The 287,971-nt window shown below is 34.2% G+C and overlaps 9 protein-coding genes and 2 non-coding genes across 21 annotated transcripts; 6 read left to right on the top strand and 5 right to left on the bottom strand.

Moving 5' to 3' along the window:
• The first annotated feature begins 3,888 nt into the window (after positions 1–3,888).
• Positions 3,889–5,867, top strand: LOC129941120 (protein zerknuellt 2-like). 2 transcript variants are annotated; one of them, XM_056049669.1, is made up of 3 exons: positions 3,889–4,065; positions 4,668–4,727; positions 4,829–5,867. In XM_056049669.1, exons 2-3 carry the CDS (start codon positions 4,725–4,727, stop codon positions 5,753–5,755), a joined length of 930 nt encoding a protein of 309 aa, XP_055905644.1. In that variant the 5' UTR covers positions 3,889–4,065; positions 4,668–4,724; the 3' UTR covers positions 5,756–5,867. The 2 variants fall into 2 exon arrangements, with proteins under 2 accessions (XP_055905644.1, XP_055905643.1); XM_056049668.1 differs by lacking the exon at positions 3,889–4,065 and having other exon boundaries at positions 4,542–4,727.
• Positions 5,868–42,511: 36,644 nt separating this feature from the next.
• Positions 42,512–43,743, bottom strand: LOC129941095 (kinetochore protein Spc25-like). The gene is made up of 4 exons (XM_056049643.1): positions 43,503–43,743; positions 43,306–43,430; positions 43,144–43,241; positions 42,512–43,085 (listed from the first exon to the last, which is right to left on the bottom strand). The coding sequence occupies exons 1-4, from the start codon at positions 43,618–43,620 to the stop codon at positions 42,851–42,853; spliced, it is 576 nt and encodes a 191-aa protein (XP_055905618.1). The 5' UTR covers positions 43,621–43,743; the 3' UTR covers positions 42,512–42,850.
• Positions 43,744–45,442: 1,699 nt separating this feature from the next.
• On the top strand, positions 45,443–46,638 carry LOC129939284 (probable peptidyl-tRNA hydrolase 2). 3 transcript variants are annotated; one of them, XM_056047253.1, is made up of 4 exons: positions 45,443–45,608; positions 45,674–45,885; positions 45,948–46,136; positions 46,194–46,638. In XM_056047253.1, exons 2-4 carry the CDS (start codon positions 45,715–45,717, stop codon positions 46,374–46,376), a joined length of 543 nt encoding a protein of 180 aa, XP_055903228.1. In that variant the 5' UTR covers positions 45,443–45,608; positions 45,674–45,714; the 3' UTR covers positions 46,377–46,638. The 3 variants fall into 3 exon arrangements, with proteins under 3 accessions (XP_055903228.1, XP_055903229.1, XP_055903227.1); XM_056047254.1 differs by having other exon boundaries at positions 45,697–45,885; XM_056047252.1 differs by having other exon boundaries at positions 45,444–45,608; positions 45,670–45,885; positions 46,194–46,637.
• Positions 46,639–58,589: 11,951 nt separating this feature from the next.
• On the bottom strand, positions 58,590–209,421 carry LOC129943213 (unconventional myosin heavy chain 6). 5 transcript variants are annotated; one of them, XM_056052507.1, is made up of 23 exons: positions 208,572–209,421; positions 184,038–184,153; positions 174,826–174,888; positions 111,444–111,551; positions 99,632–99,776; positions 98,892–99,466; positions 82,326–82,568; positions 81,898–82,263; positions 81,695–81,837; positions 81,103–81,625; positions 75,343–75,491; positions 74,602–74,643; positions 69,016–69,295; positions 68,098–68,949; positions 67,807–68,030; positions 67,607–67,745; positions 67,133–67,540; positions 66,094–67,069; positions 65,733–66,031; positions 60,298–60,627; positions 59,816–60,229; positions 59,538–59,741; positions 58,590–59,470 (listed from the first exon to the last, which is right to left on the bottom strand). In XM_056052507.1, exons 1-23 carry the CDS (start codon positions 208,591–208,593, stop codon positions 59,222–59,224), a joined length of 6,870 nt encoding a protein of 2,289 aa, XP_055908482.1. In that variant the 5' UTR covers positions 208,594–209,421; the 3' UTR covers positions 58,590–59,221. The 5 variants fall into 5 exon arrangements, with proteins under 5 accessions (XP_055908482.1, XP_055908481.1, XP_055908484.1 ...); XM_056052506.1 differs by having other exon boundaries at positions 59,816–60,232; XM_056052509.1 differs by lacking the exon at positions 208,572–209,421 and adding an exon at positions 184,506–184,525 and having other exon boundaries at positions 59,816–60,232.
• A 722-nt stretch (positions 209,422–210,143) lies between these two features.
• LOC129943618 (U6 spliceosomal RNA) lies at positions 210,144–210,250 on the bottom strand. The gene has a single exon (XR_008781330.1). It is a non-coding gene; the product is annotated as a U6 spliceosomal RNA (small nuclear RNA).
• A 17,392-nt stretch (positions 210,251–227,642) lies between these two features.
• Positions 227,643–227,749, top strand: LOC129943620 (U6 spliceosomal RNA). Its single transcript, XR_008781332.1, has one exon. It is a non-coding gene; the product is annotated as a U6 spliceosomal RNA (small nuclear RNA).
• Positions 227,750–228,805: 1,056 nt separating this feature from the next.
• On the bottom strand, positions 228,806–229,537 carry LOC129943227 (cytochrome c oxidase subunit NDUFA4). The gene is made up of 3 exons (XM_056052529.1): positions 229,374–229,537; positions 229,042–229,188; positions 228,806–228,971 (listed from the first exon to the last, which is right to left on the bottom strand). The coding sequence occupies exons 1-3, from the start codon at positions 229,413–229,415 to the stop codon at positions 228,912–228,914; spliced, it is 249 nt and encodes an 82-aa protein (XP_055908504.1). The 5' UTR covers positions 229,416–229,537; the 3' UTR covers positions 228,806–228,911.
• Positions 229,538–231,927: 2,390 nt separating this feature from the next.
• On the top strand, positions 231,928–239,157 carry LOC129943222 (mediator of RNA polymerase II transcription subunit 28). Its single transcript, XM_056052524.1, has 2 exons — positions 231,928–232,068; positions 238,399–239,157. Exon 2 carries the CDS (start codon positions 238,452–238,454, stop codon positions 239,031–239,033), a length of 582 nt encoding a protein of 193 aa, XP_055908499.1. The 5' UTR covers positions 231,928–232,068; positions 238,399–238,451; the 3' UTR covers positions 239,034–239,157.
• On the top strand, positions 231,928–267,354 carry LOC129943217 (saccharopine dehydrogenase-like oxidoreductase). 4 transcript variants are annotated; one of them, XM_056052516.1, is made up of 7 exons: positions 231,928–232,068; positions 255,916–256,101; positions 256,176–256,301; positions 265,941–266,175; positions 266,255–266,591; positions 266,653–267,012; positions 267,076–267,354. In XM_056052516.1, exons 2-7 carry the CDS (start codon positions 255,982–255,984, stop codon positions 267,179–267,181), a joined length of 1,284 nt encoding a protein of 427 aa, XP_055908491.1. In that variant the 5' UTR covers positions 231,928–232,068; positions 255,916–255,981; the 3' UTR covers positions 267,182–267,354. The 4 variants fall into 4 exon arrangements, with proteins under 4 accessions (XP_055908491.1, XP_055908490.1, XP_055908493.1 ...); XM_056052515.1 differs by lacking the exon at positions 231,928–232,068 and adding an exon at positions 255,398–255,548; XM_056052518.1 differs by lacking the exon at positions 231,928–232,068 and adding an exon at positions 255,687–255,702.
• LOC129943219 (NAD(P)H-hydrate epimerase) lies at positions 231,934–243,158 on the top strand. Its single transcript, XM_056052520.1, has 4 exons — positions 231,934–232,068; positions 242,234–242,409; positions 242,477–242,800; positions 242,873–243,158. The coding sequence occupies exons 1-4, from the start codon at positions 232,030–232,032 to the stop codon at positions 243,093–243,095; spliced, it is 762 nt and encodes a 253-aa protein (XP_055908495.1). The 5' UTR covers positions 231,934–232,029; the 3' UTR covers positions 243,096–243,158.
• A 7,477-nt stretch (positions 267,355–274,831) lies between the features above and the next one.
• On the bottom strand, positions 274,832–275,504 carry LOC129943224 (uncharacterized). The gene is made up of 2 exons (XM_056052526.1): positions 275,304–275,504; positions 274,832–275,243 (listed from the first exon to the last, which is right to left on the bottom strand). The coding sequence occupies exons 1-2, from the start codon at positions 275,394–275,396 to the stop codon at positions 274,986–274,988; spliced, it is 351 nt and encodes a 116-aa protein (XP_055908501.1). The 5' UTR covers positions 275,397–275,504; the 3' UTR covers positions 274,832–274,985.
• Positions 275,505–287,971: the final 12,467 nt, after the last annotated feature.

Consider the following 287,971-nt stretch of genomic DNA (forward strand, 5'->3'; position numbering starts at 1 on the left):
AATTGTATGATTGAGATTAGTAAAGGATTATCCAAAGTCCCCAAAAACTTCCCTTTTGGCTTTCTGTCCACAACTTAAAATAAAGCTTTGCGTTGTTCTTCAGCTTTTATTTTCGAACTATTGCAATTTAAACGTCTCCAGTACACATATAATAAAGTACCTTTGTTGACTGAAATAGTAGTCAAGTTATTTATGGGCTTTATTTGAATTGGAATTTATCTGAATAAAATAATATCAACATCAGATTATATCGGATTTTTATCAAGCAATGAACATTCATTTACATATATCATACAAATTATATATTGAAGAACAATTATAAAAAGTTACATTTAAAAAAAAAAATCCAAAACAACAAACAATAATTTCCTTACGTAAAGAATCTTGCAATCATAAAATGTTCTTATGGCCAAAAAACGATTGCATTTTTCGTCAATTCACCAATAAACATAAAATAATTTACGAGTAAATTTTGCAACAGCTCTTAGAGAACCAGGTCCTTGGGACTAACACTACTCAGTGCCCGTGAAAAACTTTAGTTGGCACTGACAGAGATTGAGGCCAAGACTCCTACGCTACAGGTACTGCAATTTAAAAATACTTGAACAAAAATACAGAATTTTAAGGTTTTGTAGTTTTTAAACAAAACATTTTATTAAGGTTCTTAGTTAAGAAATAGAATTATAATAAGACCAAGGTTATAAATAAAATGACATTGATGTAACGATTTTGTTTTCACTCCGTTCTTTATTATACCAAAAATACTGAGTCTGGAATTTAATTTTAAAAAACTAATATAATTTATTTTATCAAAATCTTACAGCTAACTTAAAGCTAGACAAAAATTCTTAAAAAACTAGCGTAAATTTCAAAAGCTTAAAAAATATCTTACTGGCCTTATGCGTGTGCTCTAGGTTTATCCATTATCTTATATCTACTGCCTTTCGGCCTAAGAACAATTTTAATACTAAATAAAAAGAACTTAATCTAAAACCAAGAAAATTAAAAAAAACTTGGTGTCCTTATCATTATTTTTTTTGATATAAAACTTAAAACTAAATTTAAAAAAAACCGAAACCCATTACAATACTTAAGGTACTTAAAACTTAATAAAACCAATAATACTACTAAAAAATAACTTTTTTGTGTGTTATTTTTTATATACATTTTTTGGATTCCACCCTTACTGTCCCTAACCTAATCCTTAAACCTATTCAAGCCGGCCAAGTCCAAAGACCAAACGCCCTAGACAACTTTAAATAACATAAAATTTGAAGCCACCAAAACTGGTTCTCCTGCCCCACCCTATGTCTTCGGTCCCTATCGGAAACAGTCCTACTGAGCCGAAGCCACTCGTCTTCGTCCAGTCCGAGGACGTCTCGACTGTAAAGGAGTCGCCTATCTACAGTTTTACGGCTGACGTGATAGTTTAGCGGAACCGCCTCCCTATCCTGTATCAGCCCTTGATTGTCTAAATAAAGAAAAGCTTCGGGAGGAATGTTGCCAATTAAACGTACACCTTTGTAGTACTCATTGTTGGGGTAGTAAGCCCCACAAATTAAGCGGTTAGTCGACGACATCGCTCTCGCAATATGACCTCTACCAAGCTTCAGCAAGAAATTATCTATTCTGCTTATGTTGGTTCTGTTGTATAGAACCTGGTTGGAATAGTAATGTTTGTACTCCGACTCTGGTGTTCTGTGTAGTCCAAGGCTACGTCGCAGACACTGTCTCTCAAACAGCCGAATCTTTTCCATTTGAGATGGGGCAACGGTGAACCATACCGGGCACTCATAGGCAATCATCAGCCGGATAAGGGCTATGTAGTAAATCACCTTCACCCTGCTATCAAGACGTCTGCTAAAAAACAACCTATTTGTTAGTTTAAAGGCTACCCTGGCTCTGGCCAGAGCAGCACTCATATGTCTGTCGAAATAGAAGTACTGATCCAACAAGATGTCAAGGTACTTTACTACACTTTCATTCGCCAGTGGCTGTTGATTTGATCCAACGATCACTAGATTTTCCCAGCTCTTTCTCGTATCCCTTGAGGCTCCATGCAGTGGAGTCCTGAACATAATAGTCTCGCATTTCTGAATGTTAATTTTCAACTTCCAGTCATCGCAATATTTCTAAATCTTGTCGAAGTCACCCTGCAAAAGTGTCTTGGTAACCTCAATTTTTGGGGCCGTTCTGTACGCAATTAGGTCGTCGGCGTACGCTATTGCCTGAGTCAGACTTGCTATCAGATCACTGGTGTAAATGCTGAATAAGATCGGCGAGTTAACCGCTCACTGTTAAAGACCATTTTTAATATCAAAGATTTTGGTAGATGTTACATTGCATTACAAAAGCATATACAACAGTGGTTTACTTATGCCAAGTCTGTTTAACTTAAGATACAGAAATATATCAATCTATACATGAACATATATTTTCAGTTATAATTTTTCACAAATTATCTCCTTCAAAATAAAAAAATTAAAATATCCTTAATGATATCACTTAAAAGAAGTACATATGTACAAAATGGAGTTAAGAAACATTTTTCAAACATTTATTCCTTCTTCAGGAAACACGCTGCACGACTAAAAACCATAAGTTTAAGTAAAACTAAAAAATAAGAGAAGAAATACGCCAAGAAAAAAAGAAACCATTTAATTAAGACATTGAAAAAGTTTTTTTTTATTAACTTTTCTGCATATTTTTCAAAAAAATTAATTAATTATTGTCTTCATTTACTGTTTTAATTTATTAAATGTTTACGAATTTCAGGCTGTTTATCTCAAATCAATTTGGAACAAGATGAATTTTTCCAAACATTATTTCTTCATTTATAGAAACTTTAATTTTGCGTTTGTTTTTTTAACAAATTTTTCCATTTCAACTTATAAACAAGCTTATAGTAGCTTGTCCTTTAAACTTGTTTTTGAACCGCTTTAAACGGTTTGATTTAATTACTTTTTAGAAATGTATACTTGTCAAGTGCCAAAGACAAATCAGTAATCTGAATAATCTAATTTTAAAAATATTCAAGATGCAACTCTCAAAATGGTTACCATATACAAGATAGGAACATGAATTCCCATACCTAGAGTCGTAACTTACAAGATTTCTATTTTATTCAACAGCCAAAAGTCTACTTTACTCAAAATAATTGAACGGTACTACAAGGAAATTTAATTGATAAGGTCATATTTAATTTAATAGTAGAACAATTTACAATTTTCTAAAATATCAAGAAACTAATTTGTACCCCATAAATTAATGTCCATTTTAGAATTAACGAGTCATATTAAGTAAGTAGACTTTCGATGGCTGTTAAATTTAAACAGAAGTTTTGAAATTTATTTTTTAAGTTTAATTAAAAAAGAATTTATTTCGTTATCTATTGTGGTTTATTGATGTCAGAAATTGAAAGTAGTCTTGATTTTATCAAATGGGACCACTTAATAAATGAACTCTCCTTAAGTTATAAAATTTCGTTGATAAGTTACATAAAGATTCTTAATTCTTTTATTAGTTCATTAAATAATTATTTAAACAACAACATTTATGTAAATATTAAAAATATACCTCCCTTCCATCAAAATATATCGTTAAAATCTCTATTTTATTGATGGAAAAATACTTCTCTTTTGTGAAACTCTCTCGACTTATAAGTTCAAGTATTGTTCTGGGATGAGCATTGAATTTAATTTTAATGATAACATTTTACCATCGTTAATAATAAAACAATTACAGTTTAATTTGTAGATTTCTAAATGAACATCATATCTAATTAATCTAATGGTTGTATTTGAAGAACTGTTTCACGGTTAAACACTTTAGTTAGTTGTAGCATTTCAAAGTCTTCAGTTCAACAATCATGGATAATTTATTTTTGAATTCAGATCTTAAGGGTATTTCCTATGTGTATTTTAAACTTTACCTCTATTTCCATTTTCACCCGAAGAGTTAAAATTAAGCTACATTTAAACTAAATAAAATAGCTTAAGGTTTCTAAAGTAGCTTTTCGAAGTTGAAAATGCGAACATTTATTTTGCTTCTGATTTAATAAAAAATGTAAGTCCTCAAGTTTAATTTTATTACTATAAACGTACCTTTTACGTTTTATTAGTTTATATTTTTTGGTATTGGTTTGCAAATGAATGAAATAAAACCCCATACAACTTTGAATCAATTTCTCAAAATGTTGATGTCTGCCATATTGAAACTACAATTCGCCATCTAAAACAGTGTAGCAGTCTTTTGGAAAAAGAGAAAAGAACAACGATTCACCATAAGAATCACTTCGCACTTACCTTTAGAGACAAACTCAACTGACCAATGGCAGCTCAGTATAATTTCTGCCTTCACGTTGGTTGCGGTGTGTTGTTTTTGCATGTTAAGTTGCTAATCTTCATTAGGAACCTGTTCATTAGAAAATTTACCTGTTGAAATGTACATAGATATCCCTAAAACGGTTCGTTGTAGTTTGTTTTTGAAAACGAGTATAAATACTTTCGCAATGTAACATCTTAGCACAGTCCTATGACTTTCTTTCTAAGGATAACAGCTCAATTTTGAAAACTCAATTTCACTGTTTCTTCTTCTATATTTTCATTACGATTTTTCGCGTATCCAACAAAAAAAATATCAAACCTACAACCATGATGTCATTTAAGCAAGAATTTTTAAACTATCCCAGCGGCTCACCACCACCATATTCGGCTCATTTGGAAATGGTAAGTTCAAAAGTTTCGAACTTTTTGAAAAAAAAAAACTTATAAAATTAACACTTTTTTGAAGAAATTTTACTAAATATTCATTTTTCTTTGATTTACAGATGAACTCCCATTTTGAACCGAGTACGATTATGAAGAAATCCGAATCACCCTCACCGAACAAGGAAAAGTGCAAGAGAGCTCGAACTGCATTTAGCAGCAATCAATTGATTCAACTCGAAAGGGAATTCCATGCCAACAAGTACCTTTGTCGTCCACGAAGAATTGAGATCTCCCAACGCCTCGAACTCTCCGAGAGACAAGTTAAGATCTGGTTTCAGAATCGTCGCATGAAGAGCAAGAAAGATGCTGCTCGTGGCATCACCGATTACCTCAAGTTTCGACCAAGTTCCGATTCCGGTTCAAGTCGAGGCAATTCGGCACCAGTTTCACCACAGCATCAAAATTTCGGGAGTCCAAATATCAAAATCGAAGCTCAAAACGATGACAAGAGCCATGATGGTATTGTGCAAAGACTCCTGCAGTATAGTCCCCAGAGGGAGCTTCTAACCCATCAGGTGGTTACCCCAGTGCAAGTTCAACACCAGCCCCAACATCAACAGCCCATGCAACAGACAAACTATCAAAATGTCAATGTCAATGCCACTGACAATCTGGAAGTTCCACGATACATCAATCCTTACCAAATGCACCACAACAATAACTATCCATCAGCAGCCCCACAGCATCAGACAATCCCTCAGCAGCAGAGTCATATGAATTCCAACAATAACAACTACTTGCCCCAGGACTTCTGCAACGATTTGCCCTCAAATGACAGACTGAACTATGTCTTCGATCAGTTCATTCCAAATTTCCTGGACTTTGCCATGGGTAACGATTTGACATATGACCCTTCACAAGAATATGACGTCAACAACAGCTGCGAACTGTCACCAACTTCCGGAAGTGACGAAAGCTGGGCTTCGAATTATTCGGCGTTACCAACTGATGTTGATTTGTCAGCTTACCGATTGCTAGAGTTGTAAAATCTATATGCTTAACAAAAATATTATATCTTTTAGAAATTGTACAAAAAATTATTAAGTATTGTATACATAAATAGTAATAATTGCTCTTAAGTTGTAAAAGTTTATACATATTTTTATTAAATTTAAATTTCTTAACCTTAATTTATATTTTATTTCTGGCGCTTTGTCTTTTGGTTGCCTAAGTATTATACTTTTTTTCTTGCTAACGTGATCACTTGTCATTTGCTTGTCTTCTAAGAATTGAGTATGGGATTAGAGGCGGAATATAGTCATTTCCGCGCATGAAGAATGTTTTATGGCACAAAATTTAAGACATGGCGCCGAAAGTCAGCTCATTTTAGGCGCCATACAGTGGGATATAGATGTGGAAATAAAACAAACAAAAAACGTACAAACAAATCATGTTGTGGTTTTACTAAATTGATATATCCTTTATGTTAAAAACTTTTGGGGAACAAAATGTTGTCTGTCAATTTATGGTTTTTACTAAGTATGTAAAAAAATCATTACCGGTGTTTTGTTGGAAAATCTATCCATAGTATAGTAGGATTTTACACGAATAACAAAAATAATATAATACACCGATAAAAGTTAGAGTAGAATTTTACTATGGATGGTTTTTTGACATTTATACGAGTCTCGAATGAATCTTATGTGATTTCGTTCTCAAATGTTGGTACGATTAATATTGCGTTTGTACCTCGTTAGCTGCGTTTGTTGAGTAATTGTGCATTTGGAATCATGTGTGTTTTCCATTGGGGAAATGAAATCAATCTATTACTATTTTATTTAGTTTTGTTAATAAAAATTGACTAACTGGGCTTATTTTGCAAGAGAAAACAATAGAAAAGATAATTAAGTTTTGCTATGTTTCCAAAAAAAAGGTTTATCACAGTTTAGATTAAATAAATTTGTTTGGTGTTTCCACAGCACAAGAAGATTTAAAAATAATTGAGTTTGACAGCACTTTCTTAAATGCAAATGGTGTTTTGATGTTTCTTATGAAGTGCAAGTTAGATAGTTTGATTCGTGTTAAACAATGAAGAACTGAATAGTTCAGAAAAACACATAAGAATATGCTACCTATTCCATGTGCATTTTTTTTCAATTTGATTAAAACAGAACTATACAAACATGCAAATAAACAGACCATAATGCATTATCTTTAAAACCAACAGCTCCATACAGGTTTTTCTTCACGAATTTTGACTGGACTCCGATCCCCGACGGGATTCGAGTCGAATCAATTTCAAGGTATATAAAGAATTGAGGCGAGTTTCAAGCTTGCTTCAACACCACATATTAGTGTAGTAATCTACGAGCAAACCATCTCCTTTTCAGATGTTTTCTTACCATTTTTTTTAGGAATTTTTCCATTTTATTAGTTTTATTTAGTTTTTTTTTTTTGCTAAGTTAATTTTAACTTTTGATTTTCACAAAACTTTCTTCTATTTGTGTGTTTGTTTATTATTATTGTGACAGATCTTCTTTCAGTTGTACCAATTTTTAAATACAAAAATCTGGCTACTCCGGGTCGTTTTATTGGCTGTTTCTCACTGTACTATATATGGAATTCCAAAAAAATGCACTTATTTTTCTTTCAAAATAAAAGATATATAATCTTCTCACATTTCATATAGAAGTGTAAGCAACCCTTCAACATAAACACTTTAAAATGTCAGTTGTCAAATTGTTTTACGTGTATTGTTTTTTTTTTTAACACAAACTGTCAAAACTACTATTCAAAACAAGTATAAATATTATTTAGAAATATAGCCTTGATTTTCGAAAACATGTAGAAGTTAGTAGGAATAATTGTTTTTGAATGTTAAGAAATACGTACACTTAATCCGAACCACGAAGAAATTTTCTGTGTAAAATGTTTTACCGATTTTGATAGATAAATTAATGGTTTTTCTTCAGAAAACTTTATTTTTATAAAATCCCAAGATAAGAATTTGACTTAGATTTATTTCTTAATTAATTAAAATGTTTTTTTTTCTTCAATATTATTTCAATTTTGTAATTTGAACAATCTATGTTATGAATAAAACTTGACAAAACAAACAAACTTATATTCAGGATAATTTAAAAGAAGCATTTTGTTCGTTTCATGAATTTTTAATATTATCTACACCTTTGGTTGTTAAATAACAAGGTGGGTATGAATTGTATCACCTTGAGTTTATCTAAAATTACATGTTTTTGTATCTTAGATAGAGTTTTTCTTTAATGCAGAGTAAAAACAAAATTCAGACTATATTTTTTAAATACTAAAAACTTCCCAAGATAAAATTAAGACAAAAAAGTTCAAAAGAAGTTCGTCAAATTCGATAATGGCGTCCATGTTTAAAAATATTGATTGAAATTTCAACGTAAAGAACTCAAACTATTGAACGTTTGGTTTGTATCTGAGCTTAGATTGTTTATCCTTAAAGTATGCAAGGAATATTTACAAGAATACAATAAAACTAATTAGTGTTATTCACAATAATCATCAAACATGCATAGTAAATTTTGAGAGAGTACAATAACTCCGGCGACAAAGTTTAATGACGGATTTGTAGAGAACAATATTGAAAACAAGCATTTTTTATTATGGGAGGGGGGTCTATATCCCCGTTTAGACGGTAGAGTCAATTTAAAAAATAATTACAAAATAATGGTAATACTTATAACTAAGTCTTATACATTTCTTAATATTTAATATTTCTATCCATAGTTTCTGAAAAAATTGTTTTAAACTCAAAATTTGGGCAAAATAAGTTAAAAAAGTTTCAAAGTGTAATTTTTCTTAACTTTAAGATTATCTACTATTGTTTTTCTTTTTAAAATTGCACTTATTTGTTTTTAATCAAAAACTGAAAACTAGATGATTTTATGTCTCCTAGTTCTTGAAAAAATTCAAAATTGCCAAAAAAATGTTTTAATTATATTTTTTTCCTTTCTCGAATATTTACGTAGTCTTATTTTGATAGTAATAAATAATCAAATATGGATTAAGATACACCTAAGATAATTCCATCTTATTTAAATGCAAAAGAAACTTTGCATGCATCCCACCTTGCACCGACCCTACATTGCACCTACCCCAAATCCTAAAATGAGACCTACCTCGCACCTACTATTATTTCTATCAAAATAAGACCACTCAAGCAAAAACAAATCATTAAGTTAAAATACAAGTTGTGGTTGTTGTCAATTTTCACAAAAACTTAAAGACATATATTAAGAGCAAAAAATTATCAAAAAAACATATTTATAAACTTATTGTTTTGATATATTTGAAATTGAATTTTTTTTTAAAAACGGGGGACATAGATCCCCCTCCCATAGTAAAAATTCTGGTTTTTAACTTTTCTAAAAAAAAAATCCTTATCGCCTGAGAAGGTTTCATATATTGAAAAGCCCGCTATTTGGTCATTAGCCACTTTTGAATCTGTCAACATTTTTAACATTTCACATGTTAAAAAAAAACGCTTCAGGGCACGTGAACGATAACTTTGGCGATAAGATATAATAACGGTTTTTGGTAGAAGAGCTTTTGACTTTGAAGTCAATTATTTGAAAAACTATTGATTAAAACAACTTTATTTGTAATTTATTATAAAGTACAGAATTGTGGCTTTAATGCTTTTAGTGTTGCCGTTTTTTTTAAATATTTCTTTTTAGATTTTAAGTAATTTTTATTGGGAGGGGAGATAGAGCCCACATCCAATAGTAAAACATACTTCTTGTATTAAAATCCTCTGCCAAAAATTATTATTATTTCTTGTCACCAAGGCTATCGTACTATCCCCTGCTCAAGTCCGGATTTATAGATCCAAAGGCCTCGGGGCAATAAAGAAGCGGAAGCCCCCTGGCCACAAATTATTTTCAAAATAGAGTAAACCATTGGTTTTCACTCAAGTTTTTCAATACATAATTTATTGTGAAACCAAGTAGATTCCTTTAGTATTGAACAAACACATATAAATATAAACGGAAAAAAAGAATTATCTAAAATTAGATCTTAGGGTAAACGAACGGAACCTTTTGAGCTTTTTTCGCCGGAAAAACGGTAATGATTTCGCTGAAATCCAGTTCTCAGAGTAAATCGCTTTCAAAACCCAGGTTTTGTCCCATAGTGGTTCGAAGCCTATTTTTTTAAATTTTCATTTTTGAAAGTGATCGCTCTCCAGTGCAATTTGTTACCATGAAAACCAAATACATTCCCAATGCAATTTCGAGGTTTTTGAATGTATGTATGTGTGTAGCTCTGAAATTTTGATTTTCGAGTATTTGGTAGTAAAATAGTTACGGCGGTTGATCTGTTCCATAGTCCTTTTCTTTTTTGTATGAGTCAATCAAAGACACAAATTGAACCAACTCATTACCAAAACTAGCCTCTTAATCATCCAGATACACTTTCACCAATGCCTCTTTTGAAGCGTGCAACATTGATATTTATCAAAATTATTTCGTTTTTATTCCACGAATGATTTCAATAATTCTAGTGCGCGCATTGCCGATTCAAGAATCACTTTCGGGTCTTGCAACATCTTGTTTGTAGCGTTGGATCGCTCCAAGATATCGTTCCAAAATGATGCAAACACAGCGGTTTTGAGACCACTCATCTTCTGTAGAATGTGCGTTGCTTCATTCCTTACGATGTCTTTTTCATCTTTATTAGAAGATATGCTGGTTAGAGCTTCTTCGATTTCCGAATAGCCGTTGACTAAGGCTTTCGTAGCTTCAGCTCCACAAGACCAACGAGAGTCGCTGAGCTTTTTAGAGACTAAAAACTGGCCGCTTTTCTTCTCCGATAATTTCTCTATCAGAATTCGATGCCGCTCTGTACTGGAAATGAAAAACGTGTGCAAATTCTGCACGAAATCAAAGAGTTGAACAGCCGATGGACAAATTATTAAATTAAAGTCATACACAGCAATTAATTTGTATGTACATATATCTATAGGGAAAAAAAATTGTAGAGACACGGAATTGAATACCCAACCTCCGAGGTTGCGGGCAAGTACCAGCCCACCCAACCATTAAGCGATTGGTGTACTTCCTCAAGATGGGTAGTGAATTGGAAGTGCTTCTTATCATGGCCATTTGAGATTTTGATATTCCACTGCCTGTTTGCCTGATTGGAGTGAAGAAATATGGACCTATTATTTTTGTTATTTAAGAAAAATATAATTAAATAATCATCTATGTATGTACAAAGTACTGGAGGCTGCAGGTAAAGGTAAAAGAGCAAAAAAATACATATCAAAGGAAAAGATGTTACCTAGTGTTTATTAACTTCCCATAGGAAGTTATTGTAATGGGTCCGATTTGTCAAATTGAAAATTTTGACATTTCTCGACGTTTCAAGGTCCCTAGAGTCGAAATAAAAGATTTTTAGAAAGATGTCTGTGCGTGTGTACGTACGTTCGTACGTCCGTACGTCCGTACGTTCGCGACGTTTTTTCGTCGTCCATAGCTCAAGAACCAGAAGAGATATCGACTTCAAATAAATTTTTTTATACAGATAATAAGGCAGAAAAATGCAGACAGGGCTCTCAAGAAAATTGCGTGGGTGGTTTTTTTACCATAGCAGTTTAAAAAGAGGTGAACATTTTGGTTAACCCTTAATATCTTACGAACTAAAAACGGTACAGACTTGAATTAAATTTTATATAATAGACTGTAACGTGATCTCAAAGAAGTATATTTTTTAAAAAAAAAATCTATCAAACGGTTTTTTTTCTAAATCAAAAAAACTGAAAAAAAAAATTGTCACCTCCTAAATTTAACGACTAACATATGATTTCATCTCCAAAACAATTTTGAGCAACGGAGAATAATGTTTTAAAAATCTGATAAAATTTTGAGAAAAATCGAATTGACAGTTTTTTTTATAAAAAATAAAAATCTAAAAAAACATTACTCAAAGTTCGTAAAAATTAAATATCGATTCAAATATCTTTTCAAAAACTTGAAATTTAGGCTTCAAGCTTATTTATCTTATAAGAAATATTGTTTTCAACATTCAATAAAATTTTGAGAAAAATCGAATTGACAGTTTTTTTACAAAAAATAAAAACCTAAAAAAAAAATTAATAAAAGTTGGTAAAAATTGATTTTCGACTCAAATATCTTTTCAAATCTATAAAATATTGGCTTCAAACTTATTTTATCTCATAGAAAATATTGTTTTCAACATTCGATAGAATTTTGAAGAAAATCGAATTGACGTTTTTTTTTACAAAAAATAAAACTCTAAAAAAAACAATAAAAAACTTGGTAAACATTTACTTTCGACTCAAATAGCTTTTCAAAAATTCAAAATATTGGCTTCAAACTTATTTTATTTTACAGAAAATATTGTTTGCAATATTCAGTGATTTTTATATAAAAACCCAACAGTCCGTTTTTTCATAAAAAATAAAATCTATTAAAATTAGTACGCAAATTTGGTAAAATCGATACTAGTACATATAGACAAACTTTTAAGCAAGACAAATCGACAGACGGGATGAGAAGTTATCAGTGTGGGTCGCATCCCAGCCTCTTTTTAGTTGGAATTTGAAACAAAAATTGTCCGAAGTGTCTATAGTGGGGCCCCCGTTTGTGGAGGTCCTGGGGCTTCCGCACCGGTTACCCTCCCCTAAGTCCAGCCCCGCCCTTCTCGAATAAATACACACTTTTTTAATATCTAAGTGAAACCTATAATTGGAAAAAACTTTTCTTTACTAAATTCGTGCTTTCACAGAAGAGTTTTGTTCACAAAACAGAGACATTTTTAACGAAACGCAAACGGTTTAAATCCCAAATAAATTAAATAATTACGTATTTAAAATCAAAGACATGTGGTTCCAACCTAAGGTTTTATTTTCGCAGAATTTTTAAATTAATTTAATATTTATGATTCAATTAATTAATTAATTTATTATTTATTGCAAACTTTTATTTTACTTGGATCAAATTGAAAAAAGAGGCTGGGATACGTCCACACTGATTCCCATCCCATCTGTCGATTTGTGTTGCTCACAACTTTAACCAAATATATAAACATATGTATATTTTGTGTGAGATAAATAGTTTCTTATCAGTTTTTTGCTGTTTTTGTAGGTTATCGTGTTTTGTTTAAAAAGTTGTCAATTTAATTTTTCTAAGATATTAACTAAAAATGATCAACTATACTTTGCATATGATGAAATAGTTTATTTGTAAATCCATTTTTTTAACACGATTTTAATTCAAAAACCAATTTTTACCAATTTTAGTAGCATTTCTTGAAAGTTTTTATTTCGCATGTAAACAAATACAGATTGGATTTTTGTAAGAAAATTCAGCACAGAATAAAATCATTTTTAAGTCAATACCTTCATATATTCCCGAGATATCGATAATCGAACATCAATTTTTACCAATTTTGAGTATTATTTTTTGTAGATCTTAATTTTTACGAAAAAACTGACTGTAGGTTTTTTTTATTAAAAATTGACTGAATGTCAAAAACAATAATTTTAATAAGATACAATTATTGCTTTGAAGCTAATATTTTAAATTTTTAAAAGATATTTGATTTGAAAATCGTTTTTTACCTAGTGTTAGTAATGTTAATGTTTTTTAAGATATTTATTTTTTGTTCGAAAAACTGTCGATTCGATTTTTCTCAAAAGTCTACCAGGTGTGAAAAACGTTGTTCTTCGTAGCATGCAATTATTGTGGAGATAAAATTATTTTTTGTTCGTAAAATATTCGAAGTGACAATTAATTGAATTTTTTTCAAAATTACATATATCACATATTGGTATCACGTCACAATATATAATATACAATTTAATTCAAGTCGCTATAGCGTTATTGGCTCGTGATATATTTAGGGCTCACCAAAACGTTCACTTTTTTTAAAATGATATGGTAAAAAAACCTAAGAATTAATTTTTAAGAGTCCTGCATCATTATCTGTATAGCAAAATTTATTTGGAGTCGATATCTCTACTGGTTCTTAGAAAATGGACGACAAATCTTTTATTTAGATTCTAGGGACCCTGAAAAGTCGGATTTTGTTTTGATAGCCCAGCTGTTTTTGATCAGCTGTTCTTTACACGTAGAACACCAACAAAAAGGTATCCGGATACTTTATCTTTCTGAGATTGAACGCAGCCATTTTGTTATCCATGCAACATATTTGAAAATCCTCATGATTGTTAAATTTTTGAATTCGCTCAAACGGAGTTATAAATGATAAAAACCTTAAAATTCGTCATAATTATCTTTTTAGCTGATTACTTACAAATGGCTTTAAATATTACTATTGTACCTAACTTAACATACAACATATTTGCTAAACAAATAAAAAGACGTGATTTTGAGATTTATTTATTTATTTTTATTCGTACTAAACTATACATAAACTAGAATGTAAATGTAATGTTTCTTGTACTAATTCATTTTGTAATTCTTTTTTTTTTTAAATGAAGTTATATACAAATCAGATTTTAATATTACTATTTTTTACTAAATCAAATTAAATTATATATGAAAAAAGTAAACAAAATCAATAAATTATATTATATTCAAAAAATTAACAAATTATTTTGTTTAAATGTATGTTTATTAACATAATGGTTTGCCTTCCAACATTGCCTTTGCACAAAAATGAGGAAATTGGATTCCTTGGAGTAGAAGATCAGTGACACCCTGTAAAGAAAAAAAATATAATCATATTAAAGTAATAGCAACAATTTTAAATTATGAGCATTGCAACATCCAGTTCATTAATTAAGGTGGTCCTCTTAATATACATTTTTATGAATTTTTAGGGTGAATTAAATTTGAAAAGTAAAATTAAAAATATCAGTATACTTAATACGTAGCCGGGTATAGACCTTGAAATCTTTTATTAACTTGGGTATTACGACATTGAATAGTAAACTTTGTATAGTTATTAATTGTTTAAAAACCTAATATTTGGCAGATTTAAAACTTAAAATTAGAAGAAATAAATTAATTATCTCTTTGTTAACTTCAAAAATCAATTGAAATGCGCCAGGTTTTGAAATGTAAGATTTTCAAAAATTCGAATAAGATGTCAAATTAAATCAAAACAATGTTTGAATAGTAATTAAAATCAAACCTTAAAATTAAAACTCAAAACCGTTTAAAATAAGATCAACAACATAAACAAAAGTCTTCAAAGTTTTGATTGGTTTTGAAATGCTGATAAAACTATCTTTCGAGCGAAAAAAAATCCCCTCATAATTAGAAAAATGAATTCATCATGTTTGCTTAGCTTGTGATTCATTTTGTATTTTAAATTAAAAAATAAAAATATACTCATAATTTAAATTCTTATCATAAGGCTTATGTGTTTACTAAAGAAATTGGTTTTACTTTTTCTTTAAGTCATATGTATTTTCGTGGTGCTTAAATTCTTATCTTATTCAAAAAAAAAAATATTCCTAAACGCTTTCAAATCTTATCTTATTGTTTTGAACTTAACAATTTAAAACAGAAATTAAATTAGCACCTAGGTCATTTTGATATTGATATTATGATTCATACGTCATATTAAGGGGACACTTATATAGAGCAACTAATTAATATGAGATAACGTTTGTTATACTTTTGAACACTTTCTTGATTAAAAATATCTGTGAGCTGATGTCAAACTATCTAAATTCCTGAAAGAATTTGAGTTATTATGAACGAATTATTGTACAGTTTTATTAAATTAGAATTGCAGTGACTCACTAACAAATCAAAAATAGTTCTATTAAGAAGATTAGACATTTGTTTATATTTTCTTTAAGAACATTATTTAATGACTTATAATTTGAGGTTTATCAAATAAAGAATTTAATTAATTTCATTAAAAGTACAAACAAATACACACATTCGTTTTGTTATTGAAGTTAGTCTACACGTTTTGTTGATTAAAAATAAATAGCTTCTTTTATTTTTCAAAAGAATATTTAAAAGACTTTTGTGTAGTGCTCTTCTCTTAATAAAAACAAATAAATGACTTATATAAAGCACTTTTTAATAATCGTTTGAACAGATTTATTATGTTTTCTGTTTGAAAATCAATTTTCTTTAAGATGCCCCAGTTTTAACAGAGTCCTGATGGGCCCCGAACATACACCTATACCAAATAAAATTGGCATGGTGAGTGAAAAACCGACTACAAGTTTTTCAAAAAAACAGCAGTTACTTGTAAAAGGATATGATTCGTGATAAGCAAGGTACAGAACTCTAAAAGGCCATAACCTGGCCTATCACCATATTTAGTTTGGATAATCCTTTCCAGGACAATCTGTAAATTGATAAATTACAAAAATAAATAAAGGCAAATGTGTCTTAGGATGTCTTTCAGAGTGATTTAAGTATGTTCTGAACTGATATTTTGGGGAAATTTGTAACTTAATTTAATATTTTAATTTATTGTTTAATATTATGATAAATTGTTATTATGGTGATGTGAACTGTCTTACGTTTTTAAGAGGTACAAAATGAGTTATTACCCGTGGCGTGATGGTTAGTGCATTGGACTATCATGCTAGAGGTCTTGGTTCTCTGGTCTGTGCCATCTAGAGGTTTTTCACGGGTACAGCCTTTTGCGAGGAATTGACAAATCCTCCAGGAGTAATTCGTGTCATAAAAAGTGCTTCTTAAATAAGCATTTGGCTTAAAACTGTAGTTCAATTACAATTTACAATTTACAGTTTTATTATTAATTTACTCAGTAAGATACAATATCTTATAACTAGAGTAACTATCAGTATCGCAATACTATAATATAAAAATATGTATGCTATAGTGACATATTACTTACAGTAAGCTAATCTGTTAGATTATATAAGCATTTGAGCAAGTATATTTCAATTATAAAGTTATTAAAAAAATAAATTTTTAAAATATTTAATAATTTACAAATATCAGAAAAAAACATTACTGACACAACATTACTTGCACACAGGAATGGTTGAAAGTTGTAAGTCACTAGGCCCTAGCCTGTAGTTCTCAACGGACTGTTGCGCCCCTTTATTTATTTATTTTTAAGAAATCAGTTGCTTATGCTTAATTATTTCAAGAAGTATTTTAAACCATAAATATTTTGTATAAACGTTTGATCAAACGATTTTAAAGTGCAAACTATTTTGAAAATCCCAAAATAGTGACTAAGTCCAGTGATTTGCAAGTCATTTTGTTTTAATTTAAATAAAATTCCACATGTCTAAATGTAAAAGAACTGAAAATTCCTTAACGACCCTAAAAGTGTTGTTGGCGTGATTATTGTTAACAGAAATTTAATAGTCGGAATGATTTTTGGCCATTTTTAGACCTACATATATACAAAACTATTTTAAATTTCTGCCAATATATTTTTTTCAATAATTATAAACTTTATAGACCTAAAAATAAAAAAAAAAAAATATTGTTATGTTGCATAAAAGTTGTTTTTTTTTTAAGTTTGGTAAGAACATAAAGGCCTTCTCTCCAGGGGTACATATCGTTTGATATGCCTTGGAAAGTCTTACAAATAAAAATTTGTATGTTTTTTAAAATTGACTTCTACAAATTGGTTTTCGACTAAAATATCGTATCATAAAATAAAGTAAAAAGATATTGAAATCATGTGCAAAATATTATTGTTAACTTTTATTTTTTTTTTGAAAAATGCAAAAGAATACTTCTTTATTCCAAGAAACAAAAACCTACAAAAAAAGAAGCTAGGATGCGTCCCACACTTATAACCATAGACACACCATATAAAGACCGGAAACCAATCTGTCATTCTGGTTTGCCTACAAGCTGAGACGTCAACTTTCACGCAACCTTAAGTCTAACATCAATTTCCCATAGCTAAAGTCAATTCGCCACGAAAATAAAGTAGAGTGATGAGAAATTCTTTAGGGGAGACACCTAGTGGCTACGGCGACATTAGCTATTGCATTTTTTGGGAAGAGTACGATAACTCAGGCGACAAAGTTCAATGACGGATTTGTATAGAACAGTTAAAAACAAGCGAGAATCGAACATCAATTTGTATACTATTTTTTGTGCATCTCAATTCTTATAATAACAACTGACTGTCGGATTTTTATAAAAAAAATTATTGGATGTAAAACACAATATTTTCTATGAGATAAGGTTAGTTTGAAGCCAATATCTTAAATCTTTGAAAAGATATTTAAGTCAAAAATTATTTTTAACCAAATTTTAGTAATGTATTTTATAGTTTACTATTATTTGTAAAAATAAAACCGTCAAACCGAAAAATTCTCAAATGTGTATAAAATTATTTTGAAGTTTAAATTGTGTGTAAAACATTTGAGGTGGCAGTTATTTTTTTTGTATTCATAAAAAAAACCGTTTGTCGTTTTTTTTTAAATTGTACTAGCTTGGATCGCGTCACAATTTACAATTGGTATTTATTCTAAGTTTGGTCAGAATCTTATCCTAAGGGTCGATTTAAATTTGTTTGCTTTGACGAAGTTATTTATATTAAACTTAATTTATTTAAATCATTGTACATATGTATGTTAATATTTATCTAGTAGTCTAACTGTAGATTTTTAAATCTCATTTTTTTAAAATTAGTAAATACATACAGTTATGGACAGACAAATAGCACAGTCAAGACTTTTTTGTAACAGCATAGTTTATTTCTTAGTTAATAACTTTAATATTTATATTACTTTACTCTCCACTAATTTCCTACATTTGCTCTGGGGAATAGAGTACCAAGCTTCCTGAATACATGTCCAAAGTTCTTCCGAATTTTTGATTTTTTTGCCCGATCGTAACTTTAACATAACTCCACAAGTTTTCAATTATTTCAATCCTTGACCACCTTGGGTGCATGTTTCGGATCATTGTCATGCATGAAAATCCAGTTGACTGGCATTGATTCGAACGCGAATGGTTCCATTGTGTTTTTCAATATGTTAAGGTATGGAAACTTATCCATCCGTCCATCTATTTTCACCACTGGACCCACGCCATTCCAAAATGCACCTCAGACCATCACACTTCCTCCACCATGTTTCACAGTTCTTAAAGTGTATTTTGAGTTGTAAGACTGACCTTCTGGGCGATGAACAAACGTTTTTCCATCTGACCAAATGCGGTTACACTCTGTCTCATCACTCCATAGAACTCTTTTCCAAAATTTTAGGTCTTTGTTCAGATGGGTTTTGGCAAATGCCAAACGAGCCTTCATTTTTTTTTTGCTAACGCGTCCTTATAATTTAGCATCGTTCAGCGGTCTTCTTACTAGTCTACTGGATACGTTAACACCAAATTCTTCATTAATTTCGGCCGTCATGAAGGATCGGACTTTCACTTTCTAACGATGGCTATGTAAACGCGTACTGAAGTATTGCGAATTTTATTTTTAATTCTGAGTCCAGGATTGGTTTTTAACGAATTTATAGCATTATAGACCATTTTCCATTTCTGAAGGATTATTATCTTTTTCGTAGAGTTCATAGATGATATTCCTTTTTTTAAAAGTACAATGAACGCCTCTGCCCATATTTTTGATTTTTTTTTCAGTTGTGTTATCGTACACAATAAAAAAAAAAACTTTAGCCTACGAAATTCGATAAACAAATGGAAAGTTACAATTTAACTAACAACTGTGCTATTGCTCTGTCCACTATTAATTTAAAGTCTAATGTTCTAAGCTACCAGCAACAAAAGTCTTTAGGTGATGACGGTTTAAAAATAACCCTCTTTTGTTATGTCAGTTGCAGTACTCAGTAGGCAACATAAACACACAAAATTGCAATGATCATTTAAAATAACGGATATTTTTTGGAATTGTTTTTCTTTCTTTATGTGTGCTATTTGTCTGTCCATAACTGTAGATAAAAATAAATAAATAAAGGGTGATTTTTTTGAGGTTAGGATTTTCATGCATTAGTATTTGACAGATCACGCGGGATTTCAGACATGGTGTCAAAGAGAAAGATGCTCAGTATGCTTTGACATTTCATCATGAATAGACTTACTAACGAGCAACGCTTGCAAATCATTGAATTTTATTACCAAAATCAGTGTTCGGTTCGAAATGTGTTTCGCGCTTTACGTCCGATTTATGGTCTACATAAACGACCAAGTGAGCAAACAATTAATGCGATTGTGACCAAGTTTCGCACTCAGTTTACTTTATTGGACATTAAACCAACCACACGAATGCGTACAGTGCGTACAGAAGAGAATATTGCGTCTGTTTCTGAGAGTGTTGCTGAAGACCGTGAAATGTCGATTCGTCGCCGTTCGCAGCAATTGGGTTTGTGTTATTCGTCCACATGGAAGATTTTACGCAAAGATCTTGGTGTAAAACCGTATACAGCTCGTGCAAGAACTGAAGCCGAACGATCTGCCACAACGTCGAATTTTTAGTGAGTGAATGGGCCCTAGAAAAGTTGGCAGAAAATCCGCTTTTTTATCGACAAATTTTGTTCAGCGATGAGGCTCATTTCTGATTGAATGGCTACGTAAATAAGCAAAATTGCCGCATTTGGAGTGAAGAGCAACCAGAAGCCGTTCACGAACTGCCCATGCATCCCGAAAAATGCACTGTTTGGTGTGGTTTTTACGGTGGTGGAATCATTGGACCGTATTTTTTCAAAGATGCTGTTGGACGCAACGTTACGGTGAATGGCGATCGCTATCGTTCAATGCTAACAAACTTTTTGTTGCCAAAAATGGAAGAACTGAACTTGGTTGACATGTGGTTTCAACAAGATGGCGCTACATGCCACACAGCTCGCGATTCTATGGCCATTTTGAGGGAAAACTTCGGAGAACAATTCATCTCAAGGAATGGACCGGTAAGTTGGCCACCAAGATCATGCGATTTGACGCCTTAAGACTATTTTTTGTGGGGCTACGTCAAGTCTAAAGTCTACACAAATAAGCCAGCAACTATTCCAGCTTTGGAAGACAACATTTTCGAAGAAATTCGGGCTATTCCGGCCGAAATGCTCGAAAAAGTTACCCAAAATTGGACTTTCCGAATGGACCACCTAAGACGCAGCCGCGGTCAACATTTAAATGAAATTATCTTCAAAAAGTAAATGTCATGGACCAATCTAACGTTTCAAATAAAGAATCGATGAGATTTTGCAAATTTTATGCGTTTTTTTTTTTTAAAGTTCTCAAGCTCTTAAAAAATCACCGTTTATATCAAGTCGCTAGTATTATAAGTTCATGAGATATTTTGTGTTAACCAAAATGTTGACTTTTTTAAGTTGATGTGGTAAAAAAACCACAGTCTCAATTTTTTTTTTTTCCTTTCTGTATCTTTCAGCTTCTTCTTATTATCTGCATAACAAAATTTATTTGAAGACGATGTATCCGCTGTTTTTCAAAATATGGATGACGAAAAATGATTCTGTAAGTTCGGACGTATGAACGTACATACATACCCACACACAGGCATCTCCCTTAAAATCTCTTATTTAGACTCTGAGGACCTTAAAACCTCGAGAAATTTTAAAATTCTCCATTCGACAAATTGGACCGATTACAATAACTTTATTTCATTTGTTACAAAAAAGTAAATTTTCTCGCATGGAAATACAAATATTTTTCATAAATTTAACCAAAAATTTGTAAATTGGTTCCAGAGATCATATGCAAAATATTATTGTTAACTTTTATAGTTTTTTTTGAAAAATACTACCTACGAAAAAATTCAAAAATTGAGAAAAAAGGGTTTTCGATTAAGGTATCTTGAGAAAATAAAAAGATATTGAGTCGAAACTTGTATATGTCTTACACAAAATGTTGTAATTAATCTTTAACAAATATCGACAAGCGGGAATGAATGGAAAATGTGGGTTACATCCTATCCTCTTTTATATTTTATTGTCGTGTTCTATATAAAGTTTATTCACTATGTCAGTTATAATCGACCCTCAAATAGACAAAGTATGAAATAATATCATCATGAATAAATGTTTTTGTGATGACGTCAGATGAAGCCTAAGCCATATTTATTAAACTCGATGGCCTCGTAAATACACAAAAGAAAATACAATATTTACTTTTGGGGTGCGGAAAGCTCGCAAATATGTTGCGACAGATGCAATCACTTTTAGTCACTTTTTTACCAAAGATATCTACCTAGATACTTTAAAAATAGCTTATATCTATGTTTATACAACTGGTATGAAATACAATTTGAATAAAGTATGAATTTTTAAAAGAATAAAAAATATTGTATTAAGCTGAGTAATATTTAAGTGTTATTTTACCAAAAAATACATTTCAAAGCAACAGCTTAAGTTCCGTTGACTAAAGCAACCGTTAAACTGAATATTCATGATGTCCATATATTATGTGGTTCAAGTTCATTCAAAAATGATTCCATAAAAGAACAACGACCTACCTATATTCAATGTCGGATTAAATTCAAAACAGAATACAAAAATAACTATAACTATAAACAAACAAACATTTACGAGTGGGTAAACAAAATCTACGCATAATAAACAGGTTTTTCATAAACAAAATAAAAAGTTAACGTGGAAACTATGTGTACTTACCGATAATCCGGGAATGCACACGACCAGAACATACAAAAAGACGTACAAGAAAGCCGAGAATCCAGCTACCACAAAGGAGATGAAGACGAAAATGATCAACCACAAAAGTGCCCAAATTGGATTCATTTTTATTCTGTAAGCACAAAAAGTTATAAATTTAATTAAATTTGTATAAAACGAAAGAAAGAAAATTAAAATTGAATAATAAAATGAAAAACTCTACTGCGTCTGAATCTAAAACAAGCTGAGGGGAAACGCCCTGCTGAACATCGCATCACCCCAAACAATATCGCTTTCACCGCTTAGATAAACTTGTTGCTTTATTTTCGAAAATAAAACAATTGAGAAAATGTGGGCGATGGAAAACACATCCCCAAAACACAAACAAACAACTTTTAAACAGTTCAAAAATGCGTGTCTAAGTTTAGATCCGTTACCGTTAGAAAATCAATGCATTACATAGGAAGATATACTTTCTTTATTTCAGCTTTTTATAGAATCAAATTGACAATCCACGCGTCACACTGAAAATTCCAAGTCAAATTCCTTTGATAACAAACTTGGATATGTCACAGGTAGACAATTAAAATTTTTATTCAGGGTGTTTGCTCGGCGCAGGAATACAAACGATGTCTTGAATACAAAATTACTAATTAGATTAAAAAATTGAAGTATAGATATTTTGTTTTTATGATACGTGACATCAGCCGCATTGAAATAGAAACAAATAAAAATAAAATTAAAATATATTTTCTTCAAAGTCATTATCAAATAAAAACAAAAAATGTAAAACATACTTGAGTTGGATATAAACAATCTAGAGAGTTGACACCGCGTATTTGAATTCCTGACTTTAAACAAGAAGAGTCTAAAACTGAGTGTTTTACTGTTGTTACAACTGGTTCCAACAGACCAACAAAAACAAAATAATGCGAAGATCTCTTCCAAAGAAGTTATTGAAGAAAATGCTCCCGCGTTGCTTCGCGTCGTTGTCGTGGTGCCGCTCCCTCTCTGATCGTCTTGTTAAGATTAACGTGCTCAAGGCGTGAATGAAACGTATTGTTGAGTTGTGGAAGAAAATGAAAAGGAAAATAATAAGAAAACAAATACTATTCCAAAACAACAACTTGGCGATTCACTCGCATGACACACCAACGACCGATTCTACTATCTACACACTCTAGCCTTAGGATTGCCAGATTGGGCTATTTTTAGGAAATTGGGCTATTTTTTTCAACAGAAAATTTAACAATTCGTCGTATGAATGCAAGTCAAAACATAAAATTTTTTGAGGAGAGAAAATTGAAAACTTTTAGTACCCGTCACATGATGGTTAGCCCGTAAAACTGTCATGCCAGCGGTCTTTAGTTCAATTTCTAGCTGTGCCATCTAAAGTTTTTTCGATTGGACTGCCTCTTAGTGAGGAATTGACGAATTCTCCAAGAGTTATTCTTGTCATGAAAAGTGCTTTCTTAAATTAGCCTTTGGCTTAAAACTGTAGTTCCACTCCCTAACTGACAACATTACTCGCACTCAGGAATGGTTGACAGTTGTAAGTCACTAGGCCGTAGTTATCCTAATTTATTTATTTTATAAAATTCAAAACTTAAAAATGTGTTTACTCCTATGCTATGTTTATACCGTACAATTATGACTGAGAGCGATCAAGTGTACGTAAAAACACGTGCATCATACACAAGCATTTAAAGAATGCAACTGGCTTTGGCTTTCTTCTTATCGTGACGAAAGTTTGAAATTTTGGACATAGTTCTACATTCATACTACGATATTGGGTAATAATTAATTCATTATTCTAATCTTTGAAAAAATTGAGCTATTATTTGGGCTACTCTCTCGGTTCCGAATTTTGGTCCCAATATTTTTAAATTAGGGTTTTTTTCTCTAGTTCAAGAGATGGCAACCCTGTCTAGCCTATTCACATATTTTCTTCGGGCGGCATGGAGGGTAGGTATTTACGGTTTGGAGAGTCGAGTGTATCCAATAATAGAATACCCTTGCCCCACTCGCACATGCTAGCCCAACAAACTCCGATACGCTTGAAGATAACTAACTTGATACAAATAGCTTAACATTAAGTACTTTTTTGCTGCCTCTGCTGCATTTGACAGCGAAGTGTGGAAGAATTTCTTGATGACGCTATCCGATAGCGTTGCTTGCGTTGCAAGCTAGTGATATACATTTGTATGTATACATATTTATATGTCTTTAAAAATAGTGATAACGAAGCAGCTCCAACTTCAAGAGTGTTGCCGATTTTGTGTTTTTTCTCATAGGGAGAGCGGTGACTTCAATTAATAAAATATAGACAGGGGTCAATGAACTGTTTTTTTCTAAATTTGTTTTTATATTTTTGTTTTTGAGTTGAAAAAAATCATTTTTGAATTTTTATATGCGGATTGCCGACCATTGAGCTCATAGAAATTTTTTACAAATACCTACATCGGTTTTAATTTTAGATGTATTTTTGGAAACATCACATAGACCCCTTTACCTATAAACTTTGCACTTGCCGAGTTATTGAAGTTGAGTGGGGTTAATGACGTTCTATTTCTTCAATAGGTATGTACCCCTTTCATGGAAGTAATACAAAAAAAACTTTCTGAGTTTACCGAATACTTTCCCCCTCAATACAATAATAGTGGTAATAAAGGGTATTTTTTTTATTTAGCAAATATCATGAAACGTTATAATAATATGATCAGTATCCTAGATACGATATGATGGGTGATTATAATGCCAAGCTAGGAAGAGTAGACATCTTTGGTAAATAATCTTGAAAACAACATTTTCGATAAGGGATTCAGGCTTAACGCATTGTTGTGGAGCGAAACATCATAGTAGCCGGCACGCGTTTTCTACATTTAAACATCCCCAAACGAACTTGGAGTTCTCCAGATCAATCTACCGTCAACCAGATTGACCATATTGCGATCGAAGCTAGACAATCTTCCAGCATAATGGAAATCCGAACTTTCCGAGGAGCTAACATCTGCCTAGTACCTCAACTGAAGATTGGGTTCCAACCCCAGTGGAAAGTTGTTGGGGGCAGCAAACGAGAGAGGAATGTTATGTCCCTTAACAGACCACGTGCAGCCGAACAATTAGCGGAAGCCCTAAACTGCTGCAAGGCAGATATTACCGCCATCCTAGAAGTGCGATGGGATGGACCGGGCAAACGCAAACTAAAAAACTGTGATATCTACTACGGCGACTGCTACCGAGAACAAAGACAGCGTCTATTTGGGTGTGGATTTGTTGTTGGAACTAGGCTCAGGCAAAAAGTCTTGAGTTTCAACAGTGTGAGCGAGCGTATCACGACAATCCGCATCAAGGCTAAATTCGCCAACATAAGCCTAATATGCGCGCATGCCCCAACAGAGGAGAAAGATGAAGAGACCAAAGACATATTCTTCGAGCTCTTGGACAAGACATATGAGCAGTGCCCTGGCTATGACATTAAAATTGTCTTGAGAGATTGTAATGCCAAGCTAGGAAGAGAAGACATCTTTGGTGGGATAATCGGGAGGTACAGCCTGCACGACACTACCTCCGACAACGGATTCAGGCTGGTCGATTTCGCTGCGGGGCGAGACGTTCTGGTAGCTAGTACGCAGTTCACGCACCTTAATATCCGCAAGGGGACATGGAAATCTCCTGAGCAATCAACCGTCAACCAGATTGACCACATTGCTATAGACGCACGACACTTCTCCAGTATCCAGGATATCCGAACATTCCGAGAGGCCAACATTGACTCGGACCACTACCTCGTTGTAGCCAAGGTACGGCTACGGATATCCCGATCCAAGCCAAAACAAGGAGGTACTGTGAGAAGATTCGACGTTAGACGGCTACAATCGCAAGAGACTGCCATGTCCTTTTCCGATCGAGTCTCTAGTAACCTCCTAAGGAGTCCTATGCTTCCTGCATTAAGCATTGAAAACCAGTGGCAACATTGCCTTGCAGCCATCAGAGATGCCGCCTCTGAAGTGCTAGGTTTCACACGGCCACCACAGCGAAACCCCTGGTTTGACGACGAATGCCGGCAAGCGCACGCAGCGAAACAAGAGGCATACAAAACGGCGCTGCACAAAAGGACTAGAGCTGCTCGCGAGCTCTACGAGCAGAAGAGGAGAGAGGAACACCGGCTTCTTAGACGGAAAAAAAGAGAGCATGAGAAGCGCGCGATCGAGGAGATAGAGGGATGTCACAACAGAAATGAGGTTTGTAAATTTTACCAAAAGGTTAAAAAAACCAGCCACGAACCGAAGCCTGTAAAGACGATCAGGGGAACATCGTAGTAGAACCGCAGTCGATGCTGAGAATATGGAAAGATCACTTCTCCAAATTATATAACGGCAATGACGAACCGAATTCCGCTGTAAGGGAGATAGAAGCATTTAAGCAAAAGTGAAGATAGCTATATCTAAACTTAATTCAAACAAAGCTGCTGGAGCTGACGGCATAGCTGCCATTCGTCAACAACCTGATTGGTCCTTATCAGTGTGGCTTCAGACCAGGAAAGTCCACTATCGACCAAATATTCACACTACGGCAGATCTTCGAAAAAACCCAGGAGCTTCAAATCGATACCCACCATCTCTTTATCGATTTTAAAGCCGCGTATGACAGCATCTATAGGGAACAGCTCTACCGAGCAATGTCTAGTTTTGGCTTCCCTGTCAAACTTATCCGTTTGTGCAGAATGACGATGGAGAATGCACGCTGCTCTATCAAGGTCGAAAAAGATCTTACAGATGCATTTGATGTCAAAAAAGGTTTTAGACAAGGCGATGCACTGTCATGCGACTTCTTCAACATCGTCATGGAAAGAATTGTGCAAAACTTAACCGTCAACACTAGAGGCACAATCTTCCAAAAATCCATCCAATTACTCGGATACGCAAATGATATTGACATAATTGGAAGATCAAAGCGTGATGTCAGTGGAGCGTTTTTGAGCATTGCGACGGAAGCGAAGAAGATGGGTTTAATGGTCAATGAGGGCAAGACCAAGTATATGCTGTCATCAAAAAAGGACACTGAACGACGACGTCTTGGACGAAACGTCACCATGGACAGCTATAACTTCGAGGTAGTTAAGGACTTTGTCTACCTAGACACCGCTATTAATGCAGACAACGACACCAGCGCTGAGATCAAACGAAGAATAACTCTTGCAAATCGCTGCTTCTTTGGACTTAGAAGGCAATTGAGAAGTAAATTCCTCTCTCGAGCATGTAAAATCACCATTTATAAGACACTCATCATCCCGGTTCTCATTTATGGCGCTGAGGCCTGGACCCTGTCAAAGAAAGATGAGAGCGTCTTAGGATGCTTCGAGAGAAAAATTCTTCGGGTGATTTTTGGTCCCGTACGCATAGATGGAGAATGGAGGAGAAGATATAACGACGAACTGTACGGGCTGTACAGCGACACTGACCTAGTTAGCAGAATTAAAGTCCAACGGCTTAGATGGCTAGGTCATGTAGAGCGGATGGACATCAACGCTCCAGCCCGGAAGGTCTTCGAATCCAATCCCGACGGACGGCGCAGTAGAGGAAGACCGCGACTCAGGTGGCGCACCCAGGTGGGAGAGGACCTCAACCAACTTGGCGTGCGAAACTGAAGACAGCTAGCTAGGGACCGAGCTGGCTGGAGACGCTTGTTGGTTGAGGCCCAGGTCCGCCCGGACTGTAGCGCAACCTTAAGTAAGTAAGTAAGTAAGGTATTATGAACGCGAGTTGATGATTTTTTGATCTATTGTGAACAAAGATCAAAACTCTATTGTGAATAGTGCCTATTTACTTTTGACGTTTCAATTTCATTTACAATTTTTTAACTGTAAGTAGTTTGCAATAAATTAATGGTGCTATTCAATTTTAAGTGTTTTCTTTACGTAGGAGTAAAATTGTAAGCAACAAAAATCAGCTCGCCAGATTGGTAGAATGGATGGAAGAGAACCCAGACTCCGCTTAGGGTGTTTATTCAAAGCCACTCATGAGTAAGAAGTCGGCAGAGATTGCGGTGGAACTAAACAGCTTAGGCCCACCAGAACGAGACTCAACCAGAGGATACCCTCCGTCTCCTATAGCATGCGCGTAGAGATAAAATGTAATTACAAATTAATATGAATCATAATTTTTACCAAGAATCTGAAAGTCAGTACGGCCACTACGGTAGTCCTCCTCTAATTTTGCTTTCTACGAGGACATATTCCATATATTGGCATCGTGTGACATTCCTGGATTTTTCACATTAATATACCTAATGCACATTAAGTGGTCATACACCTTTAAAACAGAACTGGAAGTTAATAGAATACCTACTGAAATGAAGGAAAACTTACAAGCATATTATTGATGCTATAGAATCCTTTCCTGTTGTAGTATACATGTCTAAGATCTTTATTCAGACCAATAATTTTGATATGAGTCCCGTCGATAGCACCAATAACATTTGGAATACTGCTCTTTTGAAAAAAGTATATCTTCGCCTGGCGTTCTTCTTCTTATGAATAGTTTTATTTTATCCATTTAGGACAAATATTTGTTTCCAAGCCATTTAAAACTTCTTTCAAAACAACTGAAACCGTTGGTTGCGCCATACCAATGTTAAAATCGTTCCCAACACTCAACTGGTAGCTTCCTTGCGCAAGGAATCTTAAGACAGATGCAAATTTTAGTATGTTTGGGATGGATTGCTGTCTTTTCGTTGGTTTTAACTTGTCGTTGATATCCAAAAATACATTAAGGAAGGCTTCTTTCGAAAGTCTAAAGTTTTGAATGAATCTAAAAGTGAGCCAAATTAAATTTTGTAATGTAACTAAAAAAGATTTTTTATCCACATATAATGTTCAACCAAATCTATCGGATTTGAAGCTTAGCGTAGTTTTCTTCGAATCTTTGTTTGCACCAAAGTATTTTCTTCTTCAATTTCATTTTCATGCTTTTTAGCTTTCGCGATCCATAAAATATTTTATCAACAAGGAATTTGTGATTGACTGAAAATTTGATAATTAACAAATATTTTGACAACCATAATACCAAGACCGTCAATTTGAATCATTCACAATAGATCTAATTTCTGAAGAGATTTCACAGTTTATCAAAAAATTTAATTGCTGACAACGATAATACCAATTCATCAATTTCATTAAAAAATGTCAACTAGCGTATTGATAATTGACAACCGTAATAGGGCTGTTTATCTTATATTTTGTGATTTAAAATTCAATAAAATCAAATTTAAGACACAATTTGAATGATTTATATTTGTATTTAAATATTGATCAATTTATTTCATTTTGAATTCGTGTTACTTTACCGAGCAGCTGATTGTGAAACGTCAAAACCATTCTCCACTAACTTTGTAGCCGATTTTTTTACACTACGTCTGAGGGGAAATTTCAACTACTTTTGAAGTTAGATTAAGCCAATCAGAATCCCTTGACTACGTAGCCACTAGCTTTGTGAATGCGACCATTATTTATTACTTATACTTGATCTTCCAAATCCAAAGTAAGTGTACCTACATTACATTAAGTAAGTATACATTACTTATATTCCTCATGCATGGTTATTAAATCTGTATCTCTCTTATTAAAATAGATTTTTAAAAAAAACTTTGGATTAACGAAAGAAACATTTTTACATATCCTTCACCTTTTGGAATTGCCAAGTAGAATTCACTCAACTCACATTTCCCCTACGCTCCATAACACTCAATTTTCTTGGAGGTGGTGCCTATCAAAGGCAAGTTGGTGCTGACTGGTCCGTGGTCAGGTCCCATGGCCCAGAGTACAGTTTGTGAAGTCATCTCTTCTACATTGAAAAACATGGAGAGGACATTGTATCCCCTCAAAATAACGTTTACTCCATCGAATTCGGAAGCAACCAAAAGGTACTTTTATGAGAAGTATGGCATACCTGGAGGTAAGTTTTTGTTTATTGAAAAAAATATTTAATTTTGCTATTTTCCTATTGATCGGCTGAACAGATGGAAGTCACATTATGATTTTCCGCCCATCAGAAAACGAGCACATTTATAAACGTTTTATAAACAAAATCAACAAAAAAAACTTCATTAAAACAAAAACATCACAAATTCACAGCATGGATTCAATCAATCTCGTATTGGATAGGATATCTTGGATAGGTGGATTTTTAGATACCTTGTTGAACGAGTTGGATAGCTGTATTGAGATAGCTGTCAAAAAAAAAACTTTCAGCTCTTCACAAAAAGCAGAGAAACATTTAAGCTTCAAAGTAAAAATTCTTGTAAGATTTGTATATTTCTATTTCTATATTTATACGTATATGTATGTATGTACTTCTAATCCCTTCTCATCAAAAATTGACCAAGATCAAAAACTTTTGCAATTACTTAAAAAACTGTTCTTCATCGGAGCTGGTCCTTTTTCTTTCTGAACTCCTCCAAGAAGAGCAGAAAGGATTTATATTCCCAACCTTAAAAAAAGGGAAAAGTGGTTCTTCTTTGGGGTTTTGAATCATCTGAAAGAATGACTTGCCTTTTCTCTCAGCGACCTTATTTGCTTGTAGCTCCATAAGCTGTCCGCCTCTATCTGCTTTTATGCATAAAAACAAAAAAGTTAGATTTATCTTTTTCCACAAGATTAATATATATTCACCTGTATTTTGTTCTACCTCTGGAACAGGATGAGGTTCTTCAACTTCAGAATGCTAGACACTAGACTGTAGGTAAGACCTATCAAATTGGTCATCTACAAAACGAGAACAAAATAAGTCAATTTTAGAGTTTAATATAAAATAAATCATAATTATACCTTCTAAAATTCGGAGGCAAATAGCTTCTTTATCGCCTATTATGTATAGAACATCCTTAAATGCAACTTCAACTAACATTTTGTATCTTTCTGTTTACCAACAAATACAAAAATCTGAAATAAATTTTAAAGTTTCGTGAAATTCAACCATGTGTTGAATCAGCTTTTCCTACCTACATACCCCAGAAATTCTTAGATACCTTTGTATTATTTTTTGTGACAACTCAGCTGTTTTTTACACGTTAAATACTAACAGAAAGATATCCGGATATCCTATCTATCTGAGATTGAACGGAACCATTGACTGCTTTGGCCAGTTCCAACTCCATTCTTTTTAGTTAGACTTCTTCTTTTTTCAGTACATTTGTACACCCTCTTTCCTTTTCCTTTCTCTGTGAATCTCTTGAATTTATACTGTTTCCCGAAAAGGATTTGGCTCAATCGGGATATTGTTCCATATAGTTACTCATCAGAAATTGAATTTGAGCTTTTCTGGGAAACCTGTTGATAATACATAAATGTTTACTTACATTTTTGTTGAAATTAGTTCCACTTTAGGAACACACAACGTCTTTGTATATTATATATTCGAAATAAATTAATATACAAAGACAACGGCTAAACGAACAAAACACAAACCAATTTACCGGCAGATTAAAAAAAAAATAAACGTCAAAGTTTTTCTTCTAAAGTGATACCAAGTTTAAAATATTTTGGTGATCACATTACACAGACGAATAAATTCTTTTGATCACATTTAATTGACACATATGTGACAGTCACAAATCACCTTACATGATTCCCTGGTTTGTTGAGGAATGTCGGCAAGCAAATGCAGCCAAACAACAGGCACGCAAAGCGGCGCTGCATAAAAGGACTAGAGCTGCTAACGAGCTCTATGAGCAGAATAGGAGAGAGGAACACCGACTTCTCAGAAGAAAAAAAGAGAGAGCAGGACAAGCTCGAGGTCGAAGATGTTGAGAGGTTCAAAAGCAGAAATGAAGTTCGAAAGTTTTATAATCAGGTGAAACAAAATTCACTAGCAAATAAACCGCGAATCGAGGGCTTCAAAGACGAAAGTGTATTAATCATATGGAAGGACCACTTCTGCAGACTGTATAAGAGCGAGTACAAACTGAATTCCGTTGTCAGGTAGGATGATCCATTCAACATAGACAATGAAAGCCAACAATCCCATCTTTCCGATTTAGACGAAGTAAAGATTGCCATATTTTAGCTGAAGTCTAACAAAGCCGTTGCAGCAGATGGCTTGAATGCCGAGCTCTTCAAAGCTGCTGGAGATAATTTGGTTAGGAAAATGATCCAACTTATATGAAAGATATGGTCGGTAGAAAGCATGCCCGATGAATAGAACATCAGTAGTCTTTGACCGATTCTGAAAAAAATGAGACTCTCTAAACTGCACCAACTATAGAGGCTTAAGTCTACTTAATATCGCTTAAAAAATCTTCTGCGGCGTAATATGTGAACGTCTATTTCCAATCGTCAACAACCTGTTAGGTCCTTATCAGTGTGGTTTTAGAACAGGAAAGTCCACAGCCAGATCCTGGAAAAACACAAGAAAATCAAATCGACACCCGCCATCTTTTCATAGATTTCAAAGCCGTACATGACAACATCTACAGGAACGAACTGTATGGAACCATGTCGAGTTTGGGCATCCCTGCCAAATTCGTTCGTTTGTACAAGATGACTATGGAGAATCCACGCTGCTCCATACACAACTTAACAGAACCTTTTGGTGTCAAAAAAAGCTTTAGACAAGGTGTTGCGCTATCATGTAATTTCCTTAAATTGTATTTGAATAAATAGTACGGGCTCTCACTACTCACTACACTACAGGCACCATCTCACTACAAATCAAAAATTTTGATTGCTGACAACGATAATACCAATTCATCAATTTCATTAAAAAATGTCAACTAGCGTATTGATAATTGACAACCGTAATAGGGCTGTTTATCTTATATTTTGTGATTTAAAATTCAATAAAATCAAATTTAAGACACAATTTGAATGATTTATATTTGTATTTAAATATTGAATAATTTATTTCATTTTGAATTCGTGTTACTTTACCGAGCAGCTGATTGTGAAACGTCAAAATCATTCTCCACTAAATTTGTAGCCGAATTTTGTACACTACGTCTGAGGGGAAATTTCAACTACTTTTGAAGTTAGATTAAGCCAATGTTTTTTTAACTCAAAATGCTGAAAATCAAGATATAAATCGTAATAGAAATGTCCGGCTTTTGAGAAGAAACCTCTGGAAAAAATTTAACGTACTTGATCTTCCAAATCCAAAGTAAGTGTACATTACATTAAGTAAGTATGTATACATGACATATATTCCTCATGCATGGTTATTAAATCTGTATCTCTCTTAATAAAATAGATTTAAAAAAAAACTTTGGATTAACGAAAGAAACATTTTTGCATATCCTTTAACTTTGGAATTGCCAAGTAGAATTCACTCAACTCACATTTCCCTTATACTCCAGTTAGCCATAACACTCAATTTTCTTGGAGGTGGTGCCTATCAAAGGCAAGTTGGTACTGACTGGCCAGCTACCATAGCCCAGAGTACAGTTTGTGAAGTCATCTCTTCTACATTGAAAAACATGGAGAGGACATTATGTCCCCTAAAAATATAGTTTACTCCATCGGATTCGGAAGCAACCAAAAGGTACTTTTATGAGAAGTATGGCATACCTGGGAGTAAGTTTAATTTTGCTATTTTCCTAGCAATCGGTTGCACAGATGGAAGTCACATTATGATGAGCACGTTTATAAACGTTCAGCATGGATTTGAATCTTTTGATCTCTTTGAATCTCCTCCAAGAAGAAAGAGCAGAATGGACTTATGTTCCCAACCTTAAAAAAGGGAAGAGTGGTTCTTCTTTGGGGTTTTGAATCATCTGAAAGAATGACTTACCTTTTCTCTCAGCGACCTTATTTGATTGTAGCTCCACAAGCTGTCCGCCTCTGTCTGCTTTTATACATAAAAACAAAAAAAGTTAGATTTATCTATTTCCACAAGATTAATATATATTTACCTGTACTTTGTTTTACCTCTGGAACAGGATGAGGTTCTTAAACTTCAGAATGCTAGACACTAGACTGTAGGTAAGACCTATCAAATTGGTCATCTACAAAACGAGAACAAATTAAGTCAATTTTAAAGTTTAAAAAAATAAATCATAATTATACCTTCTAAAAATCGGAGGCAAATAGCTTCTTCATCGTCTATTATGTATAGAAAATCCTCAAATACAACTTCAACTAACATTTTGTATCTTTCTGTTTAGCAACAAATACAAAAAGCTGAAATAAATTTTCAAGTTTCTTGAAATTCAACCATGTGTTGAATCAGCAGTTCTATACCTACATATGTACATACCCCAGAAATTCTTGGATACCTTTGCATAATTTTTTTTTTTGAAAACTTAGCTGTTTTTGATCAGCTGTTTTTTTACACGTAAAACACAAACAGAAAGGTATCCGAATATCCTATCTATCGGAGATTGAACGCAGCCATTGACTGCTTTGGCCAGCTCCAACTCCATTCTTTTTAGTTAGAGTTCTTCTTTTTTCAGTGCATTTGTACACTCTCTTTGCTTTTCCTTTCTCTGTGAATCTCTTGAATTTATACTGTTTCCCGAAAAGGATTTTTCCAAATCGGGGTATTGTTCCACATAGTTATCAGAAATTGAATTTGAGCTTTGCTGGGAAACCTGTTGATAAACATTTTATATTTTTTAACAATTACAGTCTAGTAAACAGTTATACCTACAATATACATAAATGTTTACTTACATTTTTGTTGAAATTAATTCCACAGAACGTCTAGACGAACAAAACACAAACCAATTTACCGGCAGATTAAAAAAATTAAATATAAAAGTTTTTCTTCTAAAGAAATACCAAATTAAAAAATATTTTGGTGATCACATTACACCGACGAATAAATTGGTTTCATCACATTTGATTGTCACAAATGTGACACTCACAATTCACCTTACATAAGTCCACCCCTAGTTTGATGTGGAATGTCGGCAGGCAAATGCAGCCAAACAACAGGCACGCAAAGCGACGCTGCATAAAAGGACTAGAGCTGCTCATGAGCTCTATAAGCAGAAGATAATTTGGTTAGGAAAATGATCCAACTTATTTGAAAGATATAGTCGATAAAAAGCATGCCCGATGAACAGAACCTCATTAGTCTTTGCCCGATTCTGAAAAAATGAGACTCTCTTAACTGCACCAACTATAGAGGCTTTAGTCTACTTAATATCGCTTAAAAAATCTTCTGCGGCGTAATATGTGAACGTCTATTCTCAATCGTCAACAACCTGATAGGTCCTTATCAGTGTGGTTTTAGAACAGGAAAGTCCACAGCCGGTCAAATATTCACATTCCGCCAGATCCTGAAAAAACACCATCTTTTCATCGTTTTCAAAGCCGCATATGACAATATCTACAGGAACGAGATGTATAGAACCATGTCTAGTTTGGGCATCCCTGCCAAATTCGTTCTTTTGTACAAGATGATTATGGAAATATACGCAGCTCCATAAACAACTTAACAGAACTTTTCGGTGTCAAAAAAAGCCTTACACAAGGTGACGCGATGTATTGCGATTTCCTTAAAATCGTACTTGAATATATAGTGCGGAGCTCTCACTAAAACACTACAGGCACTATCTTTTAAAAGTCTGTCCAATTACTGACATAATATGCTTATGACACTGACATAATCGGAAAAACACAGCGTTATGTAAATAGGGCTTTTGTGAGTATTGAGGCAGAAGTGGCAAAAATATATATATCGGTAACCGGTAAGTATTGTGAATATAACTTAAAATTACTTTTTATTAATCTGGCAACACTGCTCCATCTTGTATTTGTCAAACTTTTCTCAATAAACATTTATTATTCTTTTTGACTCTGTAAGTTTCGGTCTTTTTATTTCTTGTGCTCCGCTCAACTTTGATTTGCTACAGGTTATGGGCCCAGAATTCGCATAAAGTTTAGCACAAGAAACTGTAGAGAAAGTCGCGATTTGAAAAAGATATTAATCAATTTAAAACTCCCAAGGATTACATAGATAATTTTAGATAATATTAAAGTCATTAATTTTTGTTTTGTTGCATGAGGTTATAAAATGGCCGACGCAAACCATTCGCATTCTCTTTCCATAGAAAAGCTCAAAGGACGAGAGAATTATGACTCGTGGAAATTTGCAGTCAAAAATCTTCTTGAATATGAAGAACTTTGGGAATGTGTCGAAGGCACGTCCACCAATACAAAACTCATGACGAAGGCGAAATCCAAATTGATTTTGCTGATAGATCCCATCAACTACGTCCATGTCCAAAACGCTACAACCGCCAAAGAAGTCTGGGACAATTTGAAGAAGGCGTTTAACGACTCAGGTTTGACGAGGAAAGTTGGGTTGTTGAAGACGTTGATTACAACCAAGTTAGAGGACAGCGAATCGATGGAAGATTTCGTAAATAAAATAGTCACAACTGCTCATAAATTACGGGGCACAGGGCTAACGATTAATGATGAGTGGATAGGTACGTTGCTTCTCGCAGGTTTGCCTGAACATTATCAACCAATGATAATGGGCCTGGAGAATTCCGGAGTAGATATAACATCCGACTCGATCAAGACAAAATTGCTTCAAGATGTAACTCATGCACCAGGTAACACAGTTGCTTTGTACAGCAAAAATTCTTTTGTAAAAAATAAAAAGCGTGTACGATGTTATCAATGCAATCGATTTGGGCATTTTGCCAAGGATTGTCCCAATACGAAATCGCAGCAGTTAAAGTCTAAAGGAAACCAAAATGTGTTGTTCACGTCATGGGTAGTAAGCGAAGTCAACACTCAGTCGTGGTTTCTGGACTCCGGGGCGTCAGCCCATATGACATTGCGTCGGGATTGGCTCATAAATGTTACGAAACCCAGTAACAATGAAGTCGTAATCGCAGATAAGAATCGATTGAAGGTAGAGTGCATGGGTGACATTGAAATTCGATTATCGAATGGTGAGACTGCTACAGTGAAAGACGTTCTGTATGTCCCGAACCTTTGTGCGAACCTTCTCTCCGTAAGCAGATTAACAAAAGGGGGGAACAGTGTTAGGTTTCATGGAAGTCGAGCTCAAATTTTCAATAAAGAGAATTGTTCGATTGCCACTGCGTTCCTTGAGTCAGATGTCTATAGGTTGAATCTGCCAACACCGATGTGCGCAAACTTCTCAGTTCGTGTTAGCCATGACATGAATTTGTGGCATCGCCGGATGGGGCATCTTAGTTTCGATAATTTAAAAAAACTCAAGGATATGACAAATGGCGTTAACTTCACCATGACAGATAAAAACCTCTCGTGTGTCGTTTGTTGTAAGGGTAAACAAAATAGAATGCCGTTCAAGAACATTGGAAGTCGTGCAACTGAGATTCTGCAGATAGTTCACTCCGATGTTTGTGGTCCGATGAGTGTGAATTCCATTGGAGGTGCGCGTTATTTCCTAGTTTTGGTAGACGACTTCAGCAGAAAAATTTTCTTATACCTGATGAAAGAAAAAAGCCAGGTAAAAGACAAATTTGAAGAATTTATGCGGCTGGTTGAAAACCAAACTAACAGAAAAATAAAGACTCTGCGCACCGACAACGGAACTGAATATTGCAATGCAGCGTTGCTGTCGTATTTAAAGAAGAATGGAATTCAGCACCAAACAACCGCACCGTACACACCGGAGCAGAATGGTCTTGCCGAGAGAACCAACAGGACGATCGTAGAAAAAGCCCGCTGTTTGCTCTTCGATGCGAAATTAGAAACTGAGTTTTGGGGCGAAGCTGTAACGACGGCAGTGCACATAATCAACCGTTCTCCGAGAAGGGGATTGACAGACAAAACTCCTGAAGAAGCATGGAGTGGGCAGATACCAAATTTAGAACTGTTTAAAGTTTTTGGTTGCCGTGCAATGGTGCACATACCAAAACAATTAAGAAAAAAATTTGACCCGAAGTCCAGAGAATGTCTTATGATGGGATATTGTGAAAACTCGAAAGCTTATCGTCTAGTAGATCCCAAGACAAAAAAGATATACGTAAGCAGGGATGTAGTTTTCTTTGAAAACGAATGTGATAAGCCAAAGAATAAAAGTTTCGATGAAAAAGATTATGATTATGATTATGTGAATATAAGCTATGACGATTCAATGGGGGATGAGTCTGAACCTCTTAACGAAAGCACATCCGAAGAGAAACCAACTATTGAATCACAAGAAACCAATACTCATCATGAAGCAAGTTCCAGATCCAGTCTATCCGATTCATCCGAAGAAACTTTTTTCTCTGAAAGTGAAACAACAATTCAGCCTGAAGATGAAGAATATGTACCACCAGAAAATCTAGAAGTTGAAGTCTCAGAAACACGAAGATCATCTCGCGTGCCGAAGCCTATACAAAGGCCTGATTTTGTGAGTATGGCAGCCGTAAGTTTGGAAGTAAATGATCCAGTAACAGTAAGCGAAGCTATGGCCCGAGCGGATGCCAACCTATGGCGTGCAGCGATGAATGAGGAGTTGGAGGCTTTGAACCAAAACAAAACTTGGACGTTGGAGACGCTGCCACCGAACCGAAAACCAATTGACTGTAAGTGGGTGTTTCGGACAAAAAGAGATGCTACAGGTAATGTTGTGAAATACAAAGCGCGTTTAGTAGTGAAGGGATGTGCGCAAAGAAAGGGCGTCGATTATGGCGAAACATATTCGCCAGTGGTGCGCTACAGTTCCATAAGAGCACTTTTGGCTTTGGCAGTTCGTTTTGACATGGACATCGACCAAATGGACGCGGTGTCTGCATTTCTCCAAGGGGAACTCAACGAGGACATCTTCATGATCCCACCCGAAGGTATGAGTGGTGATACAACGAAGGTATGCAAGCTACACAAATCGCTTTATGGTCTCAAACAATCAAGCAGGGTTTGGAACATTAAATTGGATTCAGCATTGGCAGCCTTTGGAATGAAGAAATCTTCAGCTGATCCCTGTGTTTACTACAAATTGGTGGGGAGTAAAAAATTATTTGTAGCAGTATATGTGGATGACCTGTTGGTGATGTCAAACGATGTTACTATGAAAACGGACTTGAAATCAAAGCTGATGGAAAGTTTCCAAATGAAGGATCTGGGAGAAGCTCGCTTCATACTAGGTATGCAACTCCAGCGCGATCGAAACAACTGTACCATCTCCATTGATCAAGAGCAATACATTAAGGAGATTCTTCAGCGCTTTGGAATGATGGATTCTAACCCAGTTTCAACTCCAGTTGATGTCAACCAAATTATCTCAAAAGAAATGTGTCCAAAAAATGAAGAAGAAACTGCAGAAATGAGAAATGTGCCTTATCAAGAAGCCATCGGGTGCATAATGTTCGCTGCTCAGGTTACACGTCCAGACTTATCGTTTCCTGTTAGCTGTTTGAGCCGATATAATCAAAACCCCGGTAAGTCACATTGGAATGCCATTAAAAGAATCTTCCGCTATTTAAAGGGTACCATCAATACGAAGCTGGTGTTTACCAAAGATGGTAACAATGATTTACTAGGCTATTGCGATGCTGACTGGGCTTCCGATACAGACGAGAGGCGATCAACAACAGGATACGTATTTAAACTGCAGGGAGCTGCAATTTCCTGGAACACCAAAAGGCAACCTACTGTTGCATTGTCGACTACAGAAGCTGAATATATGTCGATGTCATCAGCGACCCAAGAAGCTTTGTGGTTGCAACGTTTCTTAGGTGAACTACTCGAAGATGCAGATTCAACAAAAATCTACTGCGACAACAAAAGTGCTTTGGACTTGGCTGTTCTCAATGCGTATAGAGCACGTACGAAACATATAGACGTGCGTCATCATTTTGTCAGAGAGCAGATCAACGCAAATAAAATAATCCTGGAATACATTGATACAGACAGGATGTTAGCAGATGTATTAACGAAAGCAGTTAAAAAATTAAAAATTGAATTTTGCTTTAAGGGTATGGGATTAGAAGTGCAGCTTGCCAAGTAAGTTTTTTCATTATAATGGGGGTATTGTGAATATAACTTAAAATTACTTTTTATTAATCTGGCAACACTGCTCCATCTTGTATTTGTCAAACTTTTCTCAATAAACATTTATTATTCTTTTTGACTCTGGAAGTTTCGGTCTTTTTATTTCTTGTGCTCCGCTCAACTTTGATTTGCTACAGTAAGTGAGGGTAAAACAAAGTATACGCTGTTTTACTACAATTTTGACAGTGCTAAAACACTAGGATTTAGTACCAAAAGTGGATCTAATTTGCAGTCTAGAAAAACTTTTCAGAAGCAATGGGCAGGTTCAGGCGACATAAGGTACTTGAAAGTAAGTCAAGTTTCTAGTATCTGATTGGCCAGCTGTCACAAAAATACCTTCCAATTACTTAATTAGAAAGTTGTCTGGAAAGTAAGTCAAGAAAAATCTCCCTAACTATAAAGTCAAGTCAACTTATATCAAAATGACAACTGATCATGTTTTTTCATTCAAGTGAAAGCTGAGCTTAACTACTCTATAATTTATTTATTTTCAGCATAATTCCAATTAATGTTTTCTGTAAAAGGGTTCCTTGTCAATTTAAAAAAGCAATAAGTAATATTTCTTTACAATACAAAAGACAAATCGTAATCGACTTGTAGCTTCTCTGAGGAGTGTTTTTTTAGACAATAATTTGTTTTTTAGTTTTTGTACTATGAACTTAAAGTACAAATTTGTAAAGAAAAGTTCTGAATTTAAAATTCATGACACTTGAAAAACTAAATAGTTGCCTTGGTCAAAATATACGTTCAAAGAATGAAGTTGACTGCAAATGAAGTCCGTAATGTTGCCTGAACCTGCCCAATATCTGAAAAAAAAACATATACAAATTATTTTACTGGAAATATAAAAAGTAGCCTCCGTCTTTTCAACGTAGCAATTTTTTAATAAAATAAATCTTCATATATTTTATTTATATTTGAATAATTTCATCAAATTAAAGAAAAAATAAACTAAAGCTTGTAATTTATTAAAAACGCCATCCTCGGTTCCAGCGCTAGTTCAAAATGATACTCTCTATGTTAGCTCGTTTGATAAAGCCAATTTTCTTGCAGCACAGTTCGCTGTTAATTTGAAGCTTCCAGAGAGTGTCATGGGTCCTCCTGTACTTGAGAGCGTAAACAATTATATGGGACACATCTTCATTCCCAATCGTGCAGTTTTAAGAGTACTGAAGGACCTTGATATACACAAATCCGCTGGCCCGGATAGTATCTCCCCTATTATTCTGAAAACCTGTTCTTCGACGCTTACAGTACAAGAAATTATTCATCCCTTTTGAATTATTTAATGGCATTTCCTCCCTCAAACAATTCAGCTGTAATAATGTTCATAAGTTCATAAAAGCAAAAGTTGACAAAATATGAAATATAAATTATTTGATAGAATCTTTTGATTTTATTTGTAGTGCAAATATTAAAAAAAAAAAACAAACATATGTATATATCAACATAAAATGTTGCGCCTTGCCTAAGAAACCGTTTTTGAAAACATTGTTAGAAATAAGAAAATTAAAAAACGATATCTTTAGAACGATATTAATAGGACATGTTCCAAAAACAAAATTTACAGATGACATTTTTTAAAACCATTTTCAGATGGCCAGTGCAACATTTCAAGTAAGTCCTATTATATATCTATAACATTTCCAACAGCTTTGTTTTTAACGACTAAGCCATTTAGGAAAAATTAAAATTGTGGACGACCCATAATACACAAAAGTTTGTAAATCAACGAAAGGCATGAAACATTGCGGCAGTGTTCAAGTGACTTATATGTACTTGTTTTAGGGTCATTTATATGTGAGTAACATGTATTCAAGTTTTGGACGATTGAATGCTTTGTAAATTCAAAGAAATCCTAAGCACCTAGCAGCGGTTTTGGCGATATCAAATATGTGATCATTCCATAAGAGGCGATCTGTAATACACATAGCGAGTACTGAAAGTTGATCAATTTCCTGGATAGCGGCATAGGGGATGGGTTGCGCTTTAACGACATCATTGAGTTTTTGAAGCTATACATTCTACGCGGTTTTTGATTCCCCATTGAACAATGCTGTCAAGATCAACATTAAAAGAGCTTATCATACGCTGCCGTTGAAGTTCCACATTTGAAGGACAAGGATGTGAATTTAAAAACGAATATCATAAGCTGAGGGTACTGTCATTAAAGAAATAGTTTAAAAGAAATGGAAGGCAACATATCATTTATGAATATGATAAAGACAGTTTAAGACAAAACGGAACCCTCGCTTAAAACAATCCAATAAAATTTGTGTTGAACGGTAAGGTAGTTTGGATTATAGAGATTTTTTATTTCTTTCTGTATCATTGATTTAAAAAGAAAATATTGAAAGCTTGAACAAAAGCTATCAAGCTCCAAAATTGAGTCTTAAACTTTAAATTCTAAACATTAATTGCATTGTAGGAAAAACTTTCAAACAATTATTTGTTGCCTAATATTCTTAACAGTTGGTTTAATTATAATTATATACTCTAACTCTTAACGAGTTTTAGTGTTTTCAAACACACTTATTCAAATTTATCTTATAACTATAACTAACGTAAAATTTATTCTGATGAAGAACTGAACAAAGCTTCCCATTCTTTGGCATGATCACTGGATCGATGTACATTTTCCCAAAGTGTGTCTTCGATTTCAGTCTTTGTCTTTGGACCAAGATCGATCTCAAAGGGGAATATCTTGGAATTTTGTGTGTTGGCGGTGAATCCTCGAATAAGGTGTGGTGCTTTGTCACTGATGTGAGTCATGGTGCAAAGTTTTATTAGGCTCATTTGGAGTAGTCTAAGCAAATAAAAATAAATTGTAGTCTGTAAATATGAATTAGTTAAGAATCATATACTTTTCAACTGGAGAGTTTTTGTTGTCAGATCCTGGTTGATTGTTGTGAAGATCTTGATTTTTCTCCTGTAACACTTCGATCTCTTCTTGAACTTTTTTCTTAAATGAAAGATAATTAAGAGTTTAGACATTGGTGAGAAACTGAATAAGAAATCATAGTTACCAACTCAGCATCACGTTCTTCTTGAATCTCTTTGAGAGCTTCAACTTTTTGCGTTTTCTTCCTCACAATTAAGTTGAGTGAATTTAAATTGTTCGTCCTTTCACCAACTATTTCATTGATTGCGGCTTAAATAATAAAAGAAAAGTTCAATTTAAAGTGAATTCAACTTAAATGATGATGCTTTAAAATATACTCACAGTAGTTTGTCCATAATTTACTATATTCCTTAGCAATACGAATTTCTTTTTTTGCTGAAGCCGTAGATCGATCGGCAATCTTTTTAAATTTCTTAGAACATTCTGATTCATTTACCATTTTATGTATGTTTTCTTAACTTTTTCACATCTAGTGTTTCATAATTTATTTTAAAAATTATTTAACTGAAATTTTGTTTACAAACTAGCTGTCAATTTGAAAATAAGACGAAATGTCAAATGATTGGTCGAAAAAACACACTTAGATAAACAAAATGAAATAGTTCAGTGAAATTTAAATTATAAGTGCAAGATTCCTATACTTTTTAAAAGTTCTGAATTCTTCTGGTCGCAATTAATCTTTTCAATCTTATCTAGCTTATACCCCAATATACTAATAACTAGATTTAGTCATATTAACTCACCATATTTGTAGATATGCTATTCAAGTATTTTAAAGTTATTCACAACTTAAAGTGAAGTAAATGGTCGATGACAGTAAAACATTTACTTGTCAAACATATTAACAAGGACGTGGATGACATCTTTCACAGTCATCAGTGTGAATGCTGTTTTAAACAAAACTATCGCCAACGACCCATATAAGTTATCCTATGAAAATAAAACTATGTAAATACAAGAAGAAATTTATCGTATACAGCCCCTGGCATAATTATTATTAAACGCACTGCAGAATTTTTATAATTATTAGACTATACGCAATATTTTTAACGTTCAAGAATGGATGTATGGATACATTTGTATGCAAGATTGAGCTCCATGCAACACAGCCCGGTCCATAACAACTTATTTGAGGGAAGAAAACATCCTCCTGCTGGACTGGCCGGAAAACATCCCGGATAATATGGACCCAATTGAAAACGTGTGGGAACTGATGAAGATTGAAGTAGCTTAAGATGCGGTCACTTATTGAAAGAGTAATTTACGTTTGGAATCACCACTCACAAATGCAGGAAACAGTCAAATCATGCATTGACAGTATGCAGAAAAGAATTGAGGCTCTTATAATGCATTTAAATTATACTCTGCATACAAAATAATTTAAATGCATTATAATATTTGAAAACCTGATAAAAATAGCTGGAAATTAAGATTGTGCATTAAGTCTAAAGTGCGTAGAATAATATGGCAGGGGCTGCATACACCATCTAATAATTTCGTATGTTTGTTTACTTTCCAAAAATTGTTTGTCTCCTACTAGCTACTACTAATCAAAAATAAAAGGTAAAGGACACCAACTGAGCCTTGGCGTATTTAAGCTCGTGCAATAAGATAAAATCAAATCTCTAATTTTTAATTTAAAACAACAATACTCAAACCTGACATTCGATGCAAAAGGTTAGCCACAAAAATATATCAATAATGTTCATAATGTAGATCCTAGTCCAAAAATTGGAATCGCCAAGACAGTTTATAACACGGTTTGTAAATTTAACAAACAAAAGACCGTCTGTGTAAGATATTCGGCATAGAGCGTTAGCTTGCATGGATCTGAGCCATAGAAATATCTCTATATACATAGAGAATTGTTCTCAGACTCATTTTTGAAGAAATGGTCCAATGATGCCAAGGCTTACCACGGCCCGCACCGAACAGTATGAAGCTGTGATATGACGTTGCTACCGAGATGATAGTATTTCTCACCAGATAAGATGATATTTCGCTCAAAATCAGTATTAAATTCAAATTAGTTCACTCTTGGGACCAACTTCGACCGTACTGTGAAGTACAGAGATTAAATCTTCACCACTCCTTTATTAAAGTATTCAAAACCATTAATTAATGTGCTAATTATAAAAAAATGCATTTGCTGTTTAAACTTTCATTAAAAACCGCTGAGCGCACTTACAATTGAATTTCTCTGAACTAGCTCATCCGCTTTGGTATAACAACTGTCACTAGATTACATTTGTCATTCCATGCCATCTGCCTTCCTCAACTGTCATCTCGAGAGGCATACAGACGTGCTGACTTCTTGTGCGAATTCAAGACTGAGTGTCGTGAAATAATTCCAACCAACTTATAAAAGGTCCTTTGCAAAGCCACATTGCTTTGCAGACCAGCGTTCCCGAATTATTTAAAGAAAAAGTACATACTATATTTTCCACCTTTAAGTTTTATCATGACATGTTGTATCTTCTCTTCCAAGTAAGCATCTTCCTATAACTTGTTTCAGTTTTAAGGAACAAAAAACATGATGGGTGGCGATGGTAAACTCCTGGACACTACCCAAGTCATCAATGGTTTGGCTGTGCTCCTCTCATTTTTCGTAGGCTATAAGTATGCCATCAAAAAGCACATTACAGAAGCTGGCGATGATAAAGATAGTTGTTCCAAAGACGAAGCTAGTTCAGCTGGAGCGATGGTAAGAAGATGAAAAATTAAATTTAACAAATAATGTCAACTTCTGCTTCTGTCTTTCCAAAGTCCTTTTCAGATTACTCAGATAACTACAAAATGGTCCTTGTAGTGCGAAACGACCTCAAGATGGGAAAGGGCAAGATAGGCTCCCAATGCGGACATGGAGCTGTTGGGGCTTACCAAAAATCAATGAGACATAAACCAAATCTCGTACGTTTATGGGAACGAACTGGTTGTGCTAAAATAGCTTTAAAGGTAAGAAACTGTTGATAAATCAAAATGTTCTTGGTAATTTTCTAAGATCAATCGTAGGTAGAAAGTGAAAGAGAACTCCAGACAATCCGTAGAGCTGCTGAAGCTAATGGTCTGATATGTTGCGTCATCCACGATGCTGGTCGCACACAAATCGAACCCAATTCCAAGACTGTATTGGCCATCGGGCCAGCTGCTGCTAGTGATATCGACAAGGTTACAGGCCATCTGAAGCTTTTGTAAAGCTCAATGCGGTTTTTTCACATTTCCGAGTTGTTGAATAATATTATATTCAACTTCCTTGACGAATTTTAACGTACGGGTACCTTTCATGCAATTCACTTAAAGGAGCACATGTCTTCGTTTCATCCAATTAGCACGAAAACATGCAACTTGATTCACCCTAACTCTTAAGATTTTCTTACTGTTGTTTTTTTCGAAACTAAAAGATTATTGACATTGAAGTCAAGCAAATAAAAAAAAATATATGCATAAGTAAATGGCTGTTGTTAACCTTATATTTCGCATCGAGTTTGAGTTGATTGAACTATGTATCTTTTATTAATTAAGCTAATTATTGAATAAGCGCATAGTAATGGTGGCTATAAACATCTCATTGAAAACATGGACAAAATTCATGTCGGTATGATAATAAGGTCAACAAAGAACAACAGGTTATATGTTATGCAAACCACCTTTAAAGTTACGGTAATGTAATTAAATTTGGAGCGGATGTATTATTTAGCATAAGGATTAAAAACCAAAAGAGTCCACAAATATATTTGAGGTCAAAGAGTTTTTTTTTGGTAGAGAGGTGTGTAGCATAGTTGCCATAACATTTTCCAATGAATTGATAAAAAAAAATGTTTCAGTTGATATAACAACCAAGAATCAAAAGTTTCGATTTAAATAACTAAATTCAAATGGAGCTTTTTAAAGTACAAAAATTGACTTAGTTAAATTAGTTTATTTTGACGTGAGTTTGAGAGTTGAAATTTAATAACTTATGAAGAATTTTTTTGAAAATTTTAAGAAATGCTTTACTTAACTGAATATTGAAGATGAATAAATAAATGTTGTTCATGACGGAAAAAAATGCTTTAAGCTGGTTTGCGAGGTATTTGCGATGTAACTTCATAGAGAAGCCACTCTTTTATTACTTTTGAAGGATTCTTAGGATCGTTGTCTTGCTCTAGCAAAAAGTCGTCTTTTGGCCAATTTTTAAAGCGCTGGCTTTAAAATTTTCCTTTAAAATTTGTAAGTATTTGTTTTCATCCATTATTGTTTATTAAAAACTTAATTTCCTACATTATTGGACCCCATAGCTCTCCGAACCAAAACATTTCAGTTTCCATGTTTCACCACTGATTACAAATTCTTGTAATGCTTTTTTTGGTTTCCTTCAAACAAAATCTGCGACCACCCGACCCAAAGGCATTAAACTTTCTCTCGTCAAGGAATAACACATTCATCCAAAAATCATGTGGTTTCGTAACGTATGCATTAGGATACTTCAAGTGTTTTTGATTTTGAAATAGAGATTTGTTTTCAAACCTAGAAATCATTATATCCCTTTGAATGCAGAAAGTTCCGAACAGTTTAAGAGTTCTTTTAAATAATTTTTTAATACATATTGAACCGTGGCTTACTAATAGTCGAAGATATCTCAGCATAACATTTACCATAGTTTCTAAAAATCAGTTTTACTTTTTTGTGAGAATCTTCCATTTCAAAATAAACTTTGTAAAATTAAAAACCAAAAAAAAAAAAACTAATTGAGAAGATCAATACACAACTGCATACTGAGCTTAGATCTTTCAATATCGTTACAGTACTCATTTTCAATTTAAAAAATAAAACCGTTATTTCCATTTTGTTAGAGAAGAGAGCGGTGTACGTACATCTGTTTGCGTATCAGCAAATATTCTACTAACGACAAATAAAACCACGAAACAAAGCTCGAAAATTTTATCAAATAAAGTAAATAAGCTCACATGAATGGTGCGAAGTTAATAATGTAAAGGAAACCCATCTGGTCTTCTCTTGCCTTTTCTGTTCCTGCCTAGTCTTTTTTCCTCTGGTCTAGTCTGGTCTTCTCTAGTCTTGTTTGTTTTTGTCTGGTCTTATCTTATCGTTTTTGATCCTGTCCGGCTTATCTGGTCTTGTCCAGTCTTCTCTGGCCTTGTCTGTTCTTGTTTTTATTGTTTTTCTTGTCTGGTCTTGTCTGGTCTTGTGTGGTCTTGTCTGGTCTTGTCCAGACAATAACCTCATTGTCGATGCTGTATCGGTAGTGCTGATTAGTAGAGCATTTGCGACGCGCATTAAAAATATGTATTCATGATTTACCCTCTAGTGTAAATTTCTGTCTCCAAAAAAGGAAATTAATATGGAAAAAAAATATTAAGTTTGTATTGATGTAGACGCTTGTGTCCTCTTGAATGCATCTGTCTACCATTTATCGATTTTAAAGCTGCGTATGACAGCATTTATAGGGAAGAGATCTACAGAGCAATGTCTTGTTTTGGCATCCCTGTCAAACTTATCCGTTCGTGCAGAATGACGATGGAGAATGCACGCTGCTCTATCAAGGTCGAAAAAGATCTCACCGATGCATTTGATGTCAAAAAAGGTTTAAGACAAGGCGATGCACTATCTTCAATATCGTTCTGGAAAGAATTAGGCAAAACTCAACCGTCTCAATACTAGAGGCACAATCTTCCAAAGGTCCATCCAATTACTCAGGTACGCAGATGATATTGACATGATTGGAAGATCAAAGCGTGATGTCAGTGGAGCGTTTTTGAGCATTGCGACGTAAGCGAAGAAGATGGGTTTAGTGGTCAATGAGGGCAAGACCAAGGACATTGAGCAACCGCACCGCTATAAACACCGACAATGACCCCAGCGCTGAAATCAAACGAAGAATATCTCTTGCTAACTGCTTAACTCAACTTTAACTCAAGTGCCAATTCCCAAAAGAGGATTAGTTTGAGTTAGTTTTCGTGTGCGGTTAATTCTGCAAGAAGATTTAAAAGTTGTTTATCTTAGACGTGTGATATTTTTGTGTAATCTCAAGGCCTTGCGGCTGCGGCGGCTGGCGTCGTGGTCCCCAAAATCATCCGATCTTACAACGCTGGTTTTTTGTTGTGTGTGGGGTTAGCTAGGTAGAAATGGCGATCTCAAGGCAACCTAGCCTGAGATCCAATTAGCGCTGTAGTGTGCCGTTTTGATACCAAAAACTCGTTTGACCTGTGATTGAAAGGGACAGATTTCTAGAGAAGCTTCATAGCGATTATGTTAGAGCCACTTTGTCGCACTGAGAAAAAAGATTAGGTCTCTAATCTTTGTCTCAGATAGCTCATCAAGTTCGTGAAAGAATTCTTTTCTAAACTATTTCATTCAAGTGTTTGCCAAAGCAGGACATTTGCTGAGGAAATGGATTATCGTTTCACTTTCTCTATGGTCACTACGGCTACGGCAAAAGGTGTTGTAAGAGATACCCAACTTCTCTGCATGAACTCCTATAGGCCAATGTCCGGTACAAACCGCAACAATCCTGGCTATGTCTTGCCTTGGATTGCATAGAAGATCGTTTGTACGGGTTTTATTATAGGCGGGCCATATCTTCCTAGATATAATGCAGTTGGGTAAATTGCTCCACCGTCGGTTTGATTCAGTTTGGTAGATAGAAAAGATTTTACCATTCATAGCACCAAGAGGAATGTTAACCCTTTCCGCAAGTGAGCTATGAAGGGCCGATCCTTGCCTGGCTAGCTCGTCAGCCCGTTCATTTCCCACGATACCACTACGGCCCGGAACTCAGATCAGGGTGACACCGTAGTTAATATTCATGCTCGCAAGCTCATCGCGTCTGTAAAGATAGCCGCATTTTGGTTTTGGTTTGGGTTTTGTTTAAGTATCTTACATGCCTCCCTTATTTCCAGCTGTTCAGCCTGAAAAACGATAGCAAAGTCAGGAAGCCTAAAGGATTTGGCTACATTTAGGGATTCAGAAAAGATCCAAGAACCAACTCCGCACTCCATCTTTGAGCCGTCAGAAAAGATGGTTGTGTTGAGACAATTTTTCGCGCGAATTTTAAACATTGCCTCAAAAATTCAAACACACATTCTGGATTTTTGCATTCGAGATTTTTTTTTCTAGATTTTGGCATTTCGAGATTTTAATTTCGAGATTTTTTTCATTCTAGAGGTTTTGTTTTCGAGATTTTCATATTCGAGATTTTTACTTTCTAGATAAATAGTTTCTAGATATCGTGGTAGATATCGATAGATCGACGATATGTTAAGATTGGACGTACTACGGCTGTGTACGTCCATAAAATCATCATCGACTGAAGTCCCCACTTTTTACCGAAAGTTTTGCTGCAGGCGTAGAAGGCAACACATGCCTTCTTAACCCGTACTCCAATATTTAGTTTCCAGTTTAGTTTAGGGTCGAGTATTATCTCAAATATTTTGCACTGGAAGACAATGATAGGATTGGACCGTTGAGTCGAGGTAGCGTGAAGGGTGGTACTTTAGTTTTGGTGGTAAAGAACAACAGTTCAGTTTTACTTTGGTTAACTCCTAGTCCACAACTCGTGGCCCAGCTGCTAACTTTCTTCAAAGCTGCATCCGTGATTTCACTAATCACAGAGGTGTATTGGGTGTGTGGTAATTTGAAGTCGGTTTCTAAAGCTTTTCGAAAAATCTCAAAACAGTCTGAAGTAATATTTGTTTTTGTAAGAAATCCTACGTCGAAAAAAGGTTCTCACACCAAGTGATTGAAATATATTGAAAAAATATCAAAATAATTTTAAAAATGATGGAATAAAATTACGAAATTCGGATCCTAAATCAACACAGTTTCATTAAACTATCAATAGTTGACAAGTAATTCTTTGAAAATGTTTGTAAACTTTTCCCAATACACTTGAAATCGCAAAAGAATTTGCAATCGAAAATCGTTTCTACCATTTTTTCCATCACCCACAAATTCCAAACATAAAATAATTAAATTTATTAATGTTTTTGAACGTTACTTTTATTCATATAATTATGTTAACGGTTTAATATATTTATAAATAAATTGTATCGCATAGTTGTATTTTTTTGTTGTTTTCTTGTATATATGTATATATATTATGTATAAATAATCTGTTAAATATTAAATAAACAATATTAATATATTGTATTATGTGCGGAGTAAGTAATACTTCTGTAGGTTGTTTTGTTTTCAAATTTAAGAGATGTTTGTTGTTACGCACTACATTATTATATATTTTTGTTTTATATAAGAGAATATAATTTTCCCTTGTAGTTTTATACAAATAAATACAAATGTGCCTTTTAGTTACATTTTATCTTAAAAATTAACAATGCACTCAAAATAATTAAAATTAAATTTAAAAATTTATATCAATTTCAAATTATTCTGGGAATTATTAAAGGTTTTTAAGGGTAGGTAATGTTTTGAAGTGTTTTTTTAGAAAAAAGGTAGACTCAAGGGATTGTTTATTTTTTTTAATCTCACAACATTAAAAATATAAATAAGTTTTTCTGAATAGGAGGAACTTTTTGGGGGAATTTCGACATAAATATGATTTTTTTAGTTGATGTTTATAAACATATTTAAATATTCTAACTGAAGAACCTAAAAAACAGGTGCAATATAATATGTTATGTAGTAAACGGGAAATAAATTTAGTTTTATTTTATTTTTTAAATTTTAGTTCTTTCAATAAATTTACCTAAAAAACAGTTTTTAACAATTCGCTTCATATTTCATATTTCATACTTTTATTTTTCATTTTAGTTCCCCTATTATATTTGTTTAAATATATTGTTGTTACCATCATACCATAGAGATGTTTTGTTTGTTTTATTTTATAAGTTATGTTTATATTAAGCTAGCTAAAGGGTGTTTTTTTGTTGTTTGTTTATTTTGTTTAATTGCATTCTTGAAGAAAACAGCTATTTAATTTAGTATTTAATTTTTGTTATCTAGAGATAAAGTTTGATTTATTTTGTTCACGATTTTACATAAAGTATGTTTTGTATAGACTGTTTTATTTAATTGATTGTTTTGTTTTTTTTTTTAAATTTTTAGTGTATATATTATGTGTGGTGTGTTATGTCTTTTTCTTTGAATTAAGTTAATAATTTTATTTACCGCAATAATATACATCTTACACATACAATATACATTCATATAATTTATCATAAATTTATATTTTTTAAAAATTTTAATTAATTTATTCGAAAAGTATCAAAATTTGATTTTTTTTATTTTGTTTATTTATAAAATTAATGAAAAATTAATTTAAACAGTCTTAACAATCATCGATTTTGTTTTACGTAAATTTAAATTTAATAATATATGCATTTTTATTTGTAAAATATTTGTTTTGTTATGTTTGTTCGGTAAAATTTTATCTGTTGATTCAATTTGTTAATGTTTTTTGTTTTGAAAATAGGAAGTAGGTTGTTTTATGTTGTGTTTTTATTTGGAATATTGTTTGTTATAGTTAAAGTATAGTACAGAAGAGTTTTTTTTATATTATAATAATTATGCTTAAATACTGTGTTTTGTATATGAATTCACTGTTGTATTTATTATTGGAAGATGCAATTACATTACTTGAAGAATAGAAATAAATAATGTAAAAAATTAAAAGAAATAAAGTTTTAAACAGTAAAAGTGATTTTCTTGTAACTTTGAATCCATACAAAATGTTAAAGTTGAAAAAATGCGTAGAAATTAAGCAATTCCGGAGGAAAAACTCTTTATTTAGAGAAAAATGAGGTAATGGTTAAATCAAATTTTTGACAAAAGTGAACCAAAACGATTTAGCTTTACAATGGATAGGTTCCGACGACATAAGGAACGTGAAAGTTAGTCAATTTTTTGGTATCTGAATGGAAAGCTGCTAAAAAATTACCTTCCCATTAAGGCAACTTTAATGAAAAATTAACTGGAAATTTAGTCAAGTTTTCTTGACTAAATTTCCAGTTAATTTTTCTCCCTAACTAACAAGTCAAGTCTACTTCCATCAAAATGACAGTTGATAATGTTTTTTTATTCAACTGAAAGCTGAACTTTATCACTAAATAATTTATTTATTTTCTGCACAACTTTATTATATCTTTCTGTAAAAGGGTTCTTTGTCAATTTGGAAAAGAAATAACTAATACTTCTTTACAATACAAAATTCAAATCGTGGTAGACTTGTAGCTTGACTGAGGAGTGTTTTGAAAATAGTAATTTTTTTGGTACTTTTTGTACTATGAACTTACGAGTAGAGATGTGTGAAGTAAAGTTCTGAATGTGAAGTTCATGACGCTTGATAAACTAACTAGTTGCCTTCGTCAAAATTTACGTTCAAAGAATGAAGCGGACTGGAAATGAAGTCCCTTATTTTGGCTGAATCTGACCAATATTTGGCTGGTTTTGAAGCCATCGCTATTATGTAATTTAATAGTGACTAAGTGATGAAATCTAATTATTTAATCTTATGTGATGTGGATCCAAATAAAAAAGAAAACTGGATTCTAAATTGTTTGATATCAGTTAAGTTGAATATTATTACATATCCAGACCCGTACAAATAAATGAATAAGAAGTGGTTAAAAAAGCTCATTCATTTATACCTACAAATTCGAAATCAGTGTGTTTGCACGTATCCAAAGTTCGCAAAAATACAAAATTTGGCATTTTGAAAAGAGGTCCGAGTATGATGATCATATTGGAATATTTATGTACTTTAGAGCAATATAAGCAATAGACAATTAGACATATTATTTTAGAACAGTTTTTCATTTTGCGTCTAATGAAATAAACATCATGTCATTTATTTGACATGAAATGTAAAATTTTATCGAAAAGTGGTACCAAAAACACCTATACTCAAAATACTATGTTTTGGTTGAATGTTTAAATACTTATTAAAAATTAAGAATCAAGTGGAACTAAAGTCAACTTTCTCTGACCCCTCCCTCTCATTGTCACACTTTCTGTGACCCCCCTAGAAATATTTCGTTACAAAAACGAGGCCCCTGAATATGATAAATTTCAAGTGATACTACACAAATTTTTAATAATTTTTGATAAAGTTCGCCTCTTATCGATATCATTTTTTTTTAATATAGGTACCTTGTATATACATATATTTCGACCATTAAATTCAAGAGCTATAAATTTCGGTTAAATATGTAGTTCATGTAATAAAAAGTATTAAATTGAGAATAATAAGAAAAAAGCGTCCGAATAAGTTCACTACTGTAAGAGATTCACAGCTGAGAAAATCTATTGTCACCGAGCGACAAACATATGAGCCATCTTAACATCCAACGGGACACCCAAAAACATCACCAAGTGCACATTCTATTGCATGTCAACCATATGTTCAGAGCAACGGCGGCGCTGACAAGAAATTATTCTTCGTCCAGCTGATTTTTGGGCACGAGCGCAACAACAACCACATTAACGCTGCGCATCCTCATCATCGACGACGTTGACGATCGAATCGAAATCAGACCATCAATCAACATACACGTGCGCAGGCCACACAATTTTTCATAGTGTCGTGATAAACGGTACTTGCGACCGGGAAGTAAACATATCAAGATACAATTTATTGTAATAAAACTATATACGTTTGAAATTTTTTAACTTTACTAAATACGAAATAAATGACTTTCTATCATGATGAAAATTTAAAAAGTAAAATAGTCAAAAGAAATACTAATTGAAAATTAATGTTTTAATGAATGCCGAACGTCACGTTACAATAGACCTTCCGTTCTCCTCGTCAAAATCAGCAAGAGCCACCGATTTGTGTGCTAACGTATTTTATGAACGGCCCCTAAGTTAACAAATTGAATTACTTATTGTTTTAAGAATTAGATTCTCTTTTCCTAAGATTTATTCATACCATTTAACCAAGCGCTAATATATATGTATGTACCATATATTTGAATACAAATTACGAAGTGATAAAAAAAGTCCCAAAAATTGTTTCGTCAATCTTGGACAAACATGACTTTATTCTCAGTACCAAAATAAGTAGGTACATTAACTTTCCTAAACAAAAAACCTTCATACTTCAATACCCATGGAACTTCTTTTGTTTTTTGATAATCATGAATAGTAATTAAACATTTTAACCATTTTGTATAGAATTATCATTAAACAACTTTCCGTAACGCTAAAAAAACACCTTGTCACTTCGAATATTATTATGGACTCTTAAATCTATCCTCATATTAAAATATTGAAGCCGTACTTAATACATTTTAAACAGAAGTTATTTATGTCTTGTATTTGAATGGCCATTTATTTTGTCACTATCATTTAGTCCCAAAATGCTCTTATTACCTACTACTTATTTTTTAATGTTTGTACGTCGCAAAATATGAATATTGCCTGGCTGGAAAAAAGAGCTATTTCTTCAACATCATTATTTCCTAGGTCCTTTAGTTTCATGAAACGATTGATATAATTAGCGTTTTTTTTTATTTGAACCAAACTATTTGGTTTAAAACAACATTCTTACAGAGGTTGAAGCAGGCTTTAGAAAATACTATTCCACTGTTGACCACATATTTACTTTAATAGTTTAACATCAATAGTAAAAGCATTTCAAGCCATAAACAAAAAAGTAAAATACACATTGTTTGTCGATTTAAAGCTTCACAACTTGGAATGTCGACAAAATTCATCCAAATAATCCCGTTGTTTGTACACAGATACTGAAGTTGCAGTCTGGGATGGCTAAACATATTCAAAACCATTTAAATCACTTACTGGAGTGAAGCAGGGATGTCTACTCAGTGCTCTTCTATTTGCTCTTTTTATTAATGATATAGCTACGCACATTCCAGGAGGTGTCCGAATTGCAGGTATCGTAATAAACGTATTACTCTACACTGAGGACCGTCTTTTGTTATCCGAATCAGCAGAAACCCTACAATCGATGGTAAATCGTCTTACGGACTATTGTGCCAAGTAGGGTCTAGTCATCGACACAGACAAAACGAAAGTAATGGTCTTTTCGCGTTCCAATTGGAGTGAAGTTAGGAACACCTAGAACACACTTAATGGTAGTCGTTTAGAAATATAAAAAGAATACAAGAGTTTTACAAAATCCAACCCTCTATTATAGCAAGCAACTGGTAGAAAAAGCAAAACTTCACAAAGCTTAATTAATTATACTTGGAAGTAGATTTGCTCTAACGATCACATGAACCTTTCTACAAAATGTAATATTTTCAATGCAGTCGTGAAATCATCGCTTTGTTATGCGGCACAAATATGGGATATGCAAAAATACGAAGAAATTGAAACGTGTCAAAGAAATTTCTTAAAGAAAATATTTAATATTCCCTTAACCTCACCAAACTATTCAATTTAGTTGGAAACAGGCCTACCAAATTGTTTACTTTAATCTAAAGTTACTGGCTGATTATTTAATTAAAGTGCTTGGTCCACGGGAAACTCGGTTATGTAAGATAATGATTCGGAATAAGGACTGTTGGATAAGGACATGGGAAAACATTGCTGCTTCCTGTGGAGAAGGTGTGCAGATCAAACTCAAAAATATTGTTCAGATGAAAACGAAGTTCTAAACTTCAAGAATCTAACCGAAATCAGATGATTGAAAATGCCCGTCAATCGAAGAGCAGATTACTCTATAGCCAGCTTAATTATAACTTGTGTGACAAGAACTACTTCCAAGATTTTTTCTCCTATAAAGATATTTCCCTAATTTTTAAATCAAGATGCGAACTTCTACATTTAAATGGAAAACCATACAACGGAAACTTTGACCAATTTTGCGATTTATGTAACTTGAAAGCTAAAGAGGATTGCTTTCATTTCATTAGTGTGTGTCCAATTGTTAATCAGCAAAGAAGAGTATGCTTTGGTAAACCAGCCCTATCAGTACAGGAAACAATTGAAATTTTAAATGGATCAGGTTGGGTGAACCTTGTCAAATTTGTCAGAGCTAGCTACCACTACAGAATGCTTATACTAACGGAATATACATAATATCATGTAATGCAAATATTTATGCATTCAAATCATACCTTTTTTTAATTTTATACCATTATACATATGTACTCTTTCAATTGTATACTTAAATATTTTAAAGTTACCAGTCGAGCTGACGGCTAAGCCAATGCTTAAAACAAATTCATAAAAGCTGTTGTAAAATTAATAATGATTACTTGCAATAAATGAATATTTGAATTGAATTGAAAAATTAGCGGTACTAAAATTATAATGAACGTTCTATATACGTTTATTTTTGATTGGAATTTTAACAGATCACACCTAATGTTTCACAATTTATTGACTACTAAAAGAATAATTAAAAAAATTTTCGAAGACACCTTTTTAAATGTTAAATTCCGAGCCAAACATTTTTTGCTGACACAAATTCCAATGAATCCTACAGGCCCACTTTTTGAGCAAACAAGTTCAATATCAATTTGTATGTAGGTACTCAAAATACCATACTGTATCTGTTTGGACCTAAGATTTGAGCACACCACCTTTTCCACATGAACTATCAAAACTATGCACTTGGCATGTTATCGCCTTAAGAAACCGTTGGGTCTGTTTGTGGTGTCTTAGGAGGGACTTATAAAAAGTTGCCCTTCAAAATTATTACTGTTTTTTTTTTATTTCTATTTTATACTTAAGGAAACATATATGTATGCACATATTACTTCTTTTCATAACATTTAATCTTTTTTTTAAAGACTTAACCATGAATATGTTTGTAATGTGAAAGACATTTATGAAGAAAATACATACATATACAATATTAGGTTTTTTTTTCAATTCAATTTCACTTCCAATCTTAAATCCCATCCCTCATATTTACAATATCTTCGTTCTATTCTTAATTAACATCTTAAATATTGACTATAAATGAGTTATATGGCATCACAACGCTTTCCGGGTCAAATAATAGTATAAAATAAGTAAAGTTGAATAACAACTTCAAGAAAAAAATCAACATTTTCCAAATCAAGTTTTTTTAAAGTTCGTAGCTCAACTCTTTCGTTTGCGATAGGTCATTACTTTACGTTAAACGACGTATAAAATAAACACATTTCCTGCTTTTTTAGAAATTGAATTTGGGTAGTACGTCTTATATTCTCTCATGGTGTTCAAAACCCTACAGAAATTATTTGTTGTGCACGATATAATTTTTGGCTTAATTTTAATCATAAAATGATAATAAATTATAGCAAATAATACAAAATATGACATAACATCAAATTCCTCTTATTAAAAGACCAAAACGTCATCTTCATAAATTATAATTCGCCTTTAACTTGAATTTAAAATTGTGTAATTTGTTGTTAACACTAAAACTATTACACAAATGGATCTTCAATACTTCACATCACTTTTGAATAATTTAAATTAAATTAAACAAAAAAATACTTCATCTAAGAAAAATAAAACTTTTTATTTATTAAATAAAAATTATATATACAACACAAACAAAAATATAAAACTTATACTTTTATACACAAAAATTAAGTAAAAATAAAATATTAATAAAATTATTTATGATAAATAAATTATATTCTAATGTAATTGAGAATCTCACTTATGTGGGTATTTTAATATTTATTTAAAACGATTAAACACAAAAAATTATTTAATTTAATTTTTTTTCTTTTTGTAAATTTAGTTATATTAATGTCCCTTTTTCTGGTTTCTCGATTTGTTTTTATTTTCTATATTTTTTGTTTTATTCCCTTATTTGCACAATCAGTCAAGTCAACGCGTTCTAGATTTTTGATACAAGAAATAATAAAAATATTAAATTACAATACGATACATATACACTTTTGTTTGTCTGTACAGATGTCTGTGTTAAATTTTTATATAAAAGCGAAAATGCTACTACTGCTCGCGCAAAAAGCGGTTATACTTATGATAGAATTGTTGTTGTTGTTGTTCTGTAAGTGGTTGAAATTTGTGTGTGTTTTGATTCTCTACGGTGTGCTGCTTAAGATTTTCACTCAAAATTTCTTATGTCATCCCCACTTACTGAAAAGATTATATTAGCTAGGTTGTGGGGCTACTAGGGCAGCATTTGGAGTTTTGATCATCGATGGAGGTCGTGAGGTACTCTTTCGGTGTTCTGCCGTAATAAATGGCGCCGTTGAGGTTGTTGTATTTGTGTTTACGGCTTTTAGAGGAGCAGCATGCTCTGGTACTGGAGGCGGTGGTAAATCACCTTTGTTTGCTGTTTCAGCTTTTGATTGAATGACTTGAGAGTATTCTCGGATGAGATTTGCAATTTGGAAGGCCTACAAAGTGAGTGGGAAAGAGGATAAATTAGAAAAGACAAAAACTAGGGAATTTAAGTGATCATACCTGTGAAGTTGTAAGGATAACCTTTGATTGTTTTTTATCAGTACCGGTGATTATCATGAGACAGTTAAGATTGGGTGAATAAGATAGAATTGATGCGTATTCGTATGTGCAGAGTGTGTTCCTGGAACGATGCTCCAGCAAATGAATACCATTTTGATCCACAGCCAGCCATAGAACTCGAGGCCAATTTGATGTAAACGATTGCTAAAAATTAAGAAACCACAAGTAAGCACCAACATTCTTGTAGGTATTTTAATTTGTGAGAAGAAAAAACTTACCATAACATCAAATATGGTGGCTTTATGGAGTGGCCAACTCTGAATAAGATTAAGGAAGGATTTCTTAGCTTCGGCTGGAAGCATTCCACGTAAGCTTTGATGATGCATAGCCACCGCTTCGTGAGGTATATTCGGAACGAATCTGGGCGGTAGACAGTGACTAGCTATGATACGATAATCATGAAGGATTTCTGTACAATCTCCCAATTCAAGTTGACCTTGTAGAGCTGTCAGCATAATTGCTTCCATTTCTGTTATAGGGAATCTTTCGCTCCTCAAACCATGCAACACTTGATGGTAGAGGAGTTCCTTCTCAACAGGATCATCCAGATTCATATAATGATCGAAGAAAAGATGTTTTTTGAATAAGAATATGTGGTGTTGTCGACGGCATGGAGGTGCTGATGGACTTGACTGCTGAAAACAAATAAAATTAATATTTTCGAACAATATTTTTGTTTGTTATTACAAAAAATACACACCTGTTGAGCAGCTTGAGCAGCAGCATTTCTATATTTTTCCCATTTTGACATAACATCGGAAACTTTTTCCTCTGGCAATAGACTTCGTTCTGAACTTCCTAGAACTTCATATATGGCATAGCCCATAGCATTTTCTTGAAGACCAATTTTCTTCTTAACCAATTCCATAACTTCATTTGCTGTTGAACTTGGATGGAATTCAACTGAATGATATTGACCATCCATAAAATGGAAACGGGCATAGATTGGACGACGATTGATTGTACAGACAATTTCTTCGCGACTTGGTGGCCATTGACGCCGGCGAGTTCCTTGAGTTTTGAAAAAACACTAGAAATAAACACAACGAAAATAGTTAAATAAAATTTGTTGGGAAATTTTTACCAGAATTAGGGTCATATTGGTTAAAAGTGTAAAAACGTTAGTACCCTAGCCCATGTTTATATTTCTAGTTGAACATCAAGTATAGGATATTGGGTATTACCAGCACCATTTAGTTATTAAAGAACGACTTGTTTTAAAAAAAATCATAGCTTTAAATTTAGAGTTATCAGGACTATTGCTTTTGTTCTTTCTTTATTTATTGTATTAAACAGAACAGAGCTTTGATAAGGTGAGTAATAGTAGAAGTAGTTATAGTAAAATTTTTTTATTTTCAAACTAATATTTTTATACATTTTTGAGTTTAACTTTAAATAAAGTTATGTTGAAAGATTTAAAAAACTTACGACAATGACATAAAGAGTCTTCTGTCAGGTAAGTGAAAAGATACAAGTACTTTTACATTTAAGTACATTTATAAAAAGATACAATTAAAGTGATGTGTACACGTTCATAACTAGGGGCCGAGCTAGATGGAGAAGTTCGTTGGGTGAGGCCCTAGTTCACACAGGACTGTAGCACCACCTTAAGTATAAGTAAGTACACGTTCATAGTTCACACTATTTTCAAATAAAATAAATTCTGTTAAGATTTGTTTTCTATAGCTTATAGCCGCGTAAATATAACTCGAGAGTCTGTTCCAATCAGCCTTGCAATTTCCGTTAAGGACAGCAACAATTTCAGCTTCATTTAGAGTTGCCTTTTCAAAATGTCTTATCCTGAAATCTCTTAGTACGGGACACCTGCCTACGAAATGTTGTATATCTTCTTCTTCTCTCATGTTGCACAGGCTACATAATGTTGATGCGCTGCCTCCAAACCTATTTCCGTTGAGTGAGATAAGATCGCATCTACGAGTAGCTTTGAAAATCCATGATATTTTGTAAGGCTTCAAGTAATATGTTATGTATTGCCATGTTCTCATCCCAGTGCAAGCCAAACCTGTTTCCGATTATATTAATCTCCTTACCCCAAAAAAGTTGTGTTACTGTATTCAAATATAGTCTTTTGTACATATCTAAGGTGTAAGCCCAGTGAGTAGTAGTGCCCGTCTTCAGCTGCGGTTTCAATCGGTAATGCATAGTTTGAAGTTCATGATGGTAACTTAAAACTCTTTTCAGAAAGTATCGTTGTAGTTTATCCACTTCATCAAAAGTTCCAAAACCCCAGACTTGAATAGCTCTGCCTGCTGCCAAAAAGAGTTTTCATTTTGAACTGAGGTTGATATTTTGCTTACTCTTAATGCTGTTCTTTGCTGCTGCATTTCTTTTCTGTACATGCTTAAAAAGTTCATCTTTGGAGTGAGTAGAACACCGAGATATGTGTAATGAGGTACTATCCGAATTTCTTCTTCGTTGAAAATCCACTTTTCCCATTGCGGAAGACCATAATTCCGATTTTGAGAGATTTACTTCGAACAGTACTCTTCAAAACGTTTTATCATGCGTTGCAAAACCTCCACATCTTCTGCTAAGATCACCATGTCGTCAGCATACAGCAACAACCTTATATTTAAACTGTGGATATTAACACCTCCTTGAATAATCGCATGTAGATCATAAATATAAAGCAAAAAGTAAAGGTGATAAAAGGCATCCTTGTTTCAACCCATATAGTGTTTCGAAGTACTCCGATAACTCCCTTCCTGTCCACACTGCTGATTGAGTATCAGAGTATATGCACTCTAACAGGTTTACAAATAAAGTTGATACTCCCATTTCACGTAACTTGAGCATTAATTGTCTGGAGATTTTATTAAAAGCCGCCTTTAAGTCCACGAAAAAAGCATAGACTTTCTTTTTTTCAGCCAGCTTAATGTGTACAATAGACGCCAAGTTATAGATATTATCCACTGTAGAATATTTCTTTCTAAAGCCAGCCTGATATTCTGTTAATATATTATTTTGTTTCACCCAATTATACAACCTTTAATTAAGGACTCCCATCATGATTTTTGCAATACAATTTATGGACGAAATTCCCCTGTAATTACTTGGATCATATGCGTAGCCCTTTTTGAACATTGGAAAATTTAAAGATTTAGTGAAAGTTTCTTCTACCCTGCATTCTTCTAATATTTTTTTTTTGTATGTCGTTGCGAGTTGTTCCAAAAAAGTATCGGTACCATTTATTATGAGCTCATATGGAATCGTATCTTCTCCTGGCGCCTTATTGAGCTTAACATTTCTCATCATATTCCTTAATTCACCAACACAAAATGGCATATCTAATGTTGAGTCCTCGACGTAATTCGCTTCATAAAGTGTGCTGCTCATTTCTCTCCTTTGTTTTTTATCTCCTTGGCTAGGCGCCAAAAGTCTCTGATGTCTCGAACTGTATTAATTTTGAATTCTATTTGTTGTTGGTATAATTTTTTGCTTTTTTTCCAAACATTTTATAGTCATGTTGAGATTTCAAATAGCATTGCTAAGACTCTTGACTTTTTGATTTGCGAAATGCATTGAGGGATTTGAAAGCTTTTCTTTGTGCGATTTTATATTCGGAATTGTACCACTTGTTTTTCGGGTTGGACGTTTTTGAATTGAAGAGGTGCATACAACTTTATTATTTTGGTTAAGTCTGCTAAATATATTGTTTCTTTTTCGATCTTGACTTGCTGAAGATTTAAATTTAGATTTATTTGATAGTCTGCTTTTTTGGTCTCATTATATTTGAGTTTCGGCAAAAGATTGTTGGGGCAGGTTCCGCTATCTCTGAAAACTCATTTTTATTGGTAAGTGAAGCATTTTCTACATTAAACCGTTCGACAAACATCAGCATATCCTGTGAAACCGCACAAATATCACTCACCGATTCTCCTATATTACTAACGTAAGTTAGAATTCCTTCTTCGTCTCCTTTTGCTCTGCCATTAAGAAAAATGAGCCCCTTGTCGTTACTCATGCTCGTGATTATTATTGCGATTGATACTTCTGAGAGGCTGATGTTTTTATAAGAGTTGTTGGTTTATTTAGCTATTGCAAATAGCTTCAGTCACTGCGTATGACTTTTGAGAGAAAAGAGTTTTCATGTAAATTGGCGGTAAACCTGACTCTTCATGGATTACATTAGTTGGTGTGGACATAAACAGCTTAAAAATAGCTTGAAGACATTTTTTGAACCAAGTCTTCGGCATTAAGTTAGACTTTGATAAGTGTATTCTCAAAAAAACACCACATCATCAATGGAACGTCAAAACATAAGTGGGCTAAAATTACATCCTTGAGGTACTCTAGCGTTCCTTGCAAACCAAGCTGATACATAGCTGAGACCCTTATTCCATACAGCTGATGTGGACGATGCAAGAATTTAAAGTAAGTAACCATTAGGAGCTTTGAAGATATATCTTTTTTTGTTAATTTATAAAACATCGGGTGTGTATTAAGAGTGTCAAACGCTTCTTAAATTTCATTTAGTTTTTTTTTCGATACGGATTTTGATAAAAATGTGGTCAATTGTTGTGAACTCTTGTGGAAGTCCATTTAGAAAGATTTTAGGCTTATTAAATCTTTCAAATCCTTGTAAGAAGTCTTGGATAGAGAATAGCAGCAAACACTTTTCGAAACGAGGTAAGAATGGCAATTCTTTTATAATTTAAAGGGAAATTGTGATCACATTTTTTTTAAATGTCAAGAATTAGACATTTGAGTTCTTGAATATTTTTCCAAAATTGCGTGGAATTTCTGTTTTTAAATGTTCCTGTATGTAGTTCTAAAAAGTTTCACGTTTAGACTGCGTACTAGCTACCCGAATGTCTCACCCCGCAGCGAAGTCAATTAGCCTTAATCGGTTTTCGGAGGTCGTGTCGTGCAGGCTGTATCTCCAGATTGTGCCACCAAAGATGTTTTCTTGAGCCACCAAAGATGTTTTCTTTTCCTAGCTTGGCGTTAAGATCTCCTAAGACAATTTTAATTTCATAGCCAGGGCACTGCTCATATGTCTTGTCCAAGAGCTTGAAAATACGTCTTTAGTGTCTTCATTTTTTTCCTCTGTTGGGGCATGCACGCATATTAGGGTTATGTTGGCGAACTTAGCCTTGATGCGGATTGTCCTAATGCGCTATCTCACTTTGTTGAAACTTAAAACTTTTTGCCTGAGTTTAGTTCCAACAACAAATCCACACCCAAAACGCTGACTCTTTACTCGGTAGCAGTCACCGTACTATACATCGCCGTCTTTTAGTTTGCGTTTGGACGGTCCATACCATCGCACTTCTTGAATGGCGGTAATATCTACCTTGCAGCAGTTTAGGGCTTTGGCTCGGCTGCACGTGGTCTTTTAAAGGACCTTACATTCCACGCAGAGATATGAAGTTCGTTGTCCTTATTTCGTTTGCTTGGTTAGTCATAAGTAAATCCGTCCCTATCCGAGGCTCGAGGATATTTTTACGTCGCCAGGATGTCACTTCGACGGCACACCCCAACCTGGAGGACCAGATCCAGACTCCAAGGACGGGGAGCCGGATAAACTGCTCCTTATAGACCTGGGCTCCGAATATGCCGTAGAAGCCCTATAAGGTGTTCAATGAGTAGTTCAACCTTACTGGAACTGAAGACGCCACAGTTGATTCCATCTCAGGAATTCCTCAGCTACCGTCTATATAAGTATAGGTTTGCTGCCCCCTCCAACTTTTCATTGGGAGCATCTAGATTAAGGTGTAAATTAAGTCAATCTAATAATGTTCTCTTCTATTCCTTCAACATTAGCTTCAGGCAATAAGCAAGTTCAGAGAGATTACGTTCCATCAAGGTTTACAATATTATGTTTAAAATTGTATTTTGAAATCAAGTATTTTAACCTCCACCAGTAAAACTTTAAAACAAGTAATCCACCAGTAATAATTTTAGCATTAAACTCAAAACACTATAAATTCTTACCATTTGAAAGTTAATAAGGTTCAGATAGTTCATCAGTACAAAAGTGGATAGAAACAAGAAACACCGAAATATGTTTGCTTTTCTACAAATCATATTGTTGAAGATGTTTAGGAAAGTGAGGAGAATCTCGACAGTAGAAACAAAACCAAGGAAAACAACAAAAATAGTTATTCTTACCCTCTCAGCAAATCGAGCATATTTGCCTTCTTCTGTAATTGAATCACTTGCACATCGTTTCAAATGTCCAATTAGATATTTTCGAAGCACCTTCATGGGTGGCAAAATTACACTACAAGCCAACGACAACAGAGCCCAATGCCGAAGATTAACTCTTGAATTAGGATCTGGATGGTCAGTTGTTTGTTTGACTAACTGAAGGTACAATTCATTTAGTAATGATTCCTTCCTCATGCAGCGATCCATTATCGACTGAATGAGAGTTATATGTTCATCTTCAGCCCTTTGAACTGAGTCACCTGCAAATATAACAAAGTGTTTATTCACACTGAAAGTCAAGGGATTGTGAAATTTAGCTTACCACTTGTTCCTAATCCAGCATATGTGAGAATAGCTTGGAAGATCTGTAACATTGCATTCTCTTCGGCGTCCGCTAACTTACTTAAGCTTTGTGGCAACGGTTGACGACTAAATGCCCAAAAAGCATGTGGGAAACCTTTATAAGTTTCTCCATGATCTTGGACAGCATTTCCGTGCTCAGCTCGTAGTTTCTCTAGACGGTGCTTCGACAACCGTCTCAGAGTGTTTCTCAAGAAACCTCCACTTGTATCTTGTGGCTTTCTCATTACCTCAGCGTCGATTAACTGACGCCGACAAATTACCACATTCTGATATAACCTCACTCGATCTTCATTTGTTATACCCTTGGACTTCTTAGCTGGAACTTCATTTTCTGTAATCCAGTTGGACAATGGTGGATAATACGACACAATCAATGATCCAATTTCGTTCTTTTGTGAAGTTTCAAAAACAAAGCACCTCTGTTGCTCTGCCGTGGGACTAGTTGGCGTAGTTGATGTTTGGTGTTGAATGGTTCGATTCAAATTGATCGTAATGAAACTATCACTAGGATCCAGCATGATCGATTCAATGTCAAAGTATCGAAAATCGTAAAGAACAAATTTGTCCTCGGATTGAATGAGCATGATACCTTCGCAGTTAACACCCAAAATCAGACTATTGCCATAGCTCCAGTAGCCACGATATGTCACCTGGAACATTGTGGTGCCATAAAGTGGATACTGCATAACACAGCTTAAATATAAAACTTTGGCAGTGAGTTCAGTGCGTGCGGCACCGTATTGTCGGTGGGCTTGTGCCAAAATCGGAACCCAAAATTGTTCCTCTCGAGTTTTGGAGATTCGTTCTGGCAGATAGTTATTTACGTCGGTATAGTATTCAGGTTTTGGTTGATTTGATGGATCTCCAAGGGCTACCTGAGCTTGTAGGCCGGCAAGTTGTAGAGCAACTTTTTCACTAACTGGGAAGTCATCACACTGAAAAAAAAATATACCCCAATTCAATAAAGTAATTTATTTCGAAACTAAAGTCATACTCACTTTCACAACACTATATACAGCTTGAGCATAGAGCATGTTAACCTCCACTGGATCCTGTGAGAGTTCTCGTGTAGTTTTAAAGAGGCGCTTCTTGAAGACAAAACGATTTTCTCCAGAACCAGAAGTGGCTGCATTTCGGCGCATTGTTGAACTTCCAGACGAAGCTTTGGTTTGCTTTATTTCCCATGCAGCTATGATATCATACAAGTAGTCATGGGATTTGACGTGCTCCTCTCCATCGGGACGTGATTGATAGATAGCCCAGCCATCGGTGTTGCACAGATTCAGCTTGTCAGCTAGCTTGGCGACAGCGTCACTAGCACTGTCAGTTGGATGAACATCGATTGCTTTGGTCCGACCATCCAAAAAGAAGAACCTACATACAATTGTTCCAAGACGTCGCATGGCCTAAAGTGAATAGTTCCGAATCAAAAAATGAGGAGATATTCAATCCAAGTCATATTAATTACTTACAGCTACTTCAACACTGGATGGTGGATGTAAGCGCGGTGAAACCTTAGTACATTTACAATTATCAAAGCACCATTGGGTATACTGTCGCAGCTTGCCATCGAGAGTTTCTAGATTCTTTTTAAGAAAACTCACAAAATACCTTGAAAAAGAAGAAAGCTCAATAAAGTTCTATCACTCAGAGTTGGATTCAAATGTTTTACCTAAAGAGAAGCTTACTAGGCTGGAACGCAACTATAGTCAGACAAAGAAGCAACCAAACTCGATCAGTCCACTCCGAGTGTGGATTATTTGTCGATTGCCGCATGCATTGCACAAAGATCTCATCACGAAGTTCTTCCCTCTCAATACCTTGGCCAATGATATATTGAATAACTTGCAATTCCCTTTCGGCATTTAACTCTCCACGTATGTACTTTCCAAGTTCCTGAAATTAATAAATAAGATGATTAGTTTCGTGACAAATGGTTCAATGATTATATCTACAAACTCACTCTAAATATGTTACACGCCACAACGATATTCTCAGGATCATACATATGAATGTGGGATGATGGAATCTTATCACCTCTATGATAAGTGACCATTTCATACTTTGGAACCAGATCCGAAGTCTTTTTACCTTTTCTGGTAAGTGTAGCCATAATCGTGCCTTCGGGTGTTCTCTCATGGACATTAAAATAATTTTCGGCAAATTCAAGAATATCATAGTACAGGTCATCGCGAAGTGGATCCTTAGCCTTCTCTGAGACATCGATTTGCTGCATTTCTTGGAGTTTCTTTTCGACACGATGTTTGCGTCTTTGTTCGCGTTCAGCAAATTGATGTCCGCCACCGGTCGATGAAGTTCTTGAACTGGGTCGACTGTGTTTCGGTGAAGAGGGACTAATGGGTCCACTGGGCGTTCGCTGTAATGCCGGACTGGCTGATCGTGCCACATTTGTTATTGCTGGACTCTTTGGTCGTAGTTTATGTGGAGGTGGTTGAGGTTGTGTGCTAGCCGAGAGGTTCCCATTCATGTTGATGTGCTCTTGATGGACAGCTATTGGCAGAGGTGGTGGAGCTTCGTTAACCTCAGGCAATGGAGGTAGTTCTTTGGGAATGACAGCTTCGTAAATTGGTTCAGGCTCTTGTGGTTTCACTGTTTTGGTTGGAGTTTGAGCTGGTGGAACGGGATGTGGAGGATGCGAGTGTGTATGAGGATGAGCTGTTCCATTTATCGCTGTTGGTGGTGGTGGCGGAGGCATTGTTGGCTCTGGCAGAGTTGGGACTCCTTTGTTTGGTGGAGTTTTAGGTGGACGTTCCAAAGCTAATCCTTCCATTTCCTGTTGCAGTACAGTTTCCAACTACAAGAGAACAAAAACAAAATTTTAAAATATGCAAAAAAGGTTAATAACCTATTTTTAAAATACCTCAACGTCTAAATCATGAATAACCCCATCCATTTTATCGCTGATTTCTTCCAGCAATGGATTCGCCGAGGTATTCAAGAAAGCAAACAAATTATCCAAATCCACAGAATCATTGCTCTGTTGATGAGTTTCTCCAACTGAGGGTGTAGCATGGCCATTTGTTAATGGCTCATTGGTATTTGCATCGAATGGCGGCAATGGAGGCGGTAGTGGTTGATTCAACTTCGAGTTAATTTGCTCAGCCATTGCAGATAGGGCAATCATTTCTTCTTGAACCATTCTGGAAAAAATGTGTAAGAAAACAAAAAATTGAGTTTCGAAAATATTCGAATTGTGAAATTAGTTTGGAAGTAAGAAAAAGAAGATAGGAAGATAATAATTGGTATGAGGATTTCTTATTTTTAAAGGATTATATAGGTATTCACACCGTGCAATCAAGCTTAATACAACTAAAAATACAATAATTTATATAAAAATTGTTGAATAAACGATTAAAAAAGTAAATTTATTAAATGTAATGTAGTAACGATAAATTAATATTCTTAGATGAAGATCTTTTTTATGAAATGCGAAAAAAGTTACTGCAAATTGTACACGAATAAACTTCCCAAGAAAGTAATGAAAATTTAACTTTTTCGACATTCGAATCTGAAAGTCATTTTAATCCTTACCTAGCTTTGCCCAAAACAAAACACAAAATAACTTATCGTTTTTGAAAATTGTTTTATAGCATTGTGTAAAATGTAATTGACTAAATAATATTAATTACATTTTTGTGTAATGTTAAATGAAAGAGTAGCCTTTACATTTATGTAATAAAATCGCAAGTAATTTATGTTGGAATTCCATTAATTAAAAGAGCTCATAGAGATTTCAATAAATAGTAATTGTTATGTTTATTTGACTTTCTCTTCAGATTTATTTGGGCATATACTTATGATATGAAAGCAAATATTTTTCGATTTTAGGTTGCAAAGCGTACAAAATTGAGTAAAGCTTTCATTATAAAGGTTATCATTTAAGGAAAGGAGCACACACCTTGCTTTGAATATCACGGATATTTCATCACACCTAAGTGAGTCGTGAAAGTATTTTTTCTTGTTTAGATTATAATTAAGCTGACTGTATAAAATTCTACTTTCAGAATTCCGAGCCTTAACGATGAAGGCAATTCGAGTAGATACTTTGTTTTTCTAAATAATGTGGTAGAGTTGTTTTTTTTTCAAATAACGTTATTTGTTCAAATCGATATGTAAGGTTTCCCCACAAGCGCTGCCAATAGATTGCAATCTTTCATACCACCAGTCCTAATTCCTCAACTCATACAAAATAAGTTTTCTTGAAAGCCTTGATTCCTCATAATGACAGCATACCTTTATTAAGTCAACCTGTGACTTGAGTGTATTTGTCAAGAGTTTTGGTAGTCCGCTTTCCAAGTATATAGCGTAACAAGGCGTATTTTGTGGTAGGTTGAAGAGCTTTTTTATAAAATTCCTATGGAATTTCTCAATTTCCTTGTACTCATATGACCACCAAACTTAGGAAACAGCAAAGATTTAACTACTACAAAGCAAGCTTTGAAAGCTATTGTTTTTTCGGTTAGGTGTTTGTTGAAATTTAAAGCCGGATTTAGTCTAACTACCAAATATTTGACCTCTTTAGCTGTTTCTAGAGAATTACCATCATAAGTCCATTGCCTTTCATTGTGAACTCTTGGAAATCGCGCAAACACCATCATTTTTGACATCTCTGTATTAATTGTTAGTCTAAATCTTTTGCAGTAACACGATAAGCGATTTATCATTAATTGCATATGTTCTGGCGATTCAGAGGGTATGATAAGGTCATCTGCATATAACAACACATTAATGGTTGTATTGTATTTGCAATTCTTACTCCTCCAGGAAGATCATCTACTATTTTGTTTATAAACAGAGAAAACAACAATGCTCTGAGGAGACAACCTTGTTTCACACCATTCTGAATAGGATGTGCCATCCTAAACTGCTGCATTTTTGTTAGTGTACATTTCTTTTATTATTCTAATGAAGTTGAAGGATATGCCAAGTTGTGAAAGCTTATAGAAAAGCGCATTTTTTAACCAGGTCGAAGATAGCTTTAAAGCTTGAAGGAGTAAATATCTGATCAATGGACATTACGACGGTGTTCAAGCGATGTAAATTAATCAACGATGTCGCCAATCACTTTGAAACGCTATTTTCTAAATACTGTCCAAAACCTTAAGTAAGTAACCGGAGCATCAGCCGTCAAATAAAAACTATACTTAAGCTTTGGACGTATAAAAAGAATGGTCAAAGCTGAATCTTGTGATAGGCTAGGTCATGAACTTTCAGAATTTGGTAATTTATCTACCCCGAATTATAGTAGCTTTCCAGATGTGATTGTTTTAATAAAACACGAATTGTATTCCTTATTTAACAATGCTGTCAAAGTCAGAATTTAATGAACTTATCATATGTTCAAAATTCAATTCCGAGGGAGCAGGGTTGATAATCTTAAAACAAGCATTAATAGCTGTGAGGGTACTGTTGTCAGCGAAGCAACTAAGTGGATTAGAAGTTTCGCAAAGATCATACACAAAAATGAGAAAGTGTGTCGGGACAAGAAAGAACCTTGGGGCACACCAGCGTTCTCTCACGGAATAAAAATTAATTTTTCTTGAGAACGAGCGTAGGAACTAAAGAATAGCAAGATTTGGACGTATTTTTGAGGAAATGACCAAATATTTTTGAACATTGTAGTAACCTGTACTGTCGTTGTGAAAAAATATAAACTATTTCAAATAAAATACTATTGTGTTAACATTTAAAGTCGTAAAAATTAAGGCAACCCTCAAAGTAATTCAAACCAATTTTTTAAAGTTTTTTTTTAGTTATGTAATTGAAAATATAATCTAAAATGTTAAATCAGAGAATTTCGGTGGCCAATGTTGTTTTCCTCTTCGAGAAAAAACATGTTTAACTCCTTCAGGTCTGGTGGTTAGTTTACTAACCACATATTCACTGGTGTTATATTTCCACCTCACCTAACGGTAAAATTCTAATTCATATGTGTACTTTGGTATGTTTTCGTTACACGTTGCGGAATCTCTGCAAATGAAACGCGGCAGATGAGTTATAAGATTTTTTACAAAACACGTTCAGTGTCATTTTGTGAAGGTTATGTTTTGAAAATCTGTAAAAAAGGTTAGAGTGCTTCTTAGAGTGCTTCTGATGTTATGATTTTAATGTTTTTTTTTGTAATTAAGTGTTTATTGATTGATTAATAATAAAACTAAATTTTAAATTATTCTTTTTATAAAAAAAAAACAAGAGTAATAAGGTGGTTATTAACTGATTACTGTAACTTTATTAGGTTTTAATTCAATAATGTTTCCACGGAAATAAATGTTACATTTGCAGAATGACACGTGTTCTGAATGAAGGTGATATGGCTGACTTTGTTCTAGAAGACATTCCATCAGATGAAGAAAGTATTTGCAGTTTAGACCTAGACGACGATTACACTGATAGGCCTCCAGCTATGACGGTGCTTGGTGACATACCTATCAACCTACAACGAGAGCTTGTTGATAATTTTTCCTCGGAAGATGATGAACCATTGTCTAATTTAGTTAGCAGTTTAGGTCGTCATAAAACTTCGAGATTTTTAGGCTCAAAAAATATTTTGGTGGAACCAAAGTGGAAAAAAACTTCAAAATGGTGGAACCAAGTGAATTTTCTGGAGAAGGAGGTATACCAGATAATATAATAGGCATAAAAAGTGTTACACGTTACACTTACACAGCTTTTTCGTTTGTTTTGGTCAGATAATCTTGTTGAAATAATTTGTTTTCAAAAAAATGTATATACGCTACGCAGCCAGGAAAGCGTTTTATACCTGCCAGACCGGAAGAAGTAGAAATATTTCTTGGTTTGAATTTAGTCATGGGTATAAAAAAAATGCTTATTTATAAGGATTACTGGTCTGATTTGCATGACATCGTTTATGCCAGTCAATACCTTTGGCTGGTTTCTAAAGAACTTCCATTTGAATGACACAGCATAATGCCAAATAAAAGTAATGCTAGTTTTGACAAACTCTATAAAGTAAGACCAATGTTAGACATTTTAAAACTCAATTTTGATCAAAACGTTTACTCCTTAAAAAACATTGCTATTAATGAAAGTATGATCAAATTTAAAGGGTGTAACGTTCTTAAGCAGTATATGCCGTAAGGCCAATTAAGCGAGGATATAAGGTTTGGATGATATGTGCGGAGTCTGGATATTGTTTAGATTTTGAAATATGCACCGGAAAAATAGAAAATATACGTTAGACTGATCTCGGTGGCAAGGTAGTTCGAAAATTCTGCGAACATTTAAAGTCGAAGAATCATAGAGTATTCTTTGATAATTATTTTAATAGCTACGCTATACAGGTAGACTTACTGAAAGACAATATATTAGCGTGAACTGTGGATTCCAATCGTAAATATCTGCCCAAACTGAAAGAAGACACAAATTTGACGCGAGGCCAGTTTGATTATAAGGTAAGCGATACGAATATCGCATCTATAAAATGGAGAGAAGAAAGATCCGTTTTAATTCTAACCAATTATTTAGACCCGACAAAAACAGGTGTTGTATGTCGTAGAGAACGCAATGCATAAAAACTCATTTTTCAGTAAAGCAATCTATTCACCTTAAAAGTTGCACAAGTTAAATTTTGGAATAAGTAAGGTCTTTTCAAACCGCAAGCACAAGAACCATCACCACACCAAACGGTTCAAAATGGTGAATATTAAATTTTTCGAACATCAAAAAAGTGATATTTGGATAAAAGCTAATCACTGAAGATGATTTTTCGCCCAATTAGTGGTGTAATCAAAATGAAACCTCTCCTTGGAAAACAATAATTTAAAACGGTGAGAATCTGTATGAAGCAGAAAAGATTTCAAAATGGCCACACAATATTTTAAACATACATAATTTAAGTAATTGATAGACTTTTTAAAATATACTATTTTATTCTGGTTTCAGACCCTAGTACAGACATTCTATGTTGAGTGTGTTAAGAGCAAAATTTTGATTTCATGGACTACAAATTTCTTTAAATTTAAGAACAATTGTTTACAAATAACTTTTACAAGAAATCATGCATAAAAATGTGTTGAGTTGTGTTAAGCTAAAGATTTTGAACAACAAAGAAACAGTTGTTCTTTCAAAAGACAGGTGTGATCGTCCATAGCACTATCATCAGTATTTTATTTTGGAGACCTACATTTAAAAAATTCTGTATACAATTTAAAAACAATAATTAAAGTATAAAACATTAACATAGTTACTGTTACTGGTGCAAAGAAACAACTTCATTTAAGAGTGTGCTTTTTCTAGCATTCAACATTTTTTTTAAATTTAAGTATTGTGCAAATCATGTACAGTAAGTGCTATAATTTTCATTTCAAAATTTAAAAACTTTAATACTAGTTTAAAAAACAAACAAGAAAACTGCAAGTAGCAAAACAAAACAAAAAAAAAAACAACATAAGAACACTCTATTTCTCGTAGCAGTAGTACAACTTACCCTCCACCATCCTCATCGTCAGCGCTTCCAATACTGTGCATGCTTCAAAATTTTATTTAAAAAATTAAATAAAAATTTTGGATTTTTTTTTCACAAAACAGAAAAAGTTGAACAAAAAAAAAAAACAAATGAAAACATGAAAAAATCAATTCGAATCAAAACAAAAACACAAAAATGAAATTGAATGGAATTTTCGAAAGTCATAAACTGTTCCAATTTGTATTGAAAAATAACAAAAAATATGATAAACTCAAACAAAATCATTGAAGCTCAAAACAAATCTCTCTTTTAAAAAACACCGCTTAAAAGCGCCAAAGCAAATTCAACAAAATTATAAAATAAAATACAAAAATGTTTTAATTACCCGAGCGCGCATATAATATAAAAATGTAAAAGCCACATATAATGCACAAGTTTATATGATTCAAAAAATGATTAACAAAATGAGATATAAATGAAATTTTATAATATTTTAAATAAATTGCATTGAAGCAAAAACAATAAAACAAATAATGTATGAAGACAGAAATCAATATTTTTATATAAAAATCATAAACTCAAAAAATCAAATGCACTAAAAACGGTGAGTGTTTTATTTTTTTGATTTTATATTAGCATGAAATATAAAATATTTATATGACTTTTAAGATAATTTGATATGTTTACTTAAAGTTTGGTTTTGTTTAAACAAAAATATATATTTTAAAATGAATTAATATCGTATCTTCTTTAAGATCATACCTTTCACATTCTTCGATTGCTTTGCGATCTTCTTCAGATGTTTTATCCGCCCGGGCTTGATCTTCACGTTTTTTGCGTTCGGCTTCCATTCGCTCACGTTTGCGCATTTCTTCGTCTACACGTCGCATTTCACGTAAAGCAGTTGCAACCTAGGAAGAAATTTATAAGGTTTTATTTTTTTTAGCTTGTGTTCAAAGAAAATGTTTGAACTGGTTTAACATTTCAAGAATTTTAAAATATTTTATGTTTTGAACTTAAATTTAGGAAAATATCAAAATCGAAAAGTCTGAAGTCAATTGACTATTTATTGAAGTTACAGGTACTAAGACTTTAAAAGTCTTTAGTAGCCAGTAACCAATCATTGGAATTTTGGTTGCAAGGTTGAACTAGACGCGAAGGAGTAAAAACAGGTCTCGGAAGTTAAGCTGAAGGAAGGTATCTACAAATTTTGTTTTTTGATGATAATAATTGTACTTTAAAGTAAAAAATTCAAGCGAACCAAAATAATAAAGATCTATGCTCGGAGTCATCTAAGTGCAGTCATGGTTGGTTTGGTGAGGAGTGATCTAGCCCCGGTACCATCAAGTTGCATTTTTTTGAAGAAATACAAATCAAAGCAGACAACTTGAAGAAGACATTGGGGAGGTTCAGGCGAGATAAGCAACTTGAAAGTAATCAAATTTTAAGATTATAAAACCTCCCAAACTATAAAATCAAGTCAACTTATGTCAAAATGACAACTGATCATGTTTTTTCATTCAACAGAAAGCTGAACTTTATTACTCTATGATTTATTTATTTTCTGCACAATTCCATTTAATTTTTTGTGTTAAGGGGTTCCTTGGCAAATTGAAAAAGTAAAAAAAATAAGTTATGTTTCAATAGACGCGTTTTATTATCACCATGATCTGATCCGGATCTTGGATTTACATGCATTACAACAACAACACAAGATCCTGCTTTGTGTTTGGATCTCAATTTGAGATCCAAAATTTAATTCTTTTTTTCACAACAAGGAGCGCTCTATCATTGTGATTTCACATGTAAATGTTGGTATCATTGCAAACAAATTAAATAAAACCTGTATTGCCATATAAACATTTTAATTTGACTGAAATAAAATATTTGTTTAAATAAAAAGCGAGAAGCTTTATATTTATTTATTTGGTACATAATCCATGAAATAATTAGATATTTTAACAAAACTAATTAATTGGTGAAATTCAAATAATTAAGTCCAAAAAAATGTATATTTGACATAATTTATGGGTATTATTTTCCCCAAAAAAAAGGAACAAAAAAAATCATTGAGCAAAATGTTCAATGGGCAACCCTGCTTTAAATGTCAAAAAACATAAATAAAATCGAGAAAGCTGCAGCAGAAAAAATGTTGAAAATACATACTTTTAAATGGGAATTTTTTGAAATCATTCTTTTAATTGAAAATGGTTGCAAGAAACACTTAGGTGACATAAATTAGAACTCAGAACCGTCTGAACCATCTCAATGAAGAGAGTAGTTTTGAAATGACAGTGGTTTGTATGTAACACTTTTAAGAATTTTGTATGATTTTCTCTCGAAATTCTTGGAAGTGTTACATACAAAACACTGTCATTTCAAAACTACTCTCTTCATTGAGATGGTTCAGACGGTTCTGAGTTCTAATTTATGTCACCTAAGTGTTTCTTACAACCATTTTTAATTTAAAGAATGGTTTCAAAAAGATCCCATGTAAAAGTATTTTCAACATTTTTTGATTTTTGTGATTTGCACATTTTCAGAAGTTGTGGAGCTACAACTGGAACTTGAATCATCATCGATAAGATTCAATAGGGATACAATTGAATTGTTTGATTCTTCGCTTTCATCACTTTCAAATAAAAACTGCAAATTATAAAAGTTTTTAATAGAGAAAAGAAATAAAAATTAAAATGAATACTTCGATCAACCACAGCAGCTTCCATTTTGGGTATTTGTTTATATTTTTTTTGCTTCGAAATGTCACTTTTTAAAGAACGAATTTGACACTGCTACCAAACTTTAAATAATAAAAAATATGATGATCCAATGCTGTTTTATTATCATGATCTGATCCGGATCAGATCACGGTGATAATAAAACGCGGCCAATAGTGTATTTATAGATTGTGTACTACGAACTGAAGGTAGACTTAGTGAAGTAAGGTTCCAAGTTCGAAATTTATGACACTTTAAAAACTGACTAACTGCCTTAGTCAAAATGTACGTACAAAGAATGTTTCTGACTTCATTACGGAAACTAATTGGCCCTCAAGCGGTTTGATTGTTTTTTTTGGACAGAGCTTGATTTGATGATTTGCAGAGAGCATGCCATTTTGGATAGTCTGAAATTAAGTTTAGTTCAAGCAGTCCTTAAGAAAATATGCTCGCCATAGACGAAGCTGAAGAAACTGAAGGCCTATATTATATTTTTGGATAAAGACTTTTTTTAATAAGGAGGGGTAAATGTTGTTTGTTGGATTCGTGGCGTTTGCTGTGTGATACGTAGAGCTGTCCTGCTGGAACCACATATCTTCTAGGTCCATATCCATACCAATTTGGGCCATAAGAAATTAGTTATCATTTTTATGTAGCACTCGCTGTTGACGGTGGCAGCCGCACTAACGTCGTTTTCAAAAAAGGACGCACCAATTATGCCGCCAAAAACGCTTCTCGTCGCTAGATTGTCTATGGTAATGAACTTTGAGATCCTAGATCAGTTGGATCTTATGAGGGTGTAAGCTTAAGTCCCGACGCAAAATTCACCAAATTGAAGTCTGTGAAAGTCGAAGTTATTGTACACGGCGACGAATAGACTGTCTCGGGTTCTGCTGTACACTTTCACTGGCCGCGGCGATGTTCTGGGCCAATCTTGCGTTGCTTGAACGTACGGGTGTTGGCTGATTGTTTGCTGAACCTGTTGTCTCAAATTTGGCCACCAAACGTTGATGAATCGACGGTGAAGAGCTATCTTAAAATGGGCGCAATGCGCGCAACGTTTGCGTTAACGAACACTCACTTTGATAAAAAAAAGAAAAGTTTTATCATTTCGAAGTTTTATCATTTTTTATATGAAAGTCAAAATCTTGACAGAAATTCAACTTTTAACGAATTTGACTACGACTCTATTCAAAGAATTGTTGCCCATTATCCATACACTGAAATCGTCATTGCGGGCGATTTCAATGTACACAAATGTTCTTGGCTTCGTTATTAAGGCCAGTCAACACCGGAAGGAAGGTATGTTGAGATCTTTGCTGAGTTATCAATTAACTCAGCTTGTCGATGAGCCAACGCGAATCCCTGACGTAACAGGTCAATCCGCCAACACCCTAGACTTGTTTTTTATTTCTGATCCTAATAATTACACAATCAGTGTATTACCGCCTCTAGGCACATCAGACCATTGTGTCGTATCTGCAAATTTCTCATGTGTAAAAAACCCAGTTAAAGAAAAAACTCCTATGAGAACCGTTTGGCAATATGAGAAAGCCAACTGGTTTGGTTCGAGCTGTAAAGTGGTAATTAGGATCAGAGATGTAAGTTTTCGGATTTATAAAGCCAACCCCAATGAGGAAAAACAGAATAAGTTCAAACAAGCTAGAAAGACTTGCAACGGCCACATTCGACGAACCAAATTTTTGCATGACCAGAAATTAAGGCAAAAAATATTACAATGTCCCAAAGGTTGTAAACATTTCTGGTCATTTGTAAAAAACGTACGAAAGACCACGTCATCCTCGGTTCCAACGCTTGTTCACAATGACACTACCTATGTAAGCTCGATCTATAAAGCCAATTTGCTTGCAGCACAGTTTGCTGTTAATTCGACGCTCTCTTATCGTAAATGCGTGCTTTTGGTATAGATGAATCCCTTGGGGGTTGGGTTAGAAATTACCTTTCGGACCTCAGGGCTCCGTTTTGTCTCCAACGCTCTTCCTTATTTTTATAAATGATCTTTTATCTGAAACTTCTAACCCACTTAATTGTTTCGCTGATGACAGTACCCTCAGCTTTTCATATTCGTTTTTAGATTCTCATCCTTGTCCTTCGGATGTGGAACTTCAACGGCAGCGTATGATAAGCTCATTGAATTCGCATATTTAAAACAAATTTAAGTACTTTGGACAGGATCCAAAAAAGAGCTTTGATAGACGATAGAACTATAACCGAAAAAATTACGTCACTTAAACACCGCCGCAATGTTTCATGCTTTTCGATGTTCTACCGATATTTTTATAAACAGTGTTCTATCGAATTAGTCAGTTGCATTCCCCCCTAAAACAATGCACATCAGTTTAACCTTGAGCTCAATTTCGGACGTACTGTCAATTATAGAGATTCTTTTTTTAACCGCACATCGCACATGTGGAATGCTTTACCCAGCTCTGTTTTTCCCTATCATTTTGATATTCAAAACTTTAAGACCAATGTGCATCGGTATCTCCTCTTTAATCCTTCCCTATTTTCCTAACGCTCGCACTGTGTTTAAACTTTAAACATGTTAAGGGTATTAATAACCCTTTGAGTGCCCGTTTATTATAAATTAAAAAAATTTCAACGAGCTGTTCAATCGTGTAACTTGCCATGATGATTTGACATAAAAAACTGAATAATAAACAAAATATTTGACAGATGTCATCTAAACAAAAAAAAAAGCGGCCACAGTGCGCCAAAATCTACCCACGCCAATTTAAAAACCCTATAATAAGCATAGTGCGCACACTTCATTGAATTTTTTTCATTCTTATTATGACCATATTCAAAGTGTTAGCATTGGGAAAGGAAGAGAGGGTTTAAAAGGTGCGTATTGGTTATTAATGACTAAATATTGTAATGACTGGGATAGACTGAGTGTGGTAAAGCACGCCATACACTCTCAGTACGGCTAAACAAACAGTCTCTATTCTTTACAGTAAGACGGAAGTTGGGCTAGATGTGCATAATAGTCGGATGAGAGGGGGAAAAAAGCTTCTTGCATCGCCAAATACCTATCTAAATTTTTGGTGACAAGGAAAGAACCAAACGTTTTAGTTGTGGCACTCACAAAATGAGTAGGAGATTATTCATTTTTCGAATGAAAAAAATACTTTTTGGAATAAGTTTATACCAAAGAAAGAGTCTCACATTCATTCAATTTGAACAGAGTCTACAAGGGTTCGACAGAAACACTTTCCAATGAAGATAGATAGATCATTCCATAGAACTTTGATGATGTGAACAAAACCAAAACAACACAGAAGTACTCACAGGTTAATATCCAGGTTAAGATTAGCTCTCACGGAACCAAGAAGACTTGGAGAGTGTGGTCGGCATGAATTCTCACAACAATTTGGGAAACTGGCATTAAAGTTAAAAGCTACCAATTGCATTCAAGTTATTTTTTAATGAAACTAATATTTTGGTTAAGTCCTTTATAAGAACTGCAATTGTAGGCAACTATCATCCTAAAGAATTGAAGTGGTTAGAAGGTTATACATCAAGCTTTGGGAAGACAAGTAGATACGAAATGATTCTCTTTTTTAAAGTAGATAGATATCTTATAGCATAGAGTTAGCTCTTAGCTATATTTTATGTGCATAATGTGATTTGGAAATTTAAACATGTTTTGAATAACAACACGAGTTTTTCAGAATTCTTATTTTTATAAATTAAAAAGCTACCAGTTCAATTAATTTGAATTTTTTTAAAACTAAATAACGTTTCCTGAAAAAAAGTTTGGTATAGCATCCCTCAATCTTACCTCTCTTGCAAAAACTCCTCGCAAATGTGCCTGGATTACAATCGCTGCTCTTCTCTTCCTCAAGAATTCGATTCGCAACTTACATCCCCGATAGGCATGTTGTATTCTCAATGCGGCATTTCTCATCTTTTGATATTTCTTCAATGCCACATACCTCTTCCATGATCGCTGTATAACCAGCGCATTTTTATTTATTATTTGCATTCGCACATCCTCGAGCGGTTCATGGGCACGACTTCGTAGGAATACTTTGGTCTTACCAACTTGCCACTCCACCGATGGCACATTCAAATCCTTTATCACAGCCAATACTTGATCACGTGCTGTTGGCAAACGATGTTTTTGCTTTGTCAAGCAACGATATTTCGTCACGAATTCCTCGAATGTCAAATGAATGGGGAAACCTTCACGTCTTATCCGAATTATATCTAACATACCTAAGTATCTAAGTTGATCTAAGACTAGTCGATCGTTATAATCATTTGGTACTTTTTCTGAGTTCGGCTTAATACATCGCACATACCTGAGACAAAAATATAAGAACGAAAAAGAGATTAAGAAAAAGGATCTCAAACAAAAGGAAACTACTTACCATGGATTGGTATTTTGTAGGACATCTACCAGCGATTGTAATTGCACTCTAAATGTATCGCTTACAGTTAATTTACCCTTGGAGGTTCCTCTCTGTACGGTTGCTGAGGATATTTGATTTTGTGATTGAATTGATAGAAGGTCCTGAAAAGACAATACAGTATTCATCACGTACGAAAGATTTAAAGATTGATTTTTCCTTACCTGATAGGAAGACAATTCCTGCACGAAAACATTTTCACTGCGGCTCATAAAATCGAACAAAACATCCTGTTGCACGTCCCGATTCTTATCGACAAATCCCTTGACGGTGTACAGCACACAGCCGGCATAGTGTTTTATCCCGAATTCGGTTTCCCAATGCCGTCGATCTGTGCCCTTAACATAATTCGCATTCGACTCGAATTCACTGTGTAAATTTGTCAGATAAGCCAAATCGGAGCCCTTGGGCATGTGACATTGTTCGGTTAGGAGTTTGAGTATGCATCGAGGTGGTTTTTCGATTAGTTCGAGACACAAAGTGTTATCAGTGAATTCGATGTGTGAAAATTTGATTTCTTCTTGTTTGTACTGTTAATAAAAAGGATTATCAAATAAAAGGATACAAAATTCAGAAGTTATTCAGTACTTACAATTTCCTGCTCAAGAGCGAACACATAGTGGTTGAAGAACTTGTGGAGCTTTTCGTTGGTATAGTTGATGCATAGTTGTTCGAAGGAATTCACTGCAAAGTTTTCAAATCCAAAAATATCAAGGACTCCCAGAAATCGACTGGAATTTTGGCCGGGATTGATGCAAATGTTTATTTGACTGATGAGCCATGCGAAAGTTCGCGAGTAAAGTGCCTTGGCCATAGCATGGCGGTTTTCTCGGGCCTGGAAACGAAAGAGAGATAGTTAAATACAAGGTTAAAGTTAAGGTAATGGTTTTTAAGCAACTTGAAAATGGAAAGACTACAAAAGTAAGAATCAAAAAACCGTTGAAAAAAAAGACAACATTAATGGGTGTTTTTTTAGGTGCATAAGGTGATTCGGTGGTTTATTGTCTATGGTTTGACAGTGGATAGCGTCAAACTGTGTTGATATTTTTGTTCATCATATGAATAGTTAAGTCCATAACAATGTTTCCAAATTGTGAAAATTCGCTTTTAAAAAAAAGTTTGTTCGCGAAGTTCATAGAGCATTTGGAAACATTTTATGGTGTTAAAGGATAAGTACGATTACCATTAAATCAATTAAAATTGATTGTTCAGTTTTGTTTCGGCTTCCATGTCCTGCGACATCTCAGTTGATGGTGATTGCTATAACGAAATATGGTTCTAACTTTTCATGCAGCACACTTAACTGTCAATTTATTTAACAAGCGATGTGATAGCAACTTTTTTTTTTATTTCCAGAAGTTAACTGGCCTGCTTGTTCATGCGACTTAACATACCTCTTGAAACTTTTTATGGGATTATGTTAAATCATTTGTTTATGCCAACATACCAGCAACTCTTGGAACAAATAATCAAGCCAATAGAATTCGTGGAAAAAGTTGTGAAAACCCGAAATTTTAAAAATAAATGCCTAATTCTATTAATATTAAATTATAATAACCAGATTGACCACTTTGCGATCGACGCACGTCACTTCTCCAGTATACAGAATGTCCGAACATTCCGAGGGGCCTACATTGACTCGGACCACTACCTCGTTGTATCGAAGATACGGCTACGGATATCCCGATCCAAGCCAAAACAAAGGAAGTATTGTGAGAAGTTTCGACGTTAGACTTCTACAATCGCAAGAGACTTCCATGTCCTTTTCCGATCGAGTCTCTAAAAACCTCTTAAGGAGTCCTATGATGCCTGCATTAAGCATTGAAAACCAGTGGTAACATTGCCTGGCAGCCATCACAGATGCCGCCTCTGAAGTGCTAGGTTTCACACGGCCACAACAGTGAAACCCCTGGTTTGACGACAAATGCCGGCAAGCGCACGCAGCAAAACAGGCATACAAAACGGCGCTGTACAGAAGGACGCGAGGTCTAAGAGCAGGAGAGGAGAGAGGAACGCCGGCTTCTTAGATGGAAAAAAGGAGATAGAGGGATGTCACAACAGGAATGAGGTTCGTTAATTTTACCAAAAGGTAACAAAAACCTCCCAAGGGTACTAGCCACGAACCAAAGCCTGTAAAGACGATCAGAGGAACATCGTAGTAGAACCGTATTCTGTGTTGAGAATATGGAAAGACCACATCTGAAATTATATAACGGCGATGACGAACCGAATTCCACTATAAGGGAGATAGAACCACTCAACCTCGGCGACGCAGACCAACAATTCCGCCTACCCGACTTCGGCGAAGTGAAGATAGGTATATCTAATCTAAAGTCAAACAAAGCTGCTGGAGCTGACGGCATCGCTGGCGAACTATTCAAAGCAGCAGGCGATGACTTGGTAGGGAACTTGCACCAACTCATCTGCAAAATATGGTCGGAAGAAAGCATGCCCGATGAGTGGAATCTCAGCATAGTGTGCCCGATACATAAGAAAGGAGATCCTCTAAATTGCACCAACATTGCGTATAAGATCGTCTCTGCCGTATTATGTGAACGTCTTACGCCATTCGTCAACAACCTGATTGGTCCTTATCAGTGTGGCTTCAGAATAGGAAAGTCCACTATCGTCCAAATATTCACACTATGGCAGATCTTGGAAAAAACCCAGGAGCTTCAAATCGATACCCACCATCTCTTTATCGATTTTAAAGCCACGTATGACAGCATCTATAGGAAAGAGCTCTACCGAGCAATGTCTAGTTTTGGCATCCCTGTCCAACTTATCCGTGTGTGCAGAATGACGATGGAGAATGCACGCTGCTCTATCAAGGTCAGAAACGATCTTACCGATGCATTTGATGTCAAAAAAGGTTTTAGACAAGGCAATACACATTCATGCGACTTCTTAAACATCGTTCTGGAAAGAATTGTGTAAAACTCAACCGTCAACACTAGATGCACAATCTTCCAAAGATCCATCCAATTACTCGGATACGCAGATGATATTGACATAATTGGAAGATCAAAGCGTGATGTCAGTGGAGCGTTTTTGAGCATTGCAACGGAAGCGAAGAAGATGGGTTTAGTGGTCAATGAGGGCAAGACCAAGTATATGCTGTCATCAAAAAAGGACACTGAACGACGACGTCTTGGACAAAACGTCACCATGGACAGCTATAACTTCGAGGTAGTTAAGGACTTTGTCTACCTAGGCACCGCTTTTAACACAGACAACGACACCAGCGCTGAAATCAAACGAAGAATAACTCTTGCAAATCGCTGCTTCTTTGGACTTAAAAGACAATAATTATTGTAATACATCATCAACTTGGTTCTCATTTATGGCGCTGAGGCCTGGATCCTGTCAAAGAAAGATGAGATCGTCTTAGGATGCTTCGAGAGAAAAAATCCTTCGGGTGATTTTTGGTCCCGTACGCATAGATGGAAAATGGAGGAGAAGATATAACGACGAACTGTACGGGCTGTACAGCGACACTGACCTAGTTATCAGAATAAAAGTCCAACGGCTTAGATGGCTGGGTCATGTAGAGCGAATGGACATCAACGCTCCAGCCCGGAAGATCTTCGAGTCCATTCCCGAGGGACGGCGCAGTAGAAGAAGGCCGCGACTCAGGTTGGTGAAGACCTCAACCAACTTGGCGTGCGAAATTGGAGACAGCTAGCTAGGGACCGAGCTGGCTGGAGACGCATGTTGGTTGAGACCCAGGTCCGCCCCGGAATGTAGCGCCACCTTAAGTTAGTAAGTAATTAAGTCAACTTTATGGGAAAGCTGACTGGAAAATCAGTAAAGAAAAATCTCCCTAACTATCAAGTCAATTCCACTTATGTCAAAATGACGGCTAATCATAATTTTTAATTCAACAGATAGCTGAACTTTATTTCTCTGTGATTTATTTATTTTCTGCATAATTCCATTTTCAGTTTCAAGTAAAAGGGTTCCTTTTGAAACTGAAAAAAGAATAAGTAATATTACTTAAAAATACAAAATATAAATCGAGATGGACTTGTAGCTTCCTTGAGGAGTGTTTTGTAGAAGATAGTTTTAGTTGGCAGTTTTTGCACGTTCAACAGAAGGTAGAGGTTTGTGAAGTAAAGTTCCGAGTTTAAAATTTATGACACTTGAAAAACTAAATAGTTGCCTTGGTCAAAATGTACGTCAAAAGAATGCATTTGGCTGGAAATGAAGTCCCTTATGTTGTCTGAACCTACCCATTGTGAACAGCCTGATATGAAGGCAGCTGTTTTTTTTTAAAGCTGTCGTGCTGTTTTAAAAGTTGACAAGTAAAAACTACACCATTACTAAAAATAATACAAGTTTGGAATAACGAACTGAAGTTGCATTTTACTACAACAATTGTGAATTGTTTGCATTAAAAGTTCGCGACTTTGGAAGAAAAGTTTCCTGACCGTTTTATTACTAGAAAAGGCGATCATAGCTAGTCACCAAAAGTTTGTGATTTAAAACCTTCACACATTTGCGAAATTTTATTTAAAAAAATGGTCTTTTTTGGAAAACCTTACGCAAATCTATTTTTCTTAGGCCATGTACACATGTCGACGCTTGTGTGATACTCAAAAGTATAATATTGAACATACGATATCTTCCACGGAGCTTAAAAGTCAAATTTAGGACGCACAGACAGATAGAGTATCCGAATACATTTTTGCTAGTGTTTTAAGTGTAAAGTATCTGACAGAACAGTTGATTCAACACATGATTGAATTTCAAGAAACTTGAGAATTGATTTCAGCTTTTTGTATTTGTTGGTAAACAAAAAGATAAAAAATGTTAGTTGAAGTTGTATTTGAGGATTTTCTGTACATAAATAGATGATGAAGAAGCTATTTACCTCCGAATTTTAACTTCGTAGCTTAAATGTTTCCTTGCTTTTTGTGAACAGCTGAAAGTTGTTTTTATTTTTTGACAGCTATCTCAATACATATATCCAGCTCGTGCAAGAAGGTATCTAAAAATCCACCTATCCAAGATCCCCTATGAAATACGAGATTGAACGCACGCAATAAATAGCTTGAGTGTGAAATTGACTAACAAAATGTCAGAACGTTGACGTTTCATACGCATAAAGCTAAACCAATCAAATCGTTCCTCATGATCAATTTTTTACGCGTCAATGACAAACTGTTTTGTTTTAAATTGAAATTAAATGTCATTAATATCATTTGTTTCCTCTTTTGGCGACTTTAATTCTATTTTCATCAATTTATTGATTGACATAGATTTCGTCATCATTTAGCTGTAAATAAACAATTATATCAAGCTTCCCCTCCAGGCTAAAAAGAGATTGATTACATCGACTGCCGTCATAAGACAAACCTAAATAAAGCTTCCTTTTCTATCAATTGAAATGTCTACAAAAATTGATAAATTTGTGGATTCTTTTCGAATTAAATTGATGCACGCAACGAAATAAAATAAGAGACGGACAGACAGATTAGATTCGATTAAAAAAAAGAGAACTTTAATCGACTTTGCGATAAACATCCAACGGAAATCGGGGAAATAAACTATACTTCTGTGTTTATTTGTTGATTTGTGTTTTATTTTTAAAGAACCAAAAAAAAAAGAATGATAAACAGTGTAAACGAGGGATTAATCGATATAAATCTGCGACTATAACTATTTTGTTTTTCTAGGGATTGGAGGATTTTAACGGTGAGTGACAATTTATTTCATTGGGGCTGCGTGTTAATAGTCTTACGGTTGGTGGTCTGCGTCTGGTGTGGTGTGGTGTGGTGGGCTAATTTATGTGTCAAAATGTTGTGAACTCTATAAAAATCCACAATGAATTAAAGATTATAATGGCTCCTATTTCATATGTAGGGAAAAGTAACTTTCTTCGACTGGAAATTGAGGAGATTAATTATGTGAATTTCGTTTTTAATGTAATATTTTAAGTATGGTAATCAATTTTGGGATTTGTATTTGAATATCTGTTATGAAAAGAGCTTATATTCTTTTGTCTCACTTAAAATTTGAATAAATTTTGAATGTGTTTTATCACATTAGTAGATTTTTGTTTAATTTGATACAATTGTTTATTTTATTGGGTTGTAAATAAAATATTTTTGGATTTTGATTTAAATGTTTTTGGCAGAAAAAGAAATGGAATGTCATATGGGAAATTATACAACGAACATAAATAACTGTCTTAATTGGTTTAGAAATTATCTGTCACAGGTTACGTGTTTGCGAAAATTAAGGGATCAGCATTTACATGAAATGGAGCTTACAAACACGCAACGTAACGCACATACGTACGTATAAAATCAATTAATCAAAAAAACTATGTAAAGAGAGTACATTATGTACTTGTACTCTAGCACACATAATTAAGTTGTTAGGCCGAAAGCCATTAGTAATAAATTTTGTATTTTAATTAAGAAGATATACTTTACGATACTATCTTGAAGATTAATTGAAGAATACAAAAAAGTTGAATTCAAAACATAGTTACATATTTTATGTAAAGAGTCTTTTATGGCTGAATCACAAACACGCTTCAGCTTCGGCCTCGCCTGACGTTTACGAGTTCAGCCATAGGAATTCAATACATGCAATCACAGTGGAGCTTCGACCTCACGTTTCGTTTGACAATCGTAAGTAAAAGTACGTAATGTGAATCCAAACGGAAGATCTAGTTCAATTATCTGAACATTTGCTTTGTCTGACAGCTCAACAGCTGAAATGTCAACAAACAAAATAATTGCTCTTTGGTGGGAGGAAATAATAGAAATGTCATTCAAAGCAACCTCGAAGCAGGCCCACCGTAACTCAGCCGAAGCGAGTTTATGATTCAGCCATTATATAATTAGACTAAAGGTGACAATCGAATAACTTATTTCATAGGGTAGATATTGATATCAAAGTACCTACTTGAACAAGACATTTATAGTGCATTTTTTAACCAAAAATCAAAAATAAAAGGTTTGTGGGCGATAAGAAAAGTTATTGCGGGAGTCACGGAGAATTTTGTAAAAAAAAAAATTTAGAACCACGAAACATAGAAGACATGTGATTTAACGGAGAAGATGCTGAGCCTATAAAAGATTTTGAATACAGTTTCGAATTCTCTAGTAAAGGATGTCCCAAAATTAACGCCAGATTTGAATTTGCCGCCATTTGTGCAGTGAAGTGTTGGCAACCCTGAAAAAAAGCAATTTGACAGCTAACAGTATAGGGTTATTAAAAATGGAGCGTTACACAATAGAACAACGTGTCTTCATTATTAAAGAATATTTCAAAAATAGTGAAAGCTTGGCGGCTGCAGTTCGAAAATTTCATACAAAATATGGTCGGAATAGTGTTTTAACTTCGTCAACTGTGAAGAGATTAATTGAAAAATTCATGGAGACTGGATCCGTTGGAGACGCCAAACACACTGGTCGTCCAAAAACAAGCCGTTCAAATGTGAATGTCGAAGCAGTGCGTGAGAGTGTTCCTGACAATCCAGGAACCTCAATTCGACGTCGTGGACAAGAATTGCAAATTTCAAGAATCTCTCTACAGCGTATACTCACCAAAGATCTGTGTCTTCATGCTTACAAAATTCAATCAACACAACAATTGAAGCCTAATGACCATGGACAGAGAAGAGAGTTCGTTGAATGGATTATTGAACATCAAAAAATGGACCCTGATTTTTCGAGCAAAATCATCCTAAGCGATGAAGCACATTTTCATCTTGGTGGCTTTGTCAATCGCCAAAATTGCCGCATTTGGGGTTCGGAGAACCCACATGTGATTGTCGAAAAACAAATGCATCCACAACGTGTGACTGTATGGTGTGGATTTTGGGCTGGAGGCATAATTGGGCCATATTTTTTTGAAAATGATGCTGGTCAAGCAGTGACTGTTACTGGTGCTCGATATCACTACATGATTACACAGTTCTTTCTGCCAAAATTGGATGATATTGATGTGTCCAATATGTGGTTTCAACAAGACGGTGCCACATGTCATACAGCTCGTGAAACAATTCAATTACTGCATGAGACATTTCCAGGTCGTGTACCCTCTCGTTTCGGTGATCAACATTGGCCTCCTAGATCGTGTGATTTAACACCATTAGACTTCTTTTTATGGGGTTATTTGAAATCACAAGTCTATGTCAACAAGCCCACAACCACCCGTGCATTAAAGGAGGAGATTCAACGCTGCATCAACGAAATTCAGCCACATTTATGCAGAATGGTCATGGTAAATTTCAACAAAAGAGTGCGCATGTGCATGCAAAGCCGTGGAGGCCATTTGTCCGATGTGGTATTCCATACATAACCCTATCCTATGTACTTTACGAGTCAATAAAAAATATAACTATCAAAAGACTAAAAACGGCGTTTCTATTTAATTCAAATCTTGCGTTAATTTTGGGACACCTTTATATTCTTAAGTTTTTTTATTTGTATACGAGGTGAATTACCTTCTCTGGAACTTGAATGTTGATCATATACTAAAGGGATGTGGAAAATACCTAAGATTTTATGAAATGGTATTAAAGGAAGAAATACTTCACGAACCTGAAATTAAGATTTCAGTTTCCGGAGTTTGCTTGAAACAATTTTGTCAAGATTATACTTTATATGTATTACAAAAATGAAGAGCTGATGTTTAAATAGAGTTGGTTGCTTTGAGGAGCACTAGGGATGCGATAAGATATGCTTCGGAACGGACTTTAGATGTATTTTTGTTAAGTCAAATATGACTTTTAATATAGATTAAAAAGGTTCTAAAATGACAACTGTGCGCGCACTCAAGGGTATATGCATACCCTTACAATGATTAAAGACGGTGCGAGCAATTAAGAAGGGAGGATAGGATTTGAAAGGAAATACCGGTGTTCATTGGTTTTGAATGTCTGCACATTGTGAGGAGTGGGAAACATTGAGTCTGGTAAAGCATTTCACATTCGTGTAGTGCGACTAAAAAAAGAATCTCTGTACTTTACTGTACGACCGAAATTGGACTCAAGGGTAAACTGATGGGCATTCCTAAAAGAACGAGTATTACGGTTGAATTGTTTGAGGGGAGGAATGCAAATGGCTATTTCATGAGAGCATTGCTTATGAAAGTAGCTAAACTATATTAAAAAATTGTTCGTGCAGGTGTGATAACCTTTCGCTTTAATAACATCCTGAAGGCGATTGTTCATAGAGAGGACTAGTTTTGATGTGACTTCCGGGGAAATTTGTTTCTATTCTTCCAATAGGTGTAACGGCTTTTAACTTGTTTTTATTACTTATTTTTTATTCTCGGACCTTTCTTCCTAAATAATCTCAAAGATGCTAAGGTCTAGGGACTAAAGTTCTCACACCATTGGACTCCATAGCTCCCCAGGCCATAATATTTCCGCCTCCATGTTTTACCGTTGATTGCAAATTCTTCACATCTAATGCTGTGTTTGGTTTTCTCCACACAAATCTGCGACGGTCCGACCCAAAGACATTAAACTTGCTCTCGGCATTCGTCAAGGAACAACACATTCTTCAAAAATCATCTAGTTTCGAAACGTATGCATTCGCATAGTTCAAACGTTTTGAAACGTTTGCCTTAAAATATAGTTTTTTTTTTGTACCGCTCGACCATTATATTTCTTTGAATGCAGAAAGTTCTAAACAGTTTGAGGGTTAAGCGGTATTCCATCATTTGCTTGAATGTCAGCAGCTATTTTAGGAGCACTTAACTAGGGATCAGCCTTTACCATTCTTTCAATTTTTTGTTCCATATGAGCGTCTAGTATTTTTTTTCGACCCCTTCCTGGGGCCACTTCAAAGCTTTTATTTTTGAAATAATTTTGTAATACATATTGAACTGTAGACCGTGGTCTACCAATAGTTGACGATATCTTAGCATAACTTTCTCGCCGTTTTTTTGTTTAAAAATCAGTTTTATTACTTCAAGAGGTACTTTTTTATGAGAAGCCTCCATTTTAAAAATAAACTTCGCAAAATTAAAAAAAAAAAAACAATCAAAAAGATCAATACACCACGGCATACTGAGCCAAATGTGAATGTCGAAGCAGTGCGTGAGAGTGTTCCTGACAATCCAGGAACCTCAATTCGACGTCGTGGACAAGAATTGCAAATTTCAAGAATCTCTCTACAGCGTATACTCACCAAAGATCTGTGTCTTCATGCTTACAAAATTCAATCAACACAACAATTGAAGCCTAATGACCATGGACAGAGAAGAGAGTTCGTTGAATGGATTATTGAACATCAAAAAATGGACCCTGATTTTTCGAGCAAAATCATCCTAAGCGATGAAGCACATTTTCATCTTGGTGGCTTTGTCAATCGCCAAAATTGCCGCATTTGGGGTTCGGAGAACCCACATGTGATTGTCGAAAAACAAATGCATCCACAACGTGTGACTGTATGGTGTGGATTTTGGGCTGGAGGCATAATTGGGCCATATTTTTTTGAAAATGATGCTGGTCAAGCAGTGACTGTTACTGGTGCTCGATATCACTACATGATTACACAGTTCTTTCTGCCAAAATTGGATGATATTGATGTGTCCAATATGTGGTTTCAACAAGACGGTGCCACATGTCATACAGCTCGTGAAACAATTCAATTACTGCATGAGACATTTCCAGGTCGTGTACCCTCTCGTTTCGGTGATCAACATTGGCCTCCTAGATCGTGTGATTTAACACCATTAGACTTCTTTTTATGGGGTTATTTGAAATCACAAGTCTATGTCAACAAGCCCACAACCACCCGTGCATTAAAGGAGGAGATTCAACGCTGCATCAACGAAATTCAGCCACATTTATGCAGAATGGTCATGGTAAATTTCAACAAAAGAGTGCGCATGTGCATGCAAAGCCGTGGAGGCCATTTGTCCGATGTGGTATTCCATACATAACCCTATCCTATGTACTTTACGAGTCAATAAAAAATATAACTATCAAAAGACTAAAAACGGCGTTTCTATTTAATTCAAATCTTGCGTTAATTTTGGGACACCTTTATATTCTTAAGTTTTTTTATTTGTATACGAGGTGAATTACCTTCTCTGGAACTTGAATGTTGATCATATACTAAAGGGATGTGGAAAATACCTAAGATTTTATGAAATGGTATTAAAGGAAGAAATACTTCACGAACCTGAAATTAAGATTTCAGTTTCCGGAGTTTGCTTGAAACAATTTTGTCAAGATTATACTTTATATGTATTACAAAAATGAAGAGCTGATGTTTAAATAGAGTTGGTTGCTTTGAGGAGCACTAGGGATGCGATAAGATATGCTTCGGAACGGACTTTAGATGTATTTTTGTTAAGTCAAATATGACTTTTAATATAGATTAAAAAGGTTCTAAAATGACAACTGTGCGCGCACTCAAGGGTATATGCATACCCTTACAATGATTAAAGACGGTGCGAGCAATTAAGAAGGGAGGATAGGATTTGAAAGGAAATACCGGTGTTCATTGGTTTTGAATGTCTGCACATTGTGAGGAGTGGGAAACATTGAGTCTGGTAAAGCATTTCACATTCGTGTAGTGCGACTAAAAAAAGAATCTCTGTACTTTACTGTACGACCGAAATTGGACTCAAGGGTAAACTGATGGGCATTCCTAAAAGAACGAGTATTACGGTTGAATTGTTTGAGGGGAGGAATGCAAATGGCTATTTCATGAGAGCATTGCTTATGAAAGTAGCTAAACTATATTAAAAAATTGTTCGTGCAGGTGTGATAACCTTTCGCTTTAATAACATCCTGAAGGCGATTGTTCATAGAGAGGACTAGTTTTGATGTGACTTCCGGGGAAATTTGTTTCTATTCTTCCAATAGGTGTAACGGCTTTTAACTTGTTTTTATTACTTATTTTTTATTCTCGGACCTTTCTTCCTAAATAATCTCAAAGATGCTAAGGTCTAGGGACTAAAGTTCTCACACCATTGGACTCCATAGCTCCCCAGGCCATAATATTTCCGCCTCCATGTTTTACCGTTGATTGCAAATTCTTCACATCTAATGCTGTGTTTGGTTTTCTCCACACAAATCTGCGACGGTCCGACCCAAAGACATTAAACTTGCTCTCGGCATTCGTCAAGGAACAACACATTCTTCAAAAATCATCTAGTTTCGAAACGTATGCATTCGCATAGTTCAAACGTTTTGAAACGTTTGCCTTAAAATATAGTTTTTTTTTTGTACCGCTCGACCATTATATTTCTTTGAATGCAGAAAGTTCTAAACAGTTTGAGGGTTAAGCGGTATTCCATCATTTGCTTGAATGTCAGCAGCTATTTTAGGAGCACTTAACTAGGGATCAGCCTTTACCATTCTTTCAATTTTTTGTTCCATATGAGCGTCTAGTATTTTTTTTCGACCCCTTCCTGGGGCCACTTCAAAGCTTTTATTTTTGAAATAATTTTGTAATACATATTGAACTGTAGACCGTGGTCTACCAATAGTTGACGATATCTTAGCATAACTTTCTCGCCGTTTTTTTGTTTAAAAATCAGTTTTATTACTTCAAGAGGTACTTTTTTATGAGAAGCCTCCATTTTAAAAATAAACTTCGCAAAATTAAAAAAAAAAAAACAATCAAAAAGATCAATACACCACGGCATACTGAGCCAAATGTGAATGTCGAAGCAGTGCGTGAGAGTGTTCCTGACAATCCAGGAACCTCAATTCGACGTCGTGGACAAGAATTGCAAATTTCAAGAATCTCTCTACAGCGTATACTCACCAAAGATCTGTGTCTTCATGCTTACAAAATTCAATCAACACAACAATTGAAGCCTAATGACCATGGACAGAGAAGAGAGTTCGTTGAATGGATTATTGAACATCAAAAAATGGACCCTGATTTTTCGAGCAAAATCATCCTAAGCGATGAAGCACATTTTCATCTTGGTGGCTTTGTCAATCGCCAAAATTGCCGCATTTGGGGTTCGGAGAACCCACATGTGATTGTCGAAAAACAAATGCATCCACAACGTGTGACTGTATGGTGTGGATTTTGGGCTGGAGGCATAATTGGGCCATATTTTTTTGAAAATGATGCTGGTCAAGCAGTGACTGTTACTGGTGCTCGATATCACTACATGATTACACAGTTCTTTCTGCCAAAATTGGATGATATTGATGTGTCCAATATGTGGTTTCAACAAGACGGTGCCACATGTCATACAGCTCGTGAAACAATTCAATTACTGCATGAGACATTTCCAGGTCGTGTACCCTCTCGTTTCGGTGATCAACATTGGCCTCCTAGATCGTGTGATTTAACACCATTAGACTTCTTTTTATGGGGTTATTTGAAATCACAAGTCTATGTCAACAAGCCCACAACCACCCGTGCATTAAAGGAGGAGATTCAACGCTGCATCAACGAAATTCAGCCACATTTATGCAGAATGGTCATGGTAAATTTCAACAAAAGAGTGCGCATGTGCATGCAAAGCCGTGGAGGCCATTTGTCCGATGTGGTATTCCATACATAACCCTATCCTATGTACTTTACGAGTCAATAAAAAATATAACTATCAAAAGACTAAAAACGGCGTTTCTATTTAATTCAAATCTTGCGTTAATTTTGGGACACCTTTATATTCTTAAGTTTTTTTATTTGTATACGAGGTGAATTACCTTCTCTGGAACTTGAATGTTGATCATATACTAAAGGGATGTGGAAAATACCTAAGATTTTATGAAATGGTATTAAAGGAAGAAATACTTCACGAACCTGAAATTAAGATTTCAGTTTCCGGAGTTTGCTTGAAACAATTTTGTCAAGATTATACTTTATATGTATTACAAAAATGAAGAGCTGATGTTTAAATAGAGTTGGTTGCTTTGAGGAGCACTAGGGATGCGATAAGATATGCTTCGGAACGGACTTTAGATGTATTTTTGTTAAGTCAAATATGACTTTTAATATAGATTAAAAAGGTTCTAAAATGACAACTGTGCGCGCACTCAAGGGTATATGCATACCCTTACAATGATTAAAGACGGTGCGAGCAATTAAGAAGGGAGGATAGGATTTGAAAGGAAATACCGGTGTTCATTGGTTTTGAATGTCTGCACATTGTGAGGAGTGGGAAACATTGAGTCTGGTAAAGCATTTCACATTCGTGTAGTGCGACTAAAAAAAGAATCTCTGTACTTTACTGTACGACCGAAATTGGACTCAAGGGTAAACTGATGGGCATTCCTAAAAGAACGAGTATTACGGTTGAATTGTTTGAGGGGAGGAATGCAAATGGCTATTTCATGAGAGCATTGCTTATGAAAGTAGCTAAACTATATTAAAAAATTGTTCGTGCAGGTGTGATAACCTTTCGCTTTAATAACATCCTGAAGGCGATTGTTCATAGAGAGGACTAGTTTTGATGTGACTTCCGGGGAAATTTGTTTCTATTCTTCCAATAGGTGTAACGGCTTTTAACTTGTTTTTATTACTTATTTTTTATTCTCGGACCTTTCTTCCTAAATAATCTCAAAGATGCTAAGGTCTAGGGACTAAAGTTCTCACACCATTGGACTCCATAGCTCCCCAGGCCATAATATTTCCGCCTCCATGTTTTACCGTTGATTGCAAATTCTTCACATCTAATGCTGTGTTTGGTTTTCTCCACACAAATCTGCGACGGTCCGACCCAAAGACATTAAACTTGCTCTCGGCATTCGTCAAGGAACAACACATTCTTCAAAAATCATCTAGTTTCGAAACGTATGCATTCGCATAGTTCAAACGTTTTGAAACGTTTGCCTTAAAATATAGTTTTTTTTTTGTACCGCTCGACCATTATATTTCTTTGAATGCAGAAAGTTCTAAACAGTTTGAGGGTTAAGCGGTATTCCATCATTTGCTTGAATGTCAGCAGCTATTTTAGGAGCACTTAACTAGGGATCAGCCTTTACCATTCTTTCAATTTTTTGTTCCATATGAGCGTCTAGTATTTTTTTTCGACCCCTTCCTGGGGCCACTTCAAAGCTTTTATTTTTGAAATAATTTTGTAATACATATTGAACTGTAGACCGTGGTCTACCAATAGTTGACGATATCTTAGCATAACTTTCTCGCCGTTTTTTTGTTTAAAAATCAGTTTTATTACTTCAAGAGGTACTTTTTTATGAGAAGCCTCCATTTTAAAAATAAACTTCGCAAAATTAAAAAAAAAAAAAACAATCAAAAAGATCAATACACCACGGCATACTGAGCCTAGATCTCAATATCATTACGGTACACAATTTACATTTCAAAAAGAACCATTTTGTTCGCCAAGAGAGCAGTGTGCGAACATTTCTTTAATGTGCGAGCAATTTTGTATGCGCCATTTCGAGAAGGAAGCCTTTCTGATCCGAGCCACCAGTTAAACACGTAGTTTTTTGACCAGTGGCAAGTACCTCTACAGCTCATATAGTTCGTGATTATATCGTCTCCTCCAAATACTATTCTGCCCATAGACACAAACCGGTCGAAATATGGAACGTAAAGTCTCCTTCTCGAAAGAGTCCATGCTTCTGCAACGCATAGTAAGACTTGGATGATTAGGGTTTTGTACAATGTCTCCTTGGTACATGGCGATATGGCCTTATTTCTCCATTGCTACTTAGGACAAAGAAACAGCGATTAGCAAGAGTTTGATTCCAACGCTGACGTCATTTGACGAGTTAACAGCAGTACCTAGATAGATACATTCATTTACCGCCTCGAAGTTATACTTATCATTGGTCACGTTCTGACTGATTCTAGGATACTCATCATTGGTCACATTCTGACTGATTCTAGGATGGAGGTCGACTCTTTAAGATGATAAATACTTCGTTTTATCCTTGTTAATCACAAGACTCATTTTGTTCGCTTCAGACTCGATACTCAAGAAAAGGTACGCCAAACTGCTCGTTTGGTTCTTCCCATAATGTCGAAGTCATCTGCATTTCCAAGATATTGTGTGTATTTTTGAAAGATGGTGCCATTGATGTTGACGTTGGTGTTTCGCACCATTCCTCAAGAACAATATGGAAGCAGCTACATGACAGCGTACCGACTTGTCGAAGTCCTCTGGTGGTTTCGAAGGTCTCGGTTGAGTCTTTACCAATTTTGACGCAGCAACGAAAATTCCCCAACATTGTCCTGATAAGTCGTATCAGTTTGGCAGAAATCCCGAAACTCCACATGGCACGGTATAGTTGGTTCCTGTTGACACTGTCATAGGCTGCTTTGAAGTCGTTGAAAGGATGATGCTCATCGATGTTATATTCTAAGGTCTTCTCCAGGATCTGGCGTAGAGTGAAAATTTGGTCGATGGTAGATTTTCCAGGCCTGAAGTCACACTGATAATAGCCAATCAGTTTATCTGTGAATTGTTTCAGGCGTTCACATAATACGCTAGACAAGATCTTGTAGGCGATGTTTAAAAGGCTGATGCCTCTGTAGTTGGCGCAGATAAGGCGGTCACCTTTTTTATGGATCGAACAGATGTGCTTGAATTCCCCTCGTATAGGGCATGCTTGCTTCCGACCAGATTTTGGTAATGAGTTGGTGCATGATCCCTACCAGATCAGTTCCCGCGTACTTGAAAAGCTTCGCCTGCAAACCGTCATTAACGGCCGCTTTGTTCGATTTTAGCCTACTGATAGCAACTCTGATCTTATTCAGATCAGGTGGGTGGAGGTTTAAATCATCAACTAAATGGATTTGTCGGGTCTGCCCGTTGTCGGGATCTCGGGCTTCATCGCCTTTAAGCAGCTGGTCAAAAAATCTTGCCAAATTTTAAGGATCAGCTGTTACTCCACTACAGCATTTCCTTTATTATCTTTGCAGGCCCCAGGGCGTTTAAGAAATCCGACAAAGTTGAACTTTGCAACTGATAAAATTGGTAATAAAAGTTTAAACACACTGGGGTGTAGACCATTTTGTATCTGAAACACCTTTTCTTTTGTTAGATAATACTAACAAACTTTTTTGGAATGCTCCCCATAACCTTCCAAATATAACCTTCCCGTACCACGAAAATCAGACAAAGTTTAGAATCTCTCCACTCGCTTAAGACATTTTTGTATTTCACAATGTGTAAACATAACTGTTCAAAAAGCGAATCAAATAAAAACAAAGTCCAATAAATAAAGAAATCATCATCTTACCTCTTGAAATTTCAATGGAATCTCTGTGATATTGCCCCTCACATTGATTTGCCGCTTCAAACAAACTTGCTGCACATCATCGGCCTTCAATCCCAACAAATCGGCGACAGTTGCAACAATTTCCTTATCACTTACCGCCAATTCACATCGCTCACCATCGATATCTTGAAAATCCAAATTGCCCAACCATAAAATTGCACTTAACACCCTAATAATTCCATCAATGGTCGGTTGTGGAATTTGCAAAACAGTAAACGCCATCCGGAGGGCTTCAAATTTTTTCGCCTCCTGCGGTATGTCCATATGCACATTGCCCGAACCATTTAAATAACGATAGAACGAAGGTTCTTTGAGGTGAAATGAATTGGCCATTTCTTTATTATTTTGGCCCTCTGCCACGAGCTGATACAGCACATGGTAGTTTCGTTCACCGGGACTTTGAAATGTTATGCGGGACTGTTCGAGTAGGTAATCCTGTATAATGCACCCTCGGATGCACCATTTCGAATCAAAGCACACTTGCATGAATTTACCAAATCTGGAACTGTTGTCATTGCGGATGGTTTTTGCGTTACCTGCAAAGATATAAAATAAATATTGTTCATATCATTTATGCATCGATAGTCCAATGACTTTTGGTTAACTTTGTTAAAAGCGGGTTAGTAATAAAAAGTTTCACTTTTAATTCTTATTTGAATAAATTTATTATGAGACTTGTAAATGATTTTATTTTTACTAACCAAACGCTTCGAGTATTGTATTGGCTTCGAGGATTTGTTGCTGCACCCATGTGGAGACGTCGCACGTCACTGTACACAGATATTGTAGAATAAATTTGGTCGTTTCCGTTTTGCCGGCACCTGATTCACCGGATATGACACAAGACTGAAAATGAAATGAAATTTTATAACGAATTAATGAGGAATAATTTATTCGGAAGGTATGTAAACATTTTCTTTTATTTTTAAGTACTATTTTTTATTGTTTTTGTCTAGCGGACTTTTTGTTTGATTATTTATTATTAATAAAATAAAAAGCCGGATCTGATGAAGCCGCGTTGAAAATTATACTGTTAATGTCATAATTATTAAAAGAGAGTTAACTGTTTGTTTTTATGTTTATATATCTATGTTTATAAAAGATAATAAAATTAAATATTTTAACAGAACTTTTGAGGGGGGAAGAATTTCAAGAAATGGGTCAATCTATGATGGATAGTGGTCATTGACTTATTGCTTATACTGCTAAAACAGCTTGTTTTCGTCCTTGTTGACGTTATACAGTGACAGACAAAAAATAAAATCACTTTTAATGTGTTGAACGTTTTTAAGAAATTCTTAACCCCTATTTGTATATGTAAAATAATTGAAGGCAACACATTTGGGAGTTCTATTTTATTCGGTTGAATTCAAGCTATACACTTAATCTAACTTATGAACAAAGTAACTTACAACTAAGGTTGAGGCTGGTGAAAGGGACAGTTTTGTAAACGATGTCTAAGCTTAAAAATGCTTACATTGAAATCAATAAAGTTTTTTGAGCCATAAGAGATGCGGTGGGTGTGAAGATAAAAGAGGTAAGTATTTTCAAATTGCGCGGGTTAATGCTAAGATTTAAACAGTAGACCCAGAAAGCAGACAATGAACGAACAAAATGTCAGATGTTTGTATACGTTCCTCCAAAATTTTGATATTAATTAATTCAAGGCGCTCTTGATATGGTGGAAAGAGCAGTGGATCATGCCAATGTAGGCCTCTGAGATCAGATCGAAGGAAATGTCTTTGAATGCTTTCAATTTTTTGAAATACACTAGCACTCAAAAGTTTGAGACCTCCTCTGAAATTTGAGAATTATCGAGTTTTAACCCCTAAACTTAAGTTTTAGGAAAAAAGTTGATACGTGAAAAAAGTGAAGTGCATGTCTAGTTGTAAATAATAGAAAAATATAAACTAGTTTTGTACTAAACATAAATTATTTAAGCTCTAAATTGAGTTTCAATCAAAAAACCCTCCTTTAAATTCAATAATTTTTTTACAATTCTGGGCAATTTTCTTACAAGGTTTTGTATTTTTTCTTGTGGAATATTATTCCAGCAATTTTGTAGAGTTTCCCAAAGAGCAGATTCTGATGTTATGTGGTGATTCCGGACATTTCTGTCAAGCTCTTCACATAAGAGCTCAATGGAGTTAATATCTGGAGACTGCGGTGGCCATACCATTACTTTTGGAATTTCCTCATCTTCTTTTTGTTTCAGGTATCCCCGGCAAAGTTTTGAAGTGTGTTTCGGGTCATTGTCTTGCTGGAATACAAAACCTTCACCGATTAATCGGAGTCCAGATACCAAAACGTGGTCTTCCAACATCGTTTTATAGACTTCTTTATCCATTCTTCCTATCACTCGTGTTAGATCTCCTACTCCAACCGCCTCCATGCTTAACAGTTGGGACCAAACAGTGTGGTAGCATCTTCTGTTCAGCACTGCGCCTGACGTACACTCTGCCATTTGAGCCAAATATCTCAAACTTGGACTCATGGCTCCATTCGACTCTTTTGAAGTCTTCATCTGTCCCATCCTTATGGGTTTTGGCCCATTCCAACCGTTTGATCTTGTTTTTGGGGTCTTAGAAGTGGTTTCCAGTCCAGCATGCCTTAGAATTCGTTGTGTCGTTGATACAGATAATGGTTCTTACCGGATTTCATTGATCTCGGCGCGTATTTCTGGGAATAATATTTGGGGTTTTTCACTTGCACCTTTTATGAATGGTCTAAGTTAACAATGTAAGTAAAAAAATCCTATATTAATTCATAAACCCAAGCGCCAGGTACAAATAAAGCAACCCTTTGAAGGTGGTCTCAAACTTTTGACCGGTAGTGTATGCTCGCGTTGGTAAGGGGACCATACTTAGAGTGGTGTAATAGAGAAATAGGGTATAGTATTGGTTGGAAAACTTTTTTACAAAATAGAGCGCTAAGTTGGTTTTAAGTATTGTATCATCTAAATGAGTACCGAAATTCAGTTCTTGGTCACATGAGACCCCCAGGTTGCAAGTAACCTCAACAGAGGAAATGGGTTGGTTAGGCAGGAGGTATTGACGGTGTAAAGTTCTTATTTCATTTCGTGAAAAAGTAACTGTCTAACATTTATTTATATTTAAGCATAAGCAGTTTCTTTTTATACCGAATGAGAAATTGTGGAGTTCTAGTTGAATAAGGTAAGAATCATGCATCAACGTAATGGACTTAAAAAATGTTGTATCATTAGATTAAAGTTAGGTATGCGAATGTTTAGAAATCAACTGTATATCATTAACTTTTTACTTGTTTGTAATCTAAAAAACCTTAAAACACCTCTTTATGAAAATTATTATTTTGATGTTTTTAATTATTATTATTATTCTTGAGCTGAATTTGAACAGACGTTGTTACTTAATTATTATTAAAATAAAGAAGCTTCCGAATGACAGATATGTATGTAATTAGGGACATTGGAAATTGTCAACTTACTCAATTGCCATATGACGGAATTTGAACAGACGTTGTTACTTAATTATTATTTAAATAAAGGAGCTTTTACATTATCGATAAAAAGCAGAGGGCTTAAGTGGCTACCTTGTGGTACGCCACATGTAGAAAGAAAATTGTAGGCGAGAGCTCATCTGAAGCGAATATTACATACGTGGCTTTCTTGGTTAAAGGAAATCCTTTGTAATAAAATCATTTCAACTATAGGGAAAGCTTAAAGAGTATAAGTCCGTGGGATATTTTGCCAAATGCTTTGCTAAAGACAGTGGAGATAACTTTAACTTCGTTTCCTTTTTCAAGCGCCGGGACCGTAATTGCATAAATTCCACAAGGTTGGTAGTTGTAGACTTGACTGTCTGAAAACCATGTTGTTTAAAGAATATGAAAGAATTGCAATGAAAACTTAAAATATCGGACAAGATGGTTCAAATAATTTTGGAATACGGGACAGTTTGGCAATTGGGTGATATAACATTATCTTTAGGGTAATTTTTTTTTAGTTGAAATAGCAAAAGAGGTTTTCTACATATGTTGAGATATGTTGAGCTATTAATAGATAACCAACTAGTGAGAGGGAAGAAGATAGTGAAGCGGAACACTTAATTAGAAATATGGCCCAAGTAAGAATTTGTCTTTTAGTTGATTTAAGGGGGTCATCTCATGTGATGGGTTCAAAAAATTTCATAAATTGCTAGTTTCATATGTCTAAAATACGGTAGTTAAGGGATTTTCAAAATTCGAAGTCGTCTTAAAGATACAGCAGGTCCATGGAAAAATATGGTGGTAAAGTATCTTACATACATCGGCTTACAGATAGTTGAAATTACAAGCTACTTATCAGTTATTATCTTTAATGAAGATTTTGAAGGTGATTTGAGAGCAATTTCGGTTATGGAATGCCCTATAGGCCGCAAGCCCATACTTATGTTGAGAAACGTGATGAAAAGCGAATCTCACGTTCTGAGCGGCACGAAAGTGATGCCGTTAAACACGACAGAATTGATTCAAGAGCTTCGAAATCTGCTTTGAAAGAGTTTCAAGAAGAAGGGGAAGGAATACTCTATGGACCAGGCATCGCCGATTAAAAGTAAGTTGATATTTTCACAGTTAAGAGGACTTGACACTTTAAACGTGTTTTTCTCAAAACTGTGTTTTTCAAACTTTCTTCCATCGTATCTCAAAAACGGCTTGACCGAATGACTTGAAATTTGATTTGTTGGATTGATCACATGTAAACGCATGGAATCCACAAGCAAAAATTCAAAAAATAAAACGCAAAGTTCGCGACTTTTTTCACCTCCTTTGTTGCTAGCAAAGAGTTTAGTAGAAACCTAGAAGAGTTTAGTAGAAACCTGGACCATCAGCCAGTGAACTGTTCTCCTAGCGTTTTGGGAAAGCAAATTTTACAGGTATCACCAACGATCTGTGCGACGGTTGACCCATATATTGGTTGAACAGGATCATCAAGGGATGAAGACGATACCCAGCCCAACATTGTGTGTAGGAAAAACACACCAACTTTCACTTAGTATGACCGAGGGCCCATCATAAAGTATTAACGATAGAAAATACACTAAAATAATATCTTATTAACTTTTATTTTAATTATAGTCTTAGCTACCGACTTCCTCCAAAACGACATAAGTAGTTTTTCCTCAACCAAAATCTAGCGCGTGTAGGTACTCGGTAATGCGAGGAATTCCACACGATTTTTAGAGAAAGTCTTGGCTGGAATGGGTTCGAAAGTGAAGAGCTAAACTCACTCATTGAGCTACTGGGTGATCGCATCACCTCTTTAAAGAGATCGCGTGCGATGAAAGATACCTGGCTTCTCGGTCGCACACCCCAATATTATGGATTGAGGAAGTTGCGGGACCTAGACAGATCGATCACCACGCAAAAGGTCCGAGAGGATTGCCTGGGTGCAAGTTGCCGGAAGGGTCAAGCTCGCCATGATGATGGCCACTTTTTGGATAGCGCCCAAAGCCTTTTGACGAAAGAAAAATTGTGTGAAGGAATTTTTTTTTTTGAAAAGACCTGCATGAAATAATTTTGTTTTGTACGATAATTTTTCTTTTAGTTTTTATTGAGTTAAAGATTTTGTTTTGTTAAGCCGTGGAGAAAAGTTGTTGAGGAAGGACTACGATAGCTGTTGGAGTAAGTCAAAAAGATGCTAAGTATAGTATTTTTTGTTTTTTTCTAAGAATATTGCTTTTTCTGGTGTTCTTCGTTTGTTATAAATTCGTCCTTTTGACCTTCGAGTCGAAGTATTAATTTCCCGATATTGCGGGACGCGTTTACCGCTTTTTGATTTTTTTGATACTCAGAGGTTTCCTAAAGATGAAAAACTTATAAGTCTAAAAGTATCTTGAACCAAATCAGTTATTGTTTTAGAAAATCATCTATCCAGTGCGATAAGTATTTGTGAATAACTGTGTAAACCAATGCCTGTAAAAATATTTAAAATAGTGAAACACAAAAGCTTCAATATTAAGCATTAAGTTTCTTTCATAAATTAAGCAGATTACATATCAATTGTCAACATTATTTAAAGTGGTCATAATGTTTTTTTCTATTTGTTTGCAACGATTTCTTTTTTTATATCTTATTTTTAAAAAATACATTGTTTTTCTTGTGAATTTTTTTTATAAAAGTTCAAGGAATAATGAATTATAAATTGTTTTCAGAAAAAGCATAAAGGTCCCTTTTTTTAAAGTTTTTAATGATGAGAAATTTAAAATATCGACAAATCAAAATTAATAATTTTTGTCAGAATAATTCTGACACTAACTGTAAGTTAAGTGGGAATGTTTTCATACGGAAAACAAGGAAAAATTAAATAAAGTTTCCTTTTTACATACATGAGGGGTTGACTTGATAAATTAGAGTAGTTTACTTACTTTAATTTTTATTTGCAATTAAAGTACATTAAGGATGCATGTGTGCTGTACAAGGAGGACCAAACAAAGGGCAGTTTTCTTTCGTCCTTCTTTTGATGAGGGAAGGTGGGGGAGGTGAGGTAGTTTCTAATCTAGCTTTGTGATACTATGTTTTTAGGGTAAAAGAGAATGGTATTCCATTATGATAAGAAATTAGAGTGCTATTTTGCCATACTGTCAGATTGTGTGTAGGTCTAAGAGGTTAATGACCCTCAGCGTCTATGAAAAATACGTCATATAGCCAGATTTTTATGCTTCAACAAAAAAAAATTCGATTTCTCAGGCAGTAGGTTTTACAGACATACATTTTTGTAATAAACTTAATTTTTACAACTCTTAAAATGTTATTAGCTTTTTACTTGTGTTTTCAAGTTTCAGTGATGTTTTATTTTTTACGGACCTTAGAATTTCTCACTGAATTAAGTATTACTTATTCTTGTATTATGTATGAAAGCGATACAAATAAATAAAGCTAGAAGCATTTTATACCTTATTTAGGGTTTTCAAATGAGAAGTTTCGAATTAAATAAACTACTATTTGGGCAGCTATGAGACTTTGACATTTGACATGAAAAACTACGTTATTCTATTGAAGAATTTACGCTTTAAAAATGGTAGAAATTGTAAAAATTTACAGTACAAGGAAAGTTTTCTGACCGTTAAATTTCTGGATACAATACAATACAATAATGGTCACCGAAATCCTGTGAACTAAATATGAGTTTATTACTTTGAAATATAATGTCAATACCAGGGCTTCACAATCAAATTAAGGCCTTCGTGAAGTTATTAAGGACATGCAGTTGCTAATGGGCGAAAACGTAATTGAAAACTCCATAAAAAGAATAAAGTGTTGCAACCATAGCCATTGCTGCTATGAACTAAAGTTTCATTGATTTTTCTTTAAAAAATATTTGTTAATGTAATAAAATAATAAATAATACATAATATAAAAGCTTGAACTGTTAATTAGTGTTCATGAGAACACCAGAATTGTTTTTATCATAACCCAAATTGTATTTACAAAACATCGAAAATATTGGAGTGAGTTTAAGCTATATTCGAGATATACGAGAAGTTTTGCAACTTAGTACTTTTTGTAATATTTTTAGAAAAAAATTGTCAATTTAATATCATAATGAAATTATAACACATTTTTAACACTAACATTGCGAACATCAACCACGAGGACAAGATCCAACTTTGGAATACTGCAGCAGGAAGACAGCGGAAATGCCTTTGAAGACAAAATATTTTTAGAGCTTGCACAGAACCTGTCACAGGATGAGCAGTTTTGCCAACAGGAAATTAGGAATCCTGCGAAAGAAGTGCTAGGGTTCGCACAGCCGAAACCGAGGAACCCCTGGTTTGACTTCGAATGTGCTCAGGCAAGCCTGTGGCAGCAAAGGAGGACACGGATCTCCCATCAGCTCTATGTCGATAAAAGAAGAGATGAGGACATCTTGCTCAGAAGCAAGAAAAAGGCCCATGAAATTTACTAGCTGCCCTGGAACCTGCAAAGATAAGTAGGGAAATATTGTAGCGGTGACACAGCTAATGCTAAAAATTTGGAAAGATTATTTTGACCAGCTGCTTCAAGTATTACGTAACGCAATTTTTCACTGGCATCTGGAGTGCAGTCGAAGACGGTTCTGTAATTGTTAAGCCACTTGCATCAACTTCGTCTTTGTTTGATACTGATGCACAATGCCCATTCATTCGCCCTTCTGACAGCAAGGCGCTGTGGCTGTACTCTAGTTTCACAATGGTCTGGAACAATCTTGCTAAGCACGTAACGACAGTACATTTGAACACTCTTGTGAGATGTGAAATAGATTCCACAGGTTGGACATACATTTTTCTTCAGGTCGGATTGTACAGATGGACAAAAGAAATCGTAAGGCATCTGCTTAAACCCTTATAGAGGAGGTAACAGATCAACGTACAATCTCACAAGAAGTGGCGAAAACTTAGATGTTCCTTTGTCAAGTAAACTAGGTACTACGAGCTTGCTTAGAGCTTGAAATATTGGGAAAGGTGGAGGCATGAAAGTATCCGCAAGCACAGATTTCAACGCATTTCTCGGTGGTGAACAGCAGGATTCATCATTTAGTTTTTATTTAGCCGTTTTCCAAATTGCGTTGGCATTTTTTTGACACAATTGCGCTGCCAAGTCAGCATGGGAGCCTTTATAGGCCAAGAAGAGCTTCTGATTCAAATCTCCCTCTTTTGAGGACATTATATTATGAACACTATGAATTCGCTTTAATAACACCGCTTTTTTACCGCTCTATATCCGCTGGTTCTTAAAATAGGAAAAAGGAAAAAAGTTATCCGGGAAACTTTAAATGTCTACATTTTTAATCTGACAAATTAAAACCTCAGTTAGATTTAAAAATCAGTTTCACTCAATTTCTCAAAACTCGCTGTTATTTAAATTGAGAATACAAATATTTTGTGCATTTTAGGCTTGAAATTTAAGTCTCATTTCAAAAACGTTTTTAAAATTTTAATTCATTTAAATTCTGGAAAAAAAACTCAGATTTAAGGTAATATTTTCGATTCGAAGTGAATACAAATTTTTCATACATATAATGTCTAGTTTATATATTCAAAGAAAAATATTATTTTACAAAACGTCTCCTACTAATTCAAATTTGTGTCTAATTAGTTATTTATTTGCTTCTTATCGAAATTGGCATTAATGTTTCTTTTAAGTGTAGGGTAAAAAGTAACTTTGTAAATATCGGCTGAGAAGAGTGTAATGTATGATAATGTACTTATGTACATAATGTAAGTTATAATAGCAAGTATCTATACATATGTATGACGAAGAAATTGAAAATATGTTAAAATTATAAAATCTATCCATAATCAATCAACATAGAGTGTAATTATAATTGTACCCGTATCTAATCGCACATCAACACCTCAATTTACACATCAAAACCATATCAGTCATTTCCAAATCACAGTAATTATCTGCAGCAGAGAAAAACAATAACAAACAAAACACCTTTAAAAAACAGACCAAACAAAAAAAAATCCAGCCCCCTAAGTCTTGAAAATAATAATAATTATAGAAAAGTGGGTTTTCTACCTTTTTATACGACGACGCATGAACACAATCATAACTTGTATTCAGGTAAGAAAGATATAAACACACAACTTTTCAATATTCCACCGAGAGTCCTTTTGCTTTTTGCTCCTTGTTGTTTTATTGTCACAATAATATGGACTCTTATACTGTTATAATAAAGGAGAGATTTCAAGTACAAAAGCAAAAGTACGTAGCTATAAAATTTGCGTCTGTCTGTCTTGGTTTTTGTTTGTTCTGTGTGCTAAAATAAATAATACGAGTATTTCCTATATACAGCTATGGCCAAAGTAATAGAAACAAAAGGACATTTTTGATAATTATATCTAAAGCACTTTTGTAATGCAACAAATTTCAATTTTGTACATTTTATTTTAGTAGTTAATATTTTGTTGTTTTTGTTTTCAAAAAGTAATATTAGTTCTCAATATTTTATCATTTTTGACATATGATACATTTTCAGGCAAATCGAAGTGACGGCTTTTTTTGCTAAAATACTAATAAAAGATCCAGGGATGTTTTAACAGGAAACAGGTGCGGAGCTTTTATAGAAGAGTCAAAAAGAAAACAACGGGATTCACTAGCCGCCTTGGAGTCTGCAAAGATAAGGAGGGGAAAACCATAGTCGAGACGCAGTCAATGTTAAAAACCAGCTGTGATGGTGATGAACTCATCGATTCCGCCAGCGAGCAGCCACTTCAAATCCATTTGGTTGACGATCTAGAGTTCCACCCACCCGACCAGAGTGAGATCAAACTAGTCATCACCAGGCTGAAGTCGAACAAAGCGGCCGGTGATGACGGTCTGCAGGCGGAGCTTTTTAAGTACGCTGGAGCAGATTTGGTAAGGAGAATGTACCAGCTAGTTACTAAAATTTGGTCTGAAGAAAGCATGACAGACGAGTGGAACTAAAGCACCATCTGTCCGATCCATTAAAAAGATGACCGCCTTCTCTGTGCTAACTACAGAGGCATTAGCCTTTTAAACATCGCGTACAAGATCCTGCCCAGCGTATTATGTGAACACCTGAAGCCATTTACTGACGAACTAATTGGCCCTTACCAGAGGTGCTTCAGGACTGGAAAATCTACCATCGACCAAATTTTCACTCTACGCCAAATCCTAGAAAAGACCCAAGAACATAACATTGAAACACACCATCTTTTCATCGATTTTAAAGCAGCTTATGACATTGTAGATAGTAACGAACTATACAGTGCCATTTTGAGCTTTGGTATCTCTACCAATCTAATACGACTTAACAGGATGACGCTGGAAAATGCTCGTTGCTACGTCAAAATTGGAATAGGCTCGACCGAAACCTTCGAAACCACCAGAGGACTTCGACAAGGCGATGCGCTGTCATGTAACTGCTTGAATATTGTTCTTGAAAGAGTGGTGAGCAACAACAACGCAAATAGTGGCACCATCCTTCAAAAACCACACAATATCTTGGATATGCAGATGACTTCGACATTATGGGAAGAACCAAACGAGCAGTTAGGGGCACCTTTTCTTGAGTATCGAGTCTGAAGCGAACAAAATGAGTCTTGTGATTAACAAGGATAAAACGAAGTATTTATCATCTAAAAGAGTCGACCCCCATCCTAGAATCAGTCAGAACGTGACCAATGATAAGTATAACTTCAAGGCGGTAGATGAATGTATCTATCTGGGTACTGCTGTTAACTCTGCAAATGACGTCAGCGTGGGAATCAAACTCTTGCTAATCGCTGTTTCTTTGGCCTAAGTAGCAATGGAGGAATAAGGCCATATCGCAAAGTACCGAGGAGACATTTTACAAACCTTAATCGTCCAAGTCTTACTGTGCGATGCAGAAGCATGGACTCTTTCGAGGAGAAGATTTTACATACCATATGTGTCCCGGTTTGTGTCTATAGGTAAAATAGTATTTGGCAGAGACGATATAATCACGAATTATATGAGCTGTAGAGGGACTTGCCATTGGTCAAAAAACTACGTGTTCAACTATTAAGATGGCCAAAGCATGTAGAGCTATGAGGCGAAGAAAATGGGTCTTGACATTAACGAGGACAAAACAAAGTATTTATTGTCATCAAATAGAGTCGATTGGTCAAAATGTGACAATAGACAAGTACAACTTCGATGTGGTAAACGAATTTGTTTATCTGGGCACTGCTGTTAATTCTAAATGCAGAATTACCCGTGCTAATCGCTGTTTCTTTGGCCTAAGTAAGCAGTTGAGGAATATAGCCCTATCGCGAAGTAGCAAAGAGACACTGTACAAAACTTTAATCATCCCATGCTGTATGGTGCAGAAGCATGGACCCTCCCCCAGGCGGATGAAGGATCTCTTGGTATCTTTGAGAGGAAGGTTCTGCGTACGATCTATGGTCCGGTCATCTGGCGAGGAAGATTAAATTAGGAGCTATACGAGCTGTACAGGGACTTGCCACAGGTAAAAAAAACTGCTTGTACAACGCTTAAGATGGCTAGGGTTTCGAGCGAATGAACATCGAAGCTCCACAGCGTAATGTATTCAACACCAAGCCTGAGGGAACAAGTTGAGGCCGACGCACGTCAACTTGGTTTTCGAAACTGGAAGCAGCAAGCTAGAGATTGAGTAAGCTAGCTAAAGTTATTACTTTAGGCCCAGAAGCACAGTGTGCTGTAGCGCCAACTAAAGTAAACAAGTAAGAAATAATAAAAGCTGGTAAAATTAGATTTTCGACTTCAATGTCTCCAGAATAATTGAAGGTATTAACTTCAAAATTATTTCATTCTATAAGAAATATTGTTGTTTTTTCTGAAAAAAAAATGCTACTACAAATTTTCAAAGATAAGTTTTCGACAAGAATAACCCGGTAGCAAAAATGAACCTATTTTATCTAATTAAAAGTATTATTTATATGTTCCTATTATTTTGGCCATAGCTGTATATCATGCGTGCATTATGTATTTTATGTGCTTTAGATACATATAACAAAGCTACAAAGATATACAATATCTTACCTGATTTTTATTCGTGTCCTTAATGTTCTTATAAGCAGCTTCAGCAAGGGCAAACACATGAGGCTGCAGTATTCCCAACTTTTGGCCGTGATACTTGAATACGTATTCCTGCAAATAAAAAAAAAATAAAAGAGGTTGTATTAAAAAATAAAAATAATTATGTAGCAAATATACATTATGAGTAAATAATATGTACAACAGTATTCTGCATAAGATATTATATGTACATACATATTAAGATGGTATCAAGAATCAAATTAAAACAAATTACAGTGAAGTTAAACGAGAATTTTACTTGAGATCTTTTATAATAAGGTCACAATCTGTTGGACTTAAAAATGCCTGAAACTTCCAAAAAAGAAGTTCTTTAAGAACTTTAGTAATAAACAACATTAATAACTTAAGTAAAATGACATAGGCTAACTGATCTTTGTGTCAGACTCTTTCAAAAGAGATTTACTTTAAAGGGGCGTGGTATCCACCTTTTTTTTAAAATTTAATTCAAAATGTACAGTTATAAATACAGTAACTTATTTATTAGATTATTAGATTAACTTGTGCAACGGGCAAAATACTTGAATTTTTAAGATTGCGCATTCCTCAGACTTAGCCTTCAATCACTTCTTTTCAAATCTTGGTTTAAAGGTGTGAAACCATATGTGTATTAATTATAGGAAGTCTGGTAAGCCTCAAGCAGTAAACATGGAGGACATAAGGTTTCAAGAAATGCATTTTATTAAATGTGCATCGGCTAACAACGAAAATGTAATAATATTTTATTTTGTAACACTTATTTCTACGACTTTGGAAGTAAAAGGGTTCCCGAGAGCAGTTTTTAAATTTTGACAGATGACTGCTCTGCAACTTTCTGGAGCTACATTAGCTGTCAGTTATCTTATGCCAACATTGAGTTTCATAGGCTGAGTTTAATTTCGCTTTGGATAGGTTAAACAGGATATGTACATTTTTCGATATCATATTGAACGAGTATTGAGATACCTGTCAAAAACTAAAAATTACTTTTAACACTTTTAACAAAAATTATACAAAAATCTAAAGAGTTCCAAAATTATTCTAAAATAAAATTTTTAATTACTACGATAATTCACCAAAAAATATATTTTGAAACCAATTTTAAGTTAGCTTTATATTTAATCTTTTGTCAAACCAGCTGTTCTCTGTCAGAGAGACATATACATGTACCTTTCTAACAGATTTTGAACACAGCCAACATTTCTACAAACATGAGCGAATTATTAAATTATTTTATGAAAAGACGACAAATGCATAAATTGGTTCGTCAAAAATACAACAAAAGTCAAAGTTTAGAACAAAAACTTTAGGCTATTAAATTATCGGGCCATTTACTCCTTTCAGGACTTATCACGAGGTTAGTGAGAGAGGATTCTACAGGTTCGGACAGTCATAGAGAAAGCAGATCTTTTGAACAAACCATTAATTTGCTGGATGTCACCTTTGAAGTTGTCACCTTCTGACATTTTACACCATTCCTAAGGTTAGGTTAGGTTAAAGTGGATTTCCGTAATTGAGTACGACACACTTAGGCCATTACTCATTGTGAGAATTTTGAGGCTTTCTTCTGAGCTCAATAAAACTAGTTTTGGTCCATTACGAAAAGTGACAAGCTGATTATGTTAACATGATTAAGTTCGTTTAGATCGTTAAGAAGAATTCTCCTATTTAAATCTTCCGTTTTTGAGCTAGAGCAGAGCATGTATGTACAGTACATGTTGAAAAACATATAGCTTCTGCAAATTCATTTAAAAATACGCCTAGCGGCTTTTTGCTTTTTTATTAGACAGTGCCCGGCTATGACACCGATTATCGAGCTTATATGCGATCTGCTTAGAGATAGCAAGCATCTTGATCGATTTAAATCTAGTGTAGGACAAACGTGTTCTGTGACCTGACACGTGGTGATGTTATTCCACCTGATGTTTTCCTTCTTCATAGCGTCTTGTATTAGCAACAGTTTACATGTAGCTATTGGCATGCCAGCATTTTCCAAACAGGGTAGAAAAGGTTGTATTGGCGAGTTCATCTGCCTTACAGTTTCCTGGAATGTCTCTATGGCCCGGCACCCAGCAAAGGTGAATATTTAACTGTTCTGCCATCTCCATTAGATACAGTTAAAGACACAGTCCAGAGATTTGATAGCGGCCTGACTATCTGAGAAAATATGGATATCAGATGTTGATATGGTAATACCCGTGGCATGATGGTTAGTGCGTTGGACTGTCATGCGAGATGTCTTGGGTTAGATCCGCGCTTATGCCATCTAAAGTTTTTTTTTCACGGGTACTGCCTCTTGCGAGGAATTGACAAATTCTCCAATAGTAATTCTTGTCATGAAAAAGTGTTTACTCAAATAAGCCGTTCGGATTCGGAATTTAAAACGTAGGTCCCCTCTATCCCTGCAATTACTCGCACACAGGAATGGTTGAGAGTTGTAAGTCACTAGGAGTTGGTTCTCTACGGACTGTTGTGCCACCTAATTTAGACGTTTTCTTTAGGCCAGGACAAGACTTCTTTTATCGCCAAAAGTTCTACATCGAACATGCTACAATGGTTGGAATGGTTAAATATGAGACTCAATTTCAGTCGTTCGGAGTACGCACCTCCACCAACCCTTTACGTGTTTTTGATCTATCTGAATAAAAGTGGACTGAGCCGTCTTCAACGAATACAATATCCTCCCAGAAAGATCTCCAAGTTATAAGCCATTCCTTAAAATGCATCAATACTAGCAATACATTGAAATTGTTGAACTTTACTACAAAAATGGTACAATTTCAAAAATGAAAGCAATTTTTGGCATTGGAAAGCACCATTTCGGTAGTAAATAAAGAGTTTGGATTTTTGTAGCCGTTTCGACAAGTTTAAGATTGTTAGAATAAAACAAAAGTGTTTTGGTTAAGAAAAACTAAAAATTTTGTTGCTTTTAGTTTGTTTCTTGTCGATCTCTGGAATTAGGAATTCTCCAAAGGACATTACACCATATTTTGTTTACTTGAAGAATTAGGTCTGATGGGTTTGAAAGTTCAACTCAGGGCCGGACAAAGCATATGTGCAAATGCAAAGGGCGCACAATTCTAGGGGCGCATTACCAGGAGAAAGAAAATATAATCTGATCTTGGCCCATTTGTTTAACGACAAACATTCTTAAAATAATCTCAAAAAACATTCATCACAACTGTCCTAAGTTATCATTCAATGAAAATTTAACTCAAGATATCGCAGAACTAAAAATCCTACCTACCTAACTTCCAAATGTTTCACTCTGTTCGTGCAAGAGAAAAATCTCCACACAAAGAAGTTCCAAGGCACCTCATATGTGCAAAATTTATTTCCTGCACATTATTGAGTCCCAAAATTAACACAGAGAGTATGACAAAGCCAATTACTTATGGGATATTTATGAGAAAAAATTTGCAGGTCTTACTTTGAAACCCCTTTCTGAGACTAGATGGGAGAGCAGGTTAGATGCATTGAGGCATTTAAAATCAAATTTAGAAGAAATATATGAAGCCCTTATAGAAATCTAGATGCAAAAAACATTGCAGAATTGTTAGGAAAAATGTTTGCCTGCTAATTTAGTTTGATATTTTAGAAAATATAAACAAAAGTAGTAAACCTTTGCAAAAAGTCCGTCTGTTAATCTGTCAGCTGGCATAAGGGTTTTAGAAAATACAAAAAACAGTTAGATTTTAATGCGTTCCGATGAAAAATTTAATGGATAGGGTTGTTCAATTAACCGAACGTATTGCTAGTTCCCTAGAAATACTAAATATGTTTCCTAAAGCTTCATCATTGCGATCACAACGAAATAAAAGACTTTATCCTGATGAATGTCCTGAAAATCTATTAGACCGAAAACAAAGATTTAGAGTAGTTTTTTTTTCAAAATTCTTAATGAAGCCATTCAATCAATTACAGAAAGGTTTGAACAGCTTAATACATATAACATCATTTTTTCATTTTATGTAACATAAGCGAATGTTTAAAAAATAAAAATGAACGTTCTAACTTTAAACGCTTTCCCTCTGGTCATTTCATTGCTGCGTTTTAGTTTATGGTTAAGGGTTACTTGGGATACCTCAATAACAAAAAAAACGCACTGAAAGTCTACCTCGTGGGTAATGTGGAAAAGGCTTATGATTATGTATAATTTTATGTCTGAAAATATAAAAAAGGGGCGCTTTCTACTTATATTGCACAGGGCGCAAGATTGCCTGGGGTCGGCCCTGCCAAGGCCTCTGGCATGACAGCCCAATTTTCAATTACAAATTTTAATAATTTAAAAACAATTTTATTTTGAAATCAATTTTGGGTTTGCTTTATTTTCAATCTTATGTTGAACCAGCTGTTCTGTCAGATATTACAATACATAAACCGGAGAAATTCTTGGTTACCCTATCCATTTGAAATTGAAGATTGTTAGCTGCTTAAACAGTCAATAACATGCGCAAATTCTTAAATTATTTTATGAATAAAAGACAAATTTATACAGAAATTAGTTCGTCAAAAATGCAACAAAAGTCACAGTTTCGAAAAGACTTTATCGAATTATCAAACAATATACATTTTTCGGCACTAAGCATGGGTTTCGTGAGCAAGGCTTGAACCCTCAAACAGATCTTTTGAATAAGACGTTATTAATGCTGATGTCACTTAAAATTGTCATCTTTTGACTTTTGAAAAGCAAAAATTAGTCAAGTACTTAGAATAGAACTTTACTCGCTTTGACAATGCGTTGAAATTGCTGAGCTTAAAAAGTTGTTAGATACGCAAAACGAAAAGCTATTTCAGCGTCATAAAACACAATTTCGCTCGGAAAGAAGAACGAAAATGTTGAACTGTTTTGACAAGTTAAAGATTCAAATAATAGGAATCGAGAGTTTCGTTTAAAAAAAACTGAAAACATTGCTGCGTAGAGTTGCCGAAAACTTTGGTTAGTTTGTTTCTTGTAGATCTCTCGAATTAGGAATTCTCCAACACCATATTTTGTTTACTTGAAGACTTAGGTCTGAAGGCTTTGAAAGTTCAATTAACATAAAAACTTAAGCAACGTCGCATTTGCGCTGATTGGGTCCTTGAAATTCCTAAAAATAATTCCTTTTCTCATCAAAAAATCATCTTGAGTGGTGAAACCCACTTATACCTGAAACTCTTTGTTTTTATGCAGAATTTCTACAGTTGTTAACAAAGCAATGTCACTTTTTAGTGCGATTTTAAAGTTTAATATAAGGCTCGTTTCACACACTCGTTTTGGCCGTACGGCAAACAACCGGACGGCATAAACCGGATCAATGGTAAATTACACATTATACGGCTTTAATCGTATGGTAAAAGACGACATATGCAGGGTTCCTGTGCTTAGTATACTTTTTCACAGGTTTAGTTCGAACTCTGCCACGCGATTAAAATCGTATGATGTGAAAACATGCATTTTGTCACGTACGCCAATAAGCTTATCGCGCCGTCTGGCAGCCGTGTACAGTAGTTTTAGTACACGGTTGCTTACACGGCATGGCCGGGTCCAGCATTTCGCCGTGACCGTATAGTTTGAAAGCGCCTCTAACAAAATGTGGCCGTCCGGTTTTTTCCCGTACGGTCAAAACCGTGTAGTGCGAAATGAGCCTTAGAGTTAATGCACCTGTTACTGTGAATGGATTGCTTTAAAAAGCTAAGATTAAATAGATTTAATGGCAAGAATTTGAAGATGTTGATGTGGCTGACATTTGTTTCGAACCGGAAAGCAGTGCGGCGCTAGGTGTCAGATAAGCAATAAAAAAACTAAGCATAAAATTCGCTATTTCCGCCAACAGGTGATCACTACACGTCACCGAGGCCTTTTTGTTCAACACCTTCAGAAAGAAAATGTACAATGGAAACACTCCACAATCGATTCAAGACCTTATAGATGGAACTCGAGAAGTTATAGGGACATTTAAGAGTGGATGTGCGACAGGGTCTTAGAAATTTCATATGGTGCTGCCACCCGTAGTCAATACACTATTGGGATGATATAGTTTTCCATTTGAAATGACATACCTTCTTTTTAACTTCCCATAGGAAGTTCCTGTAATGGGTCCGATTTGTCAAATTGAAAGTTTTCACATTTCTCGACATTTCAAGGTTCCTAGAGTCGAAATTTTTAGAAAGATGTCTATGCGTGCTTGTGAACGTACGTTCGTACGTCCGTACGTTCGTGACGTTTTTTTCGTCCTCCATAGCTCAAGAACCAGAAGAGATATCGACTTCAAAGGCAGAAAGATGCAGAAAGGGTTCTCAAGAAAATTGCGTGGGGGGTTTTTTTACCATTGCAGTTTGAAAAAAAGGTGACAATTTTGATTAACCCTAAATATCTTATGAACCAAAAACGCTAGACACTTGAATTAAGTTTTATATAATAAATTGGAACGTGATATCAAAGAAGCATATTTTTTTGAAAAAAAATCCATTCAACAGTTTTTTTTATAAATCAAAAAAACTAAAAAAAAATTATCACCTCCAAAATTTTACGAATAAAATATGATTTCATCTACAAAACAATTTCGTGCAACGAAGAATAATGTTTTTGACATCTGATAAAATTTTAAGAAAAATCGAATTGACAGTTTTTTTTTATAAAAAATAAAAATCTAAAAAAAAATATTACTCAAAGTTGGTAAAAATTGAATATCGATTTAAATATCTTTTCAAAAACTTGAAATTTAGGCTTCAAACTTATTTTATCTTATAAGAAATATTGTTTTCAACATTCTGAAAAATGTTGAGAAAAATCGAATTGACAGTTTTCTTACAAAAAATAAAAACCTGAAAAAAAAGTTGGTAAAAATTGATTTTCGACTCAGATATCTCTTCAAAAATTGTAGATATTGGCTTTAAACTACTTTTATCTTTCAAAAAAATATTGTTGTTAACATTCAGTAAAATTTTGAAAAAAATTAAAAAATTAAAAAATTAAAAACCGACAAAAAACTAACAAAAGTTGGTAAAAAATTATTTTCGAGAAAACCCTTGTGTATATTTACTTTTGCAGTCGACTGTATTTTAACACTGCATTCGAATTCCGATTGCAGTAGGCACAATTATTTCGTTTAATTGTGTGGCATTATAAATGTTGCAACATTTACGTATTCGGAAAACGCACTCCATTTTATTATACACAAAAAACAAAAACAAAAATAAAATATGCATTTACAGGTATATGGAATATGAAAGGACGTTAACGAAAGAAGTTGAGTGGATATTATAATTTTCATGATACAGTACAGAACGTACTTAACCTCATACCCACGTTTTATAAGCTAGGTATAGGATCTTTTAAGTGCAGTTGATGGTAGGCATATATACATATGTACTATATACTAAGTAAAGTATGTATACAACCACACATTTTTTGTTGATAACCTTTCGAAAAGGGACTTTATGACCCTTTAACGTGAGTTCAGTGTATTTTGATATTCTTTATTTCTTATTTTCGAAAAACAAAAAATTATTATTGTTTCAGTTTTGGTTTCTGTTCTTTTTTGTTTGTTGCATAAATAAATTCTTGAGGACCACATAATTATTATTCACAATATGCAGCATGAACTTAAAATGTTTTGAGAGTTTTTTACCAAAGGAATTTATAAGAGGTAAATTATGTTATGCTTGTTTCATGTAGTTTTTTTTTGTAATTTAATAATATAATTTAATGTCATAAAGTTCAGTGTAGTGACTGTGAAAAGGTAAAAATGTATACATCGTGATATTTCACTTTGAACTTTGTGTATAAGGTTTGGGGTTGATTAACTAAATAATAGAACTAGGTCGGAAGTTTTAAAAGAATGAGGCGGCGGCGAATGTAATTCGTTACGTGTTATTCATAATAATGAGAACGTACGTATACAGATTCTTTTAGTTCGGTGACATTTTTTGTGTTTATGCCTGTAGGTGGTGCTTTTTATTTATTCTGACACCTTAAGAAAAACTTTAGATTTCGAGTTGCACAACAAAAGAATCAAAATCGTTGGCAACGTTTTGGACATGAATAAGCTTTTTCAAAAGGTCTATAATACACGTCCATGTTCCGAATTTCCGTTGAAAGTGAATTGAAATCATCTTTCAATTTCAAGTGAAATGTTCGATTTCGAAAACTTCGAAATTGCTTCGAACTGTCAGAACTGAAGGATCATAAATTTATATTTAGTTTCTGAAAGAAAATGTTTGCTGTTTTGAAGATGGATGCAATATTATTTTCAATTTTTAGTGAAAAAAGGAGCAAAATTCAAATTGGATTTACCTGACACAATGTAAGTGTGTGTTATTTATGTAGAATTGTTCTGATAAATAAAGTACATTCTTGAATTCCTCTTTTAAGATATCATTGTAATTTTAGATTAAGCAAAGACGCTTTTTTTATATTTTCCAATGGAAACAGGATCTTTTATAATACCTTTATCGATTCCTTTAATTGAATGCTGCAATCCTCCGATTCCTAGCAGAAGGAAACTATCAAAGATCTATTCACAGAAATACAAAATGTGAGCTGAATGCGTTCAAAAAATGAAACAAACCGAAATACAGAACATCCATTTACATGTTCGAAAATCTAATTCACAATAATCAATTATGAAACGATCAAAGTCACTTTCGCAAAGTGCATTCACAATAAGTGAAATGCAGAACGTGGGCAATAAAATCCTTTTAATTTGTATAGATCGGGATTTCTTATAAAGAATTGACAATTCAGAATTCACTAAAAGTCGAACTGTCATTTTTTTAACTAATTTAAACTTAACATTTTATTCATGGTAAGGTATACGAATGACTTACGTAGCAAGCGATGAAAATTAGTCAATTATCAAGAATTTAGCTTTGCTTAAAACACTTTATGGTGTATTTTGCTTAAGGATCTTGGTATGCAACCATACAAGATGAAGCTGACCAAATAATTAAAGCCTATTTTCGACCAAGGCAATTCCTTATGAAAAACTCTTTATTGGAAGTACCAAGTCGTAGATTTATAAATAAAAAGAGGCTAGGGTGCGACCCCCACTGAAAACATCCCATCCCGTCTCTCGATTTGTCTTGCTTAAAAGTTAGTAGCTGGGTTAAAAAAGTTAGTTAAATTATTCTTAATAATTTTGAAATTACCAACAATATTTTTCATATAAAGAAATAGTTAAGTTTGCAAATCTAGTTTTGTTAAATAGATTTTTAGTCGAAAACTAATTTTTATACATTTAAGTACCATTTCTAAATTTTTACAAATTGGTTGAATGAAATTAATTTGAGCAATATCAAAAACCGATCATCATTTTTTACCAAATTTGCGTATTATTTTTTGTAGATTTTATTTTTGTATGAATAAACGGACTTTTGGATTTTTATAAAAAAAAAACTACTGAATATCGAAAACAATATTTTCTGTGAAATAAAAAAGTTTAAAGACAATATTTTAAATTTTGAAAAGTTATTTGAGTCTAAAGTATATTTTTACAAAGTTTTAGTATTGTTTTTTTGTTAGGTTTTTATTTTTCCCAAAATATTAATAAATGCTAACAACAATATTTTTTAATAGATAAAAGTAGTTTAAAGCCAATCTTGAAAAGATATTTGAGACGAAAATCAATTTTTACCAACGTTGAGTAATGTTTTTTTAGGTTTTTATTTTCTTATATAAAACTGTCAATTCGATTTTCTTCTAAATTTTTCGTCACAAAGATCATGCGATTTGACACCACTGCACCTTTTTTTGTAGACCTACGTGAAATACCGTTTTTAAGCAGATAAACCTTACACTCTTGACCACTTCAAATCAACATTCGTCAAGTTATGGCTGAGAAGCAAATCTACGGAGACTGCCCTCCATGAGGTAGTGCGTACTGTAGAACAAACAATTCATTATAAACAATTCATTATAAACAATTCATTATAAGGAAAGTACACCTCTGTGATTAGTGAAATCATGGAGTCAGCTTTGAAGAAAGTAAGCAGCTGGGCCACGAGTTGTGGACTAGGAGTTAACCAAAGTAAAACTGAACTGTTGCTCTTTACCACCAAAACTAAAGTACCGCCCTTCACGCTACCTCGACTCAACGGTCAAATCCTATCATTGTCTTCCAGTGCAAAATATTTGGGAGCTATACTTGACCCTAAACTAAACTGGAAACTAAATATTGAAGTACGGGTTAAGAAGGCCTGTGTTGCCTTCTACGCCTGCAGCAAAACTTTCGGCAAAAAGTGGGGACTTCAGTCGAAGATGATTTTATGGACGTACACACCCGTAGTACGCCCTATCTTAACATATGGTTCGATTGTGTGGTGGCCTGCTCTTAGCAAAGCCTATAACATTAATAAGCTAAAGAAGGTTCAGAGAACAGCTTGCGTGGGCACCACAGGGGCCATGCGTACTTGCCCAACGGACGCCTTAAACGTTATTTTGGAATTTCTACCAATCGACCTTTTTATTAAATACATAGTTTCCTGCAGCGCTAATAGGCTGAAGGAATCAAAATAGGCTGGTTGTCAAAACCTTATGGTCACAGCAACACTACGAAATTAATTCCCTCAGATATTATCTCGGTAGACACTGACTACTGCACTCCTACTTTGAACCTTAGTAAGGGTTTTAAGGTTATTTTCCCATCCAGAGAAGATTGAGAGGATGACATCGTGTCGATAGGTTTCGACACAACCATCTTTACTAACGGCTCAAAGATGAAGTGCGTAGTTGGTTCTGGGATCTTTTTTGAGTCCCTAAATGTAGTCAAATTCTTTAGGCTTCCTGACCTTGCTAGCGTTTTTCAGACTAAACTGCTGGCAATAAGGGAGGCATGTAAGATACTTAAACAAAGCCCAAACCAAGCTATCCTTACAGACAGTCAGGCAGCTGTCAAAGCCATTAACTCGGCCACATCCAAATCTAAATTGGACCAACAATGTCGCGATGAGCTTGCGAGTCTGAATATTAACCTCGGTGTCACGATGGTTAGTGCATTGGACTGTCATGCAAGGTGTCTTGGGTTCAATCCCTGCCTGTGCCACCTTAATTTAAAAAAAAATCATTTTCGCGGGTACTGCCTCTTGCGAGGAATTGACAAATCCTTTAAGAGTAATTCTTGTCATGAAAAAGCGCATTCTCAAACTAGCCGTTCGGATTCGGCCTAAAGTTGTAGGTCCCTTCCATTCCTGACAACAGTACTAGCGGACAGGAATGGTTGAGAGTTGTAAGTTACTAGGCCACTAGAAAAACTTTGCTGATGCTCGGAAGAAGACTTATCGACCGATGATTTGACGGGTTGGAGTTGTCCTTTCCCTTTTTCAGGAGAGGATGAACCACAGCGGTCTTCCAATGCACTGGATAATATGCATTATTGAAGAGTGTGGTTCAAGTGTCAATTGCTTCCATCGGTAAATGTCTTAGTACAACGTGGGATATACCATCGACACCTGCTGACTTTTTGTTTTTTATTGAGTTAAAGATGAGATGAAGCTCAACCTTCGTCACTAACAAGGGATTTGGTCCCGTTTGCTCGGCGATTATAGCATTTGCCAAGGAATCGTCATTGAACCGCATGAAACCGCGGTTCTCAGATCGCCACTGTATCATATCATTTCGAAGGTAAAAGTGATTAAGTAGGGCTCTGTTTTCCAGGTCGTGGTTGGGGCGAATGCTAACATTCCCCTTGTACACTTGCTGGAAAGCAGCTCCCACCGCCTCCTTCTTCCTTCGGATCTTCAATTATATAAAAGTCATCTTTGAAGATGGCTTCCTCTGGATCTATTTGCACTGTTATGAGTGCGTCCCTGTTCTCTTCGGTTCTTTGGAGTTTCAGACTCGGAAGGTCATTGTCGTTCTTTTTCCTGAATATCTTTTTGATTTTCGGGAACATACTAGGGTTACTCGAATTAACTGACCGGATCTTGCGGTCCCAGTACTTGTTAATTGATAGCCTGTAGGTCTCCTTAATCAACAGATTGACATTTTTTATTGACGTTTTCAGTGTCCTAACCTCCAAGTCGTGTGTCTTGTGTCTTCTGTACAAGTTTTTGAGTCTTGTCAGTAAGGCACTCTTCTGCCTACGTAGTGCGTCAATAGTCGCGTTTCTGTAAGCGTTCATTTGGTAACGTTCTTTGTACTTTGGAATTGTCCGTTCCATCGTTCGTTTTATTGTTTCGTCCATCTGTTGTAAATGTTGGTCAATTTCTGTATTTGTCAGATTTCTGTTGTTTGATGAGGGGGGGGGGGGGCGTTGGTGATATGAGGCCAGCTCATCTTACTGTAATTGTAAGAGTGCGTTGCAAGTATTCCTCCAACTCCACGCGTTCGTTCGGATGCTGCATTACAGCAGCCAGTCCGTAGTGATCACTGTCGTACTCGACTGTCTGTAAGCAGTTTCGAGGGTGATTACCCACTTTGTCTGTAACTGTCAGTCTGATGTCGTACAGCAAAAGAACCAGAAAGGAGCAGCTTCTTTGATACGATGGCTTTTCAGTAGCGAGCAGGTTGACACCATATTGAACGCTATAAAGATTCATCAATTTAAAAAGATGGTTACCTCTGGGATTATTATGTTGATTTCCCCAATCTTCATGTTATGCGTTCAAATCACCGCCCAAGATGAAATAGTTTTCTTCCAGGCTCAGTTTAAGTTCCCTAAAAAGAGTCTCGAGTTCTGAAGCAAAGTAAGTAACCTGCGGAGCTCCAGCCGCTTAAGCCGCAATCATATACATCCGCTTCCTATGAGAGATACATATAACGCAAACTTCTAGCGTCTTGAGCTTTGGGGAACCGAAGCTTTATCAGTGACTAGGCCGTTGTCTAAAACAAAAATATATTTCTCCTAATTCTTGAGATGTGAGTCACCAATGATTTAGATGCTAGTGTCAAGATTATGAAGTGTCAAGAAATATCAAAATTGGCAATTCTGAAATTTTTAACAAGTTAATAAGTCCTTACTTTATATAGAATTCAACAATTTCTCCATTATTTGGTTTCCATTTTTAGAAAATATTTTTAAAACAAGAACTTTAAAACATTATTTCCAAACTGTTTAGCCTTTAATTTAAATACAAGAATACTTTTTATTTTCTGTTCTTCGGTTTTTACGCACATTTTGCATTAGTTTTTGGTATACTCCAAAAAAAGTTAGTAAAATTATTAATAAAATAATAATTAATTAAATCATTAAATTATTAAAGAAACTTTCAGGAACACCTTATAAAGTCAACTTTAAAAATGTTGGCTCCTCTTTTTTCTGGTTTCAATTTTTGTCTGAAAAAAGATAAACATCTTTTAATATGAAACATGTTTTGAATATTAAAAAATGAGTTTCTGTTTTTATTTATGTTCAATATCCGCATAGTGCGTATGAGATGCGTATATTTGCACGTATTTGTTTTAAATAAGTCTTTCTTTTTATATAAGTTATGTAAATTAAGTTGATTTTAAACCCTTTTCAAGATTCTTTGTTTCTGTTTTTGCAATATCATGTTGGTTGAAATTTCGAGAAATGTACACAAGTATAGAAATAAAATAACTATTAGATTGTAATTAAAGTTTTAATAACTCAATGTTAAGCGAAGCATTCAATCAAGTTGGTTGGTTGGAAAGGTACACTTAATTATATTTTAGTTTTTTTAATTGAATTCTTCTGACATGCAAATCAAGTATCTACGAGTTGTAGATATGTTGCTCATGCTGTGTTAATGGATGATGAAGCTGGGTCATACTCTAATAAATTTTGTTGTACGTAAAAATGTAGGCCAAAACATAACTAACCAATTAATATGCAACGTCATCGTGCGTCGTCGATTGAGGTGTATGTTTGCTTTTTGATTTTATTATTAATTGTTTACCCGTGGTGGCTATTCAAATGGGAGAACAACAGTCACGTCAATAAAATGACCAAAATATATTTCATAAAAGAAATCTTACAACAACAGAAATGTAAATTATTTAAATAACTCAATATTGTGGCAGATATATATTCAAGAACTTAAATCAATATAAAGGGTGATTTTTTTGAGGTTAGGATTTTCATGCATTAGTATTTGACAGATCACGCGGGATTTCAGACATGGTGTCAAAAAGAAAGATGCTCAGTATGCTTTGAAATTTCATCATGAATAGACTTACTAACGAGCAACGCTTGCAAATCATTGTATTTTATTACCACAATCAGTGTTCGGTTGGAAATGTGTTTCGCACTTTACGTCCGATTTATGGTCTACATAATCGACCAAGTGAGCAAACAATTAATGCGATTGTGACCAAGTTTCGCACTCAGTTTACTTTATTGGACATTAAACCAACCACACGAATGCGAACAGTGCGAACGGAAGAGAATATTGCGTCTGTTTCTGAGAGTGTTGCTGAAGACCGTGAAATGTCGATTCGTCGCCGTTCGCAGCAATTGGGTTTGTGTTATTCGACCACATGGAAGATTTTACGCAAAGATCTTGGTGTAAAACCGTATAAAATACAGCTCGTGCAAGAACTGAAGCCGAACGATCTGCCACAACGTCGAATTTTCAGTAAATGGGCCCTAGAAAAGTTGGCAGAAAATCCGCTTTTTTGTCGACAAATTTTGTTCAGCGATGAGGCTCATTTCTGGTTGAATGGCTACGTAAATAAGCAAACTTGCCGCATTTGGAGTGAAGAGCAACCAGAAGCCGTTCAAGAACTGCCCATGCATCCCGAAAAATGCACTGTTTGGTGTGGTTTGTACGCTGGTGGAATCATTGGACCGTATTTTTTCAAAGATGCTGTTGGACGCAACGTTACGGTGAATGGCGATCGCTATCGTTCAATGCTAAAAAACTTTTTGTTGCCAAAAATGGAAGAACTGAACTTGGTTGACATGTGGTTTCAACAAGATGGCGCTACATGCCACACAGCTCGCGATTCTATGGCCATTTTGAGGGAAAACTTCGGAGAACAATTCATCTCAAGGAATGGACCGGTAAGTTGGCCACCAAGATCATACGATTTGACGCCTTTAGACTATTTTTTGTGGGGCTACGTCAAGTCTAAAGTCTACACAAATAAGCCAGCAACTATTCCAGCTTTGGAAGACAACATTTCCGAAGAAATTCGGGCTATTCCGGCCGAAATGCTCGAAAAAGTTACCCAAAATTGGACTTTCCGAATGGACCACCTAAGACGCAGCCGCGTTCAACATTTAAATGAAATTATCTTCAAAAAGTAAATGTCATGGACCAATCTAACGTTTCAAATAAAGAATCGATGAGATTTTGCAAATTTTATGCGTTTTTTTTTTTTAGTTTTCAAGCTCTTAAAAAATCACCGTTTATTAGAAAGGTTTTATTTCTTATTAATCAAAAAATATTGGATTTTTCTAAAAACATTAACTTACCTTAAGGACAAAATGTTGCGTATAATGAAATAATTTAAAGTGAACACCTGATTATTTTCTTGAAATATGTGAATCAAACGTCAGTTTTTAACAATTTTTTTAGCATTTCTTTTATTTTTTATAGAAAAAACTGAGTGTTTTAATAAAATTAAAAAACAGTATTTTTTATAAGCTTAAATTTGTTTAAGGACTTACTTACTTAAGGTGGCGCTACAGTCCGGGGCGGACCTGGGCCTCAACAAACATGCGTCTCCAGTCAGCTCGGTTCCTAGCTAGCTGTCTGCAGTTTCGCACGCCAAGTTGGTTGAGGTCTTCACCCACCTGAGTCGCGGTCTTATTCTACTGCGCCGCGCCGTCCCTTGGGATTGGATTCGAAGACCTTCCGGGCTGGAGCGTTGATGTCCATTCGCTCTACATTACCTAGCCATCTAAGCCTCTGGACTTTAATTCTGCTAACTAGGTCAGTGTCGCTGTACGGCCTGTACAGTTTGTCGTTATATCTTCTCCTCCATTCTTCATCTATGCGTACGGGACCAAAAATCATCCGAAGAATTTTTCTCTCGAAGCATCCTAAGACGCTCTCATCTTTCTTTGACAGGGTCCAGGCTTCAGCGCCATTAATGAGAACTGGGATGATGAGTGTCTTATAAATGGTGACTTTAGATGCCCAAGAAGGGACTTTACTTTACTTCTCAATTGCCTTCTAAGTCCTCCAAAGAAGCAGCGATTTGCAAGAGTTATTCTTCGTTTGATTTCAGCATTGGTGTCGTTGTCTGCTTTTATAGCGGTGCCTAGGTAGACAAAGTCCTTAACTACCTCAAAGTTATAGCTGTCCATGGTGACGTTTTGTCCAAGACGTCGTCGTTCAGTGTCCTTTTTTGATGACAGCATATACTTGGTCTTGCCCTCATTGACCACTAAACCCATCTTCTTCGCTTCCGTCGCAATGCTCAAGAACGCTCCACTGACATCACGCTTTGATCTTCCAATTATGTCAATATCATCTGCGTATCCGAGTAATTGGATGGACCTTTGGAAGATTGTGCCTCTAGTGTTGACGGTTGAGTTTTGCACAATTCTTTCCAGAACGATGTTGAAGAAGTCGCATGACTTCTTGTCTAAAAAATTTGTTGACAGTGAGATCTTTGATGACCTTGATCCTCATTCTGCACAAACGGATAAGTTTGACAGTGATGCCAAAACTAGACATTGCTCGGTAGAGCTTTTCCCTATAGATGCTGTCATACGCGGCTTTAAAATCGATAAAGAGATGGTGGGTATCGATTTGAAGCTCCTGGGTTTTTTCCAAGATCTGCCGTAGTGTGAATATTTGGTCGATAGTGGACTTTCCTGGTCTGAAGCCACATTGATAAGGACTTATCAGGTTGTTGATTAACGGCTTCAGACGTTCACATAATACGGCAGCTGCAAGGTAATGTTGGCACTGGTTTTCAATGCTTAGCAGCATAGGACTAGGAGGCTAGACGACGAACTGTACGGGCTGTACAGCGACACTGACCTAGTTATCAGAATTGAAGTCCAACGGCTTAGATGGCTGGGTCATGTAGAGCAAATGGACATCAACGCTCCAGCCCGGAAGGTCTTCGAATGCACTCCCGAGGGATGGCGCAGTAGAGGAAGACCGCGACTTAGGTGGGTGAAGAACTCAACCAACTTGGCGTGCGAAACTGGGGACAGCTAGCTAGGGGGACCGAGCTGGCTGGAGACGCATGTTGGTTGAGGCCCAGGTCCTCCCGGACTGTAGGGCCACCTTAACTAATTAAGTAAGTATTAAAATTGATCTCCGACTCGAATATCTTGAGAAGAAACAGTTCTATTCTCCTCCGATAAAATAAGGTTATTATTTCACATATTTAACTTCAAACTATAAATATCCTCATTAAACAAATAAATCAATAATCAAAATAGACGACATTTTAAATTTAAAAAGTTCACCCAGGCGTATGCGTACTTTTTTCTCTTAATGATTTTAAAGGATAAATTTGTTGTTTTTTTTTGGGTGAAAAAATAATAAACTTTTATTGGATGGTATGTTAAATCCACAGAAAGTCGTTCTATTTATTTTGCTAGTTCAAAAACCAATTGTATCAGAATGCAATCAACCTTGGTGGAATTTATTTGTAATTCCTCCCAAAAGAAACAAAACAAAAATCCACTTGAAGTATCAAATCAATTTTGATTAAATTAAACATCAAATGTCTTCATTCAATCACTGTTTGGTATATACTCATAAATATATACTACATGCATATGTAATAAAATCATCAAAGCAAACGTAATGTATGGGATATTATATTGGCCATTGTTTTCAATATCATCAAACGCAACGAAGACTGTTTTTATATTCAGCTGAATTAATTTTTCCATAAGCTCCCTAGATTTACCATTTTTAAGCAAATGCTTGTATATTTTTATATAGTTTCTTTTTTTCTTTTGATAGAGATTTTCAAAGATAATAATAAATATGTAGTGTTCTTGTATATAGTTTGTATATACATATGAGAAAAACAAGAACCTAATGTTCCATAAATAGACCTTTCCTGATTTTAATGGGGCTTATAGAAAAATTGTATCTTATTTATTCTCCAGGCCTACGGGATGTGTTCCGTATGCTGTGTATGGCATGTTTTTGTGGGGACGACGAACAAATAAGTCAGCTGGTTCTATATTTTCATTTTATTTATATATGGAACAGAAAGAACCTACATTTTTATTGATCGATTAACCCAAAGGGATTCTGAGAATTATTTAGGTCGAACAATATCTAAATGTTTGGAAATGTGTAAAGAAGATGTACTCTCGATTTGTATACACAATAAACAAACTGTGGCAATATGTGGTTGTTTACTTAAAGATAGCTAGCATCGGTTAAAGGAGGCAAAAAAGCCTCTCATAGAACTCGTTCACCTGATGTAAAACAATAACACCCTCGGGAAAGATGCGAATCAATTCTTTTATGAGTTTTCTGCATAGTGTTCATGTTCACAATTCATTTTCACTCAATACATCAGCTGAAGGCTAAGGTGTATAAGAGCGTATATTAAGGCTTACTTGACAAAAAATTGATATCTATTGAAACACAGAAGGTTGAGAAAATGTGCCCTTCCAATAAGAGGTTTCATTTTAAATAACGGGTTGTAGAATGAAATTCGACATCTGTCAAAATAAATTAATTTTTTTCAGTTAAAAGCTTGACATCTACTTAAATGGATCGCTTAGCTTTCGCACAAAGCATGCAAATTGTTAAAAAAATAAATAAATAAATTGGGTGGCGCAACAGTCCGTTGAGAACTTGGGTCTAGTGACTTACAACTCTCAACCATTCCTGTGTGCGAGTAATGTTGTCAGGAATGGAGGGGACCTACAGTTTATATGCCGAATCCGAACGGCTAATTTGAGAAAGCGCTTTTTCATGACAAGAGTTACTCTTGGAGAATTTGTCAATTCCTCGCAAGAGGCAGTACCCGTAAAAAGACTTTAGATGGCACAGGCAGGAATCGAACCCAAGACCTCTGGCATGACAGTCCAACGCACAAACCATCATGCCACGGGTACTACAAAAATTGTTAAAACCTACTACAAAAATGGTGATTTTGCCACAGCCACATATCGTACTTTTTGAGGAGATTACAGTTTTCATAAATGTCCAATTAAGAAAGCAATTGGCAAAATTGTGAAGAAATTTGGAGAAACTGGATTGGTAACAGATTTTGTAAGGCCAGTGCATCATCATTTTGCTGATAACACTATACAAAAAAAAAACTCTTCTTAAAATCAGAGCCATTCATGAAGTAATTCCACTGGAATGGTTTCTTCCCAAGAAAGACCTTTCAACCACAGTTGCTGCATTATGATTTCCGCTCCTTAACGATGCAGGGTGATTTCCATCCAAGCGATCCAAAAAAGAGACGAGCAGTTGTTGAAAGTATCGTTCTTTTTGAAACGACTTTATCGATAGCGATTTTTTTAAATGAAAAGGAAACGGTAGATGGGAACCAACTGATTCCAAGGGTTTTTGTGTGATCCGAAGCTCCTAATGCCAATGACACTTTTGTTTCCTGATCTGCCTTTGGTATTGAAGCAAGAAACTCTTCGTTATTACTCATCCACTTGCGGAAATGAAATCCAGCAGATGATAAAAGCTTCGGAATTTGGTGATACTTTTCTTTCGCTGCTTCCACTGAATCTAAACCCGATGCCAAGTCATAGATGTACTTATCTCCCCGAATCATTTGAGCGGCTGATGGGTATGTTAGTTCTTCATCTGAAGCAAGTTTCTTTAGCCTTCGATTTGCCAAATATGGGGCTGGGGCAGTACCGAACATTAAAACTTTTACTTTATAAAGTTTTACTGGCATTGATGGACTTTCACGCCAAAAAAGTAACTGATAGTACGCGTCATCTGGATGAACTAATATCTGTCAGTACATCTTCTCTATATAGGATATAAATGTAATTGTGTGCGTTCTCCACCTTAAAACAATCGCTAAAATATTTGTTTGAGTTTTGGGTCCAGTCATCATCGTTCAAAGAACTACCGTCCGCCGTTTAATACGCAGCATTAAACACAACACGTAACTTCGTTGTTGTACTGGACTCTTTCATCACGGCTTGATGAGGAACAACATAGTAAAGTGGAGAGTTAAATCAGTTATCCATGTTAATATCTACTTCTTCCATTTGATTGAGTGTGAGGTAGTGTTGGGTTGTTTAATAATTTCTTTTTTTCTTTTGAAAACATCATTAGGGCCTTTTGTTTTGTTGACATAAGTCTTGGTCGATGAAGTTCTTTGAAGAGCAGTGAAACTTCAAAGCGCCCTCCCGATAACAGCTTGATGTTTTGTAGAAAGTGCTTCTCGCATCCAACATCTTCTTCATCTGCAGCTCTTTCATAGAGAGTTTCTTCCATTTCCCGAAATGCACGCATTTGTGTGTCGATATCTACCAACTGTGTGTAGACTTAAAGAGAAAATGGCTTTACCAAAGGAACTTTCCTCAAAATAATGCAACCAAACCTGGTTTTTTTGGGCTATTGGAGCGACTTGTTCCCATTTGCGTATGACTTCGTCTAATAAGATTTCACAATATTATGTCATTCCCTAATAAAATGTCAATGTTTTGGACCCAAACCAAAACTGAAATGCGGCTATTTTTACAGACAGTCAGGCAGCTGTCAAAGCCATTAACTCGGCCATATCCTCATCTAAATTGGTCCAGCAATGTCGCGATGAGCTTGCGATCCTGATTATTAACCTCGGTGTCACCCTGATCTGGGTTCCGGGCCATAGTAGTATCGTGGGAAATGAACGGGCTGACGAGCTAGCCAGGCAAGGATCGGCCCTACAAAGCTCACTTGCGGAAATGGTTAACATTCCTCTTGGCGCTATGCAGGGTAAAATCTTTTCTATCTACCAAACTGAATCAAACCGAAGGTGGATCAATTTACCCAACTGCATTATATCTAGGAAGATATGGCCCACCTATAATAAAACCCGTACAACCAATGTTCTAAGCGGTTTGTACCGGACATTGGCCTATAGGAGTTCATGCAGAGAAGTTGGGTATCTCTTACAACACCCTTTGGCGTAGTTGTAGTGACCAAAGAGAAAGTAAAACGATTATCCATTTCCTCTGCAAATGTCCTGCTTTGGCAAACACCAGAAGAAAATGCTTTGGAAAAGCATTCTCTCACGAACTTGATGAGCTATCTGAGCCAAAGATTAGAGACCTAATCTTTTCTCTCAATGCGACAAAATGGCTCTAGCATAATCGCTATGAAGCTTCTCTATAAATCTGTCCCTTTCAATCACAGGTCAAATGAGTTTTTGGTATCAAAACGGCGCACTACAGCGCTAATTGGATCTCAGGCTAGGTTGCCTTGAGATCGTCATTTCTACAGAAACGGCAAAGGAAGTTGGAATCTTTTTAAAACCTAATTAACGTTCTCTGGAATTTTGTTTTTAGAACACCTTCATCCATATAAAGTCCAGCTCACACAACAACTGAAGTCAACTGACCATTGACTTCGTCGTGTCGGTGGTAGATACGTCGAATGGGTGCTTAAACATCAGGCGGTGCGGTGGACGGCTATTTTTCGAACAAAAAAATTTCTTCTGCGACGAAGCACATGTCGGACTTAGAGTTCTGAGAATTTTCAAGTTATTCAAGAGAGGCTATTACATCCACAAAAAGTCATTGTTTGGTGCGCTCTTTGATCCGGAGGTTTCCGTCAATTCGGAGCGTTATGGTCATATGATAACCGACTTTTTCTTGTCTGCTTTTGAAGAATACGACTTGGAGTCTATGTGATTTCAACAAGACGGTGCAACATGCAACACAACTCGAGCGAATATGGCTTTATTGCAAGAGACATTTTCTCAATCATGCGATTTGACACCGCTGTTTTTTTTTTTTTTTTGTGGGGCTAAGCGAAAGAACGTGTTAATGCAGATAAACCTTTAACTCTTGAGCACTTAAGAACCAACATTCGTCAAGTTATGGCTGAAATACCTCCCAATATTTGTAGGTGGATGTTAGCTTCATTGTAGAGAGGAGGGTATTCCCTTATGTATGAAAAATGATAACTGCTAAATGACCGCCAGGGCTACGCTTCCAGCCACATATTTTGTCCATGAAATTGATAACTTTAACAATTCCCTATATTAGGTCTGCAATCACATCTAGGCTTAGGAGACTTTTCTTGCAAAATTAAGACTGCTTCGTTAATAGAGTGGCACATATCTACGTTTCGTCGTGTTGGACATATTGTAATCGTCCAAAATATTTGTAATCATGTAAAGTCCAATGACAACCTCATCGCCAGCTCATAAACTCCAATAAAAATCGACTTGTTTAGAATGTACGACAAATGTGACAATTCTGTTACGTAGCCTCCGAGATGATTTTGATTCAATTCAAAGAATTAATCATCATCAAAGATACGAAGTTTGTGGCGTTAGATAGGTTTTAATTCTTAGGTCAACTGAATTTTAAAAGTCTTAGGACCTACGCCTTTATACTTGTTGTCAATAACACTCCTTAAGTTAGCTTTATTGATAAAGTCAACTTGTTTGCAAGGCAGTTCGCCGGAAATTCCACCTTACCCGATAGTGTCATGGCTCTCTCAGTTCTGAACATGAAAATTATTCTATGGGACCAATCTTTTTTAGTACTCGAGCTGTAGCAAGAGAGTTCTTAAAGATCTCAACATTTATAAATCCGCCGGCCCAGAAGTTATTCCCACTATTATTCTGAAGAGGTGTCCTCCTACGCTAACAAAACCACTGCGTAAGCTCTGGGCTCGTTCCGAGTAGTTGAAAACCTGCATTTGTTCAGCTAATCCCAAAAAAAGGCGAATCTTCTTCTAACACAAATTATCAACCAATAGCACTAACGTCCCTTCTTTCCAAGGGCATGGAAACGCTGATTAATTACCAGCTTAAGAAATATCTTGTGGAACGGAAGCTTCTGAATGACCGGCAATACGGCTTTCGTAGCAAAAGGTCCACTGGTGTTCTCGTGGTTAATCTCACCGAAAATTGGAGCAAATCTTCACATCGTCTTGGAGAAAGTAAGATTATTGCACTTGATATTTCAAAAGCATTTGATGAAGTCTGGAATCTTGTTCTCTTATCGAAAAACCGTGCTTTCGGTATCGACGAATCTCTTCTTCGTTGGATTAGAAATTTTTTTTCGAACCGTTCAATACAAGTTGTTTTGGACGGATGCAAGTCTGAAACATATAATATAAATTCTGGTGTGCCCCAGGACTCTGTTTTGTCTCCGACATTTTTCCTCATTTTAACAAATGATCTCCTGTCTGCAACTTCTAATCCAATACATTGATTTGCTGACGATAGCACTCTTAGCTTTTCCTATTCGTTTCCAGACTCAAAATCCTCCTTTTGGGATGTGGAACTGCAACGGAAAAATATGATAAGTTAATTAAACCTACACAGCATTGTACAATTTGGAATAAAAAATCTCGTGGAATTTAATGCTTCGAAAACCCAATGCTGTCTTTTATCGTTAAAGCGAGATACACCCCTCTTGCCCTTATCCATGGATGGCACTTGCATCAACGGAACTGAAAATCTCGACATCCTCGGAATGTGCATCAGCAACCGCCGTTTGTGGCGCGATCACATACGCAATATCGCCAAAAATTCCGCAAGATGTCTAGGTTTTCTGAGAAGTTGCAAGAAATTTGTCTCCCCGTCTGATCTGGCTACAATCTACAAAACCTATATACGTCCGAAATTTTAATATAACTCTCATCTCTGGGCTGGTGCTCCAGTAACTTATTTAAGCCTCTTGGACAGTATTCAAAGAAGAGCTTTTAAAATGATTGGCGACATTAACATCATCAACTCGTTTACGTCACTTGAACATCGACGAAAAGTTTCTTGGCTCACCGTTTCTTACTGTTATTTTAATGGACTATACTCTAGTGAAATAGCCAGTTGCATTCCTCCCCTCAAACAATTTAACCGTAATACACGCGGTTCTAGGAACGCCCATCAGTTTACACTTGAGCCTAACTTCGGCCGTAATATGAAGTACAGAGATTCATTTTTTAGCCGTACTTCGAGAACGTGGAATGCCTTGCTTCCACTGTGTCTTTGGCATATTAATGCTATACAAAACCCTTTCAATGTTCGCTAATTATTAAAAAAAAGTTGTAATGTCGTTCATAAGATCGACGAGAAATCAACAAACCTGGGTTTTCGCCAGTACTATGGGCTACAGTAGCTATTTTCTTAGTTTTACTCCTTCACATTTCTTTAACTTGACATAAGGGCACAAGGTTCGCCCACTGTTATTTCAAAATGTTAACAATTTTTATACTTTCCATACTTTTTGTCAAGTAAGTTTCGTTGAATTTTTAGTAATAATGTGGCTTTCACTTCCCGTATTTTGCTTAAAGTCGTGCAGGCTGTCTGGGAGAGTGAAACTTACCCAAGGGATTGAGTTATTGTAAGGTTACCAAAGAAAGGAAACCTCAAAAACTGTAATAACTGGTGCGGTATCACAGTTCTGTCCGTTTTTCCGAAGTTAATGACAACTATTATTCTCGAGAGGATAAGGTCCTGTATCGAGTCTACCAAGCAGGGTTTCACAGTGGCCGATCGTGAGTTGACCACATCAATCAAATCAATCATCTGAGTACCAATCTTAATGTTTGTAGATTTTGAGAAGGCGTTTGATCGGGTCAATCGTGAATGCATCTGGAGATCGCTTATTGCACAAGGAATCCCTGAGCAAATTGTCGCTGTTATTAAAGGATCGTACAGCAACGCAAAGTGTTTTGTGTTGCACATAGACAGCTTTCCAATTCCTTCGATGTGCGTCAAGGAGTGAGACAAGGAGTTGTCTTGTCACCAATTCTGTTTTTGCTGGCGATTGACGATGTGATGACTGTCACGGTGGGTACAAAGGAAAGACACGGTATCTAATAGAGTCTGTTTGACAAGCTTAGCCACATAGATAATGCTGACAATATATGTCTCATGGCATACAACACGGCAGGCTAAAATCAGATGTGTCATTCGCTGCAATTGAATGGAAAGGTCGCTGGTTTAAGGATTAACACAAATTAGACCAAAGTAATGACCATAGGCCAAAACACACAAGTTCTTCTAAGGCAGGGGACCATAGAGGAGGTCCAGCAGTTTAATGATCTGGGAAGTTTTATAGCTCTCGATGGCGGAACGGACCAGGATGTTAACAGTAGAATAAACAAAGCCCGTAGCGCATTTGGAATCCTTTCTTCTGTATGGAACTCTAGCAAAATATCGCTACGCACCAAGTTGAAACTCTTCGAATCCAACGTCAATATGCTTCTGAAACTTGGAAATGCTCTGCCAACATCTCTAGCAGACTACAAGCTTTCGTTTACCGTTGTCTGCGCTCTATTCTGAAGATCCTGTGGCCGCAAACCATTTCTAATGTTGAGCTGTGGAATAGGACCGGACAGAAAAAATTGGACGTAGACATCATGCAACGGAAATGGCGTTGGATAGGCCATACACTAAGGAAACCGGACGACAATATAGCAAAACAATCCGTCCAATGGAATCCCCAGGGTAATAAACGCGTTGGAAGATCAGAGACAACTTGGAGGTCATCAGTTTTGAAGGAGGCTCGGTCTCAAGGTATTAATCGTGGCCACAGCTGAAGTCAGTTGCGGTGAATCGGGATAGGTGGAAGGATATTGGGAGTTAAAGCGCTGCTGTACTTGCAGCCGGACAACATATATTTCACTTGTGAAATGTCAAAAATATGACAGCTTCAAAACTGACATCTGCTAAACAGCATTATATTCAAAAATTCTTATTGAAGAATACGTATTTTAGAACTTGTATTCTAAGTGTTTGACGTAGTTAAACCTCCAGTCACATTCTGACAATTGGCTTTAGTGTTTAAAAAAAACACCCTTTATTTAGTACCTCCAACTACTGTGCATTATTTTTTCTTGAATTGCTGTCACCATTAGTTTAAAATGGAACTGTTCAGAAACTAAGCCCGATAGGTTTTTAAATAATTTGGTTGTTTTTCATTTCAGCAAAAGGCTCTTAAATTCCATAAAAACCAATTATAAATGTATTAATTTATATTTGTACATAATCGCTCTCTTAAATTTCATACACGGGTTCAAAACACTCATAAATATAATCCGTTGATATTTATTCATGTTACCATCGCATCACACTGACCTTAACTATCAACAATCCATGTAGAACACTTTGAAGTCGGAACTGATGAAAATACTGGCGTATATTTAATTGACCATATTCACATTATTTATGTAGCTTAAAAAATTATTCTTAATTGGTCAATGTCAGAGTAATTTTAATTCAAAGTCAACATCTATTTTTACCGGTTTAATTATATTTTTTTTGTCATTTTACTCAACAAATAAATGTGTGTCTCATCATCATGTCATTTGTAATTGTAACATCAATCAAAACTCTCGATCCTAGAGCTCGTGTTGTAATTGTTTACTTAAATATTTATATAATCAAAAACCTATACCTTATGTACACATCCCGTTGATGTTTCTTTGTTTAATTAATTGAACTACATCACTACTGAGTAGGCAATAAAATTCAACACTTAAATATTGCAGTAGTTTGAATATATTATCAGTCAGACTTTTGAGCTCAGAACCAACAAGTAGAAGATGAAAGATTTAAAGTGATTCCCACTTGATTCACAGAAGTTCTCAGTTCCCATATCATGCATCATCTTCACTTTTAATTCAAAAAACTGACGTCTGTCATCAGTGTTGCCAACTGTTAAAAATAATAATGACATTTAAAGACGACGACATGAAACCTTCACTAATAACTTTAGAAAAGCTAATTTCTGTCAAGACATCAAGCCAAAATGTCAAATAATCGGGTTTAAATCTTATGCGCAAATAAATTCATTATTATTGTTTATAAATCTTAACTTCCCAATACTTATTGTTCTGCTATAAGATTAAAATAAAAAATATGACAGTTTCAACCATTAAGTCATAATTTGAGTAGGTTTTTATTTTTTGCTAAACATAAGAACTGTCAATTGCATTCCCGTAGAAATGTTACTAACTTCACTTTAGTAAATTCTTTATCTGCACATTTTGATAAGAGTCGTTCATTTCATTTCATTGGTTCAAATTGTTAGTGTGGAATTTGACAGCTATAAAGGTCAGGTGTCATTTGAAGTGACATAATATTAGTTTGATGTTTGACATTTACGATAATGGATCGTTTAACAATCGAACAACACGTTAAAATAAATTAAAATTTACTATACAAAAAAATGTGATTCTGTCATTGGGCTCAACATTATCGACGAACTTCGCAGTCGGTAAAATTTAGAAGAAATTTGAAAAGAGTGGAAACGTTATAGATGTCGAAAGGCTTGTGCTTCAGGGTAATCACGTTGAGTTTAAAATATTTCTGATAAAAGTGCCACTGTTGCTCATGGTTTAAATTTATAAATCTTCCAGCGGCAGCGCTGCGTTCGCAGGAATCAAACGAGTCATTCACCCCTGATTACGATACGATTAAAGATCATGAATTAGACCATATTTCGTTCCAGCAAGGCTATATGCACAGAAAGGCACTCAACCAAATCAATCATTGCTTTAAATGGTGATGCGATTTGACTCTGTTAGATGTACTTAAGTTAATAATCCTTGACTTTAAGAAGTATAAAAAGCCAACGTTTTTCAAATTATGGACAAAATACCGCCCGAAATGTGCGAAAAAGTGGATAGAAATTACATCACAAGAATCAAATGATGTCATAGTCCGAATTTTATACTGAAATAATTTCTTAATCAGGTATGAATAGCTGTGTTTGAAGCCGTAAAATTAATAACCCTATAAATCATCAATACTAAAATTCACAAAGACAAAAATCTATAGTTTCATTGCTCAGATCAGTATGAACCGAAATAAAAGTCAAATCAAAAACTATTTATACAGAAAACAATGTCTTCGTCAAGAAATTAAGAGAATATGTTTTAAATCTGTTATACAAAATGAAAAAGTGAAAAAATCACAAGGACGCATTTATCAACATGACACTCAAAGCACACGATTCAATGTGAACTACTCCTTAGCGTAACAACTTGCGCGCCACCTACGTATGAGTTGAGAACAGAGCTGAAACTGTCAAACAAAAAATTGTCTTCAATTTTTACCCCTGAATGTTCAGAGATCCAAATTTGGGTTTCATTTATCGTTCTGAACGTGTTCTGATCTAGTTCAGTGCGAGTTCATTGAATTCAGAGAAAAATAATTGAGCATTGAATGCTGAAGTATCAGAGTTTTCCTCCCCACTTTCTTCAAAAACAAATTGAATGCTTGTGTTATTAAAATTCGTTTTCCCATTTTAATTTAAGTTTTGAATCTTTTTTTCTTGATTTTTGTAGAATAAAATGACAAGTACATTGGAAAATGTCAAAAAGCGACGTTCAAATCACGCTCGATATGCTTGAACTGTGTTCAGAACACTTTTTTAAGCTACATAAGATAATTCTTTCTGTCAAAATTGTCATGAAGTTCTCATAGTTGGCAACAATGTTTCGCAATCCTTTGTCGGCTGCCAAGATAATCATAAAAACATACGAGTGTTTTCTCAATTCTCATCCGAATTCAGTCTCTAGTACCTTTCTTAAGTCAACATTATGTATACATCTTTTTAAAGAGGAATTATAAAGATCTCTTTGGAGTGACGACTCAAGTGCATATTTGCTTGACATTTTTGTATACGTTTTGTTCGAAGTCTTATTCTTATTATTTACAAGCATAAATAAACTTGGAACTTGATGATGGTTGGTGTTGTGTAAGTCCCCCATATCATCTTGTTTTTAATCTTCTTTCCAGACTTCATTTACGTACGTATACGAGTACATCCAGTTAAAAGAAGGGTAATGCAGTGCATTGAGGTTAATTAATTTGATAGGAAAAAAATGCATTCATCCATTGATTCAAAACCATCATCATCATCATAATCTATACCCCGATAATCGCATTACAAGTTTTATTGTTAAATTCATCGACACTTTACGGCCTATTGTCTTTAATGACATAATCTTTGTTGCAAGTGATAGGCGATAGCACAGAGTCATGGGTAATTGCTTCCTATGCAGTTGATGGATGGTTATTACAATTATGGTACGTCTACGGGTTACAATTTGTGTTATTTGTTGAATGCACTCATATGTAATGCACACCGAGTTGCATGATTGTCTGTCTTATAAATGCGTAGGTGCATTTGACGTATGTGGAACTTGTTTGAAATTATAGATTCAGTTTGAATTAATTTATGACAGCAGTTAAAAGATGTTCAGTGAATAATTGGGTGACTTATAGTCAGAGCTCATTATACACTATTATATTAATGGTTTTTATTAAAAGAGGCAGATTATTTTTGTTTGGCAACGCTGTTTTCTTTGACACTCGATTTGACATTTTTCAGATTTGTTTGATTTGACGCCATTAGCAACAATTTTTCTTTGAAAATTTAAGTATCGGAAGTTAGTTTTTTTGGCATAGTATCAGAAACAATTAAGAGTTTAGAAGAAAAAGTATAACAATATTTCTGACAACTATTAAACCGATTTTGTCAAAAGAACTTCACCAAACAATATCATTCTGACTGCAATTGAAAACGAACTTGTGAACTGACCATAAGCTTTTTCTATAGAGAACACTCTAAGAGAACAGCTGTGGAACAAAAATTCAAGCAGTTTAAATTTGTCTATTAAAATTTTAATACGAAATAAAGACAATTCAATCATAACGACACAACGAACGCTCTTGTCATTTTTATTCACAATCGGTCGATTATAACAACCTTAATGGCTGCGTTTAATCTCAGACAGATAGTGTATTCGGACAACTTTTTGTCAGTATTTTAAGTGTACAATAACAGCTGATCAAAAACAGCTGAGATGTCAGAAAAGGAAGCCAAAGGTATCCAAGAATTTCTGGGGTATGTAAGTATCTGACAGAACAGCTGATTCAAAACATGGTTGAATTTCAAGAAACTTGAAAATTGATTTTAACGTTTTGTATTTGTTGGTAAACACAAAGACACAAAATGTAAGTTAAAGTTGTATTTCAGGATTTTCTGTACATAATAGACGATGAAGAAGCTATTTGCCTCCTATATCTAACTATATCTAGGCATTGTCCTCGTTCCGTTAGGATCGTTTTCTGTTAAACGTAAATCGTTTAAAACGGGAGATTTCGCAAGTAAATTACTAATCGTATAGAATTCCAATTGAGCTAAGAGGAAATTTAACATAGATTACAGATTAATGTTATCTCTTATTTATTAAATTCTTACGCATCTATCAATTCATCATCGTCTGACAAATCAGTTGAATTACCCATTAAATGTTGTATCTTACAACAAATTTTTATTTCGAAGCTTAAATGTGTCTTTGTTTTTTGTGAACAGCTGAAAGTTGTTTTTATTTTTTGACAGCTACATCAATACAGCTATAAACCTCATTCAACATGGTATTTATAAATCCACCTATCCCTATCCAACACGAGATTGAACGCAGCCAATTACTCGTAGTTAACACGTTGCTTGACTGTCAGGCGATCAGTTGTTATACATTTCACACATTCAATTCAAACATTGACAGCTGTCAAAAGCTACAATAAGAATTTATATGCTCTTATGGTTTTCTTCTAATGACATCTTCGCTTGACAGATGTCAAATTCTACTGATAAGAATGCATATGCTCTTATGGTTTTTCAGCATATTTAAAATTTAAATTCGTTTTTAATCAACACAAACTTGACTCAATTTTTAAAAATACACACTTTAAACTTTAGTTTTGTTTTCAATGCATTTTAAAACATGATATTATGTCTTTTTTTTAAAAAAAAGCAGTGTAAGCATATGATTAAGCTTCTCATTAAACTTAACAGCTTCAATAGAAAGCAAATTGATACATGTCAAAATGTTAGTTTTTTTGTTAAACTCACTCATACTATAAAGTGTACAAAGTACGCTTAATTTTTTTGCAGACAAAGGGTGTTTTCGGTAACGTTGGAAATCTACGTTAGTACGTATACAATCGTTTATCTAATTTGTAGCATAAATAAGCACACAAATTCTAGAACTTAAAACAGTCGCAGAAACGTCAGAAAAATCAGAAACTTCATCCGCTAGAAAGCTTTTTCATTGATGACCAAGAAATATATGAACAAGTATCAGCTTTCTTATTTTTAAAGATCACCTTCCTCCATGTTTTTTAAAATACTTAAAATTCATGATACAGAGAGCCCGCTATTTGGGAAGTTGTCACTTTTGAAGTTGTTAACTTATGACACTTAAGAAGTGGCACTACATTTCACATACGCAAACTATCGCAATTTTGCAAGAAAAATGTTCTTTGCCATGTGATTTCTCGAAGAAGTGTTCACAGTTAGGCACTGAGATCTTCCGATTCAACACCTTTATAATTCTTTCTTTTTTGAGACCACGTACAGATAAGGTCTATGCCAGGACTCCGCAATTGACTCAAGACTTTAAAGATGAATTGGTGGAGATATGCAGCCACACATGTGCGAATTAGTCAGAAATATTGTCATCAAAAGAATATGGTCATTATTTGATTTCTCTTGAGGTAAGATTAGGTTAACGTGGCTGCGGATTTAGAATCCACGCAATTAGGCAAAAAAAGGCCCTTGTTAAACCACATGAATCTAGAGAATTACTTCTTCCTAGTCGAACCATTTTGAGCTTTTAATGAAGCGAAGAAGATATTTGATATCCTTTTTGGCTAGTTCACTGGGATAATTTAAACAGTAGTCTCCCAGATGAAGTTTGCGTCTTAGTGAAAGAGCAGGGCAAGTGCAGAGAGCTTGTCCATACAGCTCCTGCAGAAGTCATTTGAGGATACACCAAGTATTGCGAGTCTGCCTATTAGACAGTGTGCCGAAACCTACCTATAACTGAGCTAATATGAAGTCTGCTTTGAGATAACAAGTCTTTAAAACGCTTTAGGTCCAGTGAAGGCCATATGAGTTTTGTAGCTGCGCATGTAGGTAAATTGTGCCACCTATAGAGTTTGCTATCGCGAAAGCTGTTCCTTTTAGCAGATGTTTACATGTAGCTATCGGTATACCTATATCTCCTCCCTTTCAGGGGAAATAGGCATGACAGTTCCATTTTTAGCGAGTTCATCGGCTCTACAATTTCCCGTGAAGCCTCTGTGGCCCGGCACCCAACATAGGTGAATGTTAAATAGCTGCGCCATCTCTATAAGAGACGATCGACAATCGAGGAGGAGAGAACCTCTTTGATCGGTAGCAGCAGTCCGTTGATAACTAGGGCCTAATGACTGACAACTCTCAACCATTTCTGTGTGCGAGTACTGTTGTCAGGGATGGAATGGACCTACAATTTTAAGCCGAATCCGAACGGCAAATTTGAGAAAGCACTTTTCATGACAAGAATTATTCTTGGAGAATTTGTTAATTCCTCGCAAGAGGCAGTACCCGTGGATCCATCGGTATAAAAATGTATACTTTTGTTACCCAGGAGTTTTGTTGTCTTCCCATTCATCTCTGGATGGAATGGATACCTGGAAGTTTTTTCCAAATAGGGGCTTAGGAATAGTGTAGTCTATGTACTTTGATATAGAACCAAAGTGGTTCAAAATGATGGAGTGCCCCACATTGTTGTTGGTACATTGAGATGAGGCGTTGAGTCTTATCGCTGTACTCAATGCCACTTTTTTACAGAAGATGTCAAGGGATGTCAGATGGAGGAGAGTGTCTAACGCTGCTGAGGATATGGTTCTCAATGCCTTGCTCATGCAGAGCCATGAAGTGCGTTGGACTCTGCGGAGTTTGTCGTAGTATGTGACTTTTATCCATACTGTAATCCCGTACATAAGTATTGGTAGGATCACCGATATGTATAGCCAGTAGGTTATGCGAGGCTGAAAACCCCATTTGCTTCCTACGGCTTTCTTGCAAAGGAAAAGAGCTGCTGTAGCTTTTTTAACTCTTTCCTGAATATTAGGTTTCCAACTTTATTTTTTGTCCAATATCAGACCAAGATATTTGGCTTCATTGGTAAAAATTAATGGTACACCTTTTATTATAGGAGGTAAAATTATTGGGATCTTGTATTTTTGTGTAAAAAGGACGAAGTCTGTTTTTTGAGGATTAATACTAAGTCCGCAGTGATCAGCCCATCTATTTAGCATATTGAGTGCGTTTTGGAGGAGGTCTCTTAATGTATTAGGATGTTCTCCCGTATCGGCGATAGCAACATCATCGGCATATGCAACCACTCTGTAGCCTTCCCTCTCAGGGATATTAGTAGTTCGTTAACCACTATGTTCCACAGGAGAGGGGACAGAACGCCACCTTGCGGAGTGCCTCTACAGACAGATCTTTTCGTACAAAAATCCCTCATTTTAGATTCTCTATAGAACTACTCTCTTTATACAAATCAAAATGAAACCTCTTATTTCAAAACCCAATACCTACATGTTAAGCTGTTAAATCATAAGCTATTTTTCACCAGCAAGAATAGTCAAATTAAATAGTGAAAAATATTTGGAACTATGTCAATTGTTGCCACTTTCACGACTAAATAGTTAAGTAAATACAACAGAAAAATTGTCACCTCTCCTTACTTAAACCCACTCTCTAATTCTAGGATAGTCCAAACAACCTATCTCAAGAGCATAAAGTGTCACATTAAAAGTCTTTCTTTTTTCTTAATTTTAAATAATGTACAATATTGTTAACGCAAACACAACACCTTATTTATCTTGAAAACGAATTCCTTCAACTTCTTCTTTACCCAAAGACACATTATTAAACTTGACATTGACAGATACCTTCGCACCTCGAACATAATATCTTATGTCAAGATTTCTTTTAAGGAAAATATAAATACAAAAAGATGGAAACACAAGAAAAACAAAACGAACAAAAATATTGTAAGTAGGTAGGGTATAGATACAACATAATACTTATGGCAGGTGAGTGTGCTTTTATCGTACATTGAACACAATAAAACCACAGGCTATAATGTTGTACGTACTTTATAACTCATTCACCGTTACTTACAGATGCTTCATAAAAACTTTATGTATTTGTATGTATGCCTATACTCAACTTTGTATGATGGGGCTCTCTGGCTCGTGTTATTTGCATTGAACTCATATACAGCTGTGGGCAAAATAATAGAAGCACAGCTGAATTTTTGGTACTTAATTAGTTTTTGCACAAATCTCAATTTTAACTGATAAATTGTAATAGTAAATATTTTGTCAATATTTCGCTATTTGTGATATAAAAAAATGAGTATTGTTTTTAAAGATTTAAGAGACGATTTGCGGCTGGTTGCAAAAATATATTTTGTATCTTCAAAAGGAATACATTTCGATAAAAATATTGAACTCGTTTTGTCTTGTTAGAAGGGTAACTTCTACTCTCTTAAATCTTGCGCTGGATAGAACAGTTGACAGTGAAATTGTTTCTACTCAAAAACATAAATATTGTTCCTTTAAAATCAGGACTTCAATAACATTACAATAAGTATCAACGAAACAAGTTTTGGTCAGTATACACAATTTTTGAAAGTTAAAATAGTTTAAAAATGTATTGTAATTCAATCAATCTTTAACAGAACTTTCAAAGTATATCATATTTACATTCAGAAGGTTTAAAAAATGAATCCAGGATTTATGTGGAAATTTAAAAATAAATAGAGCATCGCCTCTTCCAAAGTGCCTCCTATCATGATATTTAAAACTGTAATGCTTTAAGCTGTGATCTCTTAAACTGCGATAATTCTCAACCTGTAATGTGACTTAAGAGCCCAAGACTATGATCTTTTAGATTCTTTTGCTTACTTGACTTGATATGAATCTTAATATTAATACCGACACTTCAAAATTTATATCTAATCTTGACAACAATTGTACAGGGTTTCTGGTGGCAGATTTATGTTTTTAAATACGATTATTTCAAAAAGGAATAACGGCTGAAACACGCTTCAGCTTCGGCTTTGCCGGACGGTTACAAGTTTAGCCATAGGAATTCAATGCATCACAATGATGCTTGGGCCTCACGTTTCATTTGACAATCGTTAGGAAATAACGTAATGTGACTCCAAAGTTAAGCTCTAGTTCAAATTTGCTGAACATTTGCTTTGTCTGACAGCTCAACAGCTGTAAAAAAGTGAACAATTATAGGCTGTAAGCTACTTCTCCGATAAATTTAATTTCTTGGATTTCAAACCTCATACTTATATTTTTATTTTGAGAAAAAATAACAGCTGGTAATGACAGAAGTGCCATATAAGAAATGTCATATTGGAAGTGTCATTGAAAGCAACCTTGAAGCACGCCCAACGTAACGCAGACGAAGCCGAAGCTGAAGCGTATTTGTGTTTCAGCCATAAACGTTTGGGAAGTAGTTTTTTTGAAATCAGTGATCGTGTGGATTTCTTAGTCACGATGTCGCAATCGAGGCATTTTTCAAGAGTAACAATTCGTAGGTAACTTCGCATTGACAGTTTTGTTCATATTCTGGTATAAGATGAATAATTAATAGGCCGAGTGTAAATTTAATTCGTGCGTGAACATTCCACGGCCAGGGCCAGTCGATCTAAATTAGAGAATTAACGTGAAAATCCACGACTTTCGATACAAAGAAGCAGCTGGATCTCCCAAGATAAATTATTCATGAAACTTAAAAAAGGGATTAAAAATTCAATTCTTTCAAGAACTCAAAGAATACTATTTTGTTCCATGCAAGAATTTATGTAAACCTCTTTTTTTGAAGTGGCTCATTTTCACTAAACGGACACGTTAATAAACAAAACCGCAGTTGCAGGGCTCCACAAACCCATAACTCTCGACTGCAACACCAAAAGCCATTGCATTGTCCCAGGATAACAGTTTTTGATGCGCCTTACGAACTCATGGGATAATTGGATTATTTTTTTTTTCGAGAATAATCGGGGCAAGGTGACAGATGTCAATAATGACAATTACTGACGCATGATAACGGATTTATTTTTGCCGATCCCGCTCATCCATCATTTTCATCGCACGCGTCGTTCCAACAGTAGGGTGCGACCGCACACAGAATTTAACAGATTAATTACTTATTCCAAAATTTGTGGGCCAGTCGTGGACGTTTTTCCTTCAGCTCGGTTTTCAAACGCAATGAATAATATTCACCTGTAATGGTTTTACCCTTTTCCAGATAGTCGATGAAGATTATTCCTTGTGAATCCCAAAAAACAGTCGCCATAACCTTCCCAGCTGACGTCCAGAACGGTCAGCATCTGTTGTGCTCATTTGGCCACTAAGAAAATTGTTAAACCACTTGTAAACTGTTCTTCTAGGAGGTGCGCAGTCACCATAATGTTTATCAAGCTTGTGTTTAGTCTCCTGAGGATTATTGCCTTTCATAAAGTAATGTTGAATCAAAACACACGAAATTCTTTTTTGTTCATTTTTTTGATTTCCTCAATTCAAACGAATGTCAAACACAAACCAATAGACCGACCTGGCTAAAACTTAGTGCATATTCTTTCAAGGCATGCTACTTACTGTAAATAACCTCGATATGCACCAGTAGTGCCATCTGTCTGACTTTGCACGGACTTTTCAAACGACCCTCGTATGTGGCATATTTAAATATAACATTTAAACATAATTTTGGAATCAATTCCAGATTAAAATCTTACCAAAAATGTGACGTTTTAAGTAAACAAAAGCATTGCTTGATATTTTTCTGATACATATCGTTTATGTACTCAGCATATTACCCATTAATATAAAATCGCAACAACACATGTATGAATTTTGTTTAAGTCAAAAGTAAGAAATGTTCCTATTATTTCGACCATTGCTGTTGTTTGTATGATAGGTGTAATTACTAAATACTCACCGAACTCGTATCCACCTCACACTATTTTTTATCGGGGAGATACATATCTTTGTTTTAATCATAAGCATAACACACTGAAGTATTCATGAAGCTTATACAGAGGGGGGTCAAGTTACCCGCTGCAATACAGAAAAACACGTGCAGCATTATATGCACTTTATATTTAAAAAAAAAGACTTTATTGTTGTGCGGTATGTGCATTGTGCTGTAGCGATAGTTACTAGCGAATGCCAATGCACTATGAGGACTATGTGCCAAGGTTTTTATGTTGTAATTTGTAAAATCCGTCATTTTTTTATTACATACAAAAGTTCAAAGCAGGCTTGCCATATTGAACTATTTATTGAAAATGTAGGATGACAGCTGACAGCTCAGTCACAATTGGGCTATAAATAGACCAAAAATAATCTTCGATTTATATTTGGGTTATTTATTGGAAATTGAAAATCTAGCATGACATCTGACGGCTCAGTCACAATTGGGCTATAAATAGCTCAAAACTAATCTTCGATGTATATTTGGGCTATTTATTGAAAATATAGTATGACAACTGAGGGCTCTGTCATAATTGGGCTATATAGCCCAAATCTATTCTTGGTCTATTTTTTTTTTCAAGCTCAAATAAATGATACATTTTTATTGAAACTGAGCTATTATTTGGGCTACTTTTGGGCTACAATTGTTCAAATTAGACTAACAATTTAGTTTGGGACATGGCAACCCTGGTATTTAACAGCTCACCTTCTGCAATAGTTGCTCTGTGATTTTTTTTATTGTTTCTATCCTCTTCCTGGTTCGAAAGAAACAAAAGAAAAGAAGTGATTTATACTTTAAATATATATGTATGTGTGTAGGTATGTTTATAAACACACACAAAGCAAACAAGCTCATCCAATTCAATCGGTTGGATAAATAAAATGAAAATCCCTGCCATGGAAACAACAGACAAAACGAAAAAAAAAGGTCTAAGTATATGCATCAAGCTTCAGAAGCAGCAGCAAGTGCAAAATGGCAGCTGCCGCAAAAAAGGCCAGAAATTAATTTCATTTAACCCCCTTTTTTGAACTATAAACCACCAGGATATCATATTACATGGTACAATGAAGGCGAGGACATAATATGAGCGAGAGCGACTGTGGTGCGCGGGCGTTGGGCGGTAAGATGACATTCAACAACACAAAGTCTTTAGGAATCATTATAAACCAGTGATAGACGAACTGACGACATAGCGGCAAAACGTCGAAGGCGAGCGGCGACAACGACCGACAATAACGAAAGACTCCTTTTTGCTCATTTTGTTGCCCCCCAATGAGAAATATCAATTTTCTGCACATCGGCGTCGTCGTCACAGATTCTCTATCTTTATGTTGAAATATGGTTCTTTTTATAACAGGAGAAGCAAAGCTATGCTCATAACATAAGAACTATGGCAGCACAGCGTTGACACTTTAAATCGGTTTGAGGGAAATGCATTAAGAGTATTTTTGAAGATGTGTTGTCTTGCGAGAAGTTTTTGCTACTTTTTTGAAGTGAAAAGCTTTCCTTAAAATGTTGAGATGTTTTGTTGATGTTTTGACTCTTGGTAAATAGAAACAACGTAATGAGTATTTCCTTCAGTAAGGAAGGGTTTGAAGTTTTGAAGAGTCAAAAGTTCAAGTTCACTTGATTGGGTCATAAGTCCACAAATTAGCTTCCAAATTATATTAACGAAAACTAACCTACGTTATAATTTTAAACCTGATAGAAACAAAAATATTCCAAAAGTGGTCAAAGGATCCGAAAAAGAATTGGAATCCATTAAAAACAGTTAATGCAGTTGTGTCAAAATCAAATCAAATGGGGTGGCGCAACAGTTCGTTGTGAACCAGGGCCTAGTGACTTACAACTCTCAACCATTCCTGTGTGCGAGTACTGTTGTCAGGAATGGAAGGGACCTACAATTTTGGGCCGAATCCAAACGGCTAGTTTTGAGAAAGCACTTTTTCATGACAAGAATTACTCTTGAAGGATTTGTCAATTCCTCGCAAGAGGCAGTACCCGCGAAAATTATTTTTTTAAATTAAGGTGGCACAGGCAGGGATTGAACCCAGACCCCTTGCATGACAGTCCAACGCACTAACCATCATGCTACGGGTACTACCTAGTTGTGTCACTTCATTAAAAACTTATAACACAATTCTACAAAAATATTTATTTTATTGACTTTTGGCTCACCAGACGAATCTGTATCTGTAATCCGTTAAAAATTTAATTGAAATACTGGGTTATTTATTGAATGGTCTTAGGTTGCAAGCGATGGCATTTGACACATGTCAAACTCAACTGTAATTTGAAGTGTCATAAATCTAGTTGAATGCTTACATCTACGATAAAAGATCGCTATGCGATTAAAAAACTCGTTAATATGTATTATCAAAATCTACTTAAAAAGTAGGAAGTAACCACTGCGCATAACGCACGCGATATATAAGGTTGTCATAATCGATTGACTACGCAAGCAATCGGTTTAATTTCGAAGGAATTAAGCACTATTCACATGAGCACGACCAACGAATGAACGAATATTCATCGATTTTGACATTTCTTTCACATGAGAAATTTTAATTTGTCAATCACCATTCACCCCCGAAACCAAAACAAGAATGATTTTTTTAGGTAAGTACGCGCGTTCTTTTTATTCGTTGCGAGTGTGGATAATGTGGAACGCAAATAATGTTTGATGTTTGTATCAACTACAATTTTTCTTCGCAACGAATAAATTTGTTTTCTTAAATTTATTAATAAATGATATTGAAAAGTAAAAATATGTATCATAAATCAAATAGAAACTATATTGCTATTGTTTTGTTAAGAACTTGTGTGGAAATATGTCTTCACACTTTGTAATTCATTCGTCGTTCGTTGGTCGCGCTCATGCGAATACTACTTTAGAGGAGAGTGGAAGCGTTAAGGGCCTTGCACATGAGAGCGAACAACGATTGGACGAAAAAACGTGATTTTACACATGTCAAAAAGTCAATTTCAAGCAAAAACACATTTAAATTATAAGAAACCAATTGACACTAATGTTAGGATAATAGAATTTGAATTTTGTTCTCTAAAACAAAAAAAATTTGTAACTATTTGCAGTGTGGTTGCAACGAACTGTCAAACTCTTTTCGCGTTCCACATACCATCCACACTACAACGAATAAGTTGTTGGCGCGCAACTTAACCTCAAAATTATACCTCTTGTTTTGTTTTTTGTGTGAAAGATCCTGGCTGAGTAAAACAAATATGGAGAAAAGGGTATTTATAAATTCACAATTCGTCGCTGTCTGCGAATAGAAATGAAGCTCATGTGAAAGGAAAGTCAAAATCATAGACATCTATATAAAGACCGGAAACCAATCTGTTATTCTGGTTTGCCTACAATCTGAAACGTCAATTTTCATACACCTTTAATTCTAATATCAATTCACCACAGCTAAAGTTAATTTACCACTGCATTCAAATTAACAAAATAACTAGTGCGTCATTTGACAGCTAAAATCAAACTTAAAATTTTCACCACAGCAATTTAACAAAAAAAAATCATCTGTCAAAACAAGTAAATACACCGCATCAAATTGTTATTGGATTTCACATTTCAAAATGGACGTAATGACAAAATTACAAATTCAACAATGTAAACAAATGGGTGTTGGAGGGTAAAACGTACGAAAGATTACGGTCTTTATATGGTGTGTCTATAGTCAAAATATGCGAACATCCATAGTTCGTAGCTCATGTGCAAGATGCTTTACTGACGTTACATCGAAAGAGCGCTAGAGTTTCTGATGATCTGAATATACATATGATTTATTGACAGCCGAAGTAATTGGACATTTGAAACATCTTCATTCTGGCCGAAGATCAAGACTTGTACGATGGTTTAAGAAAGGCTTTGTAAGAAGCCAAACAACACGACCAATTATCGCTTTGTCGCAAAAGAAACGTTAAATTAAATGTTTTATCTACAGGATTATGCAAAAGACGTACGCAAATAATCCTAGAACTGAAGACGGATTATAAAAGAACATTATTCAACTTATGGTCGGAATACCGTTTGAAATGTGAAAGAAAGTGGTTAAAAACTACTACAAAAGGTTTTTCTTGAGATAGTAATTTGTTTTTCACACTAAATGTCAAAATTCAAACTTTATAGTGAAACATAACTTTTATTAAAAATATATCGATGTGTGTATTTTTTAAGCCTTACTTTCAAATCTAAAAATAAATGATCTTGTTAAGCAAACTTAAAGAAGACTGCAACTACATTTCATAGGGGACTTTTTTCTTTTCGGCTTTTACTGGGCGCAGTATAAGTTAATTTTGTGACATTTTTACTAACGTCAAATATTGGACTTTTAGGAAATTATGATTTTTCACACCAATAATAAATTTTGTACAATGCCAAATAAGAAAAAGAAGTAACGCTGCAAATTTTTTGATACAAATTTTTGAAATTTTCACACCAAGTCCAAAACCCAGTTTTCGCGAAATTATTGGTTTTCGCCGAAATCCAACATCGAAAACTCAAGTTTTTCCATACATTTTTGGTAAACCTGAAGTTTTCGTAAACCACAAAGTTTTATATAAAACCTCTCAAAAACTAGTAGCAATTCAAAGTTGAACTATACAAACAAACCTTTGGAAACATTCAGCGCTCAAATTAATGTAAACAAAACAGCTGATGGCTGCTGTCAAAACAAATATTTTATTTCGAAATAAATTTGGTCGTGTTGAGTAATATTATTTATACAAATTCCTTACAAAATAAGAATTATAGTTTTTTGTTTTATATTTACAGAATATGGAAGAGAAAAAAGAAACAAAAAAGGAAACTTTGGGTGAGCTGCGTGGCAACAGAAAAAAATTGCGGGGAAATTTGCCAACGTCGAGAATAAAAGCCCCCGTGGCTATTTGCGGCACTGGCGGTTCTTTTATGAACCTCCAGAGTTTCAAACGCTCTTTGTTAAGCGAGGAACCTAAATTCACTATGGCTACTGGCGTGACGACCCCAAAATCGAGGAAGACTTGTTCATAGTTTTTAATGACGTTTCCAAGGGATGCGTCTTCGCGCTCGTAACCACAAATATGTTCAAAGCTTTAGCTTACTAACTAGAGAAAGACTTTCCGGTAACTTCGTTCAAGGGTTCACAAGGGTTTGGAAAATATGAGAAAGACGATAAGTTCATTTGTGGAGGAGATAGAGTATGAAAGAAAATCTCGGGTGGAGGCAATGTGGGAATCGTTGCTCCAGACAGTGGGCTATCGCCCCTTGATGAACAGCGATGCCAAAATCAAGAAGATCAAAGGAAGAACCCAAAGAGATAGTCATGAAGAAATCGCAACCCATTATAACAGCTTCAGTGATCCCTCTGGATGAGTGTGATTTTGGTAAAAATGTGGAACTTTTCTGCTTCGGCCGTAACGACCTACACCAAATCGTTCATAATCTTCTCAACCCTGTCTATAAGTTGCTCGGACGGCCACAATTTATGGCGATTCTGAAGGTACATTTGGCCTGCAGAAGCAATAGTCATAAGCTATAAGTTGATTCTATGATATATTTTCTAAACAATTAGCTTCTCCTTAGTGAATTGTTCGGACCGGTTGAAGTAAACAAAGAGGATAGCTGCGGCCAAGCGAGCTTGTAGTTCATGTTGGTCCATGTCATGAGCCCATTCCACCCGTCCGCAAAACTTCAGTTGAAACTCTTCTTCGAGAAGAGCTAGCGTTACGTTGCAATCAATTTTAATTTATTTAGAATTCATTTTATTTTCACAAATAATTTGAAAAGAACAAAACGTTTTACTCACAAATTTTTTCATTGATACTTAATTTGACAGCCGGTGTTAAACAAATTTAAATGTCAAATGAGAACGTGTAAATTTTCGGTGTGTATGATTTTCGGGTATTCAAAAACGTTTTGCCAAAAACCCGGTTTTGGATTTGGTGTGAAAAGGCTATAAGACTTGACTGCTCACGAGTCCAGTTGTAGCTCGATATTAAATCAAACACACCTTACAGAGAACTCAGTGCTTAATCAAAAATAAAAAAGAATTGGAGTCTTTTATGAATTTCGTGACAAATTATTGCGTTTTTATATTTTTTAACTTGAGTTCTTACTTAAATCTTCCCTGTAAACGATTTATAAGTATTCAAAACATTTTTTGAAAGCCTCGTTGATACTTAAATATGAATAGAACAAGTAAAATTAAGGAATCCTAACAACTTGATGCTTCACGCTCAGACACCGATTTGTTTTCATATAAACAAAAGAATGAATGAATTTGATTTAGATTTTGGACAAAAGTCCGTTGAAAAAAAAACTACACACAAAATATGAATTTTTCAATAATAATTAGTAGCTACATGGCTGAAAGAAACACACTTTCAAAAGAATTCAGTGCAAAATTAAACGTCAAACAAACTCCATTGGGATTCTTTCATCTGTTGGTTGCTGAACGCAAACATTTATTGACTATTTTAGTTTTAAAGTGAGTGATTATTTTCTTGTCCTTTGGTTAACTATTTTTTAGGTTAGTTAGTCACATAAATGTTAAGTGCGAACTCAGTAAAGTTATACTGAAAAATACCGTAAATGGGTCATGACTGAAAAGTAAGCAAATAGAAAAAAATTCTTGGTTAGCACGTAATGTAATTGTAGTTTACATGGGGCAATTTTGTTATTTGATACTTAAATATTTAATTGTTACTCTTTTTTGAAGTACAGAGGGCGTTTTTTTAATGTAAAGGAATGTGTTTTTTTTTTAAGAAGTTACAATATTTTTGTGTGGGAACTGATTTTTGTGAGAAATTGTGGACTTAGGGGTCACATTTTAATACAGGCTTTCAAGGAACATTTTTGACGTATTGAAGTCTTACTTTGAAAATGTTGTCTTTAGTTCAAAAGAGACTTCATAATGTACATTCTCCGAGCATGTTCTCATTTTCAATTATTGTATGTTGTCGTTTAAAAGTCTTTCTTTGCCGATATAGCTATGGATTACTGCCATCAACAACTTTGTAGACTAATTAAATGAAAATATCTCTTGTCAAAAAGGTACAAGACGTACAATTTGTGCAGGTTTTGTACACGTACTGATTTTCAATAAAAGTTCATAAAGTTCATGTTCCTTAGAAAGTGTCAACACTGTTGTAAAATAGTTCAAAGCTCCAAGACAGATTTCTCACAATGTACCTCATTTCCAAAGAACGCTACCTTCTACCCCGTCATCTTAAAGATTGTTTTTATAAAAAAATCTCTGGTGGGCAGGATTGACTTTGGGTGCTGTAGAAACTTGAGAGGCAAACCTTCTTTCAAAGATGCTTTACAAAATCGATAGCCAAGTGAAAGAGTTCTTTTCTTTTTAGGTACACTATACATTTCTGAATATACCGCTATAGAAGATGAATAGTTAAGCTAAACAGTAGACTTATGGGGAATGAAAGAACACCATGTTCAACAAGTGAATTTGTTATAGTTCATAAACGATTTGTTTTTGTTGTTCCATCTATAAATTTAATGTACGTTTGTGCATCTCTGAAGCTACTGCGGAACCATAAAGTCTGGATGTAGCTTAAGGGCATGTACCTTACTTTTAATAAAAGTCTTGTGTTGTGGGTGTTTTAATTTACTTTTATCTTTTCTTTTTTTTTTGGTGTAATATGCTTAGAAAGAAGCCAGCTTCAAGTCACAAGTTAAATGAGTGACTTTTGGTTAAAGGCAGATTCTTTGTTAGATAAGATTCTATACCTAAGTTTACAAAATAAAAAGACTTAAGTTCTTTGTTAAAAGAAGAAAACGACGAGAAAAAATTAACGAATTTCTATTGAAAAAGTACTGAATGAATGAAAACTGGGTCGTTTCTCATCGTCGTCGTCGTCAGCATACGTCAGTACACGACCCGGTAAAGAGTTTTATTTTTGTTTATGGACAAAAGATGATAAACATGGTCGCTTGTTTGGGCGGAATAATTTATGGAGGAAGTGCGTTAATTTCAAAAGCAGGAAGTTTTTTTTTATAAACGACTATACCATACCTATTCGTACAAGAGAAGAAAGTGTGCTCTAGTTTGTTCTTGTATCGTTTACTTTTTGGTGCTTTTCAATTTTATACAAAGACAATAGGTGGCGTCGAAGTCATCACCGTCGTCGTCGTGTTGAAAGGTGATGACGGTAAAGTAGTTTATAGTTCTTTCAGATTTCTAAAGCTTTGTTTTCATTACACTAGAAAATTTAAGAATTTAGGTGGAAGCTCTCACTTTTCTTTTAAATTTGAGGTTAATGTCTATTAAGAAATTGACACTTGGATGAATGAAGCTTTTTTTATACAATCCAATTATTTAGAGGTGTGAGCATACGTAATTATAACTGACCTTTTTATTTTATTTTTTGACTCTAACATTATTTTTCCACATTGACCCTGAAGTTCTTTTAGTAACAAGAATGCTGTCTTAAAATTGGGTTGCGTTTTAAATAGAATAAATAAAATTTTGTTTGATAGCTAATGTCAAAAGCTGTAAAATTTGGGCAGTGTTTGCATTGCAACATTTTTTGAGGTGGCATTTTGACGTTTTATCATCTTACGTTTAGTTTTTTAATGTTTAACATGTAGAAGTAAGAGAAAATGATGAAGGGTGAGAATAGAATTCAAACACTGTCAAAAATTAAAGTTAATAGAAAATTAGCTGTCATTTTTTATAGTTCTGTTTGTCCACTTAATTTGACATCAAAGCTGGTATGCATTTGTTTCGCAATTGTCAAATCACATCGGTGTTTAAAAGAATCAACTGCGGTGTTTGACGTATTTTACAAAGAGTCATTTTTTTTTCATTGTTTGAAGGTGAAAGCACTGCCTTTGACTTCTGAACAGCTCGTCTAGATTATTAAAACATAGTACAATAGTGTTAAAACAAACGTTGCTACTTTTCGTTAATTTAACGATAAGCAGAGTTTTTATAATCGGGAAGCGTTACTAATATTGTAAAGCCTGTGCATCAATGATATGCAAGTGTTACTGATTCTCATTTATTTCATTTTTAAGCCTAGTACGCTGATGCGAAACGAAAATTCCCGTAGAAAAATGACATGACGAAATCATAAACGAAAATTTCGCTGTGCTTTTATTTTTTCAGCCTACGCTGCTGAACGACGTCATTTTAGTGAATAGCTGTACTTGATTTTTTAGTACAATTCTCCACTCTTTTCGTTCTCAATTTAATTGCCCGGCATATTTATTGCTTGCGAAATTTTGACGTTTAATTAAAAAGTAATTGTTTACTCGTGACTTTCGGTGTTTTGACTTTTATTTATATTTGATTAAAAATAAAATGGATTGGCTAATGTGTTCCAACAATACATTTCTGAATCGGAAACTCAGGATGTTGAAGATGTTATTGGTGATGTGCAAGAAGTGATGAAGACGAGCAGTGAACTTCAACTTTTAAAAAATAAACGGAATAAAAATTGATTTCTCTTCGGAGGAAAAAAAGAAACTGGCTTCGTTGATCGAAGCCAGTGAAACTTTTTGGAAGTTAGAGCATAGGCTTTACAAAAATAATTCAGCCGTTACTTGCCTCTGGAGTAATATAGCTGCAGAAATGAAAAAAACTGTGTACTAACTGCTCAACAAAATGTTAATAAATAGAATTCTTTTCCACTTTTGTTTACTAGCACCTGACTGTCAGAACTTGTCAATTGTTTTTGACAGCTGACAAAACTCTCCACAAATATTTTTCCGCTGTGGTTTTCGTTTTCATTTTGCTCTGCACTTGAAGACTGCTGAAAAATTCGTTTCACTTCAGCTGCGTAGGTACTAGGCTTTAGCGGCGATTAGAAATCATGACATGGAAGGTTTGTGGTTTCAAAAAGACTGGGAGGTTTGAGGATATTAATTGGCCAACGAGATCATGCGATTTGACACCGTAAATTAGCTGTCTGTTAGGCTCCGCAAAACAACAATTTAAAACCAACATTTGTCAAATGTTTGCCGATATACCGACCTAAATTTGGTACAAATTCAACTCAAAAGGATAAAAAAATCAACTCAAAAGAATCACATCTCTTGGAGGCATCTTTTTGAATAATATTTATGTATAACAAGAAATGGCAAGCTTTACAATGAAATAAAAATATTCAGATCGAAAGTGAACCTACGTGTGTTTTATTTATCTTTGATTTCAAAACCGAAAAAGGAACGACCCTGTATAATATGAACCTAAAATATTTATGTCTTGAGGACTGTAACCAAAATACAACAAGTTTGTTAACAATAAACTTTGGCTTAGAGCAAATCAGTCATTTTATATTTGACACTTAAACGTCAAAGTGACTTTTAATAGAAAATGGAACCTTATATCTATCTGTCAAAAGGCAAGTTCAAAACTGTCTTATTTGAAGACATGTTTTTAAAGATTGGCAAAACGTTTATGGCTGAAACACAAACACAGCTTCGGCTTCGCCTGACGTTTACGAGTTCAGCCATAGGAATTCAATGCATGCTATCACAATGAAGCTTTGACCTCACGTTCCTTTTTACAATCGTAAGGAAAAGAACGCAATGTTACGTAATGTGACTCTAAACGGAAGCTCTAGTTAAAATTTGCTGAACATTTGCTTTGTATGACAGCTCAACAGCTATAAAAAAAATGCATTAAACAAAATACATTTGAGAGAAAACCATTGTTTATTGGAAAATATGAAAGGTTAGTTATTGAAAACGTTTTATTTTGGTAGAACAGAAAAAAAGATTCGAAGAATACCTCATAGATTGAAGAACTCGGTATTGAACTTCCTGGTCCACCAAAGTCTCTCAGTCTGAGCTTCTTCTTGCTCCATGAGCTGAACATACCCACGAAGGACTCTGTAAACTACTTGAGCGATAAATTCATTTATACCTTTTACAGCACGAAAAATTAAAACAAACTTTTGAGAAAAAATAACAGAAGTGTCATTTTAGAAATGACATATTAGAAATGTCATTCAAAGCAACCTCGAAGCAGGTCCATCGTAACGCAGACTAAGCCGAAGCTGAAGCATGTTTGTGTTTTAGCCATAAAGTATTTATTTACGTTGTTTTCAAGAAAAGGAGAAAGAATCATCAAAATTTGACACAAATCGTTTTCTTAAAAACTGCAAAGAAAAAGGTAAGAGGAAACAAAATTCTTTTTTTTTACTGAACTTTGTAACTACTGAGTAAAGATTAAACTTTTATAACCCTACTTAAAAAAAAATATCTAACCATTCTCAGCAACAATCATCCATATGTGTATTTCAATTGCTGTCTGGAATTATAATAATTTGCAACAAACCAATTTATTTGCATTCCCGGCTTTGGCTTCTGGGGATGCGCTCATTCGAATTAATCTCCACAATTCTGTCTGTCACATCTCACATGTAAAATGACTTTACAATGTGCATTACATATAGTATATGTCTTGCTTGGTTGGTAATTGATTTAACTTCACTTAGAGTTTTCCGGTAATCGTTAACTCAGCATATTATTCAGTCTATGTTTATATACTTGCGAATAAACATAAACATAAACCTTAACGTCAAATTACGCCAACACCCACATTGGGACAAAACTATATTCAAAATTGGAATAAAACCGAGTAACTTAAAACACTGGTCAAACTATAAACCTGGATTAAGACTTTGGTAGATTGAGGTGTGCAAACATTGTGACAGCTACACATTGTGCAAAATTTGTCGTCTTACATAATAATATTAAAAATTATAATCACAATTTTTGAATATTTAAGATATCAGATTCTAGTTTAATTTTCAAACTGCTTTTTCTTTTAAAAAGGAAAACAACTTTCAACCTAATGCACACTTACCCTTATTTTCCCTATTCTTAATTTGAATTTTGAATGTATACAAGGTGACATAAAGGTTTGTACGATACCAAATTAATCTTCCCATTGTTATCGTCTTTAGTTAAACAATTAGCTTCCTTTTTTGACGTGTTCGTAAAATTTATAACCCATTAAAACATTCTTACTGATTTACAAAAGAATTTTACTTATTATTTTTAACTAATTAATTAAATTTTATTCCCATTTTACCATATAAGTTGTTCCATTGTTTGACAACGAACAACCGACCGACAGAAGACGACGCCTCATATAAACTTCAACTCAATCCAATGAATTTCTCGTTCTGTCACACTTGCATTTCTTATTTAAATTCTACGTGACACTTGAGCGCATCCAATAAGCGCAGTGCGGCAGTCACATTCTCACCAAATTGTCATTCTAGACACCACATTGTAGTAATACCGAACAATTTTCAACATAATAAAACAATGTACACAATGCAGTTATTAATTTGTTTCATTTTTCAGCGAACTTCCGCTGAATAGCTGAATGAAACAAAATTGTAGGTAAGAGTCTGTAGTAAGTATTTTAAATGGCGAATGACCTCTCTTATTGTCTTTTATTATTATTTTCATTTAACTTATTTAACAACTTCTCCTTACCTACTTGTCGTATAATAAATAACAAATCAATCATAATGCACAATAGTCATTACGTCAAACAATTTGCAAGTGAATGGAACTGACTTGGCAATCGTTTTATTCTGACAGATAAGGGCAACATATAGTTACTTTTGTTTATGTCAAATTACTGTATGTCTTTGCTGGCGCAATTTGACGCACCCTTTTCTTTCAATTTTAAATCCTCTGTCGCATTTTTGGATAAATCAATTTGAATAAGGAACAGGAAGTCTTAATAAATTTATGATGGAATTCTAATGAATTTTTAAAGTCTCGAATACAAAACGAGTAACGTTATGATTGAAAGGTTTAATTGAGTAACAGTTAAAAGAAGAAGAGTGTCGTAAATGACACATAAAGACAAAAATAATAAGAAAACAAGTTGGGAATAGATTTGACATTGTAATTCCAATCAATATTAATCAAAGTGTACAGTTTTATTTATGTAAGCCCCCTTTCACACGCGGTATAAGTTTCCTGCAATTTTCAGTTTGTAGAGACCAAACATATATTTTAAGAGATTTTTACTTGTTTTCTCACTTCAACAGACAACTAAAGGTTTTTACTACTGCATCTTTCAATATTATGTGTATAGCACCAAGTAGTTGTCAATTTGACATTTTGTCTTAAATTTATTTAGTTTAACTTTTGAATGCTTCTTTAAGTTTTCTTACAAAATCGCTGAACGCACTTATTTTCTTAATTCGAAGTTTTTGCTTCTCAGTATGCTCTGAACACACCTGAAAACTTACTGTGAGGCTCCACAAGAGAAAAATCCAATCCATCTTCTCTTCCCCAATCCATTGTCTTTTTTGCCTGGGCATATTACGATTATGTCTTGCCATGAGCATCTTTAAATGTCACATTTGACATTAGAAACGGCAAATCTGTTGTTTACTTTTTAGTTGATATACCTTTAGTGTCAGATTAAATATCAAACAAATTATAAAAAAAGGCCCATGAGTAACTACAACAGGTAAATATTCAAGAGGATAAAAGAAAACACAGGTCTTGGGTGGGTCTACCACAATATCTAGAAATTAATTATCTAGAAAGTAAAAATCTCGAATATGAAAATCTCGAAAACAAAAATCTAGAATGGAAAAAATTTCGAAAACAAAAATCTAGATAATAAAATCTCGAAATGCCAAAATCTAGAAAAAAAAAATCTCGAATGCAAAAATTCAAAATGTATGTTTGAATTTTTGAGGCAATGTTCAAAATTCGCGCGAATTTTAAACATTGCCTCAAAAATTCAAACATACATTCTGGATAACTTACTGCTTCGTGACAAACTTAAAGTTGACAAGTAAAGTCATCAATCATACAATTGCACATTGCTACACAAATGCACCTTTCTTATAGTTTGCAAAAAAAATTTTCCTGCTCAGAAAATAAAATATTGGGTGAACTGATGTATGTATTTGTGTTTTATTGACTTTTAACTGTTAAAAATACAAAAAAAAATCTCGAATTTACATTTTTTTTCGAGATTTTTTTCTAGATAGAGTCTTTCGAGATTTTTGTTAATTCTGGATTTTTGTGTATTCGAGATTTTATCGTTCTAGATAATTTTTTTTTAATTTCCAGATTTTCGGCATTGGAGATTTTTGGCATTCTAGATTTCGTCATGATCCCGTCTTGGGTGAATCCATTTCTCGAAGTAGGGGAACTTCATGATTTGGAGGCACACCTACTCAAGGACTTACTATGGGAGGTCGGTGCAGACTATACGAATTTTTGTAGGATGTCGGTCGAAAGCTTTGAAGCTGTTCTGTGCCTAGTAAAGATAACTTTGAATTAATGACAATTAATCGACGACAATTTAAACGAAATGAAATTTTAATTACAAAAAGACCGTGCAAAATGGACACTCACCACTACATACAACGCAAACGTCAAATTTGATGACAGGATTTTGATCCGCTTGAAAAATCGAAACTGTGATGACCGGTTCAAAGTTAAAAATGAAACAAAATTTTTTGTTTGACAGTTCATACTCTGCTCTAAGCTTAAAAAGAAAAACTCCTATTCTTCTCTTTCTTGTCAGTAGAAAGGATTTCGGTTAGCTGTCAACTGTCCGAAACAGTTTGTTTTGTATGGAGAATATCAATGTTTTGACAGATCTAGATAAAAATTTATTTATGTATGTATGTATTTATTTTACCAATGGAAACAAAAATACTAGGCACTTCGTTTCTATTTTGTATTTTTTTAAGTGGCAACCATAACTCAAGCTCTTGTCAGTTTGGTTTGTGCTGACTGTCTAAATTAAAATTAAACCATAAATCAATTCTGTTCAAGAAAAATGCACGCACTGTTGCACTGCTAGAAAAACATCTATAACAACAAGAATCTTTTAAAGAACAACAACATGTGAAAAAATGCTCGCATGTTGGGTTAGTTAATCAAATTACACACAGTAATAAAATTAAAAATGACTTGCGTTTCTGTTATAAATTAAAAAAGGCATTTACACATTTTTGTTTGTGAATCAAATAAATTCAATTCTTGATCTTTTAAACAATTTGTGCATTATTTGCAAGTAAAATACTGATTGTTTAACTTAAACTTACTATTTATATGACAGGCAAATTTTTACCCTTGTAATGTCCGGATAATCAAGAAGGATTTAGTTTTGAATAATGCAATGACTCAAAAAGACACATTCACGTTGTACAAATTAGGATCGAATCTCTCTTCTTGTCAGTAGAACCGGATTTTTCTTAAAATTAACGTCAAAAAAGGCTAGACAAGGGATATTTTGACGCGACAATGTTAAAGCAACATAAATGGATAAACGATGCAATTTTAACAAATCAATTTGACTACTATTTGTTGAATTCTGTGCAAGAGAATAACAGCTTTGAGTTTTTGAAGGATTTAATTCTACTCAAGTTTTAATTTATTTTTTGACAATGCTGTCAAAGTCTGAATTTAACGAGCCGTTTCTTATCGATTTTTTTTACTTAAATTGTTACTAAGGGCCTCAAAAATGGAATCCTAAGACTTTTATTCAGTTTTCGAAATCAACTATTAGGTATTTTAAAACTAGGCATACAACTTAAAAATTATAACTTTTATCCCCCGAAATAATTCCATGATCGTTAAACTATAACAATAAAAAAGTTGTTAAGTTCGCGTTCTATTTTCCATTTGATACCGGTATAATATTTCTTAAGTTTAAGTTTTCTTTTGTATTAAACTGTATTTAAAATGTCTGCTGACATGTTTTACTTAAGAAAATTTAATTTCCCAGAAATAAGTCCATCACATATTCTTTATTTCCATCATCTTAACAAGCTTCCTTCATGCACTTAAGTTTCTTCTTATGTAACAATTTGTTCGAAAGGATTTTTGTAAAAAAAAAGAGGAATCTCTTACAGAAAAATACACCTTACACCCCCCCCCCCCCCACTCATATAAAAATACTTCCAAAAGCCCCTTTGTCTACCTACATACTCATCTTCTGCCCTCCATAACCATCACTATACAAAAATTTGACCTGATTTCAACGACCAGAAACCATATTTCTCGGCACTTTAGTGCAGAACAGAGCTTTCGTTCATATTTCACACTTTAATAATGCTTCTTTCCAAACATAACGCCATAACATTATTTTCAAAATATTACCTCACATCTCCAGTATAACAGTAGGTAAGGTAAGTATAGGAGTAAAAATAGGAGCATCACAAGACCATCATCAGCTCAGCAACTGCTAACTGTTAAGGAGTTCTTTTTTTTTTGTCGTCTTTAAAGAGATAAAATGAAAACGCCTGTCTTCCCGAGGGAAACTTTGCTGCCCTCTTTTTCGTCATAAAGTAGTGTGGGTAGGGGTATGCAGGAATATAGCCCAGCTTGAGGCATAGCGAAGCGATGTATACTAAAAAGGTAAATATTTATGTCACATTCTTTGTTATGACTATGACGATGACAGTGGGTCCTTCTCTAAATTATTGTTTGGATTCTAGATAAAATACGGAACCCACATACCTTCATTATTAAAATATGAGCAATTTTATAAGAGACAAAATAAAGCTTAGGGAAATTTGGGTGAAAATAATTTAACAAGCACAGGATTTAAGAGGACAGCTTACTTGTCTAGGTAAAAAAGTTTTTCGAAGTTCAGGAAGTTAAATGGTAAAGAAAATTGAAAGCAGCGATAAAAAACACATCAAAAGAAGAAGCGTCTTAGATAATATGACGTTTATTGCTAATAATAAAGCAAAGGTAGTCAAACTTTTCCACAATTTTCTCAAATCATCCGGTATTGGTTTTTATTTCTACTTTCTTTTCACGGTTATTTTATCGATATTTTTAAATATCTTTAGTACACAACTCTAATATTTAAATAATTATCAATTAGTATAGAACACACCTTTCCTAAACACTCCAACGACCATCACAACATAATGAAGTTTCAAATCTGTCAAATGATTATTTATAAGAAAAATTAAATATTGACAGGAGTCGAGGAGTGCAAATTTCGTATTGGCACCTGATAAAATGCTTTCCACACCACCTGGAAGTCAGTTAGTATACTAATAAATGGAGAGATTTTTTTTTCAATTTGTCTTTTGATGCATTTCTCCTAATAAAATAGTAAAAACATTAATTTTACTAACTAACTTTATAGCAACGGGTATCAATATTATGATTATAAAATACTTATACTATGTGTTTTTATTTCTAAATCAATTTTAAAATATATAAAAAATAAAAATATATCAAAATATATATTTTATGGGAATCTTAAACTTACTGGAGGATTAAATGTGAGAAAGTGTAGGTAAACTGATGCGAAAACCAAATACATTCTCACATTTATTATTCACACTTATCAAATTGCTTCATTTTGAAAGTTTCATGGGTGCGTTCAAAATCAAAGCAATAATCACCATTGCCAACAGATTTCTTTAATTTCTAAAACTTTAAATTGCAAATAAAATAAAAGATGGAGGCAAGTGTTTATTGAATTTGAAACGTTGAAAAAAACATGTTTAATTATTAATTACTACCTTATTTTGTTAACATAAACTAAATATTCTTTGCAACTGGTTGGTTTTGATCATTGGGATGTTCCAGAATTGCAATGTTAGTCTTTCAAGTAGTCGCAAAAGCGGTTTTAATTGAAATTTGTTGTATGTGAAAATAATTAAACATTTCCGTATGAATTTGTTACCGAAATCCATGTGATATCTATGAATAGTTTTCAAGTGTAGGGGTTCAATGAAAGACTTCAGTGCAGCAAAAAAAAATTGAGTATTTTGGGCATCACAATGGGAACCTATGGGTGGACAAATTTTCGAAATCTTTAAAAAATAAAACATAAATAACGTAGTATGAAACAGGCTTTAATTGTGACAGTTAAAAGGACTGGAACGAAGCGAATGAAATCAGACTCCAAAAGTCAATTTTTTCAAGAGTTCAATCTTGAAAAAGTATGGATGTGTTTCATTAATTCTTGTTTTACTTAATTTTAGTGTGATGCGCAAAGAGCAGAAATAACACTAAAGCACTATTCACATGAGAATGACCAACGAATGAACGAATATTCGTCGATTTTGACATTTCTTTCACATGATTTTAATTGGTTGCGAATGAAGTTTGACTTTGACAATTGTTTTTTTTTTGTGTTTATCATAATTGTGTTTTGTTTTGAAAACAAACGATTGAGAAAATGCGGTCGAAGATATATTTGTTTAAGAAAAAGTTATTGGTGCCTTTAATAAACAAAACAAGAAAAAGATTTCATATGCATCCATTTAATGCAAATCGGAAAATTGAAGAAGAATATGTTTCCTTAATAACCCTGCTCTAAAAATATCCAGAAAAGTTTTTTACATATTTAAGGATTTCAAAGGAAACATTTGACGACATTTTGAGCTTGCGAAACTTACTATCTTTAGAAACGACATTATTTGCGCCAAGGTTAAGTACGCGCGATTTTTTTATTCGTTGCGAGTGTGGATAATGTGGAACGCGAATAAAGTTTGACAGTTCGCGTCAAAAATTATGCATTATAGATCAAATAGAAACTGTATTGCAATCGTTTTGTTAAGAATTTGTGTGGAAATGTGTCTTCAATTCACATCTTGTAATTCATTCGTCGTTCGTTGGTCGCGCTCATGTGAATACTGCTTAAGAATTGAATTGAAGGGTTTTCCAACAAGAAGTTTAATTTGTGATCTCTCACTATTTTAAAGTTTGACAAAGAAAAGCTATTTTACAATTGTCCTTCTTTTTTTAAACCACGTGGAAGATAAGGTCTATGCATATCAATTCTCCAAAAAAAATTTAAGACGCTTAATATGAAATTTGTTAAATTATCGAGGACAAATGTGCAAATCGCATTTTTTTAAATTAAATAAACATCAATTTTTTTCTCTTTAAAACTGTTCGTTTTTTTGTATCAAAATAAAACCTCTTATTGCAAAACCCTTCAGTACTGTCAAGAGATATCATTCTCGCATTTAGTATTGAGACTAATCGAATTTCTTCATTTTGAAAGTTTAATGGGTGCGTTCAAAAACAAGGCAATTGTCATCAAGTGCTGACACTTTCAATTGCAATCAAAATAAAAGTTGTAAATGTATACAAAATTGAATAAAGCTAAACAAAAACATATTTAATGATTTAATTCTGCCTAATTTTATTATTTTAAATTATTTTCGAACACAATTAACGCTGCAATTGGTTGATTTTGGTGAGTGTGATATTCCTGAATTTCAATTATAGTCTTTTAAGTAGTCGCAAAAGCCATTTTAGTTGGTAAAAACAAAATAAAATCATATAAACGGAATTTTATCACTTTCGTAAATTTTAAATTTGGTGCATATGGACAAATTTTAAATTTTTTCTCTGAAATTTGATGACCACCCTATCCGAGTCAACTCATACCTTAAAGATACAAAATAATTTATCGTTAAGCTAACAATTTAGTTTTGCTTCTATTGATTTTGATTTTATATTCTTCTGCAAGGAAAATCCGAATGAGTCTATTGTCTTGTTATTAAGAAATGTCAAAAATGTTTAAAGAAGTGTCAATTTCTAAGTAATAACATTTTATATTCTGTTTCCAAGCTTCATGAGTGGAGTTCGTATAAAATGACACAAACATAGCCCGAAAAACTAGAACTGTCATTTGATAGTTTCTGATTGTAAAAGCACAAACCACTCATGAAGTTAATTTGTGTTAGGAGTTAATGACAAATGACAAATGTGGAAAGCGCATAAATAAAACTGAGAATTGAAGCATGAGAAAGCTCGTAAGTATAAAAATAGTATACAGACACAGAATGAGCAGTTAACATTTAAAAAATCATCATTTTTTTCAAAAATAATGTTCGAATACATACCTTTTCTTAAAATATTTTATATAGAGTTTTCCAATAAGAACTTTAATTTTGAATATTGCACCATTTGAGCAGATGTCACTTTTGACAGGCACATACTTTGATGGCATTTATGAACTGATTTTTGATATTGTATATCTGCTGCATTCTTGCAGTAGTTTTTCTGTTCATAAATGCATTGCATGAATTTTGTTGGCATGGCTTGTGCAACTAGTTGCATTTTTGAACTCACCCAAAGTCTTACACATATTATTGCCTCATAAACCGATTTAAGACTTTTAAAATGACAAATGTGAAAATGGCATTCTTGCTTCTTTTTAACTTCCCAGAGGAAGTTATTGTAATGGGTCCGATTTGTCAAATTGAAATTTTGACATTTGTCGACGTTTCAAGGTCCCTAGAGTCGAAATAAAAGATTTTCAGAAAGATGTCTGGATGTGTGTGTGTACGTACAATATTACGTCCGCACGTTGGCAACGTTTTTTTTTTTGGTTGTCCATAGCTCAAGAACCAGAAGAGATATCAACTTCCAAAAAGTCTTGTAATACAGATAATAAGGCAGAAAAATGCAGAAAAGGCTTTCAAAAAAATTGCGTGTGTGGTTTTTTTACCATTGCAGTTTAAAAAAAAAGGTGAACATTTTGGTTAATATCTATTGAACCAAAAACGCTAGAGACTTGAAATAAATGTCATATAAAATATTGTAACGTAAAACCAAACAACTATGTTTTTTGAAAAAAAATCCAATTAACGGTTTTTTTAAAAATCAAAAAAACTGAAAATAAAAATGTGTCACCTCGAAAATCTTAAGAATACAAAATGATTTTAACTCCAAAAACAATTTAGTGCAACGAAAAATAACGTTTTTAACATGTGGTAAAATTTTAGAAAAATCAAATTGACAGTTTTTTTTATAAAAAATAAAAATCTAAAAAAACATTACTCAATGTTGGTAAAAATTGAATTACGATTGAATTTTCAAAAACTTGAAATTTAGACTTCAAACTTATTTTATCTTAAAGGAAATATTGTTTTCAAAATTTGGAAAAAATTTGAGAAAAATGGAATAGATATTTTTCTTACAAAAAATAAAAACCTAAACAAAAAAATTAATAAAATTTGGTAAAAACTTATTTTTGACTCAAATATCTTTTCAAAAATTTGAGATATTGGCTTCAAACTATTTTCATCTATTAAAAACTAATGTTGTCAATATTCAGGAACATTTTGAGAAAAATTGGATTGACAGTTTTTTTTACAAAAAATAAAAACTTGAAAGAAAATTTAACAAAAGTCGGTAAAAATGGTTTTTCGACTCAAATATCTTTTAAAAAATTTGAGATTATGGCTTCGAAATAATTTTAACTTAAAAGAAATATTGTTTTCAACATTCGGACAAGTTTTGAAAAAAAATGGAATAGACAGTTTTTTTTACAAAAAATAAAAACCTAAAAATAAATAAATAAAAGTTGGTAAAAATTGATTTTCGACAAAAAATAAAAACCTAACAAAAAAAAAAACAATACTAAAATTGGTAAAAATTAGTTTACGACCAAAAATCTATTTAATAAAACTATATTTTCAAACTAAACTATTATAAGAAAAATATTGGCGGTAATTTAAAAATGTTTAACAATAATTCAAGTGTCAACTTTCCAACGCGAAAACGTACAAACTTTTAAACAAGACAAATTGACAGACGGGATGGGAAGTTATCAGTGTGGGTCGCATCCCAGCCTCCGTTTGTTTTTAAAACTTGTTTTTTGTGTATCAAAATAAAACCTCTTATTGGAAAATCCTACAGTACTGTCAAGAGATATCATTATTTGTGTTCAAAAGGGTTCAGCGCATTATTTTCAAAATGATTGTTGATGAATTATATTGCGAACTTAGTTAAGCTTAGGTCACAGAGGAACGGTTGTTGTCCTACTTATTGTTAGATAATATCTGTTCTTCTGGTTTATTCTTTATTATTTAAATAAATTGTTTGTTTAGGTGTTACGGTTTTTATGTGTATCGTAGGTATTCGTAATTAGATTACCAGTTTATCTTTATTTACATAAATTGTATTTTGTGATATAAGTTTAGTTGATAAAATGTTTTTTTATCTTAAAGGTTTGTCAACTCGACAATCGACATAACAAAAACAACACATTCTTAAATAAGAGTATCCAACTTTCATGACTCTGTTTCAAATATGATTTCAACAATTTTTGTATAAAAGTTTAACTTTTCAAAAATCTTTTATACAAAAATGTTGCATGTACTTAATTTTGTGTCATTTAATTTTCGTCTAACGAAGACAACTTGAATCATTTTTTCGCACTCAATTAAAAAGTTTTTCAATTAAAAAGACATAAAAGGATCCTGATGATTACCGCCATAACTCCCAGTCAATGATAAAACTTTGTGGATGGAAACTCATGTTTTTATAATATTTCATTCTATGTTAACCATATTAATATTCGTAATACTGTATAAGTAAAATGATGATGCTAGAAATATTTTATGTAGCTAAGCTTTTACTGTGATTATGTTTAAGTAATTACTATTTCGTAGATTACATCTTCGATTGTTTATAACATTTAAACTAAAAAACCCTATCTTATACCTGGTGGTGGTTCATTTCCAAAGGTCAATCTCATCTCTATAATATCATCAGTGATAAAAAAGTATTATTTTATTTTGTAAAAACAGAAAAATTTTATTAAGAGACAGACTTGGCGCCTCACACGAACAAAACCCATAAATATCCCATTAGACGCAGACACAGCCCAACAAAAACCATCGAATCGACAAAGAACTTAGGATTCCATTCATCCGATGAGTTCCGTTTTTCTTTTCCTCTTCTTTTGCTTGATTTGTTGTTGTTTGTTTGATTTAAGTAAAAATATACTACATCAACATCAGCTTGGAACTGATAAAACTAAAATCCAAGTCCAATATGCAGAGCAAAATTTATTTTTAGAACTTTTGAAGTAGAACACAATCGACAATCTTCCCTCGTTCTCCTGGTTGGGTTATATCCTCTAGAGTACTTGTAAGATACTTCTGGAAGAATTCGAATAGAAGAATTGCGTTTTGTTATTTCATTTACCACGCAATGATGATAATTTACAAAGTACCTACTTATTCGTCGACGTACTATAGACGAAAAGGCCCTTCAATAATGCTTCCAAGTCCCATTCTCGTCCATCCATAAATGTGGGAAAGAAAAATATTCAATGCCGATCAAAGGGTCCGCTTATGGAGTACTCGTCGATTGATTACTAAAAATCATGCTACCTAAAATAAAAATATATGGTAACAGTTAAGGGCAGGGCCATGTCGAAACCCATTAGCACCTGAGCTTCATGGCGCTACTTCCAAAAAAGTAGGCTTGTAATATATATATGTACATAAGTGGCTGTCTACCATCAGCCTAAACGAGCGAATAAATTTGCTTCGAACTTGATATCAAGTCATTAAGACATGGACTTGAGAGAAATGTTACAAAAAAAGGTATGTTTGATAATAACTTGGATTGAAATGTAGACAGAAAGAAAATGTCAAAAAGTGACGTTTAAATAACTTTGAGAGTATCATCTGTTTGGGAATGGTTTATGTGAAATAACGACAAGAATCAGCGAGAGATCAATTTTATAACAACTTTTTAGCTCTGTTTGTCCTAAGAATTCAATAGAGCAAAGTTTGGAGTTGTAATCTTTTATACATACTTGAACCACATACCAAATTTTGATGAAACTTTTAGCGGATCTTATAAAATTTCTGACAACTGACAAAACATAGTTTACACAATCCAGTGATTAAGTTCATTTTTACTTTGACGTATGAAGGTGTGACTACATCGCTCTTGGAACGTCAACACAGTTTTTAAAGGTAATGTGATGGGTTTAAAATTCCTATTCATAATTTTGACACTTTATACAGAATTTCACAGGTAGTAGCAGTGGAGTGACGGTTAATGCATTGGACTGTCATGCCAGAGGAAGAGGAAGCTTTTTTACCTCTTGCGAAGAATTGAAAAATCCTCAAAGAGTAATTGGGATAAGGCTTAAACCTGTAGGTCCCTTCTATACCTGTCATTGTATGTCACTAGGCTCTAGTTCCTAACGGACTTTTGCTTCACCCAATTTATTTATTTTGTTTTTTAAACAGGATTCCATTTATTTATTTTATTTTTCATACAGGACTTCACATCTAAGAATTTTATTTTTTATACAGGACTTCACATCTAAGAAAACAAATTTTTCACACATTTGGAAGTGTTGTACGAGTTATATTTGAAAAAAGCGTTTATATAAACACATGCATGTGCTTAAATTAAGTTGATTGTGACACTGATGTGTATGACATTTAAAGAAGTTCCAAATTATTAGAAATTTTATAATTTTGATATTTATAAACAACTAAGTTAAAGTACGAAATTTAAAAGAAGTTCAAAATTGTCTTTGAAAATCATTTTTTAGAGAACTTTCGAAAAAATGTATTAGAAATTTTATTATTTTGACATTTAAAAATTGACAAATAAATTAAAGCCAACCACTTTAAAATTCAAACAGTAGAAGTATGAAATAAGAAGGATTGATACTTGTTTTGGATGTTCTTGATTTTCTATGCATTAAGTGTGAGGTTCTACAAATTTTTATTTGATAGTATGAAAGTGAAATGCACCGAAAATCAAACTTACAATATAGGGACAAACCTATTGTTATATTTGTTTTATTATTGTTATTTATTTATATTATTACTTTATTTGTTTATATTTGCATCGCTTTTTACATTACATACATAAAAACTGGAAAAAAGCTCAATTTTCACGTAAACCTTGTTTTGTTTAATTGCATTTTGGAACGCACCCACAAACTAAAGGCACAAATTTGTTTTTGATTTTGTTTTTTTTTTTTTTTTTTTTTTTGGATCTGTCAGGTATATTAGTTGACATAAAATTACCTGTGAACTTTACAATATGAACTAAAAGAATTTTGAATTAATAAAAAAAATTAAATTTGCACTTTGACACAAGGTTTTTTTTAAATTTTAGAGACCAACTATGAAATGATGAAGAAGGGAGTTTTTGAAGCTACTTAATTAAGACAATTTCGATGATAAAAGTCTAGAAAACGTTTTTCGAGATAGAATCAAAAATTCATATTTAATTTAAATCAGGGGAGCAATTGGTTAAATTTATTGAGTTTGCACCTTAAGGCAAAATAAAATACTTCAGTTATTCATTTCATATTCACTGTCAAATCAAAGAAGCTTATGAGTTTATGAATATTGTATGGGAATTCCCTAATATACATGATACTTTTATGTTTTCATACAATTGTTCTTTTTCTTTCATTCCTTTTCCTTGTAAAAACGCCTCAGTGAAATCATTAAAAAGATTGTTAAAAATTGAAAAGTGTTATTGTGTTTTAATTGAAAATCCCAAAAAAATCGCTCTTTCTCTACTTTTCCCTATAAATATGACAGCTGTCACTTTATCAAACGATTGTTTTTGTTTTATCCAAAACGAATTCAGAGCTATAAAGAAGCACTTATGTATAATCACATTATTGAAATACGATTCGAAATAAAACCAAAAATTCACTAATACAAATGTGGACAAACTTCAAAATCGATACATTGTATTTAATTTCTTTTGGTTTTTCCCCTTCCAGATTTCTTATCAAAAACGTCAAAAGTTGCTACTTTATCATTATGTATGTTATAACTACGTCCTTTTTATTAATTTATATTTTAAATTTAATTTTTTAAGTTTTATTGAAAAAAAGTTCCCTAAAGTGAAATTAAAATGAAATTAAACAAAAAAAAACATTTGCTGAATGCTTTCATTTTATCTTTGTTTTGCACCTTCACCAAAATTTACTTAAGAAAATTACATTTGAATTTCTGATTATTTCCAGCCATATCGAAAAAAAACACATTTTTGTATTTGAATTGCATTTCTGAATCCACTTAAATAATTTTCTTAATTTCACCTAAGGGAAAAACACACACAGAAAGCAAGTGACATTTTGCCGTGGGTTTTATTGTAACTGGCGTTAATCTTCAAATGAAGGCAAAAGTGACAATTAATAGGTACTTTGGAGAAATGACAGATAATACAATTGAATTCGAATTTCGTTCGCGTTTTATTTGCTCAACTTTTTTAAAGCTCTGTAAACACTTTTTCCTATTAACTAAGCTTGTCTATTAAATCAAATAATATATCTTCCAAAATTATAGCATCCTAATATGTATTGTCAAGTTCCTACAAAGTGGGGATTTTAAAGTTTAGAGACAAACATTCGAAATTACTGTAAAAATTATTATTGTTTATTGGAATCGATACAAAATTTAATTTTAATTTTTTTAATTATAAAAGATAAAGAGTCTACATATTTAGTCACTGTTGGTCTAGATAAACTCTTTTTTCTAAATCGAACAGTCCTTATCCCAGCAGTTTTTAAACTATCTGCGTATAATTCATATCGTTCTACATTTTTCTTTTCTTTAAATAAAAGTCTATGCCGAAACATGCCATTGAAGTGTTTACATTTTGTTCATATACAATCTGTAATGATGCACTTTGATTTTGATTGAAGTTTCAATAAACAAACAAGAATACAAACAAAAATGCTACTTACCGTTGTGAAGACATCCAAGTCCTTATATGGATTAACAGCTACTAATATCGATCCTGTGTATGTCTATATATTTGATGACGATGATATTTTAAGTTAAGGAAAATAAATTACATAATATTGTTATATACATAAGAATCTATGTATGTAGTATATATAATTAAAATTATTATTAAAGCGTAAAAATATGGGTCAACTTTAATGAGAAAGGAGGCAGAAAATTTCCGGTAGTGTGCACATCTGATTTCTGATGTAATTATTACATATACGAGTAAGAGTATGTTATGTTCGCCTTGATGTTTATAACTGGATATACAAAAATTAGAGCAACACCTTCCTATAAAATGTGAACATAATATTTTCGTTTAGTTATACACTCGTAGAAGAAGTAGCTTGAAGGTTGAAAATTGTTATCAAGCAAGTTTAATGGAAATGGTTCAACTATAATAATGTTATCTTGGTAACATTTTCTAAACGAAGAATTATAATTTTAGGTTAACAATGTTTAGAAATTGGGTTTAGGGTACGTTGAAGGAAACATTGAGTTATATTTACGAAATACGTGAAAAATTGAAAATTCCGCAAAATGAATTTTAATTTAAAATTATAAAAAAATAACATTTTATTACTTATTTAAAATTTTAACATGGCAATACCTAACTGATGGATTTATGAGTGAGTTTTCTTTTCACGAGTCATTTTGACGTTTCGTCAATAGTTTAAATGTTGATGGTTGGACAGAAAAAATGAGGAATTTTCAAATGACTAAAGCATCTTGCACATGAACTACGAACTGCGAACTTTTGATGTTCGCATATTTTGACAACACTGCAATTCGTTACTACCAAACTGTTTTTATAAAATTTTCCTGTTTTAAAGAACAAAATGGAAATTGACTTTTTGAAATGTGTAAAATCACGTCCATTCGTTGTTCGCTCTCATGGCCCTTAAGAATCAAAATCAAAAGCTGAGACACCAAATGAGTCGAGCGGAGTAATTCCGAATTAAAAAAAAACAAATGATAAAATCTCAATCCATGATTATGTCATCTGTCATTTAGGCGTAAGTCATCAATGACTTAAATAATGAGAGATTAAATTTATATAAGCATTTTTTGCAAGAAAATAAAATCAACAGCATTCCTTAAGGAGTGTTATCACTTATCACTTTTTACCCATACAAAGTAAAACAAACAGAACAAAAAAAAGAATCTGTTTGTATTCAAATATTTTGGTTTTCTTATTAAGTCAATATAAGACTTTGAAATGGATAAATTGAAAATGATTAAGTGGATTATGAACATTTATAAGTTGTTGATTTTTTAAAGACTGTTACCGGACGTTAAAAAGGCGATAAGCTAGCAACATACAAAATATACGAATTACTTTTTAAATAAAATGTATGGATCATTTCATTTTTGGAAAGGAAATAAATAAAAGAAAAAAAGAAAACGTATGAAAAATATTATTATCATTTCAAGTGATTAAGGTCCGGATGTATTTATAGAAGTTGCGACAAACATGTGGAAGGGGTGTAAATGAGTATGAAAGAACTAAACATTTTGTTTTATACTTTCTCTTAAATAATTAGTGAGAAAATGACTTTAGAAAGAACAGTTATTTTTATTACGTCAAAGTTGAAAGATGAAGTTTAAATTTAATTTTGGATGGAAATAAAAAGTTTTTTATTTGGCATTTACTTAAAAATGTTTAACTTTCAATCCTCGGTTGCCATCTTGGTGTGGCTACAAGCTAAAGCGGACAGCTGATCAAATAAGTTGATTTAATGTGTGCGTAAAATTCGCTGGCAAAATTCATTAATTGATTCAATGTTTACATCTATTCGTCGAAATTATAAATAGATTGATAAATACGAAGTATTCATATCTTAAAATAGAGTTTTGATGAAAACTTTGAACTGATGTATATTGACCAGCTGTCTTAAAAAAAGATAGGTTTTAAGTTCTGTTTCATTTGAATTTCAGATAAAAATTCCCATCTGAAAATGTAGATGACAATTCTTTTCATTAAAATCGACTATTCCAGAGAAAAAAATCATAGAACTTCCAGCGCATTAAAGTCACAATTGGTCGTATTATTTTGCTTGATGCCTGTCCCGTCATGATCATTAATCATCGGAAAAAAAGATCATCAGGAGCAATATTTCCGACTAAGCGTGATTTACGATGACAAATAGGCCTTAAGACATCAGGGGTGCCAGCACGTAACTTGATACAACCGAGTTTAGTCGATACAATCGAGCATTGGCAGCACACATTTTGGTTCAATCGAGCTTCCTCGATTGTTTCGAAAGATTTGGCAGCACACAAACTTCAAATTGACGTTTGAAACAAAAGTTTTCACTCGACAGAAATAAGTTATCGTCGGCAGTGATTTTTGTGCGGAAAAATGGAAAAACAAAATATTGAAAAACAAAATATGTCATGAGTGCTCACTTTGATTTAGCGAGGGGAATACTTAAAACTGCCCAAGGGAGGAAAGATAGCAATATTCTGTGGGGAAAAGTGACGGAATCCCTAAACACAGAGGGTCCTCCACAAAAAGATCTGAAAGATTGGAAAAAGTAGGTTGATGTTCTTCTTCTGTCTTGTGGGAGATCTAACGAGCTGAGTATCATTTTAAAACATTCCTTGTTGACTCTAAACTGCTGTATAAAGCTAAAAAAAATTGTTTTACAAATGTTATACATAATCTTTCTTTTCTTTTTGAATATTTACTCATTTTCACTCAATTCGAATGGGTTGCTGTTATCTCTCAAATATCTTCTTTTTATTTTGGCATTCTTCGCCTTCACTTTCAGTCTCCGAATCAAAGAAAAACATTTCGAAAAAACTTATAATTGAAACTAGAATGGAATAATTTCAAAGAAAACTCATTTGACATTTCATTTTATAGTTCACAATGACTTTTTTAAGTAAAAGTCACAATGGAACTCGTCTCAAATTACGTGCTGTCAAAAATAATTTGTTTCGAGTTCATCTTTTCTTCCTCTACACTCATTACAATTTTACATATTGCTTGTGTAGTGTTTCTATTGTGATGACCATAATAATCATGTTCTGCGTTTGAATCGACCATATTATGACACTTCAAATGACAACATAGTTTGACAGGTGTCAAAATTACGATATGAAGCTAATGTCGTTAGTTAAACGAATTACAAAAATTCAAGCAAGCATATTTAACTGATTGTTTTCTATAAGCATCTTTAGCACTAGATTAGAAAATATGACTAATTTAAGTTGTATTCTGTTATTAATTATAAAATATAAATATCATTAAAATTACATGAAATAAAAGAAGCAGCTGATTTTGTTTCAATAAAACAGAAGTAGTGCCTAAGATCTTAGATATTCAAAATAATAACGAAAACTTGAACTAAAAATATATCTCGTTGGAGGCGGCATTGATCAAATCACCTACAAACCCTTAACTCAGGCCAATAATACTAAACATAATTCACCGAACATCATTAAAAATCCAGCTCAAAGGACAAAAATGTCTTGCCATAAACACAATTTTTGAAGAGCTCAAAGTTATATTAATGATTTAATGATAATTTTATAAATTGACAATTTAAAAAGGTAAACAAAACAAAAATTAAATATGATTTGCGAAATTAATTTAAAAATGACAATTTACATAGAATTCAAAATAAAATAAGGGTATTGTTGCATCTTCAATTTGTGGTGGCGTTCATTTTATTAGCTTAAAGTAAAATGTATCAGCAAACTGTTATTAGGAGGCGGAAATATTAAGATCGCTAATAATCTTCAAAAAGTTTAAGTTAATATTTGGCAGCAAACAGTTAATGTTTTTATTGATAAGGGGAGAAGTCTCACGTGTTTAAAAGTGAACACACCTTTTCTTTATGCACATAAATAAACTTAATGACGTATGATATATAGGTTGTCCTTTATTTCAAAACAAACAAAGCTCGCAAGTTCTTTATGAAAAACACCCGACTTGTATTGATTTCCTGAAAATACACAAAACTACATAGCTTCATCATCACTCCGAAATTCTATATTATTATGTTAAAATATTTTATTGATTTCTCTTTATATAGCCATTCCGCCTTAAGAACTCATTCGACCACAAAGCTCAAAAAAATCTCTCAAAAAACCTTATTCCACCAAAAGCCTAATTTTATTCCTTACCACTAGTTTTTTTACACAAATATATTTGCAGTATGTTTACCATGGAAGCGTTAGTGCGAGAAGGTTATGAACCTTTTATCCAAATCTTTTATGGGTGACATATTTTGAGGGTAAATAAATAGTTACATGATGCCACTGTGTTTGTGGTGAAGCCTCAAAGTGAAACATGAGCTATATATCATTTTATTCATTTCCTATATATAGGAGAGTCCTGTCTCCTGTCCTGCCTGAAAATCGTGTTTGGTTTTATGTTTAAGTACTTAAGTAGAAAAAAAAGGATTCTACAGCTATAAGGGCTTCATCCTTGCTTGATTCTGACATTTCGTTTTAAAATGGTTAAAATATGCATGCGCATTGCTCGCAAAACGCCAACTCTCCCCTGAGTTCCTTCCGTGAGTCGTCCTCGTTCGTTAACCATCATCGTCGGTTGCACATCAGGACAGGACACAATATTCCAGATTCCACTTTGGACTCTCTCTCTCTTCTCCTAGGACAGAAATAATAAAGTTCTCCTCGCCTCGTGTGGTGTTTCTGCTTACAAAAATAAAAATATTTATTGGTTTTTATTTTTATCCCTCATAGAACTCCCTGAGTGAAAAACAAAAACTGGATAATATGGGAGGATGGTGATGAAGAAACGCAACAAATACAAATAAAATAAGAAAGAAAACAAATTCCAAACTCTAATTTTAAATATTATAGAGTCGCGTGGATATATTGTTATATTGGATGAATACCAAAATCATTTCAAAAAGTCATTACTATAGGATATTTGTTATTGGTTTTTTTGACTGGTTGATGGCATTTCAGACGTCACTTTGACTGTGGGTTCAATGATTGCATACAAATTCTGGATAGAGTGTGGTTGGATTATTTAACCAACAAAACTGTAGACACTCTCAATAATTCTTTCTTCTGCCCCTTCTTCAAATGTCTGCTTGATGTACATAATGTATTTTATACCTACCTACACAATATGGACCTTTTTTTCTCTTATGGCAAATCGATTTTTATTGAATTTGAAAAGGATTTAAAACTTTTTAGAAACCATTATGTAGAGTTTACATTCATATGCGTTCTATTATTTAGAAAACAATAAATTTGGTTCAAAGTGTCAAATGGAATGACGTTTAAATTAGAAAGAAAAACATTAGGACTGTCTCAGTTGTAAAGAAATTGCTTTTAAATTGAGGGATTATCTTGAATTTGTACTTCCTGAATATTTCATTTGAAAACAATTAGGGATTTACGAATTTTTGAAATCAAGGACTGGGACTGCAGATTTACTTTTAAAAACTTTATCTTAATCATCATTATACATTTATTTCCTGGAGCATTCAGTTTGCCATCTTTAGTTTGGTGGGTCTAAGAAACCAAATAAACTCGTGAAATGTATTCAATTATTAAGGAGTCTGATGCATATTGCTACTTTGTAGCTAAACTATTACAATTTTGATTTCTTTTGAAAAATGTAGATGCATATGCCCATGTTCTGCATTTCACTTATCGTGAATACACTTTACGAAAGTGAATTTGGGTGTTCCACAATTCCTTATTGTGAATTGGATTTTCGAAAATGCAAATGGATGTTTTGTATTTCGGTCTGTTCCATTTTTTGATCGCATTCAGCTCACATTTTTTATTTCTGCGAATTGATCTTTGATAGCTTCATTCTGCTAGGAATCGGAGGGTTGCAGCAAGTTTTTGATTTGAAGGAATCGATGAGGGTATTATAAAAGGTTCTATTTCCTTTCGAACACATAAAAAACCGTTTTTTCTGAATCTAAAATAATAATGAAAGCTTAAAAGGGGAAATGAAGAATTAACTTTATTTATCAAAACAATTCTATATAATTTTTTACGCGCTAACATTGTGTCAAGTTAATACGATATTTTTGATTTATCCCCAAAATTCGTCTTCTAATTTTTTCTTTTGAATTTTGCTTTTTTTTCACTTAAAATTTCCAATAATCTTGAAAACAGCAACAATTTTACTTCAGAAACAAAATAAAAATGGATGATCCTTCAGTTCTGACAGTTCGAAGCAATTTCGAAGTTTTCGAAATCGATCAAATTGAAGAACATGCAATTTCATTTCACGTGAAATTGAAAAGTGATTTCAATTCACTTTCGATCGAAATTCGGAACATGGGCAATAGTCTCAAATTAGACCGAAAATGGAGATAAATATGACTTTGAATGTTCTTTGAATTCTTAACTAAAGAAATGCTTAAAAATTCGGAATACACAAAAGCGGTAATAGATTTTGTCTCAATCTTCTCCTTAAAAAACAACATCTGACAGTTGTAAACATTATCCGATCAAAAGTGCAAATGACGTTTCTGTCAATATTGTGTAACAAAACTGAATGGCTGTGTTCAATCTCGTGTTGGATAGGGTATGTTGGACAGGTGGATTTTGTTAAAGGAGTTGGATAGCTGTATTGAGATAGCTGTCAAAAAACAAAAACAACTTTCATCTGTTCACAAAAAGCAGAAAAACATTTAAACTTCGAGGTCAAAATTGTTGTAAGATAAAACATTTAATAAATAATTCAACTGAATCGTAGGACGATGATGAATTGATAGGTGCGTAACAATTTAATTAATAAAAGATAACCTTAATCTGTAATCTAAAGCACTATTCACATGAGCACGACCAACGAATGAACGAATATTCGTCGATTTTGACATTTCTTTTACATGAGAGTTATTAATTCATCGCGAATGAAGTTTGCCTTTGAAAATTGTCACCACCATTCATCACCAAAACCAAATAAAGAATGATTTTTTTAGGTTAAGTACGCGCGATTATTTTATTCATTGCGAGTGTGGATAATGTGGAACGCGAATAAAGTTTGACAGTTCGTATCATATCTCAGCTGTTTTCGATCAGCTGTCATTTTACACGTGAAACACTAACAAAAAGGTATCCAGATAGCCTATCTATCTGAGATTGAACGCAGCCAATGATTAAACGATTGCAAAGATTTGCTCAAAATATTTTACAACAAATCTGACAATATTGTCGGACCTTTTAAAAACATAAGAGTTTCATAAAATGTTTGTTTTTTAATTCAAAGTGAGGTTAGGATTTCAAGAAATATTACGAAAAGATAATATATATCAACTTATAAGTTCTTTAAACAAAAGTCATCCCACATATCAGACAAAAATTACACAATGATTAAATAACCTTCATATTTTTATTAAGAATATTTTTATTATTTAAGAGACTGACTCAATTTATAAAGTTAAGTTTATCTTTGCTACAAAATTTGGTTTGTGTTCTAATAAGCCTCCAAAAAGTTATTTAATTTTTGTTTGCTAACCTTGACTCAACCACGCACAAAAATGTATAACAAAATTTAAGACTTTTATCAAAACTTTGCTCAATTTATGCAATCAAACATCTGGCGTTGGTCTGCCTGCATTCTTTTGGTCATGGTCAGAGGAAAGAGAAATTGTTCTGATTTAACAAAACCGAAAATTTCTGAAATTAAACTAAATAATTAAATCTGACATGAATTTCAGATTGACACAGACGTACACTCGATTCTTAAGTAGGCAATCATAGTTGGTCTTATTTTGACATTTTGATTCTTAAAATATCCATTGCAGCATTCTGGTGTGAACACTCCCTAAAATATATTTTTATCTGATAGTTAAAATTATGCCAAACAACAAATACAGAATCATTCATTTCGTGGTTTCAAGTTGATAGGACTGGCTTCAAATGGGATCTGTAAAACTCAGCTGTCATTTCAAGTGTCATTATATTCGTTGAATGTTTGCTATTTAAAAATAGTAAATCCCTTATTAATTGACAGATGTGCACAAAATAAGCAATTTAGACACTTTATCAAACAAATAAAATGCTGGACAAGGTAGTACGAACTTTCTCACTCACAGTCTATTTAAAAATATTTCCATATTATTATTTCGTATAAATCGAAAATAACAAAAATGATATTTTTGAGACAATATAGAAGTTTGAGCAGAAAAATCGGTTGAAAACTTTCTGAGAAAACTTAAAAATAAAACAAAAGTTCCGGCCCAGGACAGACAGACGGACGAATTCGGGGGACCCACTTTTTTCAACTTCTCTACAATGGTAATGTCATGTTTGATTAAAATATTGAATTTTTAAGTAATGCAAAACTTGCCATATAATTCCTATAAGTCGCAAGTAAAAATATGGCATGAAGTCGAGATTTCCACAGACGATTTTTACCTAAGTAACTAATAGATGGTCTTATTTTGACACCTAAATAAAATGAGTTAAAATTTGAATTGTTACATTTTTGCATTTATTTCCTCTAATGAATTCTACCTAAAATATATTTTTACCTGATACTTAAAATATGCTTAAATGACACCTGTCAAATTTAACTGTCATTGTATCATAATATTAGCTGAATATTTGCTATTTTAGATAGTGAATCGATTAATAATACACAGATGTGCACGAAATAATCAATGCTTCCCATTCTACACGCTTGATTTATCAAAAAAAAACACACAATTTACTAAGAGTATGCAGCAGCACATAACGTGTTTGCATTATCACGAACATTTTCAGTGTCTCTTACTTACTTTTGAACGAATTTTTATGCACAGTTTCTTTATGTTATAGCTTTGAATATTTACAACAAGCAATCACCACATAGTGACACTTAACTTAAAGAGAACCACATTAAGCTTTTTACTGTCAATTGCTAGTAACATTTTTAACTACTTTCAAATAAAAATAAATTGAATTTCTTTTTACCTACTTTACTTATTTGGGTTCAAAAAACTTACTGAGAAGTAAACGAACTGAACGACAAAAAAAAAACACAAACAATTCTTTTTGGCACATTAAAGTATGTCACTTTTGGTACTGTTTGTTTTGTTTACCGCACACTACCTGGAAAATAATAGCCAACTTCTCGCATAAAAGTCATAATAAAATTTACTTTTTTATGGTCATAAATATAAACTTTAAGTAAATTGATGAAGCATGTTATTAATTTGTTTATTTTTAAAAAGGATACGTATATTTGATCTCTTTGGTATCGAACTTTGAGATTTTGATTAATGCCATTTTCATCGATATCCGATATGGTCGTCATGTCCGTCACACCTTTGTCGGGTGTGGAACCCAATCGACCTGTAAATAAAAGAAAAACAAAAGTTTATATTAGTAAGAGAGTTTAACAAAATTAATCCTTTCTATGGTCAATAAAAATATAGATAGACAGGTTAACATGAATTGGTCTACACTTAAGGCTTGAACAACCCATCAACGATATCAATTTATAAACTAAATTATTAAGATATAAGATATAACAACTAAGAGGATTTAAGCCGTGAATTTGGCGCAGTAGAAGAAGTCATTAACATTAAAAATAACAGTTTACAAAAAACTAGGTATAAGCCGCTTATTTATATTTCTATGCCTACTGGCTAGTGAATCTAACAAGTTTGACTCAAATCTGGCGAATCACATTTCAATAAACTACCATCATTAATAAGTTATGAGTTTAAATATTCAAAACAAAACTGTTAACTATCCGCTTCTCTTACATAAACTAAACACTCTGTCTATCCATTATCGCATCGTGGATATTGATAGTTATCCAATCCCCACATCACCGGCGCGGCGCTGCACGCCGCCGCTGCTCGCATAAAAACCGGTTTACTTAATTGTTGAGTGTAGCAAGAGTCCGTAGCCAATAGCCAGAGTTGGAGTCAGAGGCAGAATGTGGTCAATAAACACACTGAACTTGACTTGACGTTCACGTTGTTGCGCTGTTTTTGGTTTTGGAGGTGGTTTACACTGCTAAACTATTAATTCATATACCTAGGCTTGCCAGATTGGGCTATTCCAAAATAGCCGTCAAAAAATGTTAAGGGTATGTTTCTCCGCACAAACAAATGATATAAAAAGACAAATTTGTAAAGAATAGTTTAGATTCTAGGCAATGCTATAAGATTTCATGACTTCAAATTGAGCTATTTTGAGCTACAAATATTTTTAAAGCTAGTTCAGGACATGGCAACCCTGTCTATACCTAGATATTGTATCTCTTAGTAAGTTTGTTTCATTGGAAGTGATTTCGATTGATATTTACACAAGAAAATTGGAAAAAAGAAAAAGAAAACAAAGTCATCGCCATTCTTCGTCGTCATCGTGACTTTATTTTCAATGCGAGTTTGTTTCAACATTATTATTTCTCATTTCTTGTCTGGCTGACTCATGGACTTCGACTTCCCTCATCAGCCGGGTGGTTGTGATGTGAACATAAACATAGTCATGCTAAGGCCAGTTAAAATTCGAAGAATTTCCTCATCCTCCTGATGAGAAAACGTAAGCAACAAATGCAGCGGAAAGAAACTTTCATCTCCGTCACCACCACCACTGCGCCGCCGTTCTCGTCATCTTAGCAGTGAAGGTAAATATGAGTAAGAAAACAAATAAACTTTGAAACTGCTTATGGATTATTATCATAAAAGAAGTAGGTATAGAAGCCTTTGTTCGGTGCATCTACATCTTCTCAACACAAAAGAATCAGAGACTGAGAGTATTTATACTCGACTTTGGGAGGGTCAAAGCCACACTTTTTATTTTAAATACTTGCTTTGTAAGTTTTTATTTAAAAGATCAAGAGAATCTCTGGTCATTAAATATTAGGTCTACTTTAAGGCTTTATTCAGAATCAAATCCCCAATTGACATTTAATCACAAACTTTGTCTGTCAAATTCATTGTATTAGCGGTTAAATTTGCAAGTAAGAAAAATATTGATTGTGACAGTTCAGACAAGTGTCAAACTAATATTGGGTGAAAGTTCTATTTTAAGGAGACGTTCAAACTATTTCTTTCTTCTATATTTTTTTTGTTATTATTTTATTTTAGCTTAAAACTCTGTTCACATTGAAATCTTTTGAAATTTAATTTAACGTTTCATCAAAAATACTATGAAGATATAATCCCGTACGAATTATCACCTTCCAATACCCATTTTGATGAAAAGATCTCAATTTGAATAAAAACTGTTGGCTTGTTTTTCGCATACATAGAATAAACTAAGAAGTTTGCGAAGAAATACCGCGCACACATTTAATCACTTTATTAATCAGTTGTTCGCTTTGGCTTGTCGGCGCATTATCTTCATTAGAGTGTTTTTGGTCCAATTTTTTATCTTGTCACGTTTAAGTTAAAACAGATAGTTAAGTGAAGCAGATATCGTTTGTTAAAAAAGTGAGCGGGGGTTGTCAAAGTCGAAATTGTCAAATCTTAAAAATTAATCATTAATAGTGACAGCTGAACAAAAATGTTCTGAATTCGCTTATTCTTTCTTAAATAATTAAAACTTTTGATTCACAGTTTTTTAAGTTTTATGCCCAATGCCCATGTTCTGCATTCACTTATTGTGAATACACTTTACGAAAGTGAATTTGGGTGTTCCACAATTCCTTATTGTGAATTGGATTTTCGAAAATGCAAATGGATGTTCTGCATTTCGGTTTGTTTCATTTTTTGATCGCATTCAGCTCACATTTTGTATTTCTGTGAATAGATCTTTGATATCTTCCTTCTGCTAGAAATCGGAGGGTCGCAGCAAGTTTTTGAATTGAAGGAAACGATGAAGGTATCATAAAAGGTTATATTTCCTTTAGAACATATAAAAAAGCGTTTTTGCTTGATCAAAAATTATAATGAAAGCTTAAAAGGGGAAATGAAGAATTTACTTTATTTATCAGTAAAATATTATGTATTTTACGCACTAACATTATGTCAGGTAAATCCAATATATTTGATTTGTCTCGCAAAATTCGTTTTCTTATTCTTGAATTCTGCTTCCTTTTTTCACTTAAAATTTGACAATAATATTGCATCCATCTTGAAAATAGCAAACATTTTACCTCAGAAACAAAATAAAAATGGATGATTCTTCAGTTCTGACAGTTCGAAGCAATTTCGAAGTTTTCGAAATCGATCGAATTGAAGAACGTGTAATTTCATTTCACGCGAAATTGAAAAGTGATTTCAATTCACTTTCGATCGAATTTCGGAACATGGGCGGTAGACTTCCCAAAATAAATTATTTGGTAAAGAATCTGAGAACAAAAATGTAATAACTATGTTTTTGTAAACTTTTGTGAAACGATCCATTTTGGAGTTTTATTATTTGTCTAAAATAAGGAATGCAAATAAGTCACCTATGGTAATGCTTATCTGAATACTTATTTTGGTATAAATTTAGAACTGAAGAGGTTTTCAATTTTTAACTTTAAATTTCAAAAACTTCGTATTCAATGACAAAGTACTAAAGCCTCTTTTCCGTGTAACTAATATTTTTGTAGCTGTCAAATTGACATTTAATTTGTTGTGCACTTTATTTAGGTACTTCACAGTTATAAAATTAGCTTAATTTACCAACTTATTTATTTATAACTGCCAGTTGAAATCATCACAAACTACGCGAAACTTGCAAACAAGAATGACTTAATTGCTTTATTCTATTGAATTCAATGCGAAAAATGAAAAAATCGATGTTTTGACAGTTAAATTTTATTACGAACTCACTACTGTCATGTTGTGAAATGTTTTTTTTTTTATTTTTTTAAATGAATAATATTTGCACCAACTTACAAGAAGTTTAAAAAAAAAACACATTAACAAGATAAAATGTAATTCACGTCAGCCAAATATCACATTGTCAGATGACAAATTATCACTTGTTATCTGTCACATTAGTCAATGTTGATAGAATATGGCTGTTATTTACACTCTCAAAAGCCCTTAACCGCAGAATCTCAGCGACTTTTAACAAATGTAAAGGAACTACACGTATAAAATGTTATATGAAATTTCATCCCACTTAAACTTGACAGTTTCTCTACAGGATTTGACATATGTGTTAATAATTCTTCATACATTCTGTGACATTTAAGTGTTCGATTTTATGGTTAAACTGATTTTTATTTTATAATGGATATGGGATAATGAGCTAACAATGGTAGAAAATCTACAAATGTTTTACAATTTATAGTCAGATGTTTGGCTGTAAATAATAATTTATTGCAAGATTGCTACTTATTGTCTGTCAATGACAGTTCTATGGACTAACAAATGTCACCTATTTTCATTTCTTACTGTCAGAAACTTTAAACGAAGCACGATATAAATTCGCAGGTTTGTAAATAAATAGTGTTTGTACACCATTATGAAATACCTTTTAATTTTTCGTATTACACCTAATTGTCATATATTTTTCTAATATTTATTTACTAGATTTAAGTTTACACACTTGACGACCAAAAGCACAAATTCATGACGACATTTTTACATCAACAAGGAGAGTTCATATCTACTTAGTTAGTCATTGGTTTTTTATGTTAAAATGAACTTAGAGATGGCTAAAATTCATAAAATCAAGATTGACAGATAACAGCCATGTTATATAATAAAGGGTGATTTTTAAAAGCTATAGGAAAGTTAAAAAAAAACGCATACAATTCAGAAAAATGCAAGAAATCTTTATTTGAATCGATAATACGGTCCATATTAACCCCGTCCTGCCATAAGGTGCAGAAGCATGGACTATGACAAAAGCGGATGAAAGCACCTTGGATCGGTTCGAGAGAAAAGTTCTTCGTGTGATCTACGGTCCCGTATGCATCGGAGGAGAGTGGAGGAGAAGATGGAACGACGAGCTGTACGGGCTGTACAGGGGCGTAGACTTAGCCAGAAGGGTAAAAGTCCAGCGACTAAGATGGCTGGGTCACGTAGAGCGCATGGAAAGTCTTCGAATCCACACCCACAGGTCATCGCAGTAGAGGAAGACAGCGGTTCAGGTGGCGCGCACAAGTGGAAGGTGACCTCACTCAACTTGGAGCGCGAACTTGGAGACAACCAGCTAGGGACCGAGCTATATGGCGAAGTTTGTTGGGTGTGGCCCTAGTTCACACAGGACTGTAGCGCCACGTTAAGTAATACGGTCCATATAATTTAATGTTTGAAGATTATACCATACCAGACCATACAAATGTTGCCCTTGACTGCGCCTCAAATGGTCCATCCAATTAGTCCAATTTTGGGATACTCTTTCCAACATTTCGACTGGAATCTCACGAATAAATGCTTGAATGTTGTCTTCCAATGCGTCAATTGAAGCGGGCTTGTCTGTATAGACATGAGCTTTAATATAGCCCCACAAAATATAGCGTGCCGTGTGAAATCACCTGACGCTAGCGCTCACCATTCACAGTTAAGTTAAGATTCGCATCATCTTTGAAAAAGTCCGGTCCAATGATGTTTATGGGCTATAAACCTCACCAAACTGTGACTTTTTCTGGATGCATTGGTAGCTCTTGCAATGCTTCTGGCTGACATTCACTTCAAAATCGACAATTCTGCTTATTTACGTACCCATTGAGACAAAAATGAGCTTCGTTGCTGAACACAATTTTTCGGTAAAAAAGTGTATCTTCGGCCAACTTTCCAAGAGCTAATTCACCAAAAATAGTGCGTTGTAGTAGGTCGTTCGACTTCAACTCTTGCACCAGCTGTATTTTGAAAGGCATCACACCTTAATCCTTCCAAAAAAATGTTAAAGTTGTTTAGTAACAGAGGGAGCTCAAAGATGTGGCAAATACATCTACGGGCTTTCAAAATCACCGGAATACAAACTGGGAGCGATATAGGGAGGTACTAGCACAACTGCTTGATCACAACCTTCTTAAAAGCTCCTCCAGTAAAGATTAACTAGACCTTTCTGTAAATCATCTCACCGAAGCCTTAAATTAATCAATGAGATCTTCATGCCCTGTAACCATTTTAAAGGGTAAAAAAAACTTCATTGGTGACGTAAAGAACCATTCAGAAAAAGCTGTCGCAAACTCTTCAACAGATCTAAGTACACTAGATCTCCTTCTGACTGGGACTTATACAAACAAGCTCTAAAGCAATATAAAAAAGAATTAAGGAAGTGTAAGAGGTTTTCTTGGAAAACCTTTTGTGGTAAAATAGAAACTGCTTCAGAAGCCTCTAGACTCAGGAAAATTCTCTCAAAAAGTCCAACAATACCTAGTGCTTTAAAGACAGAAGCAGGCACGTGGACTATCACAGATGAAGAATCTCTTAATCTGTTATTAGACACCCTCTTTCCAGGTAGTTCTAACATACTCAACGACTTAACATCAGAGTCTCAAGCTTCTACAAGCGATTTAGTTGATCTAATAACGGGGGAAAAACTGCAATGGGCCATAGACAGCTTTGATCCATATAAAACTCCAGGACCAGACGGAATCATTCCGGCCGAACTACAAAAATGCTCAGACATGATCATTCCACCATTTGAAATTATTCTGACAAGCTGTGTAAGGTTGAGATATATTCCCAAAGCCTAGAGAATGGCAAAAGTAGTCTTCAATTCTAAAGCAGGGAAACCCTCACACGTTAACCCTAAAGATCTACGACCAATCAGCCTATCATCCTTCCTTCTTAAAACCTTGGAAAGATTGATTGAAATTTACATCAGACATAATTTAAAACCATGTCTCATTTCCACAGCTCAACATGCTTACTCTAAGGGAAAATCAGTAGAATCAGCACTTCACTCGCTGGTACGTATTATTGAACATTCCCTCGAATACAAAGAATATAACCTGGTAGCGTTCCTAGATATTGAAGGAGCTTTCAACAACGTCAGTTACCAGGCGATCACAACAGCAATGGATAAGCTGAAATTAGAGAAGACACTCATAGATCTTATAAGTCTTATGCTCAAAAGCAGGACAATAATTTCTAACATGAGAAGTTTTACTACCACCAGAGCGGTGAATCGAGGCACTCCCCAAGGTGGAGTCCTTTCGCCTCTATTATGGAAAATGGTAGTAAACGACCTACTTACAGCATTGGAAGCAGAGGGTTTTAAGGTGATTGCCTATGCTGACGACGACGTTGCGATATCCGTATCTGGGAAGCACCCCATGTTCTCTCGGAACTCCTACAAAATGCCCTAAACCGGCTAACTAAATGGGCTAAGCAATTTGGATTGGACGTAAACCCACAAAAAACAGAATTAATACTCTTTTCGAGAAGATATAAAATGCAAATATTGACGAAAGAGTAAAAAGGCTACTGAAGCGCTTTTTACTTGTAAAAAGGCCATAGGATCAAAATGGGGCTTCTCCCCAAAAATAACCCACTGGCTATACACTTCGGTAATCAGACCGATACTCATTCATGGAGCTGTCGTATGGTGGACCGCACTGAACAAGATGGTAAATCTAAATAAGCTCATCAAAATCCAGCGGTCAGCAGGTGTGTGCATCACAGGAGCACTTCGCTTAACACCAACCGCAGCACTGGAAGTGCTTTTAAACCTAACACCACTTGACATCTTCTCCAAAAAGGTGGCTGCCAACTCATGTGTAAGGCTTAGGGCCACCTTTCAGTAACAATACTGGACATACTACTATTCTAAACAATTTCAGATCTATCCCAGATCGCTTAGACTATACCACCGCAAAAATGGTATTCGGTAAAAGCTTCCATGGGTCCATCCCTTCAAGATCCTCCTGGGAAGAAGAGAGACCCCTGGAAGACGATGCGGTACACTTCTATACTGACGGTTCAAAGACCGATCACGGAATTGGAAGTGGTATCTTTTCAGAACAACTGAATCTCAGTCTATCCTATGGACTTCCCAATCAATGCAGTGTATTCCAGGCCGAAGTAATGACGATTAAAGAAGCACTATCCTGGCTCAAAGAAAACGTTATATCTTGTAAGGATATACGAATCTTCTCAGATAGCCAAGCCGCTCTTAAATCTCTCGCGTCTGTCTCCACAAACTCTCAAACAGTCCACGATTGTCGATCATCTCTGAATGAGATGACGGAACAGTTTAACATTCACCTCATTTGGGTGCCTGGCCACAGAGACATTCCGGAAAATTCCGGGAAATGAGTTCGCCAAAAACGGAACACTTCTGCCTAATGTTAGACAAAAACATAACATAGGAACACCACTTGCTACATGCAAATATCGTCACAAAGTACCACCTGCCTACCAACCAAGCAAATATGGCCAAGTATTGACTTAAAAAGGTCAAAAAAAGGAGACTCGATATCACTGAGCAGACAAAGTATAAGCTCTACAATTGGAGTAATAACCGGACACTGCCTCAGAGGAAGACATGCTCTGATGCTAGGGGTCTACACAAATAACTTCTGTAGAAGCTGCATGGACGAGGAGGAAGAGGAAACGGTCCAACACCTTCTATGTACATAACCAGCACTCTCCATTATAAGGAATAACTTTCTCGGTATTCCCTTCTTCGATAACACCAGTGAACTGGCAACGATTGACACAAAACGTCTCTCTAACTTTATTAAAAGTAGGAAATGGTTTGTTTAAATTCATTACTCTAATCTCATTAGTGGTATACTGGTATCACAATGGACCCTTGAGGTCTACGTGCGTCAATGACATCTGGACAGCCACTCCAACCTAACCTAACCTAACAGAGGCCCATTTGCTGCGAACAGCGACGAATCGATAATTGATGGCCATCATTAAAACTGGCCGGTACAGCTGCGATATTGTCTTCAGTTCGAACTCTACGTAAGTGTGTTGGTGGTTTAATGTCTAGCAATGTAAATTTGATGTGAAATTTAGTCACAATAGCCCGAATAGCAGCTTCAGTCGGTCGATTAAACTGACCATAAAATGGAAGAAGTGCGCTATGAACTTTCTCAACAGAGCACGCATTTTGTTAATAAAATTCAATAATTTGCAAGCGTTGTTCGTTTGTAAGACGATTCATGGTTAAATTAAAGACCGAACTGAAGTTGTTTGACAGTGAAACAAAACACATAACGTGCGTCAGCTGTATAAACCAGTTTTGCCAAAACGATAATAGCTAAAAAATCACCCTTTATTTATGATGTCATTTGAAATTAATAAATAGAAATATCATTTTAGGGTGTCTTTTATTAGACTGACCATGACTCACAGGGAGGTTATAGTCACAGCTTTCTAAAAAAGGTTGGCCTGATCTGATGACAAGTTGTAAATGTTCGGAAATAAAAATTAAAATCTCAAGCCAAATAAATACTGATATTTGACGGATTTAATCGATTTCAATCAAATAACTCAATCATTTTATCTTTAACCTAAATAAAAGACTAATTTACAAATAAATGTTTGTCAAACCAAGACTTCTTGAAGTCTGATTTACGTCATTCGCATTTATTTATTTACTAAAGTTAAGAATTAATTTTCAATAATCAATTTTGGACCATGGAATAAAAGACGCATATTTAATTCCGCAGTTTATCCAAATTAAAGCAATTTAAATTTAAAACTTGTAAAACTTGTAAGACCTGTAAACAATAAAATATATCGTGCTTTTATATGTTCCTATATTAAAAATTGTTTACACCATGCCAATGGAATTAATATAATTTTCAAATCTCATTCCTATGTAAAATTAGTTGCATGGAAACTGATGTTTACGAGTAATGCGAGGTAAACAACATCTAGGAAGGTATTTAGGTATCATACCTATGAAGTTTTTTAATTATGTATTAGACTTTTAAATCAAACCTAAGTATTTTTTGTCATTAAGAAAGAAAAAAAAAAGAGTTTTAATAGCTAGGCACCTTTTGTTAACGACTTCAGGGATTTTCATAGTTTGAAATTATAACGACTTGAAATTGCATTCAATCTTTTTTTTTTCCATTTCGTGTTCAAAGAGTATTTCAAAAAGTCAGTGACATTCCTCGTGATTGCAGTCGCAGTATAGTAATTAGTTTTTTTTATTTTGCTGATGTTTCCTGAATAATGATAGCGAATTGAAATAAACTGACGACAGTAATTTGTGATGAATTCACTAGTGATTAAAAGATTTTTATTTCTTCGTCTCTTTGCAAACGTTTTTGCCTTTTTTCTAAGGCTAAATGAAGCAATGTAAACTGAATAATGTCTCTTGAGTGAAAGAAATTTAATTATGTGTCAGAAAATATTTGTGAAAAAAAATTCATAGGTTCACTGAACAACTCCTCAAAGATGTCAATATAAAAACTAAAACACACAAACATTAATCTTCCCTTATCATTAAATAGGCAAATAAGAAAGATTAGTGAAATATTAAGGTCGTGTTAGTTTATTACAAAGTTAAAAATATCATTTCGATAACTTTTAAGGATTTTGAATTAACCGATATTTGGGCAGCTGTCACTCTTGAAGCTGTCATCTTTTGACAGTGATTTGGTGACAACTATACGCCAATACTAAAAATAAACGTAACGTAAACAAAAATAAAAACAAATGACACTTGTTTTATTTTAATATCAAAATTAAACCTTTGGAAAACCCTATATTTTTTAAAGTTTTACTTAAAACGGGATATCCATGTCAAACTAAAGGGCCTTGCACACATGAGAGCGAACAACGAATGAATGAATGGACGAACAAACATGATTTTACACATTTCAAAAAGTCAATTCCAAACAAAACCACATTTAAATAATAGGAAACCAATTGACACTATTGTTAGGATATTAAAATTTGCAATTTGTTGTTTAAAATTGGAAAATTTTGTAAAAACAATTTGGTAGTAACGAATTGAGGTGTGGTTGCTACAACTGTCAAACTTTATTCGCGTTCCACATACCATCTACACTGAATAAAGCATTATTCACATGAGCACCACCAACTACCAACAATGAACTAATATTCGTCGATTTTGACATTTCTTTCACATGAGAGTTTTTAATTTGTAGCGAATGAAGCTTGACAAGGAGCCACAGCCAAACACCATCCACCACCAAAACCAAAACAAGAATGATTTTTTTTAGGTTAAGTACGCCCGATTTTTTTATTCGTTGCGAGTGTGGATAATGTGGAACGCGAATAAAGTTTGACAGTTCGTATCAACTAAAATTTTGTTCGCGACAAATAAATTTGCTTCCTTAAATTTATTAATATATGATATTGAAAAGTAAAAGTATGCTTCATAAATAAAATAGAAACTATATTGCTATCGTTTTGTTAAGAATTTTTGTGGAAATATGTCGTCAAACGTATATAAACTGACATTTTGTAATTAATTCGTCGTTCGTTGGTCGTGCTCATGTGAATACTACTTAATACGAATTATAATAATTTTATTTGTTAAAAAATTTAACTATAAAGTGTCAATTCGTAGCTGTCGTATTTTGAAGTTGGAACTACACCTACATCCATATAAGGTCCAGCTCACACAACAACTGAAGCCAGCTCACCATTCATCGGGTGCTTGAATAACAAGCGATGGACGTCGATTTTTCAAACAAAATTTTCTTTACCGACGAAGCACATTTCTCACTCGGTGGGTATATAAATAAACAAAATTTTCGTATTGGGGGTTTTGAGAATCCTCTAGTAATTGAAGAATCATAACCACAAAAAGTAAGTGTTTGGTGTGCTCTTTGAACCGGAGGAGGTGTGGTTCAAACTTACATTTTTCTTTGAAATCGACGATGAACCGACTGTCACCGTCAACTCGGACCGTTATGGACCGATACTGAAAAATACGACTTGGAGAATATGTGGTTTCAACAAGCCGGTGCCATATGCCACACCACCCGAGCAAGAGACCTGGCCCCGTGATTTCTGGTCGTGGCGATATCTACTGGCAACCTAGATCATGCGAAAGACCGTGTTATTGCAGATAAGCCTTTAACTCTTGAGCACTGAAAAAACATTCGTCAAGTTATGGCTGCGGTACCATCCAATAAGTGTCAAAAAGTGGTCGAAAATTACTTTAAAAGAATCGATGCTTGCAACAATTCGCGTGGTGGTCATTTAAATGTTGTAGTGTTTTACACATAATGTCAAAGTTCAAACTTTATAATAAAAAAGAAATATCATAAATTTCGACTTTCTGGTATTTCAAACTCATAAGTTTACTGGGTTTGTTTGTTTTATTTTGTCTTTCTTTTTTTTCAGGAACTGTCACATTGAAGACTAGTTTAGTAAACTGTTTTATAATAAAAGAGAATTGGTACTTGTTCAATACTAAAATGCTACACTTTTAACAAACGTTTGATTAAAACTAAAATAATAAAAACAAATCCTTATAAAAGCTACAGAAAGGTAAATGCAATGTTTAAGAACCAAGTTTCTTGTTTTTAATTTCTTTGTTCATTTCATTAAATACGATAAAGGAAAACCAGAGACAACTCAACTCCTACGTATCAAATTATAATGATATAGTCAATGTACCTAAGGCGTGTTCGGGAAGCTACCATGCGAAGCTTCAATCCATTTGGAGCACACAAGTAACAAAAGACCCCAAAATAATTGTATAACATAACAGAAAAAAACTTGCCGAAAACACCTTGCTCCAAAAGTATGTACATATATATTGACTGACCAAAGAAAAGATTGAGATCATTAAGGGATCCACAACCACAACGAAGCGATCACTTAACAATTTTTTTTTGGGTTACTCTTTTGGAATCACCTGCATCTTTAAGGCAGATAGAAAAAAAAAGCAGCTGCTAGAATCCACCTGCTTCCACATTATGCGTGGTTATTTATTTTTTCGTTCGTATTATTTTGTTTAAAGGATGCGAGCTGACACGAGATGATATGATGCGATGTGGAACAACAAAAACACATGAAAGCATTCCTTAAACACAGGACCGAACTTAAATTTGTAAATAAATTAAGCATTTAACAATTGTTGAAAACATACCATAAACAATTTATAAACAGGTCTATCTAACATTTTATTTTGGTTTAGTTACTTTTTTAAATCTTAAATGAACAACTTAAATCGAACAAGACTTAAATTTAACTGAACGCTTTCATTTCTTCTTCATTCATCATGTCATAAGTGACTTTTTTCCCAGGGATTTTTTAGCTTTAAAAGTGACAATCTATAAACAATCATTAATTGTGAAAACCGTATTTTTGAATTGTCAAATTCTAACGAATTGCAAAAATCTACAACTAAGCTTACAGCATCGCTTATCTCCAATTAAATTATAACATTTTTCATTCAGCCTTATTTAATTTTTCTAACTGACACTTTTATAGATCACCAACTTGTTACAACAGTCTTTCTTAAATGGTTTGAGCAATTTCTAACATGACAGTTAATTGTTTGTTTTTGACATAACAAAAATAGTTAACGATAAAAGACAAAACTGCTACTGTCAACTGTCAGATAGATTTCAAAATGTACGTGTTCTTTGATTGTATTGTATTGAAGTGTAACTTTGGGATTTTAAATTTCATCTTTTCAATTTTTTGTTATTCACTCAAAGTAAGCGTTTCCGATTTCTTATGTCAAACTTTGTGTATTTCGTTTTCTCTACTGTTCTTTAAAACCTTAAGCGCCTGTTTACACTTTAACAAACATCATCGATACTACCCTGGGTACACACTCAAGTATTCCTCTGAACGCGATTTTGCAACCGTAACCAGTTGCAATTCTTTTTCCCCCCGGATGACGATGATGAATGTTTAGCCAAAGAAACGATTGCGATAGCATTCAGGCATGATTCACCTAAATAATTACAGCACTTCAAAGAGCTAAAATTTTTCATTTCTTAATTCTTTTTTAAGACAAGAAATATTATTTATATTTTTGTTTAAGTTGTGCATACAATGTGGGTACATAATGTAGGTCCCCGAAAGTGAGTTTTTTATCAAACTTCTTATAAGTTTTTCTTTAGCTACAATTTCGAATTTAGCTCAGTTGGAGTTATTGTGAGTTCATCTATTATTTTCTTGGAATAGACATCTGTGGCAACCACACCAATCAATTATCGTTCTCTTTTCGATCTCAATAGTTAGCGCCTCGTCATAGATCAATTAGATAGATACTTATAGAAGTAATTGGATAGAAGTGACTCAGATTCTATTGGAAAATCTCGTAAATGAAGAAAAAACAATTATTTATGTATTTCTTCGTGCAGGAACGTTTAATCTTATTATGAAACAAAAAAGAGGTTTAAATTGAAAATAATAACAATATCATTAAAATATAATAAAAACTATTGAAAAGGCAATTTAATTGTTACGTCCGAAAGCATTTTAAATACAACTATGTATAAGCATTTGATTCGTTAAACATAACCGGCAATAGTTCATTTATGATTTTCGAAAACAAAACAAACATTTGCGAGTAATTTAAACGTCAACACTACGAGCTGTCAGTTTTTGTTGTTTGATTTTGAAATTGCGTTCCAGTTCCGGAGTTTCGTGTGTTCCACTGCTTTTTGCAACCATCGAAACCTGAACGCACCCAAATCTTTAAATCTTTTTTCTTATTCTGAACATGAATGACGTTTACTTTTGAATTTGGTGCTTTGAAGCACTATTCACATGAGCACGACCAACGAATGAACGAATATTCGTCGATTTTGACATTTCTTTCACATGAGAGTGTTTAGCTCGTCGCGAATAAAGTTTGACAAGGAGCCACAGCCAAACATCATTCACCACCAAAACCAAAACAAGAATGATTTTTTAGGTTAGGTACGCGGGATTATTTTATTCGTTGCGAGTGTGGATAATGTGAAATGCGAATAAAGTTTGACAGTTCGTATCAACTACAATTTTTTTAACGACGAATACATTTATTAATATATGATATTAAAAATTAAAAGTATGTATCATAAATCAAATAAAAACTATATTGCTATCGTTTTGTTAAAAATTTGTGTGAAAAAATATGTATTAAAACGTTTATAAACTCTATACTATTTAAGAACGGTATTTAATTTATTCTCTTTTGACATTTTATTTTTAAATAAGTTGTCTTTGCTTTCTTGTATCTAATAAGTATCAACTAGCAAGCTGGTATTTGGTGGGCCTACCTCAGTGTTGTTTTTTCGAGGCACACTATTTTTCAAAACTTAGGATTAATTTTGAAGGATTTTCTTTTTGGTTATTATGAGTCAAATCATTACGGATAAAAAGTTGTGAATACAATCTATAGTATTCGTATGCAATGGAACGACAGAAAAACACCAGCGACACCAGCGCACCCGTTAAGGTACTAAAATTGTATGTTCAATGATAGTCCGCCATCTAAAGGCCTAACTATAATAGGAATAAGCTAGCATATGCGCGCATAAGCAAACGTGCGAATACAAAGAATCTCAATACGAGTGAACATAATGGAGTCTAGCTTCGTTTCGTTCAATTTTTCTTAGTTTCGTTAACTTAAGCAAACTTAAGCGCCGCATAAATAAAATCGGACATGTAGATACGTGAGCAAAATTGCATTATGGATATCCGCACTAATTTCACAAACTTAACTGAATTTTCGTTGGTTTTTTGACATAAGCTTATGTTTGCATATGCCTATTATAGTTGGGCCTTAACTATTTCTTATTTCGTTAATGGTAGCATTAAGTTCATTTCTGATTTGAGTTTTATCCTTTCGCTGAACGAATATAGTTGTGTATACGCCCAAACAACACTGGGAAATATTGCCTGCGATTAATTTAAAGAAGCCGATTTTGCCAAAAAAATCACCTTTTACGATGAAGCTTATTTTGATCTCGTATGTTAACAAGCAAATTTGTCGCATTTGGGACACAGAAAATCCGCTCGCATACATTTAAAAGCCGATACACCCAAAACTAATCACTGTTAGGTGCGAAGTTTGGTCCAGAGGCATAATTGGGACATTTTTTGAAAATGAGCAAAAATTGAAGAGGAGGATATTGGCAACATTTGGCTTCAAAAGGACGGCGCGGCGGCGTGGCGCTACGTGCCACACATTTACACCACACCCTTCAACAATGTACTGAATAATGCATATTATCCAGTGCATTGGAAGACTGCTGTGGTTCATCCTCTCCCGAAAAAGGGAAAGGACAACTCCAACCCGTCAAATCTTCGGTCGATAAGTCTTCTTCCGAGCATCAGTAAAGTTTTCGAAAAAATCATTAATAGGGCTCTGACTAAGTGGGCTGCGGACAACAAAATAATTCCGGATAAACAGTTCGGGTTCAAGGCGGGTCATGACACAATTCATGCTGCGTCTAAACTCGTTTCTGATATCCAATGGAATAAATCAAAACAACAATGCACAGGTGCTGTTCTGGTTGATTTGGAAAAGGCCTTTGACACCGTATGGTTAGATGGTCTTTACCTAAAACTGAGCAGGCTTGGCATAAGCAAGCCATTGTTGTATATACTTTATGATATGCTTAACGGTAGAAAGTGTGTTGTCAAAAGTGGCAATGTAACTTTTACCACAACATTCTCAATTAGAAATGGTCTTCAGCAGGGAACGGTGAATTCGCCGATTCTCTTCAGCATTTACACCAGCGATCTAATAGGTAGTCTTACAAAGGCAATTGCGTACGCCGACGATCTAATTGCGTACAGAACGGCCCGAAAGATTGAGGTTATTAGAATTCTCTTGCAGCGTGTAATTGCGACGACTGGAAACTGAAAATAAATGTCCAGAAGTCGGAGACAATTCTGTTCCGGACTCCGTTGGCTAGGGCCACGAGGGATACGTGTAAGAATTGGCGCAAGATGGTCATCGTTGATCTTCACGGACAGCCATTGGCGAGCAAAAGTGTAGTGAAGTACCTCGGTATCTGGTTAGATCAGTATTTATATTTCGACAGACATATAAATGCTGCTCTGACCAGGGCCAGAGGAGCTTTCGCTCTGACGAAACGGCTGTTTTTTAGCAGTCGGCTTGACCCCAGAGTGAAGGTAATTTGCTACATGGCCCTCATACGGCCAATGATCGTGTATGGTTGTCCTGTATGGTTCAGCGTTGCCCCTTCCCAGATGGAGAAGTTTCGGGTGTTCGAGCGGCAGTGCCGAATCTTCTTATGTGCATTACTATCCGGCTAACATACATAATAAAAATTAATGAAAAAAAAACTCTCGATCTTTTGCGCCCTGTTTCATGCAATTGAAATGAAAATTTGGCGAGGTTAAAAAACAAGAGGTTAAAAAGAGAAAGAATGTCATGTCTTTAGAAGAATGAAATATTTATTTATTTGCAGTGTTTAAGTTTGACATGTTTCGCACATTGACTAAAAGTGTCAGAATTTTTGTTGTTATATGTTTGTTACGATAGTTTTAAAATGGCTTCTATATTTGCATTTCACAAATAAAATTCAAGCTGACGTTTAAAATTAGAGGTTCGAATTGAAGTTGAAGTTGAGTTGAAATGGTAATAAAATTACAATTTACAACAAAAGAAAAACAAAAATAAATCAACAATAAAATTAAATAAGTATTACAACAAAAACATTTAAACAAACAGTTCTGTCAAGTCGACTTCTCGACCTAGGCTCTGTTCACAAATGTCAACAAAACTTCCTGAGTCTCATTTCAACTAAAAGAAGAACAACAATGTGTCAAAGCAAACTTTCAACTCCACTTCCTCATGTAAGATTATTTCCTATATGGTTAGAGGTCGGTCTCGATAGGGTGACACATTTGATACTTGCAATATCCGTCTGACCCAGTCATTAGTTTTCTACAATTTTATTTTTTGATCTAGCAATGCCTATTATAATAGTCAAATGAATGGAGACAGGAATACATTCGCTGGGACTCAAGGGACAGGGAGGATGCTAGCCGAATGCTTGATTCTTTTATTTTTAAGGAAACGTTTTGCTCACATTTCACTCACATTTACATTCTCAAATTATGTCCTTTTTGTCGCAAATACTCAATGTACTCTGTAAAACATGACATACATGCGTAGAAAAGTCAAACCAAATATCCACACAGCCATATTTACATTTGTAGTTGTAAAATCCTTCATATAATCATATGCCCTAGGTAAAGATATAAGGGATTTTGATTTCGTATGCAATAATAACAGAAAAGCAGCACAGCAGGTACACAAAAACACCAGTCGTGTTTTTGTTTTTATGTCCTATGCCGTATGCGCATTGTTTGCAGGACCTACCTACATAAACAATGTTGTTTTATTTTTATTGCATTTTTGTTTTTGGCCATCTCTATGTTGCATATCGCATAAAACATGTACATACATACATTTATGTATGCATTTGTACATACAATGTATGTGTACATACTTGACATAGTCCTGCAATTATAATTTGTTGTTAGGATTTTAACTGTAAACGGAAGACTTTTGCAGAGCTAAAAAGCTAAATGCAGACACATAAAAAGGAGTCATACGGCTCAAAACGAATGAAGGGAAGGCTCATACATACATATATGAAGGTGTGCATACAGAGGACTTTAGGTAATAAAAAAAATATCAACAAAAATTTAAATTATAAACATGGATACGTTTTTGAGGTTTTATTTCGTACGAGTGTCGAGTTTAACATAAAATAATGACTTTTTTAACTGTATTGGTGTTTAAATTAAACAACCACATACTTACTTGGACTTGAATTAAAAATAAAAACGTGGTAACTTGACGGGCAGGGCGACAAAAATGGTAATACCATCCCAAGTTATGGGGGTTTGTTTATTATCCTTTTTAGGGCAAGCAACTTTTGTATATATGTATGTGTGGTACATCTTGATATGAACACATAGAGGTACCTCTCTACATACTTTGTTTGTTGTTGTTTTATCAATTTTGTTTTCCTTGTCTTCTTTGCAAAGTTATAAATAAACTGGACAAAGAAATTGGAAGGTACTGTGGAAGCTAGAGTCAGTGACAGACAAAAATGATGGGTGTATGAAAAATGTTTTAATCCTTTTTGGATTCTTTTATTTTATAAGGCAGAAGGTAGTTAATTATTGTTTAACCTCAATGCAGGTGAAGAATGAAGTAGGAATCTTTTTGTTTACTAAAATAATTAAGAGCGGTAAATGGTCATATTTGTTTTCAGATTGAAAAGGACCTTCTAAAGATATAAGTAGATAAGCACACTTATCTACATGCTTTATGAAGCTAAAGAAAAAGAGACTGAAGAGTCTGGGATAAAAACTTAAATTTAGCTTGGATGCCTTTTTCAACGTTAAATGAAAAGTTAAATTCTAGACACTCTTGCCCATTATCTAGCCTATATCATCTTCAAAAATAACCAGGGTTCCCATTTTGGTTACTTACTTAACTTAACTGTAGAAAAGTACAATTTTCAAGCGACTGGAATTTTTAATGGAATCCTTACAGTGTCCGACAAAAGTCTACGTACGATTACTATTTCCCCATCATGGGCAGTTGGAAACCAATGTAAGCAAATGTAATGATACAGTTCTATTTAAAATGTTTTTTAATAACATTACACAAAAAAAAACAAGGAATACAAAAAAATTATTAATACAAGTCTAAGTACGATATGTTAACTTACATAAAAATGGTCTTCAAGTCTTAATTTTTTTAAGAAAATCAATATTTGGCATCTATAACTACCAGTACTCATCTGGGAATCGAAGAAACTAAATTTTCGAGCTCAGTGGATGTAATATTTTGCCATTCTTCCTGGAGCTTCTCCTTAAGCATGGAAGCACTGCTAATATTATGTTTTCGGATTTTTCGAATGTTTCGGGCTTTGAGGCGGTGTGTACAGTTGTCGAGGAGCATGGTATAGAAGCCAATTTTTCACAATCTTCCTTGGAAACGTTATTTTGTTGAAATATCCAACTCTGCCCAAGACTTAAAGCAACAACTGATGGTTTCAAATCTTGTTCTAAAATAGATTTGTACTGAAAGCGATCCGTGTTACCCCCAATAAACACTAATTTCCTACTCCAGACGCAGCGACAGCACCCCAAACCATGATTTTGCCTCCACCATGCTTAACAGTAGAGACTAAGTTCTTCGGATATATGGCTGTGTTTTGTTTACGCCACACTTTTTCTCTCACATCACTTCCAAACATGTTGTACTTCGAATTATCAGTGAACAAAACTCGCTTCCAGAAGTCCATGTCCTTTTAATATGCTTTTGGGCAAATTCCAAACGAAGTTTTCAATGTGGCTTATAAAGGGTTTTTTAGGAGTTTTCCTGTGGTAACCGTTTTTATTCAAGGTTATTTGAATAGTGCGTGGATGTGCAATAGTTTCCAATCTTATTGTGAGGTCTTGAGACAATGTTGTAGCATTAACTTTTGGATTTTTCTTAACTTCTTTTAAGATGAAGCTTATTTTCTTCCATTTAGTTTTTTTGGTGCGTCCACTACGCGGCTTTTTTTCCACTGTACCAGTATTATTAAAGTTACCAAATATGGTTTGAACTGTAGACTTGCTTACCTACATTAATTGAAATTAAAAGTTTGTTGAAATTGTTTAAACTTCGACTGTATACTACTTTGTACAATTCTTTTGTACAATAAGAAACCAAACAAGCAAATAAATAACGGTACTTCTCGTTTACTAGTCAACAACAAAAACAGTGCTGTCGGTCGTATTTACACTCTTGTCAGTGTTTTTTAATTGTTTTTAGTTAAAATATTTTAAAGTAAAAAAAAATTCAAGTTTGTTGTTATCGTATAGCAATAATAAAAATAGACTTAAAAACAAACTGTATCATTATTTTAACATTTAAAGCTTTTGTTTTGTATAAAATGACAAAAAAAGTGGTCGTACGTAGACTTTTGTCAGCCACTGTATAAAAATCCAAGACGATAATTTAAGGAATTTGTAGGTACCAATGAAGTTTTTAAACAACCTAGCTTTACATCCTTGAGTTTTATCGCATAATATGTGAGTTAACTAGTGTTAAAATTCACTTTTAATGTTGACAGATAATGTAATGACATCTGAATTTGGCATTATTTTCGTTTAGTTCTGCTTTGGGCACTTTAACGTGATTGTCAATCAACTATTAAAAACTGCAGTGGTGTGTCTATTTTTTAACTGAAGTTAAAAATCATTGGAGTTTTTAGATTCAACTTGGAATGAATATTGTTAGAAATTGTTGATCAGCCAAAGTTGCTAACAATGGAAAAAAAGACGCTGCTTTTAGCTTACTTAGTAAAATTCATCTCATAATTACATTGATCAAAATTAAACATAACTTACAGAATTTTGTATTCTTTTATTGCTTTTAATTTTTGTTTCATTTAAAATGCATAATTTTGCATTTACTATTTTCTTTTTTCACAACTGACAAAAGAAAAATAGTATCAATCCAGCACTTAAGAAAACACACAAATTAAAAGCTGTTGACTATCGTCAGAAAAATAACTCACCTCAGAGCTGTCAGTTTTTGACATTACATGAATGTCAAACATCTCACAACGACATGCCTGCTTTATTCTTAAATTCTGTATACGCTATAAGAACGTATGTTTTTATGAAACTAGCTGGATACAAAATATGTACTTTTTTTGACAAAAGAACTACAGTTGCTCAAATAATAAAGTGGACAGCTTTAATTTTCCACTTAAAACCGCATATAAACAATCTTACAAACTTAACGAAATTAATTGTTTATTATTGCAGCTTCATAAAATATAACAAACGAAAATGCATTCGTAAGAACGGTTTCTTAAAATCTAAGTTTAAAAAAACACCACCATATTTTACATCAAATAAGTAATCGAACACTTCATGTATGACTTTCGCAAAAATAACAAAAAAATGTAGAAAATAACAATAAAATCATATTTTGTAGGCAGACCTTTGCTTTGTGCACAAGGCTCAAAACACACGCTTGGTAAAAAGAATATTCATCTCTGATTTACCAATTTTTGCGCACTCTGGTTTAAATTGTCTTTTAAAATCTGAATATATTTATATTTGTCCATAGTTCCGTTTATAAACACAAGATTCCTTGGACCCCAAACCATAATTGAGCCTCCTCCATGTTTCACAGTTGGTCGCAGATTTCTTTCCCTGAGCTCTTCATTTGGTTTGCTCATACATATATTTGTCCATCAGATCGGAATAAATTAAATTTACTCTCTTCTGAGAACAAAACACATTTCTAGAAAAAAAAATCTTTACTTTGATGGTGTAAGGCAAACTTCTTCCGGCTTCCTCCCGGCAATTCTTCAATGGAAGTTGCTTTTTCCTAAAACTATTCTTACGGTTTCGGGATTGACATCCTTATTTAAATATTGTTTTACCTCAGCAGTTAACTTTGGTGCACTCATTAGAGGAAACTTCTGCTTAACAATCCAACGCTAATCAGCAACACTTAATTTTGTTGGTCTTGCAGATTTTGAGGAATTTTCAACAGAATTTGTTTCTTTACACCTTTTTATAATGTCTCCTACAGTAGAGAGACTCGTTTTTACAATTTTTGCTATACGACGAACCGATTTTCCTTCTTCAAAACGTTTAATCACAAGTTTTCGCACTTCTATTCATGTGTAACCATTAAATATAATTTGGTTTCGTCTGACATAACAAAAAAGTAACGGCATACTAAAATGTTCATTTAAAAAGAAAGTGCAGTGCTACCAAGTGTTCGATTTCTTTTTTTAAAATCAAAATCGAGGTATTTGGAATAAAAAAATAAATTAAATTATTTTAGTTTTGAATAGAATCATTATTTTTTTTCTTCATGCATTTGAAATGCAAGATCACAAACCTTTGGAAAAATATCCATACTTTTTGAACATAATTTTAATAAAATATTTTTAAGAAACGACGAAAATAGCTGATCTGAAAAAAGTGTTTGTATATTTAAAGATGACATTTGAGTACCCTTTCTGACTTTTTGAATTCTATGAAAAGTAAAAACAAGAACGATTACTTTGAAACATATGATTGCCAAATGTCATATAAACTATTTGTTAGTTTGTGCTAAGAACTCCTGAATTAAATGAAAATATTTATTCTTTACTTTCGTGACGAATTAAAAATGTAAGTTGTATACTTTGTTATTGTTATTTTAAATAAAAGAAAAATAGCTTAATTTAAAAAAAAAAAATCCCAAGGTAAATCTTATGGAACCATGACAGTTTCTGTTACCTCACTGACAGTTCGCGATGAGGTCTGGTTTTAAAAAAGTACTTTAGGGCAATCTTTAAATGACTTAAGAGCCTAACGAAGCAAATAATCGATTCTGTAATTTATCTACCTACACTTGCACCTATACTTTTAAATTTCTGAATGAGCTTTGTAATTTTTTACAACAAGCAAGTGGAAAACGTCATAAGGCAGTGTTCTAATTGAACTCATCCATAATTTTTACGTCTAAAAATTTTGTTTCGACTCCTAAACTAAGAACAAATGAATTGTGAAGATCTTGGTTCCAAAACTTAATTCTCATTACAAAAAACTTCGAAGAATAATCCCCCATATAAAAATATTTTGTAAAACTAAGTATCAAGACATTTGTTTACTGTCAAAAACAAACACTCTAGCTGTCAAAATTAGATCCTTATTTTCAACTAAATAAAATTAGAAACTCGTTCGCAGAACCTAAAGCACCCAGATTTAAAAGACTACATTTTTTTTGTCTTGGGTATGTCCATGAATCTTAACCTGTAATGAGGTAAGTAAACCACAGACGTCACTATTCACTAAATCTCTTTCCGCTGCAAAATAGAAGACACCCATATATTTTCATCAAGATTTATCTTCACAATCTCTGGGAATCTCTCGATTCAATTGATATTTTTCTTAGTTAAGAATCTTTGTGTATATTGGGTACAAGGTGTGAAACCACTTGCTAAAACATCTCCACTATTCCTAGATATATATTTAGTTATTGCTCTGCATCACCAAGTCCTTTTGCCTTATCCCTTATTGCCTTAAAATGGCAGCGCAGTAATGTAACAAGAAAAAAAAAGTGCGCAAAACAACGGTAAACACAACTACTGTCACATTATATACAGTTAGGTACCTCCATGTGCAAGAGAAGTACTTGTACTTGTACACAGGGTTGCCATGTCCTTACCTAACTCGATAGCCCAATTTAAAAACACATGTAACCCAAAATCGAAGCCAACTAATTAGATTGAAAAATATCGCACAGGATTTGATTTGGGCTACTTATAGCCCAATTATGATTGAAATGCCGTTCTAGATTTGCTGTCGGTAATTTCCGACAAATAGCACAATCTGGCAAGCCTGCTTGTACACAATATTTTGATATCCTTGTTTTCGAAAACCTTATTCAGCCTTCACTCTTTTAATATTGTCAATGTATGTGTGTTGCTGATGGATGGATGGATGGAAGGTAGTAGTGGTGAAGGATAAAATAAGAATGTATACATAAAGCAAACCTAAAGAAGGGTGTGTTTTTTCCAAAAGTTATGTAGGTACATTTTTTTCATTCATCTTTCCTCGACGAAGGACATACAAAATAACACAAACTTTCCAAAAACAAAATAAAGTAAATTTTGCTAAAATTAATACACAACCCAGATGTTCTTGGTATAAATAAAATTTAGGTAATCCCAAATAAAACAATGAAGAGAGAAAAAGTTAAAAGTATGTGTAAGTACCATAGATAGGAAGGTATTCCAGGAATTCCCTATTCATCGTCATCACTTGACGACAGCAATTATGTTTTTATGCAAATAATTTCGCTGAACCCTGGAGTAGCTATGTGAGAATACATAAATAAAAGTAAAAAGAGGAAAACTACAAACGGGACACGGGATAGAGCATCGATAAAAATATACCACCAAGCACACAGCACTTACCCTCGAGAAAATTTAGAACCATTTTTGGGCTGGAAAATGGGACTTCTGGATTCAATCAATGCAGATTTTCTTCTTCGTCTGCTCTTGTGTAGATATCCGTTTTTGTGTTTTGTAAAATATTGAATTTAATTAGGATCAAAGCTTGGTTCTTCAATCCTTTAATTGATAACGATTACACAACACAGTACACTATCATTCTCATCATATGGAATGATTTAAAAGTTTCGACTTATTTTTCTTTTTTATCTTCACTTTGAGGGATTTTCTTGTATATTATTATTTTTGTATTCCTTTTTATGGATCACTAACTACTCCCTTTTTTCCTGTGTGTCATATCCCTTTATTTTTCAGCACAGAAATATTCTTCTGGTGAAAAGCATTTTTATTTTTCAGGATAGATACAATGCAGGAATAAAACTATCTTCTATTTAATCAGACAGATATTTTATTTATTATAATTTAACAAAGAACTCGTTCGCGGATAAACAATTGAAAAATAAAATATGTATTCCCTATATTCCGATCCGATAAGGTAGTAAGTTTAGTTAAGTTGTTCTTCTTTTATTTTGTGTGGTGTCGTTGATGCCTTTTGCTTGTGCCTGATGACGATGACGCTGGGTTTTTGTATTTATTTCTTTTAATAATTATTTCAATCCAAAAAGGGACAGAGATGAAAAATGAAGAAAAATTATTAAAACAACAACAGCAGTGGCAGCAATAAGATGAATATTTTCTATTACATGAGATATACAACAAAATTGTGCACACAAAACAACAACAATAAACACTTCACTTCACTTCAAAAACGAAGCGACAAGTTAACCATTATTCTGAAATACGACCGAATTCAACTGAGTATCTGCGAGAACTGAGAGATTGAACAATTCTGCAAGATAAAAGAAGTACAAAAGACAAAACTACAAAGTAAAGAAAAGAAGTTTACGTGTTTCTTTTTTTTGGTTTGAATGAAAGAGAAAAAGATACACTAATACTAAAGAAAAATGGTATTTACGAGAGTGAGAGAGTACTTCATTCCAGTTGATTCCATTGGCTCTCCAAAAACGCCGAAAACATATGTTTTTGATTTCGAAGAAATGTCAAACAACACAGAACGGACCTAGGGGTGAATTTATATTTTATTTATTCAAGAGAGTTATAAATTTATTAAAATCAATGAAATTTGAAATTATTTCCTTTTGGCAAAAATGAAATTAAGGTGATAATTGCTAAAAAAGAAAACTATCCAACCCATGTAATTTCTAATTGGTGCCCGATAAAAACGTTATAATGGTATTTTTTTTTCTTAAAGTTGGGGACTTATTTTCATCCTATTTGGGGGCTTATTTCATTAATTTTCTTTTGAGATATTGCATGCTTTTTTTACGTCTAATCACACTTTTGATAGATGATTGAAATAAGACTTACAAATTTGGAAACTTTAATGTAGAGTACTGAGGATATTAATTATAAAAAAGTTTTTATTGAAATATTTAGACTAATTTCTTATAATTAAAAATATATTTGAATTTTATTGTGTTAATCACTTTTGTCAGAATGCATAGACATTTCATAAAAAATGTGGAACGCTTCACGATTTTGCGTGTCATCCTTGCGCAGGGGCCATGCTAATCTTCTCTGTATCGTTCCAATTTTAGTATATGTTCTGCCGAAGCAAGAACGAAAGTGTAGCACACAAAATTGTATTTATCCAAATACCATCCTAAAGGAAATACTGTGAATCATAGTAAAAAGTGACAAATTCAACTATTAAAATATATTCTTTTTTATCATAAGCACAAACCATAATGAAATGAAAAAATCCATTCAAAGTAACTCTTTATTACTAATTGGGGGCATTCACTAAACTAGGTGCTACGTTATCAAGGAATTCTGATTAGATAAATGCACCTGGGAAATGACTTAAAATTTTCCCTCCGATGTATGCAGTGTCAAATTTTCAGCAGCAAAGTAAGTGCACACTGAATTTGACGTTTCACAATCAGCTGCTCGATAAGCACACACAAATTCAAAACGAAATGAATCTTTCTGTATTTACATAAATAAAAATAAAATTCATTCATATTACGTCTTATGTATATTTATTTTTATTGAATTCACAGAGCTACTATCTTTTTGAATGTGCACATTGGCTAAACGACACAACAAAACAAGTTTAAACTTCCCCCTTTTAACGTAATGCAAATCACTCATGATGTATCTAACATTAAATTGTATTGAATAACAAGAAGAAAGCATATCTGAAATTCCCAAAATACATATAGGTTTCTTATTTTATAACGAGTACTGGCATTTTTTATTATTATGACAGTTTCTGAATGACTAACTTTGCAAAGTGCAATGGGCAGGTTCAGCTGTCAAAAAATTGACTTCCATTTAAGACAACTTTATAACTGAGGGTATAGGTGAGTGAAATAAAATGTTGCCTGAATCCGCCCAATTTCGCATCAAAGCTAGTTAAATTTTGACTGCGTAGTCACTAACTTGATTAATGCGCCCATTTTACGAAACTTTCAAAAAAATTTTGAACCTTAGCTAAAACCAACCTGTCAAAAAAAATCCAAGGATTTGCTGTAATTATATAATCCATTGCTAGCTGTGAGTTAAAATTTCCCCTGTGATGTAGTGTAAAAATTTCGGCTAGAAATTTAGTGGAGAGTAATTTTGACGTTTTACAATCAGCTGCTTGGTAAAGACACAAGAATCCAAAATGAAACAAATCGTTCGGTATGTAAATACAAATATAAATCACCCAAATTATTATGAATTTAAAAACACAAAAGATTATTTAAAGTTATCTAAATCAAATAAAAAATGTTTCTTATTTTATATATTTGCATTTGTCAGTAATAAGAAAGTTCCGGATTAAATATGACAGCTCCGTAGTTAAATTTTGACTACGTAGTCACTAGTCACTCAAACGATGTAAGACTGGGCGAGAGTGCCATAACCTCAACATTAAGTTTTGGTTTCACCACCATAAACGACACAAATATAGTAGAGAGCCTTTTATCTTTAAAATCTAATGCTTCTGGCGTTGATGAGATTCATCCCATATTTCTAAAAGTTATTTTGCCGATTCTCTTACCATACATAACTCATATTTTTAATTACATTCTTACAACAAGTGAATATCCTCCTCAATGGAAACTTGCAAAAGTCATCCCTATCCCAAAAAATTCAAAAACTGATGATTTTAGGCCCATATCCATTTTGCCTTACATCTCAAAAGTTTTTGAAAAATTGGTACAAAGACAAATGAATGCGTATTTGAGTCGTACAAATCTATTAACGCCAAACCAATCTGGTTTCCGTAAGAGGCATAGCTGTATTACCTCGCTCATAAATGTGACAGAAGATTTGCGACAATCGATGGATGAAGACAAAATCTCGTTTCTAGTTTTACTAGACTTTTCCAAGGCATTCGATTCCGTAGACTTCTCTGTTCTGTGCAACAAACTTCATAATGAGTTTAGTTTCTCATCCAATGCTGTAGATTTAATCAAATCTTACTTGAGTGGAAGAAAACAAGCAGTTGATATAAATAACAATTTATCTGAGTTTTTGTCAACTACTAGGGGAGTTCCACAAGGGTAAATTTTGGGTCCACTCTTGTTTTCATTGTACATTAACGCACTTCCTAGTATTGTAAAGTACTGTAAAATCTGTATGTACGCCGACGATGTGCAGTTGTACCTAAGTTGCAGAGTCGGTCTCATTGAACATCATGTAGCTTGTATAAACGAAGATTTGGAGAGTATTTCACGTTGGTCTCAATCTCATGGCCTTCTATTAAACCCTTTGAAATCAAACTGTCTCGTTATTTCACGGAAACCATTAGACTTATCCTACTTTCCATTGGTATTCCTTAACAATACTCCAATTATATACTCTGAGACAGCTAGAAATCTGGGTATTGTTTTTAATCGCTGCTTGACGTGGGATAATCATATAAACTCAGTCATAGGAAAAACGTATGGTGCTTTACGTTCCCTTAAAGCCTCTCAATCTTTTACCCCTATCAAAACTCGAATTATGCTGGTAAAAACATTAATAGTGCCAATTCTTATTTATGGGTGTGAAATATATAGTTCGTGCAGTTTTGAAAGCAAGCGTAAATTAAATGTAGCTTTCAACAGCGCAGTTCGATATATCTATGGTTTACGAAGATATGAGCATGTTTCAGCGTTTTCAGTTAAGCTTTTCAACATGACATTTAACAGTTTCCTGGAGCTTCGTACTCTACTTTTGTTTTCTGACATTTTACTAAGGCATGAACCCCGCTATTTGTTTGAAAGAATACGAGCACCTACTTCGAGTAGATCCGGACAACTCATTCATCCGCGGTACTCATCCTTAACATCGGAGCGCCAATTTTTTATAAATAGTATTCGTCTTTGGAATAGTCTTCCACGCGATATTAGGAGTATTGAAGATCCGCGAAGGATGAAGATTATAGAAATCATCTATCGTCTTTAAATGTTTGAGCATTAATTATGATTAGAATTAATGTAATAAGTTTTCATCTTATTTTTCTTTGTTTGTCTTTGTTATAGAATAAATTAAAACTACTTTGAATTATCTTTGATACTACTTATAAAAATACTTATTTGTAATAATAGCTTTTCACTAGCTTATAAGATATTGTATCTTACTGTGTTAAGCAAACGATAATAAATTGTTAAATTGTTAATTGTTAAAACTAGATTTATGAATGCGCCCATCGTCAACAAAATGTCCATTAATATCAACTTAAGCCAGCTTAAGGGAACGAACCAATACGCAGCCTTATATTTCACTAACCATAATAGACGTTCTGCTCAATTTCGTTAAATTTCGCCAACTTTCGCACAATTTGCGCAAGAGCAATTTGAATGGCTCGAGCTTAAGCAAATGTCAAATTTGAAACGCATTTCCTTAAGTTGCTTGAATCCATGATGGTTACTTTTTGTTTTGACTATAACTTCTGATAACTTTTCGTTCGGTTTTGACATTAGCTTACTTTCGGTTAAGTCTATTATAGTTGAGCTTTTAAGATGTAGCTATTTACGCGATGGTTATGGCTTCATCGACTGACGTCAAACATACTCGTTGTCGGTGGGATCGCGTTCTGATACGTCAAACTTATTGCAGTCACGATTATTCGTTTGACGGTGTTAAATTTGAATAAACCAGAGAAATTTAAATGGAAACGAGATAAATAAACTGTCAAAATTTGTATCCGAAATTGTGTAAAAAGTGTAAAAACTTTTATCTTACAAATTGAATGCGTGTAGTTAAATGATAAGCTAAGAAAAGTACATACAAAATATATTTTGCAAGAAAGTATGGAGCAATTTTAAAATTTGACGAAGAAAAAAATCCAAACCAAATAAAAGAAGTAGAATTTTTAAGTAGACGAAAACTATACAAATATGTGTGAATAATTTCGAAAATACACATGAATCTTGAGACTTTCTTCTAAACTCAATGAGACTAGTTTAAATCCCTCAAGAAACGTGAAAGACTGATTATGTTAATAAAATTAAGATCGTTTAGATCGTTATAAAAGAATTCTCATAGGTAATTCTAGCTTTTTTTAAATAACGTCGTAGAATGGGATGTATTGTACCATTTCTCACAAGTTCATCTGCCTTACAATTTAATGGAATGTCTTTATGACTCGGGGCCCGCACCCAGCAAAGGTAAATATGAAACTGTTGTCATCTTCATTACAGATGATGGACTGTTATAGAGTTTGTAGAGACAGGGTCCAGGGATTTGATATGACGTTTTCCTTTAAGCCAGAACAAGACCAAAAGTTCCGCCTGGAACACGCCACAATGATTGGGAAGGCGGAACCACCATCAAGCCCTTCATTTGTTTTTGATCCATCTATGTAAAAGTTGACCTTTCCGCCCAGAAAGATCTATAAGTTTCTGTCGAATTGTAGTTGGGAGGTGGTGTAGTCTGTGTGCTTTGGAATCGGTTCTAAATAATTAAGAATTGCGGAGTGAACAATGTTATTGTTAACCCACTACGATAAAGCTTTAAGGCGAATAGCAGAGCTTGCAGCTATTTGTTTGCTAAGTATATCAAAAGGAGCCAGGTAGAGTAAGGTGTCCAGTGCCGCGCACGGGTCGTGTGAACCGATCCGCTTATACATAGGCAAGTTGAACATTGGACTTTATTTAATTTGGCGCGGTTTATAGCTTTCTCTAAAGCAGTCCACCGTACTGCCGCACAAATCGGTCTGATTACCGATGTGCATAACCAACGCGTAATTTTAGGCCCCATTTATTACCAAAAGCATTTTAGATTTTAAACTTTCAATTTTTTGTCTAAAATAAGTCAAAGGTACTTAGAATCGTCTTAGAACTTTAATTGGATTGCTTATAGGGTTAACAAATAGGATTGTGTATTTCCTTGAAAATAGGAATAAATCGGTTTTTTGTGAGTTAACACCCAGGCCCCACCAATCAGCCCAATCTGCGTAAGGAATTTTGTCATCCGCATAGTCAATCACTCTGAAACCCTTCGTCTGAAGACTATTTAAAATGTCATTCGCCACTAGGTTCCAGAGGAGAGGGAATAGAACACCATCTTTCGGTGTCCCTCTATTAACGAATTTTCTGGCAGAAGAGTTGCCCAGTTTTTAGTTAATTATTCTGCTCGTTAGCATTAAATGAATTAACTCCCCAAACGAAGTCTCTACGTTAAGATTATGTTAGTGCAGATGTGATTGCAGATGTGTCTACGTTGTTAAAAGTGCCTTCGATGTTCAGGTAAGAAATCATAATTAACTCTCGATGAAGGAAGGAGAATTCGATGGTGCGTACTAATGTGTGTAACGCCGTATCCACCGATTTACCTTTACAGTAGGCATGTTGAGACGTAGACAGAAGTCTTGTATCGATACCACGGTAACAAGAAGGAATGATCATAGACAAGGTCATAGATCTTTAGGGTTGACTGAAAAGTATTAAGTTGATTTGGGTATAAAAACAACTTTCACTTCTTTCCATGCCGAGGAAATACGGACCAGATATAAACAGTTGTTAAAAGTTGCCTCAAGGATTATGTCATCTGTTCCTTCCGATTTAAATGGCTCGTAGCTGTTGAGAATGTCACAACAGGAATGAGGTTCGTAAATGTCCCTAAAGGATAAAAACACCTCCCAAGGGTACCTGGCACGAACCGAAGCCTGTAAGCACGATCAGGGGAACAACGTAGTAGAACCGCAGTACATGTTGAGAACCAAAAATACTCCATTTACCAAGATCGGAATCTTTCGTACGTTTCACTCTCCAAAACCCGTTTGTTTACATTGTTGTATTTGTAATTTTGACAATTAGTCCATGAATAGATGTGAAAACAAACAAAAAACGATGCCAAGGGCTAGCAGCACTTTGCAAAACAAAAACAAAATAGGGAGGTTAATGGCTGCATCACAAACACGCTTCAGCTTCGGCTTCGCCTGACGTTTAAGAGTTCAGCCATAGGAATTCAATGCATGCTATCACAATGAAGCTTCGACCTCACGTTTCGTTTGACAATCGTAAAGAAAAGAACGTAATGTTACGTAATGTGACTCCAAACGGAAGCTCTAGTTCAATTATCTGAACATTTGCTTTGTCTGACAGCTCATCAGCTTTAAAAAAATGTCAACAAACAAAATATTTGCTCTTTGGAGGGATGAAATAATAGAAATGTCATTCAAAGCAACCTCGAAGCAAGCCTAACGTAACGCAGACGAAGCCGAAGCTGAAGCGTGTATGTGTTTCAGCCATAATAAATTAGTTTCACATTTTTTCGATGAAAAGTCAATTTTTAGCTTTAGTTTTGCAGTAATTTTGTTGATAGCGAACCAATGTACATTTTTGTCTTGAAAAAAGCATGTTCAACATCAGTTTAATATAACTAATTCACTCATTTGCAGCAATCTCTACGAAATTCCTAAAATTTCATAATTAACTTCGGATTATTGTATCAAAGATGGGTTCGAAGAACCATCAAGTTAAGGTTGCGAGCGCAATTTATTGAATTCAAATATTGTTTGCAAGTAGTTAAAATCTGTATCAATTTAATTAATAGAAGTATATTTATAGTTTGTTTTTTTTGATTTAAGCTTGCAACTATATTTTAATTCCATTTTGATTAATAATTTTTACATATTAAGAAAAGAGTTAGCTATAATCGAAAAATACCTCATCCATAACATTCTTGATTGATGGAAGCATGCATGTATTTGCTATCAAACAAATTATGCTTCAAAGGAACATCAATATTTAAACAAATAAAATGCACGACTGGGTCGCACGAACTTGCTCCTGTATGCTAAGAGCCTGTTTAAAAAAGTACTTATATAAGATTTAAAAATATACCTGTAAAATAAGTTTGTCTTCAAAGATATAAATGCCATTTAATTTGTCAAAAAAAACCGAACGATCTTTGTAATAAAAACCATAGTACTCTCATGAGCAGAAACTTTTAAGCCTAGTACATACTTGTGAACCATCTCGTGAACTCACACAAATTTCAGTTTTTGGTTCACGCGTGAAGCTGAGTGGAGAACAAAGTGGAGAGTTTTCGTTCACGGGCAATTCACGTGCAAAATGTACGGGAACTGTTGGTGAAGCTTTGACATTTGGTTTCCGCATTTTAAAGTTTGTGGCTGCTTGCGCGAAGCAAGTAAATCATGTGTGAAACAACCTTATTCGTAAAGAATAATATTTTAAAATCACATATACAAAGTTACCAAGATATTACTTCTTGATAGACACTTTAAAATAGATTGTTGATTAAATATATCATATTCGTTAATCCGATACAGTTGGGCTACATGGGCGGCCATATCGTTGGTATTTACAATAATTTTAGTTATAAAAATACATAAATATGCACCAGATGCACTAATTTAGATAAAAGCTAGGAACGTAGTTACAATTTTGTCAAAATAATGCGCTCTTTCGGGCTCATGCACAGTTTGAATATTAAAAAAAAATTATTTTAAGATTCAAAATTTCGCCCGAAAAATAAGTTTGTCTTCAAAAATTTAAATGCCATTTTATAAATAAAAAAACATTTGATTTTTCATTTTTTTTTTTGAAAATGGTTAGAGCGGTTTTTTTTAAATTAATTTTTTATATATTAAATTTTTCAATTTTGTTCTAAAAATATTTTTGGTAGGCAGTTGTTTAGAGATTGTTAATATACGCTATACATTTGAATTTCGTAAAAAAATGTTGACCCGTTTTTGAGATATCGAATTTTGAAAAATAAAAATTCAATATTTTTTTTAAAAATCCAAACAATAAAAAATTGCACTTTTGATAATCAAATATTGTTAAAGCAATATAAGACCTTATTCAGAAACAAAATTATTGAAATCGGTTTATAAGTTGCTGAGAAAATTAAAAAACAAAATAACGGTTCTATGAGCGGTACCTTTCCTGAGCAATACAAACATTTTTTTTTCTTATTAAAAGAAGCCAAGTTCAAAAATAAAATTTTAGAGAAAATTTAAAGAAAATCTATCGGTTTGTTTTTGAGAAAGTTCGAATTTTCGTTTTTTGACCAAAAAACTTGTATTGTGGCCACTGTTAGTTTTCGTCTTAAAAAAAATTGAAAAAAACGCCTAACGCGAATCTGCTCAAAACCTTAACTTCCAAGTTTGAACTCAATCCACCCAATGGTTAAGGTTGTAGGAGCGTGGACAGACAGACAAAACCGACCGGACAGAATCGCGGGACCCACTTTTTTCGACTTCTCTACCATCGTGATATCATGTTTGATTAAATTCTCGAGTTCGAAATTTTGCACGAATGCAAAACTTGCCATATATGTAGTTCCTATATGTCGCAAGTAAAAATCATAACGATCATAGCGAACTTGTTGATTAAATGCAGAGCAAATAAAATGAAAATGTTGACGTTTATCATGAAATGAAAACGTCAAAAAATTGTTCTGAATTCATGCACAACTCATTCAATGGATCATGTAATCGACATGAATGTTTATTGTTGACGTACAGAAGTTTCTTTAAGTGAATTCCCAAAGTTTAATGTAAAATACAATTTTCATTCACTCCTTAAAAATGTTAAGTTACCAAAGTTCAAGTTTACTTATTATTGTTTGAAGGAATTGTTTAGTAAAAATGCTGCTAATAATGAAAACAAATTAATGAGTTTTACGTATATGTTTTTGTTTTTCGTAATATAATAAATACTACCGTAGATTACTTTTTATAAATGCAGAAAATAGAAGAAACTATACATAAACAATAGTTTTTAGATATAAAATAGAGTTTAGCTTCATCAACTTAAAAAAAAAAAAAAATTAGCATTAATTGCAGCCAATTATTGGGTTTTCGGTTTCCAAATAAAAAAAGTTACTTAAATCTATTTATTGCACTCATTTGGTATGGTATTGTGTGTAACCATATTGCCTATTTCTATTCCTTAAAGATGCTTTGCATAAAGCAACTTATTTTTAAAACATGGTTCCCTCAAATTTGTATTCCAAAATCTAACTACAATTCAAAATTCGAACTCTAACATAATCTCTCAAAAATAAATTTTCAGGAATATTTCTGCAACAAACAAAACTAAAATTTGGTCTTGCAATTACCGAACTCCTTAAATGATGAAAATATCTACTAATCTAATTGCGGAATCTGAACTCGCTTAAGATTGCAATGGAACTTCACAAGTATGCTTCTCGTAGCATTGTCTGTACAAAAAAATAAGGAGACACCCGCCTATTGTTTCCACCTGAACTTCTAACTTCGCCAAAAAAATGCTGCTGGTCTAAGCAAACTACAGGTGAAAAAATGTTCTGTTTCGTTGTTTTACAACCACTTAACCAATTGCAGCTCATACTGCGTTCGCAAATAATTTAAGTCAACAAAATACATCACTAATAAATCATTAAATATGTATTTGGTCAATTTTATTTTATTTAATATGCATTTACAACATTAATTTGGATTTAAATTAAAAAGCTATACAAATCTTTCAATTTAAGACCATGTCAGCACTTCAGATTCTGTTAGCTAGGATTGTTTCGTTTTTGAACGAAGACCAAAATGGAGCATTTAGATGTGCCTGAGGACTAAAATGAAGCATTTTGATGGGCCGGAACACTAAATGTGAGAATGTGTTTGATTTTTTCATCGTTTAACGCACACTTTCTCACATTTAGTGGGCAGTTAGCTTGTAGGCAAACCGAAATGTTAGTCTGAGATTCCGATCTTCGTAATGGAGTATTTTTGTTGAGAACATGGAAAGACCACTTCTCCAAATGACGAACCCAATTCCACTGCAAGGGAGATAGAATCAGTCAACTTAGGCGACGCAGATCAACAATTCTACCTACCTGACCTTGACGAAGTGAAGATAGCTGAAGTCACACAAAGCTGCTGGAGCTGACAGCATCGCTGCAGTCTCCTTAACATTGTATATAAGGTCCTCTGCCGTATTATGTGAGCGTCTAAACCTGTTCGTCAACAACCTGATAGGTCCTTATCAGTGTGGCTTCAGACAAGGAAAGTCCTTTATCGACCAAATAATCACACTACGGCAGATCTTGGAAAAAACGGAAAAATAGCCGAGTATGAAAGCATCCATAGGGAGGAGCTGTAAAGAGCAATGTCTAGTTTTGGCGCCCCTGTCAAACTTATTGGTTTGTGCAAAATGACGAACAAGGTCATCAAAGATCTCGCCGATGTATTTCATGTGAAAAAAGGTTTAGACAAGAAGTCATGCGACTTGAAGAATCGTTCTGGAAAGAATATTGCAAAACTCAACCGTCAACACTAGAGGCACAATCTTCCAAAGGTACATCAAATTACTCGGATATGCAGATGATATTGACATAATCGGAAGATCAAAGCGTGATATCAGTGGAACGGTTTTAAACATTGCGACGAGTCCCTCGAAAGTTTCTTTCATTAAGGACCGACAGGAAGATCACTTACATTTCTTTAGCACCTTCCTATAGCTTCTTAGGGATCCTTTATAAGAATTCCAGTGAAAAGCTAGTCTTATGGCATTGACTAAGCGTAACATAGAATAAATGAAGAATCTCCATTAAATCAGAAAACTGTTAAAATTTTAATTTTTTTCTCCTCAGTACTATATATGGTTTGTGTATTGAATAGAAGAAAATATTTATATTAAATATTGTAGTTAATAAATATGATTCACAGTATTATTTTTGATGAAGTTTGGAACCAGTACTACTTATAATTTATCAACATCGTTCTTGCTTCGGCAGAACATATACTAAAATTGGAACCTACCGGGTTGACCTGCAAGACTTGAAACAGGTATGTAAGTCGGCCACTAAGGGCAAATTTTTAATTAATATTCTAAATGAAAAAGAAAAGCGGTATTCGGTACAGTGCTTCTCATTGGCCGAATACAAACTACTTAAAGAAGTGCTCAAACAGGCCACCGCTGAGTTCTTCAGCTATACGCCTAAGAGCGAAAAATTCCAGACGGTCCTTCTGAAGGGCATAAGTTCCTGCACGGAACCAGAGGAGCTCTTAGCTGAGCTCCGTCAAAAAGCCACGGACGATCTCGATTTTATCGGGGTCAAGCCGTTCACTACGGTGAAGTCCAGGCGGGAGGGTTATAGGCTGCCAATGTTCTTGGTAACATTATCGCCCCAAAGCAGTTTTGGTAGTGTGAAGAAAATCACATCTCTCGACTATCAAACTGCACGATGGGATACATTAAAAAGGCACGACGGCATTTTACAATGTACTAACTGCCAGAGGTTTGGCCATGCCAATGCCAACTGCAATATGCAGTTGCGTTGTGTGAGGTGCGGAGAAACCCACAAAGAAGGAGAGTGCAAGCTGGGGAATGAGCGGGTTGAGGATTTGACCCTGCTCAAGTGTGTCCTTTGTGGAAACCAAGGGCACCCGGCTAACTATAGGGGTTGCCCTAAGGTCCAACAAATGAAGCAAAAACAGGCCAGTCAAAAAGCCGAAAAAAGTCGAACAGTTCGACAGGCTCCAACACAAAAATTCGTGGATCCCAAATTCTCTTACGCCCAAATGGTGTCAGGGAGTGGAAACACGAGACAGGCTCCACCAACGGTTGCCCCAAAGGCCCCTGTGCCTAAGGCACCAGAGGTGCAGCCTGACATTGTAGCCTTGTTGTTGAGCATTCAAGGTCAACTAACAGGACTGCAAAGTCAGATAAAGGAGCAAGGCAAAAGGGTAGATCATCTCTACTCTTTGTTGCCTGGCCTGGCGCAACTAAGACCATAATGGGCGCGCTGCCGGAGACGCGCCTAAAAGTCCTAGCTGTGAATGTAAATTCACTGATTAGGATTGAACGAAGAGCCAATATGTTCCAAGTGTTGAAAGACTACAGTCCCGATGTGTTTATGGCTAGCGAAACTAAGCTAAACCACAACCACAAATTGACTCATAAAAATTACAATATCGTAAGAAGAGACCGGCCCGACTCCACTCAAGGGGGCGGTGTCGCTCTCTTTATACGAAAAGGCATTAATTATAAAGTCATATACAACAATGAATTGCGAAAGCTCAAGACGCTAGAAGTTTGCGTCGTATGCATCTCTCTCTCTCAAGGGAAGCGGATGTATATGATTGCGGCTTATGCGGCTGGAGCTCCGCAGGTTACTTACTTTGCTTCAGAACTCGAGATTGTTTTTAGGGAACTTAAACTGAGCTTGGAAGAAAACTATTTTATCTTGGCCGGTGATTTGAACGCAAAACATGAAGATTGGGGAAATCAACATAGTAATCCCAGAGGTAATCATCTTTTTAATTTGATGAATCTTTACAGCGTTGAATATGGCGTCGACCTGCTGGCTACTGAAAGGCCATCGTATCCAAGAAGCGGCTCCTTTCTGGACCTTTTGCTGTACGACACTAGACTGACAGTAACAGACAAAGTGAGTAATCATTCTCGAAACTGCTTACAGACAGTCGAGTACGACAGTGATCACTGTGGACTGGCTGCTGTATTGCAGATTCCGAACGAACGCGTGGAGTTTGAGGAATACGTTGCAACACACTCTTACAATTACAGTAAGATGCGTTGGCCTCGTTTCACCAACGACTTAGCGAGAGAACTTCGTTCGAGTGACATAGCCCCACCAAACAACAGAAACCTGACAAATACAGAAATTGACCAACACTTACAACAGATGGACGAAACAATAAAACGAACGATGGAACGGACAATCCCAAAGTACAGAGAACGGGACCAAATGGACGCTTACAGAAACGCGACAATTGAAGCACTGCGAAAGCACAAGAGTGGCTTACTGACAAGACTCAAAAATTTGTACAGACGACTTACAGACCCACACGACTTGGAGGTTAGGACACTGAAGTCGTCAATAAAAAATGTCAATCTGTTGATTAAGGAGAACTACAGGCTATCAATTAACAAGTACTGGGACCGCAAGATCCGGTCAGTTAATTCGAGCGACCCTAGTATGTTCCCTAAAATCAACAAGATATTCAGAAAAAAGAACGACAATGACCTTCCGAGTCTGAAACTCCAAAGAACCGAAGAAAACAGAGACGTACTCATGACAGCGCAAATAGATCCAGAAGAAGCCATCTTTGACGATGACTTTTATATAATTGAAGATCCGAAGGAAAAAGTGGAGGCGGTGGGAGCTGCTTTCCAGCAAGTGTACAAGGTGAATGTTAGCATTCGCCCCAACCACGACCTGGAAAACAGAGCCCTACTTAATCACTTTTACCTCCGTAATGATATCACACATTGGCGATCTGAGAACCGCGGTTTCATGCGGTTCAATGACGATTCCTTGGCAAATGCCATAATCGCCGAGCAAACGGGACCAAGTCCCTTGTTAGTGACGAAGGTTGAGCTTCAGCTCATCTTCAATTCAATAAAAAACAAAAAGTCAGCAGGTGTCGATGGTATATCCAACGTTGTACTAAGACATTTACCGATGGAAGCAATTGACATTTACACCACACTCTTCAACAATGCACTGAATAATGCATATTATCCAGTGCATTGGAAGACTGCTGTGGTTCATCCTCTCCCGAAAAAGGGAAAGGACAACTCCAACTCCAACAAAGGCAATTGCGTACGCCGACGATCTAATTGCGTACAGAACGGCCCGAAAGGTTGAGGTTATTAGAATTCTCTTGCAGCGTGATTTCGACAAGATTCAGCGATATTGCGACGACTGGAAACTGAAAATAAATGTCCAGAAGTCAGAGACAATTCTGTTCCGGACTCCGTTGGCTGGGGCCACGAGGGATACGTGTAAGAATTGGCGCAAGATGGTCATCGTTGATCTTCACGGGCAGCCATTGGCGAGCAAAAGTGTAGTGAAGTACCTCGGTATCTGGTTAGATCAGTATTTATATTTCGACAGACATATAAATGCTGCTCTGACCAGGGCCAGAGGAGCCTTCGCTCTGACGAAACGGCTGTTTTTTAGCAGTCGGCTTGACCCCAGAGTGAAGGTAATTTGCTACATGGCCCTTATACGGCCGATGATCGTTTATGGTTGTCCTGTGTGGTTCAGCGTTGCCCCTTCCCAGATGGAGAAGTTTCGGGTGTTCGAGCGGCAGTGTTTAAGACGCTGTACCGGCTTATATCGAACAGCCGAGTCTTCTTATGTGCATTATTTTTCCAACGAGGTCCTATACAACGGGGCTCGAATCAACAGAATTGACAATTTCGTGATAAGACTCGTTCGAGGTCACATTGCAAGAGCTATGTCTTCGACCAACAATTTAATTTTCGGGGCGTTCTATCCGAACGACGAGTATTTTGAAAGTGCACGCTTGAGCGGGTTCATTCCACCAGAGGCATTCCTCTTTTTAGACAAATGCGGTCTGATACAGGATAGATTGGCAGTTCCGTTAATCTACCACGTCAGACGAAGAACCGTGAATAGGCGACTCCTGTACAATCGGGACGTCATGGCACAAGGCGGAGCAGAGCTCCTTCGGTTCAGTAGGGCTGTGTCCGAACGGGACCGAACTGATAGGGTGAAGCAGGAGAACCAGTTTTGGTGGCTTCAATCGGCACTTGATAGTGGGTAGTCGGGATGGGGTTTTAAGCCTTGGCCGGCTTACATACTTGTTTTATATTTAGGGTTTAGTTTTAAGTAGAATAGGCATGGTGGCACGAAAAAAAAAAATAAAAAAAAAAACAAAAAAAAAATAAAAAAAAAACATTAAAAAAAAAAATATTAAAAAAAAGAAAAAAACATTAAAAAATAATAAATAAAAATAAAAAAAAAAAAAAAAAAAAGACAACGAAATATGAAAACCAAAAATGTTAGGTAGTTAGATTTGCTGCTGTGGTTGTTCTAGTTTTAAGTAGTTTATAGGTAGAATAGGTAGTTTAAGTTAGTTTTAAGTTTTATTTTAGGACCTTATTTTAAGTAGTTTGTAAGTAAAAATAAAAAAAGATATTGATATTAGTTTTTTTTCAACTTTTCTAATAAATACAAAAATAAATAAAATTTAAATGAAGTAAAGTAGATCTCCGAAAGGCATTAGTTTTAAGTGTTATAGTTTAACTTAGAGTGTCCGTATGGGACCATTAAGTTAGTTGTAAGTTATGGATAATTAGGCTAGTTTTATGAATTTTTGTCTAGCTTTAAGATAGGTTTAAGATTGAATTAAATAAAAATTAATTTGAAAAAAAAAAAAAAAATGTTTACTGTTGACGTACAGAAGTTTCTTTAAGTGAATTCCCAAAGTTTAATGTAAAATACAATTTTCATTCACTCCTTAAAAATGTTAAGTTACCAAAATTCAAGTTTACTTATTATTGTTTGAAGGAATTGTTTAGTAAAAATGCTGCTAATAATGAAAACAAATTAATGAGTTTTATGTACGTATATGTTTTTGTTTTTCGTAATATAATAAATACTACCGTAGATTACTTTTTATAAATGCGGAAAATAGAAGAAAATATACATAAACAATAGTTTTTAGATATAAAATAGAGTTTAGAATCATCATCTTTTTAGAAAAAAATTTGCATTTATTGCAGCCAATTTTTGGGTTTTCGGTTTCCACATAGAAAAAGTTACTTAAATCTATTTATTGCACTCATTTAGTTGGTATTGTATGTAACCATATTGCCTATTTCTATTCCTTAAAGATGCTTTACACAAAGCAACTTATTTTTAAAACATGGTTCCCTCAAATTTGTATTCCAAAATCTAACTACAAACAAAATTCTAACTCTAACACAGTCCCTCAAAAAGAAATTTTCAGAAATATTCCTGCAACAAACAAAAGTAAAATTTGGTCTTGCAATTAATGAACTGCTTGAATGATGAAAATATCTACTAATCTAATTGTGGAATCTGAACTCGCTTAAGATTGCAATGGAACTTCACAAGTATGCTTCTCGTAGCATTGTCTGTACAAAAAAATACGGAGGCACCCGCCTATTGTTTCCACCTGAACTTCTAACTTCGGCAAAAAAAAAATGCTGCTGGTCTAAGCAAGCTACAGGTGAAAAAATGTTCTGTTTTGTTGTTTTACAGCCACTTAACCAATTGCAGCTCATACTGCGTTCGCAAATAATTTAAGTCAACAAAATACAGCACTAATAAATCATTAAATATGTATTTGGTCAATTTTATTTTATTTAATATGCATTTACAACATTAATTTGGATTGAAATTAAAAAGCTATACAAATCTTTCAATTTAAGACCATGTCAGCACTTCAGATTATGTTAGCTAGGATTGTTTCGTTTTTGAACGAAGACCAAAATGGAGCATTTAGATGTGCCTGAGGACTAAAATGAAGCATTTTGATGGGCCGGAACACTAAATGTGAGAATGTGTTTGATTTTTGCATCGTTTAACGCACACTTTCTCACATTTATTGGGCAGTTAGCTTGTAGGCAAACCGAAATGTTAGTCTGAGATTCCGATCTTGGTAATGGAGTATTTTTGTTGAGAACATGGAAAGAACACTTCTCCAAATTATATATCGGCGATGACGAACCCAATTCGACTGCAAGGGAGATAGAATCACTCAACTTAGGCGACGCAGATCAACAATTCTACCTACCTGACCTTGACGAAGTGAAGATAGCTGAAGTCACACAAAGCTGCTGGAGCTGACAGCATCGCTGCAGTCTCCTTAACATTGTATATAAGGTCCTCTCTGCCGTATTATGTGAGCGTCTAAACCTGTTCGTCAACAATCGATAGGTCCTTATCAGAGTGGCTTCAGACAAGGAAAGTCCTTTATCGACCAAATAATCACACTACGGCAGATCTTGGAGAAAAAGCCGAGTATGAAAGCATCCATAGGGAAGAGCTGTACAGAGCAATGTCTAGTTTTGGCGCCCCTGTCAAACTTATCGGTTTGTGCAAAATGACGAGCAAGGTCATCAAAGATCTCGCCGATGTATTTCATGTGAAAAAAAGGGCGACTTCTTCAACATCGTTCTGAAAAGAATATTGCAAAACTCAACCGTTAACACTAGAGGCACAATCTTCCAAAGGTACATCTAGTTATTCGGATATGCAGATGATATTGACATAATCGGAAGATCATAGCGTGATGTCAGTGGAACGGTTTTAAACATTGCGACGAGGCCCTCGAAAGTTTCTTCCATTGTCCCACAAAAGGACGGCCAGGAAAATCACTTAGATTTCTTTAGCGCCTTCCTATAACTTCTTTAGTATCCTTTATAAGAATTCCAGTGAAAAGCTGGTCTTATGGCATTGGCTCGTTCAAAGATTTTCTTACATTCTCTTCTGAACGAGTCTAGCTAGAGGCCCACCATTATGGTTTCCCTTTTCCCCTTAATTACAAATTTATTCTTACATTTCTGTAATTATTGACATTTTTCTACTTTAAGCGTAAAATAGAATAAATGACGAATCTCCATTAAATCAGAAAACTGTTAAATTTTAAATTTTGTCTCCTCAGTACTATATATGGTTTGTGTATTGAATAGAAGAAAATATTTATATCAAATATTGCAGTTAATAAATATGATTCACAGTATTATTTTAGATAAAGTTTGGAACTAGTACTACTTATAACTTGATAACATCGTTCTTGCTTCGGCAGAACATATACTAAAATTGGAACGATACAGAGAAGATTAGCATGGCCCCTGCGCAAGGATGACACGCAAAATCGTGAAGCGTTCCACATTTTTTGTGAAAATTTAGTTATACAAAAAGTTACTCTCGTCGCCACGTCTTGACGTCATGTTTAAACCAGATGGTGGCAATGTTTGGCTCATTTCGAAAGAAGGAAGAAACGTTGTTTGTGCCAGCGTGTAAGCTACTTGTAAATTGTATTGGATTTTTAATGTTTAAGGATCTTCACAAATAGATTTATTTTTTCAAAGTAAATTATTACAATTCAGAAGCCTTTTGTTGGTGATAACACAACTTTGTTTCATTTATAACTCAAGTGCAGATAATAACTAAATATTTTCAATGAATCCGTCCTCTTCAGGTATTTTTTTATATTCCTGACTTTTTAATAATTAAATTTTTCTCCATTTCTGGGAGGTGGTTAAATAGAATTTCTCTGAATTTGAGTCTTCCTTAGCTGATTTTGTATTTATTCTTTAGCAAGAACTAAATATTTTACTAAACTGTTTTAAAGAGGAAGGTTTTCAAATTAATTGTTTTTCTAAGTGGAAAACAAAGTAATTGCATTAATTATAAGCTTTTCAGTTAAAATCTTTTTATGGAACTATTATTAACTATTACTATACGGACGAAAATTCAATTAAGTTGTTATGTCTACAATATAAAATAGTGCATATTGGAATGCTTATATATGCAACTCAAATACAAATTTGCTTGTTTTGATAAAGGTTCCGTGCACAAAAAGACGATTCCGTATCAAGTACTCTGTTATTTTATCATCCATAGCAGATCATAAAAACCCTTGTCTACTATTTGATTTAATTGATCGATTAATGCTTTCGATTCAATTTATATACCTGCCTATATGCAAAGTATTCCATTTCTAAAAAAGGACGAATCGCAAAGTGAAAACTTTCTAACCAACGCTATGTCATAAGCAGAATGCGATTGTATACATTTATTTTCAAAGGCATTGCCAAGTTAGGTCATTAGCCAACAACAATGTCAACACCCTATATCTGCATTATTAAAATAAATGATGATGTTTGAAACTTGCTTTAGATGTTTTTTGGTTTTAAGCCAACTGCACAATCAATATTCAATAAAAGCCATTTGTGTTTTTCGAGTAGCACAGACTACCTTTATTTAGCATTTCACACTCTAATCCTTAAAATAAACCTCGAAATGATCACTTTTCTTTGGAAAATACATTCATCTTTACTCGTATTTGGGTGCAGGACTCTCGATTTTGCTATAATCCCGGATGGGAGAATAGAACTGCAAAGAGAAGAGACATAACATGATTATATTGATGATTCAATGGAAAAGCATTGGATTCAAAATTTACCTTGTATTGCTTGGTCCTGTACTCTTCCCATGGTTCGGGGTTGGAGGAGCGGTTCCATGTTACGTCTGGATTCCTGGTGGCCAAACGGAAGATGTAGAAGGTAGCTCCAAGGGCTCCGACACCAACGCAAAAGTACAATGGAAGAAGCTTGAAATTATTAAACAAAAATAGTTATTTTATTTTTATGGGATTTTATATACTAGTGGTTTTTCTTTTTTTCTCCGTGAATAATGTCATGGGGTTATGTAAGCATGGGGGACTGAGCATGATTAGATTTAACTTTTAAACTTGTAATTTTCAGAATAATTCAAAAGAATTTGGTTTTAACTTACAGCTGGATTCTTCTTCAAACTGGCCCAACCAATTCCTTGCATGTTTAATAAAGTTTTTGTTCTTATAAGCAGCAGAAAATACGGATAAAAACCCTTCTTTTGTTATGTCAACCTCGACAGCGACGGAGAAGATTTTTCACGAATATTTTTCTATTGCTGGATGAACCACGAACGTCGTCGAGCTGTCGATTACTTTTTTTAACACCTTTGTGAATTGGTCATGTTATCGATTAAATTTTGTTCATTCGTTTTTGTTCACAATTAATCGAGTTTGTGTATATTTTTATTGTTAAGCAGTATTCACATGAGCGCGACCAGCGAACGACGAATGAATTACAAAATGTGAGTTTATATACGTTTGAAGACGTATTTCCACACAAATTCTTAACTAAACGATAGCAATATAGTTTCTATTTGATTATGATGCATACTTTTACTTTTCAATATAATATATTAATAAGTTTAAGAAAACAAATTTATTCGTTGCGAAAAAAATTATAGTTGATACGAACTGTCAAACATTATCCACTCTCGCAACGAATAAAATAATCGCGCGTACTTAACCTAAAAAAACATTCTTGTTTGGGTTTTGGTGGCGAATGGTGTAGTCTTCTAAGTCTAAGTCTAAGAAAAATAAGTGCATTCTAAAAGTCTCACGAGCATTGGGATAAAACTTACCTTTTACGAAGCCAACAAAAGCTACATAAATATTTATCTTAATACCTGTGCTAAATTGTTTGCAGGACTTATAAACTCCAGTCTATCTCAGTATATAGAAAATAGCAATATTCTATCAGAATTTCAGGCCGGCTTCAGGAAAAAATACTCAAATGTCGACCAAATATTTGCCCTTATAAACATTGCCGACTATTTAAAAAAGGGAAGAATTATGTGCTTTCTTTGTCAACTTCCGAGCAGCTTTTGACTCAATTGACCGTAATGCGCTTATTTACAAGTGTGATAGGCGTATCAAGCTAAATTATTTCAGTTTTGAAAGCTTTGTACGAAAGCAACGTAGCAAACGTTTGGGACGGTGATACCATATCCGCTGAATTTGCAAAATCGACGGGTCTCAAAGAAGGTTGTACTTCTAATAACCATGTACCTAAACGACATTACAAAAGAAGGAATTATAATGGGAGGAGTAACTATACCTGCTATCATGTATGCTGGCGACATAGTCATCTTATCTAATACGGTTGATAAAATGCAAATTATGGTTAATAGACTTGTGAAATATTGCAAACGATGGAACCTGGTAGTCAATCTCAAAAAATCTAAAATGATGGTGTTTAGAGGTGAAGGTGGCAGACTTGCGCAGAACGAAAAGTGGACACAAAAAGTTGAGGTTATTGAAATAGTTAGGGAGTACAAATACCTAGGAGTTTTAATAACATCAAATCTGAAGATGAACAAGCATCTATAGAGTAAAAAAGAGCAAATCTCTTCAATACGGGAACTGTGTAAGTAAATTTGTCCAGCATAGTGTAAAACAAAAGATATTCCGCTCTACAGCAATGTCAACTTTACTGTATAGATCTCAAGTATGGGGATACACCTCCTTCGAAGAAATAGAAAAATGTCTTCGATTTTTATTAAAAGAATTTTCAGATTTCCACGATTCTCTCCAAGCTATATGCTGTATCTAGAAACAGGAACTCCTCCTCTGATAATGGATACACTACAGATGCATTTTAACTACGTAGTCAAAGTAATGAATATGGCAGACAGCAGAATTCCAAAAATCATTCTTAAAACAGTTATCCAAGCAAAAGGATCTATGATAGAAGTGTGGGAGTGGCTTGCTTGCGGTATTGATCTTGAAATAGCAATGAATGTACAACCCGCCCTATTAGAGTCAAAATTCAACATGATTTTGGGAAAATTTTGAAGAGTACTGTATGGAAAATAGAGCATCGATATTCTGGAACTACTACGGTCGTTTAGATTTGAATTTGCAGAATAGATCGTATCTGTTAAATAACAACAGAATCTATAAAATAAGTATTATTCTTAAAGCAAGGGGAAAATTACTTAACCTTTATTATATGCCACATTGGCCCGATCTGCCTATATTATGTAGCATTTGCAATATGAAAGCACGGGAAGATACCTTTCACTTTATTGCGGTGTGTCAATCCTAAATGAACTCCGGATTATCCACTTCAATAAAAGCAACGTCGATGAAACTAAATTCTTCAGGTTATTAAATGGAGAAGAAGGCTGGAACTCGCTTAATAATTATTCTATTGCTGCTCTTAAATGTAGAAAACTTATAATCGAAGAAGATTTTTAAATTAAAAAAATATTTATTAATGTAACTTATTACTCCGTTTTTGTTAAATAAAATGTATTTGTTTGTCTGGTAGACAACGTGTAACTCAACCATTAAATATAACTGAAGTCTATGGAAAATTGAGTACTGGTTATACACCCTTAGGTGAATTAAAGTGTTCGATATATATTTTCTTATCGATATCAACCCACCAACTGATTTGAATACTCTATTGTGAACTGTTTTATCTACTGTCAAAATCAAAAATTAAACTAAACTCAAATCTCAAAAGTCAAAAAAGGTGATTAGTGCGTATTTTGTGCAGCGAAGCCGCTTCTAAAAAGAAAGATTTTTTAAATATCAATTTAACTTTGTTCTTACATGCTATCAATAAGAAACAAACTCATTAAAAACATCCAGGTAATTTATTAATATTAACAAAATAAAGAATTAAATCACAAATTAATTTAAACTAAAAGAAAATAAAGGTTTTGTTAAAAACCGGGTTGAGAAGTATGAAATTTTGGAATCAAGTGCTGCATGGTGTTGCAATTGCGTTTCAATTGGTTTTATGTTTATTGATCTTACAACAAAATTCAGCTTTCTTTATTTTTATTTTGAATATACATCTGGGTTTGTTCATACTTATCATCGGTTCAAAAGTAAAACTCTCTGAAAAACCTTTTAAAAATTAAATTTGTCTCTTGACAATGTTAAAATGTCTTTCAATAAATACCTGCATTAATATCTTAAAAAACGCATATTTCAAACTTCGAAATAAACAAATTAATTCGAATCTCATTTTGTTTAATTTATTTTCCTGCCCTTGGTTAGTTATACCTTTGGACCGAAGATATATAATTATACTTTACCAATTACGAATTTGAGAATGTTAATATAATGCATCATGCATGGAAAGTTTTTAACGTGCCGGTGAAGATTTTTCAAAAAAAGCAGAAACTACGACCATTTGTAATTGATTACCAATTTGCATGAAGCATGACCTAGAATTAAGAAATTGGCATAGAAAAGTAGGATTCACGTGTGTTGCATTGCATCACACATCAATTTATGATTCTTATCATTATGCAGCATGTCTATTGTTGCTATAGTACCTAATGATTCTCTATGGCTTGTCCGGGTCTTTTTGTTTTTGTTTGTTCTTTGGCTAGATAGCTAACCTTAAGTTGACTATTTATAGTGATTACCCCATGACCTTTCTTTGATAAGAAACAAATATTCGGCAATCGAATTCAATAAATTTGGAAAATTATTAGGTTATTAACTTGATGATGGTAATTTACTCTGTTGGAGTAGAGTTATTTATGGGTGCATTGGACGAAATTTAATTATTAAGTCAAATCCATTTAACAAATAACAATCGGACTTACTCGTGAGTGAGTTTATATTTTATCTTTATCCGTGACAATACTTGATGGACCCAACTATGTACATATATTAAGATGTGGGATGTTTTAGACACTTGGAAGGTAAATGAAGTATTTAACCTATACCAACCTTTTATTTAACTTCCAAGGTTTGTTATATTTGTGAGTAATCATTTTTTCGTAGCGAGTAGTTGACAAGTTTTATTTTGATGCATTTTAAATAATAATGGTTGTTTTGTTTAGGAGTATAGAACGATTTAAGAACGCTTTCAAACTGTGCAAAACCATGATTCTTGTCGAAATATATGTATGTAAATGGACCGAATTTTGTTATTTTGTTTAGCTAAGAATTAACGTTGCTGAACTATTTTCTTTTGGGGATGCGTTAAGTCGCAAGTCTACGGTGACAAAATTCGCCATGTCGATAAACTGCTAAAATGTTGGAATAGGATTGAACCTCCAGGTTTTACTACTTAAATTACAAGGGCAGAAAATTATCCCTCACATAAAGTAAATTTAAAGTCAATTTCCGTTTCGAACTTATACATAATTATGTATATCTTAAATTTCGGGAACCTTATATTGGGCCAAAATTTTTATAGGCAACTCTATATTATTGACAGATAACTTAAAACCTTTTTATTTCAAACAAAAACGCATATAACATTTGACTATAACTCATGCCTTATAAAGCCATTCTATACAACCTTTCATTTGAAAGTTAAATCAATTAAATAACTGTTGAGGGTATATTTGCACTATATAACCACCTCTTTAAACTAAACCTTCGAATAGGTCCAGTATAGAAGTAGGCAACCCAAGCTTTTTCACTTCTTACCCGATTTTTGTAAATTTTACTTATATTATAAATGCGAAAGTAATTCTGTCTGTTACTCAATCACGCCTAAACTACTGAACCGATTTGCATGAAATTTGGTACCCGGGAAAATGACGCATTCCCATGGGAAAATTGAAAAAATGATTCTGAAGCAGGACAATATGCCGCTGCTCTTCTTAAAATCAGAGATGTCTGCAGCACAGATTAGCAATCGGGAGTGATTGTGTGAGAGGGCAATTTTAGCTCCAACTAATGAGATAGCTAGCCAGATAAACGAACAATTTATGTCGGACGTGGAGGTAACATCATACCCCATAGCGATTTTTAATTCATTGGAATTATCAGGGGTGCCTTCTCATAAGTTGAGACTGAAGGTTGGTGTTCCAGTCCTGTTAATGAGAAATCTTTACGCACCAATGTTATGTAATGGTACACGGCTACAGATTACTCACCTACGGCGAAATATTCTAAAAGCTATAATCATGACTGGAATAGCAAAAGGAACAAATATTTGAACTTCCCGCATTCCGATAATTCCAGCCGATTTTCCGTTTCAGTTTAAAACAGTGCAGTTTCCTCTGAAAGCAGCATTTGTAATAACAATAAATAAAGCTCAAGGCCAAAGTTGCAGATGTAAAGTTGGAATCAGAACTGTTTTTCCAATGGACAATTATATGTAGCGTGCTCACGAATCTCAAACCAACAAAATCTTTAAATTCTGGCCAAGGAAGGAAAAACAAAAAATGTGTTGCAGTAACCTATCTTCTTAAAATGTAATAACCTAACCTATGGCGCATCCTATCTCGGCACAATTCAAACATACGTACGTACAAAAAAGTACAGATCAGGTATTTTCATACTACTATCCAAAAAAAACTATCTTATGTGAACAAAGTCGCGGGTAAAAGCTAGTAACAAATAAAGGCAATCTAACTCAGCTTGCTATACAGCATTTAACACCTTAGGGCTAAGAGTAACAGAAAAAAAGATATTATTTTCGGAGCTAAATAGGCCTAATTGTCGGTAATTAAATAAAATATTGCCGATATATTTCTGTGTACATACTGCCTTATAAAAACAAAAAGTTGACAGAAATAAATTGAAACTTAACAACATGGGGCAGGTTTACACGACACCTAATTAGCAGCCAGAAAATAAACTTCCAATTAGGTCATTAATTTTTTTTAAATAAACTTTACAGGCAAATAAGTGAAGAAAATCTTCCTTAGGGTCCAGTTAAAGCTATCATTTTTTTTTTTTCAAAAAGAAACTTCTAAATTTATTTTATCAATACATATTAAAAAAAATGTTGAAAATATTTATAATAGATAGATAATTCATTTGTATTGGTTTAAAATTTATTTTACAATTATTACATAAATATTATATTACAAAAATCATAATAGCAGATAGATTGACACCTTTAATAAATTAAATTACTGTACTTAACATAAAAAAAAAAAACAATTAAAAGAAAAAAAAACATTTTAAAAATGCCAATTTAAAAAACAGAAAAAAAATTACTAGCAAATTTAAAGCGCCAGAAATCTTCATTCATACTAAGAACTTGTTCCTCTGATAAAAAGTCTCTTCCAAGAATATTTCTTTTAGTTTCCTTAAAGTTGGACACGTTCCGATGAAATGTATGACGTTCTCTCTTTCTGCTAAATTACAAATAGTACGCTCGGGTCTGGGCCGTATGAAGTTCAGTTCAGATTAAGTAGTTCGCTTCTTAACTTGACCATTGTAGCAATGACTTTACATTGTTTGCATCATGGAAGTGGTTCCATTCTGCGAGATTATGATTGAGCCTACTGTAAGTTGTTCTGTACAAGGACGCAACTGCTTCAGCTGCATATTCTGCTTAAAACTTCTCTTCTACCGCTGCTATAACCTTGTAAATAAGAGGTTTACTGTGCGATACATCTTCCACATTCAAATTTAAATTGCATCCTTCTGTGAGACTTGACCACTAACTGTACCAGTGATTTTGGTCTTCTATAGCGTTTACTACTAGTTTTCTAACAAGTCGGTATTCGTTCATACTAAAAACGTGCAGGGTCTTCAAAAATAGAGGTGATAATCCGGTTTCCAGCATAATCACGTAATTTGGAGTATTTTTTGGCAGACGAAATATTCTCTTCACATAATGTGTTAAGAGTTTCTCCACCGTGTGAACCTTTTTGCATCCCCATACTTGTAATCCATACAAGAGGATACTTTCTGCAACTGCTTCAAATACCTTATATTTACTACTGTGAGCTATGTTTTCGTTCATAAAGCATCTTTTTCATGAATTATTAATTGCAGTTTTTGCCTTTTTGTAGTTTCTCGCTAAAAATATTGATGACATTTTTATTTTACTGAACAGCTGACTGCTAAATGCCAACTAAATTCAATTTTGTTTTATTGACGGCGTTTCAATTTTTTTACTGTTTTAATGGCAGCATTACAAAATTACTGATTAAAATCGACAGAAAAAGGAAAATTAAAATCTGCAGTTACTTCATACCCGTAATTTAATGACGCACATTTACTGATTGCTATTAACGGTCATCCGTTAAACATTTCAGATCCCGCCTGTTTCAATTTTCACTGATAGATTTTTCTAATAGCTATAAGCGTCCCCGAACTTTCAGGTCAAGTGTCTTATGTCAAAATTTTAGCTTATTATTTCTTTTCATTCAACTAAAAGCTGAACTTCTTAACTCTGTGATTTATTATTATTATTGTTTGTGCACAATTTTAACTAAAGTTTTGTATAAAAGGGTTCCTTTTGGTATTGGAAGAGGAATAAGGACTTCATCATGACAATACAAAACACGACCTATGAAGAAATTGAAACCTGTGTAAATCACCTATGGTTAAGTAAATTTGAAAGTTTGAAATTAAATTCAAAGAATAAAGAAAACACACAAAGCTCTTTGTGACTATCTAAATTCGTCAAGTAATTTTTCGTAAAATTTTTCATAAACAGTCATAAACTTAATTAAGTAATTTTTGTAATAAATCCGTCGGCGTCGGCTAAACAAAACGTATGATCAAGGTTTTGAAATATATTTAAAATCGAAGTTCGTATAATTCGAAACTGAAAGCATTCAAATTTAAAGTTTCTCAAAATTTCATTTAGACTCAAATGGAGACTCATAACTAATGAGAATTTCCAGAAACTAAGTAAGCTACTAAAATGCTGTATCCAGAAGACAATTGTTTGTACTTTGCAAAATCATCATACAATTTATTGTTTAGAACTATGTACTGTCTTATCTTAGCCTTGAAAACATAGTTTATAGGATTAAAAAAAATTAAATATTGATAACATTTTCGGACTCTAAGTCGTACATATATTCATGCCTTTGACCGATTGTGTTATAATTTGTATTTGTTATAGAATAGAATAGAATAGAATAGAATAGAATAGAATAGAATAGAATAGAATAGAATAGAATAGAATAGAATAGAATAGAATAGAATAGAATAGAATAGAATAGAATAGAATAGAATAGAATAGAATAGAATAGAATAGAATAGAATAGAATAGAATAGAATAGAATAGAATAGAATAGAATAGAATAGAATAGAATAGAATAGAATAGAATAGAATAGAATAGAATAGAATAGAATAGAATAGAATAGAATAGAATAGAATAGAATAGAATAGAATAGAATAGAATAGAATAGAATAGAATAGAATAGAATAGAATAGAATAGAATAGAATAGAATAGAATAGAATAGAATAGAATAGAATAGAATAGAACAAAATAAAATAGAATAGAATAGAATGGAATAGAATAGAATAGAATAGAATAGAATAGAATAGAATAGAATAGAATAGAATAGAATAGAATAGAATAGAATAGAATAGAATAGAATAGAATAGAATAGAATAGAATAGAATAAAATTAAATTAAATTAAATAAAATAGTATAGAGAAGAAAAGAAAAGAATAGAAGAGAATAGAAATTTGATTTTAATACTCAAAAAGAAAGTTGTCCAAATTAACCGCTATCCGTTCCTTAACGTGCATGGTGACCACAAGCTCGGTTATTAACAAAAAATACTTGGAACTGATTCAAACACGAACAGCTTCTGTTGAATTTGGTTTGTCAAGCTCATGGGCATAAATCCTTTATTAATCTGTTTATACACAGTTTGGCATACACGTCCGAGCCTACTATGTCAACTCTTATTTTAGACCTAGCCTTTTATCTTATGTTGTTTCTAATTGCTTGAGATGATTTTCGCGAACACCTTTCAAGTATTCTAGAATCTATGCATTTTTATAAATAAAGTAAAATCCAGAGCAAATAATTAAATAGTTTATTCTATCATGTTTCAAATTTGTATTTTAAATATTCGTTTTCTACAGTGTCGTAAAATATATAGTTCTTTTTTGTTTTTTAAAGTTTTCTTGGGAGAATTAAATAACAAAAGTTTCGTAATTATTCGTTTCGTATTAATAAAAAAAAACAATATTATTCAAACCGTTTTTCAAAATTCTCGTTTTTTTGTTTTGTTTTAAGTGTTCTGTGCTGTTTTCGTGTTCTATTTGAGTCGACTAAATCTAAAAACAAATATGGCATCATCATCGAATGAAAATGGCAATCTTATGGATGAATTTGAAGAAGCATTCCAATCCTGTCTGCATGCATTAACCAAACAAGAATCCAATACCGGCAATAATAAAGAAGAAATCGAGTTGGAAGTTCAAAAGACTACAAATAAATTCATCGATGTTGCCCGTCAAATGGAAGCATTCTTTCTACAAAAACGATTCCTAGTTTCGACTCTCAAACCCGATATGCTAATAAAAGATGAAAACTTAGAGCTACGTAATGAAATTGCACGCAAAGAAGCTCTAATAAACAAACATTACAATCGATTGGAGGAATGGAAGAATTGTTTGTCGGACATTCAACAACAACAGGGCTATAATAAAACACAAATTCCAGGTCAGGGAGAAATTCGTCCTGGTCAGCAAATGGGCTACATGAATCCGATGCCACCAAATATGCCAGTTCAAATGGGAATGACACAAAATCAATTGCAACAACAGCATATGCAATCACAACTGCAACAACAACAAAAAATGATGCAAGCCCAGCAAATGCAACAAATGCAGCAAAACTATGGAAAAATGAATAAGTCTATGAAATGACAGAATTAAAGAAGAAGATGTCTAGGAAGTAGTTTCCTGAAAATAAATATTTTATAGGATAAGTTGATGTAATCATTTTTATAAATTTAGTTATACATTAATAAAATCATTCATTGATTTGAAATTTCGTTTTTGTTCATTTTAATTTTATTTTTACTTTAAGGTTAATCTGTGGCAAGGAAAATTTATAACTTACAAAAAAGTTTAAAATGTGTTTCTTCAGAGAGTTTCACTGGGATCCTAAAAATGGTTGTAGCTTTATTTTGTCTGATAATAGTCAGTACAGGCCTTTTTAAAGATCACTTGCAAATAGCTCACAGTGAATTTGATTTTGCTGTATTAAGGCAAAATCACTTTTTTCTCTTTCGATTTCTGTGGAGGCAGACCCAAAGAGTCTTAGAAAAATTGATATTAAGCGACGTTATTGGTTATATAAATTTAGCTTAGCAACGAACCAATTCTGAAAAAAGGAGACCCTCTAAACTGCACAACTACTTAACATCGCTTACAAAATCATCTCTGTCGTAATATGTGAACTTCTAAAGCCCATCGTCAACAACCTGATAGGTCCTTGTCAGTGTGATTTTAGACCAGGAAAGTACACAGTCGATCAAATATTCACATTACTGCAGAACCTGGAAAAAACCCAAGTACATCAAATCGACAGCCACCATCTTTTCATCGATTTCAAGGCCGCATATGAGAGCATCTGCATGGACGAGCTGTATAGAGCCATTTATATTTTTGCCATCCCTGCCAAACTCGCCCGTTTGTGCAGGATGACCATGGAGAATTCACGGTGCTCCATAAAGGTTGGAAACAACTTAACAGTACCTTTCGATGATGCGCTGTCATGTGATTTTTTTTAACATCATGCTTGAAAAATAGTGCAGAACTCACACGTCAACACTAGAGGCACTATCTTTCAAAAGTCTGTCCAATTACTAGCATATGCTGAGACATTGACATAATCAGAAGAACTCAGCGTGATGTCATTCGAGAGAAAAGTTCTTCGTGTGATCTATGGTTCCGTATGCACCGAAGGGGAGTGGAGGGGAAGATGGAACGAATAGCTGTACGCGCTGTACAGCGATGTAGACTTAGCCATAAGGGTAAAAGTCCAACAACTAATATGGCTCTGTCACGTACAGCTCATGAAAACCAATGCTACGACCGGGAAATTCTTCGAATACACACCCACACACAGGACGGCAGTAGAGAAAGACCGTGGATCAGGTGGCGCTCACAAGTGGAAAGTGACCTCACCCAACTTGGAGCGCGAAACTGGAGACGTATAGCTAGGGACCTAGCTAGATGGAGATGTTTGTTGGGTGAGCCCCTAGTTCACACAGGACTGTAGCGCCACATTGTAAGTAAGTAACGAACCAATTTTTGATCAGTGATGAAGGTGAACGCGCTTACAAGATTCTGAAAACAGCTTATACTTATACCAGAATAGAGCCTATTGAAGCAGTCAATATTTTTAATAAAGCTTTGGTATGGGCCGAAAATGAAAGCATATATTCAATAAATGTCAGCGTACTTTAAAGTTTTTGCGAAAAGACTGTGTTCTGCAATTTCCAAAAAAAATGATTATTATTACATTATTTTTTTTGAAGAACAGGAATGGTTGATAGAAAGGGATAGAATATTTATCAAGTAAATGTTGATGGCCTTCCTTACGACCTAATGAATCATTATTTGCGGCCTTCTGTGGCCTTAGTAATCATAGTCCTTTGTTAAAAAAATGTTCTTATTTCTTGAAGCTTTATTCCATACTTTTGAAAAGGACGGGCATAGAAAATAAATATTTGCAACTAAATCACAACAATAATTTAAGTTATGTACTTCTAAAAAAATATGAAGCTCCCTGATCCCTTGAGTATTCTGCAGCAAATTGTTTGAGTCGGCCTTTAAGCCTCATTTACTTTTCTAATCTAAGAAGATATATAGTTGGCGTACTAAAGTGAAAGTGTTTTAAAGGGCCTTAGTTTTTCGAAGAATAAATCCTTTCAAAATGTTGACTCAAGTCGCTAAAAATAAATTTTAGACGGTAATTATAAATTGTGCTCAAATATTCCAATAAAAACATTTTGTTGCACATTTTTAACCCGCGACACAAAAGTTGAACTGAATATAAATTATTACTTATTTAAACTATTTATTATTATTTATATTTATGGCGACAATAATATTAATAATGAAAGAAAGCAAAAAGAATGTTTACGAAGACCATAGAAGACCGGATGAGCTTCCCAAAAGTTTGTGTGTGGGAAAACTCGAACAGGAATAATTGAATAGTAATATAATTATTTCAGGATTAAGAATGCATAGGTGAGGTTAGGGTTTCACACGTCGAATACCGATTCCTTATTCAAAAGTCTTGCTGGTTTTTGTCTGTGAATTCAATTAAACTATTTTTGGAGATACAGAGAGTATTGTCGCTTCACCAACAATTTCTGAAAATGTATATGCTTAATATAAATTTGTTAAAAACACAATTTGTACATTCATTTGTCGAGTTGTTTTCGGGTCAAGTAAGAATCCACCTGACTCGTTACTTCTACATCTCATCCGCCGGGAATTCCTCTTGTATCAAAAACTAGAACAGCTGCGTTTGTTGCTTTTGCAAAATACAGGCTAGGTACACCAAAAGTCAATGTCGATAGTGTTTATTATCTTCCTATGAATCAAAGCAGACCTCTTCCAGTTATTACACTATTAAACATAGTGCACATTTGGCCACTAATTCTTTCACAAAAGCGGTTAGCTAGAGGAATGTCTCTAGGACTCTAGCTGGTATAGCCCTCATGGCACTAGTATTAGGTATAAATGTTTTTGGTGACCTTTACAAGGGCTTGCCGCTATACCAAACATGTGTATGTCAATATTGGCAGCATATATCCAAAGAATGGTTTTGGGGCTTGGACCCCATCTTCTTTAAAAAAAATTTGAAGTTTTCTTTCCAGTTTAATTTGCGACCAAGTATAATACAGATTATTTTTAAACATGCTTTAAATATATTTACTAGATTCGGAACAGTTAAGTGTCAAGAGCATTGGAGCATCATATTGTCTTGCTTATTTCTAGTCTATTTAAACCAAAATTAAAACAAAAACTAAAATACCGAAAAAACAAAACACTAACATCCCTGATTAAATGTCTGATCGTTGATTTAGCTTTATTCCTTCCCCTTACAGACAATTTGTTCATCAAACTGGGCTTCACAAAATAAAATGAAATTTCTTAATCAAACCGAAGCAACCAATATTGATTTGGAACTTTTCAATGAGTACAAATTCAGCGTTGATCAACTTATGGAATTAGCTGGCTTAAGCTGTGCTCATGCCATTGCTAAATGTTTTCCAGCAGAGAGGTAAGCTGAACGCTTTCTCGAATGCCTTTAACTTTGTTTTAACTAAAAAATTCTTCCTTGTTTGCAGTTTTAAGTCTGTCCTAGTTTGTTGTGGGCCCGGAAATAATGGTGGTGATGGTCTAGTTTGTGCTAGACACTTATTTCTAATGAATTTCCATCCAACAATTTACTATCCAAAGCGAACAGCCAAGGAATTGTATGAGAATCTAACTCATCAATGTACTCGTATGGGCATTGAATTCATCGAAGAATGTCCAAGTCCTCAAGAAGCTTCAGAAAAATACAATTTACTAGTTGATGCTTTGTTTGGATTTAGTTTTAAACCTCCGGTTAGGGAGAGTTTTGTGCCAATTCTAAATGTGATGACTTCCAAGAAGGTTCCTATTGCAAGGTTTATTTTTGTTTTGTTTTATCTCTTGATTGCTCCTCAAACTAAACTATAGGTTGGTGTTCTTTTTTTTAGCATTGATATACCAAGCGGATGGGATGTTGAAAAGGGCAAGATCGATGAATGTTCAATTGAACCACATTTGCTGATATCGTTGACGGCTCCCAAAATGTGTGCTAATCATTTCAATGGGGAGCATCATTATTTAGGAGGACGTTTTGTACCAAAACCTTTGCAGGATAAATATAAACTTGATTTACCTGAGTATCCTGGAACGGAAACTTGTGTTAAACTTTAATTTTGAAATTTCTTTTCAACAATAAAAATTCGTCAATTATTAGAGGCGAACGTTTTGAATCAATCAAGTATTTTTTAATGTTAGAAAAAGTTTAATGTTTAGGAATATATCGAAGTGATCAGCAATTCTAATCAGGATCAAATGTTTGCGGAAATGTCGTTAAAGTAGGCCTTTCAACAGGAAAATGACCCGAAGTATACCAGCAAACTAGCTAGGAAATGGTTTCTGGAAATTAATATAGATGTAATAGAATGCATGGTCGCCTGACTTTAATCCAATTGAAAAACTATAGGTCGGCGTAAAGACGAAATTGTCTTGGTGCAAACCAAGAAATAATAATGAAATCTGGTCTACTGTTGAGAGCTATTGGAGTACGAATCCTGTTGAAAGATTCCAACAAATTGTAGGCTAAGCGAAGGCCCTGTAGAGCTGTGATTTCAAATAAAAGACATACACAAAATACTGACTTGGACCAATTTTTAAACAAATTAAAAAAATAAACTCTAAACATTACAAACAAATTCGAATTTTCATTTTGTAAGGCGTTGTTATTTTTGACTAGAAAAATATTAAGAATTTAATGAAAAGTAAAAAATCTCAGGGAAGATTTAAGAAGGCTTAAAAGTAAATTTATTTAAAAGGAGTCAATTAGACTCCAAATATGAAATTACATTTTTAATTTCATAATAGCCGTGTTTTTTTAGTATTCCATATATAATACAGTGAGAAATTGCCAAAAAAAAAACAAACGCAGTAGTCTAGTTTTTATATATGAAAGTTGATACAATTGAATATTTGCCAGAATAATTTATCAAAGAATTCAAAAAAAATAGCGAAATTCAGAACAGGGGTGAAATCGGGCCAATTAGTCCATTTTCACTAACAAAACTAAATAATATCAACAGTTATAGATTGATTTTTTTCCCCAATGGAAAACACACATGATTCCAAATGCACAACTACTCAACGAGCACAGCCATCGAGATACAAATGCAATATCAATCGTACCAACATTTTAGAACGAAATCACATAAGATCCATTCAAGACTCGTATAAATGTCAAAAACCCATCCGTAGTAAGATTCTACTTTAACTTTTATCGGTAGTATCGATGCTGCGGATATTGTTTTTGTTATTCGTGTAAAATCCTACCACCTATTTATAGATATGCTATTTTTTGACCGAAAATGTAGGTAGGTGTACGTTTACATACCACATGTTAAAGTGGGTATGTTCGAAAAATATCATTTTCAGGCATATGATAGTTCATACTTGATCGTTTGGTCTTTATGCTCACGATCACATTTTTCACAAACAAAATTTGCTAAACAGTTTTCAGTTTATGAGTTTATGGCACACATTTTAAACTTGGACCTTTACTTCACTAACCTCTTCCTCCAATTCAATAAACAAAAACTTCTAAAAACACTATTGTCTACAAAACACTCCGCAAGCAAGCTACAAGTCCAACAAGATTTGCCTTTTTGTTGTACAGAAATATAACTTATTTTTTTTTCTAATATACAAGTAATCCTTTTACACAACATATTAAATGGAATTGTACAGAAAATAAATAAATCATAGTGTAATAAATTCAAATGAAAAAACAAGATCAACTGTCATTTTGACATTTTTCATTCAATTTAAACCTGAACTTTATTACTTTGTAATTTATTTATAGGTTTCCTTGTCAAATTAAAAAAGGAAAAAGTTATATATAAATGAATTCGCTTATATGGTCTAAAATTGCCCAGTGTCTCCACATAACCATTTTCATTTATCTGGAAATAAAATATTTTTTAAAATTATAACGAAAAGCTTTATTTTTATTTATTTTGTTTGCAGAAAAACAAAACATAATGTCGTGAAGTTAAAGTAAATAAGTGCATACAAATGTTTATTTGAAAAATACCTAGAAAGCCGATTCCAGAAAGCGCGGCGGATCGCATTGAAAGCGAAAATTCAATCGACCGTCTTCCATTTTTCCAGCTTAAATGTCAAATATTTCCAATCCATTTCCATGATATTTTCCAATTTTCCATTTATTTGTCAGCTGTTTCCAAAAATATGACATTTCCTTCCACTAAAACTAATTGTTTTTCTCTCCCAGAGAGTGTGTATTTAATTATCTTTTTTCAAATTGAATTTTTTTTAATAATGTTTGATCCATAAGGTTTATAAAATTGTTTCGATTATCGCGAGAAGCATTTGCGTACGTTTTTGAAAAAATCAAAGATGATTTCAAACGAGAAAACACTACCTCTTTGCTTTCAATACTCAAGCTTGCCGCAACATTGCGATTTTTAGCGGGAGGTTCGCACCAAAAAATCGATCCGCCGTGCTTTCTGGAATCTGCCCTTAGGTAACATTAAAGAACAAAAAAAACATTGTTGAACAAAAGGATCGAATAGCAACTCTGCTTAAAACGTCCTGCGGTGAACATCGGGTGCCTAGTATCCCAACTGGAGATTGGGTTCCAACCCCAGTGGAAAGTTGTTGGGGGCAGCAAACGAGAGAGGGGGGAGAGGTGTTTCCACTAAGGCACCTCGCTTTATCCAGACGGCAGCGGAGGAATTTCCGAGATGGAATCAACGATGGCGTCTACAGTTCCAGTAAGGTTGAACTACTTAGTAAACACCTTATAGGGCTTCGTTGACATATTCGGAGCCCAGGCCTGTAAGGAGCGGTTTATCCGGCTCCCCTTCCTTGGAGTTATACTATGGATCTGGCCCTCCAGGTTGGGGGTTGTGCCGTCAGGGTGACTTCCTGGCCACGTAAAAAAATTCCTTTAGTTTCGAAGAACCAACAAGCCTCGGATACAGACGGATTCACTGTTGACAACCCACGCAAACGAAATAAGGAAAACAAACTTCGGATATGTACGTGGAATGTTAGGTCCCTTAACAGACCACGTGCAGCCGAACAATTAAAGGAAGCCCTAAGCTGCTGCAAGGCAGATATTACAGCCATCCAAGAAGTGCGATGGGATGGACCGGGACAACGCAAACTAAAAGACTGCGATATTTACAACGGCGACTGCTACCGAGAACAAAGACAGTGTCTATTTGGGTGTGGATTTGTTATTTTAACTAGGCTCAGGCAAAAAGTCTTGAGTTTCAACAGTGTGAGCGAGCTCATCACGACAATCCGCATCAAGGCTAAATTCGCCAACATAAGCCTAATATGCGCATGCCCCAACAGAGGAGAAAGATGAAGACACCAAAGACATATTCTTCGAGCTCTTGGACAAGACTTATGAGCAGTGCCCTGGCTATGACATTAAAATTGTCTTAGGAGATTTTAATGCCAAGTTAGGAAGAGAAGACATCTTTGGTGGCATAATCGGGAGATACAGCCTGCACGACACTACCTCCGACAACGGATTCAGGCTGGTCGATTTTGCTGCGGGGCGAGACGTTCTGGTAGCTAGTACGCAGTTCACGCATCTAAATATCCACAAGGGGACATGGAAATCTCCTGATCAATCAACAGTCAACCAGATTGACCACATTGCGATCGACGCACGACACTTCTTTAGTATCCAGGACCACTACCTCGTTGTAGCCAAGGTACGGCTACGGATATCCCGAGCCAAGCCAAAACAAGGAAGTACTGTCCTTTTCCGATCGAGTCTCTAATAACCTCTTACGAAGTCCTATGCTTCCTGCATTAAGCATTGAAAACCATTGGCAAATTGCCTTGCAGCCATCAGAGATGCCGCCTCTGAAGTGCTAGGTTTCACACGGCCACCACAGCGAAACCCCTGGTTTGGCGATGAATGCCGGCAAGCGCACGCAGCGAAACAAGAGGCATACAAAAGAGAGCACGAGAAGCGCGCGATCGAGGAGATAGAGGGATGTCACAACAGGAATGAGGTTCGTAAATTTTACCAAAAGGTAAAAAAAACCTCCACAGGGTACCAGCCACGAACCGAAGCCTTTAAAAACGATCAGAGTACCATTATAGTAGAACCGCAGTCTATGTTGAGAATATGGACAGACCACTTCTCCAAATTATATAACGGCGATGACGAATCGAATTCCGCTGTAAGGGAGATAGAACTACTCTACCTAGGCGACGCAGATCAACAATTCCGCCTACCCGACCTAGACGAAGTGGAGATAGCTATATCTAAACTGAAGTCAAACAAAGCTGCTGGTGCTGACGGCATCGCTGCCTTACTATTCAAAGCAGCAGGCGATGACTTGGTAGGGAGCATGCACCAACTCATCTGCCTGCAAAATATGGTCGGAAGAAAAGCATGCCCGATGAGTGGGATCTCAGGATAGTATGCCCGAAACATAAGAAAGGAGATCCTCTGAATTGCGCCAACTACAGAGGCATCATTCTCCTTAACATTGCGTATAAGATCCTCTCTGCCGTATTTTGTAAGCCATTCGTCAACAACCTGATAGGTCCTTATCAGTGTGGCTTCAGACCAGGAAAGTCCACTATCGACCAAATATTCACACTACGGCAGATCTTCGAAAAAACCCAGGAACTTCAAATCGATACCCACCATCTCTTTATCGATTTTAAAGCCGCGTATGACAGCATCTATAGGGAAGAGCTCTACATGGCAATGTCTAGTTTTGGCATCCTTGTCAAACTTATCCGTTTGTGCAAAATGACGATGGAGAATGCACGCTGCTCTATCAAGGTCGAAAAAGATCTTACCGATGCATTTGTTGTCAAAAAAGGTTTTAGACAAGGCGATGCACTGTCCTGCGACTTCTTCAACATCGTTCTGGAAAGAATTGTGCTAAACACAACCGTCAACACTAGAGGCACAATCTTCCAAAGGTCCATCCAATTACTCGGATACGCAGATGATATTGACATAATTGGAAGATCAAAGCGTGATGTCAGTGGAGCGTTTTTGAGAATTGCGACGGAAGCGAAGAAGATGGGTTTAGTGGTCAATGAGGGCAAGACCAAGTATATGCTGTCATCAAAAAAGTACACTGAACGACGATGTCTTAGACAAAACGTCACCATGGACAGCTATAACTTTGAGGTAGTTAAGGACTTTGTCTACCTAGGCACCGCTATTAATACAGACAACGACACCAGCGCTGAAATCAAACGAAGAATAACTCTTGCAAATTGCTGCTTCTTTGGACTTAGAAGGCAATTGAGAAGTAAAGTCCTCTCTCGAGCATCTAAAATCATCATCTATAAGACACTCATCATCCCGGTTCTCATTTATGGCGCTGAGGCCTGGACCCTGTCAAAGAAAGATGAGAACGTCTTAGGTGCTTCGAGAGAAAAATTCTTCGGGTGAGTTTTGGTCCCGTACGCATAGATGGAGAATGGAGGAGAAGATATAACGACGAACTGTATGGGTTGTACAGCGAAACTGACCTAGTTAGCAGAATTAAAGTCCAACGTCTTAGATGGCTAGGTCATGTAGAGCGGATATACATCAACGCTCCAGCCCGGAAGGTCTTAAAATCCAATCCCGAGGGACGGCGCAGTAGAATGAGAACGCGACTCAGGAGGGTGAAGAACTCAACCAACTTGGCGTGCGAAACTGGAGACAGCTAGCTAGGGACCGAGCTGGCTGGAGACGCATGTTGGTTGAGGCCCAGGTCCGCCCGGACTGTAGCGCCACCTTAAGTAAGTAAGTAAGTAAGTCTTATAATCTAGACATTGGCCAAAAGTGTAATTAACTTTTTATGAATCGGCTAAGGTTGATAGCCAAATTGACTATCATTTCCATTTCATCTGTGTTAGATGATTCATATCAATTCAACTCGATTAAACAATTTCAGATTGTCACAATTCATTGTTCCTATGGTAAAAATTTAAAGTTATTTCTATAAAATATATAAATAAAATTATTAAATTGAATGTGTTTTTAGTAACATTCTTCCTTTTCTTGCGTTTTTCTTCGAATGTCGTAAGCTACAAGAATGTGTTTTTGTACCTAAAAAGGTAACTTCAGAATCGAATTATTTTTAGGAAAATGACTATCACATTTTTGTTGGGACAGCATTTTAGGTATCAATTTGACTATAACCTTACTTAGATCAAACTCCATTATTTTGACTGTCATCTATCAACAATCACCTTAGCCGATTCCACCCCAGATTTTAATTCTGCTACTACAAACTTGTTTATGGTTTTAAACAAAATAGACCGAGATACTATAGAAGTATTAAAAATAATAATTAGATGTACATATATAGCTAGCCCATTATTTCAATATGAACAGTAAGTACCTATCATAGAAATATTTTGACCTATAAATGATGGTATCAACCAATTTAATTATAGTTCATACCTAACCTACCAATCATAAGAAAAAATTAAAATTTAAATATTTTTACAACACGTACAAAGCTACGCATGTATGTATATTTTATAGCTGATCATTTTAATAAATTAATCTAACAACATTGGAAGTAGCCATGAAAACCCGCAAAGTGGTTTGTCTGTGAGGCCGGATTTCTTTAAAAAAAAAATACAAAAAAATAACCGTCACATTTTAGCTGAATTTTTAGTATATAGATGCCGACTTTCAAAACACCTTCCTTAATTTTACAACTTAATTCAGGCTTGAGCACACGATTGAACGTCAAGTAGTCACCATTGAATTTAAAATTAGACGTTTTTTTTTAATTTTTCGAAAATTCCTAGTCTCTACCGTCCGGGAAGCTTTTTTGTCGTCCATATTTCAAGAACCAGTAGTATGGACTTCATATAAATAGTAATTTAGTTTACCCAAAATATTTCCCGAATTGGTTCTAGTGACTATAATTAAATGTTACATTATATAATGTGACGTGATACAAAACTATACTAAATAAATTTTGTATAAATCAAAAAAACTGAAAAAAAAAATAAATATCAGGTAACTCGACCTTTACAAACAAAAGATGGTTTTGCCTCCAAAATAATTTTATGCAACGAAGAATAGCGTTGACAGTTTTTTCTTATTAAAAATCTAAAGAAAAAAACTTTACTAAAAAATTGAAAAAGAAAAGGTTGTTTTCAACATTCAGTAATTTTTTTTTACAAAAATCCACAAGTCCACAAACTTTAAAAAAAAATGCTAATAAAATTGGTAAGAGTTGGTTTTCGGCTAAAAATCTCAGACAGATATTGAATTCAAACTTTTGTTATCGTATGCTGAAGAAAATTTTAAACTATAAGTCCGGGTAAATGAAAACGAAAATGTCCAATTTATAACAAGTTTTATTTTATTAAGTTAAATTTAACCGAATGATATCGGGTCAAAGAAAATCGTTAACTCTCTGGAATTCACAATTTGCATGGGTCTATAAATTGCTCAAACTTACAGTTTAACTTTTAATATAATGTACATACATAGATATGTATAAAGTTTAAAAAAAAGAGATGAACATAATTAGCAAAATTTCAATATATAAGAAATAATTCAAAATGAAAAGTGATGCCTCTTTAAAACATTTAAAGGAAATAGTATTCAATTTTTAAATATTGTGGCTCACTTTTAGTTAATTTTGTTTATCAAAAACACTTAAACCTACAACACAATAAAAAAGGGTTTTCGGCTCAAGTATTACGAGTAGGAGAACAAAACAATATTATACTGACTTAAAATTTTGTTTCGCACACAAAATATTGTTAATAACAATTTGTTAAGGTTTTAGACAAATCGACAGACGGAATGGAAAGTTTCACGGTTTTAAAATAACATTTGTCATTTGTATTGCTCTACGTCAAAATTGTTATTAACTCTTCAATGAATAATTAGAAAATTCTTCAATTTAAGAACATGGTCTGCGAGACAAGCATCGACGACGCGGCGTCATCACTGATGTACATAAGTGAAATGGACGTCCCTCCTTAAAAGAAACACCCTTTTAAATCACATACATAGAATCTTTTTATTTTAAATTTACATCACAATATTTTACAAATTCAAGTTTCATTAAGTTAACGATATTTTGCTTGTTTTAACCCATCATTGGTTTGCAAAAGAATTAGTCATATTCTTTTTTTATACCAATAAACCTCTTTCTTTTAAAATCTTAAAATATTAGTGGTCAAAAAGCCAATCCGAGAGATTTTGGAAGACTTTACACACGTTACTTCTGGGTAATCGCTGCGTTGAGTCCAATCATAAAATTTCATTTACAAGTATTTTAGCTATTGTTCCCGAACTGTCTCCAAAATTTGTATTTCTTATTTTTTTCGCATGCTTTCTAATGTTTATATTACATGAAATATTTATGCCCTTTTTTAAGTTGAATGAGAAACAATCTTTGTTGGTTTAACAAGTTCTGATATGATAGAGGTGATAGGAGAAAAAAGTATGAATAACTATCAATGAACTTTTAAAACAGTCGATTTCTTTAATTCCATTTAATAGAACAAGAATAATTACTCATCCATACATTTTTCCCACATGTTCAAGTTTGTAACGTACGTATTTATTAACATCTCGCCGCTTAGATCTTATGTATACTTTTGTGATATATTCTCAAGCATCTGGTCTCGCTTTTTGCAATAGACAGTTCCAGATTTTTCATTGTACAAAATAAATAACTATCAATAGGCTCACAATTTTATACTCACGGGTACTGCCTCTTGCGACGAATTGACAAATCCTACAAGAGTAATTCTTGTCATGTAAATTGCTTTTTCAAATAAGTCGATCGAATTCTTCATAAGAACTGTAGGTCCCATCCATCCCTGAAATAAATCCACATACGAATGGCTGAGAGATGTAAGTCACTAGGGATTGCTTGTCTATGAACTGATGCGCCGCCGCCTAATTATTTTATGAAATTTAAGTAACGTTCTTGCAGGAATTCGATTTTTTCGTAATTTCACATTTATCGTGATCGTTTTAATTGGGGCCTCAATATCGAATTTTTAAGCGAAACACTTGTTGAGGAATTTTGTTAAATGAATAATTATTAAATGATCTAAGATACTATGTCAAGATCAGTAGTATATAAATATAAATACAAATTTGACAGATACCTACACAACTCAAGTCGATAAGAAAGTACAACGAACGCCCCTGAAGAAAAATTAACGTCAATATTGCTTCATTGCCCACGAAAAAAGCCCATTTAACCAATACAAAATTCCTAAAAAAAAATAATTAACAAATATAATTGACAGCCGTAAGTTTGACAAGGCTCACAAAAATGTTTTTAATTTATAATCGGCCTAATGCAATTTGAATCAATTTGAGATGTACATACGTTCGTTTCCCAACTCATTGTTGAAGTGTCAAATAGTTACAATTTGTAACAATTAATAAAAGTATTTTTTTGTTGTCTAGGCAGAAAACGATGTACATATATAAAATGTTTTTGTATTCATCAATAGAACCACAAAAAAAATAGAGGCTAGTCATTAAAATCAATCATCGGAAGTTTTTGCCAGGTTGGTTATAACTTTCATTAAAAATGTATGTAAATAATATGTTATTCGACACGCATTTCCTCATTGGAATCAAGCATTTGAGTTTAGAGTTGAACATTAAAAATTTAACTGACAGAGACGCTTTCAGTGGAACGATTATGTATGTTTCGAAATGTAAAATTAAAAATCAACTGTTCATTGATAACGCCTTCATCACTGAAAAATTAAAAAAAGAATGAATAGAAAAGTTTTTGCAAGAAACTCGTTTTTCATTTCATTTTTGATATTAGTAGTTTGACAGATCAACAATTTCTAACAATAGTTGTTCTTAAATGATTAAAACAAATTCCAAAAATTCGTTAGAATTAGAAGGTTCAGACAACATAAGGGACTTCATTTGCAGTCAACTGCATTCTTTTAACGTTCATTTTGATCATAAACTTCAAACTCGGAACTTTACTTCACTAACCTTTACCGTCAGTTGATCGTGAAGAAAAAAACTACCAAAAACATAATTTTCCACGAAACATCCCTCAAAAAAGCTACAATTCCATCTCGACTTCTTTTTGTTTCTATTTAGGGAGATTTTTCTTGACTTACTTTCCAAGTAAAATTGCCTTAATTGAAAGGCAATTTTTTGGCAGGTGTTCAATTAAATACTAGAAACATGCCTTACTTTCAAATACATTATATCATCATAACCTGCCCAGTGACACTTGAATAATTTGTTTTGACATAACAACAATAGTTAACATTTAAAAAAAAAAGAAGTAACCTCTAATATTTTGACACAAGTAAACATCATTTTCTTTACTAACATTCCCATAAAGTTGCCTTTCATTTTAATTTTTCCCTCATTTAAGAGCTTTAAATGACATCTTTCAGTTGAAACCGTTAAAGAATTGAAATGAAGTTAGAAAATTTTACATTGGGAGTTGATTCGAATGTGTAAAAAAGAGGCTGGGATGCGACCACACTGATAACTTCCCATCCCGTCTGTTAAAAGTTTGCCTATATGTACTCGTATCAATTTTAACCATATTTTTGTAGATTTTATTTTTTTATGAAAAAACGGATTGTTGGATTTTTATATAAAAATTACTTAATATTGAAAACAATATTTTCTGTGAAATAAAATAAATTTGAAGCCAATATTTTTAATTTTTGAAAAGCTATTTGAGCCGAAAGTAAATTTTTACCAAGTTTTAGTATTGTTTTTTTTTTAGAGTTTTATTTTTTGTAAAACATCTTTCAATTCAAATTTTTTAAAAATTTTACCAAATGTTGAAAACAATATTTCTTATTAGATAAAATTAGTTTGAAGCTATTATTTCAAAGTTTTTAAAAGATATTTGAGTCAAAAATCATTTTTTACCAACTTTTGTTAATTTTTTGTTCGGTTTTTAATTTTTTGTAAAAAAACTGTTTAGTCGATTTTTTTCAAACTTTAACTGAAAATTGACAACAAGATTTTTTGAAAGATAAAAGTAAATTAAAACCAATATCTCAAAGTTTTGAAAAGCTATTTGAGTCGAAAATCAATTTTTACCAACTTTTATACATGTTTTTTTTAGGTTTTTATTTTTTGTAAAAAAAAAATGTCAATTCGATTTTTTTTAAATTTTACCAAATGTTGAAAACAATATTTCTTAAAATATAAAATTAGTTTCAAGCCAATATTTAAAATTTTTGAAGAGATATTTTAGTCGAAAATCAATTTTTACCAACTTTTATACATTTTTTTTAGGTTATTATTTTTTGTAAAAAAAACTGTCAATTCGATTTTTTTTCAAAATTTGTCCTAATGTTGAAAACAATATTTCTTACAAAAAAAAATTAGTAAGAACCTATTATCTCAAAATTTTGAAAAGATATTTGAGTCGAAAATCATTTTTTAACAACTTTTGTTAATTTTTTTTTTCGGTTTTTAATTTTTTGTACAAAAACTGTCAATTCGATTTTTTTCAAACTTTAATTGTATATTGACAACAAGATTTTTTGAAAGATAAAAGTAAATTAAAGCCAGTATCTCAAAGTTTTGAAAAGATATTCGAGTCGAAAATCAATTTTTACCAACTTTTATAATTTTTTTTTTAGGTTTTTATTTTTTGTAATAAAAACTGTCAATTCAATTTTTCTCAAAATTTTATCAGATGTCAAAAACATTATTCTTCGTTGCACACAATTGTTTTAGAGATGAAATCATATTTCAGTCGTAAAATTTTGGAGGTGACAAATTTTTTTTTTCAGTTTTATTGATTTTTAAAAAAAACCGTTAAATGGATTTTTTTCAAAAAATATATTTGTTTGGTATCATGCTACAATATATTTTATAAAATTTAATTCAAGTCTCTAGCGTTTTTGGTTCGTAAGATATTTAGGGTTAACCAAAATTGTCACCTTTTTTTCAAACTGCTATGGTGAAAAAACCACCCGCGCAATTTTCTTGAGAGCCCTTTCTGCATCTTTCTGCCTTATTATCTGTATAACAAAATTTATTTGAAGGCGATATCTCTTCTGGTTCTTGAGCTATGGACGACGAAAAAAACGTCGCGAACGTACGGATGTACGGACGTACGAACGTACGTACACACGCACGCACAGACATCTTTCTAAAAATCTTTTATTTCGACTCTAGGGACCTTGAAACGTCAAGAAATGTCAAAATTTTCAATTTGATAAATCGGACCCATTACAATAACTTCCTATGGGAAGTTAATAAATAATGCATAATTTCTAAGGCCTAAAAAAATGTATTATTCCACATTGAAATTTACCAATAATGACAATATGTAATGTTTTCTGATTACTAAATTCATCTTGTTCAGAAAACGTTGTGTTAACTTGAGCCTCATTACTTTTTCTTGCACAATTCCGGCCTTGTTCACACAAAATATATTTCATGTGGGTGCTATGTACTGTGTGCACATTTTCAGTAAAATTGCAAGTACTCTAGCCTACGCACGTACCGGCTTTGTTGCTGCTGTTTCTTTTTGTAAGGCTTTGTGAAGTGATTGCCTCTTGATACAACATCCAAAATATTATCGAAACATAATTTAAAGAAAACAATTAAGAAGCAAAACAAATGTGAGTAATAATATTTTTAATAGCTAGATATTCACCAACAATAATTTAATTGTTATCGTAATCACATTTGCTAAACTTTGACTTCAGACTCCACCAGCCAGGCAGCATGATAAAGCAGCTATTTCTATCTTGATTTTTGTTTTATTTTGTTTCGGTGTGTTATTTTACTTAACACTCTTGCTTAAGATTTGTTTTTGTTTTTTATTCAATTACCTATATATGTATATATATTTTTATCGTATCATTTTGTCGTGGTGAAACTCATTTTCATTTTCGGTGTTCCCTTTGTGGGTCGGTCGGTCGGTTGCATTTCCATTATAACTATATAACTGGGTGGTATTCTTGTTTGTTCTATTTTTTCTTCTAGTAATTCAGCGAGTTTTGTTGTTGTTCCCTGACTTTTTTGAAGGTTCATTTAGATAATTTTGTTAAAATGTCTGAAAAACTTGATGTTATTATATTCGGAGCTTCTGGATTCACCGGCAAATATTGTGTCTTGGAGGCAGTTACTGTTTTGGAGAATCTAAAATGGGGTATTGCTGGAAGGAATCAGGTAATGTTGAAAAAAAATCATAATTCCCATGAACTTATAATAAACTTTTCTTTTATTTTATTTTTAAAAAATAGGAAAAATTGGAAGCTGTTTTAAAAGAAATGGGCAAAAAGGCTGATAAGGATTTATCCAAAATTCCAATAATTATTGCTGATGTTGGTGATGAAAAATCACTATCGGAAATGGCTTCTAAGGCAAAGGTGAGTAATAATCCCAATAGAGATAGTTTCCCATAAGAACAAAATGTATCTTTCATTTGCATATACTTATTTTTGCAAAGATGATTTCATACGGTTTAATTTGATTTGAAATCAATGGCAAAATCAATTTAATTTTATTTGGTTTGGTTTGAGTCATCTTAGACGATGCATATACTCTTCGAAAAAAAATCTGAGGCTTTTATATTTTTGTTTGTAGACTTTGTTGAATAGAAAACAGAATTTCTAGTGTTAAGGTTCCACGGTATGAAGTTAACTATTTCCAATATTTGTATTTGTAGTGTTTTATTGCGCATTAAGTTAATTTATTCAAAAAATGTGTGAATTTATAAAGTAATCAATTTAAAAATGACTTAGAAGTCAAGTAAGGCAAGTTTATAATATCTTATGACTAGCTACCAACAATTTGATTTCTAATTAAGGCAACTTTATTGGAAAATTAATCAAGAATAATGGGCGTGTTCAGACAACATAAGTTGTTTTATTTGCAGTCAACTGAGTTCTTTGGACATACAGTTTTGACAAAGACAACTAGTTAGTTTTTCAAGTGTCATAAGCTGCAAACTCGAAACCTTATTTCACTAAAACCTTCAGTTGATAGTGGAAAAACTACCAAAAACATAATTGTCTACAAAACGCTCCTCAGACAAGCTAAAATATTACTTATTCCTTTTACAATTTGACAAAGAACCTCTTTACAAAAAGCATTAAATGGAAATATCCAGAAAATTAATAAATCACATAGTAATAAAGATCAGCTTTCAGTTAAATGACAAATTATGATTATCTGTCATTTTGAGAATAAATTTGGCAGTCAACTTCATTCTTTGAACGTAAATTTTGATCAAGGCAACTAGTTAGTTTGTCAAGTGTCATGAATTTCAAATAATTCAGAACTTTATTTCACAAACCTCTTCTTTAAGTACATAGTAAAAAAAACTACCAAAAGCATCACAATTTGTATTTTGTGTTGTAAAAAAAATATCTTTTCCAAATTGACAAGATACAGAAAAATTGATACAGAAAGCATTAAACCTCTGCTGCATTATGACCCACTTAAAAAAAATGTCCTGGATTTGCTTTTAATACATTTTGGTTAAGATTTTTATAAAAAAAAATTTCGAAAAAGTAAGTAAATTTTCAAAAAAAGTCAGTTAGTGATGTTTCTACCAAAAAAATCCTTGCCATATATGGCGTTCTATGCAGTAAAGAAACTTCTTACAAATAATTAAGTTTATGTTTTTATTGATTATTTAATCATATTTTTATTTATATTATTTTTATTTTTATATTTAAATATTTACAAAAATCAAAAAAGAGTAAATTCAAATGTGAAAAGACATAAAACAATTTCTGTCAATGTTCAAGCAAAGGTAAACACCGCATTTGGAACAAAATATAAAACTTCGAAATTTGCAATCATTATGGCATTGCTGTCTGTCGCTTTTCCATTCTGAAAGATGATCCATTGATCCTTACGGACTTCATTCAGAGGATTGGGTCGCGCCAAAGCCTTCTTAGCTTTTTTCTGGGTTGAGGTCGATGGATTGGAATCCAAAGTTCTTTTCGTGCTTTTCGGAGTACAAGTGATGGAAGCTGATCAACCCTTCTTTTTGTTAAACGTTTTGCCAACTTTGCAGAAATGCTCGGTTACTGCCATCTTGAAGTCGTATAAGGGCATGGACACGTCACTTTTCTTACGCCATAAAATCCATGCATTTACTACGCAAGGGTCCAAGAAATGGAAGAATATTTATTATGGGCCATTTCTTTGATCGGATTCCGGTCCGGTAAAGTGCAAGCATCAAATCAAATAGATTCACACCTCCCATGTATTTATTGTATACATCCAGAACCTTTGGACAGTCCATTTTAATATACATTGTTTCCTTTCTGCAGTATCGTTTCTCTTCTGTTGTTGGATTACATCCCACAAAAGATGATAGCATGTTTACAACTTTGTTGTCGTACTACGATACAAAGGATACTTTTTCACCATCGATATCTGCCACCCTTCTTTCGCATTTCCTTTGCTGTGGGGGCAACAATATTTGGCACTCTGTTCAATCTTACCGTTCCTAATGGAACCAGTTCCGTTTTGGTCAAATGTACCTGAAGCTTTGGGCTATTGAACCAGTTATCGAAGAAGATCTTGTGGTTTGTGTGTCTTGGTAGAGTGGCAGTCAATCGTGAAGCAACATTTCCACTCACACCAACGTTAGGAGCATCTTCTGGATATGTATTACTTTGATCTTCAGCGAAAAGATTAAAGTCATAGCGAAACTCTGACACTTAAGACCAGATTCTTATAACCCCATTTGGGGTTTCTTTGGGATGCACTGCTTCAGTGGCATTTGTAGGAATTGTTTGCTCGTCAACTGCAAGGAATTCTTTCTTTGGAATAAGAGGAAGACGATCTCTAATTTTACACAGAAGAGGGCTTACTTTAAAAAGTTTATCATGTCCGGGCAAACCACGCTTTATAAACTTATCGTGGAGATATCGCTTTATGTCTCGTAAACAAAACCTTGACCAATTTCTGAGCTCCAATATCCTCTTGTTGAAGGTAATTTCATCAAGGACATAAACAGGCAAATACCAACAAATGTTTCTATTTCTTTTACCGTTATATTGGTCGGTTTGTTCATATTGATTTGTAAAGCTTTTCGGTAAGATTCATCTACTATCATTTGAATCAAATCTTCGGTAAAAAAAGTGAAAAACTCAGCTGGAGTCTCAAAATGCGACATGGTATCTGGCAGTTCCCAGTTTCCTAAAAAAGGGAAATCTTCTTCTTTGTTCGTACCATTTGAATCACTCCAAATTGTGTTCTGCTGTTTCTTCTGTTGCACTTTCTTTTGTGGCACAAAACTAGCTAAAAGCTCTTCATCTTCAGAGTCGAAGTCACTCGTTTCAAAAACCACCTCTTCTGATTCTGCGGATCCATTCCTTTTTTCTTCGTTATCTGACTCCAGTATTTTCTCTTCACTTTGAGGTAGAATCTTGTTGGGAAAACGGATAATGCCATTATGGTATGATGATTTTTAATCTATATTTTCTTAACTGCATACACAGCCATATATGGCCGTTGATTTCTTGATTTTTTTATTTCTGTCTAAAAAAGCAACTTTAAAATTAAAAGCCATATATGGCGTTGTATGCAATAGAGGGTTAAATGAAGTTGTGCAGAAAGTAAATCAATCATAGAGTAATAAAGTTTAGCTTTCAGTTAAATGAACAAAAAATGATCAACTGTCATTTTGATAAAAATAGACTTGACTTAATAGTTAGTGAGATTTGTCTGTACTATATTTCCAGTCAATTTTCCATTAATGTTGCCTTAACTGGAAGGTAATTTTTTTGCAGCTGTAAGATACTAGAAACTTGCCTAACTTTCAAGTCCCCTATGTAGTCTGAACCTAACCAATTTGTAGTCAGCTGGCCAATTAGATACTAGAAACTTGCCTTAACTTCAAGTCCTTTATGTCGTCTGAGCCTGCCCAATCTCCCTAACTATTTAGTCATGTCTATTTATGTCAAAATGATAGGTGATCATGTTTTTTCATTCAACTCCAAGCTGAATGACATAACCCTGTGGCTTATTTATTAAAATAGCTAGCTAAAAAATCCATTTAATAATTTGTGTTTATTTCTTTTCAATATACCTACAATATAACTAATGTTCTTGTTGACAATGATGTTTCTCTATTCTCTATATCAGCTGAGCGTAGACGGTAATAAATTATTGAAATCAATTAACTTTTTGCTTGAGCCCAAATTCACGTTCAAAGAATGCAATGTTCCCTATATTGTCTGAACCTGACCATTTGTCATAGTTTTTTTCATTCATTTTTTGTCATTCATTTTTTAAAACTTGTAAAATGTGTATCTATTTTTTTTTCCATTAGTACAAGGTTTTATTTTTTAATTTAAAGTTTTAAATTTATCAAGTAATAGCTCCTACTAATTCATCGGTCTTTTTAAATATTTTGAAAGTTTGAAAGCACGCCACGCGGCTATTCTCAAATGGCTTTTGCAGAAGCGGTATGGATGAGGAAGAGGAGCAAACATTTCTTCACTTGGTCTGTACTTGCCCTGATGTAGCTTAAAAACACAAGAATTACCTAGGACAATTCCTTTATAAAGATCTAAACGTTCTCAATCATATTAATACAATCATCCTTCCATGTTTCATAAGTGATAAGGATAACAACTTTTTTCATCGACCTTAGAAAAAAGCCTCAAGACTCATGTGGTGTCACAATGGGCTATTAAACTGGCCTGAGTGTGACTTACTCCATCACGAACAGCCACTATAACCTAACATACCCTTGAAAGCCGCACATAAACGGTTTTCATATTTTGTTCACAATTAAATTGGTTTATGCTTTAGGCACAAAATTAACATTCCATTTATTACTACAAATTTCCTTGTTGCTACTCTACAGGTTGTAGGTCTATTTCTTTAATCTGACTTCTAGTACAAAGTTCTGTCGATTCTATTCGTGTGAACTTGACAAAACTTTGGACTTGAGATCACAGAAATTGTGAGTAGAAGAATATGCTTCATTAAATAAATTTTCAATCAATACAAAAAAGTATACCTTTTATCAAATAATATGGATAATTGATATGTTCTTGATTAAGTTCGTGAAATGTTTCCAATTGCATACGATTTAATGAATCGAAACTTCTTAAATACACCTTGTACTTGGGCAAATGCAATATAAATTAGTATCAGTGAACTTGAATTTATTTATTGATAAAATTCAATTAATCACTGATTTGAGATTATTTAAAATAGAGTTAATAATTTATAATGTCGTTTAAGTGGAAACTTATCAAAATCATTATTTAAGTTGTACTTAATGATTATAAATATCTTTCAATTCTGGCTAAAAAAAATCAAAAACTTACTAACTTTTGTCATTCAATGTGTTTGCCTGCAAAACAAAACATAAATGTTTATAAGAAATGTATTTTCCAATAAGAGGTTTCATTTGGACAAAAAAAGAAACAAATATTGTTAAAAAAAAAAAATTGGTATTTATACCGTGATAGCGACTAACAAATTTCCACGACCACCTGCCTACGATAACTTTACGCCTAAACCTTATCTTTCACCCGAAACAAAAGAAAAAAGTCTAATGTTGATATTGGGGGCCAATTACACATCTGCAAGAAGTAAACTGTCGAGAATTTGATAAAAATTTATGATTTTTTTAGTTGATTTTATTGTACACAACTTTAAAGGTGACTACTACCTAAATAGCGGACTGTTCTTTACACTTGTTAAGAGTCTTATTGGACAACAAATTGTAGAGTTTTTATCTAAATTGCGGTAATTTTTTGGACTAAGTACATAAAATCACAGAACTATAGAATAGTACTTATTGATTCAAAATATCTTTAATGCACTCACTTTAGGGCAATATACATTTTAATCAGATAATTTGACATTTAATAGCTAATATAAATGTTAATGTTTTTACAATATGTTTTAAGTGGAACCTACTAAAAATAAAAATACTTACAAATGGTTCTCGAAATTAATTCAATAAATCTTAATAACTTGATGTTTTATTATAAGAGGCATAACTTTACAAACTGCTGTCGTTTTAGGTCTCGAAAAATTGCATTCGATTTTCAGTTCTATGACCCTTTACTCAGGTGGTAATTTGTATTTGTCAAAAAATCTTAATAACAATTCAATTTCATCAGCAATATGTCTGGTTTACATTTATTTAAAATAAAGATAAACAAAAACAAATGGAAACAATAGATGATGGCAAATATAATTAATGTTTTATTTAACAATTATAAAATATCCAACAGATAAACAAACAAATGTTTAATTTAAAAACAACTGAATGTTTATTTTGAAAATAAAATAAATTAACTAGCCCTAGGTTAATAACATTTTAAGCGGATTTATTTCCAAAAATAAAGAAAGAATACAAATAATATAAATTGTTTAAATTGCACTCTTCACGTTATCTTAATAAGACGGACTTAAAATTGAAACCAAAATATTTTAATTAAAACAGTAAAGAAAGAGGAATTGCTATCTGCTACGATTCGGCATATTCAGACAACATAAGGGACTTTATTTGCATTCAACTTCAATCTTTGAACGTACATTTTGACCAAGACACATAGTTAGTTTTTCAAATGACATGAAATTCAAATTTAGAATTTTATTTCACAAACCTTTACTTTAAGTTAATAGTACAAAATCAACAAAGACAATATTTTCTACAAAACACACCTCAGGCAAGCTAGAAGTCCATCACGATTTGAATTTTAAAGAAATATTAGTTATTTTTTTTTTAAATTGCCAAGAACCCTTTTACAGGAAGCATTAAATAAAGTTTTCCAGAAAGTAAAAAATCATAGAGTAATAAAGTTCAGCTTTTAGTTGAATGAAAAGACATGATCAACTGTCATTTTGATAGAAATACACTTGACTTTTAGGGAGATATGTCTTTACTATATTTCCAGTCAATTTTCCATTAAAGTTGCCTTAATTAAAAATTAATTTTTTTGGCAGTTGGCAAATCAGATGATAGAAACTTGCCTTACTTTCTATTCCATTATGTCGTTTGAACCTGCCCAATTTCTTTCTATTGAATTTATAGGAAATGGTTTACCCTTGATGTTTCAAAATGATGTTCTCATAGTCCAATTAACTGAAGAGTTAGGTTAGGTTAGGTTGGAGTGGCTGTCCAGATATCATTGACACACGTAGACCTCAAGGGTCCATTGTGATACCACTAATGAGGTTACTCATGGGAGAGTAATGAATTTAAACAAACCATTTTGTACTTTTAATAAAGTTAGAGAGACGTTTTGTGTCAATCGTTGCCAGTTCACTGGTATTATCGGAGAAGGGATTACCGAGAAAGTAATTCCTTCTAATGGAGAGTGCTGGACATGTACATAGAAGGTGTTGGACTGTTTCCTCTTCCTCCTCGTCCATGCAGCTTCTACAGAAGTCATTTGTGTAGACCCCTAGCCTCAGAGCATGTCTACCTATGAGGCAGTGTCCCGTTATTACTCCAATTGTAGAGCTTATACTTTGTCTGCTTAGTGATATCAAGCCTTTTGACCGTTTTAAGTCAATACTTGGCCAGGCAGGTGGTACTTTGTGACCATCTAGCATTTGTTGTTTCTAAAGCATATTGCTTGAGAAGATATTTGCATGTAGCAAGTGGTGTTCCTATGTTATGTTTTTGTCTAACATAAGGCAGAAGTGTTCCGTTTTTGGCGAGCTCATCGGCTTTGCAATTTCCCGGAATGTCTCTGTGGCCCGGCACCCAAATGAGGTGAATGTTAAACTGTTCCGTCATCTCCTTTAGAGATGATTGACAATCGTGGACTGTTCGAGAGTTTGTGGAGACAGACGCGAGAGATTTAAGAGCGGCTTGGCTGTCCGAGAAGATTCGTATATCCTTACAAGATATAACGTTTTCTTTGAGCCAGGATAGTGCTTCTTTAATCGCCATTACTTCTGTGAGATGATTTACAGAAAGGTCTAGTTCATCTTTACTGGAGGAGCTTTTAAGAAGGTTGTGATTAAGCAGTTGTGCTAGTACCTCCCTATAACGCTCCCAGTTTGTATTCCGGTGATTTCGAAATCCCGTAGATGTATTTGCTACATCTTTGAGCTCAAACTGAATGTATTTGTGGTCAGAGAAGGACTTCTCTTTTGAGACATGCCAGTTTGAAATCATATTGTGGATCGAGTCAGAGGTAAGTGTAATATCAAGTACCTCTTTCCTATTTTTGGTTACAAAAGTGGGTTCATTACCAATATTACTTATGAGTAGGTTAGTGCTTAGTAAATAATCAAATAAGTACTCACCTCTCTCATTTATATCAGAGCTACCCCATACCGTGTGATGGGCGTTAGCGTCTGAACCAATTAGGAGACCAACTTTTTTCGATTGCGCGTCCGCAATTGCCTTCCTCAAGGTGTTTCCTGGAATTGGGCTGTCGTGGCCAAGGTAGGAGGATATGAGCCAGTAGGTGGCTTTATCTGTTGTTAGGACAGCGGTGGTGGTGTCCTTGTCGCTGTAATTGGGGAGTAAAAATATGTTTAAGTCATTTTTTACTAACATGCATGACCTTGGTTCACCTTTCTCCGATGCATACAATATTTTATAGCCAGGAGTCCTGAGACCTCTGATGATGGAGTTTGAGACCCACGGCTCCTGTATTAAGACGATGTCTTCCTTGTTCATATGCAGTCGGAGTATCAGGTTGCTTGTGGCCATGATGGAGATTAATCTGTACTAATCGCAGCATTGCTACTATTAGTCAGATCAACCTCCACCACTGTTTTGTCGGCGTTTTCCTCGTCTGAGGAGGACCTAAGCAGGTCTTCCTCACTCTGGGTGATGCCTAGGGTGGCGTCTTCAGTCTCCATGTCGGAGTTACTGTCGACTTTAGTTTTAGCCTCCACGTCGGATGGCTTATTTGGGGCAGTTGATGACCCCTGTTCCACTTTTGGTGTTGCATCGACGTCCATTTTCGTTGCCAATGAATCGCTTCCCTCCGCTGAAGAGGCTTCTGTGGGGGGCGTGTTTAGCGTATCTTCATCTTTTTTGTATATACGCATCATGATTTCATCGAAACCATACCTAATCACACCTTTGGTCGCGGCCAGTGGAGCCAGTGATTCCCTATTGATCAGCACGAGAGCCGATCTATAGTGACCCACTGTCTCCTTCTCAACCTTTGGTACTTTCCAGTCGTGAGTAGGCAGGTCCGGATTACTTGTTTTGATCAGTTTCATGATCATGTCTGGACAGTTGTGAAGAGTCGGAACCCTTATACGTGCTCTTGGCCGGCAAGGAATATTCTCCCTTGCAACAACCTCGAGCTTGGCACCCGGCCAGACTTCTGGCAAGCCATTGACAGCAGCCCTGTATAGATTGAAAGATCTCTGATCACCACAGGCGATGAGTTTGATACGATTTTGGTACCATCCTGCATCGGCTGTGTCTGGGAGAGGCCCCTGTGTCTGAAGAGTTAAATGAACTTTTTTTTGGACGAGTAAGAGTTTAGATTCAAGGCCGAATTTAAACATAGCAAAAACACAAAGAAAAAAATGCAACATTGGCATTTTTTTGGAGCTCTAATTGTTGATTGATATACATAATGAATAATCTTATGGTCGTCTATAATTTAAGCATAAGAGATTTGAATATCTCAAAAAGTTTCGTTCCTGCCACATGTAGGAAGTGAGTTGCAGAGCATTGGTTTTTCCCTTAATTTGAATAAATTTTACTGCGAAAACCAGCACTTTTTTTGTTCAACTTGTTCACCATCTTCGGCCCGAGTTGCTTGTCGCTCACTTGTTCTGTACAAATGAGTAGGTATGTGGCTTCTTTCAAAGATGTCAATTGCATATGCGTAAACCAAATTAATTATTGTGCAAAACAATGCTCTAAAACATTACGTGACAGCTAGCATAAACTTGCATTTCATTTATCGCCATACTAAATGTGAAGTCTGCAAATTCGATTTAATATCAATATCGATAAAATCAACGTCCAATATTAAATTCGTGTACAAATTTAAAATATTTTATCGGTGCATGGTTTTTCTTTCTTATAGATTATTATAAATTGCTGTGGTCCATATCGCTTCTACGGCGAACAAGTTGTTAAAGCCTGCGTTGAAGCTGGAACCCATCATGTAGACGTTAGCGGAGAACCCCAATACATGGAGACAATGCAATTGAAATACAATGACTTGGCCAAGGAAAAGGGTGTATATGTTGTTTCAGCATGTGGTTTTGATAGTATTCCATCTGATTTGGGTGTGATTTTCTTGGAGAAAAATTTCGAAGGTAATTGAAGGCTAGGCTTCGAATGCAAAACAATTTACCATATTAAAAAAACAACAATGTATTATCGTTTTCATTGAAGGTACCATCAATTCAGTTGAAACTTACTTGGAAAGTCATACTACAGGTGGTAGTTATGGTGGTGCGTCAATTCATTATGGAACATGGGAGTCAGCAGTTTACGGTTTGGCCCATGCTGGAGAACTTCGTGATATTCGATCAAAACTCTACAAATCACCACTGCCCAAATTTCAACCAAAACTTAAGGCCCGATCAGTTATTCATACATCAGATGTAATTGAAGGTGTTTGCCTACCATTCCCTGGATCAGATAAATCCGTAATCCAACGTTCACAAAGATTCTTATTCGAAACTGAAAAGAAAAGACCAATCCAAATTCAGACTTATGTCGGTTTTCGGTAATTGTATACCTTTTTTTTTAAAGTTAAAACAAATTACTTAACATCTTTTTTATCATAGCTCCATGATGGCTGCTTTGATTGTAGCCTTTGTTGGCATTGGTTTTGGAATAATGACCAAGTTTGCTCTTGGACGTCAAATGCTTTTGAATTATCCCAAAATTTTCTCATTTGGTTTTGTTTCACATGAAGGACCAAGTGAGGAAAAGTCAAATGCTACTCGTTTTAAGATCACAATCAAGGGTAATGGATGGCCAAAGACAGAAAAGTTGGCTGAGCCAACTGATCAATTCACAGAGCCACCAACGAAGAATTTGATTGCAAAGGTAACCGGATCAAATCCAGGTTATGGGGCAACTTGTGTTGCTTTGTTGGTTGCAGCAACAACAATTCTAAAGGACAGTGATAAGATGCCTGGAAGGTAAAAGTCAAATATTTTATATTTAAAATACAAATTAAAAAAACTTTTCTTTCTATTTATCAGTGGTGGAGTCTTAGCACCTGGAGCAGCTTTTGCCAAAACCAATATGATTGCTGATTTGGAGAAGTATGATCATGGCATTAAGTTCGAAATTGTTGCAAACAAATAAAAACAAAATATGCAGCTCAGCAAAACATTCGTATCACATACAAAAATGAAATGATTCCTTTTTTCTATTTATTATCGTTAATCGGCTTCAAGTTAAAAACTATAGTCATCTAATTTTGTAATGCTTAATATTATATAATCTACTTATTAAAACAAATATATTTACTAAAACTTTGGAAATTTTTTATTTGAAAATTAAATATAATATATTTTGAATAGAATTTAGCTTAATTTTAACGCAATAAACTCCCCTCGTCTTTAAAATCTATTAGACAGTAGGTCAATGATAGGAATTTTTGAAACTTTGAATTTTGTGTAGTGCGACATTTTTTGTCTATACCAATCGCAAAACTTCTGTCTGTTTTCGAGCTTCTCTTCTTAGTTTTAAACTATCAGGATTTTATTATTTGGAACTGTAATAATCAATGTTCTTAAAGTTTTTTCTGTAGGTTCTTCAATACGTTGTGCAAAGTTTTAAAGTAGTATGAAAATTGTCATATAGATAATTGCACCAGGTTTGTGAAAAGACAGTAGATATTTATGTCGAATTTGTGAAAAGTGAATCCGTTGATTGGATATTTCGTTAAGGGGTTTGGTACTGGATGATCTGGGATTTATGCTAGATGTTAAGCTTGTAAATCTACCCTCTTCTTGCAAAATAAACCCAGGGATATTATCTTATATATATTATCGCCTTCGATTTCGACTATTATTAATAATTGAATCGTTTATTTTCAAAACATGACATGTCCACATTTTAAAATTGTTCAGGAAACGAAAAAAACTTATTATTTTATGTTTGCGTGGGATTTTAACTTAAACAAAAACAGAAAAACCTAGGCCTTAACACATCTTGCTGGGTTCCGTTCGTTACGGATTTTAAAAATGCCAATAAAAAAAGATAAATTCAAAAACCGTTTTGGACATGTCATGTTTTGAAAATAAACCATCTCAAATATATTTTTGAAGTAGTTTAACTTATCTTAATTCCATTATATTTTTGAAATTTAGTCAGAAAAGAAAAAAAAGTGAAACCAAATAAAAATGCTTGCCAAAAATTTTGTTGAACATGTTTTTTATTTTATTCTCCAATATCAGAAGTAGTTTCAACATTGTTTACTGAGTTGCTTCTTTCAGAAGAACTAGTAGTCTTCCAGGCGAGTGTTAATAGTAAAACTCTTGAAACTCTACCGGGATGTACTGGACAACTTTTCGAATGTCCTCGATTTTTTTTTTTCATCGATGGTGTTACTGATATCATAAACTTGGGTTGTTGGAAACGTGATTGGGCCATTGAACTTTTTAAGTATAAATGTGTGCTTCACAAGTCCGTCGATGTAATCGTGTGCTTCGATCATGTTTTGATGGTAAACAAACATTCCAAAATTCGATATAATAAAAGATACTTTCAAGTTCCTTGGTACTTGTTTTCCAACAGATTCCTTCGATAATACTATTTTTTTGAAATGAAGGGGCCACCAGGCTGAGAAATTTAATATATCTTCTGTTTTAAAATAACGAACGTATATTCTCCGCGTATTGCTCCGCAGTATAGATTCTGTGATATCTTTTAAGATTTCGTTTGATTACACCAAAAGTATTGTCGCATGGTAAAAAGCTGTGACCTCGAACCGGAAAATATTGATAAATGTTTTCGAAGCGACCTTCCGAAACTAAATTGTGCATAAAACGCACCACTGTATTGTTTCGATTCTGCCCTCCATAACCATCAGAAAACACATACAGCTTCTTGGCATTGCTTGGAACATTGTTTCGAATATAATACCAAACAAAAATGCATACTTCAATAGGAGATTTTTTGGCTATGCCTTCGTGGTATAGATAAAAGGTACTTTTCTTTGTTTTTATATCGTAAATTCCGAAAACATTTACCCATAACTGCCTAAAATAAAATATTTCCTGGACTGGAATGTGATCCAGTGGAAGGTTCTGCATCTTGTATTTTTTTATGGAACTTCCTAGCTCGGCGAAGATGAACAATTTTCTCAGCTGTTGCTACTCTTTTAACATTTTCACACAATGCAGTTGATTTTATTTTCACAGATAGCTCCTCGCATTTGAAACAAACATCTATCTGTGGGCGTCTAAATCGATAACCAAAGTTTTGTCGGTAAAATTTATAAAAATAATAATAGCTTATTTGTTCTAGTCCAGCTTCATGCTGCTTCGAAAACATCTGATGCAGAATTTTAATATTAAGGCGAGAATCAAGATAGATACACTCTTTTCCATTATGAGTTTCCTTTTTAGGTAAAGATTTGACAAAATCAAACATCTTGTCAACAATCGCCTGCGTCTTAGAATGCGCTGTGGGATTGAATCCACGACGATTATAAGAAGACTTACCATGTGACTGCAAAAAAGCAAGACGATCCACCTCCGCACGCGTTATAGTCAAAATCTGGCAAAAAGCATTTTTACATACTCCTACCCGACGAGATCCACTCAAAGCAAAGTATTGATAAGTAACTGACTTTGGTTTGGTTTTTTCGTTGTCCAAGCCTACTCGTGACCGACTTCCTTGAACTGGCCTTTCTTCAACAAATGATTGGGCGAAAAGGTCTTGCTCATTTTTTGTACTATGACTGCGAAATCTTTTACGCATTCTCTCCCTTCGATCCGTTTGCATCTACAACAAAAAAGGACGGTGATTTAGCATCCAAATAAATACCTAAGTAATATACTTTACAATACAAAATAAAATAAAAATCGTAGTGGACTTGTAGCTTGTCTGAGGAGTGTGTTGAAGACAACAATATGTATGTTTAGTAGTTTTTGTGCGATGAACTGAAAGTAGAGGTTAGTGAAGTAAAGGTCTGATTTTAAAATGTATGCCGTTCAAGAATGCAGTTGACTACAAATGAAGCCCAATCACTGTTCTCAAGTATCTCATCAGAACTTAAAACTAAAGGTTAGAAACTTATATTTACTGATCACAACATTGACATCCTTCCGGAATATGTATGTTTCTATTTTCACCGGATAGAAGCTTATAATAATAGCATATCAGTCCAGAAAGCAGTTAAAAATCCAAAAAAATGATGCAGATCTTATTTCCAACACCACTATTACAAAAAAGTTAACGTACATAAATCCTACCCTCAATACCCTACAAACGTATCAAATCAAAATATCATTAACTACATCCCCTAGAAACTTGGTCACACCTCAACTTGGTCACACCTCAACTTGGTCAGCATAACAATTCATAAACACCTTATAAGCACAAACAATACAACCATGAGTTTAACTCACCTCCTTGAAAACTATCAATCATCAAAACCCGTTCTCTCATCAATCTTCAAAAATATATCGTTGTGTATCCGAATAACTTTTCGTTAGTGTTTTATGTATAAGAACACAGCTGATCAAAAAAGGAATCCAAATTCTTGTTAAAAATTAGTCAATTAAAAAAAATTATCCTTCTCGTCAATGTTTGTATACGACTTGTGCCTTTTGTCTATCAAAAATTAATTTTGTCTAACTAATTCTATATATATGTATGTATGTACTTCCATTGTCATAACTAAAATAAATAGACGAAACAAAAAGGTTGTTTTTATATTTTTATTTGAGTGTTGATAAGCCTGAAAATGTCGCCTTAAAATTTGGTAGTATTTGCTCCTGGACTCGACTCGAAAAGTGTGAGTGGGGTGTCAAAGTTGAATTTGAGTTTGCTGTTTCTCTTTTGAAAAAATTTGACGTCGCGTCGTTTTAATTGTAAGATCATTGTTCTTTGGCTATTCTGCTCCGTAGCTCGTGCGTCACTTGTGTTTTTTCTCGTAAAAAGTTTGCTTTATTCGTGGTTGTGGTCTTAAAATTATTAATAACATAGTAAAAGTAAAGTGTACATTAAAGGAAAGGAAATATAACTGAAGGTAATTACAAAAATAATACATTCGTCCATATAAATAATCTGAAAAAGAGAATTAAAAATGACGTGTGAAGATTTTATATCTCCTTTAAATACAAGAAAATAGGAATTATAGGTACTAAAGTTTGTAAAACTTTATTAAAGTTTTTTAGGAATAATCGAAGATCATAGTTTAAAGATTATTACAATCTGCATTAACGTATCTTCCAGATTGGAAATCGTCAAGGAATAATTGCAAGATGGCCGTGGATAGTAAATGCATTTAATGTATTTTATCTTAAAGCAAACTCAATAGAGGGAAACGAATCAGAAACGTAGAGCAAGAAGATTATAACAGTGGTAATTTATTTTTTTACAAATGTTTATATGTATGTATTTATGTAATTCGCTAAGCTTAGTTAGTTGAACTAGATATTCAATTTAGAGCTAAATAATATGATGAACATAATGCCTGAACTGCCTGAATTTATTTAATTCTATATTTTTGTTAAATTCTATTTTCAGATGATGCAGCAGCTCAATCAATGTGGTGCCAGCAATTTTGGTTCTTTTCCAAAAAGACAACTGCGGAAAGAAGAGTATTGTCAAGTTTATAGTTTTAAGTTCACAGTAGGCATTCTTATTCATAGGCGACTCCTAATAAGAGATTAATGAACACATAGGTACCTATCATTTTTGACGAATAATAGTTTAGGTGGCTTTGCTACTTTATAAAGCTTATTTTATTTGTTTTTTTTTTTTGGTATCTTAACGTTATATCGATAATATGCATATAAATGTACTAAAAAATTGAACATTAAAATAAAAGAAGAAAATTGATAGAAAATGTTTTCTTTTGACGATATTTATTGAAAATATTTAAGGTTTTTAGGAAACCGAGAAGAAAAGAAACGGAAATATATTTTGAAGATAAATACATGAAAGTAAGTTTGTTCTGCATCCCGGCGATATATTTGTACCCCCCCCCACTCCTATCAAACCTGTTAAATGGATATTCCAGCAGGTTAATGACCCAAAACATACAAATCGGCGGATACAGAATGGTTTTGGGTCCACGGTATTGAGGTTATGGCTTGGCCTGCAAAATCACCCGATTTTAATCCAATAGAAAACATATGGGGTGATGTTTAAAGGGATTTTAGGAAGGCTAAACCGTCGAATAACAGCGAACTTTGTGCAGTGGTTGAGGATACTTGGCAAATATACCAAATGAGCGCTGCTAGTGTTTAGTAGACTCCATGCAGCGACGGTATAAGGCCATTATTAATAATAAAGGTACCACGAAAAAATACTAACTTAAATTCAATGTTATTAAATTTGTTAATTATTTGAACTTTTCCGTCTTTTTTGTTTAAATCTTTTAACGCGTTACATGTATTAAATAAGTTTTATTTTTTTTTTGAAAAAAAAACAAATATTCAATCTAATAATAGTCATAAGCTGGAAAACGCCATGAATCTCCTTTATCTGTATAACTTTACAATGTCCTTATAAAGGAACTAGCATAGCAAAAAGCATAAATCGTCGGGGTATATATTGATAATATTTTCATGGTAGCTTCAGGTGATCCATCGCAGGTGAACACAATCCGGGTGCTATTGTACCCCCCTCAAAAATAAAAACCCTCCACGTCTGCAGAAAAAAATGTTCATGTCCCGCTTGTGAACGTCAATTTAAAAAAAAAACTTATAATCCTTGGTATGACATTCAGTGGCAATCTAAAATGGAATATTCACATCTAACCACTACAAACCAATTAAGGTGCCGAAATAATGCTCTAAGAATGATATGTTTTCGTCGAAAAGAACTCCATTCCAAAACAGCCCTCAAAATACTAAAAGCACCTATTGAATGCTCCCTGCAGCATGGAATAACATTTTACATGTGGACTTCTAACAAAATTTAGAAATCCTCGATATGGCTCTTAACGAATGCAACCGGACATGTACAGGCACACTTAAAACAACACCAATTGAAGCCCTTAAATTAGAAGAAGACTTTAATTTAGTACACCGACTTGGACAAAAAAGAGCAGCCAACATGATTAGTAAAGCTCTTACAGACGATTTCCATCCTTTTCTCTATCCAGTAAAAAACAAAACAAGAATAACTCTACATCGTCTCTTAGCAAAGTACTAAGCATGATGAAGGGTTATGAGGAAATCATCAATTGCCAAGGGTTTCTTAAATGACTCAGGCGGTAGTTACATTGCAGAAGAAGTAACCGCAATACTCAAAGCTCTCTCAAGCGTACAAATATAGGCAGTCGAAACATTGATCCTTACTGATAGGTTGAGTGTCCTCAGCGGACTAAAAAGTGCAACGAATAATTTATTGCCCTGCCCAAAACAATATCCGAAGCATCCTTCATAATAACAATAACATAATGAGGTTGCAGATATGCAAGCGGGGTATATCTCGCTTTAACGATACAAGACAGCATTGAACAAGGCTGTTTAGGTCGGAATTGAATGAGCTTATCAATTTTGACGTTGCAGTTCAGTTCCACATCCGAAGAGGAGGGATGTGAGTCTGAAAACTAATACTAAAAGCTGAGTACTATCGTCAGCGAAACAATGTACTGGATAAGAAGTTGCAGACAGGAGATCATTCATTCAAATGAGGATGAATGTTGGAGATAGATCAGGCCCTGGGGCACACCAGCATGTATTGTGTGGTTTGCAGACCTGCGCCCATCCAATACTACTTGTATTGAACGATCCTAAAGGTAATTACTAATCCAATGAAGAAGACATTTCATTGGAAACCAAAAGCACGCAATTTTGATAAGATAGCCTGATGCCAAACCCTATCTAATGCTTTTAAAAGAATCGCTCCATTGTTCGGTGAGATTAACCATGAGTACACCAGTGAATCTATTGCTGCGAAAGCCGTATTGAGGGTCATTAAGAGTCATTGATCTTCAAGATATTTCTTGAGCTGATAATTACCACCGTTTCTATGACCTTGGAAAGAATGGACGTATGTAAGTGCAATTTGTCAGTAATTTAGGGTAAGGAAGATTCCCATTTTTTGGGGATGGGCTGGACATGTGCAGTTTTCCATCCGCTCGGAACAAGAATTAAGGAGTAGAACAGATGGAAAAGCTTACGTAGTGGTTTTGCCAGCGTTGAGACACTGCAGTATTTTTTGTCGCAATTTTTGGTCATATATAAATTTGGTCCGTTGAATATGTAGTACCCCTGGTTCTCTACGGAATGTTTCGCCACCTTATTTATAATTTATGAATATGGACGTTGCAGGCTTTCCTGGCTTGTTTGAACTTTTTCCGGCTTTCCTCAGTATAGGGTTGGCTGTATAGCAACGGAAATTTGATAACCTCTTTACAACTCGCATCAAACCTAAGGTCTGGTGCTTTTAACCCAAGAAAATCAAACTTGTGATTACATCAGCGCTGCCGTCAACGTCACTATCCAGGAAACATAGTGACCAGTTAAAGATCCTGAAATAATTATTCAGACCGTCTCAGTTTGCTTTTACGTATTTCCAAACAGTTCTCCTAGGAGCTCTTTCAGTGTACTTATCCAGGGTCAGAGGTAAAAAAAACAAGTCAAGAGTGTTTTCTGCAAGACCTTCCACGTCCGATATTCGAGTGGGCTCGTTCACCAGCTGTGTTAGCTTCAACTCAGCGAAGATCTTAGCACACACTCCTTCGGGTGTTGTGTCTGGCCCGAATGTTGAACCCATGAAGAATTGTGTACATTGAAATCGCCCTACCTTAAACAAACAACGAACTTGACATTTGACTTTTAAAAAAGAATTTATTTTATTATTAAACATTTCTGTTTTCTTCAGAAAATTGAAGCTTTATAATCGAACACACAAACAAAACTTTAAACCTTTACTTTTATCGTAAAGTTATTATTATTATATTGACAAAACAAATCAACTATTCCTCTTCCTGGTCGTCTTCCTCTTCCTTTTTAATTGGTTTTGGCTTACGCTTTCTAATGAAGCCATGACTCTTACGATATTCTTCTTGCTCGGTTGGTGACAAATCCGTAAACGCAGTCACCGATATTTTCGTGTTAACCGCACCATTAGTAAAATCGTGATTGTTTGCTTCAATATTTATAATAGTTTCACAGAAAGTATTTTTATGAAACAAATCTGCTTCATTGGAATCATAATATTTATTGTATTCTTTCTGAAATTTAAATTATTAAGAAAAAATGTATGTAAAGATATGTGAATAAAAACATTTTACCTTATATCTAGCCCAATCTGAGGGTGTGCATTCCCAACTTGCAGCACAAGCAACCAATGTTGCAACAACTAAGAGTATCAAATTTAACTTCATCGTATGATAGTTGATTCGGTAATGAGGATTGAAAGAAATTATTGTATTTCTTGAATAAGGTTTATACCTATTCAGTGGATTTGCAAGTTTTGTTATTCCTACCGATCACTCATGAAACAAGTATGGTAAAATTTCAATTTAAAAATAGTTTATATTTCAGCTGCAAGAGGTTGATCGAAGATAGAGTGTCTGGCATACATGTTAATCAAAAAACCAGTCTTTTAATTTACAGTCGATGAGCTCTAATTCGATGTTGATTTTTTAATAGACTTAAAAAAGAAAATACGTTTCACTGCCACTGATAAATCAAACTTCCTAAAAAACACCCTCAATTCAATTCAATGGTTGAGAGTTGTAAGTCACTAGCCCCTAGTTCTCAACGGAGTGTTGCGCCACTGGATGTATTTATTTATTTAAAAAAAGCAAACTTTAACCTTTTGTGTCTGTGTGACTACTTTTTGTTTTCAAAATTAATCAAACATTTTAACCACCTTTTTGAAAAACTAGGGTTTTTGGGATTGGGTTTCTCGTAGAAGTCTGTACAGTTGAGTGGCTCAGCAGGTGCATGCATTGGGCTAAGCTTTTGAAAGCTCGCTCAATGGTGTGTATGTGTTAGTTCATTCAACAACAAATGGATTGTAGATTACTGTTTTGATTGTCAGGGTCCGGACCAATTCAACGTCACTACTAAAGGCATAACACTAGTGGTGAGGTTGTATTGTAAAGATCTTTAAAATAATCTTATACAGTATCGGACCATAGTGTTATATCTACTAATTTCTCGTGTCAAACAGATTCAGTTAAAGAAACAGCTCCAAAGAGAACCGTTTGGCAGTATGAGGAAGCCAACTGGGATGGTCTCAATAATTTCTTCAGGATCTTTAACTGGTCGCTATGCTTCCTCGGTAGCGACGTAGACTCCAGTGCAGGTATGGTTTCTAGTATGATTCATTTGGGAATGGAAACGTTTATCCCGAATAGGGTTAAGAGTATTAAACCCAGGGTTAAATCATGGTTCGATTCGAGCTGCAAAGAGGTTATCAAGGAGAAAGAGGTGAGCTTCCGGTATTTTAAAGCCAACGCAACTGAGGAAAACCGGAAAAAGTTTAAGCAAGCCAGGAAGGCCTGCAATGCCTATATTCGTAGGACCAAATTTGTACATGACCAAAAATAACGGCGAAAAATACTGCAATGTCCAAAAGGCAGTAAGAATTTTTGGTCATTTGTAAAAAACATGAGGAATTCTTCCTCTTCCTCGGTTCCTACGCTTGTTGTCAATGACACTCCTTTACTTAGCTCTATTGATAAAGCCAACTTATTTGCAAGGCAGTTCACCGAAAATTCCACCTTACCAGATAGTGTCATGACTCCCCCAGTTCTTGAACGCGTAAATGATTCTATGGGACCAATCTTTTTTCGTACTAGAACTGTGGTGAGAGTTCTTAAAGATCTCAACATTCATAAATCCGCTGGCCCAGATGATATCCCCGCTATTATACTGAAGAGGTGTTCTTCCACGCTAGCAAAACCACTGCGTAAGCTTTTCCATCTATCCTATTCTTCCGAGTAGTTGGAAAACTGCATTTGTTCAGCCAATTCCAAAAAAAGGCGAATCTTCTTCTTCCACAAATTACCGACCGATAGCACTAACGTCCCTTCTTTCTAAGGTCATGGAAATGCTGATTATTTATCAGCTTAAGAAATATCTTGAGGAACGGAAGCTTCTTAATGACCGTCAATACGGCTTTCGTAGCAATAGGTCCACTGGTGATCTCATGGTTCATCTCACCGAACAGTGGAACAGATCTTTACATCGTTTTGGAGAAAGTAAGATTATTGCACTTGATATTTCAAAGGCATTTGATAAAGTCTGGCATCTTGCTCTCTTATCGAAAATGCGTGCTTTCGGTATCGACGAATCTCTTCTTCGTTGGATTAGAAATTTTTTTTCGAACCGTTCAATACAAGTTGTTTTGGACGGATTCAAGTCTGAAACTCATAAAATAAACGCTGGTGTGCCCCAGGGCTCCGTTTTGTCTCCGACCCTCTTCCTCATTTTTATAAATGATCTCCTGTCTGCTACTTCTAATCCAATACATTGTTTCGCTGACGATAGCACTCTTAGCTTTTCATATTCGTTTCCAGACTCACAACCCTCCTCTTCGGATGTGGACCTGCAACGGCAAAATATGATTAGCTCATTAAATTCCGACCTACACAGCATTGTACAATGGGGAATAAAAAATCGTGTGGAATTTAATGCTTCGAAAACGCAATGCTGTCTTGCATCGTTAAAGCGAGATAAACCCTCTTGGGCACTATCTATGAGTGGCACTTGCTTCAACGAAACGGAAAATCTTGACATCCTCGGAATGTGCATCAGCAACCACCTTTTGTGGAGCGATCACATACGCGATGTTGCCAAAAATGCCGCAAGATGTCTAGGTTTATTGAGACGTTGCAAGAAATTATTCTCTCCGTCTGATCTGGCTACAATCCGCAAAACCTATATACGTCCGAAACTTGAATATAACTCTCATCTCTGGGCTGGTGCTCCAGTAACTTATTTAAGCCTCTTGGACAGTATTCAAAAAAGAGCTTTTAAAATGATTGGTGACATTAACATCATCAACTCGTTTACATCACTTGAACATCGACGCAAGGTTTCTTGCCTCACCCTTTTTTACCGTTATTTTAACGGACTATGCTCTGGTGAAATAGCCAGTTGCATTCCTCCCCTTAAACAATTTAACCGTAATACCCGCGCTTCTAGGAATGCCCATCAGTTTACCCTTGAGCCCAACTTCGGCCGTACTATGAAGTACAGAGATTCTTTTTTTAGCCGTACTACGCCTTGCCACGCTCTATCTTTCCCTGTCATTGCAATGTTCAGAAATTTAAGACCAATGTACACCGACAAACCCTTTTAGTGTTTGCTAATTATTTAAAAAAAAAAAAGCTCTCTATTCCGCTTACAAAATACCATTTACATAAAATATTTTCATTGATGCTTGGTTCTTATTTCAAACCATTTTTCAAATAAGCTTTTATTATTGTGTCATTTACAAATAATTGAGTAAAAATATTAGCGTTTTTCCTCGAATATAATGCCACAACCATAGCGTCCATATGCTTTTAAAGCTAAAAATCTTTTCATGCTTCCAAATTATTAGTGGATTCTATTCCATGACGAGAGTTTTCGACATAATTTTCGGATCGTTTTCTTTAATTTTGTTTATACATTCTTTTATGAAAATTACTCCATTGAATTAATATGCAAATTAATATTAATGTTCAAATAGTTATAATTACCAGAGCCTTAGATTGGTAATTTTTTACAAATAAAATATTTGACGTCAACAGAGCTTAAATAAGGATTTGTTTATACGCTCTTGTCAAACAAGAAAAGAACAATTTACTATTATTACCACTCTTGCAGTGAAATATGTTTATGCAATATGACGAACATAAACCTAAACATTATTACTGGGAATTTAATGAAATATAATAAATTTGACATTGATTTACTAACGGAGACATAGTTGACCAACGAAAATAAATATTTTTTTCCAATCCAAATGTATGCCATAGACTTGATAGACTTCATTCAAAAGAGAGTGACGTCGTTCTAGTAGTTAATAAAAATCTGAGACATAGGATGCTTCCAATTGTTCGTTTAGAGCAAACATACTCCATTACCAAGATCGGAATCTTAGACTGACATTTCGGTTTGCCTACAAGCTAAGTTCACATTAAATGTGAGAAAGTGTGCGTGAAATGATGCAAAAACCAAACACATTCTCACATTTAGTGTTCCGGCCCATCAAAATGCTTCATTATAGTCTGCAGGCACATCTAAATGCTTTATTTTGAATGTTTTATAGCCTCGTTCAAAAACTAAACAAGCCTAACCAACAGAATCTGAAGTGCTGACATGGTCTTAAATTGGAAGATTTGTATAGCTTTTCAATTTCAATTCAAATAAATGTTGTTAATATATATAAAATAAGATTGACCAAATACATATTTAATGATTTATTAGGTTTTATTTACTTAAATTATTTGCGAACGCAATATGAGCTGCAACTCGTTAAGTATAATTGGAAATGGACAAAAGTGTAATACAATACTTTGTTAAACGACAAAACAGACAATTTTTTCAGAGCATTTTTTTGGCGACGTTAGAAGTTCAGGTAGATACAATAAGCGGATGCCTCCGTATTTCTTTGTACAGACAATGCTACCAGAAGCATACTTGAGAAGTTCCATTGCCAACTTTAGCTAGTTTAGATTCCTCAATTAAATTAGTATTTTCATCATTTAAGCAGTTCGATAATTGCAGGACCAAATTTTAGTTTTTTTTTGTTGCAGGAATATTCCTGAAAATTTCTTTTTGAAGGACTATGTTAGAGTTAGAATTTCGTTTGTAGTTAGATTTTGAAATACAAATTTGAGGAAACCATGTTTTAATTTCATTTTGTGATATATGTCCAAATTTTCATTTTATTTTTTCTGCATTTATTCAACAGGTTCGCTAGAATCGTTCTGATTAGTTTTTTAAAACATTTGTGTTCCTTTGATGCAGGTTTTTTTTATAGCAAACACATGTATGCATCCATCAATCAAGAATGTTATGATAAGGTATTTTTCGATTATAACTCTTTTTTGTTTAAACTTAATATTTATTACTCAAAATGGAATTGAAGAATAGTTGCAAGCTTAAATCATTAAAAACAAATTATAAATATACTTGGATTAGTTAAATTAATACAGATTTTGATTACTTGCAAAAAAAAATATTTGGGCCGTTCATTAACGAAAATTTATTAGAATTCAATACAAAAAAATTGCGCTCGCACCCTTAATTTGATGGTTCTTCGAACGCATCTTTGATACAATACTTCGAGGTTAATTATGAAATTTAAAGAATTTCGTAGTGATTACTCTAAATTAGTGAATTAATTACAATAAAATGATGTTGAACATGCTTTTTTCAAGACAAAAATGTACATTGGTTCGCTATCAACAAAATGACTGCAAAATTAAAGCTTAAAAATAACTTTTTCATCGAAAAAAGTAAAAAAAAAAATGAAAAAAACATGTTAACCTCCCCATTTTGTTTTTGCTTTGCAAAGCGCCGCTAGCCCACGGCATTGTTTTTTTTTGTTTGTTTTCACATCTATTCATGGACTAATTGTCAAAATTACAAATACAACAATGTAAACAAACGGGTTTGGGAGAGTGAAACGTACGAAAGATTCCGATCTTGGTAAATGGAGTATTTTTGGTTTAGAGGTAGTGGAAGCTATTGGTATAGATATTACTCTTCAAGACTCAACAGATTTACGTATTTTTTCTCTTTATTTCCCTGGTGGAATTCTAGAAACGAGAAAAAAACTAAATTCAAAAGAGAGGGTATATACCCTGGTTACAAGAGGAGATCGAGGAATCGAATCGAATAGAATTGAGATTTCGATCCAGGTATATGGTGGCACTGAATCGAGGAATCGAATTCAAATGGAATCGAAATGACATTTGGGTTGTATTTGTGTGCGTACTGCTACGTGAATAACTTTCAAATTTTATAACAATGCTCTCAACACAAACACGAGCGCCAAATTAAATTCAGCTTAGAACCAAAAATACTCAATTTAAATGGAGTATTTTTGCTTAGAACAAACAAGATGGAAAAAACTAATCGCACGCACACAAGCAAGACCTCACACACCAATAACTCGATTCCCCGATTCAGGTTTACAAACAAATTTTCGATTCGATTCACCTCTTTCAGTGGGATCGGATCGAGTAATCCTATTTCGATTCGATCCAGGTCTATACGGCGCTAAATCCTGATTCAATTCGGATTCAATTCTCCTTGTAAACGCGGTAATAGTGAAGATTATAAAGACAAGACCTAATTTCAATATAGGAGGTGATTTTAATTGTAGGCACCAATTATGGAGTTGCTTGAGAGCTAACTGTTTTGGAAATATACTTTACGATATTATTGCATATAACAGGTCGCTTTCAATTTTATATCCCCTTACACCAACATAATATACCGAGCTCCCCGTCAAAAAATCCTTCAACGCTTGACATATTTATCACAAATAACCCTGCGCGCTTCACTCAACCCTTAACTATTCATGCTCTGAGCTTAAACCATTAGTCTCTGTGCGCACAGAGTTATTAGCGAACTGTTTATTAAACAATACATATGGTTGTTTCAAATTTTCTGCTGCAAACTAGGTAAGATATCAATCCTACGTATCCAGCAACATTTACAATGGAAGCTTGTCGATTGAAGATGTTCAATCTCTTGAAGATGTGGACCGCGCTATTGAAAATAATGAAATATTCGTCTCCTTGAAGAATATTTCTAGAGTTTTCCTTTTTTAAATTAAACAACTTCTTCGTACGTTGAACAAAAACAGAATAATACAAATTTTATTTCAAAGTCAAAACATAAGTGATCATATATAATTAGAACAGTAGATTTTATATAAAGTATTTTTCATTTGCAACATTCCCACTAAAACTTTATTTGATAAAATCTAAAAAATGCCCATTAATTTCGAAAATTTAATATTCTTTGCAAGAGGTAAAGATTTAGTAAAAATGTCTGCAACCATATTGTTTGTATCTATTGTTCTTAAAGTGATTTGCTTATTAATAATTGTTTCTCTTACAAAATGATGACGAACTTGAATGTGTTTTGTACGTTGTCTATAAGCTTCATTCATAGCAAGATCAATCGCTCCTCGATTATCACAAAAAATGTTGGTTGGAGTTAGGTTTGTATTAAAAATTTCTTCTTCAAGACCTCTTAACCACAACGCTTCTTGCACTGAGGATCCTAAAGCCATATACTCAGCTTCGCAGGTCGATAATGCTGTAGTTGTTTGTTTTTTAGATCCCCAAGAAATCGCTCCACCTTGACTGAGAAACACGTAACCTGTGATTGACTTTCTCTCATCTGGATCATTGGCATAGTAAGCATCACAGAAACCTTTTACATTTAATTCTTCTGACTTGAAATAGTTCAATTTGTAGTCAATTGTTCCTTTTAGGTATCGCAACACACGTTTAGCTGCCTTCCAATGTTCATGTCCGGGGTTATTGTTGAAACGACTGAGTAGGTTTACTGCATAACATATATCGGGACGAGTTAACTGTGCAGCAAACAACAAACTTCCGATTAACTCTTGGTAGGGAATTTTAGCCATTTCTTCTTCTTCTTCTTTTGTTGAGGGACTTTGTTCTTTGCTCAATTTCACATTGGAATCTAAGGGTGTACTAACTGGATTACATGATTGCATGCTAAAACGTTCAAGCATTTTTAAAATGTATTGTTTTTGATTTATTGATATTTTTTTCTTAAAATCATATTCTAAATGTAGTCCCAAAAAAGACTTTGCTGGTCCAAGCACTTTTAATTTGAAATTTTCTTGAAAATGTTCTACTAATTTATTTCTTGAAATTTCATTTTTCCAAAGTATAAAAATGTCATCTACGTATACCATCAAAATTAAAAAATCTTCAGAACCTTCGTCAAAAACATAAATACATTGATCTGTTTTCAACTACTTGAATCCAAATAGTTTTAATACTTGAGTTAACTTCATGTTCCACATTCTTGACGATTGTTTAAGTCCGTAAATTGGCTTGTGAAGTTTTAAGACTTTACCTTCTGGTATATCGAGACCTTCTGGAGCTTTTAAATAAATCTCCTCTTCAAGATCACCTTGCAAAAAGGCTGTTACTGCATCTAAGTGATCAATATGTAAGTCTTTGTTCAGTGCTAATGATAAAAGATAACGCATCGAGTTGTATCTAATAACTGGTGAATAAGTCTCTTGATAATCCACTCCACTACGTTGTCCACATCCTCGTGCTACAAGTCTTGCCTTGTATCTCGATATTTCACCTTTTTCATTTCGTTTGGTCTTAAAAATCCATTTTGTTGTTAAAGCCTTTCTTTCCTCTGGTAGATCTGCTATAGTCCATGTCTTATTTTCTTCCAATGAATTAACTTCATCTTTTGCTTTCACTGTTAATGGCTTCATAATAATTTTCAGGATCATCGTCACAGTGAACGTTATCAGCCAAAAAACTAACACATTTACTCCTTTTTGTTTGGTTTCGAATTCTTTCAGAACGACGAATAATTATTTCTTTATTTTCTGTTGGTCCTGGTATTTCTTTTGGTTGAGGTGGTATAACATCTGCGTTTGAAGTACTAGGTAAATCTAATTTAACAGAATCAAGATTTCCTTCTTTTTCATAACAATTTCCCACTAAATCTTGATTTTTTGCTGTTTGTTCTTGGTTGAATTGTTCAGATTTTTCTGTTGCTGGGAAATACATTTCATTTTCTATAAATGTAACATCACGACTTATTAGTAGCTGTCTCTGGATTGGGTCATATAATCTATAGGCTTTAGTTGTTTCGGAATATCCCACCATAATACACTTTGTGGATTTCAAATCCCATTTCTTGCGTTTTTCCTTAGGCGTTAAAACCATAGCAATGCATCCAAAAACGCGCAAATGAGACAAATTCTTGTCTACGCCACTCCAAATTTCTTCTGGCAACTTATAATTTATCTTTTTTCTTGGAATTCTATTAAGTAAATACGCAGCAGTGCATATAGCTTCTGCCCAATAAAATTTCTTCAAATTTGCATCTGCCATCATGGTACGAGCCATTTCACATAAGCTTCTATTCATGCGTTCCGCTTTCCCATTCTGTTGAGGGTTGTACGGAGCTGAAGTTTGGTGAACAATGCCATTTTCTGCACAAACTTTTTTCATATCAGCATTGCAATATTCCAAGCCATTATCCGTTCTTAATATTTTAATCTTTTTTTCATGTTTGATTCTCGGAAATATTTTTGAAAATTTTAAAATATTTAAAAACTTCAGATTTCATTTTCATAATGTAAACAAATACTTTTGATGAGAAATCATCAACAAAAATTACATAATACCTTGAACCACCAATTGAATCTCGTTCCATAGGACCACAAACATCTGAATGTACTATTTGTAGTACATCGGTCGTAGAACTTTTTAAATTTTGATAAGGAATCTTAGATTGTTTACCGAAAAGACATGAAATACATCGTTTTTCTTCCGACCTTCTTGTAAGTTCTATTCCTCGAGCCTTGACTTGAGATAATTTTTGAAGATCGTCGTGATTTGTATGACCTAAACGTTTATGCCATAAATCGGTCTTTGTAGCTTGAAAAATCTTTTGATCCTTTCTTATATCAAGTTTATACATATTATGAACTACCTTAGCTGAACCAACCAATTTACCTTTGTGTAAAATATGACATTTTGAATCATAAAAATTGACAGTCAAACCATTCATTGTCAACTGGCTAACAGACAATAAATTTGCACATATTTCTGGCACCAATAAAACATTATGCAATGTAACGTCATAATATTTTTCGTTCAAAAACACTTGTAAAGGAACATTTCCTCTTCCAATGACTCTTAACTTATTGTTATTAGCCACTGTTACAAACTCTTCTGTTTTGAACTCTTGAAAAGTTGAAAAATATCTCTATTTTTTGACATATGGGAAGATGCACCTGAGTCTATAAACCAGTTCGTTCCATCATCATTAAAATGTGCGATAAATGAACTGAGAAACCAGCTTGAACCCATACCACCATTATTCGAACTATTTATTTTCGATTTGTTCTTGCAAAATTTAGCAACATGACCTTCTTTGTTACATTTGTAACATACAACACGCTTTGTATCAAAACGACGTTCTCTATGTTCGTGTTTCTTACCTTTGTTGCTATACAGAGCTGCAGCACTTCCGCCGCTTGCACCTGCATCTTTATTGTAATATTCGTAATCTTGAAGTAGTTTTGTTTTTATTGCATCGCCAGTTATTTTTAATTCACTACTTTCCATTGCCATAATCATGGGTCTAAAATGTTCTGGTAACCCCGAAAGTAACAAACTTCCTACCCATTCTTCAGTTACTACCATTCCTATTTGGTTCAATTTTTGGGCAGTATCAATAATAATGTCAACGTACTCACTCATATTTGCACAATTTTCTAGTTGAGTTGTTGTAAGCTTACGAAGTAAGCCCCATCGTCTTGTAAGACCGGAATCATCATATATTGAACATAATTTTGTCCAGATATCCTTAGCTGTTGATATTCCCTGAATATGCGGATATAGGTTTGGAGATATATACAATATTAGTCTTGACATTGCCTTCTCTTGAATTTCTTGAGACTCTTCTGTCCCCTGGACCGCCTTCCAAAATCCTTGAAGCTTGAGAGCATGTTCGACAGTGAATTTCCATTTATGAAAATTTTCTCTTCCTTTTACTTTTTCAATTTGTTCTGAAAATTTATCCATTTTTAAACAATATAGTTCTTAGTTACGTAAGTGGATGTAGCGAGGGCCCATAACCTGATGAAATATTCGTCTCCTTGAAGAATATTTCTAGAGTTTTCCTTTTTTAAATTAAACAACTTCTTCGTACGTTGAACAAAAACAGAATAATACAAATTTTATTTCAAAGTCAAAACATATTTTACAAAACATAAGTGATCATATATAATTAGAACAGTAGATTTTATATAAAGTATTTTTCATTTGCAACAGAAAAGTTTGAGCCAACTATCAATAACGCTGCTCAAATATCTATTCCAAAAACCATAAATCCTAGTTCCATTTCAAACCTTCAACTTTTGCCCGGTAACATATTGTCTTGGATCCGTTTACGAAACACTGAAAGGAGAACGTGGATGCGTTACAAATAAGACTCTTTTAAAACTAATGTTAACATCCTAAAGAATTTTGAAAGATTACAAAAGAGATAAATGTTTCCAACTTTGCAATAGGCATTGGACTTTCTGCTGAAGACCTATCAGTGCACTCCAAAAATCTCCTTTTCGGGGAATCATTATTAAACTAATAATTTGCGGAACCTTTGGTAACCAACGATTGCTTGGAAAAGGAAATCTCAGCTTCTGAAATACATGCTGTTATTCACAGAGTAAAAATGGAAAAGCCCCGGGCGAAGATGGAATTCCATACGAATTTTTCAAGAATGCTCTTCCGAGCTTCATCAACCAACTGAGGATCTTTTTCAATAAAACGTTTCAAAATGAGGACATCCCCAGTTCATTTAAAAAGTCAGTGATCTTCCCGATTCACAAAAAAGGAGCTATGAACCTGGTTGAAAATTATCGAGGAATCTCTTTAATGAATGTCCTGGCGAAATTGTTTTGTAGAGCTCTTGCAGGCAGATTGGAATCATGGGTTGACGTTAACAATATCCTTTCCGAATTTCAAGCTGGTTTTAGGAAAAACTATTCAACCACCGACCACATTTTCTCAATTACTTCGATTTTCAAAGCTTTCCAAGCCAGGAACAAGAAGGTCTACGCATTCTTTGTAGATTTTAAATCAGCTTTTGACTTGGTGAATCGTAATGCTCTCTTCTATAAGCTCTTGCAAATAGGTATTTCAACTTAATTTATCCGTGTTATAAAAGAAATGTATTTTGATTCTTAAGTATCTGTCTGGGATGGGTCAGTTTATTCAAAATGGTGTCAAACAAAGATATCTCCTCAGTTCCCTTTTATTTTCACTTTTCATCAATGACATAGTGAATTTCCTTTCTGGTGGAATTCGGATAGCTGGAATGTCAATAAATGTACTGTTGTATGCCGACGATTTGGTTTTACTTTCAGAGTCACCCGATGTTTTACAACTGATGATAAATCGTCTATCAGAATATTGCTGCAAATGGGATCTTCTTATAAACCCTGACAAATCCAAGATCATGGTATTTTCCAGATCTTCTAGGAGTCAGATTCGCTATAATTGATACTCCAATGGTAACCTCCTGGAAGTGGCTAACGAATATAAATACTTAGGAGTGAAACTTAATACTTAGATGGACTTTAACGAACGTTTAGTTGAGAAAACCAATAGTTGTCAAAGTATGCTAAATATATCATGGAAAAATGTTTTCTCAAACAAACTAGTCCCACTCTCTGAGAAATACAAAATTTGTATCTATTGTGAAGACTACACTTTGCTATGTTGTTTAAGTATGGGGTATGGAAGAATACGAAGCAATTGAAAAATTCCACCGAATTAAAAAAAAAAACCTTTAACCTGCCTCTGAAAACTCCAAGCTATGCTTTATACATAGAAACAGGTCTTCCTAAACTGTTTACCAGTACATTAAAGACTCAGGCGGATTATATCGTACAAATTTTTAATCAACCAGATGAACGCCTATCCAAAAAAAATGCTGCGTTACGAAATAAGAAATGAGGATTGGTGGATGAGGAAATGGAAAAATATGGCAATCAGTTTTGATGAAGAAGTTTTGATGGAAGAAAGAAACTTAGTTGATTTGAAGGAGCAGCTCTATCGCATAATTGGAAAGCACGAGAACTATGTTCTGGATGGTTTTAAAGCTACTGCTCGCGAGTCGCTCAGTAGAGTGTTAAATTATTTCCAAGACTCACTGAGCTTCAACGAAGTCTCCTTAATTTTTAAAGCAAGATGCGAACTCT

Source organism: Eupeodes corollae, chromosome 1 (assembly GCF_945859685.1).
Source record: "Eupeodes corollae chromosome 1, idEupCoro1.1, whole genome shotgun sequence".
Taxonomy (NCBI): domain Eukaryota; kingdom Metazoa; phylum Arthropoda; class Insecta; order Diptera; family Syrphidae; genus Eupeodes; species Eupeodes corollae.

What these genes read in the sequence shown, in the direction of transcription:
- LOC129941120 (XM_056049668.1), top strand. Translation starts at nt 4,653, where the DNA reads ATGATGTCATTTAAGCAAGAATTTTTAAACTATCCCAGCGGCTCACCA. An exon ending in ATTCGGCTCATTTGGAAATG is followed by an intron (nt 4,728 to 4,828) that starts GTAAGTTCAAAA and finishes TTTGATTTACAG; the next exon opens with ATGAACTCCCATTTTGAACC.
- LOC129941095 (XM_056049643.1), bottom strand. Translation starts at nt 43,620, where the DNA reads ATGGTAAATGAATCAGAATGTTCTAAGAAATTTAAAAAGATTGCCGAT. An exon ending in TAAATTATGGACAAACTACT is followed by an intron (nt 43,431 to 43,502) that starts GTGAGTATATTT and finishes TTATTATTTAAG; the next exon opens with CCGCAATCAATGAAATAGTT. An exon ending in AAGAACGTGATGCTGAGTTG is followed by an intron (nt 43,242 to 43,305) that starts GTAACTATGATT and finishes CTTTCATTTAAG; the next exon opens with AAAAAAGTTCAAGAAGAGAT.
- LOC129939284 (XM_056047253.1), top strand. Translation starts at nt 45,715, where the DNA reads ATGATGGGTGGCGATGGTAAACTCCTGGACACTACCCAAGTCATCAAT. An exon ending in CTAGTTCAGCTGGAGCGATG is followed by an intron (nt 45,886 to 45,947) that starts GTAAGAAGATGA and finishes GTCTTTCCAAAG; the next exon opens with TCCTTTTCAGATTACTCAGA. An exon ending in GTGCTAAAATAGCTTTAAAG is followed by an intron (nt 46,137 to 46,193) that starts GTAAGAAACTGT and finishes GATCAATCGTAG; the next exon opens with GTAGAAAGTGAAAGAGAACT.
- LOC129943213 (XM_056052506.1), bottom strand. Translation starts at nt 208,593, where the DNA reads ATGGTTCTAAATTTTCTCGAGG. An exon ending in GGTTCTAAATTTTCTCGAGG is followed by an intron (nt 184,154 to 208,571) that starts GTAAGTGCTGTG and finishes TTTTATTTACAG; the next exon opens with GTCGATTGGGTTCCACACCC. An exon ending in CTGTATATAGTGTTGTGAAA is followed by an intron (nt 67,070 to 67,132) that starts GTGAGTATGACT and finishes TTTTTTTTTCAG; the next exon opens with TGTGATGACTTCCCAGTTAG.
- LOC129943227 (XM_056052529.1), bottom strand. Translation starts at nt 229,415, where the DNA reads ATGCAAGGAATTGGTTGGGCCAGTTTGAAGAAGAATCCAGCT. An exon ending in GTTTGAAGAAGAATCCAGCT is followed by an intron (nt 229,189 to 229,373) that starts GTAAGTTAAAAC and finishes AATAATTTCAAG; the next exon opens with CTTCTTCCATTGTACTTTTG. An exon ending in ACAGGACCAAGCAATACAAG is followed by an intron (nt 228,972 to 229,041) that starts GTAAATTTTGAA and finishes TTCTCTTTGCAG; the next exon opens with TTCTATTCTCCCATCCGGGA.
- LOC129943219 (XM_056052520.1), top strand. Translation starts at nt 232,030, where the DNA reads ATGCTATCAATAAGAAACAAACTCATTAAAAACATCCAG. An exon ending in AACTCATTAAAAACATCCAG is followed by an intron (nt 232,069 to 242,233) that starts GTAATTTATTAA and finishes TTCCCCTTACAG; the next exon opens with ACAATTTGTTCATCAAACTG. An exon ending in AAATGTTTTCCAGCAGAGAG is followed by an intron (nt 242,410 to 242,476) that starts GTAAGCTGAACG and finishes CCTTGTTTGCAG; the next exon opens with TTTTAAGTCTGTCCTAGTTT.
- LOC129943222 (XM_056052524.1), top strand. Translation starts at nt 238,452, where the DNA reads ATGGCATCATCATCGAATGAAAATGGCAATCTTATGGATGAATTTGAA.
- LOC129943217 (XM_056052516.1), top strand. Translation starts at nt 255,982, where the DNA reads ATGTCTGAAAAACTTGATGTTATTATATTCGGAGCTTCTGGATTCACC. An exon ending in AAATGGCTTCTAAGGCAAAG is followed by an intron (nt 256,302 to 265,940) that starts GTGAGTAATAAT and finishes TCTTTCTTATAG; the next exon opens with ATTATTATAAATTGCTGTGG. An exon ending in CAGACTTATGTCGGTTTTCG is followed by an intron (nt 266,592 to 266,652) that starts GTAATTGTATAC and finishes TTTTTATCATAG; the next exon opens with CTCCATGATGGCTGCTTTGA.
- LOC129943224 (XM_056052526.1), bottom strand. Translation starts at nt 275,396, where the DNA reads ATGAAGTTAAATTTGATACTCTTAGTTGTTGCAACATTGGTTGCTTGT. An exon ending in CAGATTGGGCTAGATATAAG is followed by an intron (nt 275,244 to 275,303) that starts GTAAAATGTTTT and finishes TTTAAATTTCAG; the next exon opens with AAAGAATACAATAAATATTA.